The sequence below is a fragment of the Podarcis melisellensis genome (genome assembly GCF_964234715.1).
Source record: "Podarcis melisellensis genome assembly, chromosome: 14".
In the NCBI taxonomy this organism is placed as follows: Eukaryota; Metazoa; Chordata; class Lepidosauria; order Squamata; family Lacertidae; genus Podarcis; species Podarcis melisellensis.
The window spans coordinates 41,708,195-41,996,552 of NC_138546.1; the positions used below are offsets into that span (position 1 = coordinate 41,708,195).

General features: G+C 45.3%; 5 protein-coding genes and 2 long non-coding RNA genes across 10 annotated transcripts in view; 3 read left to right on the top strand and 4 right to left on the bottom strand.

Moving 5' to 3' along the window:
* Positions 1-47,387: 47,387 nt before the first annotated feature.
* Positions 47,388-102,839, top strand: TNFAIP8L3 (TNF alpha induced protein 8 like 3). 3 transcript variants are annotated; one of them, XM_081888797.1, is made up of 3 exons: positions 81,802-82,264; positions 83,794-83,900; positions 100,587-102,839. In XM_081888797.1, the coding sequence occupies exon 3, from the start codon at positions 100,649-100,651 to the stop codon at positions 101,147-101,149; it is 501 nt and encodes a 166-aa protein (XP_081744923.1). In that variant the 5' UTR covers positions 81,802-82,264; positions 83,794-83,900; positions 100,587-100,648; the 3' UTR covers positions 101,150-102,839. The 3 variants fall into 3 exon arrangements, with proteins under 3 accessions (XP_081744921.1, XP_081744923.1, XP_081744922.1); XM_081888796.1 differs by having other exon boundaries at positions 81,802-82,234; XM_081888795.1 differs by lacking the exons at positions 81,802-82,264; positions 83,794-83,900 and adding an exon at positions 47,388-47,880 and having other exon boundaries at positions 100,587-102,838.
* Positions 102,840-103,205: 366 nt separating this feature from the next.
* On the top strand, positions 103,206-106,697 carry LOC309356955. The gene is made up of 2 exons (XR_014162959.1): positions 103,206-105,814; positions 105,852-106,697. It is a non-coding gene; the product is annotated as an uncharacterized lncRNA (long non-coding RNA).
* Positions 106,698-112,661: 5,964 nt separating this feature from the next.
* On the bottom strand, positions 112,662-142,195 carry AP4E1 (adaptor related protein complex 4 subunit epsilon 1). 2 transcript variants are annotated; one of them, XM_081888426.1, is made up of 21 exons: positions 142,009-142,195; positions 140,132-140,203; positions 137,989-138,112; positions 136,353-136,426; positions 128,191-128,312; positions 127,892-128,051; positions 126,190-126,356; positions 125,820-125,893; positions 125,145-125,267; positions 124,944-125,053; positions 123,294-123,437; positions 123,044-123,152; positions 122,775-122,893; positions 120,443-120,746; positions 119,578-119,688; positions 117,956-118,091; positions 116,779-117,037; positions 114,531-115,106; positions 114,161-114,345; positions 113,385-113,542; positions 112,662-113,009 (listed from the first exon to the last, which is right to left on the bottom strand). In XM_081888426.1, the coding sequence occupies exons 1-21, from the start codon at positions 142,174-142,176 to the stop codon at positions 112,849-112,851; spliced, it is 3,456 nt and encodes a 1,151-aa protein (XP_081744552.1). In that variant the 5' UTR covers positions 142,177-142,195; the 3' UTR covers positions 112,662-112,848. The 2 variants fall into 2 exon arrangements, with proteins under 2 accessions (XP_081744552.1, XP_081744551.1); XM_081888425.1 differs by having other exon boundaries at positions 119,578-119,692; positions 120,447-120,746; positions 142,009-142,194.
* Positions 142,196-154,517: 12,322 nt separating this feature from the next.
* SCG3 (secretogranin III) lies at positions 154,518-203,717 on the top strand. Its single transcript, XM_081888653.1, has 12 exons — positions 154,518-155,140; positions 156,078-156,130; positions 160,509-160,554; positions 160,656-160,871; positions 163,716-163,858; positions 164,675-164,836; positions 165,789-165,942; positions 169,532-169,648; positions 185,235-185,312; positions 188,467-188,592; positions 198,428-198,508; positions 202,195-203,717. Exons 1-12 carry the CDS (start codon positions 155,050-155,052, stop codon positions 202,311-202,313), a joined length of 1,386 nt encoding a protein of 461 aa, XP_081744779.1. The 5' UTR covers positions 154,518-155,049; the 3' UTR covers positions 202,314-203,717.
* Positions 203,718-210,182: 6,465 nt separating this feature from the next.
* On the bottom strand, positions 210,183-220,791 carry LYSMD2 (LysM domain containing 2). Its single transcript, XM_081888799.1, has 3 exons — positions 220,319-220,791; positions 213,729-214,060; positions 210,183-211,070 (listed from the first exon to the last, which is right to left on the bottom strand). Exons 1-3 carry the CDS (start codon positions 220,544-220,546, stop codon positions 211,022-211,024), a joined length of 609 nt encoding a protein of 202 aa, XP_081744925.1. The 5' UTR covers positions 220,547-220,791; the 3' UTR covers positions 210,183-211,021.
* A 41,224-nt stretch (positions 220,792-262,015) lies between these two features.
* On the bottom strand, positions 262,016-262,776 carry LOC309356952. The gene is made up of 2 exons (XR_014162956.1): positions 262,272-262,776; positions 262,016-262,239 (listed from the first exon to the last, which is right to left on the bottom strand). It is a non-coding gene; the product is annotated as an uncharacterized lncRNA (long non-coding RNA).
* A 6,075-nt stretch (positions 262,777-268,851) lies between these two features.
* The window catches only part of TMOD2 (tropomodulin 2), a 47,277-nt gene continuing 27,770 nt past the window's right edge, over positions 268,852-288,358 (bottom strand). The window contains exons 4-10 of the mRNA XM_081888733.1: positions 288,187-288,309; positions 285,933-286,016; positions 277,902-278,032; positions 276,989-277,096; positions 274,149-274,292; positions 272,030-272,174; positions 268,852-269,066 (exon numbers count right to left, since the gene is read on the bottom strand). Of these exons, the coding sequence (XP_081744859.1) occupies positions 269,032-269,066; positions 272,030-272,174; positions 274,149-274,292; positions 276,989-277,096; positions 277,902-278,032; positions 285,933-286,016; positions 288,187-288,309 (770 nt within the window). The 3' untranslated portion in view covers positions 268,852-269,031. The remainder of the gene's footprint in view (positions 269,067-272,029; positions 272,175-274,148; positions 274,293-276,988; positions 277,097-277,901; positions 278,033-285,932; positions 286,017-288,186; positions 288,310-288,358) is intronic.

Here is a 288,358-nt window from a genome sequence, read left to right on the forward strand (position 1 = left end):
AACTTCCTGACAGTAAGAGCTGTTCGACAGTGGAATTTGCTGCCAAGGAGTGTGGTGGAGTCTCCTTCTTTGGAGGTCTTTAAGCAGAGGCTTGACAACCATATATCAGGAGTGCTCTGATGGTGTTTCCTGCTTGGCAGGGGGTTGGACTTGATGGCCCTTGTGGTCTCTTCCAACTCTATGATTCTATGAATCCACTGGAGGAATCCATTGCAACATTTGCACTAGCAGAAACTTCTTGTGCAACCGATTGTGCAATCTCTTTCACAACAAAGCTACCAGCAACCTGCTTATGCATTCTCTTGCGCAAGAACATCTCACTGGCACCAAGCATGTTGCCCAGTGAACAAATGTACTGCTAAGTTACTGTAACTTAGACCTACCTTGGCAACAACCCTATGAATTCTCAACCCTGACCCTACCCTTTTGCAACTCCCTCCCAAAGGAATGCTACCAAGAAGCTCAGTTCAGCCGGAACTCTGCACTTGATCTGAAGCCATATCCTTGTAGCTTAACTTCATTCTGACCCAAGACCATGGTGATAGTAAGGTAAAAGGTAAAAAGGGTAAAAAACCCCTGGGTGGTTAAGTCAAAGGTGACTATGGGGTAGCGGCACTCATCTCGCTTTCAGGCTAAGGGAGCCGGCGTTTGTCCACATACAGCTTTCCGGGTCATGTGGCCAACAGGACTGAACCGCTTCTGGCGCAACGGAACACCGTGACGGAAACCAGAGCACACAGAAACACTGTTTACCTTCCTGTCACAGCGGTACCTATTTATCTACTTGCACTGGTGTGCTTTCGAACTGCTAGGTTGGCAGGAGCTGGGACAGAGCAATGGGAGCTCACCCCACCACGGATATTCGAACCACCGATCTTCTGATCAGCAAGCCCAAGAGGCTCAGTGGTTTAGACCACAGCGTCACCCGTTCCCCTGATGGTGATAGTAGCAAACTATGGTGCATGGGATTGGCCAGTGGTGGCTGGTGTCTATTGGGACCAGGAGGATGAAAGGCAAGGAGGCAAACTTTAGGTGGAGCCAAAACCAGTGAGAAGAACTTTGGTTCCCATCCTCCTTCCTGATGAGTATTTATTTATTTATTTATTTATTTATTTATTTATTTATACCCCACCCATCTGGCTGGGTTTCCCCCAACACTCTGGGGGGCTTCCAACAAAATATCAAAATACAATCGTCTATTAAACATTAAAAGCTTCCCTAAACAGGGCTACCTTCAGATGTCTTCTAAAAGCCTGGTAGTTGTTTTTCTCTTTGGGAGGGCGTTCCACACAGCAGGTGCCACTACCGAGAAGGTCCTGTGCCTGGTTCCCTGTAACTTGGCTTCTCGCAGCAAGGGAACCGCCAGAAGGCCCTCGACACTGTACCTCAGTGTCTGGGCAGAACGATGGGGGTGAAGATGCTCCTTCAGATATACTGGACCGAGGCCGTTTAGGGCTTTAAAGGTCAGCACCAACACTTTGAATTGTGCTCAGAAATGTACTGGGAGTTCAGCAAGGCAACACTCAGACTAAGGAGAAAGCAGCTGACAGCTAGGGACTCACCCTGGACTGGCTGTAAGTAGGCAGGCAGGAGGAAGGGAAGGATAGCAGAGGGCAGAGCAAGATTGCTGGGGCAGTGCCCCATTTTTCCTCATGGACCAGCGTCCACTGGGATTGGCACACCAATTGCCAGGAAAGAAACAGGTACATGGTCTGGATCATGGTCCCCTGACCACCAGGTCAATTGTTGAACAGGCCCACCCATCATTTAATTCAGAACGCCAGAGACAGTCATTTCTCTAGACCAGTGGTTCCCATTTTGTGGTCTGTGGACCACGGAAGGCTGTGTCACCTACCCAGGGGGTCTGTGGCACCTTTCACACCACAAAAACTACCATAAAGGTAAAGTAAAGGGGCCCCTGACCATTAGGTCCAGTCGTGACCGACTCTGGGGTTGCAGCGCTCATCTCGCTTTATTGGCCGAGGGAGCTGACGTACAGCTTCTGGGTCATGTGGCCAGCATGACTAAGCTGCTTCTGGCGAACCAGAGCAGCGCACGGAAACACTGTTTACCTTCTCGCTGGAGTGGTACCTATTTATCTACTTGCACTTTCAAAAGCAGTGCTTTTGAACTGCTAGGTTGGCAGGAGCAGGGACCGAGCAACGGGAGCTCACCCCGTTGCAGGGATTCGAACCACCAACCTTCTGATCAGCAAGCCCTAGGCTCAGTGGTTTAACCCACAGCGCCACCCGCGTCCCTTAAAAACTACCATAGAGATATCCAAATTTTCAACAGTAGGGGGTCAGTGGCTTGGCTTTTGAAAAGCAGTGGGTCTGCTGTACTTACTTACCACTGCTGTTGATCAGGAGCTTTTGGGGGATCCTGAGGTTTGCAGAACTACAAAAAAATATTTGGGGCGGGTGGACCATTGGAGAGCTTCTCCCCCACATACACACACAATAAAGCACTGAGCATGCTCAGCAGCTGCAGAATGCACACTCTCTGGAGGAAAGAGGGAAACATAAAACTGTGGGGGAAGGGGAATAGAAGGACTTGAATTCCAAACTGGAGCTCTCCACACTGCAACTCTTTGTTGCTGGTCCTGCTTGCCACATTTTTATTCTTGAACATTCTGCCCCCTTCCCATTTTTTGCTATTAATGGTGCAGCTCCACGTTGGCACGGACACCACACTCGATAACAATTTTCCTGTTCTGATCTTTAATTGAAAACAGCTTTCCTAAACAGTCCGAAACAAAGGCAATCACATGCATGAGAGATGCTTAAATCTCAGACCCATTTAACAAAGACTTGCGTCTAAATTAGAAATAAAACAAAATGTCCTTCTTCGCTTCCTTAGGGTGATTTTATCCAGTAAAACTATTAAGAGGCCCCAAGAGTTGCTTCCCCCCCTTTTTTTCTCTTTTGGTTTGCGAAGCCTTCCAGAGTTTCCTAAGAACAAAACTGATTGATAATTTTGAGTGTGTATGCTTCATGTTTCTGATTTTTCTCATATAAGTAGCACCTGTGTCATTGGGCTGTGATGATCAAGGGGATATGTGATGATAATAAATAATAATAATAATAATAATAATAATAATAATAATAATAATAATAATAATAATTTATACCCCGCCCATCTGGCTGAGTTTCCCCAGCCACTCTGGGCGGCTCGCAATTGAGTGTTAAAAACAATATAGCATCAAATATTAAAAACTTCCCTAAACGGGGCAGCCTTCAGATTTCTTTTAAAGATAAGATAGCTGCTTATTTCCTTCACATCTGAAGGGAGGGCATTCCACAGGGTGGGCACCACTACTGAGAAGGCCCTCTGCCTGGTTCCCTGTAACCTCACTTCTCGCAATGAGGGAACCGCCAGAAGGCCCTCAGAACTGGACCTCAGTGTCCGGGCTGAACGGTGGGGGTGGAGACGCTCCTTCAGGTATACAGGACCGAGGCCATTTAGGGCTTTAAAGGTCAGCACCAACACTTTGAATTGTACTCGGAAACGTACTGGGAGCCAATGCAGATCTCTCAGGACCGGTGTTATGTGGTCCTGGCGGCCACTCCCAGGTTAGTTCCCCACCCAAACCTGCTATAAGACCCATGAAGGAAGCTTCCTTTGGGGCTAATCATTCACTCCCATAGGAGGCAATGATTAGGGTTCCCACTTTTGTTCTGGCAAAATACAGGGCAGGACGGGGTGGGGCATATTGTTGCTGAAGTGATTTCAATCCATTACAATCTATTGCAGCCTAACAGGACTCTGGAATTTGTCACACGTGCCCAAACATACACATGGATTTGTAAACCTGTCTGTGCTTGGCTACCCAGAACTTAAATACATGACCTTTCACACACGCTTTCAAACACATGCATCTGGAGAGAATCATCATCATAATTTTATTATTTATACCCCACCCACCTGGGTGCATTTCCCTAGCCACTCCAGCAAACTATAAAAACATAATAAAATGTCAAACATGAAAAACTTTCTGGTACTTCTGCCTTCAGATGTCTTCTAAAAGTTGTGGAGTTCTTTATCTCCTTGACATCCGAAGGAAGGGCATTCCACAGGGAGGGTGCCCCCACCGAGAAGGCCCTGTGCCTGGTTCACTTCTCTCAGTGAGGGAACTGCCAGATCCTTAACTTGGCAGAGATAGAGGGAGGGAGAGAGAGAGGGAAGACCTGAAATACGGGACAGAACTGTATCAATACAGGATGTAGTATTTTACACCGAAATATGGGACAATCCTGTATTATACAGGGCAGGTGGCAACTCAAGCAGTGATGGCCACCAACACAGATGGCTTTCAAAGAAGATTAGACAAATTCAAGGTGTACAAGACTATCAGTGGCTACCAGCCATGATATCTACGTTCTACCTTCTCTGTAGAAGGCAGCATGCCTCAGAATACCTACTTGATGGGAATCACAGGTGAGCAGAGTGCTGACACACTCATGTGCTGGACCAGATGAGTCACTGGCCTCCCCCTGTAGGGCATTTCTTAGGTTCTGAAGCAGGTCAGCTTGTCCTAGACTGCTATTAACTTTGGGTGGCCACTGATGTGGGCGGGATCCCCTTACATTCTGGCTGTTTTGGATATAAGCTTGTTTCCACTGAAAACACAGCCCTGGCACCGGGCGACGGGAGCCCCACATCACAGCTCCCTCAAGCTGAGTGCTTTGTTTTGCAGCCCACGCTGCCAAGCTTTCGCGGAGAACACATATCCCCTCAGAGGCCAGGTGCCGACCTTGGTTTCCAATGGCAACCCATATTTCATTTCAACACATGCACACAATGGTGCGGATTGCATCAAGCAACAGGTGGCTGGTGCTGGCGGCCAGGTGTTCAGATAATTCCAAACACCTGAACACCCAGTGGTACCGTGGAGGCATCCTGCACAGCAAGGCCTTTTTTTGACATGAGTTGCAGCGATTGTACACCTTCTTCTAGCCATAGAGAGAAGGTAGACAAGTATCTACTTGGTGATATTCATCGGATCTGGAAGGATCTCTGATTCCAGCCACACAGGTGGGATGGGGCCTCCACATCTTACTGGAGCAAGAGCAGGGGTGCCAAAATTTCAAATCAAAGGGTCAGCCCCCCAAAGTTCTGTGACAGCCATGCATGCATGCCATGGACATCTGCACATCACATCCAGACACATGTCAGGGGCTGGCCTGAGGAGGAACGGTGGGAGCCACTACCCCTTCTACTGAACCTTCCCAAGGGCAAGAAGACAGTATTGATTTAGAACAGTGGTTTGCAGAGGGGCATAGTCTAGAGGGGGAAAGCTGGGAAATACTGGGTGAGGAACAGCTAGAAGAGGGAACAGAGAGCTGTCCTTGGACAGGATTCCTGACCCCCTCTTCGCCTCAGACTAGACGGGCTCTGAGAGTGATAGAACAGAAAGCATAGAGGCAACAAACTCAGATTACCCGATGTGGGAGTGATGTAGATTAATGGGGACGGAGGGGTGAACCTTTACTGGGAGCAACGCCATTTCTACAAAGATATGCATTTCTTTGTCTCTCACTGTGATTATTAAAGAACTAACTGGTAAGAATGCTCCTTTCATTTGGTTCTGCTTATTTACTGCCAGCCACCAGGGGAGGGATCCGATTCCTTGAAGCCTGACAACACCCCACGGCGTGTGCACTGATGTTACGCATACACACCGTGGGGCATGCGTGCACAGCGCACTGACATCATACAGCGCTGATGTCAGCATCGCTCTTGAGCCAGTGCCACTAACTGGACTCATCCACTTCAACCCTGACTGGGCTAGGTGAGCTGGGTAGCACTTCCAGAGACCACCTTCTGCACAGGAACAGGTCAAAGTGCTGTGGACTCACAGCTTAGAGTTCTGAGCACCGGATTCACTCCCACAAGAAGACAGTCGTCGCACAGCAGAGTATAGCAGAGTATAGCAGAGCATAAACGACTCGGAGAGCAGCTCTGTAAAATATCTTCTTTATTCTATCTACAACTATAATATACAACTATATGCAGAGCTAAATGAGGTCTAAACGAAAAAACTGAACTGCACTGAGTGTCTGCAGCTGCTCTTAGCAGCAACCTTATCTATACACACGATCTCTCTCTAACACTCAGTCTCTCTCTCTCCCCGACACACTGACTGACTGACTGACTGACTGATGTTAGGCTGGAGTGGAATAAGTAGAGAGCAGAACACCGCCCCTCCTCTCTGGAAAATCACCAGACTCATCAGCAGATTCTTGGATATGGGAGGAGTGAAATCTCCTCAGCCAGGCCCCCTCAATTATGGGGGCAAGGCAGCATGCATGAGCAGGAGTGTTGGAAGGGAGTTAAGCTATGTGGAGATTCACCCTAAAAGCAGCAATGGCCGCCAACTTGGATGGCTTTAAAAGAGGATTAAGCAAATGCACAGGGGCTAAAAGGTCTCCATGGCTACTAGCTGCGATGGCCAGAGCTCGCCAACCCATGGGGCAAGGTGAGGTGACTGCCTCAGGCAGCAGGATCCACAGGGGCAGCAGATCTGGCCTCCAAGGGATGTATTGCCCACTGCGGCTGCCATGGTAGCAATGATGGCTGCGGTGCGCTCCTCGGCGACAGAATAAGTCCCCTCCTTGGCAACCCCCCGCCTCCCCGTGCCACTGCTACAGCAGCCTCTCTATGACTAGGAGGCACTGCTGGTCTCTTCCCCACTTGCCCCACTTTCCCCACCTGCCCCCAAACTAGATCTTTCCTCCTCCCCTTGTTCCTGGCATAGATATTCACTCACCCCTTGCATGGAATCATTGTACGTTTTGCCAACCACAAGCCTTTGGGATGTGGCAGGCCACGAATCCATGTAAATATATTCCCATAGAAACTTTAAGCCATCTGGAAATAGGCACTACTCAACCGCCCCATAAGTTCATTAAACCATTGTTTCACTCTCAACTCTTCTCTCCTTCCTCCCTCCCCGCTTTTTTTTCTTTTCAGAATAAAAAGAAGTGACAAGATTTTCAGCACCGACACTCAATTTTCTCCAGGCATATTAATGTAGTACTTGCCACGCAAGGCTTGTTTTGCTTTATTTGGCGAGACCTGCATTTCTGAAGAAATATATTGTCGTCGACGTAATGAATGCTGGTGTCACCTGCCCCGTGAAAATACAAAACTTTCTCTTTGTTTCCAAGTGAGGGTGACAAATGGAATCCAAGCACTTGTCTGCACTTTGCACAGAACGAGGTGGAAGAAATTCTGGACCATACCACTCAAGATTGCAGGGGAGGAGCCCTTTTCCATCTGCTTCCCCACATTTAAGACACACATAAATGCACCTATCATTACGCTCCGTGCCAAAATAGGACACTAAAGTTTACCAACCTATGGAAATGAGTTATTTAACATTAATTTGTCAAATGCACAACATTAAGCCTCCATGATTAAAATATGCAATATCACGAACCTATTAAACGTAAAAAAGAGGCATCCGTAATTAACATATGCAATAAAATGATCCCGTTGAAAGCAACCCAGCAATCAGAAGAGGAGGTGCAGGTTGAGAGATCAAGGAAATGTTTGTGCAAACAGGTGCATCTCTGAAAGCTGTTGGAATTTCAGTACAGATGCAAACTCTCATATTTCAGCAGAGAGAACATTCCATAATAGATCACAGGAGTGGGGAGAGCAAGAAGCAAGTGTGTTGACTCTCCCGTTCCCCCATGTTACATTACCCTCCATGAATTGGAGGACAACTGTCTGCAGCAGGCGGCCTCCTGCCACATGGGGGTTAGCAGATGGCGATGTGGTCTAAATCACAGAGCCTAGGGCTTGCTGATCAGAAGGTCAACAGTTCAAATCCCTGCAACGGTATGAGCTCATTGCTTGGTCCCAGCTCCTGCCCACCTAGCCGTTCAAAAGCATGTCAAGTGCAAGTAGATAAATAGGTACCACTCTGGCAGGAAGGTAAACGGCGTTTCCGTGCGCTGCTCTGGCCACATGACCCGGAAGCTGTCTGTGGGCAAACGCCAGCTCCTTCGACCTATAGAGCGAGATGAGCGTGCAACGCTGCCTCCAACAGTGAGGGTAAGGTAAAGGGTCCAGTCGTGACCAACTCTGGGGTTGTGGCGCTCGTCTCGCTTTATTGGCCGAGGGAGCCGGCGTACAGCTTGTGGGTCATGTGGCCAGCATGACTAAGCCACTTCTGGCGAACCAGAGCAGCGCACGGAAATGCCGTTTACCTTCCCGCCAGAGTGGTACCTATTTATCTACTTGCACTTTGATGTGTTTTTGAACTGCTAGGTTCGCAGGAGCTGGGACCAAGCAACAGGAGCTCACCCTGTCATGGGGATTCGAACTGCCGACCTTCTGACTGGCAAGTCCTAGGCTCTGTGGTTTATCCCACAGCACCACCCGTGAGGGTAGAACATAGCTATTGAGTGTCAGGGACTGGGCAGAGGAGCAATGGTGGAGACTGCCTCCCCAGCCTGACCCTTCCAGAAAAGAAGGCAGTTCCGAATTACAACAAGGGTTTGAGGGAGGCCACAGCTCAGAGGCAGATGAGGGGAAAAGTTGGGAAATAATGGGCAGCTGGCTGACACGTTGTCACTAGAAAGCATTCCAGACCCACCACAGCCCAAGAACCCAGTGATCCTTAAAAGTAGGAGAGCAAAGAGCTCAGAGGCAGAGGGACCTAAGCGGCAACCATAGAGGAGGTGATGCTGTTGACGAATGAGGAAGTGGGAGAGAAGGGGCGTGGAGATTTACTCGGGACAATGCCACTATTCCAAGGCCGCATTCTCAGGCCTCTCTCTGTAAATATTGAAGAAAAAGCAGATGGTAAGGACTTTTCCCTGTCTTATCCGTTCCTGGCAACCTGCCGTGGGGGTTGATTGCCAGTGTGGCGTAGTGGTTAAGAGCGGTAGTCACGTAATCTGGGGAACCGGGTTCGCTTCCCCGCTCCTCCACATGCAGCTGCTGGGTGACCTTGGGCCAGTCACACTTCTTTGAAGTCTCTCAGCCCCACTCACCTCGCAGAGTGTTTGTTGTGGGGGAGGAAGGGAAAGGAGATTGTAGCCGCTTTGAGACTCCTGAAGGGGAGTGATAAAGCGGGATATCAAATCCAAACTACTACTACTACTCTTCTTCTTCTTCTTCTTCTTCTTCTTCTTCTTCTTCTTCTTCTTCTTCTTCTTCTTCTTCTTCTTCTCCCACCTGACACTGAGGCTAGTAGGAAGGGCAAGAGAAAATGCCTCCATATAAGAAGACGAGGGTCTGTTGTTGGCGCAATGGGCCATCTGTAGCCCGGAGATGAAAGCAATATTGCTGCCCTCAAAATAGACTGTTCATTCTGCAGTTGTTTTTATAAGTCATCCAGAATCATAGAGGCTCTCTTATTACTCTTATACTGCACATCAATCCTCTCCCTTGTGGCCCAATGACATCTCTAAAGCCAAATCCCAGGCATGAGCCTTCAAATCAACTTGATACCCCATTTGAGTTTTCTGTTTGTTTTGGTTTATGATTCTTGTCAAAGATCTCTAATGCGTCCAGTTTAGACACACTTTGACTTTTGATTTATTAAAGGCTTCCAGCTACGCTGCGTCTCATTTATACTGAGTCACCGTTTTTTTCAAAGGATACGAAAGTTTCCCCCGTCCTTTTTAGGCTTCGGGTTAAGGACACAGACACACACGACGTCTTATTAAACAGGATGTTCTCCCAGATGTGTCGTTCAGAGACAGGCCTCTGGGCGACTCTTGCTTCCATTTTGGACAGGGAGCAATGATGAAATAAAAGACAGGAAACTGTTTTTGGTGATAATAATGATTGTGTTGAATATAAAATTGTAAAAAAATGTTTTTTAAAAAAAGACAGAAAACCGAAAAGGGGATGTGAGAAGTTACTTACGTGGACTTACAATGAGACAAGGAGACACCGAGATAAGGTCTATTACTTCCCTTTTATTATAACGCGTTTGCAAAGGCGGGCTCCCCGTCCCAGGGTGGTACGAAGAGCCCCGAACAATGGACGGGCAAGTGTATTTATCCCTATTGCTGCCGCCCTTCATTCGAAGCTTGGCTTACAATCTGTCTAATCATCAAAGACATGGTACTAATACATCATCCATTCTACACTCTCTAAACCTAACCTTATTTAGAGACTCTTTCTACTTCCTTATCTTGTTGACCTGGCTCCCCTGCAGCCGAACCCACGCTGGAATTTACAACAGCCCAACTCTGGAATTTACAACTGAGTTCGAGGCACACCTTTTTACTCCTTCTCACAATCCCCCCTCTTTTTGTATCTTGTCTCGAACTCACATAATAATTCTTGGGCTGTTATTTCTGCTTCCTCATCGGATGTGGGTACTGAGGCATATTGCATCTTCATGAAATAAGTGGATACCTTCCGTTCCGCTAGGAGGGACAAAGAATTATTGATGGTTCTAACAAAGATTGGCAGAACGCATGGAAGTAGTACGCATCCTGCCGCAATTAACCCAATTAGGGCCACTATGGCCTGCAGACCAGGTAATTTAGGGAACCATGAACCAAACATATCCTTAAGGTTGCCAATACACATGAGCCGACCCAATTTAAAGGTAACCTATTGTAAGCATAGCTCTCACAAGCCCAGTAAAACCCATCGGGGGTTGTCCATTCTAGCATTCTGTTCTCCGGGTCTAGGAGAAAGCTCATATTGGTAATATTTCCGAGGGGAGAGGGCCAAGTTTTATTATTATTCCCTTGACTCCACCACTGTTTGTCCTCCCATTGTCCTATACAAGGGAGTGTCCCCACATGCGTTCCATTTATTCGGCTGGTGTTCCTGGTGAAGCATTCTGTCCCAACTAGGTGATTAGAGATTTGCCATACCTCGTTACCCAAATGCTTATAAGTGTAATTGTTTTGTGTTTTATATACCTCCGTATAGTTTACTTCATGAGCCACCCATGGCCACTGATCCCCCATTTGTTCCTCCACATACAAAACAATTTTTCACCGTTAATTCCTTGGCTATAGTCTCAGCTAAACTCAGGAACATATTATGGGCTTTAGGGGGTAGGGGAAGGGTATTTAAATGCTGTACTTCTTCCTCAAAATCTTCGAATACTGATATGGGTTGTCTTGTTACCTTAGTTGTGTGTATTTGTATGATGAGATATCCATAAGGATCTTTTCCAGTCCCATCAATGCCTATACCTATGTGCACAAATTTAGGCGAAGTAGAAGGTCTCTCGCTCGCCCATAGACATACTGGGTTGCATTTTCCTGTGGAGCAGTCGGTGGAGGCAGCTCCCCTAGTGAGATTTATTCCCTCAGGGCCTCTATAGGTGGGCTGTTTATTAACTCCCTCTGAGTACCAATAATTATATACCCCGGCCCCAGCCCCCACGTTGCTTCCTTTTATTCTCTGGAAAAGGTACTTTCTTTCCTGTAAATATGATTGTTCCCATCCACGATTTCCACACCAGACCCCTGCCCCTCCATTTGGGCCCTGTCCTTTATCTATTGCGATACAAGCATCAAAACAGACCATAATCCTGCCCTCTCCCCTTGTTGTATTATGTGCTATATAACCCTGTCGGTTTTGGGCCAAGGAAAACATACTTCTCCCCTCACCAGCTTGATTAGCGGTTCCGCCCTTATATCCGTAAACATATATACTGGAAGTTATGGGTCCCACCGCCAGGGGTTCATAGCATTCCGTCTTGTTTCCTTTTACCCTACATCTATAATATTGAGTTTGGTTGTGAACACAAGGATCTAACTGTTGAACACATTCTGGCGCTATATTATAATACATTAGGGTCTGTGTGATTTTATTGCCTGTTCGGGTTGTCTGGATGCACTCGGTGCACTGGGGTTCCGATTGGGTTGCCCATGAAGTGGCCCATCCTATTAATACTATTCCTAATACTTGCCAGTTACCTTTCATGTGTGGGGTTCAAATAGATTAAAGCTTGCCTCACCGTTGGGGTTTCTGCTAATTGGCACGTTACCTCCCCTCCTAATTTCACTTCACAATATTGGAGTATAACGTCCTCTATAAAGATGATGCTGCACCTTTCAGTACAATGCACACACTGCACACACCCTTCGCAATGTTGACAGCAACAGCACTCGGAAAAAAAACACACACAGGTACAAAACAAACACATCACAGTCTAGGTGCGCCCTTCTGGATCCCGGTTCCTGATTTGGTAAGCGTAACTTTCAGCGGATTATTTGGACTAGTCACTGCTGTCCAATTTTCAGGTGGAGCTCTTTTCACCCGGTGGTAATGGGTCCATCCATGCTCTCTGGTCCGTACTGCTGATTCGGTTGTGAGCAGGACCTGGTATGGGCCTTCCCAACTCGGGCTGAGTTTCTCCGTCCGCCAAGCCTTTATCAGGACCAGGTCTCCGGGCTGAAAGGTGTGCTGTTGCTCCAGGAGCGGGGGCCGCTGTGCTAGTATGCCTTGTCTGTGGAAAGATAACAGAGACTGGGACAGTGACTGCAAATATTTCCTGATAAACTGATCCCTGAACTCGATTTGAGGGTTTCCTAATACTACCAAATATGGGTGACCCATCATCATCTCAAAAGGGGACAGACCAGTGTCTTTTCGGGGAGCTACCCTCATCCTTAATAGTGCCAAAGGGAGATTTTTCGTCCAAGGCAGCCCATTTTCAAGATATAACTTAGTCAAATGTTTTTTTATTTCCCCATTCGCCCGTTCCACCTTTCCGCTGCTCTCAGGGTGCCAGGACGTGTGGAAACTCCACATAATCCCCACAGTACCTCCTGCATTGCTTTTTTGGTGAAATGAGTTCCCCTATCAGAGTCTATGACTTCTATTATTCCATACCGAGGAAGAATGTGTTCCAGAATGGCTTTGCTAACCACCTGAGCTGTGGCCCTACGGCTAGGGAAGGCCTCAATCCAACCTGTCAAATGATCTTTAAATATCAACAAATACTTCTGCCCCCCCCCCTTTCTGGCAGTTCGGTAAAATCTACTTGTACTCTCTGGAAGGGCCATACCGCTAGAGGCCGCCCACCCCTTTCAGTTTTCCTTGCCCGGGCTTTGTTAACCTTTTGACATATCAGACACTTCCATGCGATGTCGTGCGCCATCGGCCACATGTCTCTACTCCAATACACTGACTTCACCAAATTCACCATTCCCTCCGTGCCTAAATGACTTCCTTCATGTATTTTCTCCAATATATTTAACATAGTTGATTTTGGAAGGACCATTTGCTTTTCCGGAGTCTCCCAACTTTCTCCTTTTCTTTCCCATCCCTCCTTTTCCATCTATTCTTTCTCCTTTTGAGTGAACACTAAATCTTTTACATCCTGCGGGTCAATCACAGGTACTTGCAGGACACATTGTTTAAATATTTCCTTCCTTGGTTCCCCCTCCGCCGCTTCTCGCGCTCGGAGATCAGCCCATGCATTTCCCTGTTCCTCCGAACTGTATCCTTTGGTGTGGGCAAGGATGTGCACAATGCCTATCTTCCGAGGTCCCATCAGGGATTCTAGTAGCCGCTCGAGTAAAGCAACGTGTTCAATTTGTTTCCCATCCGCCTTTATGAAGCCCCTTTCTCTCCAGGTCCGACCGAAAGTATGCACCACTCCCCATGCATATCTTGAGTCAGTCCAGATTGTCACATCTAACCCGGTTGCCAATTCCAGGGCTCGGGTTAGCGCCATTACTTCACATTTCTGGGCTGACCACGTGCTAGGGAGGGCCCCACTCTCTATCGTCTCCCCGTCTTCCTTGACCACTGCGTATCCCGACCTTCTTTTTCCTTCCCTCACATAACTAGATCCATCTACGAACCATCTTTCCCCTTCCGTTAGAGGTACCTCGCTTAGATCTTCCCTAACTTTGGCCATTAATTCTATATCTTTAAGGCAATCATGCTCCTCTAGTTCCCATTCTTGCCGCTCCCCTCTTAGGAATTCCGCTGGATTCAAATTTCTATCTGTCCCTATGGTTATATCATTTCCAGTTCTGAGTATCCCTTCATATTGCACTAGGCGCCTGTCCGTCATCCAGGTGGGTGCAGCACCTGTCAGTACTGCGCCTATCTGATGAGGGCTGTGCACTATCAGTGCTCCCCCAAAGGTCAATTTCCTGCTTTCCAATACTAATTCGGCCGCTGCAGCCACCGCTTGAATGCACGCCGGCCATCCTCTAACCACTGGTTCTAAGGTTGCGCTTAGATAAGCTACTGGCTGATATCGCCCCCCTCTTTTCTGAGCCAGGACTCCTACTGCCGTCTGAGCAGCCGCTGTCACATACAAGTGGAACGGCTGCTGTAGATTTGGCAGGGCCAGAGCCGGACTAGTTATTAAAGTTTTCTTAATTTCTTCCCACCTGGCCTTATCTTCCTCGTCCCATTGCACCTCCTCTTGTTTTCCTGTCAGTTTCCTATTCAAAAACTGAGTCAACTTTGAATACTGATCTATCCACAATCTGCAATATCCCAATAATCCTAACATTCTTCTTACATCAGTTTTATCTTTAGGTGGTCGTAGTTCCATGATCCCTTTTACTCTATCTGGGTCTAATTGCCTTATCATCCCAAGCCAACAAAACCTGTCCCAAAGGACTATTTGGATCTATGGGGTCTTTGGTCCCATTACTGGGGCCCCTTTTACATGTACTCTGACTCTTTCCCATACTCTATTATGTCTCTTTTTCGTTCACTCACACAATCACGCGGAATCGCCTGGCCGTTTCCCTCGCGGGAGAACGGAACCGCAAGCTAATCCTCCCGCCGGGGTCCCAGGCCCCCTGGTCCACACTCACGCGTCCGTTTGGAACCTCTCTTTCATACAGAGACCACACACCAACAACACCCAATATTCCCCTTCCCAGGGATATATTACCAAGATACTCACCCCCTTCAGTCTAGTGCCTCCTTCTCGGTGGCTGGTAAACTGGCAGGCGTCCCTGCAGGGCGAGGCAGTCCCCGACTGCGGCGGTCCCAGACCACCAGTCTTTCAGAATATCTTAAGTCGGTTCTCCGTCCTTCCAGCTCCCGGAACCTGTCACCGCGGGCCCTGAGCAACAGATCTCTCCGAAAATCGGAGTGCCGGCTGATCCGTTCCCCAGCCCCCGCCGAGCAGGTCGTCGAGAGCCCCACGTCGTTGGGCGCCAAAAATTGTGAGAAGTTACTTACGTGGACTTACAATGAGACAAGGAGACACCGAGATAAGGTCTATTACTTCCCTTTTATTATAACGCGTTTGCAAAGGCGGGCTCCCCGTCCCAGGGTGGTACGAAGAGCCCCGAACAATGGACGGGCAAGTGTATTTATCCCTATTGCTGCCGCCCTTCATTCGAAGCTTGGCTTACAATCTGTCTAATCATCAAAGACATGGTACTAATACATCATCCATTCTACACTCTCTAAACCTAACCTTATTTAGAGACTCTTTCTACTTCCTTATCTTGTTGACCTGGCTCCCCTGCAGCCGAACCCACGCTGGAATTTACAACAGCCCAACTCTGGAATTTACAACTGAGTTCGAGGCACACCTTTTTACTCCTTCTCACAGGGAGAAGATACATACGTGTGTGTGTGTGTTTGTGTGTGTCTGTGTGTAAAGTTGTTAGTTATAAAGAAATAAATTGATACAAAGAAAAATAAAATAAAAATGAAGGCACAAAAATGTGTAGAGGAAAAAAACAATCTATGACTATATACAAAAAATACCTTCACCCATACCTTCATTCATAAATTTGATATTATTATCCTAATACAGGTGTAAATATTAATAGCCTGCTACATTTTGTATAAACTCATTCCAAACATTGTCATATTTATCCAAGCAAAGTCTAAGCGTCTAAGCAGTCCATTCATCAGTTGCAAGTGTTATTATATTGTCCATCCATTTATTAAAGAGGACTGTATCTTTATTATTCCAGTTCCATCAAGAGGAAAGTAACGTAAAGGGAAGCATAGGCGCCGACTCCATGGGGCCTGAGGGGGCCCGAGCCCCCTCAAAAATTCGTTTGGGGGGGCTCTGCCCCCCCAATAATTTAAGAAAATTATTAGTTATATTATGCTTTGTAAAATCACAAAATTATGTTGGTATTTTTTATTTTCCTTGTTTGACGATAGTTACCTTTTAAAATACATTCAGTAATGAGTTAAAACAAAGCCACTCCCGATCTAGAGAGGGGGTGGGGTTGCGGGCTCTCGACCCATCAACAATCTCGCGGGGGGCTGGCGTCCCCCTAGGGGGGATTCCCCCTAGCTCATTAATATTCACCGCCCACGGCGGCAGCCAATCGGCTGCGGCAAAGGGCGGGCCCTCACAGGTTCACTTAAGGTCAGGGCAGCCCGGGGCTCGCCCCTTTCGTTCCCCCAGCAGCAGCGGTTTGGAGGTCTTGGGCCCCCCCAATATTTTTTATAAGTCGGCGCCCCTGAAGGGAAGCAATGCGCCAAGATCACATGCTGTGTTTCTAAGGGAGCAGATGTGGGACTCTCTGCATATTGTTGGACTTTCGTCGACTCCCATCAGTCCCAGCCAGTGATCAAGTATGTATTGTCTACACTGACTGGCAGAAGCTCTCCAGGGTTTCAGATAGGCTGCCCTGCTTGGAGATATCGGATTGAACCTGGGATCTTCAGCATGCAAAACAGACACTCTACCACTCAGCTACAATCCTTGTCTAAAAAAATTGGGGGGTGAGACATGCGCTGGGGAGAGGTGTGGCCTGCAGAGAGTCCCATGGGCCAGATAGAGAGGCTTGGAGGGCCGCATTCAGTCCCTGGCCCTGAGGTCCCCTTTCACATCTAGTTTCAGACTACAACTCCCTTCAGCGCTGGCTGGGCCTCATGGTGATTGTACTGTAATCCAAAATATCAGAAATATCAGAAAGGCAGCTGCTATAAAGCACCACAGCAGTGAGAGCCTCAATGTACATGAAATATACTCGGAGTCAAGAGTGGATTTCATGCTCTTTATTCAGCTCATAGTGGTGAGGAGGAATGGAAGTTTCCCCACAATATCTGCTTTATATACAGTGGTACATCAGGTTACATACGCTTCAGGTTACAGACTGCGCTAAGCCAGAAATAGTGCTTCAGGTTAAGAACTTTGCTTCAGGATGAGAACAGAAATCGATCAGCAGCGGCGTGGCAGCAGCGGGAGGCCCCATTAGCTAAAGTGGTGCTTCAGGTTAAGAACAGTTTCAGGTTACGAATGGACCTTTGGAACGAATTAAGTACTTAACCCGAGGTACCACTGTACATTATTTACACAATGGGCCACACGTGATTGGCTAATTCCAGGATTCTCCTGTAGGCCAATCAGGTTGTGGATTCACTTCCACCTGGAGCTGGATTCGGTGGCTCCTGCCGACCAATCATACTGCTGCATTGTTCTAGGACCAATCAGACTGCTGCATTGTGAATCTTATTGTTCTAGGACCAATCAGACTACTGCATTTTGGATCCTATTCAACTCAGTACATAACAGTACAGGTCTTTCTATGTCATTGTGAGAAGGCAATGGGTTTGTATGCATGAAATGCCTTCAACGTTACCCCAGCTCAGCCTTGTCTCACCACCCAGCAACCTTAAAGGCACCCAGCTGTATGGTCATAAACAACTGCCAAGGAGCAAGTCTGCAATTTGTCCGTCTCCACCACAATGGGTAAAAATAAAAAGATAATCGCATTACAAAGACTTGGCCAGCTGCGGATCTAAAATACGATGGCAAGTGATGCTGAATGATAAATATTCACAGAACTCAAGCTGAGCCAAAGAACTTAGCAAGACACTATGCAGACACTTCTAGAGGCCTTTTCTTCAAGGGGCCTCAAGTTTGAAGCGTTTGCTCTCAACCTGTCACAGCAGAGCAGTCTCTGTAACGTAAAACAGGCACGGAGAACCTGTGGCCCTCCTGATGTTGTTGGACTCCAACTCCCATCAGCCCCAGCCAGTGTCACCACAGCAAAGGATGATGGGAGCTGTAGTTCAGCAACATGGGTTCGGCCACAGGTTTCCCACCATTGTCATAACATAATAAGGCATTGCCATTCATGGCTCTATGGTTTCCAACAATGCCCACTCCAGTTTCAGAATGATAATATAATGGAGACATCTTTGAGCAACGTTTCTGTTAATACACTAGGGGTGAAACCAGAGGTGTCTGTCCCGGTTTCTTAGTTGGGGACCATCACCACCTCTTGTTAGAGATCAAGAGACATTCGATATCTACCACGAAAACTTCAGTATGTAGAAGTTGTTGTTGCTGTTGTTTAGTCATTTAGTCGTGTCTGACTCTTCATGACCCCATGGACCAGAGCACGCCAGGCACTCCTGCAGTTTGGTTAAACTCATGCTGGTAGCTTCGAGAACACTGTCCAACCATCTCGTCCTCTGTCATCCCCTTCTCCTTGTGCCCTCCATCTTTCCCAACATCAGCATCTTTTCCAGGGAGTCTTCTCATCTCATGAGGTGGCCAAAGTATTGGAGCCTCAGCTTCAGGATCTGTCCTTCCAGTGAGCACTCAGGGCTGGTTTACTTCAGAATGGAGAGGTTTGATCTTCTTGCAGTCCATGGGACTCTCAAGAGTCTCCTGCAGCACCATAATTCAAAAGCATCAATTATTTGGCGATCAGCCTTCTTTATGGTCCAGCTCTCACTTCCATACATCACTACTGGGAAAACCATAGCTTTAACTGTATGGATGCTGTCTAGGTTTGCCATTGCTTTTCTCCCAAGAACCAGGCGTCTTTTAATTTCATGACTGCTGTCACCATCTGCAGTGATCATGGAGTAAAATTTCTCACTTCCTCAATTTCTTCCCCTTCTATTTGCCAGGAGGTGATGGGACCAGTGGCCATGATCTATATATAAGTGTGTGTGTGTGTGTGTGTGTGTGTGTGTGTGTAGAATACACACCCTTAATGCAATGACATCCTCCCAAGTGTTATAAGAATTCTAGGGTCTCAAATATAAATTAAATGTTCGTAAATGTACATATGTATATAAACCACGTGTCTGAAATAGTACAGGAGAGCAATCCTGAAGCCATTTTTATTCTCCCAAATTGACCTCAAATATTTCCCTGCAATGAGGAAGGAAATGGGAAAGCCTCCCCATTGTCCTTTTGCTTATAAATCCTGTCTTAAGGGTGTATTTGTGTATGAATAGTGTGAGCCTGTGACCTGGATTCAGCAGCTATTAACTATTAACCATCGCAAAAGAATGGCAATACTGCCCAGGTAATGCAATCAGTGACCATCATCAGGTATCCTGGCAGACAGGATTTCTGCTGTAGACCGCCTCCTTCTGTGATGTATGTACGATGTTTCAGGGGGTTGGTCTTGGGCTATAGGGAGGCAATTTCAAAAGTCTATATAGGGGCTTGCACACCGTTGTTCTAGGTATCTCGGCTCCCTCCCTGCGTGGGGTGAGTGGGGGACCCCGCTGCAACAGTTTAATAAAGATCAGGCTTACTAGCTGCTTTGCTTCTCAATATTCTTGGATTGGCCTCTGTTATTTTCTCCTACAATAGGGAATCCACTTAAGTACTCTATACGGGCTCTTGGATACCCCATAAGGGAAAGGGAGCAGGTTTTTTTCTTACAACACAAGTGAGAAATGAATTTGCCCTTTTGGCCGCTTGGAAGATTTCCGTTTTCCAACAAATAGAGCACAGGGTGCAGATTATTGCACTGAAATCCTCATGAGTAACCAGTCTCCCTTTTGCAATGAATCACAGGGCCTCTCAGATGACGAAAAGCCATTGTATTAGATAGCTCTTCAGAATCCCATTAGATCTAATCCTACTGGGGAAATAAAAGTTAGGCAAGACCTTTTCTATAAATCTATCTCTTTTTTATTACTTCTGTTATTGTCCCAATAACAGAAGTTATTGGGGGGGTTATGGACACAAAAATGCCTCACCCATAAAAACGAGTTGCAGCTCCTAGAGTTACCTTGCATTTGAAGCCTGCTTAATATTAAGGAAGGAAGAGCAGAAATCAGAAATGATTCCATTCTGGATTTCTCTCTCTTTGGGGGACGGCGGGGGGGGGGGGAGAAACAGAAGGGTTGCTGGATTTAGACACCAGCTACATCTCTCAAATATGTAAACAGCCTGACCAGGAATAATTATACTGGGTGGCTGACCCATCTTTCTGTCAGATGAGTGAAGAAAAGTCACTTTGGGGGTTTATAAACAAAGGTCCGTATAGTTAAAGCCATGGTTTTCCCAGTAGTGATGTATGGAAGTGAGAGCTGGACCATAAAGAAGGCTGATCGCCGAAGAATTGATGCTTTAGAATTATGGTGCTGGAGGAGACTCTTGAGAGTCCCATGGACTGCAAGAAGATCAGACCTATCCATTCTGAAGGAAATCAGCCCTGAGTGCTCACTGGAAGGACAGATCCTGAAGCTGAGGCTCCAGTACTTTGGCCACCTCATGAGAAGAAAAGACTCCCTGGAAAAGACCCTGATGTTGGGAAAGATGGAGGGCACAAGGAGAAGGGGACGACAGAGGATGAGATGGTTGGACAGTGTTCTCGAAGATAACAGCATGTGTTTGACCAAACTGCGGGAGGCAGTGGAAGACAGGAGTGCCTGGCGTGCTCTGGTCCATGGGGTCACGAAGAGTCGGACATGACTAAACAACCAAACAAGAACAAAAATTGGTTTTGTTTAGGATGCAGTCCAAACCTCCTTTGATCTGAGCTGGGTTGGATTGGGTGCCCCAATCCTACCCACCTTCACCCAAGAAGTAATGCCTGCCTTCTTGGATGAGCAAAAGTCCCGCTACTGCCAGCTGACTGGGGAGGCAGGTGTGCCACTGGTGGGATTCCTGGTGATGGAAGCCCAACAAAAACCCCAAACCAGTGCCTTCTTGAGTTAAAACTGGCCCAGGATCTGCTGCGACCAGAGCCAGCCTCACTGCGGTAACATCATTGTGCCACCTCTACGAGGACTCAGCAATTTGCCAGCTGCTTGCCTTCTGCCCTGGTGGTCTTGAGTGGCAGGACTTCAGATGTCTCCAGGTGGGGTGGGGTTGACGGGCTAGTTGGGGTGTACCCTAAATTACGAGGCAAACTGGGATCTTTCAGGGAAGATTCTCACAGTTCTGAGATGGACTACACCATTAGCAAGGCATCTCAAGGCAGGTCAGGGTTGCCCCAAATTTCCAATTTTGGAAGTGAAAAAACCACATGGTCATCTCCAAGATTGGGGGGAAATTTGAATTCAGGACCTAATCCACACTTTCCAAAACAATATGCAACCCAGACCATAGTCATCCTTTCAAAGGTGCACTTCTCCAAATTTTGCAATGCTGTTTTCCAGCCATTATGTGTGTGTGTGTGTATATATATATGTGTGTGTGTATGTGTGTGTGTGTGTGTGTGTGTGTGCATGCACATGCAAGGGTGAAGTGTGCATAAAAAGGAATATACAGTGTGTGTGTGTGTGTGTGTGTGTGTGTGTGTGTGTGTGTGTGTAAAGGTGTAAAGGGACCCCTGACCATTAGGTCCAGTTGTGGCCGACTCTGGGGTTGCGGCACTCATCTCGCTTTATTGGCCGAGGGAGCCAGCGCACAGCTTCCAGATCATGTGGCCAGCATGACTAAGCCTCTTCTGGCGAACCAGAGCAGCGCACGGAAACGCTGTTTACCTTCCCACTGGAGTGGTACCTATTTATCTACTTGCACTTTGATGTGCTTTCGAACTGCTAGGTTGGCAGGAGCAGGGACCGAGCAGCGGGAGCTCACCCCGTCATGGGGATTCAAAACGCCAACCTTCTGATCGGCAAGTCCTAGGCTGTGTGGTTTAACCCACAGCGCCACCTGCGTCCCATATATATATATATATATATATATATATATATATATATATATGCTTTCGTAGATTTTCACGGGTACAGGAATGCAGGTTTTGGTGTCCTCGGGTGTCTTCCCGTGTAAAAGTTGGGGTGTCTAGGCGACGTTTCGACGAGTTGTTGTTGTTTAGTTGTTTAGTCGTGTCCGACTCTTCGTGACCCCATGGACCAGAGAACACCAGGCACCTCTGTCCTCCACGGCCTCCCGCAGTTTGGTCAAACTCATGCTGGTAACCTCGAAAACACTATCCAACCATCTCGTCCTCTGTCGCCCCCTTCTCCTTGAGCCTTCCATCTTTCCCAACATCAGGGTATATATATATATATATATATATATATATATATATATATATATATACATGCGAGGGTGAAGTGTGCATAAAAAGGAATATGTTAGTGGGAAATGACATATAGAAGGATTACATAAAGGACGATTGCTCTGCAATAATGTGTATATTAGGCAGAACTGCAAGCAAATAGGTGCAAACTGCACTAAGATGCTGATGGATTTTCATAAGGACTTGTTTTTTTCTTTTAAAAAATCACAAACTGCTGTGGAAATATAGAAAAGTGAACTTAAAGAGTGGGAAAATGAGAAAGCAAAGCTGATAGATTCATCCATACCTACTCAAAAGTGACTTTGCTCTGACTTGATCAATGTTCTTGTCAGATCCACTTGCTGAGTACCACCCCCGCAACAAACAAATCCAATCTGTGGGGGTTGCAGAGGTGAGGAGATATTTCATTTCGACAGACAGGTCTAGTTTTGAATCACAGTGCTTTATTTTCCCAGGGTCCTCCAATCACAGCAATTTAGGGGCGGAGTTAAAAACTGTGTTTGCTTTTCGGATTCATCTGTGGCTGGTGGTGGGAAGAAGTTCATTCTCCAATGACTCTTCCTTGCTGGAAGAGTAACATTTCCCCTGCCACAGTCATTCTTGGGAATCCATGGTCTCTTCTCCCCTCCACCTCTGCCAACCCCCTGTTCCTCTAGGAATCCTATTATACCCTATTAAAATAGTAACATCTACCTTTGCTACAGAAACAGCACAACTGTCATGCTGAGATTGGGCAGGTTTTATCCCCTCAGAAGGGGCTGATCCCACAGCTGCAAATGGCATTCAATTCTGTCAGAAAATGGGGGGGAAATTGTAAGCTTTTTCTTGGTTGAAAAAAATAGAAAATTCTGGGTGCATTGGCCTACGATTTGGCAGGCTGAATTCCCTCAGGTGGTGCTGCTTTGCCTGCAAACTTCATTCACTTTGTCCAAAAGGAGGGAAAGATATAGTCATTTTTTAGACTCCCCATTAGAGTAAACAGGGAAGTCACAGAGCTTGATTTTGTACAGAGTGGCTCAATCACCTAATTATAATTTGAGCAAAGGGACCATAGAGGAGCTCAGCAACAGATTGGCTTTTTTAAGAATTCATTGAGACAGGGTGATTCTAAGGGAGTCATGCTTACCCCTATTGTTTAATATATTTATATCCCAACTTTTGAATATGATAGATGAGAAAGAAGGAAAGAGAGAGAGAGAGAGAGAGAGAGAGAGAGAGAGAGAGAGAGAGAGAGAGGAAGGAAGGAAGGAAGGAAGGAAGGAAGGAAGGAAGGAAGGAAGGAAGGAAGGAAGGAAGGAAGGAAGGAAGGAAGGGAGATCGATTGATAGATATTTAACATCGAGGAGGAACCTATACTATACAGTGGTACCTCAGGTTAAGTACTTAATTTGTTCTGGAGGTCCGTTCTTAACCTGAAACTGTTCTTAACCTGAAGCACCACTTTAGCTAATGAGGCTTCCTGCTGCTGCCGCATCACCGGAGCACGATTTCTGTTCTCATCCTAAAGCAAAGTTCTTAACCCGAGGTGCTATTTCTGGGTAGTGGAGTCTGTAACTTGAAGCATATGTAACCTGAGGTACCACTGTAGTGTCTGTTACAGTTTTTCATAACTGGATGTAAACAGCATGTTTTGCCCAATTTCAATTCCCTGTTTAGAAATGGAAGTTTGAGGGACATTAGAAATGTACTTCACAAACACAAATTCTCTCCTAGCCCTTGTCCCCCGCTGAGCAACCCTTTCTCAGCTGGTTAAATCTCTCCTCCTCTGCAATTCCCATGATGACTGACCCCATTCTGCAACTTTTTCCTTTGCAGGATTGGTGGGGCGGGTGCAATTTCCATAAGATTCATGGGAGGAAAGGTTTAACATTCCTTTTCCTGCAAACCCTCCTCCTTGTGCTGCTCAGCTCATGCAGTGTGAGAAGAAGAAGAAGAAGAAGAAGAAGAAGAAGAAGAAGAAGAAGAAGAAGAAGAAGAAGAAGAAGAAGAAGAAGAAAAATGTTATGTACTGAGTTGACTAGGATCCAAAAGGCAGCAGTCTGATTGGTCCTAGAACAATAGGATTCAGAATGCAGCAGTCTGATTGGTCCTAGAACAATAGGACCCAGAATGCAGCAGTCTGATTGGTCCTAGAACAATAGGACCCAGAATGCAGCAGTCTGATTGGTCCACAGGAGCCACCCAATCCAGCTCCAGGTGGAAGTGAATCCGCAGCCTGATTGGCCTACAGGAGAATCCCGGAATTAGCCAATCACGTGGGGCCCATTGTGTAAATAATGTATATAAAGCAGACATTCTGGGGGAACTTCCACTCCTCCTCACCACTATGAGCTGAATAAAGAGCATGAAATCCCTCTCAACTCTAAGTATATTTCAAAGAAGAAGAAGGTATATTGACCCCTGGGCAATATGCACATTCTCTGGTCACTATGCATTTTGGTATCAGTCAGTCGTGAGAGACAATGGAGTGACCTTCTGGGGGTAAAGTCAAACTGTGGAGTTGCTCCAGTGCCAGTGAAGTTATTCATTGTTTCTGTTTCTGTTTTCATTATGTTTTATACATCACCTTGAGATCATCATCATCTTTTCTTTTTCCCCCCAGATGATCTTTATTAAATTTTTAGTTACATACTGTACAACACATACATTATATTTCACATTTGTTCTTCCTCTCCCGAGCTGACTTTCCTCCTTCCATCTTCTGGCTTTTTTATGTCCTCTTTGACTTTTCGCATCATCTTTGTCCATTTTCAATAAGATTGTTCTTCTTTATTTTTTCCATTAAATGTCCGTAAACAAATAAATCTTTCTATGTATACAAGTTCTTGTTGTCTGTCTACATTCATTTACAAATATTGTTCAATAATAGTCCTAATATACATTTTTAATTTGTTAAGATATTATTATCCAGTAAATTTCTTGTATTTTCCTGTTATATTATTTTAATTCTACTGGTTCCCTATTTCACATCATCTTCTCTATATATAACATAAATTTTCCCCATTCTTTTTGATATGTTTCATCCCCCTGATGTCAAATTTTTACTGTTAATTTGGCTATTTCTGCATATTCCATAACCTTGTACTGCTTTGTAGTTGATCTAGTTGTTCCTCATTCATGTTCTTTACCATCATTTTTGTTTTACTTTTATTAATTTTAAATCCTGCCATCGCTCCAAATTCTTCTATTACTTTTAATGCTTCTACTATCAAAGTTTGAGGTCATCATCATCAAAATACTTTAACTGTCAGAGGCCAGGGAGAAAAATGTGCATCTTCAGCATAGAGTGAAAGCTGTACAATGCTGTACAATGAAGCTACTAGACACCACCATTTAGCTACTGTTAACAGATTGATGATACTCATCAACAGTTCCATCCTTCCAAGTCCCTTAATCATACTCTAACTAGCTCATTTGGGATGCTATATCATGCAATCATGTGATTCTTGGCTCAGGAAGGTCCCTTCTGCCATCTTTGGTAAGTTGTGACCCACCACAATCTGTGCTGTTGGAACAGTTTCTAAGGCTCCGTGAGTCATCACCAAGACGCATGTCAAAGGCGTTGCGAGGCAAGTTCAACGTGCCACATGGAGAAGGAGGAGAGAGAAAAAGGGTTGCATATGCAGATCTCAGTCTTCTGTGTAACACCCTAACCCCTTCCTCCTTTTTGCTCCTAGAAGGGATCCAAGAATAGCTTCTTGCAAAGGCGTGTCAAAGAATGAAGCAATGGTCCTTGTGTGCGATGGTGATTCTCTGAGCACATCGCTGCCTGCTTCCTCGCAAGGGTGGCCAATGATGCATCGCAAGAAAAAGAGGACAAAAGGCGAAGGCAATCTGCATAAATGAGGGAGGAGGTTAAACAATTTGCATACGTTGCAAATTCATAAATAATATCTACAGAAAAACTATAGACGTGATTTTTCCTTAAACTGGACTCTAACTTTGAATGCAGTTTCCCTTTTAGAAGACATCTGAAGGCAGCCCTGTTTTGGGAAGCTTTTAATGTTTGACAGACTATTGTATTTTAATATTTTGTTGGAAGCCACAACAAAGTGGTTGGGTGAAACCCAGCCAAATGGGCGGGGTATAAATAATAAATTATTATTATTATATTATTACTATTTCCAGAGAAAGTCCAAGATTTACATAAGCCCTCCTGGTTTCTTTTTCTTTTTTTAAAAAAAGTATTTTTAATTAAAGATTTCTTGGTTTACAAAAGTATGTGCAATGTCTCTTTTATCAAATGACATTTTATACAGCTCAGTTTCATTTGTTGAGACATTAGTGTTACATTAGGAAGAAAAGGGGGGAAGAGGTTGAGGGGGCGACGGTGGGTAGGGATGGGGTCGGGTGGCAATGTTTCTATTTAACTTAATGTATGCACCTCCTGGTTTCTGATTTGATCCCAGAAGGTCCCGCTTTTCCTTTGCCTGTCCCTATTTTTATCAGAGAAATGTCAAAGGGTATGGTAGGCTGTCCCTATTTTCATTGGGGAAATGTTGAAGGATATGGAGTTATCCGACCCCCGAGCCATTTGAAGGCAACCTTTTATAGTGAAGCTTTTTAATGTTTAATTATGTTTTTATATGTGTTAGAAGCTGCCCAGAGTGGCTGGGGCAACCCAGTAAGATGGATGGGGTATAAAAATAAAATTATTCTTATTATGGAATAGGATGGCCCTATCCTCATCAAAGAAATGTTAGCAGGTATGGGAATGAAAGTATTTATTTATTTATTTATTTATTTATTTATTTATTTATTTATTCATTCATACATACATACATACATACATACATACATACATACCCCACCCATCTGGCTGGGTTTCCCCAGCCACTCTGGGCAGCTTCCAACAGAATAGTAAAATGCAATAACCTATTAAACATTAAAAGCTTCCCTAAACAAGACTGCCTTCAGATGTCTTCTAAAAGTCTGGTAGTTGTTTTTCTCTTTGACATCTGGTGAGAGGGCATTCCACAGGGCGGGTGCCACTACCGAGAAGGACCTCTGCCTGATTCCCTGTAACTTGGCATTCTCCTGAATATTTGGGATGGGAGGATGGTAATTCTGCTGTAATTTGGATGGTGACAAAAAAAAAAAGAAAACTCGGAAAAGTAATTGGAAAACTCCCTGGGAAAATTGCTGGCTCACGTAACACCCAGCATGATACTTGCAATGGTCAAATAACCAAGGTCCTTGGTCTGGTCTAAGGAGCATCTTTAAAAACTGGGAATGTGGTGGGGACACATATCTTCAGGATGTCTCCCTTCTTTCCCATGACTTTACCTTCTGCGCAACCAGCGGCACATTGTTCCATGGGGTTAGAAAACCGAAGATGTCGAGAAAGTCAGTCAATCCATCTGAACAGCTTTCAAGACAAGAACAGAAGAAGGGATCTGAATGGCTTCTAACTGCTCCAACTGACTGGGCTTTCAGCTTAGCCAGGGATCCTTTCAAGCAACTCACCTGGTTTCTAGGAAACAAAACATTCCCCAGGATTCCACAGCTGGTTGTGAGGTCAGAACCTGGCCAAGGACGGGAGCCAATGGGCTCTGGGCTCCAGGAACGCTCTCTCTGCCAGGCCCATTTCAGGCAGCTGCCAAGCGTCTGACCCTCCTTCTTTCCCTCAGAGAATCCCGGGCACTGAAGTTTACCTCACACAGAGTTACAATTCCCAGCAACTGAACAAGAATAAGAATAAGAATAAGAATAAGAATAAGAATAAGAATAAGAATAAGAATAAGAATAAGAATAAGAATAATTTATTTATACCCTGCCCATCTGGCTGGGTTTCCCCAGCCTCTCTGGGCAGCTCCCAACAGAATATTAAAGCAGAATAAAACATCAAACATTAAAAACGTCCCTCAACAGGGCTTCCTTCAGATGTCTTCTAAAAGTCAGATAGTTGTTTATTTCCTTGACATCTGATGGGAGGGCATTCCACAGGGTGGGTGCCACCACAGAGCAGGACCTCTGCCTGGTTTCCTGAAACCTCACTTCTCGCAGTCAGGGAACCATCAGAAGGCCCTCGGAGCTGGACCTCAGAGTCTGGGCTGAACGATGGAGGTGGAGATGCTCCTTCAGGTATACTGGGCTGAGGCTATTTAGGGCTTTCAAGGTCAGCACCAACACTTTAAATTGTGCTCAGAAACGTACTGGGAGCCAGTGTAGGCCTTTCAAGACCGGTGTTATATGGTCTCGGCGGCCGCTCCAAGTCACCAGTCTAGCTGTCACATTCTGGATTAGCTGTAGTTTCCGGGTCACCTTCAAAGGTAGCCCCACATAGAGCGCATTGCAGTAGTCCAAGCGAGAGATAACCAGAGCATGCACCACTCTGGTGAGAGAGTCTGCGGGCAGGTAGGGTCTCAGCTTGCATACCAGATGGAGCAGCTCACTCTTCATTTCAGGGTTGTGGGTTTGAGTCCCTCATTGGGCAAAAGATTCCTGGTTGGACTAGATGACCCTTCGAACTCTACAATTCTGTGATTCAATGATTTTATGAGCAGCCTTTCAAACAGAGGACCACCTTCAAACAGAGGACCATCCTTCGTCAAGGAGGGCCCAGGGTCGCCTGCTTTTCCCCCTCTGCAATCCTGGTCAAAATGACTGACCCCTACAAATCTCCTTCCATGCTAGCTCCCAAAGAATCTGGGTGAAAGCTGGATCTCCAGAAGAATTAAACTGAGCTTTCAAAGGGACATAGAGCTGAAAGAGGAAGTGGGAAAGAGTGCCTCTCTTCCCACTTCCTCTTTCAGCTCTATGTGTTTTTCAAGTGAGAAAACAATAACCACCCTCTGCACCTCATGACCAAGGAGACAGGTGCCATGTTGGAGATGTGTGTGCCTTTTGTGGGAATCTGTGTGGGAATCCCCCCTTGTCACCTGCAGGAATTTAAATGCTAATGGCAGCACATAGATGGCAACTGGCTGAAGGCTACTTTGGAACCCTGGCAGCAAACTGCAGGGTTCAAGGCACCACAGCAGTAAAATACAGAATCACATTGGGAAGAAATCAAGTATTTGCGCTGGTGAGCAAGATCTCTGCAGACCTCTTGGGTATTGTGGGATGCCGCCAGATTTATGCATTGCTCAAGGTTCTCTGACTCATTCTGGTGAGGGCAGCGTTAGGTCTCATCAGCATCACCATGGAAGTGAAATATTGAGAAAGTACAGGAAGTAAGAGGAACTTGACAGAGGGATGTTCCTTGTTCATATAGGGAACAAGCTAGCATTGCCTGAAGCTCTTGCCAGCAGCGATTTTTGTCAAAGAAGCAGAGAGGTTACTGTTCCAGTGGCTGTACCTGAACCATGATTAAAGAATTCCCTGCTGCACTCGTTCCTAGGCTGAATGGAAAATGCCTCTCAAAATTCTCCGCTTAATTGGTAGGTGCCATTTACAGGTAGAAGCAGAATTCTCTGACGGTCTGCTCTTTGTTAAACAGAGATTCTGAGAGAATACAAATAGAGCAAGCAATCTCTGAACAAAACATGAAATAAAATTACTTCATTTTTTTAGTATAGCAAATTCTGCTTCGATAACTGTAGGTTGCATCTCTGTCCATTTTTTTTATTGCCTCCAAAGAGAAAGTCTTTGTCCAGTTACCTGAAATTTTGCAAGGCTGAGCCATTGAAAGGGTAGCAGAATGCCTGAAAATGTTATATTACTGTATTTTTTTGCTCTATAAGACTCACTTTTTCCCTCCTAAAAAGTAAGGGGAAATGTGTGTGCGTCTTATGGAGCAAATGCAGGCTGCGCAGTTATCCCAGAAGCCAGAACAGCAAGAGGGATTGCTGCTTTCGCTGCGCAGCGATCCCTCTTGCTGTTCTGGCTTCTGAGATTCAGACTATTTTTTTTCTTGTTTTCCTCCTCCCAAAACTAGGTGTGTCTTGTGGTCTGGTGCGTCTTATAGAGCGAAAAATACAGTATAAACCCAGAAAGGGAGGGAGGGAAAAGTATCAACGACAGAGGAATGGCAGACGAAATTGATGGAATATGCAGAAATGGCAAGTTTAACCAGCAGAATAAGAGAAAGTTTAAAGAAGAGTGGAAAATATTTGCAGAGTATCTGAAGAATCATCGTGAGCAAATTAAAACGCTAGTAGGATTAAAGTAAATTAATTAAGTTGGGATAAAGTGAGAAAAAAACCTAATATGGAGTAATTAGAATATGTAGCAGCAGAGGATAATTAGAATGAACTGTGGAAGGTGGGGAGGGAAGTTGATGAATAAATTATTATTGTTTTCTTTTTGATGAATATAAATGTGAAATTTGTAAAAGTGAAAATTATAAATAATTTTTCTTTAAAAAGAGAAAAGTCCCCCACTGAAATAAATGGGGGGGGGTGAATGAACTAGTTACAATTTTAAGGGGGAGAATGAAAGAAACATGAAATAAAGTTTAAGAATGAAAAAGAATAGAGAAATGAAAGAAAGGTCCTTACACATCCTTAAAGCGTTAAATGAACCTTAAATGGACCTCAGTCCCGAAGGGCAAACTGTGCCCAAATTAGCCACATCAGGACAACCATTCCATTTGCTTAGTAATAGCGACCAGTGGCGTAGTGGGGAGGCAGGCTGGGGGAAGTTGCCCAGGGGTGCAAAAATTGTTGGGGTGCAAAATTTCAACTCCCAGTGCTGCCTCAGTACAGCTACCTGCTTCTGTCTCTGGGCTCCTTTGAAAACAGCTTCTCTGTGTGAACCAGAAAGTGCTCTCTCCAGACAATGGAGTGACTCTTCTTTTCTTATTTCTGCGGCTGCTATCTCCTGGGTGATGCGGACACCTTAGGCAGTTGAATGTGCATACTTACTGTCAGGGAACTGCCATCGGAGCCAGAGGCGGAGGGAAGGTTCCAGAGGGATGCCGGAGAGGGTCCCAGTAGGGAGAGAGGCAGCCCATCTGCTGGGGAAGGAAATCAGCGTAGCACCAGTGGAGAAGGGGGGCAGATGGGGGAATCGGTGAGGAGGCTTCAGGACTTCTTGCCAGAGAACAAGGGGAGAGCACGGGTCCTCCGCTGCCCACACCCTCCCTGCGCAGAAGATTTCCGCGCAGGGAGAGTAGGAGGAGACTTGGCGTCAAAGAACTTCTTTGCTGGAAGAAGTTCAAGAAACGCCCACTGACAGATTCTGCCAGCGATTGAGACAGCCACGGATGGGTGGCTGTCCGGACAGAAAGGGTTCACCCAGGTAACCCAGCCAGGTGTGGCAACAACTTACGCACGAGCAACCCCTAGAACCATTGCACTTACTCTGTCCATTTCCCTCCCACCCACCCACCTACTTCGCTCCGCGCCGCAGTGGGAGCTGGCAACCCACGCTATGCCACTGATAGCAACAGAGTTTTTGAAATCCATCTCTTCTTCTCATTACCTTTCGAGGGATTGGGGTGTGTGCCATAGGCATAATTCAGCTGGCAAGGACCCAGACAGCAAATTTCTGTGTAATTTTATTTTCTATACTCGGAAGGTAGTAGAGGTACACATAATTTGATTCCCTTACGTTGCATGTTCCCAAGACTGCACATCAAACAGCTTTATGTCTGGCATGGGGGCACATTATTTATGAGAGAAAGACTACTTGATTTCTGTCTAGAGTGTGCATCACAGTAAATCCATACCTTTCTAGCCAACGATATATTTAATTCAGTTCGCAGACATTTTTGATGAATTGTGAGGCTTTTATGTATTTACTTCTTGTCTTAACGCATCATGGCTATCAGGTTTTCATCATCAGTAAGTTTATTGTGCTAGCCAAAGGCCATGGCAAAAACATAAAAACACAATTTAAAATACAAAATATAGATACATTTTAAACTCACCCTTCCTCTAAAAAGTTCAGGATAGAGTACAGTGGTACCTTGGGTTACAGGCGCTTCAGGTTACAGACGCTTCAGGTTACAGTAAGCAGTGAAAGCAAATGCGTGTCTACACACAAGCAAGCCCTACTGAATTCAGTGGGGCTTACTCCCAGGAAAGTAGAAGTAAATTTAGTTGAACTCAGTGGGGCTTATGCATGCACAGATTCCACTTAGGCCTCTGAGTGGGGAAGCAGATACAACTTGACTAGTAAATCACTTAAACTACTTGTAAATTAGTTGAAAATATATTAAATCTAATATATGGAAGTTTATTTAATATTTTTATTAAATCTACTACTTCCTTACATTTTAAGGCTCTCCACCACCCCAGGTAGCCTCATCAAGGCCCTGAGCTGCTGTGGGGAAGTGCAGTACACCCTCCGCCACTCTGGGGAGGTACGGCGGGACCCTTTGCCACCACAGGGAGACGTGGTAAGGGAGGGTTACCATACGTCTCCAGTTCCCGGGGACAGTCCCCGGATTTGCAAATCTGTCCCCAGGAAATGTGGCAGCAGCAGCCTCAGCCGCCCAGAGCACAACAAATCATATGGGGCTTCTGGCGAGGAAAATTGGCAGGCACCATGGTAGCAAGCAGCTCCTGAAGCCAGCCAGAGCCAACTGCGCTGCCAGGCTGGCTCTGGGCTGCCGATTGCCGCTGCTACCGCCACTGCCAAAGGGGAACAGGAGACGTCCGGTGGTACAGATCTCCTACCCCCTTCCCCCTTTGTTTTGACTTGTGCTGGTCCAGGGGGGAGGTTACCGTGGGGCGAGGTCCAGGACCTGAGTTGAGGGTCGGCAGACAGTCCTCCTCGGGCGAAGCGGGGTCCACAGCAGGAAGCCAGGCAAGGACAGGAACTCTGGGGGAAACAGGACTGGATGCTGGCTGAAAAAGCTCTTCAACGACGTTGCTCCCACAACCTGGGACCGGGCTGACTGGCCTTCATCTTCTCTGAGGCCAGGGGCGGTCCCGGCCCCCAGGAGACCCGCCTCTCCTGGCCTTAAGGCGAGCACTCCGCCTCTCTGCCCTGAGCCTCTGCAGTTCAGGAGAGGCCGAAGGGTTACTGGGCCCAGGGGGAGACTCACCTGTAGGCACTGAGTCCTCAACCACCTCTGGAGCCAGAGTGGATTCACCTGGTTCCTGCTCCTGAGGATCCGGCACAGGTGCAGGCGCTTCAGAATCAAGGCCCTGCCCCAGCTCAGCTGGCCCTGGAGGCGGGGACTCCTGTGCCGGCTGGGATTCCTCCGGTTCAGCCTCTGAATCGGATTCCCAGGCATCACAGACTGATCAGGGGAGGCTCGGGAGTTGCAGGCAGCCATTGCCCAGTTTTTTAAAAAACTGAGCATTTATGTTTCACAGGGTGCGAAAGAAGGGCTTTGCACCTTTATACAACATACATGTGTGCTTGGGCCCAGGATCTTTTGCCTCACCATCCCCACTACTGATTCCCTGGTGCTACTCAGCTTCAACAACAAAAAAAAGTGACCCCGGATTCATTGAAAAAATCTGGTAACCATATGGCAAGGCCCTCTGCCACTGCATATATATATCGTGATATATCATGATATGTCTGTTGTCTTTGTCCATGGAGTTTTCTTGGCAGGGATACTGGAGTGGCTTGCCGGTTCCTGTTCCAGATGGATCACGGCGTGCTCTGGTCCATGGGGTCACGAAGAGTCGGGCACGACTAAACAACAACAAATATCATGATATATCATGATATTGTGATATTTAGCTGGTGATATATCATGATGTTGAGAATCAGATATCAGCCAGCCCTACATTGGAGCCCTGTCAGTTTCTCGAAGGTGCTGTGTGCTGGTGCTGAGATGAGTGAAAGAACGGAAACAGCCCTGACTCCACGAAGCAAAGCATGAAAGCCAAGAAACTGTTCTTAAGAGAAAGTGAGGAACAGTACCTCCCCCGTCTCCTAGCAACCAGCATTCCTCTGCCTTTTGGAAAGAAGCCTTCCATCCCTCCCATAGATATCCTGATCTGAAGGCTGACCACAAGGATGACCTGCATCAAGACTCCGCACGGAAATTGGTTTCAGAGCCCAGTAAAAAATTGCTAAGTGTCAGGCAGCATCTGCTGAGGGCTTAATGGGATTTTTATTTGTACTTAGCCACAGCTATTTGGTTAACTCTTTGCAGTTCTCTAGGGTTCCCTTTATTTCATTTTATTTTAATCAAACTTTAAGAGATGAAAAAAGAGAGTGAACGAGGGAAGTAATTCGCCCTCTCATTCTTTCTCTGGAAACGCAAAACGCATCTGCTGAAACAGGTAACAAGTCACATATAAGCAGTGCCATTTTTCTAGAAAAAGGAGGTGCTTGAACTCAACATGAATGCCTCCTATAATGGCAATGGCGCCCACCTGTAAGGTGTCGGAACTGAGTTCTGGAGAGTTCTGGCTGAAAAAAATGCTCTGCATATTATAGACCATGGATGAGGAAAGTTTTCCAGACTGAGGCCCACATTCCCTTCTCAGCAACCTTCCCAGGGCCACATGCCAGCGGCTGGCAGGGCCAGAAGCAAAGATGGGTGGAACAACCTGTCTACATTTGACCTTTGAAGAGGAGAACGGTTTCTGCACATTGTGGTCCAGCGGTTAGAGCAGGGGTCAGTGTTAAGTTGTGGGTGATCATATCAGACAACACAGCGATTCTTCAAATAGCTCTTGTTTATTCACAGGCCAGAACAGAACTGAACTGAAGGGTTCAGCCAGCCTGCTTATATAGAGCTCCACTACATCACAACTGTAACAACTTTCTGTAACTATCCAATCACTGAACGTCACTGTCAATCCCTTATTTGTATATGTGGACCTGAGTGGAAACGATCTACAGTATCCCCCTGCTGGCCCAGGGTGAGAACTTCAGTACATAACAGTCAGCAAACTTTTTCAGCCATGGCCCAGTCCACCATCCCTCAGACCATGTGGTGGGCCAGACTATATGTTGAAAAAATAATAATGAATGAATTCCTATGCCCCACAAATAACCCAGAGATGCATTTTAAATAAAAACACACATTCTACTTATGTGAAAACACCAAGCAGGCCCCACAAATAACCCAGAGATGCATTTGAAATAAAAGGACACGTTCTACTCATGTAAAAATATGCTGATTCCCAGACCATCCGTGGGTCGGATTCAGAAGGCAATTGGGCGGGATCTGGTCCCTGGGCCTTAGTTTGCCTACCCATGGGTTAGAATGTTGGACTCTGACCTGGGAGACCAGGGTTATAATCCACACTCGAGCAGGAAACTCATTGAGTGACCCTAGGCCAGTCACTGCCTCTCAGCCTAAGCTACCGTATTTTTCGCTCCTTAAGACGCACTTTTTCCCTCCTAAAAACTAAGAGGAAATGTGTGTGCTTCTCATGGAGCGAATACAGGCGGAAAGCTCTGCTCAGCACTCCCTTTAAAGAGCCGTGTGGAGTGTGTGTGCGGCTCTTGGGGGCTTTTCCCCGAGGAGGGAGAAGGGCAGCCCGTAAGTCCCTTCTCCCTCCTTGGGGAAAAGCCCCCAAGAGCTGCACACACGCTCCACACAGCTCTTTAAGGAGTGCGCGGCTCTTGCTGGCTTTTCTGGGAGGTGGGGGAAGGGACAGAGGGCAGTCCATCAGTCCCTTCTCCCTCCTCGGGGGAAAAGCCCCCAAGAGCCGCAAACACTCTCTTGTGGCTCTTTAAAGGGAGCGCTGAGCAGAGCCTGGGATGCATACAGGTTCTGCTCAGCGCTCCCTTTAAAGAATATTTTTTTCCTTGAATTCCCCTTCTAAAAACTAGGTGCGTCTTATGGTCGTGTGTCTTATGAGCCGAAAAATACGGTACCTCTGACTTTTACATCACTTACATGTAACTTACTGTACAGAGGTAAGAACTGCCCATATTTATATCTGGGCCTGCTTAGAGGTTGCTTAAAGTTTGGAGCATTCATGACTGTGAGGACTGGGAAGTATATTTGTCAGAATGTCAAATATAAGCACTAAAACACAATATATAAATATTAGGTAAAGTTTAAAGACCCCTGGATGGTTAAGTCCTGTCAAATTCAATTATAGGGTGTGGCGCTCATCCCGTTTTCAAGCTGATTCCCGCTTTTCAACCCTGCTTAACAAAAAATCAGACAACAGACTGAGAAGTAAGTTTAAAAATTGGTTTACTTATGCATAGTCTTGTGTTAGTTCTCAGCAACAGTAGCAGTAAAAGCTATGCAGGTAAAGTACTTATATTTACAATATAAAGTAAAGGTAAAAGATAAATAATCTCTGGACAGTTAAGTCTGGTCAAAGGCAATTATGGGGTGCAGCGTTCATCTTGCTTCAGATAGAGGGAGTCAGCATTTGTGCACAGAAAGCTTTCTGGGTCATGTGGCCAGCATGACTAAACAGCTTCTGGTGCAATAGGACACCATGAATGAAACCAGACTGCATGGGCTTCCGGGATAGCGCGATCCGGTAATGGCGGATTCCCTCCGAGCTCCGGAGGGAATCGGCTCCGCTGAGGACGGGTCTTGCCGTGCCGGCGACACGGGGACCCTTAAAAACCGCAGGCGCTGAAGCCTGCGGACTTGGTGACTCGGTGGGCACCTTAAACGCCCTCCCCGACCCGCGAAGAGCCTTTTTAAAGGCTGCGGAGTGGACTGGGGTGCGGCGCGGTGCTGAGAGTCCATCGCTACCTCGGCGGAGCGAAGCCGCGAGCCATGGCCGGAGAGCGCTGTCTTCCTTCCTGAAATTTGGACTGAAACAAAGAACCCATGAGTAAAATGAAAATTCGATATTAAAATTTTACCTTTGATTGGAGTACGACCGGGGGATGTGCTAAAAGGAAGTCCACACTCCCCCCCCCCCACAAAAAGATTCAAGCAAGGAGAGGAGCACTAAGGTGGAAAGACTTTTGTGCTTAGAAAGACAACTTGCACGAATTGAATTAAAAAGTTACTGTGCTGGAGAGGAGAGAGGAATTTTAGAAGCTTTTGTGTAATCCCCCCCCCCCATTCTGGACCCGGGAGGGTCCTGTGTGTGAGCCTGAGGAAAAAGAGAAAGAAAGTTTGACAGCTGTCAAAAGAGCTGTCAAACGGGCGACTAAAGGCTGGAACTGTGATATTTAGAAATTTCTTTTTGGATTAAAGGTGACATATTGTATCTGAACTGATTGGAAACAAAGTATTTGTGAACAACAAAGTAACGAATTGTTGGAAAAGAACTATTGGACTGGCAATCCCCCTGGAGGGAACAAAAGACACTGCAATGGCTGCAGAAGGAAAATTACTGGCAGAGATAGAAAGGATGTTCTTTCTCGTGGGAATTTTACAAGAGCAGACTGCAGATATGAACAAACAACTTGTGACCTTGAATTTGAAATTGAGCAACTCTGCTGACGACACAAAGTTGGAAAAAAACCCGGCAGCCGGAACAGAAGAGACAGTTTTGGAAATGGGGGGAAAAGAGGAAGAAGAAGGAGAGGATGTTCAGATGGAAAGCACCAACCAAAAGCCTGCAGCTTTAGAAAACAAAGGATTTGAAGAACAGGACCAGTGGACCGTAAATCTGCAAAAGGAGAGAAGGACAAAGGAAGAAGCCCCTGGAATATCTGAAATACCGGAATATAAAAGAACAAATAAACATGATTGGGACTTCTTCCTCAAGTTTGAGTATGGGAGACTGGCAGACCCTTGGCAGCAATTGCTATTGACTGATTCGGTGGAAGGAAAGAACAAGTATGACTGGGACCCTTTCTTTAAGTTTGAGCATGGGAGACTGGCAGATCCTTGGCAGCAACTGCTATTGACTTTGGTGGAAGGAAAGAAGAGGGAGCTTGGGACACAACTCCTTCGAGAACTGAAGGCCAATAAGCAACAAAACAGACGGAGAGAGACTAACTGGGGCTTGAGAGCCTCGGATGTGAGAAATCCGGGCTGAAACTGTTCTTTTAGAATAGTGATTTGGGAAGGGACAGAAACCGGGCCAGGGAGGGAGGGGGAGAGTAGAATAGTAAAAATTTATGATTTATGATTTTTTAATTTGGATATGTTTTGTTTAATATAAAAAGGGAGGATTTCGTGGGAGAGAAGGCAGGTCGACCTTAGAGAAAGGAGCTAATGTGTAAAAACTGGATAAGTAAATTTGAGTTTAATAAGAGATGTTAAATATTAAGAACAGAGGATAACAATATAATAGAGAGAAGAGGAAATAACTTGCTGAATTAACTATTGAAATTGGAATGTGGGAAGGAGAGATGTGGGGAAGTCAAGGAAAGAGGGTAATGAAAATTATATATGTTTTGCTTTGTGTTTTGTGTTTGTGTGTGTGTTTGTCTACAAAAAATGTGAAAACTCAATAAAAAATTTATAAAAAAAAAAGAAAAGAAACCAGACTGCATGGAAACGCCATTTACCTTCTCGCCGCAGCGGTACCTATTTATCTACTCATGCTGATATGCTTTTGAACTGCTACGTTGGCAGGAGCTGGGACTGAGCAATGGGAACTCACTCCGTCGCGGGGATTCGAACCGCCAACCTTCTGATCGGCAAGCCCATGAGGCTCAGTGGTTTAGACCACAGTGCCACCCGTGTCCCTATATAAATATTATAAACACTGAAACCAATTACAAGAAACACAACCAATAAAAACTTTGAAGTGCATCCATACAAATAGAAGACAGTCTTGCGGATCCTGCCCAACTAAAAGAGGCCACGAGCACTTAAAACCCCCTCAAATCAAGGGTCAAAAAGGGAAAGGTTTTGCCCAGTGCCAAATGTAGATAAAAATGGCACCCAATGAGCCTATGTTGGGAGAACATTCCCCAAGCAGCTGTGCAGAGCTCACCTGACTCTTTAAGGTTGTGCTTTAACACAAGGCCTGCCTACCTCATTTCTCTGGCTTCCTCTCAAGAGAGAAGAGGCTTCTTTTCCTTTCAGACAAAAATAAAATAAAATTGGGCTACTGACCCGGATGCTTTTTTACAAACAACAGTGAGAAAACTGCTAGGTTTGTATTTTCTGGTTGGTTGGTTGGTTGAAAACTCTACAGAGAGAGAGAGAGAGAGAAGCAGACAGATGATTGTGTGATATATATATCTGTCTGGGAAAAGATTAAAGCAATTCCACCAAATTTCATGGCTTTCCACTTCAACAAATCCATAATTATAGTAATTTCCCCCCTGAATGTGGGAACAGAAGGAAGGCAAGGAGATGGGAGACTGCGGATGAAACGAATCTGAGCTCCGCAAAATTCAGAGTAATATTGCTAGGTGTCCCTTGAGAGCAGAGCAGAGGTGATGGCGCTCATGGTCAAGCTCTGCAAAACCTCAATGGAGGCTCACCATCCATCTGCTTTCAGTTCGGGGAATTATTCCCATTTCTCCCAAGCACGCTGCTGTTCACTTAAGAGAAGATCAGAGCCCAGCTGAAACCCACCATGCCAACATGATAGCACAGAACTGAGGGGGGGTGTCAAATGGAACAGCTCAGTGTGGGTGCATTATCAGCCATTGGCATAACAGAATGTGACACATAGGCAAATTTGTCAATAGTGCTCCCAGGCAGAAACTACCCTTAAATTTGTGGAGAGATAACAGGAATTGCAGGCTTGGAGGTGTGCTTAAGAACCCGCCCTTAAAAATCAAACACAACTGCAAGTACCAGTATTTTAGCCCAACTCATGGCCGTCCAAATGTGAAGACAGTCCACACCATATAGAAATGTGAGCTATATTATCCCAAAAATGTTGAACTTCCTCCCTGTAGAAATGCATAGGGATCATGAATCAGTTCATTTCAGTTTATCTGTTTCTCGTTTTTCCAAGCTTAATTTCAGTTCTCTGCACTCCCATATTAGTTTGCATTTCACTAATATTTGCATTTTAATGTACCTCTTACCTTAATATAAGCATTTTTCTACACATTTCTTGACAGGAGAACCGCATTCCAAAATTTGCAGAAGAGCAGATTCTGAGGGTGGTTGAGTTTCGTTTTGTGTATTGTTTGGAAAAGTGCAAATTAGATAGCTTTGCCTTTACATGTGACCTGAATCAAATTTGTCCTGTATCTCTGGTGGCAGGGCCACTGGAAGGTGGATAAAGGGGTCACAAATGTACTGGACCCCATAACTAGCAGGAGCTCCAAACTGCCAGCTTTCATTAAAAAAACAAAGTTTATCTCAACTCTGCCTACGAAGAAATCTATGAAGCAAAGTATGAGCTCCACCCACCTACTGCTCTTCACCAGAACAAACGCTCAATACAGACTGGATGCAATCTAACCTCTGTGTAAGCAAATCAGGATATCCACTCATTAAATAGGTCATCTGGAGTCACCCCTAGTCACTCTGCAGTCCTGATCCTCGGTTTGTTCTTCAGTCCTACCTCTGGACTCCCAACTGGTCCTTCATCTCAATTCCTGGCTTGTTCGTCAGTCTTACTTTCTGGTTCATTTTGACTTCTTGTCCATTTGAGCCTTCAGGCTTCCAGCTCCAGGCTAACTCTAGTCTGCTTGCATGGTCTATCCTTAATACCCAGCTAGGGATCAGATTTTTGTCCTTTGCAGCCCCCTGCCATCACTATACCCTGACCCATGTTATTGTTGTAATATACCGTTACTGATTCACACTTGCGTGCATGAAAGGGTTAACCTGACCCCGGAGCTCAAGTATCCAGTGAGTGTGGCTTAGCAGGCTCCCATCAGCCTTTTCTTTCCCTCTTTCTCTCCCTGCCTCTCCTGCTTCCTGGAACGAGTAAGAAGCCATGTGGAATGGTTCCCGGGTCATGTAGAAAAACCAAGTGAAATACTTCTCTAAAAGAATATTTTTACTGCCCGCAGATGGCATGATTCTTCTTTAAGGAAACCAAGTTATTTTTTAAAAAGTTGCTTGGAACCTTTTCTTCTTTAATTTTTCTGCCAATGGATGGAGACATGTCTGCTGTAACTCCTGAGACTCTGTGTAGAATATTCCCTTATTTGCAAAAGTTACTGTCTGTGATTTATTCTAGCCTAGGTATTTTTGTGGGGAACATTTGTTTAAAGATGGGTGAGGACAGATGTAAATCTAACCAAGTTTTCATGTGTTGCAGCATTGGGAGAGTAAAGAAGCTCTCTAACAGAGATCACTACTTCCTATTTAGGCATTGGGATACTGGAGAGCTGGCAAACCTACCCAGAAGTCCCTCTGAACAACACCACACTGGCTTGATTATATTGCCAGACTCACTTTTGTAAGGATTAGGGTCCAGCTCTACAACATGCTGCATTCTTAGGGGCAGCAGAACCCTGAGGAGAAATTTTAGGGCTCTCTGTGATTTCCTGTATCATCCAAGATGTGCAGTGTATTTCTAGATCTGAGTCTTCAGACAGCTGATGTAGAACCCATCTCCAGCTAAAGCTGGCCAGTCTCAGATATTTGGAACAGGCAAGGAGGAAGTCTGTGTGGGCTGCCTCATTTGCATTTAGCAACAGCTCCATCTCTTGCAGCAAGCCAAACCTTTTAATGAATGATGGATCACAAACAAATCACACCACACGCACAGAAGGAATTTTAAGAACCGGAGGGAGGTGTTTAGTACAAAGAGACTGATTTATATGAATAAATAACAACACAACATGCCAGGCTGTGATTCCTAGTTTGGAAAGTTGGGGAGTTTAAAAATACAGGCACAATACTGTCACATCTAAATATATCTCCTTTTACATACTACAGTCTGGAACAAGAGAGCATTGTACAAAGGCAATAAATCTGTCAGTAAGGAGCATTCCACTAGAAATGTATTTTGTAAAGGTTTTTTAAAAGATGAGAGAAACAGTGAAAAATATCAGCAGGTGCTTGTTTTTGGTTGTAGTGAGAATGGGGGGGGTGGAACACTAAATATAACCCAATTAACTAATTTTTCTCATTTTGATTCCCCACCCCCAATTGTCATTATCATGGTCTGCTTCCCTTAAAATTATATACATTTTTATAATTGGGCTTTCTGTTGCTGAAATGGTAGCCTTTTCCTGATTGGCCTAAGACCCCGGTTGAAATCAAAATAGCTTTTTAAAATATAATTTCTTAATTGTAAATATTGATAAAACAAGAAACTGGCATCACCATCTTCTCTACTGTTTGGTCATGTAACTTAAATACGCCTTCAATCAAGCAAAATTCTTTAAACTTTATCACATCACTTTCTTATGAGCAGAAGTAGTTTGCCATGGCCCTCCCTTCTGTAAATACAAAACGATTAATTTCCTGAGCCAGCTGGGATACCCCTGGTGATTTCTCTACATATTTCCCAAACTTTGATAAAACACCACAGTCTTAAATGGGCTGGGACAACAAAGGAAGTTCAGACTGGCACTAAAACGGCAGCTATATGGATGCCAAGTGAGTCTGTTGGGAGATCATTGCGCATTCAATGTACATTAAATTGCATGGTTCTGCCCTCCATTGGCACTGTTTGTCATTGGTGCTTGCTCTGCCTGTCTCTGCCTCCACCTACTGGTGACCTCCCTGCCCCTACTAGTCCCAAAGGGCACTAGACCCCACTGCCCCCCTGTTAAGTAAAGGTAAAGGATCCCTGGGCGGTTAAGTGCAGTCAAAGGCGACTATGGGGTTATGGCGCTCATCTCGCTTTCAGGCCGAGGGAGCCGGCGTCTGTCCACAGACAGCTTTCCAGGTCATGTGGCCAGCAGGACTAAACCGCTTCTGGTGCAACGGAACACCGTGATGGAAACCAGAGTGCACAAAAATGCCGTTTACCTTCCTGCCACAGTGGTACCTATTTATCTATTTGCACTGGTGGGCTTTCGAACTGCTAGGTTGGCAGGAGCTGGGACAGAGCAACGGGAGCTCACTCCGTCGCAGGGATTTGAACCTCCAACCTTCTGATCGGCGGGCCCAAGAGGCTCAGTGGTTTAGAACACAGTGCCACCTGCGTCCCATGACGCATGACAAGTAGAGAACAAGGGTGACCCTGTGTCTTGCTTTAGAGCCCTTGATCTTCCATAGAATGCTAGAATTGTAGAGTCGGAAAGGATCACACGGATCCAACCCCCTGTAATTCAGGAATCTTTTTGCCCAGCATGGGGCTTAAACCCACAACCTGTGATTAAGAGCCTCATGCTGAAGGTGTCTTCTCTATTCATGGCTGTGTAGCCCCAGGTTTCGTTTAGAGACAACCATATGGGGAGAGAACAGGAGCTCTGAAGTTGCCCAGCAACCATTTGCAGCACCTAGGCAGCAGACTGAGGAGACAGACTGGTTACCTGGTCACATTCTTCCCCATGATGGGGAGATGGATTAGTGCAGGCTTCCTCAATCTCGGCCCTCCAGATGTTTTGAGACTCCAATTCCCATCATCCCTGACCACTGGTCCTGCTAGCTAGGGAGCATGGGAGTTGTAGGCCAAAAACATCTGGAAGGCCAAGGCTGAGGAAGCCTGGATTAGTGAGTGGATTGGTTAGAAAGATCCAAACACCAGAACAACTAACTCTTCAGATGTGTGCTGGCCCCGGGGGGAAGGTTACCGTTGGCGTAGTCAAAGTCCGGTCCTGGGTCACTAGCCTGGAAACAGTTCACAAGGAGCGGGGCGAGGTCGGAAGCCGGGCAGGGACAGGAACACTGGAGGGTCAGGTCTGGGTCTGGGCAGGAACAGGTACTCAACGATGACATTGCTCCCGCAACCTGGGACCGGGCTGACTGGCCTTTATCTTCTCTGAGGCCAGGGGCAGTCCCGGCCCCCAGGAGACCCGCCTCTCCTGGCCTTAAGGCGAGCACTCCTCCTGGGAGAAACCAGTTCCCTTCGCCTCCCTGCCCTCCGCCTCTGCAGTTCAGGAGAGGCTGAAGGGTTACTGGGCCCAGGGGGAGACTCACCTGTAGGCACTGAGTCCTCAACCACCTCTGGAGCCAGAGTGGATTCACCTGGTGCCTGCTCCTGAGGATCCGGCACAGGTGCAGGCGCTTCAGAATCAAGGCACTGCCCCAGTTCAGCCGGCCCTGGAGGCGGGGACTCCTGTGCAGGCTGGGATTCCTCCGGTTCAGCCTCTGAATCGGATTCCCAGGCCATCACAAGATGCTTGCTGTGATACATTGGATGAGCAACTTTATCTTCAAATAAAGATGAAAGCACTATACAATGAAAGCAATATCAGGGCACTTTAAACAGCCATGGCTTCCCCCAAAGAATCATGGGAACTGTAGTTTGTTAAGGCTGCTGAGAGTTGTTAGGAAATCTCCTCAAAGGTATACCATCCCCAGTGTTCCCTGTGAAGAGAGGTGGTTCATGAGACCACTCTGAGAATTGTAGTCTCGGAAGGGGAAGAGGGGTCTCCTAGCAACTCTTTGCACCCTTTACCCTCACCATTCACTGGATCCCCAGTTCACTTAGGATCAGATTTAGTTGTGGCAACCTGAGGATGTGGACAGGGCACCTACAAGCATGTAGCCAGTGGTTGCTCTATTGACCTTTGCCCGTCTTGACTTACAAGAGCAAGCCATCCCATGTCTGGGCAAAGTGATGGAGAAGCTGGTTGCCAGGCAACTTCAGGGATACCTGGATGAAGCTGATTATCTATCCAAACCCATTTCAGTCTGGCAAAAGGCCCCGTTTTGGCATTGAAATGGCCTGATTGCCCTGACTGATGTCCTTTAACACTGCGGTTCTCAACCTGTGGGTCCCCAGATGTTGTTGGACTACAACTCCCATCATCCCTAGCTAGCAAGGCCAGAGCTCAGGGATGATGGGAGTTGTAGTCCAACCACATCTGGTGACCAAGCTGAGAACCGCTGCTTTAACAGGACAGGAGTAGGAAGGAGCACACTCCTCTTGGTTCTCCTGGATCTTTGAGCAGCTTCTGAGGTCACCAACTGTGACATCCTTCTGGATCACAGTAGTGAGCAGGGCTGTGTAGGATGGTGGTTCTGCTCCTACCTTTCCCTGGACTATTTTGGGCCTTCCATAGTAACTCAGGTTGGTATAAATTAACAAGGGGAAGTTTTCCCAGCATGGCAGTTGTGTAGTGTGTGCACAGGGGCACAGGGGTGGTTACCCCAGGTGCAAAAATATTAGGGGTGCAAAATTTCAAAATAAAAAATAGCATGCCCTCCCCCTCAGTCTGTGCCTCTCTCAAGAGGCAGGGAATGCCTCAAATCCCACCCACCGTGGTCTCACAATTGCACTATCGTGCTTTACTTCCTTTGCTTCTTCCATCAGGTGAAAGGCACATATTTTGTTGGGCTGTTTATATGGGGGGGGTGCTGGGGGGGATAGTTGCTGTGATCTGCATTTAATGGAAGGTGAAAAGGAAGAAATGGGTGGGGAGGTGATCCAGGAGGTGGGTGGGCTGCAGTTGCCACGCCAGTGCTGTCATATGTTAGAGGGCACAATACTTGTCTTGCCCCGGGTGCTTGCAACCCATGTTACACCACAGCAGCATGGAAATAAGTATCTCTCATAATCACCAGCTAAGGTCTGCAAATTAAGCTCCAGTTAAAAGTCCCAACACAGGAGGTGGTTTTTAAAAACGTTGGCCACCTTTGTCATGAATCACCTTGAATTGTGAAGTCATTCTGCTTAAAAAGCAGAGAAAGAGAGAGAGAGAGAGAGAGAGAGAGAGAGAGAGAGAGAGAGAGAGAGAGAGAGAGAGAGAATAATTATTATCATCATGAAGTCAAATCAATGGTGTTAATTGTCATTAGCAGCTGTTAACACTTGCTATGGTTCATGTGGAGACCTTGGTCTGGACCAGAAATCTCCATGCACCAGCATCAGGACAGCAAATCAAAAGCACTTATGGAACCAGCAAGTCCTAATTATTAGCGTTTGGTTTACAGTATGTTTTCCCCTTTAGCCCCAGCGCAGTCATTAAAGTCTTAACAAATTGAGACCAGCACTTTGCTCCCTGCAAATCATTGAAATGCTATGGTGACTAATATCGTTGCTCTGCTCAGTTGCCTTTGGACGTACGGAGCTATGCTTTGAAAAGAAGGAAGAAGAACTATGGTGTCCCTGGCAGGTGACCATTGAGACTGGAAGGCTAAGATGCCAACAGCAGGTGGAGCCAAAGCCAACAACAGGCAGAACCAACTGATTCTAATTTGCACACACACCCCATTCTCCTCCCTACCAGGTTCTAGGCTGCTCCTCACTGTTGAGTGTGCGGGTGGTACCATTTTGGCTGCTTAAGCACCCGACACAAAGCCGAGCATCAGAAAGAGAGGGAAGGAAAAGCACTCCTACACACAGCACATAGCTGAACTCTGGAACCTGCTTAGCAGGGCCGGCTACCAACCTCGATAGCATTGAAAGAGGGTTAGAGAAATTCCTGGAGGAGAGGGCTATCTTTGCTATGCTCAATTTGGAATCAGCAGTGCTTTTGATGACCAGTTGCTGGAAACCACAGGAGAAAGTGCTCTTGTGCTCAGACCCCCAGGTGTCCCTATTTTCCAGGGACAGTCCCAGATTTACAGAAGCTGCCCCCGTTTCTGATTTGACCCCGGAATGCTCCGCTTTTCCTTAGGATGTCCCTGTTTTCATCAGAGAAATGTGGGAGGGTATGTATGGAGTTATGCAACCCCCAGGGCAAGGAGTTAAGTAACTACACAACCTTTCGAAGACATCTGAAGGCAGCCTTGTACAGTGGTACCTGGGGTTAAGTACTTAATTCATCCCGGAGGTCCATTCTTAACCTGAAACTGTTCTTAACCTGAAGCACCACTTTAGCTAATGGGGCCTGCCGCTGCTGCACAATTTCTGTTCTCATCCTGAAGCAAAGTTCTTAACCCGAGGTACTATTTCTGGGTTAGCGTAGTCTGTAACATGAAGCATATGTAACCCGAAGTGTATGTAACCCGAGGTACCACTGTATAGGGAAGGTTTAAAAAAAAGTTATATTATGTTTTTATATGTTGGAAGCTGCCCAGAGTGGCTGGGGCAACCTCCCTGTTTTCATTGGAGAAATGTTGGAGAGTGCTTGAATCCTGCTTGCAGGTTTCCCAGTGAAGCATCTGCTTGGCCACTGTGAGAAAAAGGATGCTGGACTAGATGGGCCTGATCCAGCAAGCTCTTTGACTCCTTACTTGCACCATTGACCCCAGACCACACACCCCACTGGCCTTTGCTCCTCGCTCTCAAGTCCCCTGCACGGCTGATTCTGCTTCTTACTCGCTGGCCTGCCTTTTAAGTTCTGCCCTCCCTTGCACACCTATGGCCCCCCCATCCCTCCACTGGCATCTCTCTTCTCCCCACCCCCCGCCGCCCCACGAAGGTTCCCCACGAGGGAGCGCGATCCTCGGGTCCTCCCAATCCTTTGAGTTACGCGCTCGGTATAAGGGAATGCACGGGGAAGTAATGTGGAGACGCCCAGAGAGAGGAAGAGGGAGTTGCTGGAAAGCGATCCAGCTGGATCTCACATCAAGGGGCAGCGAGGAGAACCAGGGAGAAAATTCTGTTCCTGCTTCTTCAGCTCTTCCCCCACCCCCACCCCCTCTTCCTTCTCCCCTCCCCAGGCTGCCCCTCAAAAAAGAAGACGAGCCAGCGCCGCCGGCCGGCCAGCCTCTTGGCTCCGCCTGTGCCAGCAGCCCGACGCGTTTCGCCGCTAGGAAAAGGAGGAGGAGGCGGCGGCGGCGGTTTGCTACTGCATGTGGCGGAGCTGACCCGGCACTGGGCTGGGAGGAGGAGGAGGAGGCGGACCGGACCGGACCGGACCGCCCTCCTTGTCCCTCCCTCCTTCTCCAAGTAATCTGGGCGCCCGACTTCTCGCAAGCGGCGGAGACGAGGCGTTTGCGCTCTTGGAGACGCGGAACCCGGGCAGCTGCTCTGCCGCGCCACCATGGATTCGGATTCCGGAGAGCTGAGCGAGGGGGAGCTGGTTTCTTCAGCAGGTAAAAAGAGAGAGAGAAAGAGGCCGACACTTTTTGGGGAAGAGAGGGAGGCTCTTGCCTAGCCCGGGCTGCTGCCACGAGGGAGGACCAGGGAGGAAAAGGGCAGGCAGTTGATTTGGCGCTGGGGCGCGCGCGTTTCCTTGCCCGCTTCCAAGCCACCGCAAACGAGGAAGATCTAGGAAGGGGAGTCGGGTTGTTGCTAGAAAGAAGATGGGCTTGGAAGCGGCACTCGTATCTTTACCCCCGGCTCTTTTGCACCCTGAATGAATCATATCCATCACCACCGCGTTCAGTTGGACGTGGGCGGGTCTTCTGTGGAAGGTTGCATCTCTTCAGAGTTCCTGCATGGTCTTTGGCGGCTGGGTTGGGAGGAGGAACGTACTCTGTGCATGCTCAGAGATGCACGGTGTTGCTATTAGTGGCGCGGTGACAGAGGGTTTTGAAAGGACGGGGTGGAGGCTGTTTTAACAGGAGGATATATTCTGATATGTGAGCAACCCGTTGCCTCCAGAATGAATTTCTGCCGGATATGCAATTAGTTGTCTCTGGTGGAACAGCAGCAATTTCAACATAACAACTTATCAAAACATATCATATTCATTATTTTCCCCCTTTTTCCATCCCCAAAACCTCCCCCCTCCCCCAGAGACTTCCCTCAGCTCCTCTCTCTGATTTCTCAACACATATTATTCTCTGCATGTTATAAAATTATGCAACTCCTACGTTATCTATCTGCCATGTTATCAATCAATAAATTTGTGTGTGTTTATTCAAAACCTGCCAAGGAGTCCAATTCATTTTGTTGTCTTTTTAAGTAATTTGTAAAAAGCTCCCGTTCTTGTTTAAAGTCACAGTTGTCCTTATCTCGTAGTTTGTATGTCAATTTAGCCAGTTCTGCATAATCCATCAATTTCTCTTGCCACTGTTTTTTTGTCGGGGTTTCCTCATTCTTCTTCCATCCTTGTGCTATCAAGACTCTTGCCGCTGTTGTTGCATACATAAATTAATTCTTTATTTTCCTTGGCAGGTCTTGTCCTACGGTCCCTAACAAAAATGCTTCTGGTTTTTTAACAGATGTCATTTTAAACACTTTCTTCAGTTCATTATATATCATTTCCCAATATTTTTTAACTTCTTTACCTTCCTACCACATGTGATAAAAAGTTCCTTCTACAGAGGCATAGAGCCAGTGTGGTGTAGTGGTTAAGAGCAGTAGACTTGTAATCTGGTGAACCGGGTTCGCGTCTCCGCTCCTCCACATGCAGCTGCTGGGTGACCTTGGGCTAGTCACACTTCTCTGAAGTATCTCAGCCTCACTCACCTCACAGAGTGTTTGTTGTGGGGGAGGAAGGGAAAGGAGAATGTTAGCCACTTTGAGACTCCTTCAGGTAGTGATAAAGCGGGTTATCAAATCCAAACTCTTCTTCTACTACTACTAACAATGGAGGGGGAACATAGCCTTCATGACCGTAGCAGCCATTGAAGCCTCCTCTGTTCCCCTCTTAAAGCCATTCAGGTCGGTGACCATCACTGCATGGCAATCTCATAGAATCGCACAATTGTAGAGTTGGAAGGGACCCAGAAGATCCTCTAGTCCAACCCCTCGCAAGGCAGGAATATATCCCACCCAGCTTGGCGTTATCAGCACCATGCTGTAACCAGCTGAGCTATGCAGGCTGAGCTGTCTACTTTGTACCTAATATGGAACCCTGGATTCAAATCCCGACTCAGTTATGAAGCTTAGTGGGTGAGCCTCGGCTTGTCACAATGTCTTGGCCTACTTTAAAGGGCTGTTGTGATGTGGAAATGTGTGCAGCCCTGGACTCTTTGGAAAGAAGATGGGTGGTAGTGGGGTTTTTTAAGAACAACAACAACAACAACACCACAAATATGTTCCCTGGCTGGAAGTTGCTGCTTCATGTTGTACCTCACAACTTAGGCACAAGCAACAAAGGGAGAAGAAACCTTAAACAGACTCAGACCATTGTTCCATCTAACTGAGTATTGTCTTGCGCTGACCGGCATCAGGCAAGGAGACATCCGAACCATATGCTCTATCCCTGAGCAGTGTCAGCATTTGTTTGAGATGTGCCTAGAAGCCCCACTTCCTGTGCCAATTTTTTTACCTGTGCTTCCTGCCCTGCAGAGGTTGGACTAGATGACTTGTGAGGTCTACAATTCTATGATTCCAGATGTGGGGGGATGTTGGCGGTTCCTTGGCAGTTTGAAAGAGACTCCCTGCAACCGCCTGCTTTCATGTAACCTGTTCTGAATCTGACTGCTTAGGCAGTTGGGGAACCTACAGTCCTTCAGATCTCACTGGACTGCAGCTTCCCTCATGCCTGAGCCTTGCTGGCTGTGGCTGATGACTTTTGGAGTCCTGCAACACCTGGAGAGCCGCAGATTAGCCATCCTTGCCCTCAAAACCTCTCCATGCTTACTCCATAATTTGGGTGCCTTGCAGCCTGACTGAGGTAGTCTTCCCCCACTCCCAGTTGGTCATGTCGACCATCCACGTGCCAGTGTGGTGTAGTGGTTAGAGGGCTGGACTAGAACCTGGCAGACTAGGGTTCGAATCCCCCCTCTGCCGCAAAGCTCAGTCAGTGACCTACCTCGCAGAGTTGTTGTGGGGATTAAATGAGGAGGCCGAGATAACTATGTACACCACCTCCAACTCCTTGGAGAAAAAAGGTGGGATAGAAATGTAATAATAAACATGTGGGATTTAGAAAGCTGCCTTTCTAGAGTCTCAGACCATTGGTCCATATAGCTCAGTGCTGCATGCACTGGCTGGCAGTGGCTCTTCAGGGTTTCAAATGGAGGTCTGTGCCAGGCCTACCTGGAGATGCCGGGAATGGAATCTGAGACCTTATGCATGCAAAGTTGATGTTGCCACTCAGCTATGGCCTTGTGGCAGTGCTAGAAATTCAGATATATATATAAGCTAGGTGAGAAATGGCTCCTTAAACCAGGGTTGCAGTCACCAACATGGAATGTCTAGTTGCCATTTGGGGGCCAGGCGGCCCAAAAGCCGTATTTTTCAATACAACTTTTTTTGTTTCTGAAATTCAGTCTGATTGGGCAGATAAAATATAATGGGCGGAATTCTACAGGATGTGTTGCCAGTGTGTGAAAACAGTCAGGGTCCCAAGGATCCCCAGGCATGGACCGCAAAATGGTGGAGACATCAGACACCGCTATCCCGGCACCCAGGCATCTTCACTTGGTTGCACGCAGGGGCAAAATGCGCCCGGCACCTGGTGAATTTTGAACACTGAGGACAATGCTGTAATAAAGGAATGAAGCAAGGTGTAAGTCAGCCAAGGTGGGGTCGCAGGCGGCGCTGTGGGTTAAACCACAGAGCCTAGGACTTGCCGATCAGAAGGTCAGCGGTTCGAATCCCCACGACGGGGTGAGCTCCCGTTGCTTGGTCCCTGCTCCTGCCAACCTAGCAGTTCGAAAACACGTCAAAGTGCAAGTAGATAAAGAGGTACCACTCCAGGGAGAAGGTAAATGGCGTTTCTGTGCGCTGCTCTGGTTTGCCAGAAGTGGCTTAGTCATGCTGGCCACATGACCCGGAAGCTGTACGCCGACTCCCTTGGCCAATAAAGCGAGATGAGCGCCACAACCCCAGAGTCAGCCACGACTGGACCTAATGGTCAGGGGTCCCTTTACCTTTAAGTCAGCCAAGAGTTTGAAATGAGCAATTCTAGTGCTGACTCTAAAGGAAGGTGGCCTATTACAAAGGCTGTTCATAGAATCATAGAATTGTAAAGTTGGAAGGGACCAGGACACTCGTCTACTCCAGCTCTCTGAAATTCGGGAAGCTTTTGCCCAAAGCTGGGCTTGAACCCGCAGCCCTGAGATCAAGATTCTCTTGCTGTACAAACTGAGCTATAATGTTGGGGATTCGTGGGGATTTGGCTCATTGGCACTGAAAGAGTCTCGCAGTTGGGTGTGATGTGCAAGTGCCCTCAGAGATGTTGTGAAGGTGGCTTAGTGAAGATTTGTGTTTAACAAGAGCATAGCTAACTTGGGGCAGTTTTGTCTTCTACAAGGCTTCAACCAGCCTAAGTGTCGGTCCATGTCACTACAGTGGTACCTTGGGTTACGAATGCTTCGGGTTACGAACGCTTTGGGTTACGAACTCCACAAACCTGGAAGTAGGTGTCCCGGGTTGTGAACTTTGCCTGGGATACAAACTCAATTCCTCTTCAGGGCCTTGGGAGGCCTATGTAGGGAATGCAGGTCTTGGGTTACAAACGCTTCGGGTTAAGAACGGACTTCCGGAATGAATTAAGTTCATAACCCGAGGTACCACTGTATAACAGACAGCCAATGCAGATCTTTCAATGCTGGTGTAGAACTGGGTGCCCCGCTAAGCACCCTAGCATCTTGCGCAAGCTGCAGCTCCCAAACCAGGGTGCAAGGATAGCCCCCACCATAGCACATTGCAGTAGTCTGGTTACCAATGCATTGACCACCATTGAAAGCGGGGTAGTCAACCTTTTTATACCTACCACCCACTAATGTATCTTTATTGATGGTAAAATTTCCTTACCGCCCACCAGTGCTCGATGGAAGGAGGATTCAGCTTGTCCTGTAGAACCCCCTACCGCCCACTTAGAATCCTGAAACTCCCGCTAGTGGGCGGTAGGGACCAGGTTGACAACCCCTGATTTAAAGGCTCTCCGTTTGCTTGCCATTTTGTTAGATGTTGACAGCCCAGAATAAAAGACAGGGTTATAGACTGCAGTGGAATCTGGTCCGGAATCTGCAACTAGTGTGGAAGCCAGCGGCCAGGATCCTCAAAGGATCAGGTCACCAGCAACATGTCACTCCTTTTGCTGGGAGAGCTTCACTGGTTGCCAACTGTAACACAAAGTTATTGTCTTAATTCACAAACCCCTAAACAATTTAGGCAAATTGGTTCTTCATGTTCCATCTTCACCACTGAGATCTTCTGGTGGAAGACTTTTGGTGCTCCCCAATGCCCCTGAGGCTCAGTCATCCTTTACCAGGGTCTGAGCCTTCAGCATGGCAAACCCTGCCCTGTGGAACTCCTTGCCAATAGATGTTCAGCAGGAATAATCCCTATTTACTTTTTTAAAATATATTGTTCAGACAGGTCTTTGGAATGTTTCTCTTTTTTTAAAACCAGTGGGTTTAATCCAGCGCAAGTCCTACTCAAAGTAGACCCATTGAAATTAATGGGCATGACTATCTCGGGTGTATTTATTTCAGTGGCTCTACTCCAAGTTTGGATACTTGTTTTTATTGTTATTAATGTTTTTACCAATGTTGTTATTGTTGTGTTATTGTTATGTTGCACACCACCTTGTTATAGTTTCTACTAGTGAGGGGTGTTTAACACTGCCCAGGAATTTGTTGAATATTGTGAGTTTTAAAAGGGTAGTACAATTTGTGAGTTTTGACCCATCACCTCAAAATTTGGGCAAAGTGCACCGAAACCATGTTTTGGTCCTCCATCTTGATTCAAAATGGAACTCAACACCCAGACAGCAACTAAAACACTCCCCCCACCCCACCTTGGAACCCTTGTACTGAGTTTGGCAAGAATATCTTAAGAGGCAGCCAGAACTTTGCGAAAAATGGATAAATTCACATTTGGGTCCACCAACTTGATTCAAAATGGCGCCCAGCACCCAAACATTGATAAAATCTGCGGCTCCACCTCAGGAACTCTCATGCTGAGTTTGGCAATGAGAGGCAGCTGAACCTAAGCCAAAAAATGGGCAAAATTGCACCAAAGTGGCATTTTGGCCCTCCATCTCGATTCAGTGTTGACACTTTTGGGTTATATGGGCCATTGATTTGAATCGGTGTGCAGTTTCTCATATTGCAGATATTGCAGTTTTTCTTTTATTTTCAGGGCCCAGAAAAGAAGTGTTGAAAGTTAACAACAAAACAAAAACCGACTTCCGGTACATTTAGACTCTTTTTCTTCACCTTCATAAAGTCTCAAAAGACGTAGGATAAAAAAGATGTCTTCACCTTCTTTGCCTCCTCCCTGAGAGTGATTCTTACTCACCATAGGTGACCAAAGAAGGGACTCTTTACACTTACAGATAAATGTTGAGAACTCCCTTGTAGGGCAAAAAAACATCTTGCATATGGCACCCTAAGACACCGTCAATTGCAAGCATTCAGATTTAGAAAGGCGCTTTGTTGTTAGCTAAATAAACATTTGCACCAATAAATGGACTCATCTAAACAACAAGAAAAAGAAACATGCCTTAAATAAGTAAGAAATGAAAGCCTGATTCTCTCTCTTAGGATTGTATCCTGCTCAGTCCTACTCAGAGTATCCCCATTGACATGAATGGGCCCTAGTTAGTTGTGTCCATGAATTTAAACATTGGTTAGGCTGCAATCCTAACCCTACTTGCCTGGGAGTAAACCCCATTGAATTCAATAGTGGAAATAGTTGAGATCTCACTAATTGTACTCTAGTGTTTCCCTAAAGGTCCCTTTGTTCAGTCTTGTGATAAACATCCCCAAGGAAGAACAAATTCCACTGGTGCTAAATCCTTTATCATGGGTGGTATTCTGACTCTTCCAGCTAATTTGGAACAGATGAAAAGTGGGCATGGGCATGGTGCGACGACGGAACTCTGTTTCACAGAGAGACTATAAACCAGCTGTTTTCCATGGATGGAAAACCAGATAATGTTGGGGGGAAAGCCAGCGCATGGAGAAATGTGTTTTTCCTCCCAGGTCAGTTCCCTGTGTAGTGAACAAATCAAATGAGTCACTGTTAACACATTGGCAGTGGGATAGAATTTCTCATAAAATCTCCCTGTTGGGTCTGTCATGGTACCTCGGCATGCGTAGCAGGCTTTCTGACATTTCAAAGATGAAAATAGGTACTCGTGACACTACAATTTCCATAGCAAGCATTCAAACACATAGACGTACACACACTGCTATTGTACTTTAGTGTTGGCTCTGTCCCACAATTGGGCCTTCACTCGGCCGTTACTAGCTGCCCACCGGCTGCATAACCGAAAGCGACTGTGTTCTTCCAGTTAAAGATATACTTTATGTGATCCGCCCTGAAACCTTTGGGTATAGGGCAGTATAGAAATAAAATTAATACTATTACTACTACAGTAGTACCTCAGGTTACATACGCTTCAGGTTACAGACTCCGCTAACCCAGAGATAGTGCTTCAGGTTAATAACTTTGCTTCAGGTTAAGAACTTTGCTTCAGGATAAGAACAGAAATCATGCTCCGGCGGTGCGGCAGCAGCGGGAGGCCCCATTAGCTAAAGTGGTGCTTCAGGTTAAGAACAGTTTCAGGTTAAGAACGGACCTCCAGAACGAATTAAGTACTTAACCTGAGGTACCACTGTACTACTACTACTACTACTACTACTAATAATAATAATAATAATAATAATAATACTAGAGGGGGAAATATATTCATCCTGTCACACAGTCTTATTGTTTGAACCACACAATGAAGATTCAGAAAGCTTTGGAACTGGAGCCTGTAGATGTAAAGCCCTGTCAACATTATAGATTTAATGCCGTAGCACCCCACTTTAAACAGTTGTGGCTTATTGCAAAGGATCCTGGGAACTGTGGTTGGATAAGGATGCTGAGGGTTGTTAGGAGACCACTTGTTCCCCTCAGAGAACTACAATTCCCGGGAAGGATGACTGAAGAAGGAAGGAAGAGGAAGCTCTTTCTGAAGGGCTGAACTCCTCACTTGCAGAGAGCTTTTCTCCCCTTCCTCCTCTTCAGATTTCGGTCCATGCCACACTCACGCCATTTTCCCCTCCCATTTTTGCCACCCACCAGCATGGTGCCAGGGATGCAGGTGGTGCTGTGGGTTAAACCACAGAGCCCAGGACTTGCCGATCAGAAGGTTGGCGGTTCGAATCCCCATGACGGGGTGAGCGCCCATTGCTCGGTCCCTGCTCCTGCCAACCAAGCAGTTCGAAAGCACGTCAAAGTGCAAGTAGATCAATAGGTACCACTCCGGCGGGAAGGTAAAGGGTGTTTCCGTGCATTGCTCTGGTTCGCCAGAAGTGGCTTAGTCATGCTGGCCACATGACCCGGAAGCTGTACGCCGGCTCCCTCGGCCAATAAAGCGAGATGAGCGCCGCCACCCCAGAGTCAGCAATGACTGGACCTAATGGTCAGGGTTTCCTTTATCTTTACCTAGCATGGTGCCAATGGGAGATTGCCTCCCAATACAGCCACCAGGCACACTTTTCCTTAGGACCTCCGCAGGACCTCTCTGCCTGCTACAACCCCATTTAATAATTGATCTTTGCATATCTTAAATCTTGCCTGTTAAATGCTCAAGGATGTGGACAAGGGGCTTGGATCAGTCAGGACAACTGCTTGCACCCTGGACCCTTACCCCTCTTGGCTGATAAAAACCAGCAGGGGGGAACAGCTGGCTGGGTCAGGGGGGTGTTCAATGCCTCTTTACAAGAGGGGGTGGTCCCTGCCTGTTTGACAGAGGCAGTGGTAAAACCACTCCTTAAGAAACCTTCCCTGGATTCGGAAAACCTAACTAACTACTGGCCAGTTGCTAATCTCCCTTTCCTGGGCATGGTTCTGGAGCAAATGGTCGCAGACCAGATCTAGGCGCCTTTGGGAGAAACTGAGTTTCTGGATCCATTTCATTCGGGGTTTAGGCCAAGTTTTGGCACAGAAACTGCTTTGCTCACCCTGTGTGATGACCTCTGTCAAGAGAGAGACAAGGGAAACATGTCCCTGTTAATTCTCCTCAACCTCTCAGAGGCTTTCAATGCAATTAACCATAGTGTCCTTCTGAAGTAGCTCTCTGAACTATGGGTGGGTGACACCGCTTTGCGGTGGTTCCAGTCCTACTTGGATGGTGGTTCCCAGAGGGTGTTGCTTGGGGAATGCTTTTCAGCCCTGTCAGACCTTCAATGTGGGGTTCCACAGGGCTCAATCCTGTTCCCCACGTTGCTTAACATCTACATGAAAGTGATGGATGGGGTTATCCGGAGGTTCAGAGTACGTTGTCAGCAGTATGCTGATGACACTCAGCTCTATTTCTTCTTTACGTATGCAGATGAGGCAGTGGAAGTGCTGGACCAGTGTCTTGCCTCGGTAATGGACTGGATGAGAGCCAACAGACTGAAACTCAATCCAGATAGAGGCAGTTAGTGGGTGGTTCCCTAGACCAGATGGGTGGGCGGTTGCCTCCATTTGATGGGGCTACAGTTCCTCTGAAGGAGCTGGTTCGTAGCTTGGGGGTCCTCTTGGATCCTTTGCTGTCACGCGAGGCTCAGGTGGCCTCAGTGCCCCGGAGTGCTTCCATAAGCTTCAGCTGGTGGCCCAGCTACACCCCTATCTGGACAGGAATAGCCTAAGTATTGTCTATGCTCTAGTAACCTCAAGGCTAGATTATTGCAATGCGTTATATGTGAGGCTGCCTCTGAAAATGGTTCGGAAACTTCAGTTAGTGCAGAATTCAGCGGCCAGGTTGCTCACCAAAGCAAGACGGTTTGAGTATATTACACCGATCCTGGTCCGACTGCACTGACTACCAATTAGTTTCCGGGCCCAATTCAAAGTGCTGGTTTAGACCTATAAAGCCTTAAATGGCTCTGAAGCCCTTCATGTGCCTCCTCCTCGAGATGTCGGGAGGGTGGCAACACGAGAACGGAGCCTTCTCTGCAGTGGCTCCCTATCTGTGGAATGCTCTCCCGTGGGGAAGTTCACCTGGTGCCTTCATTACACACCTTTAGGTGCCAGGCAAAATTCCTTTTTAACTAGGCCTTTGGTTGATTTGATTGATACCCTATGCCTTTTTAAAATAGGTTTTTTTTCAGAGAAGGGGGTTATTGGGTTGTCGTTTTCATTTTGATTATATATTTTGTAGTTTTATATTTTGCTTTTCCCCCCATGAACCGCCCTGAGACCTCCGGGGATAGGGCAGTATATAAATTAAATTAAAGATGATGATGATGATAATTATTATTATTTAACGTCATGTCCGGTTTGACCCTTAAGTGTTTATTTAGTCTGGAGCAGCAAATGTTGTTGAATCGTTTTACTCTTCCTTCATCAAAATAAAATAAAGTAATGGTTTTGCTAACGGTTTGTTATTCATTTGCCACCACACAGCAAGCTTCTCTGAGAGCAGGTTTTTTACTCTCCTCTCTGCTCGCCCACGTCTTTACTATACTCAGTACAATACACGGGTTTCTGGGAATGTTTGATTGTTATCCTGTCAGTCACTGCTTGAAGGCAAAAACAGAAAAAAGGGACAAAAAGATCCTTGGGAGCTGGTTTCTGGAGTAAGAGCCAGAAATACCGTGGCAGAGTCACTAGGAGGGAGGGAGGGGTTCAGGAACACAGGTTTGGAGAGGTAAAGTGGATTCAAGCGTTATGTCATCAAATCTGCACAATAAAACTTTTCGTGGTTTGGAAAGTGGCAAGGAAAACGCACCCAAAATTGTTGGGATGAATGAAACGTTAATGGGAAGTTCTGTAGGCACCCTTCAAACAAGTCGGGGTGAATGATACTTGTCCAGGGCCGGATTTAGGTTTGATGAGGCCCTCAGCTACTGAAGGTAATGGGGCCCTTTATATGTCCAGCTGTCCTTTGTCAACAGCAAATTGTCACTGTTTTTTGTGTTGAATATATGCTATAACTTTCCGCAGGGCCTGCAAGACACAGCTGTTCAGCCTGGCCTTTGGTTTGGACTCATTCTGACCCTTATGTTTCCCTCCCCTTATGGTCTTGATCAATGGGCTACTTTTAAAATGAGGATACATTTTAAATTGCATTTTAACCTGTATTTTAAATTGGTTATTATTGTTGTTATTGCTGTTGTTGTTGTTGTTGTTGTTATCGTTGTTGTTATGTTTTTACTGTAATTTTAATGGTGCTAGCTGCCCTGAGCCCAGCTCTGGCTAGCGAGGGCGGGGTATAAATAAAATTTATTATTATTATTATTATTATTATTATTATTATTATTATTATTATTCGGTAATTTATGGATCTAATAGGTATCTAAAGCCATTTGCACATAACAAATAGGAGCCTACACAACACAAAACACTGTTGCTGTATGTAGGTTTTATTTTATTTTTATTTTATTTGTTTTTCATCTTATATTTTGGAACTGTACATCCAGGTTTTTTTCCCTTTAATTTTTGGGGGCCCCCAAGAGAGTGGGGCCCTAAGTTATAATTTGTTTAGCTTATACGTAAACCCGGCACTGTGCTTGTCGTCCAACTGCCCTGTAAGCAGGTCAGAAATGAATGCTCAGGGAAGACCGGATATAATCTAACTTGCACAGAAACTTTGTGCAAGCAAATCCAGAGGAATGCTCAATATGTAGGAGCCCATAGGCTGAGAGACTGAGAGCAGCATTCCTCTGTCAGATGCTGGAGGCTTTTAGCCTGCGAGGTCAGAGGTGGATTAGCCTAAGAGCCTCCCAAGTGACTTGAGGATACAAGACCCGCACGTGCAGGCTTCTCAAGAGCATAGCTCCTTTTGTGCATCTTAAGTCTTCTTTGGTGTCAGGCTGAAGTACAGTGGTACCTCAGGTTACATACGCTTCAGGTTACAGACTCTGCTAACCCAGAAATAGTGCTTCAGGTTAAGAACTTTGCTTCAGGATGAGAACAGAAATCATGCTCCGGCGGCAGCAGGAGGCCCCAATTAGCTAAAGTGGTGCTTCAGGTTAAGTACCGTTTCAGGTTAAGAACGGACCTCCGGAACGAATTAAGTACCGTATTTTTTGCTCTATAAGACTCACTTTTTCCCTCCTAAAAAGTAAGGTGAAATGTGTGTGCGTCTTATGGAGCGAATGCAGGCTGCGCAGCTATCCCAGAAGCCAGAACAGCAAGAGGGATTGCTGCTTTCACTGCGCAGCGATCCCTCTTGCTGTTCTGGCTTCTGAGATTCAGAATATTTTTTTACTTGTTTTCCTCCTTCAAAAACTAGGTGCGTCTTGTGGTCTGGTGCGTCTTATAGAGTGAAAAATACGGTACTTAACCCGAGGTACCACTGTATTCAGCCGTGCCGGATTTCGTAAGGTTTTGGGTGTGGCAAAAATGCCCCCTCCCCTGGAAAATTGTCTGCACTGTGTGGAGAAAGGAGGTCCTTTTCTCCTACAGTCATGCCTTGGTTTTTGAAAAGCTCAGTTCTCAAACATTTTGGCTCCCGAACGCCTCAAACTCTGAAGTGACTGTTCCAGTTTGCGAACTATTTTTGGAAGCCGAACGTCCGACGCGGCTTCTGCGGCTTCCAATTGAGTGCAGGAAGCTCCTGCAGCCAATCAGAAGCCGCGCCTTGGTTTCCGAACATTTTCGGAATTCGGACGGACTTCTGGAACAGATTCAGTTTGAGAACCAAGGTATGACTGTACTCTCCTAATAGGAGAACTAGGGGTGTACTAACGAAGCTGGATATTGGAAGATTCGGGACAGGATCTCTTCACACATTGCATGGAATTCACTCCCTCAAGAACTAGTGATGGCTCCCAACTCGGATGGCTTTAAAAGAGTTTTAGGCAAATTCGTGGAGGCTAATGCTATCAACGGCTACTAGCTGGGGTGGCTATGTTGCACTGTCAGAACGCCTCTGAATACCAGTTGTTGAGAATTCCTGTTGCTTCACGTCATGTCTGTGAGCTTCCAGGAGTCATCAGGTTGGCTGCTGTGTGCTGGACTAGATGGGCTGGATCCAGTGGGGCTTTTCTGACCCATTAATGCCCAGAGTGGACAAATTTTAAGGACCTCTGTTTTTTGGATGGCCTCTAAAAGGACTTTTCTTCTTTCCCTTCAACGAAAAACCTTGCCACCGCTTCATGATGGCTAAGCCGCATTGCGTTCCTGGCACAGGATGCCCCTGGGAACAGGGCAGGATCATGACCCAACATTGTTTTCAAAGGCATCCTTGAGGAAAATGTGACTATCCATATTGTGGCTCTTTAGCAGCTTCTCAGGCACAAGCTAGTGCTCTCTCTCTCTCTCTCTCTCTCTCTCTCTCTCTCTCTCTCTCATATTTCTTTTCAACAACAACAAATCGTCCTTTCCCCAAAGCACTCCATGGCAACCAAAACTCCAAAACAAATGGCAGGACAAACCTGGTTGAGCCCACCTGCCATTTGACTCTTCCTGCCCTAGAATTGACTCCCAGCGCTGAATGTTACTCCTGACCATGACATGCCTTTGTTATGTAAGCGCATGAAAGATGTGGCACCCGCCTTTCGCTTAATTTCCTCTTCTCTTCCCGTTCCTTCCCAGCCACCCACACTTTTACATCGTGTCTCTCAGACTAGAAGCCATTATCTGAAATTGCACACGGCCTTGAGTGCTTTGGCAGAAAGGCAGCATGGATTGCAGTTTGTTCATTTACAGAGGAGCCCAAAGCAGGGAGATAGATCCCCCAGTGCAAAATCCACAGCATCCAAGGAGCTACAAGTGCCGCAGAACTTGCACCCAAGTCCAGCAATTCTGCCGCACCACACAATCCACACGCACGGCTCCCGGCAGGCCCACCGGCCCCGCCCACCTCAGGGCAGCCAATCAGGGACCCAAGCACACAGCACATGCTCCAGGACAACAGCTGGAACAAATAGGCGTTGTGCCAGCAACACCCAATCACACAGATATTGAAACCCCTCATCCCCATCATGCATCACTCTGTGGCCCAGAGCAAGGAGTGTGAGTTGGCCCACCCTCGGAAGCCGTGATGCCTCTGCAGGGTCATCTACCAAGGCAGTAGCGTGTGAAACACAAGTGGCGTAGCGTGGGTTGCTGGAGCCCGGGGCAGACAACCCGCCGATGCTACCTAAACACCCCTGCACCTGAGCCATGTGGGACCAAGCTGCACTGCCTGCCTGCCTGTGGGCAGGGGAGAGTCTGGCTGGCCGACGTGGTCCTTGGCAGGCAAATCTCCCTGACGCCCAGGGAGTGTTGGGATACTGCCAGGGAGATATGGCCCATCATGGCCCCCACGTCGCCTCCGGACGATCCATCAACCTCCCGTAGAAACGCAGTATCAGCAATTAGCGACACGAGCTCCAGAAAATAGCTTGTGACATTCCAGAGCTGATGCACGCTCTATCAGCAGAATTCGCACAGCGAAAGTTGCATGCAGTAGAGTATTATTTAGAAGTTTGTTCAGCGTTGGTCAGAACAAAGAAAAAACATGACTGCCTGCTTCGGTCTGCTCAGGCACAGAGAGAAACGAAAGCATAGACACAACAGAAGCATCCTGTGAACAGGAAATACGCAGACTCTGTGACTCACAAAGCCTGCTCCCTTTTAAGGTGGAATGGAAATATCCTAACAGGGAGAGGAGCATGGGCCAGGCCACACTGGGGTTGCCCCTCGCCTGTGTCCCTCTGTCTGCACCCTCTCACCGTTTGCCAGGGAAGGGTGAGGATACTCATGGAAGCCGGCACCTGCGTGGGTGCACCTGGTTGTGCCCCATCAGAAGTTTGTGCCCTGAGCCATGGCCCCCATGCTCCCCCCCCCACTATGCCACTACAAAACACCACTACCACAGCAGTGAATGCAGAGGCGGCAGCTAGACAGTCTCTCAGCTAGATGCCTTGGCAGGTAGTTCCACCAACTGGGGCCAGTGTGGTGTAGTGGTTAAGAGTGGTGGACTCGTAATCTGGTGAACTGGGTTCGCGTCTCCGCTCCTCCACATGCAGCTGCTGGGTGACCTTGGGCTAGTCACACTTCTCTGAAGTCTCTCTGCCTCACTCACCTCACAGAGTGTTTGTTGTGGGGGAGGAAGGGAAAGGAGAATGTTAGCCGCTTTGAGACTCCTGAAGGGGAGTGATAAAGCGGGATATCAAATCCAGACTCTTCTTCTGATGGAGTGGCCTAGAGACCTCGACCTCCAAAGGTCACCTTGGCTTGTGGAGTTTGCTTGCCTGAGCCTAAGAAAGCTGTTGCCCCATATCAAACCTCTGGAAAGGCACCCACCACATAAAACTGCATCATCACATCCCTGACACTTTCACGAGAGTGCCAGGTTCAAGGCGGCGTCTGTCTCCTGCCAGAAACACCTGGGCTCCTACTTCTCCTAGCTCACCTGCATCACCTGCAATATTCCTTGCCAGCAGCTATGGGGGGGGGGATGGATGACTTTGTACAGGGAGGCTGCATTCCAGCCATGCAAAATACAGCTTTTTACACACACACCTACTCATTCTTCTAGGCAACCAAGAGGCGTTATTTCTGTCCCAGAACAGAGCAGGATCAGTGAGGGGTTCTGACCTGGCAGGAATGGGCTGAGGAGAGTGGCAAGGAACAGACAGAGAATCCCAAACCCTCCAACATTTCTCCGATGAAAATAGAGACATACTTTTTAATAATAATAATTCTATTATTTATACCCCACCCGTCTGACTGGGTTGCCCCAGCCACTCTGGGCAGCTTCCAACATATATAAAAACATAATAAAACATTAAACATTTTTTTAAAAAACTTCCCTATACAAGGCTGCCTTCTGAAGTCTTCCAAAGGACGTATAATAATAATAATATAATAATTTATTATTTATACCCCGCCCATCTGGCTGGGCTTCCCCAGCCACTCTGGGCAGCTTCGAACAAAATATTAAAATACAGTAATGCATCAAACATTAAAAGCTTCCCTAAACAGGGCTGCCTTCAGATGTCTTCTAAAAGTCTGGTAGTTGTTGTTCTCTTTGACATCTGGTGGGAGGGCGTTCCACAGGGCGGGCGCCACCACCGAGAAGGCCCTCTGCCTGGTTCCCTGTAACTTGGCTTCTTGCAGCGAAGGAACCACCAGAAGGCCCTTGGAGCTGGACCTCAGTGTCCGGGTAGAACGATGGGGGATAGTTACTTATCACCTTGGCTTGGGGGGGTCACGTAACTCCATAACTTCCAACAGTTCTCCAATGAAGATAGAGACGTCCTAAGGAAAAGCAGGACATTCCGGGATCAAATCAGAAACCGGGACAGCTTCTGTAAATCTGGGACTGTTCCTGGAAGATAGGGACATTTGGAGAGTCTGCTATCCCATATAGCTACTTTTCCTAGGGCACTTTTCCTGTAAGCACTCTTTTAAAAGCAAGCACTTACTATGTAGCTTGGCTCTACCTAATGCAGATTTTGCACGTGGAGGTTCTTGATTCCACCCAGGAAAATGACAGCAAAGTGTTTCAAGGGTGGAGAGCCAGGCCTGACCCCATCCAGCTCCGCTTTCGATTGGCATGTGTCTCTTGTTTTAAAATTGTCTCTTGCCTCTGCTAAAGCGTGGCTAAGAGATGCTTAGGCAACCGTTGCATATATCATGATACGCTTTGCGTATTTGCTAACCCGGCGACACCCACGCTGTCCCGGCAAAGTGTGAAGCGTGGTATCTGAAAAGAGCTTACGGTTTTTGTGTGTGTGTGTGTGTGTATGTGTGTGTGTGTGTTTGTGTGTGCATGTGTGTGTGTGTGTTTGTGTGTGTGCGCGCGCAGGCACAAGAGAGGGAGGAGAAGCCTTATGTTACGGCGCTTCTCCTGCCCTTACGAAACCCGGTGCTCAAATTACAAAATTGCTGCGTAAGTCGGGGAGAGCTTGCATGTAATTAGCGTTTCAGCTGCATCGCATCTCGGAGCTGGAATGGCTTCATCCTGGCCCCGTGCCCTGCCACCCACCGCCGCCACCCCTTACCTACACACACAGGGGTTTGGGAGAACTTCAGCCAAAGTCCATGGGCATGAAGCCTGTGACAGCCTGACAGCTGGAAGCCTAGACAGAGTCTGCACACAGCAGCAGAGTTGTCTCAACCCATTATCTGCCTTGTCCCAGGATTCTGTCCATTGTCAGCCTCAGCCTTCCGAGCAATTTTTGTCTCTTTCCTTCTGGCACGGAAAACGGCGATGATGATGACGGTGATTAAATTACATGAGGGATCATCTCATCTTGATCAGAGGGCGAGGGGGAAGGGAAGAAAAACGTTGCCAGTAAACACAGTATCGGATTTATACGTTATTTATTATCATAACTAAGGCTCTAAAGCCACGGCATAATTTATTTGTTTTGTCCAGTGCTTTTTATTATCTAATTTGCAATGCCTAAGAAATCATTTTTCTTTAAACCGTTTAACATGCTTTATGACCAGCATTCTCATCGTCCCTTTTTTTTAATGGGGGGGTTGTAATTGAAACCAGTTTCGAATTATGTCTTTCTCTTACGCAGAACGGACACTTGCGGCTTTTCTTTACCGAATTTCCCTCCCCATGTGTAAGAATTTCCTTTCCTGGGATGGCGTGTCCCTCTAGAGCTATGTTTAAGTTATTGGGATAAATTTAAAAAGTGCTTAGTTAAATTCCACTCCATTTTGGCATCTTGTTTGCGAGCTGCAAAGGGTTTTTTTTTGGGGGGGTGACAATCCAGCTGGGGGTAGCTCAGTTGGTAGAGCATTCCACTCTTCAACACAGGGTTGTGGATTCGAGTCCCACGTTTTGGCCAAAGATTCCTTCATTGCAGGGGGTTGGACTAGATGGCCAGAATCACTCTACAATTCTGTGAGTCTGTGAATCCAGCAATTCTAGTAGAGGGGTGGCGAACCCCTGTCCTTCCAACACCCATCCTAGCTAAAAACTGGCCCTGCTGGCTGGGTCTTAATGGGAGCTGGTGTTCAGGAACATCGGCACAGACAGTGGTTTATCACCCTCTTCTGTATGAACTGTAGAATCATAGAATTATAGAGCTGGAAGGGTGATAAGCCTTGGTGGACTTGAACCACCAACCTTCTGGTTAGGAGCCAGACACATTGACCTGATACCTTCACTCGCCCTTTTACAGGTGCCACAGAATAGGTAAAGGTAAAGGGACCCCTGACCATTAGGTCCAGTCGTGGCTGATTCTGGGGTTGCGGCGCTCATCTCGCTTTATTGGCCGAGGTTGCCGGTGTACAGCTTCTGGGTCATGTGGCCAGCATGACTAAGCCGCTTCTGGCGAACCAGAGCAGCGCACGGAAACGCCGTTTACGTTCCTGCTGGCGCAGTACCTATTTATCTACTTGCACTTTGACATGCTTTCGAACTGCTAGGTTGGCAGGAGCAGGGACCGAGCAACGGGAGCTCACCCCGTCGCGGGGATTCGAACCGCCGACCTTCTGATTGGCAAGTCCTAGGCTCTGTGGTTTAACCCACAGTGCCACCCGCCCATCCTGTATTTTTGTATGTTTTTCTTCTCCCCAACTTATCTATTTTTTGATAAGCCTGGGTGGGCTTGAACCACCAACCTTCTGGTTAGCAGCCAGACGCACTGACCTGATCACTTCAGTCGCCCTTTTACAGGTGCCACAGAATACACATCCTGTATTTTTTGTATGTTTTTCTCCCCAACTTATCTATTTTTTCTACACCTTCCCCCTCCCAACACACATATATGCACATTACTTGGCTGGAGAACAGCCCTATGAAATTCAGAGAAGTGCAACTTGGAAAGTTGAGTTCAAGTTTGTGTGTTCTTCTAGGAAAGTGCAAATTAGGTTGGTTCGCCTTCAAAAATACAATCTTAATTTGAGCTCTGCCCCCCCCCCATCCTTGCACATCAGTGGTCCTAGCAATGTTTGCAATTGTTCTCCCAGACATTTCTGGAGAAATGTGTTGCTCAGTCCAGTTTTGAAGATCCTACCCTCCACAGAGTATTTTCCTCACCAGAGCTTCTTTTGTACAAATACCTTTCTCTTGTATGTGAGAAATATAGGGGGTGACGTGTGTATTTGTATGTTTGTATTTAATGTATAAGGGACGCGGGTGGCGCTGTGGGTTAAACCACAGAGCGTAGGAATTGCTGATCAGAAAGTCGGCGGTTCGAATCCCCACGACGGGGTGAGCTCCTGTTGCTCGTTCCCTGCTCATGCCAACCTAGCAGTTTGAAAACATGTCAAAGTGCAAGTAGATAAATAGGTACCCGCTCCGGCGGGAAGGTAAACGGTGTTTCCATGTGCTGCTCTGGTTCGCCAGTAGCGGCTTAGTCATGCTGGCCACATGACCCGGAAGCTGTCTGCAGACAAACACCGGCTCCCTCAGCCCATAGAGCGAGATGAGCGCCGCAACCCCAGAGTCAGACACGACTGGGCCTAATGGTCAGGGGTACCTTTACCTTTACCTATTTAATGTATCTGCCTCTGAAGATGGTTCGGAAACTTCAACTGGTGCAAAATTCAGCGGCCAGGTTGCTCACTGGAGCAAGACGGTTTGAGCATATTACACCAATCCTGGTCCGACTGCGCTGGCTACCAATTAGCTTCCGGGCCCAATTCAAAGCACTGGTTTTGACTTATAAAGCCTTAAAGGGCTCAGGACAGCAATACCTCAAGGACCGCCTCTTTCCATATGAACCTACCCAGACCCTGAGATCATCTTCTGAGTCCCTCCTTCGTGTGCCTCCTCCTTGAGAGGTCCAGAGGGTGGCAACATGAGAACGGGGCCTTCTCTGCAGTGGCTCCCCGTCTGTGGAATGCTCTCCCCAGGGAAGTTCACATGGTGCCTTCATTACACACCTTTAGGCGCCAGGCAAAAATGTTCCTTTTTAAGGAAGCCTTTCGTTGATCCGATTTACATCCTATGCCATTTTAAAATGTGTTTTTTTGTTTGTGAGGGAGGTGTGCTATTGGATTGTTGTTTTTATTTTTATTAGGTATTTTGTGGTTTTATATCTTGATTTTATTCTGTGAACCGCCCTGAGACCCCTGGGTATAGGGTGGTATATAAATAATAATAATAATAATAATAATAATAATAATAATAATAATAATAATAATAATAATAATAATAATTTTTGTTACTAGGGCATTTAATCAGGACTGCAGCCTACAGAGGAGTGGGTGTTAATGCTCTCCCTCTAAACCCCGTCACACAAACTGTGTTGCCGTTGGAAATCTCTCCGAAGTCAGTTGTTAGTCCTGGGAGGGAAGTGAAGAGTCTAGACCAGGGGTCAGCAATTTTTTTCAGCAGGGGGCCAGTCCACTGTCCCTCAGATCTTGTGGTGGGCCGGACTATATTTTGAAAGGGGGGGGAATGAACGAATTCCTATGCCCCACAAATAACCCAGAGATGCATTTTAAATAAAAGCACACATTCTACTCATGTGAAAATACCAGGAAGGCCCCACAAATAACCCAGAGGTGCATTTTAAATAAAAGGACACATTCTACTCATGTAAAAACACGCTGATTCCTGGACCATCCGCAGGCCAGATTTAGAAGGCGATTGGGCTGGATCCGGCCCCCAGGCCTTAGTTTGCCTACCCATGGTCTAGACTCTAGACCAAGTCGAAGGCTCATCAGCCAGGATCTATTCTCGCAGGATGCAACCCAGCCTATGGGAAGCCTGCAAGCTGGAACCCAGTTCAACAGTGTTCTCCCCACATGGGATACTTGCCCTTTCTCTCAACAAACAAAAAGCCTCAAATTTGTAACCTTTCTTCAAAAGGGAGCAGCTCCAAGCTTTATGGCAGGTTTATGGTTGTTTATTCATGTTTCATGGTGGCAATTTAAAAAAGGGGGGAGTGCCTCCGCATGTTTGCATTTTGATCACTCTCTTATTTATTTTTCTACACTTACTTTGTGCTAACATTCAGCCACATGAGTCAGCAAAGCAGTTAGGAGGGAGGGGAAGCCTGGCTGAAAGGAATTGACTTAGCGCCGCACAACAATTCAAAAGTGTTTTGTAAAATATGTGGGCAGCATATTGAGGGGAAAGTTTCATAAGCCACCGCAGGCTGTTCTCCAGCAAATAGATTCTGCCGAGCAGTTGAATAACCGCAGAAGACCCTTTTGCTCTCGGAGGTTCGTAATCCTCACAATCCATTTTAAAGAAACAAATGCATTCCTAGGGGTAACACAGCCTCTCTGTGCTGTGCTACCATTAAGGGCTCCTCCAGCTGACATGAGCATCCATCCAGATTTGCTTGTACAACGCTTGCAGGGCAATTGGACCACATCCGGTCTTTCCTGAACATTCATTCCGATCTGTTTAGAGGCAAATTATATGACAAGGCGCATCCATCCTGATTTGCCCTCAGGTCGTACCATCAATCATTCATTCAGCCCAATGCTTTTCAGTGGATTTCCCCATCACTTTCCTAACTGCAAACGTCCCATTTTGTTCTATAAAAGTGGATTTGTTGTACAGGGGTGACAGACTGCTTTCATCTGCTATTTTACATTTGTATTTTATTGTGGAAATTCTAGGTTCCTCCTCCTTCTAACTTTGATCTTTTCTCCTTTTTGCCTGTCCATTCATTGTCTTTTCTTCTACTGTGATCCTTGTTTAAGATTTCTTTCCCGCCTTGTCCCACATTTTCTCTATATGCCCACATATCTCTTAAAAGGTAAAGGGACCCCTGACCATTAGGTCCAGTCACGGACGACTCTGGGGTTGCGGCGCTCATCTCGCTTTGTTGGCCAAGGGAGCCGGCATACAGCTTCCGGGTCATGTGGCCAGCATGACTAAGCCGATTCTGGCGAACCAGAACGGCACACGGAAACGCTGTTTACCTTCCCGCCGGAGTGGTACCTATTGATCTACTTGTGCTTTGACGTGCTTTCGAACTGCTAGGTGGGCAGGAGCAGGGACCGAGCAACAGGAGCTCACCCCGTTGCGGGGATTCGAACCGCCGACCTTCTGATTGGCAAGTCCTAGGCTCTGTGGTTTAACCCACAGTGCCACCCGCGTCCCCCACATATCTCTTAAAGGTCTGCAATTCCTGAAGACTACAGGTGCAGGGAACCTCAGACCAAGGGCCCAAAGGTGGCCCCCAAGACACTGTCTGGCCCTGGAATTCTCCCCAGCCACTGCCTTCACTGACCCTTCATTGTCCCCCAAGTTCTTTCGCCTGGCTGAAATGTGTATTTGAACTCTGAGAATGCTTATTTCCTTGTGGCCCTCAGGCTGAAACATATTCCCTATCCCTGTATTACCATGTAAGATTCATATTCCTAGATTTCCCCATCTTTTTCCCTTCTAGTTAGGACTCAGCTTCCTTAATCTGTTTATGGGGGCCCAATATGTGTTGTTTTTTGGGAGCGTTTCCTTTCAGAGAACTAGTTCTGCTCACTCACTTAAAGGGGACTGAAACAAAACTGTAAATTAAATAGTTAAATAAGTACTTGGTACGTATAAGCTAATATACTGTAGGAGCATAAAATTAATCATCACACCACCATCTGCAAGTAAGGAAATTCATCAGCCATCTGACAGTGAAAATTCATTAGCACATTAGAGAATAAAGATTCATTAGCAAGAGCAGAGGAGAGAAGGGAAAGAAGGAGGAAAGGGGGGACGACAAAAAAAAATGTTTATTTTATTATTTACATGGTCCCCCCCCCCCCGCGGATGACGCGGGTGGTGCTGTGGAATCATTTTGATTCCCGCAACTAGCCCATGAGGTAGGCTGGGCTTAGAGGCAATGACTGGTGTGCTTTGTGGCTGAGTGGGGACTTGAACCCTGATCACAGTCCAAAACCCTCAACACTATACCACACCAGCAGTTATTGTTATATTAGTCCAAATAGTCGTATTGTTAGGAAATATCCAGTTAATTCTGTTACCACCTATAATACTGCAAATTTCAGGTCTCTCCTTTAACCAGTATGAACCCTTATAATCTTGTTCGTTTTGGTGGCGCCTGTAACAAAAAAAGAAAGAACAGAAGATTATCTTCTTGAAGAGAAAGTTATAAATAGATGTCAGCGACACAATTCTTCTATTTCTTCTCCCTGTTAGTACTCAGTAGGGCAAGAGGTGAACTTCCACAGACCAGATTTTGCCCAGTCACTGATCACAGGCGGTACCCAATTAAGTTGTACTCGAAGTAGACGCACTGAAGTTAATGGGGCTAAGTGAGTCATGCCCATGCATTTCATTGGGTTTACTCTGAGCAAAAGTTTGCTTACAGATGTGTAAGCTGCTGCACAGTTTGGGGCAACAGCGCTGTGGGTTAAACTACAGAGCCTAGGACTTGCCGATCAGAAGGTCGGCGGTTCGAATCCCCATGATGGTTTGAGCTCCCGTTGCTCTGTCCCTGCTCCTGCCAACCTAGCAGTTCAAAAGCACGAAGTGCAAGTAGATAAATAGGTACTGCTCCGGCAGGAAGGTAAATGGCATTTTCGCGTGCTGCTCTGGTTCGCCGGAAGTGGCTCAGTCATGCTGGCCACATGACCTGGAAGCTGTACGCCGGCTCCCTGGGCCAATAAAGTGAGATGAGCGCAGCAACCCCAGAGTCGGTCATGACTGGACTTAATGGACCTTTATGAGATAAAAAAAAAAGAAGGCAATCTCTTTAAAAAGAGCAGAACCATTTCTAAAGATGTACTGCTAATATCTCATAAATGGAGGGGTCACACTGCGGGGGGGGGGGGTATGTGCCAATGTGGTACCCCCCCAGGGGTGAGTGCACTAGCCATAACCCCCTGGCACTGTAAGCATTTGATACTAGAGAAACCCCTTTGAGAAGGACATTGCAGGATTAAAGGCTAGGTTACCTTAATCACTGTTGACATCCTGAAGACAATTTAGATGAGTTCTGACACCATGAATCGTGCCGCGTCAGACGGGGAGCAGCGAAAGGAACAAGAAGGAATTCCTGTTTCCCCTTTGAACAATGCAGCTAAAGAGGAATGAGTAATGTTTTTCCAGCCCTCTCATTTGCTTCTGATTCAGGCTGTTTAGCTCTTTGGCACTAACTGCAACTCTGGCATAAAAATAGAAGCCATAATTCAAAACTTCAACAATTCCCCCCTTTTTTTAAAAAAAAAAAAAGAAGTGCTCATTTGTCTATTGTAAAGAGATATATTTTTTCATTCCGCAGTAAGCGTCCCAGAAACAGATATTAAACAATTTGCTCATGGTTGTTTAATAACACGCAGCATTTATAGATCCTCTTTTCTTCTTTTACTCTTTGAAGCGCTTTATGTACATCGTTGCAATTGTCCTTTCCAATTCCCTGGGAATTGGTTCCCTGGGGATATGTACTGGGTGCTTAACAGCTCAGGGAATTGTAGCTCCAAGAGTGAAATAGGGGTCTCCTAACGACTCTCAGCTCCCTGAGCAAATTATAGCTCCCAGAATGCTTTGTGGGGAGCCATCATTGTTTAAATTGTTGTGTTAATGTTTTAGATATAGGTGCAGATGTGGCCTTGATAGCGCTTGGCACCTGCAGTTTTTATATGTGTTAGCAATGTGGGGGGCGGTTGCTGCCCTCTTCCTTGGCAGCCCCTCTTTATTCCAACACATACACGTGCAGAATTGAATCTGTGGTGGTACAGTTATTGCAGAAGCCATGGGGAATGTTCACTACCTTTTGAATAACTTATGCACTATTACCTTCTAAAGAAGGTAAAGGCGGTAAAACTGTTGAGCGCAAAGCCAAGAGTAGTGGTTCTCAGGGAGTGGCCTGCCCCACTGGTGTGGCAGGAGAGGATGGCAAGTGTGGCAGGAAGATTCAAGGACAATCAAAAAAACATTTAAACCAGGGGTAGGCAACCTAAGGCCCGGGGGCCGGATGCAGCCCAATCGCCTTCTCAATCCAGCCCGCGGATGGTCCAGGAATCAGCGTGTCTTTACCTGAGTAGATGTGTCCTTTTATCTCTGGGTTATTTGTGGGGCATATGTGTTAAGTTAAAAAAAAAAGTAGAGACATAGAATCATAGAATCATAGAGTTGGAAGAGACCACAAGGGCCATCGAGTCCAACCCCCTGCCAAGCAGGAAACACCATCAGAGCACTCCTGACATATGGTTGTCAAGCCTCTGCTTAAAGACCTCCAAAGAAGGAGACTCCACCACACTCCTTGGCAGCAAATTCCACTGTCAAACAGCTCTTACTGTCAGGAAGTTCTTCCTAATGTTTAGGTGGAATCTTCTTTCTTGTAGTTTGGATGCATTGCTCCGTGTCCGCTTCTCTGGAGCAGCAGAAAACAACCCTTCTCCCTCCTCTATGTGACATCCTTTTATATATTTGAACATGGCTATCATATCACCCCTTAACCTCCTCTTCTCCAGGCTAAACATGCCCAGCTCCCTTAGCCGTTCCTCATAAGGCATCGTTTCCAGACCTTTGACCATTTTGGTTGCCCTCCTCTGGACATGTTCCAGTTTGTCATTGTCCTTCTTGAACTGTGGTGCCCAGAACTGGACACAGTACTCCAGGTGAGGTCTGACCAGAGCAGAATACAGTGGCACTATTACTTCCCTTGATCTAGATGCTATACTCCTATTGATGCAGCCCAGAATTGCATTGGCTTTTTTAGCTGCCGCGTCACACTGTTGGTCATGTCAAGTTTGTGGTCAACCAAGACTCCTAGATCCTTTGCCAACAAAGGTCCGTCACCTTGCCAACAAAGGTCCGTATAGTTCAAGCTATGGTTTTCCCAGTAGTGATGTATGTAAGTGAGAGCTGGACCATAAAGAAGGCTGATCACCGAAGAATTTATGCTTTTGAATTATGGTGCTGGAGGAGACTTTTGAGAGTCCCATGGACTGCATCCATTCTGAAGGAAATCAGCCCTGAGTGCTCACTGGAAGGACAGATCCTGAAGCTGAGGCTCCAATACTTTGGCCACCTCATGAGAAGAGAAGACTCCCTGGGAAAGAACCTGATGGGAAAGATTGAGGGCACAAGGAGAAGGGGAAGACAGAGATGGCTGGATACTAGCTACTAGCATGAGATTGACCAAACTGCGGGAGGCAGTGGAAGACAGGAGTGCCTGGCGTGCACTGGTCCATGGGGTCATGAAGAGTCGGACACGACTAAACGACTAAACAACAACAACATGTGTTAAGTTGTGGGTGAACATGTCAGACGACACAGCGATTCTTCAAACAGCTCTTGTTTAATCACAGGCCCAGAACAGAACTGGGCTGAAGAGTTCAGCCAACCTGCTTATATAGAGCTCAACTACAAAGCAACAGTAACAACCTTCTGTAACTATCCAATCACTGAACGTCACTTTCAATTCCTTATTTGCATATGTGGACCTGAGTGAAAACTACCTACAGTATCCCCCTCCTGGCCCAGGGTGAGAACTTCAGTACATAACAATAGGAATTTGTTAATTATTATTTTTTCAAAATATAATCCGGCCCACCACATGGTCTGAGGGATGGTGGACTGGCCCACGGCTTGAAAAGGTTGCTGACCCCGGATTTAAACATTTCAGTATAATATAGTACGGTACAGTACAGTACAGTACAGTATAGTATAGTATAGTATAGTATAGTATAGTATAGTATAGAATAGTATAGGGCTGTGTGATATATCGATGAATCGTCCAAAATCGGTTTGAAGTCCGTATTGTGATATCAGTTTCATAATTTTTTGACCTGGCAATATATCGCCATTCATGATGTGTGTGTTTGTGTGCTATGCAAAAATCGCAATGTGAAGGGGAAACAGTGAAGCCAGCCCATTCCTCTACAGTACTCCATCCTTCTTTCAGACATCAGTTTGTCGTGATGTTTAGCTAGTGATATATCGTGATGCTGAAAACCAAATATTGCCCAGCCCTAGTATTGTATTGTATAATATGTGGCGCTGTGGTCTAAACCACTGAGCCTCTTGGGCTTGCCAATCAGAAGATTGGCAGTTCAAATCTGTGCTATGGGGTGAGCTCCTGTTGCTTTATCCCAGCTCCTGCCAACCTAGCAGTTTGAAAGCACACCAGTGCAAGTAGATAAATAGGTACCGCTGCGGCAGGAAGTTTCCGTGTGCTCTGGTTTCCGTCACAGTGTTCCGTTGCGCCAGAAGCGGTTCTGTCCTGTTGGCCACATGACCCGGAAAGCTGTTCGTGGACAAACACCGGCTCCCTCAGCCTGAAAGCGAGATGTGTGCCGCAACCCCATAGTTGAGGAGATGAGAGATGAGAGTTCATTTGTCTCAAATTAGACCGAATATAACTTTTCGTTGAGTTTGTACACATACTTAAGGTACATCTATAAGAGGCTCATTTATAATTATTATAAAGTTGGCAACCTCGGCCCTCCAGATGTTTTGGGACTACAATTCCCATCATCCCTGATCACTGGTCCTGTTAGCTAGGGATCATGGGAGTTGCAGTCCCAAAACATCTGGAGGGCTGAGGTTGCCTATGCCTGTCTTAGAGATTCCCTAACTGTACAACTGTTAACTTATTCATCTGACTTAATTAGTCAACTAAACCTTGCTAGTTTAATAATAACTATTTCACCCCAAAGTCAGCTTCAGCAGATGGATTCAGGACTTTTGCAAAGGAAGGGAGGTTTAAATCCCCCCTCAACCCCAACCCATGCCTGTTCTGATCCCATTAATTATCAGCCCCTTCCACCTTGGAGCTGATAGAATTTGCATTTTAAAAGTACAGCTCTCTGCGCATTTGATTCAGATACACATTCAAAGTCAGGTGCACTTTCATCCTGACGTCAGAGACGGTTGCGCGGGAAGAGCTTTTGATGGAGCGCACCCAGTCAACACATTTCTTCCCTGCGTAGGTGGACTGAAATAATTCAGATAGAAAGTGGGAAGGGGGAATGATGGCAGCAAAGAAAAAGGCCACAGATCGGGTGCGTGGTGCAGTGGGGAGAGGCGATGTATGAAAAAAGCATTTCATCTTCTTCCTTTATTCTGAGCTATTAAGCCTTAGACTGAGTCAGATCTCTGGTCCATCTTGTTTGGTGCTGTCTCCACCAACTTAGCAGATCAGCAAAGGTGACTGTGAACATTTCAGAAGACCAATTTGCAGTGCTATTCATTCCGCCAGGAGTCGATCCATTGACACCTTCCGAAGCAGATACCCATTTTTGCAAAGCAATTGCCTCTCATTTAATGTTTGTTTTTTGCTTGTTGTTGCATACATTGGTCTGCACACTTTACCCCACAATTTGCCTCTTTGTACACATTACTTGACTAGAGAACTGCATTGCTAAATTCGAGGAACCACAGATTTTGCAGGATGCCCATGTTTCCGTTATCACTCTGTTTCTGAAACGGTGGCTTTGGTAAGGTAAAGGTAAAGGAACCCCTGACCGTTAGGTCCAGTCGTGGACAACTCTGGGGTTGCAGTGCTCATCTCACTTTACTGGCCGAGGGAGCCGGCGTACAGCTTCCAGGTCATGTGGCCAGCATGACTAAGCTGCTTCTGGCAAACCAGAGCAGTGCACGGAAACGCCATTTACCTTCCCGCCGGAGTGGTACCTATTTATCTACTTGCACTTGACGTGCTTTTGCTAGGTGGCCAGGAGCAGGGACCAAGCAACGGGAGCTCACCCCGTCACGGGGATTCGAACCTCCGACCTTCTGATCTGCAAGCCCTAGGCTTTGGTAGGTCTGGCTTTAAATGCAGTGAATCTGCTTTCTCTCCTCCCCTGTGGTCAAAGTGTCCCTCCAGGATTTCTAACAGGGGACAGCAGGGGTTGAACCTGTGATGTTCTCCATGCCAAGCAGTTGCTCCGCCACTGAGCTGGGATCATTTCATGTGTTACTGTTCCCACAATGCATGTTTACCTGGGGAAAGTGAATTGGTGTATTTCTAGTCAGAGAATAAAATACAGCCAGATTGATTTGCCTGAGGGAATCTCTGTAGTTTGATTTGTGCGCATGAGAGTGTGGGCAGAGAAGCATCGAGAGCAAGAAGATGGGGTGTTTGGTTTGATTGCCAAATGTGTGGGGGCAGCCTGATACTCTGTTTGCCAGGGGGGGTGGAATTGAATCTACTTCAAATGCTTCTCATTTTATGACTGTCATTATTAGCGTTCGTCAATATCTTTCCAGAAGGTCATTTGAAAGAGCCATTAAGTAAGTTCGAGTGGGTCTGTTCATATTTTTCCTGCTTTCCTGCTTTTTTTTGTTTTTTAACGCAGCCTGTTCTGTAGGGAAAGGAACAATCGGCAATTGCACGGCCTTTTTGCAAACGTATCCTTTTGAAAAAGCTTCTTCTGCAAATGAGGTTGACTATTGTTATGATAATTATCTATTAAAGTTGTATATTGCTTTTCATCCAAAGCTCTCGGGGTGGCTCGCAGCATAAAATACAGAATAAAACCACAAAGTACATAATACAAACAAGAACCAACCAATAACCACCACCACCACCCACTCCCACAAACACATTTAAAAGGACTACTTTCTTTTCTTTCTTTTTCGGAAAAACGAAAAGAACGGAGCCAAAAGGCCAAACAGGTTCAGAGAGCAGCAGTCCCACTGTTCATTACATGAAACCAGAACTCATCATATCTGGTGACTTCTTCAGATGAGGCTATTGAATGCGCAGAACTGCACAAGGCAGGAAGGGAATCATGGATGGTAGCCAACTCACATGTCCCAACAGTCTAAGAATTTCCATGGAACGTCCCTCCCAGCTTTCCTGCCTGTATGTGCCTCTCCTTCTCACCAATTCTGCTCCAGGGGTTTTTTTCGGGGTCCCCTTAGAATATCTTGCAGGGGTTGGCTAGGAGAGAGGGAGAAGGCCCATTGCACAAGCTGGAAATGGGTTGTTACACTTGGGGCTACTTTGCACATAACCCTGTGCCTTTCTGCCTTGTCCATTGGCTGCAGTTGGCATGGTCAGAAGGTCTCAGGTTCAATCTTCACAATCTCCAAGTGTCAGTGGCTCCTGGCTGGTTGCCCAGGAAAGTATAAAGAAAAGGAAGAGTTTCCTACCATCCTTTTTCATTTTAATCTTTACAGAGAAAGGCTATAGAATGCAGCCTGTTGGATAATGGTGGTGTCCCGTGTGACTCTCCACACACACACCCATCTCTCCCACTTCCTCATTCATCATCATCATCTCCTCTTTGGGTGCTGCTATATGCCTTCTGTCTTTGAGCTCTTTGTTCTCCTACTTTTAAGGCTCGCCAGTTTCTGGGAGATGGAGGGTCTGGAATGCTTTCTAGTGACAACGTGTCAACCAGCTGCTGCTTTGGTTCTCCCATTATTTCCAAACTTTCCCCCTCATCTGCCTCTGAGCCGCAACCTCCCGCAAGCCCCTGTTGTAAATCTATGCTGCCTTCCTCTTCTTCCTCCCAATGCCCAGTCCCAAGTAGGCTTTGGGATATCACCTGTTCTCACAGACTGGTTGGACTCAGAGGAATTCTCAGCTAGAGAACCCCCTGGGAAGAAGGCTAAGAGCCCTGCGAGTGGTGGTTGGACAAAAGGTAAAAGGTAAAGGACCCCTGGATGGTTAAATCCAGTCAAAGGCGACTATGGGGTTGTGGCACTCATCTCGCTTTCAGGCCAAGGGAGCCGGCGTTTGTCCACAGACAGCTTTCCGGGTCATGTGGCCAGCAGGACTAAACCGCTTCTGGTGCAATGGGACACCGTGACAGAAACCAGAGCGCACAGAAATGCCGTTTACCTTCCCACCTCAGCAGTACCTATTTATCTACTTGCACTGGTGGGCTTTCGAACTGCTAGGTTGGCAGGAGCTGGGACAAAGCAACAGGAGTTCACCCCGTTGAAGGTTGGCAGGAGCTGGGACAAAGCAACAGGAGTTCACCCCGTTGCAGGGATTTGAACCTCCAACCTTCTGACCAGCAGGCCCAAGAGGCTCAGTGGTTTGGAAGATAGTGTCACCTGCGTCCCATGACGCATGACAAGTAGAGGAGGGCAACCAAAATGGTCGAAGGCCTGGAAACGATGCCTTATGAGGAATGGCTAACTTGCACTGGTGGGCTTTCGAACTGCTAGGTTGGCCGGAGCTGGGACAGAGCAACGGGAGCTCACCCCGTCGCAGGGATTCAAACCACTAACCTTCTGACCGGCAAGCCCAGGAGAATTGCACGGGGGAAGTCAAGCTACAGTTGTGCCTTCCCCCTGTGCTGCATTCTTCTCCAGAGCCTTAAGGACAACAACTTTCCACTTTTTCATGGCCTGTAGGAAGCTGTCCAGGTTGGCTCACTGGTCCATCTGGCTTAGTATCATCTATGCTGGTTGCAGGAAACCCTTGCGGCCGCCACCAAGCTAAACTACAACTCCCACCATCCCCGGGCATTGGCCATGCTGACTGGGGCTATTGGGAGTTGTAGTTCAGCCATATCAGAAGGGCCAAAGGTCCTCCGCCCCTGTTCTATGCTGATTGGTATTGACACTCTAGTGTTTCAGAAGTGAATCTTTCCCAATTCTACTAAAGGAGATCGAATTTGGGTGCTTCTGCATGTTCAACATGTGCTCTGATAGCTGTCCCAGGAGGTTACTTATCTGCTTCTAATATTTCTTGCGAACTCTTCCTTTTTGGGCCATAGCCAACGAAAACGACTTCGGGTGGCTTCGTTGCACAGCGCCTAAAAGCTATTTGACATTATAATCAGATGCAGAATGGAATAGTCATTGATTTTCTTTAAGATTCTCCTGCTTTTACATCGTTAAGCGGAGGAAGGAAAACAGACCTGACGGGGAATCAAAACCGTAACATGGAGATCTATTAATACCCTTTCAATAAAAGCCAAGTCCTGCTTCTTGCTCTCTTCAGTCTCTGACCTCAAACCCTCAGCACTTGTTAGCAAACTGGCTGCGAGTGAGAGAGACAGAATGATTTTGCTTGTCCAAGATGGCTTCCTCGTTGTGACACTAGACAGGAGTGGGCCTGTCTGGGCCTCTCTGTGTGGCCATGGAGACTCTACCTGGGCCACCCTGACCGACACGCTCCTAGAGTGTTCGGTCTGGGAGGAATGTATTCTTGGATCGGGACCATGCCTCTTCGTTGCCTAGATAGAAAAGGGTTTGTGTATGTGTGGAACCCTCTGAATTTTGGGTGGTTGAAATGTAATCTAGGATAAGAGAGAAATGCATTTATCCCCCTCACTTTAAGCCTCCTTAATCGTACATGCCTAAGTTTGTGGTATGTGCATCAATCATTCCAGCAAATGCTGGCCTTAAAGGTAACCCACCAACATTTCTTCGATGAAAATAGATACTAACAACAACAACAACAACAATAATAATAATATCCTGCCCACTCTGGGCGGCTTCCAACATATATAAAAACAAAATAAAACATTTTTAAAAATTTAAAAACACCCCTATACAAGGCTGCTTTCTGACATCTTCCAAAGAATGTACAGTGGTACATCGGGTTAAGAACTTAATTTGTTCTGGAGGTCCGTTCTTAACCTGAAACTGTTCTTAACCTGAAGACCACTTTAGCTAATGGGGCCTCCCGCTGCCGCCGCACCGCCACCGTGCGATTTCTGTTCTCATCCTGAAGCAAAGTTCTTAACCCGAGGTACTATTTCTGAGGTGGTGGAGTCTGTAACCTGAAGTGTCTGTAACCTGAAGCGTCTGTAACCCGAGGTACCACTGGACAGTCATACCTTGGTTTTCGAACAGCTTAGTTCTTGAATGTTTTGGCTCCCAAATGCTACAAACCCAGAAGTGACTGTTCTGATTTGTGAACTACTTTTGGAAGCCGAACATCTGATGGGGCTTCCACGGCTTCCGAGTGGCTGCAGGAGCTTTGGAGGTTGAACGAATTTCTGGAACAGATTCTGTTTGCCTTCCAAGGTCCAACTGTATAGCTACTTATCTCCTTGGCTTGGGGGTCACATAACTCCATACCCTCCAACATTTCCCCAATGAAAATAGGGACGTCCTAAGGAAAAGCAGGACCTTCTTTGATCAAATCAGAAACCGGAATGGCTTCTATAAATCCAGGACTGTCCCTGGAAAATAAGAACACTTGGAGGGCACTGTTATTTATTTATTTTTACTTTTATTTTGTCTACCTTGGCCATGAGTCCAAACCCCTGTCTTCAAATCTAGAGGGACCCAATGAAGAGATTATTGGATATTTCAATAGCCTTGCAGGAGATAGTATCTCAGCCTTCCCAGCTGCACCCATTAAAATTCTGTCTTCAGCATAAATACTTTAAAATGTCCAGGAGCTTTTGATTGCATCTGTTTACCCTCATTTTCTGCTTTGGCTTCTCTGCCTGGTCATCCTGTAGGGAAAGACCACCACTTCTCTGAAACAGATGCTGCTTCTTAAACACAAGCAAACAGCCCACCATGCAGGAAATCCAGATTTGCCCCATCGCTGGGTTGGGGAAGCTGGTCCTGTTGGATTTCTGCCTGGTAGGCAGCTGCTACAAGCAAAGAGCCTCTGTCGGCCAAAAAGGTGGCTATAGTGTAGGGAAATGGGCTGGCAGCTTGCCTTCAAGAACAATCCAAGTCTTATTCCAACACACATGCCCAGTCACTAAGAAAACCCGAAACTTGATCTATCTTGGGGGGTCTAGGGAGCAACCTAGCAACTGCCTGCTCCTTTGTAGGAAAGGCTGCTTCTCTCTTTAGAACCGCAGGTCAGGATTTTTTTGTTTTCTCTTGGCATTTGGGTAGTCTCGAAATACTGCAAGAGAGATGAAGGTGAAATAGACCCCCTGGCTTCGAGAAGATGGAAACAGATTTTTGGTCATCGTTATGCAGCGCCCGAGCCGAGGCCCTATTCTGCCCTCCGCTTCCCCTGCCAAATCTTCTGAATGGCGGGGCAAGTTCATGAATGAACCAATGAATAACCGTTTCTTTTTTTTTTCAAAGCCAGTTCCCCATACAACGTTTTCAAAGCACCCACCCCATTTCGCTCCCCCTCCCCACAGCTTTCTCTGCTTTGGCTAGCTGGCAGGCCGGAGCGCTCACAGTTCTGGGCGTCTCTCGCCGAGTAAGATTGTCTTCCATAAACACGGTTTTAAACGTGAATCCGTAAGTGACTGTGGAGGCCAATTCTGGATCCACACATCCTTCCACAGTGAGGACATAGGTTTCCGGGCGGGAGTTGATCAAGGTGAGGGTTTGCCAAATGTGCCTTTGTCTTAGCACATTTCTCCCTTTCGTCCTGAGTTCGAGTGTCTTCAAAGCCCACGACACCTTTGGTAAAGGCTGTTCTCCAATTGGAGCACTCGCAGGCCAGTGTTTCCCAGTTGATATTTGCCTTGAGAGAATATTTAAACCTCTTTTGTTGACCACCAGCATTACGCTTTCCATTTTAAAGTTTGGAATAGAGTAGTTGCTTTGGAAGACGATAATCAGGCATCTGAACAACAAGACCAGTCCAACAAATTTGATGTTGAAGAATCATCACTTCAACACTGGGGATCTTTGCTTCTTCCAGTACACTGGCATTAGTTTGCCTGTCTTCCCAGGTATCATCCTAATACACAAGTTTGGCAAGTGGATAGGGTCACCCACCTGTCAATCACCTGACATCACAATGGCGTCAGGTGACACATTTAAGTAGGGAACTCCCTCCCATTTTGTTCTCACAATCGCCAGCCAGATGCCTTTGAGAAACCTGCAAACAGGACCCGACGCAAGAGCACTTTCTCCCCTCCTCTGGTTTCCAGCATTGAGAAGCCTTGCTGCCTCTGAATGTGGAGGTAAAGCATAGCCATTCTGATAAAGTAAAGGTAAAGGGACCCCTGACCATTAGGTCCAGTCGTGGCCGACTCTCATCTCGCTTTACTGGCCGAGGGAGCCAGTGTACAGCTTCCGGGTCATGTGGCCAGCATGACTAAGCCGCTTCTGGCGAACCAGAGCAGCGCACAGAAATGCCGTTTACCTTCCTGCCAGAGTGGTACCTATTTATCTACTTGCACTTTGACGTACTTTCGAACTGGTAGGTGGGCAGGAGCAGGGACGGAACAATGGGAGCTGACCCTGTCACGGGGATTCGAACCGCCAACTTTCTGATCAGCAAGTCCTAGGCTCTGTGGTTTAACCCACAGCGCCACCCGCGTCCCTTGCCATTCTGATAGCCTTGTCCTAAATGATTCTGTCTAAACACCTTTCAAATCCATCCGAGTTGGTGGCCATCACTACAGTTTCTGGAGGGAATCCCAGAGTTCCACCATGAACCGTGTCAAGAAAAGCTTACTGTTGTCTGTACTGTATTACTAGCTTGGCCTGGCTGAGGGCAGGAAGGGGCGCACAGGGCGGGGGGTGGAGGGGGAGGCGGGGGAGAGAGCAGCACAACCCTCCCCCACACCCACTAAACACACACACACAGTGGCAGCGGCGCTTGTCAATCACAACGGCACTGGGGAGGGGCTAAACTAAATTTGGGGGCACTGGGCGGATCTTAGCATCCTAACACCGCATATGCTAGAGATGGACCTGTGAGTGGGTGGAAGCAGGGGGGGGGGCAGACACATAATAAAATTTACTGGGGCAGGATCTCCTGCTGCCCCTCCCCACCCTGTAAGTGAGGATCTGCAGAGACTTCAGTCCCTTTTCCATCTCGCCTCCTTTTGAGAAGGCCTTCCTGATTCTGTTCACGATGCTTGAATTGTCCTTGTGTTTCTCAACTTCCAGTGTTCCTTGATATCTTTTATGGTGCTATAATTTCTGCCCCCATCGCTTGGGGCTTTCCCTCTTCCTCCTCCTCCTCCTGCTCTCTCATCTTGCAATCTTTAACGTTGAATAGAATTTGTTTTTTCCCCGTCCTGTTTTGCAAATTGGCTTTACACCATATCTCGCCTTGTCGCAGGCGCATCCTGCACGGAAACAAAAAGGGAAAGGAAAGCCAATAAAACTTTCAATTAGATCGTAAAGATGTAATGGTCGAAAATCTGAGCGCACCTCACGAGCCCAAAGCCTGCCTGTTTCTTGCACAAGGGCCAATCTGCAGGTGTGTTAAGGTGGAAATCATTCCCACAAGGTGGACAATCACCAAAATATTATGATTATTAATGCCTTCCACAGACCTGCCTCAATCAACTAAAACAGCATTTAAAAGAACATGAGATACATTAAAAAACAATACAGGGAATGGCAGAGACCCATTCATTCATTCATCTGGAAAAGCTTGTTGTCTTCAGTAATGTCTTCAGTTGTTCCCAGAAAATGCAAATAGAGGATATGTTAGTATGAAAACTTTGAACTTGGCCGTAGTTCTTTTAAATGGGATGGGGTTTTTCCCCCCTCTTCTCCCTTTCAGATGTCTCTGTTTAGCTTCTTGATCACGGAAACAAGACATAGATTGAGGCGAATGAAAACGGCATAGCGTCTTCTAGAGGGTGTTTGGTATAAACATGGCCTAATAAGGTTTGGTTTAGGAAAAAACCAAGCATAGCTGTTTAGTCAAATATGTACAATTATCATTGAGGCTTAACGAAAGGGGGGGGGGGAGCAGATGTCAGGGGACCAGGTGAATAATGTCATAAGACATGGAGACTGTTCTGAGGGAAAACTTTCTGGGTAGGAATTGGGAGATTCCCTGAAAGTTGCATTCTGGATTTTAGCTTTCCTGTGCTCTTTTTTAAAAAAACTTTTTTTAGCGTTTGCCGTATTCTGCATATATTATCCCTACAATCTGGGGATTTATTGGAAAGGGATGAAAAATAAAACCTGAATGAGTTTGGGTTTTAGAATTTCTGCTACTGGTGTGGGGTTCCTCCAAAACCGGTGTTCTGGGTTGTTTTGCAGATGTACATTCTGGAACATATCATTGATGTAATAATGGTGCTTTAGGGACAGATTTATACTGGACACACACACACCCTGCCGTTCTGCTTTATTTCCCCCCAAAGTTACCACATGATTGCCATCTGGAGGGGCACTCTGGTGCTGCAGCACAGTGAAAGTGGGACAGGAAAATAAATAAATCAGAACATTTGCAGAACATTGTGGCACTGTGGGTTAAACCACAGAGCCTAGGGCTTGAATCGATGGTTCGAATCCCCATGACAGGATGAACTCCCGTTGCTCGGTCCCTGCTCCTGCCAACCTAGCAGTTTGAAAGCACATCAAAGTGCAAGTAGATAAATAGTTACCACTCTGGCGGGAAGGCAAACGGCGTTTCCGTGCACTGCTCTGGTTTGCCAGAAGAGGCTTAGTCATGCTGGCCACATGACCTGGAAGCTGTACGCCGGCTCCCTCGGCTAATAAAGCAAGATGAGCGCCACAACCCCAGAGTCGGTCACAACTGGACCTAATGGTCAGGGGTCCCTTTACCTTTACCTTCACATTAAAAGCAATCCGTTTCCCAAAGCCTGATGGAACAGGCAGATTCAGTGGGAAAGGACAGGGCATGTACTGATAGAATCAGAGCAGTACAACTGCCTGCAAACCTTTGCAGGCTAGCAAAGAAAGTGGGATTTTGTCTAACCCAAGACTAGAGGAGAGGAGGAGGAGTTCAGATTTGATATCCCACTTTATCACTACCCAAAGGAGTCTCAAAGCAGCTAACATTCTCCTTTCCCTTCCTCCCCCACAACAAACTGTGAGGTGAGTGGGGCTGAGAGATTTGTTACCAAGTGCTCTGGTCGTCCCTTCCTCCTCTCCTTGCCAAACTCTGGGAGCTGTTTGCTCCTTGGTTTTTGCTGCCGTATTCAGCGAGTTCCCTTTGAAGCTGATCCTGTAAAGAACCTGGTGACTTTTATTTGGGGGGAGAGAAGAGGCTGAGCCTCTCTCTGGCTTGCAGGGTGGAAAACTGAAGCTCAGCGTCGCTGCCCAGGCTGCTGACAGCATCAGAACCGCCCTTTTTTCAATGCCTGCTCCTTTCAAAGTTTGTTTTGGAAGCGATGGGCTGCCACCTCCTTTCTGTCAGCTTGCCTGTCGCTGCTTTGTTCAAGCTCCAGGCCTCAGGAAAATTCGCTATTTTTGCTACTTTTCAAAGTTTCCTTCCAGACTCCAAATAGGACTCCTAAAAGAGGGGAGAAAAGCCCAAGAGCATCGCAGTCTGCCCGAATTGCCTCATGTACTTTGCACTTCCACTTGTCCTCACTGCTAAACACTTGTAAAACATCTCTGAGCACTGTTTGTATATTAAAAGATAAGCAGTTCTCGGCTGCCTACAGGCAAGCAGTCTAATAGACATGATGCAATGGATGGCGTCGTGCAGTGATAAAAAAATAAATAAAAGCATCTTAGGGCAACCTGACCCAGTGCGTGCTCTTCTGTTCTTTGTTATTTGTGTATTTATTTAAGGCATTTTGCAAAAGGTCCCACAGCCCCTGGATAATCCAGTTAAAACAAGGAAGAGGGGCTGGTGACAAGGGTGGAGATGTTCTTTTAGGTATACAGGGCCAAGGGCCAGTGGCGTAGCGTGGGTTGTCAGCACCCGGGGCAAGGCAAGTAATTTGCGCCCCCTAACCCATGGATTTGCGCCCCTAACCCTAACCCCCAGATGTTGCGCCCGGTGCGGCCGGGGCCCCCTGCACCCCCCACGCTATGCCACTGCCAAGGGCTTTACAGGTCAGCACCATCACTTTGAATTGTGCTTAGAAACGTACTGGAAGCCAATGAAGGTCTTTCAGGACTGGTGTTATGTGGTCCTGGCGGCCGCTCCCAATCGCCAATCCAGCAGCCGCATTCTGGATTAGTTGTAGTTGTAGCTGTATGAACTTCTGCCCATTAAGCCTTGTTAAAAACTAAGGTTCTTTGCCCACAGAATGTGGCAGTTTTACTGCTTGCAAAGCCTTAGAAAACCCGCCGCCTGCTGACTTATTACTTGGCTGAAATGTATTTAAATTAGATTTGTAAAAGGTTTATTGCTTATATTAGGAGTGGTGGGGATGTTGTAATACTTTTGCAGATCCGGGTTTATTTTCTGAGCCTTGAAGAAATATTCCACTTTCCAACATTAGTAAGATTGTCTCAAGATTCTTTCCGGGGTTGGATTGCAACTGATAAATGATACCCTTGCTGGTGCCATTGCAAGACCAATTTTTTTCTTTTAAAAAAAGGTTCGTTTCCATTCCTTAAAAGGCAACGGAACTTTTAAGAGCACTTACAGTATGTGTGAGCAGAAAGCAGCGTCCGTTCTTGCCCATTCTACAGGAGAGGGTTGAGATCTGATTCCTAGCCGCACATTTGGGCGACATCTTCACAGAGCTGTCCAAGGTCTTGTTCCTGCCCAGGCACTACCAGTTTAGACCCTTATAAGCGTATACAGTGGTACCTCAGGTTACATACGCTTCAGGTTACAGACTCCGCCAACCCAGAAATAGTGCTTCAGGTTAAGAACTTTGCTTCAGGATGAGAACAGAAATCGCGCGGTAGCGGCGTGGCGGCAGTGGTAGGCCCCATTAGCTAAAGTGGTGCTTCAGGTTAAGAACAGTTTCAGGTTAAGAACAGACCTCTGGAACGAATTAAGTACTTAACCTGAGGTACCACTGTGAAATTAAGTTGTTTTGTCACTTTTCACCTGTTTGCATTGAATTTGATACTTTATCTCCCATTCTCACCATTTGGAGACATCCTTTCAGAGATCTTCACAATCGCTAAAAGATATGTTTTTCTCTGTGGTTTTGACTAGGGCGTGCATTTTTGCAAGCGGCTTCTAATGTAATGCATTTCTTGTACATTATTTTCACAAATGCATTCATTTTCATACACATTTCCCACTAATATGTGCAGTTCTGTAAGCCTTGGTTGGAGAACTGCACATAAAAAATCAGATAGGTGTGAGTTTTGAAGTATCTTGGGTGTCATATTGTTCATATTGGGGTTTTTAAAAAATAAATTTATTTGGTTTTTCAGATTAAAATCTTACAGCCACATATACAACATACAACATAGAAACAAGATTCCAAAGAATCTCTTAGACTTCCCTTCTCCCCTTTGTGGGTCCTATTGTTAATTATTTCCTCCTGCATCTTTTATAATAATCCAAATCTTTTACCTCTCCATTGTGTCCAAAATTCACCATTAAACTACAAGTGCTATTACAATCCTGGTAACAATTTCAACTTAAAAACAATGATTTTTAAGATGAATTATAAATTTTCCCCATTCCTTATTGAAAATTTGGTCTTCCTGATTTCTGATTCTTCTGGTCATTTTAGCCCAGGAATAGGTAAAGTTGGCCCTCCAGATGTTTTGAGACTACAATTCCCATCATCCCCGACCGCTGGTCCTGCTAGCTAGGGATGATGGGAGTTGTAGTCCCAAAACATCTGGAGGGCCAAGTTTGCCTATGCCTGTTTTAGCCATTTCAGCATAATCCATCAACTTGATTTGCCGTTCTTCTCTGGCAAGGACTTTTATCTTCTTTCCATCTTCATATTGTGTTTCAGTGCTTATGTTGATTTGGAAATTGCTAATCTTAGAAATTAGTTTGCCAAGGTAGCCCTCTACAGAGATGATGGCGTGCATCTTTCGGATGCTGGAAATGATATTTGGCTGAACGATATTATATCAAGGATTAGGAATTGGTTACAGGCTTGAGGGTATTGGCGGCGAGCTTGGGCTCGATTGGCGGTTAGGCATTGGTAGGGGTACTATTGCGTTGTTATGCAGATGAAGGGGGGGAAGAAACCTTCCCCCAAATCAAAGGGTAGTCCAGTAAAGGATTCCGGGGGGCGTGGCCTTGTCCTAAGCCTATGGAGGTGTGGGCCCACGGCACACCCCCGTGCGGTGACCCCGGGGGAGATCCCAGTTGACGAGCATCAGCAGGACTCCTCCCACTGCTGGTTAACCCTTACCGGTCTTCAAGCAAGCAGGCTGAAGCCGGTTAGTTGTTAGGACCAATGCCTAAGCCAATAAGCTTAGTTGTTGGGACCAATGCCTAAGCTCAGTTCCTGTAATCAATAAGGTTGTGGCCTAATTTGACCCATTAACTCAAATTCTTGTGCCTCGTGTCTTTATTTCTGAGGCGGGAGTCGGGAACTCACCACGCAATTGCAAATCTTAGAAATTGCCCTGCTTTAAATGTGAACTGAACTGAATGTCTCCCCCTCCCTAGGTATAAGTCGGGCGGTGAGGGAAGGACCATAATGCATTGGTACTGCATTGCATGAGAAAGGTTCCAAGCCCAGTCTGTAGCATCTCCAGCTAGGGGCAGGAAACAGCCCTGTCTGAAAACCAGGCATTGTAGGCAACACTGAGCAATGGCCTGACTCACTATAAGGCAGCTTTTTATAGCCTACGAAAAATACACCACCAGCCTAGCAACATAATGTTGGCAGGTGCTGCTGCTCCATCTTTGATATCCTGCCAGTACGTATCACCCTAGACACTGACGTCAAACACATCTTTTAATCCCATGTTTGGGAATCGGGGGGGGGGGCGGAGAAGGGTTAATGCTTTCCTCCTGCACCATTACCCCCTAAGAATCATCCTTCTGAAGGGACAGTAAAAAGCAACTTCAGAGGTACCGTTTTCAGCCAGAAAAAAAGGCAGGGGGCATTTAACTCCTCTGCAGACCCACCCCCTGAATGGGATGGGTTGAAGTCGGTGGATAATAATAATAATAATAATAATAATAATAATAATAATAATAATAATTTATTTACACCCCACCCATCTGGCTGGGTTTCCCCAGCCACTCTGGGCAGCTCCCAACAGAATATTAAAACAAGGTAAAACATTAAAAACTTCCCTAAACAGGGCTGCCATCTAAAATGTCTTCTAAAAGTCAGATAACTGTTTATTTCCTTGACATCTGATGAGAGGGCGTTCCACAGGGCGGGCGCCACTACCGAGAAGGCCCTCTGCCTGGTTCCCTGCAACCTCACTTCTTGCAGTGAGGGAACCGCCAGAAGGCCCTCGGAGCTGGACATCAGTGTCCAGGCTGGACGGTGGGGGTAGAGACATTCCTTCAGTTATACTGGGCCGAGGCCATTTAGTTCTTTCAGGACCGGTCTTATATGGTCTCGGCAGCCACTCCCAGTCACCAGTCTAACTGCCGCATTCTGAATTAGTTGTCGTTTCCAGATCACCTTCAAAGGTAGCCCCACGTAGAGCACATTGCAGTAGTTTAAGCGGGAGATAACCAGAGCATGCACCACTCTGGCGAGACAGTCTGCGGGCAGGTAGGGTCTCAGCCTGCGTACCAGTTGGAGCTGGTAGACAGCTACCCTGTCACAGAATTGACCTGTGCCTCCATGGACAGCTGTGAGTCCAAAATGACTCCCAGGCTGCGCACCTGGTCCTTCAGGGGCACAGTTACTCCATTCAGGACTAGGGAGTCCTCCACACCTGCCCGCTCCGTCCCCCCAAAAACAGTACTTCTGTCTTGTTCTATCTTTATTTCTATAACCCAGTTGAAGATTTTAGTTGTGAGATTTGCAGAACAGAAGGCATAGGCCCTGATGATATGGGATAGTTGAAGGTTATTGAATGAGGGGCCCTTGGTCTTGGAGTTCCTTCATTGGCCCTGACAGAGAACTGGGGTGGGGGAGAGAGAGAGAGATACACAGGTGGGGAGGTTGAGCAAGGCAACAGGAGTGGGGGAATAAAGAATAACCCCAGCAGGGACAGGAGAGGGGCAGAAACAGCCTGCTCTTTTTTGAATACCACTTTCAAAGGGTGTCCATGGATTCCCTCCTCATTTAACCCTCACAACAGCCCTGTGAGGTAAGTTAGGCTGAGAGGCAGCAACTGGCCGCCACCTCAGTCGTCCAATGCTCAAGGCTGTGGATGCCTCTGAACAATCCCTGTTCCTGGGGGGCGTTTCTCTTGCGCTCCTGCCCTGCTGCTTGTGGGCTCCCCTGAAAACAGGCTGCATGTCTGATTGGGCCTCTTGGACCTGATCCTGCTGCAGAGCTCTTGGGAGGCTGTGCTTCGACTGTCGACCCTTCCCTGAGTGGGGGCACCAGGGGCGAGGCAAGGGATATCTCCCTCTGCTCCTGACCCACCCAGGAAGAAGCGGAGGCCAGTGCCAGCCGCAGAATGGGGGCTAGTCTGCAGGGGAAGCAGCCTTTCTGTGGATCTTAAGATGTTCTCTTTAATATAATAATAATTTATTATTTATATCCCGCCCATCTGGCGGGTTTCCCCAGCCATTCTGGGTGGCTTCCAACAAAACACTAAAATACAGTAACCTATTAAACATTAAAAGCTTCCCTAAACAGGGCTGCCTTCAGATGTCTTCTAAAAGTTTGGTAGTTATTTTTCTCTTTGACATCTGATGGGAGGGTGTTCCACAGGGCGGGTGCCACTACCGAGAAGGCCCTCTGCCTGGTTCCCTGTAACTTGGCTTCTTGTAGTGAGGGAGCCACCAGAAGGCCCTCAGCGCTGGACCTCTTTGGTTGGGGGAGGTGAGGGCCAGCTCCTCCTGCGAAAGGAGTTTCTCTTTATACATTCGCTGGTAAAAGAATACAGTAAGAACGTGCAGCGATCTCAGGTGGGAGGCCTCCGTCATAAGTAGCTCTGTGCAAAGAGGGCAGAAGGGGAGGAACGTCAGGTAGCAGCCGAATCCCAGCAGGGTCTGGAAAATACACAGCTAAAGCAGGTTGTTCTTTCTTGGGCTCTGTAGATTAGAGCGTGAGAGACAGTGGCGGGGGTGCCTTTGTTGCACAGGGCCACTGAAATTGAAGAGCCCAAAGTCCATCACTGCTATTCTGGGTCTTGTTTGGAGAGAAATTCTCCCCTGGCCATTTTCGAGGACTCAAAAGTTCCAGGCTACCCTTGGGAGGGAGAGGGACCCAATGAAGAGAGCACCCAAGGGTGCAGGTAGGATCCCTACAGAGGTGGGGTGTGTATTTTAGGGTTGAGTGAAAAATGATCTCCCAGAATTTCCCATCCTATTTGTGGGCGGTGAAATTGGGGGTGGGGAAATATTCTCCTGAATATTTGGGATGGGGGTGGTAATTCTGCTGCAGTTTGGATGATGACAAAAAAGGAAACTCAGAAAAATCATCAGAAAACTACCTGGGAAAATTACTGGCTCATGTAACACCCAGCATGGGATTTAGAAAGGTCAAATAACCAAGGAGCATCTTTAAAAACTGGGCATGTGGTGGGGGCACGAATCTTCAGGATGTCTCCCCTCTTTCCCATGACTTTACTTTCTGCGCATCCAGCGGCACATTGTTCCATGGGGGTAGAAAACTGAAGATGTCCAGAAAGTCAGTCAATCCATCCGAACAGCTTTCAAAACAGGAACAGAAGAAGTGATCTGAATGGCTGCTAACTGCTCCAATTGACTGGGCTTTCAGCTTAGCCAGGGATCCTTTCAAGCAACTCACCTGGTCTCCTAGGAAACCAAACATTCCCCAGGATTCCACAGCTGGTTGTGAGGTTAGAGCCTGGCCAAGGATGGGAGCCAATGGGCTCTGGGCTCCAGGAACGCTCTCTCTGCCAGGCCCAGGGCATCACTGGGCAACCTCATGTAGCTGCCAAGCATCTGACCCTCCTTTTTCCCCTCAGAGAATCCCAGGCACTGAAGTTTACCTCTCACAGAGTTACAATTCCCAGCAACTAAACAAGAATAAGAATAGTTTATGCCCCGCCCTAGACTGCTCTGCTTCCTTTATTTTAGCAAATGTTTTGTGCCACTGGGGAAGTGGTAATTCTGTATTGATTTGTTTTGGATGTTTGGATGTGATGCCAATAAAAGGTTTGATGATGATGATGATACCCCGCCCATCTGGCTGGGTTTCCCCAGCCACTCTGGGCAGCTCCCAACAGAATATTAAAAGCAGAATAAAACATCAAACATTAAAAACTTCCCTAAACAAGGCTGCTTTCAGATGTCTTCTAAAAGTCAGATAGTTGTTTGTTTCCTCTGGTCATAAGTTCCATTTCCTCATTAATCTATATTGAGAGGAAAATCTGCATGAGAAATTGTATTTAAATAGATATATAAATGCCAGGTTTTTTCCATGTATGTATTTCACCTTTAATGCATCTTGGTATGTTCCTTGAGCCAAGAACTGCATCAGAAAATCTGGGGATGTATGAATCTGAAGGATAATTAATTAGCCGGGAAAGTGCAGATCAAGTCAGTTCACACCAGGAATTGCAGGAATTACGGTACATTTCTAACTCCACACCAAGGTCCCGATCTGGATCAGAGCCCTCCTTTGCATCTGAAATATACTTTGTGAAAGCCAACTGTGCAGTTGGTCACAGGCATCTCATGCAGTTTGGCCCTGAGATGATATAACAGATGGAGGGATGGAGGAGAATTCGGCTCAGCACTTTCCAAAACAATGCGCAAATCAAACCGCAGCCATCCTTTGAAATTGGCCCTTCTTTGAATTTTGTGATGCGGTTCCAAATAGACGTCTACAAAAATCCACACAGCAGAGAAAAGTGTGCAGGGAAAAGCATTTATCAGTGAAATTAACATGCAAATAATGCATTTCATTAAGGAAATCTGCTTGCCAAAATGCATTAGAGAGAATTGCATTCAAAATGTGCATATAGGGGAAAGATTATGCTAAAATGCTGACCAATTTTCATGAGGTATTTTTGTTTTTTTGCAAACTGATGCAGAAATGTGGAGAACTGGACATAAGACTGGAAAAATCAGAAACTGAGAGAAACCAAAATGGGCAAATCTGTGTATCTCTAGACAAGCCCAAGAGCACCAATTAAGCTACATGACAGTCATTTGAACCCTGTTTTTTCCCCATAGGTCACTGCCCAACCTTCTAACGACAACACCCTGCTCCCAGTTTGCACAAAGGCTTGTGGGTGGTGTGTTTAGTCTACTGCAAGCCATTGCCCGGGCCTTTCCTCCCAGTGCACCGAGAAAGGTTTCATCAACATTATTTACTCTAGTTAAAATTATTGCACTCTGTTCTTTTGAGGGACATATTTCTTCCGGACGTTTGTTTACTCTCCAAATCAACATCGAGCTACAGCAATGTTAAAAGCATTTAAATATTTTTACAAAGAGCAGGATTCAGCTATTAAAACAGGTTATTTTCAGCCAAGGGTGGGTTGTTTTAGTCAACTAACAGACTAGGCGGCGATCGCCAATTGTCGCCATGACAATAATTGTATAATTCCAGGCAAAGAGGAGAGCATAAAACATCTCTGTTTATCTTATGTGTTCTCTGTAAATACCCAATGATGGGTAAAGGCCAAGAATGAGCTGCATGTACCCTTTGTTGCCTCAACATTTGGGCAGTTCCAGGCTGTTGCAATTTTCAGGTGGGATTCAACCACATAACAGCAAAATCAGGTTGGACAGTTAGGGTTGATTTAGCAGTCTTGTGCAACGAAACCATTTCCCTCCAAGATCAGACTTTCTGCAACAAGGAATGTGATGGGGAAACGCTCTGGAAGTTGTGAGATAATATTTTCTCGGCTCAGTGTTGTCTAACCCCCCTGCAACCAAATCAGGATGAATATCCAATAAACAGATCAGGCAGAAGTGGTCGGAATCCGCCACACGTACACCTTTTGCATTTTTCCATTTAATGCAAAGGAAAGTATGGTCAAAACGGCAAGTACCTGGAATGCAGAGAAATGATCCCTTATAAATAAAAAACAGCCATGTTCACGTCTCATAAACTCATCCAGCAGCCGAGACACTGAGGTCCAGCTCCAAGGATGAGAAATAAGGATACAGGGAACCAGGCAGGGGGCCTTCTCAGTAGTGGCACCCACCTTGTGGAAAGCCCTCCCATCAGTTGTCAGATAATAATAATAATAATAATAATAATAATAATAATAATAATAATAATAATAATTTTATTATTTATACCCCACCCATCTGTCTAGGTTTCCCCAGCCACTCTGGGCGGCTCCCAACAGAAAATTAAAAACATGGTAAAACATCAAACTTTAAAAACTTCCCTAAACAGGTCTGCCAGAATGGAGGTGAAGAGACAGAACCACTCATATAAGCCTGTTGACTATTAGACATGTACCAACTTGCTTGTCTTTTCAGCCTCTGCTGAAGACTTTCCTCTTTCAGCAAGCCTTCTGAGATCTTTCTCAGTTGGCATCACTATTGTTGTCACTAGAATTGTTTTTAAGATGGTTTAATTTTTTTATCACTCCAGTGAGAGGATGAGCAGGATATACATAAATAAGCACATGCAGGAAGTTTAGCACAATCAGTAATATCCAAAGCAACACGATGACCAAGTACAACAATACGATGTCAGTGTAAACTCTTTATATAATCTATACAGAACACTGAACAGTATGAAATGTACTCTCTGCAAAACCAAATAAACAAAAATCTATAGATCTCTGAAAGTCACAAAATATGCACTCTTGATGGATTCTCTTGAAAACATAGAACCAAATGAAAGTCTTATAAGTCTCTGAAAGTCTTTGTAGGCTATGGAAGTCTCTGAAAGAAGCAATGGGTCAGATTCTTTTCTGGTGAAAACAAGCCTTTAAGTTTTTAATGTCTGATATTTCATTATGTTTCTGTATATTATGTTGGAAGCCACCCAGAGTGGCCTGGGCAACCCATTCAGATGGGTGAGGTATAAGTAGTAACATATTATTATTATTATTATTATTATTATTATTATTATTATTATTATTATTATTATTATTCCCATTTATAATTTAACCTCTCTGCAAAACCCCAAGTGTTGGACGTTTTGTGGTTATTGAATGAGTGGACAAGGAGGTGACCCAGGGCTTATCTCACATTCTCCTCTCTGCTATAAGCAATTTACATCTGCCAATAGCTTATGCCTAGCATCCAAAAATAATTCTAGAAACCATCTAGCCTAACAGATGTTCCAAATGCACATAGCTCACAGTACAAGGGTTCAATTCTTATTTTCCTATCTAGGAATAGAAACCCAGGACTTTCTTTGTGCATCGCATTCTTCTGCATGCGTGCAGGACCTGCATTTATTAAAAGCATATTTGCATGCAGATAATATAGTCGAGCCCCAATTGCCCCTCCCCAGATCGGCAACAATTTGGTACGTTCCCTTCTCGCCATCTGGAAGCAAAATATTTTGAGAATCTTGCAGATGCTCACAGAGTTTGCATTTACAATCCGAGGTGGGGGAGAGGAGGAAGACATTTTAAGAAGATTCCATTTCAAGATGAGAATTTTAAGAAGACTGCATATTATTTCTGGCCTTTCTATAATTATACAGGGACGGTAGCTCCTGTGTCCATGATAACTCTGAGCGTATCTGGCATGCATTTTCTGAGCTTTTGGGCTTCATCGCGGCTGGTGGAAGTCCAGGCCAAAATGTACACAGATGGGAAGGACGGGAGTATAGAAAAATATGCCTGTAGCTTTAGGATGAGTAAGCTGTGGTCCTCCAAGTGGTGTTAGACTTCAGATTCTATTACCGTTGGCCTTGTCAATTTGGGCTGATGAGAGTCCAACAACATTGGCCATCTTCAAATATCTGAAGGGCCATCACATGGAAGCGGAGACAAGCTTGTTTTCTGCTGTTCCAGAGGGTACAACCCAAAACAATGGATTCAAATGACAGTATAAGAAAGGGGATTTCAACTAAACATTAGGAAGAACTTTCTGATGGCAAGAGCTTTTCAACAGTAGAATGGACTGCTTCAGAATGTGGTGGAGAAAAGGACAAATGACTGTTCTCCAGTCAGGAGAACAGGACAAGTGACAACACAAATTCAATAAAGCAATCGCACAATAATAAAAGTATCATCAGGACCCTAAAAATCAGACCACAACACAGGAAATGACATGTGGAACTGTACCCAAAGCAATTTCCCTTTATGATCCAAATGCCTGGAGAAATAAAAAAAATCGACTTTTGTTTAAAATGTCTGCTGTTGAGAACAGATCAAATACTCCCCAGCAGGGAGTTACGTCAAGGAGGTATCCTTACCAAGAATGCCCTGTCTTATGGACTACCACGACCTTATGGACTGGACTCTCCTAGAAATAACTCTCCTGCTGACCATAATGAAAGTTGAACAGAATGGAAACTTGTAGCTATTGGGTTGTAGCCAATGCTAGTCCTACTCGGAGTAGACCCATTGGAATTAATGGGCATTATTGTTTGTTTGTTTGTTTGTTTATGCCTCACCCATCTGGCTGGGGTTTCCAGCCACTTTGGGCAGCTCCCAACAGAATATTAAAAACACAATAAAACATCAAACATTTTTTTAAAAAAAAATCCCCAAACAAGGCTCCCTTCAGATGTCTTCTAAAAGTCATATAGTTGTTTATTTCCGTGACATCTGATGGCGTTCCACAGGGTGGACACCACTACTGTGAAGGCCCTCCACCTGGTTCCCTGTAACCTCACTTCTCACAGTGAGAGAACCACCAGAAGGCCCTTGGAGCTGGATCTCAGTGTCTGGGCTGAACGATGGGGGTGGAGACGCTCCTTCAGGTATACTTGGCCGAGGCCTTTGAGGGCTTTAAAGGTCAGCACCAACACTTTGAATTGTGCTCGGAACCATACTGGGAGCTAACGTGGGTCTTTCAGGACCGGTCTTATATGGTCTCGGTGGCCACTCCCAGCCACCAGTTTAGCTGCCACATTCTGGATTAATTGTAGTTTCCAGGTCACCTTCAAAGGTAGCTCCACAAAGAGCACATTGCATGACTAACTTAGGCCCATTAATTTCAGTTATGTTTACTCTGAGTGCGATTTTTTGTTGTTTAGTCATCTTAGTTGTGTTCGGCTCTCCATGATCCCATGAACCAGAACATGCCTTGGAGACTCTCACTTTCTTCTCAAAGCTTCTCCTTTTTTATGTCCATGGAGTTTTCTTGGCAAAATACTGGAGTGGTTTGCCAGTTCCTTCTCCAGGTGGATCACATTTAATCTAAACTCTCGGCTGTGACCTGTTCCGTCTTGGGTGGTCCTGCACGGCATAGCTCATTGCTTCTTGGAGTTATTCAGGCCCTTTCGCCACGACAAGGCAGTGATCTATGAAGGAGCTGAGTGCGATTAGCATTGGATACAAACCATTAGCCATAGGCCAACCTTGACCCAACTACCCACGGAGTAGTTTAGTACATACATTGCTGCTCTCTTAAGACATTTTTAGCAGACCTGCCCCTTCTCCCAAACAAAACCGAATTGCCATTGCTACTGCAGTGCCGAGAACGTAACAAAAAGTTGTAAGGTTAGGATTTTCTGATTGGAACTAATTTGCATTCATGGTTGGAGCACACCATTTATTAATGACAGCAGTTGTTTCTTAAAAAAAGAAAAGAATTCCCCTCATTGTTTTAAGATTGTCAAAGATGTGCTGAAGATGAATCATTTCAACCATAGCTGTGTCTACATCCCACTCCACCCCCAACCCCCCAGTCAAAAAAAAGATACTGGGCTATTTTAGAATTAACAGGCAGTAAAGGCAAAATTGGCCTCTCCATTTTGAATTCTCCAGGCAGAACTTTGCAGCTGTGTTGGAGAAGCAAAGCACAGCCGGTGTCTGAAGCTTCTCAGCTTTCTTAAAGAAGTTGCAAGGGCACTTCCATGCATACTACAGTGGTACCTCGGGTTACAGACACTTCAGTTTACAGACGCTTCAGGTTACAGACTCCGCTAACCCAGAAATAGCACCTCGGGTTAAGAACTTTGCTTCAGGATGAGAAAAGAAATCGTGCAGCAGCGGCGCAGCAGCAGCAGCAGGAGGCCCCATTAGCTAAAGTGGTGCTTCAGGTTAAGAACAGTTTCAAGTTAAGAACAGACCTCCAGAACGAATTAAGTTCTTAACCCAAGGTACCACTGTATTCTCAAGAGGGATTTGCAAGGCAAGGGGGTGAGCTCTCTATCCCTGAGGGCAGGGGTCAGCAAACTTTTTCAGCAGGGGGCTGGTCCACTGTCCCTCAGACCTTGTGGGGGGCCGGACTATATTTTAGGGGGCGAATGATTCAAGAGCACCACAAACCCCAGAGGCTGCTTACCTGTGTCTTGCGAGTGAAAGGGGCTGGCGGTGGCAGCGGATGGACGATGAGCAGCACACGAAAGGGCTCCGGAGAGGGGCTGCTTAAAATGGCGGCTGCTCAAGCGCTGCTGGCACCAACAAAGCCCAGCCCCTTTCCTCCTCTAGGCAGGGCAGGGAGAAGCCAGGAGGAGGGAGGGAGGAGGAGGAGGCACTGCCGTGGAAGGGAGACAGAGGGAGAGGGAAGGAATGCATGCAAACTGTTGATCCATGCAGCGATTCCCGGACCGTCCGCAGGCCGGATCCAAAAGGCAATTGGGCCTGATCTGGCCCAGGGGCCTTAGTTTGCCTTCCCATGCCTAAGGGGCATTGAAGCAGGGACTGCACAGCCATCGGACTGGGAGGCTCAAACTGCATCCTGAATTGCAGGTCCCACATTCCCAGCTGTTTTTAACATCTGATTTGATCAGCGCTCTATTAATAATTGTTTTGCGGGAATTCAGGAACTCGCTCCTGACTTCGAAACATTTTAGGTGCTTCTGACAGAAGCAGTGCCGTACTGTGCCTTCTTGGAGAGCCTCACAAACACACACCACCATGCTGCTCCCCAGACCCAACTCCTCCTAACAGACCCAACGCAGCTACCTGCCACTCAACAGTGACTCCCTGTGACCAAAACAGACTTCTCCTCTCAGCAAGCGGGGTCAGCATGCTGTCTGTGACAAGCTTTTGGCTCGTTCCGCTGCTTCTGAGCCAATTCTCACCGCCTACTGCAGCTTTTTTTATTTTTACTTCTCCAGAAGCTTTTGCTGCTCTTTGAAGAGGAGGGAGAGCATATGGCTTGAAGAGCCAATGTATTTCCTCCCCCCTTTATCCTTCTGCAACGCTAGCATAGTACAAACTAGGGGTAGATGGATGGATCTGTGAATTTCAGTTATCTCTCAATTTCTCACTTTTCCAGTCTTTTAAGTTCAGTTTTGCACATTTCCAGATCAGTTTTTTTTAGTTCATGAAAACGTTAATGTGAATTTCTCATAGAATTGTAGAGTTGGAAGGGACCCCACAGCTCATCGAATCAAACCCTCCACATTGAGGGTATATTTCCCCAAAGGCGCATTTTCCCCTTTTGCACACATTTTTGCAAGCAGTTCCCCCTAATAAGAGTTACAGTTTTGTACGTTAGATTCACTTGTCTTATCTGTTCCTGGCAACCTGCCATGGGGCTTGGATCTTGTGCCACCTGACAAAATCTGTTCTAATAATAATTATAAATTACAAAACAAGGTGGATATAAATATAGATATAGATATAGATATAGATACAGATTAGATAGATAGATAGCTATAGATAGATGATAGATAGATAGATGATGATAGATAGATGATAGATAGATAGATAGATAGATAGATAGATAGATAGATAGATAGATAGATGATAGATAGATAGATGATAGATAGATAGATAGATAGATAGATAGATAGATAGATAGATGATAGATAGATTAGATAGATAGATAGATAGATAGATAGATGATAGATAGATAGATAGATAGATGATAGATTATATAGAGATAGATGATAGATAGATAGATAGATAGATAGATAGATAGATAGATAGATGATAGATAGATAGATAGATAGATAGATAGATAGATAGATAGATAGATAGATAGATATAGATAGATAGATAGATAGATAGATAGATAGATAGATAGATAGATAGATAGATAGATATAGATAGATGATAGATGATAGATAGATAGATAGATAGATAGATAGATAGATAGATAGATGATAGATAGATGATAGATAGATATAGATAGATAGATAGATGATAGATGATTGATAGATAGATAGATAGATAGATAGATAGATAGATATAGATAGATGATAGATAGATAGATAGATGATAGATAGATGATAGATAGATAGATAGATAGATAGATAGATAGATAGATAGATAGATAGATGATAGATAGATAGATATAGATAGATAGATAGATGATAGATGATAGATAGATAGATAGATAGATAGATAGATAGAGATAGATAGAGATAGATAGATATAGATAGATATAGATATAGATAGATGATTTAGTAAATGGCACTTTGAACTGTGAAATGTTCATTGCAAATTATTCAAAGATACCTTCCCCCCTTTCTTTCTCTCCTTTCTTCTCTCCCCCTTTTCCATCTCTCCCCATCCCTCCCTCCCCCACTCACCCACCCTGCCCACTACCCTTAGGTCCCGAAAACTTCAGTTCAAAGAGCCTTGCGCTGCAAGCCCAGAAAAAGATCTTGAGTAAGATGGCCACCAAGACCATGGCTAACATGCTGATTGATGACACCAGCAGCGAAATCTTCGACGAGTTATACAAAGTGACCACGGAGCACATGAAGAACAAGAAGGAAGCCCACAAAATCATGAGGGACCTGATCAAAGTGGCCATCAAAATCGGGATCCTCTACCGAAACAATCAGTTCAATTCCGAAGAGCTGGAGATTGTCGAGAAGTTCCGCAAAAAGCTGAACCAAGCGGCCATGACGATTGTTAGCTTTTACGAGGTGGAGTACACTTTCGATAAAAATGTCCTCTCAGAACTCCTGAACGAGTGCAAAGACCTTGTTCACGAACTCGTGGAACGGCACCTGACAGCCAGGTCTCATGCGCGAATCAATCACGTCTTTGACCATTTCGCAAATATGGAGTTCCTCACTGCCCTCTATAGCCTTGATGGGGAATGCCGACCACACCTCAAAAAGATCTGTGATGGAATCAACAAACTGCTAGATGAGAAAATCCTTTGAAACTTTGCCCTTTTTAAAAAAACAAAACAAAACAGCAACTATACAAGTTTCACTTAAGAAATGTAACCAGAGAATTGGGACCAACTGTTAGCTTCCTGTGCATAATCCCAAAAGAGAATGGCCTGGTTTGCACACTAAACCATGGTTTGTTAAACTACAGTTTCTTTAACCATGGCTTAGTGTTATGCATGACCCCAGCAGCTTAACTATGGTTTATTAACTATGGTTAAAAGTTGCTTGTTAAGCAAGGTTTGCAGTTGGTTTATAAACCATGGTTACTGTAAACCATAGCTTAGTGTTACATGTGGACGCAGCCCAACACCTCCTCCTTAATGCTGCTTATGGAGTCATCACCGCTCAAAAGGTACACAGCTGTAACTAAATAGCAGCTCTTCTGGGCTTGTGTCTCTTTGATAGAGAGATGTAATAAGCTAAGGCTTAAGTGACCATCTGCCAGATGTTTCCACTTTAATGGTGGTTTTATTAATGACGGTTAGTGTTAACCATGGTTTAACATTTAACATTAACCATGGTTTAGTGTTGTGTGTGAACCAGGCCATTCCAGAGCATCTGTAATGGAAAGCAAAGCAAGCCACACTTCAGACCACAAATAAACTGAGCATTTTATGATGCAAGGCCATTTGTGATGGGGAGGGAAATGATGACATACCATGATCTCATTATTGCTGTGTTGTGGTTACAGTTTGATGTGCCAAAAATGAAACCTGAAGTTCCATGACATCGAGCAAACATGCCAATGTTTGTATTGTAGAAGAATGAAACCCATAAGGTGAAATGGAAAGAATGGGCTCTGAATATCATTATTTTTAAAACTGAAAATCTCTTTTTAGCACATGATCCAAACAGAGAATAATTCCTTATGCCAGGAATGAGCACAACAAAAGCAGGAATATTGCTTCTCTTAAGGTGTCAGCATTTTATACCAAGAAAGGAATGAAAAAGTTGTGCCAATCTCTTAAAGACTCTTAAATGGGGTGCCGCAGAAAGATTGTGCAAATTCTGCATTGTCGAAGCTATTATTCATAAGGGTGTGCATTGGCGGGGGATGAAGAACATAGTGAATTGGGGTGATTTGGGGGCTCATCCCTTCACTCCTGAATTTAAGTGTGATGTCAGTAACCTCCCCACAGTTGAATCAGAGTCCCCACAAAGCCTGGTGTCTCTCTGTTGTTTCTGTACCATAGACAGCTCTGTGTTTTCCTATATATCTATGTTTCTCTAGGTCCTTGGGCTTTGCGAGGAATGAGGCTGTCCAAAATGTTGCCCGAAGAGCTCGTGATTGTTGCTTGTCAAAGCATAGAAATGGACACTCAGTTTCAAAAGCTTCATTTGAAAAAAACAAAACCCCCAAACCCCTACAATCCTCTGCCTTAAACTGGCAACCGATATCGTTGAAGGCCTGCACCCACTAGGAACGGACGGATCCGTCTATTTCTGATCATAGCTGTCAAGCGTCCCTTATTTGGCGGGACAGTCCCTTATCCCAGCGCTGTGTCCCGCTGCTGTCCAGGATTGATGATGTCCCTTACATTTCCTGGGTTTCAAAGGAAGCAGCTCCTCTCCCTCCCTCCCTGCCGGCCAGGAAGGAGGGAGGCTCCAACTGTGTTGCTTGGCTGCGTTGCTCACCCAATAAGGAGTCTAAGAATGACTGGGGGGTGAAGCTTGCATGCCTGGGGCCTTGCCTTTTCTCAGCACTTCCCAGCGGAGAGGTGACGGTGGTTTCCCTTGCTGCATCCCCTTTGCCGGGTTGCTGCGCTGTGGGAACCACCACTTGAGGCTTCGTTTGGCTGCTGGCTGAGCTTTCGGCCTTTGGCTCGGAGGGGCTCAGAAGTTGAACATACCCGTGCCCGGAAAATCCCTTATTTTGGCTGCTGATCCCTTATTTTTGAGGCTGCTGGTCCCTTATTTTCAAATCTGTAAGTTGACAGCTATGTTTCTGATCCTTAGTCGGTTTGCACGGTTTGGCTTATCTGTTCCATCCCACTTCCATATTAATCTGCAAAAAGTATAAGCGCCCTGGTGGATCAGGCCCAACGCTTACAGGAAGAAAGCCCACTAGCAACAGCACCCCTCCCCACTGCCCTCCCCCGAAACTGCCATTCAGAGCCATGCTGCCTCTCACCGTGGTGAGTGAACATAGCAGTTGTGGCCAGTAGCTAAATTCCTCCAAGAATTTGTCCAATCCTCTCTGCAAGTGGTCTGAGCTGGTGACCTTCGCTACATCTTGTGGAAACAAATTTCGTAATTTTAACTATGCAGTCTCTTTCGTCAGTCCCAAATCTTCCAAAAATTGTTGGGCGGCCCCAAGTTCTGTTATCCACTTTCTATATGCATAATCTTCTATACTACTATCTTGCCTTCCCTTTTACTCATCATTTTTTCTAAGCTAGAGAGTTCCTAACATTACACTCTGTCCTCATAGTGGAGCTGCTTCAACCCATTTTGGGTTGCTCCTTTCTAGCTCTCTAATATCCTTTTTGAGGCGTAGACAGCAGCCAGAGCTGTATACATCAGGCCATATATTTGACAATGTGTATTTTGATATTGACCATTTGATTTCCAACCCTAATGATTCCCCAACACGAAATTCACCTTTGTCATAGCAGCTGCACACTGGGCCGACATCTTTGTCGAGCAATCCACTGCTGTCTTGTTCCTGGTCACTGGGAAATCTGCCTGAAAACGAGAGGAAACTCCAGGGGTGGCTTATTCCATTTCCACCTTCTTACAGCCATCTCCTTGCTTGCTTGGAGGGCTGGCAGGTGAACAAGAGGAGGCTACACCAGTGAGAGGAGCAACAGCGTATGCCTGGTGTTGTTACAGAGGACCTTCTAAGGGGATGGGATCTCGATAGCTTTCCACCCTTGACATAATCCACCCTTGACATAATCATAGCCAGCTACTTGTCATTCATTTGTGGCCCTAGTTCAGGAGTGAGGAATCGTGGGACTCTCCCCAAGCCACACCCCCATGTCAGCCACACACCCATTTCCACAGGCCACACCCCTTGCCATCCTTCTTCGTATCACCGGCGAGTGGTTTTTGCCTGTGCCCTTGAGCTCTGATGATGCTTGTCTGGCTGGATGATAGAAAGTGGTGTGTAGACGTGGGTGGCGCTGTGGTCTAAACCACTGAGCCTCTTGGGCTTGCCGATCAGAAGGTTGGCAGTTTGAACCCCCATGATGGAGTAAGCTCCCACTGCTCTGTCCCAGCTCCTGCCAACCTAGCAGCTCGAAAGCACGCCAGTGCAAGTAGATAAATAGGTACCACTGCGGTGGGAAGGTAAACGCTGTTTCCATGCGCTCTGGTTTCTGTCACAGTGTTCTGTTGAGCCAGAAGTGGTTTAGAAAGAAAGAAAAGAGGAGGGGGAAATGAAAGGAAGCAACACCACCAGGAGCTAGCTTTCCTCGCCCAAGCCCTGCTAATCTGTTAGACCCTTCATGCCTGTGTACTGCTTAAATCTTTAGTCTGACAAGAGATGTCCTCACAGTGCTCCTTTCCTTTCAGGAAATCACTGTAGGGTCACAATGAACACTCTGGTCCAAGTGTTGATCATGTATTACTGAAAAGATATTTAAAAATTGTGTTCCCTCCTAGAAATTCCAGTACAGGAGAGTTTATAGGAGAAATGAAAAACACCTTACTGTACAGAACCTATAAATGGCTACTCAGAAGTAGGGGCAATTCTGATTTCTTCTGCCCTGTGTTTCTTGCATGCAGCAGTGTTTCTGCTCTGCTGCAATTTGTCATCCACCAAAACCGACATCATCCACCTTACACGCTGCTTTGGCAAAATTGCATAAATTACATAATTACGTAAGTTACATTGTCCTTACATTATTCCAGCCCATTCCTTGCAGAGTAAAGCAGGGAAGGGCACAATCAGTTATGCACGGTTCACAAACTGAAAGCGAAATCAGCAGCAAAGGTCGATGGCATTCGCTAGATTGTTTCCAATTTTGGATAGGGAGCAAAAAGTGAGATTTTGCAATTTCTGTTCCCATTTTTGTTTTCGTCGGAATTCTCTGACATCCCTACACAGATATGTTTCACTGGGTTCAGCTGGGCTTACTCCCAGGTAAGCGGGTGTACAATGGCTGCTTAAGAAACTACAAAGGCGTATTGCGGCATAATACATAACAATTGTTTTCTAAGATTAACACAGGATCTGTTCTGGCAACCAGAAGAGTAAAATCCACAATGACGTACTCTCCTGCTGGCTTTGATGAGATTGTCCACGAGGCACTTGTCTCTGGTAGCTTCATTGGGCAGTTTCCAGTTTGCATCCGTGTCCATTGACTGGATAATGTAATATGGGGAAGAAGATCAGCTCTTGGTCAAATCAGAGAAATACAAAGAGGAATTGGCTTGTTTTGCACGTAACACTAAACCATGGTTTAACAGTAGGGGAATGAGCAGGTGTGAGCCTCAGGCTCCCACTTCTGTACACCTGCAAAGAGATATAAAACCTGTGGTTTCTGCTATTCACTTATCATAGTTAACATTACATCTAAACAGGACAAATTCTGGTTAGTTAAGAGTATGGTTTATTTTTATTTTATTAATTTACAATAGATTTTTATTAAACCAGGACAGAAATCCAAGGTAATCACACATCAAACAAATTTTTAAAAGGAAAGACAGGTTAAAATATCAAACAAATTTTTAAAAGGAAAGACAGGTTAAAATATCACATTGAAAACTGTTGTTTCACAGGTGTGTCGAAATAAATTTGGCTCAGTGACCCACCTCAAAACTGTCCTAAAAACTAGAGTGTACCAGTTGGCCTGTTGTCTACATACCAAAGCATAATATGCAGGACCATAATTCATTTTAAGAAACCATAGCTTAAACTAAGCAGAGTTCTCCCTTTTTGAAGGCAACAGGAAACTGCGCTTAGCGAAAAATAGAAGTGGATGCTGCTTCAGGTGGCTACGCTGGTGGAGGAGGAGGGGTGTGCAAGACTTAGGCATGTTCGTGTTAACACAACTATGGTTTGGTATTGGGTCATTAACCGTTACTCAATCTCAATCTGGCCAATTCTATACACTGTGATCAGCAATCTCTGGCCCTCCAAATGGTGATGGACTCCCGTTATCCCTGACCATTGGTCAGGATGGCTGGGGCTGATGGAAATGGGCTCCACCAATAGCTAGAGAGCTATAGACACCATTGCTTCCAATAAGCTGATTTCCCCAGCAGTGATGCAGGGAGGCTGCTCCAGGGAGGAAGCACAAAAAGGAGAGATGTTTATATTTTGCACACATTTGAGCTTCAAATCTGGTTATTTTTTTAAGGAAACAGCCAAATGTCTTGTTATTTATATGTATAAAAGACTTGAGTAGCCTTTGAAAGGGAGGCAAAAATATTACGCGTGTCTCATGCTGGCATATGCTATATATTCATCGTTTACTTTTATATTGGTGGGTTAACATGCAAAACAATCATTTCAGTAGTGTTTGAGTCAGACTCAAAAAGTGTGCCATGTGTTTATCAGAAATTATGCATTAAATGATTTGTGATTAAACTATATGTCCTTTGGATTTTTTTTCAATCTGCTGCAGTTATTTCCTCTAACCTTCTTTGAAGAGATTCTTATTTTTTAAGTACAGTGGTACCTTGGTTCTTGAACTTAAATCTGTTCTGGGAGCCCATTCGACTCCCAGAACTGTTTGAAAACCAAGGAGCAGCTTCCGATTGGCTGTAGGAGCTTTCTGCACTCAAGTAGAAGCCACATCAGATGTTCAGCTTCCAAAATACGTTCGCAAACCGCAACACTTACTTCCGGGTTTGCGGCGTTCGGGAGCCAATTTGTCTGACAACTAAGCTGTTTGAGAACCAAGGTATAGTTAAAATCAAAACTGTAGGCAAATCCATTTCTCTGAAAGCTCGTTTCTATCCAAAGAACCATCTTCTCCAACATGAGCTGCCAAAAACTTAACCACTGCACACATAGACCCTGCTGTAAATCCTTCTACCGGCTCAAGTGGCCATGACTACAAACAGGGCCTTTTCAACTGTGACTCCCCATCTGTGCAATATCTCTTCCAGGGAGAGTCAGCTGGTGCCAACCATGATGTTGTCTTATGACCTGGTGAATTCCTTTTTCTTTTTTGCCTGACCTTCCAGCATGGTTTTATTATTTTACCCATTCCTATGGGATGTGGGTGGCACTGTGGGTTAAACCACAGAGCCTAGGACTTGCCGATCAGAAGGTCGGCGGTTTGAATCCCCGCAACCGGGTGAGCTCCCGTTGCTCGGTCCCTGCTCCTGCCCACCTAGCAGTTTGAAAGCACGTCAAAGTGCAAGTAGATAAATAGGTACCGCTCCGGTGGGAAGGTAAACGGCGTTTCCGTGTTCTGCTCTGGTTTGCCAGAAGTGGCTTAGTCATGCTGGCCACATGACCCGGAAGCTGTACGCCAGCTCCCTCGGCCAGTAAAGCGAGATGAGCGCCGCAACCCCAGTCGGCCACGACTGGACCTAATGGTCAGGGGTCCCTTTACCTTACGGGGCTTATCGCTATGCTATGCTATGCTATGCTACACTGCACTGCCTTAAGGCAGCTGCCTTCTAATGAGTCAGACCACTGATCTATATTGTCTACACCAGTGTTTTTCAACCTTTTTTGGGCAAAGGCACACTTGTTTCATGAAAAAAATCACGAGGCACACCACCATTAGAAAATGTTAAAAAAATTAACTCTGTGCCTATATTGACTATATATAAAGTAATTCTCTTGAATAGGAATCAAATAAACACAAAGAAAGTATTTTATAATTACTTTATTATGAAATAGTAAGTAAACAGAAATATGAAAAATTATAAAATATTTTATTTTTCTATTTTTCCCACGGCACACCAGGCAACATCTCGCGGCACACTAATGTGCCGCGGAACAGTGGTTGAAAAACACTGGTCAACACCAACCAGCAGTGGATTTCCAAGGTTTTAGACTGAAGCCTTTTCACGTTTTGATCCCTACCTGGAAATACCACGGAGTGAGCCTGGGGCTACCTGTATGCAACTGTGCATTGGCTCAAAGCCTGAGACACCCCTGATTCTTAAGTAAGAGGTAGTGCAAGTATTAAAGGAGCCCTCCCTTGGCACATTGCTTATGGCAATTTTCACCTGGTCTCAATCACCCTCTTTTGGGGAAGGTATTTAAGAGGGTCATGGCCACCCAACTGCTGCTTTCTACTATGAATATTGGTTAACCAGAACAAAAATAAACCACTTTTGGAGGGAACCTAAAAATAAAGGGATCACACCACAGGTAAAAGTAAGCAAATCCATTTATTTTCAACCAAGTTTGATTGTTCTCTTAAATTCTGCATACTGACAGATAAATAGTAAAAGAGTTTAAGATTGCAAACAAAACATTTAAAAAAATGAACTCGGCACATGTACATGTGTGAAAGCCATAGCTATTATTTAACATCATGCCAACACCACCTGATAGAAAACTGCATAGGAGAGAAATGGCAGCTTTGCTAGCTGCTGTAGCATCCTTGGTTTTGCTCAGTTCTAGCCTTTAAATCTGATGCACGCTGTTAACAGTCACATGGCAGGAAAGTTCCCAGAGTTATTTATTCATTTCTCCAAAATATAGGCTTCCATTTACATCCATGAGGCATAAAGTAAACATGAGTATACATTAATATCTGGATATTGTTTTTAAGAGTTATATTTTAGTGCACTTTAGTGAATCCCTCCGTTTAGACATCATTGGAAGAAAGGAGAGAAATACCTGTCTCTCAGCTTTTGCTAACTGGTCACTCTGTGCTTCTGCATCCTGTATCCTCATGTCCTCCAGAAAGTACATATTGCAGCTTTGCTTCATGCAAGGGATAGGCAACCTGTGGACATCCAGATGTTGCTGGACTAACTCACATCATCCCTGACCGTTGGGCCCTGTTGGGTGGGGTTGATGGGAGTTGGAGTCCAATAAAATCTGAAGGTGTTGAGGCTGGTGACCATCTGGATTGGGTGGAGCTAGAACCAATGACAGGCAAAGCCACCCTAGATATAAGAAGGTGGACCGGTGGGCTGGAGGGGAAGGCTGAGGTTGGTGGGGCAGTGCCCCACTCACCCTAGTGGACCAGCCATCAATGTGAAGAGGGCCTCAAAGTGCCCACCCCTGCTGTACACCATAGAAGGGAATGGAGAGGGGCTGTAGTTGGACACTGCTGAGACAGCTGACGAAATCGGCCCTTCCCTTCTCTGCTTTCCCCAGTCACTGGATGGGATCTCATGGGCTGTGTGATGCTGTACTTACTTAACAATACTCACGGGCCACCTTTCAACGGAAAACTCACAAGGCACATTACAAGTGAAAAGAATCCATACAAAATAGAAAAACAGCGCAACAGAACTTACGTCAAAGAACGTTTAAGACAACCTAAGGACAGCGAGAGTCTCTAATAATTCTCAAATGACAGATGTGGGGAGGGTGTTTCCAAGTTCATGTGTCTACAAAAGGGGGCCACGTAAGAACACTGCAGGAGAGCATTCCACAATCTGGAGGAGGTTGCAGAAAACCTCTCCTCTCCTCTCTCCCCAGCTGTCTCCTGCCACCCACAGAGCAACAGTCTTCTCCTACTGTTTTACATTTCATACAATACAGAGCTCATTTACAAAGTCTCCAAAACACAGTGCAACTGACTCTCCCCTTTGCATTTCCTCTGATGTGACAAAAGTTACACTATTCACGCGCATTCAGCATTTTCCCCAAACATGTCCCTCGCATGGTACACTTTCCTGCATTACGCAGAACGTCAATTCTCTTGAGGTTCTGGAAGGAAGGAGTCTAATCATTCCAAAAGGGAGCTTTTAACTAGTCAAAGGTGACTTTTATCACAGATGTTTGGGGGTTATTTGTTGACTTGTCCTATCGTATTTTTAATCAAACCTTAACTTTTGTAAATCACACATTTTAAAAGCATACATTGAAGGGCAGTATAAAAATTGAATTATTTAACTAAAGCTGTTGTGCGCCAAGGCTTGTGGCAGCCAACTGCTCACCACTGTTATATTGATGACAGCAGCACAGCACATAGAATCTACCTTTCTCCAGATGTAGGGAAGTACAATGTTTGGTAGGCCAGTGAAGTGTCAACCCTTGTTCTCATTGTCATGTTCACAGTGATGGGTACCATTTTGCGAGTTTCTTACTCGTTATACCAGCCAAACAAGAACTGTGACCTTAGCTTAGCGCTAGTAGATACAAGCCATTATCTATTAATTATTGACTGATTTTTAAACAAGCTGAGAGCAACTCTGAGCAGCATTTTAAGATGGGAGATAGAATATTTAAATGCATATAAAAACAGCACTCTTTGGAAAATCAAAAATTCTAAATTTACAACTCAGAAAGTCCAAATCATGCCTGCTTGTCACCAATTATAAAAATAGTTGTGATCTAAATCAGGCAAGCTTTGTTTTGAAGAGAAAAATCACTTTTTCACTTTAAAGATTACTGTAAGGGGAATATCACTGATTATTTAAAACTGACCGATTTAAAATGAAGAGCAACATTTTGACACTACCAGGACTGTGGTCAATCTTTTCTTAATAAGTATATCAAAATTTTGGTTTCCTGGTTGAATTTTCTGATGAAAATTACTCTCCTTCAAAAATGTTATAAAACCACCCAGGATCAAACACACTGAAATGCTGGTTCAACTGTGTCAATTCTCACACACAGCTATAAGAGCTAGAAACCTGGGCTACAAATCAAAAAAGCTTCATAACTAATATCACTTTTTTTTCTAAAAGGAGGTGCCCTGTGCTGCACCTTCGAAAGGTCCTATTTCTCTCATTCACTGAACAGCAAAAAGTATCACAACAAATGAATGGGAAAATGTCAGTCACTTGCAATGTTTCTGTTCTGCTGCAACAGCAACTAGTATTTAAAATACAGCAGAGATAAGTAGTCGGGAGATGCTACATAGGTCTAAACTTTCCTGCAAACAAAGCCATTTTATTGCTGTATACATGTGCCAGATTCACTCTGGTTACCCAGGGGAAAAATGGGTCCAATGCTAGTCCTACTCTAGACTTTGGAGCCACCAGAAACAGCAAGCCGATATCCATCTCTACTCTAGTGGTATCTTTGAATTCAACAGACAACGGCTGCCATTCATGCCTATGGATAAAAACGAAGAGCTATTCAAACACAATCCTTCAGTGGTGCAAAACCTCCGTAACAAATCTGCCCCTGACCATTTTTCCTGTTCTGGTTTCAATTTTGTCTTTTTGCTGCTGTTCTAATCTAGCTTTAATAATTGGATCTGATGGCACGGCATTATGTTTTATATGTCACAGAATTGAAAAGCAGGATATCGATTTCAAAGAATAAATAAATACATAAAGTGTGCCCACTAAAATCAAGGAACTTAATTCCCATTAATTTCAATCAGCTAAGTAGGACTATCAAAGGATACAATCCACCATCTTTTTCAAAAGAAGCTGCAAATATACAAAAGATGGCTATGGGTGGTTTTGTACTTTCGTCTGCCCATTAAGGGCAACCTCTGTGGGAACTATGACACACACACACCTGGTTTAAATAGCAGAACAACCATGATATGCCACAAAATGAATCTGGGAGGATATTCAAAAGCAGAATTAGCTTGTTACATAGTACAAAGAGCTGCTCTTTAAGGAACACAAGCTCAGAGTCTTTGGCCATGTGGAATATGTTGTGTAGCTCTTTTGATTCCAGCTTGTATTATAATGCAAAAGTGCAAGCGTCAGATCTATGTGCCATGTGATCACCGTGGGCAATAGTCAGTACAATTAAGGGATGCTACTGATGCAGTATGAGGAAGGACAGGTCAAAACTTCTGATGGATTCATGCATGAGCCTCTCGAGGTGGTCTCTGGAGCCTAGTGTTTTTAAACACTGAAAACTGAGATTCTTGGTACACAGATGGCGCTAATTGCAGTCCTGTGCTAAACTACAGAGTCCTGCTCACAGCCTGAAGCTGCATTCTTCAGAAACCAGTATCCTATCCTCAGGATAAGACCCAGTCCTCCTATTAAAGGGAGGTATCAAACATGGCATCACATAAAACAGCAGTCCCAGTGCTGTTGCGAGGTGCAATTATATGACTTGTGCTTCGAAAGCTTGACATTTATGCGCTGGTTATTGCTGAGTCATAGATGATTCAGCCTACAACCATAGGACAATCGTGGAGATTTATCTTATAGCAGAGTGCCTGCTTTTGCAACACTGGTGTGAAACTGGTATAAAAAATGACAAAAAAACCATCGTGAACCACAGGAACAGTAGGCAAGGCTTAAGAAGTTCCTTTACACCATAAGCCACGTTAATGAAAGAATTCAAGTAGTAGCTGATCTTATGAATAAGCTGCTGTGAGCTGTACAAGTACATAACAGAAAATAAATACCTTGCATAACACCTTGCATAAAAGTACCTATACTTTTACTTAGTCCCTTAGTCAGAGACTGACTGACCCTGAGAATTGGGGGGGGGGGGGAGGCAGGCACCTAGCAGAATTGCCTGTCATCCCTCCAGGGTGCATGCTTATGCAACTTCACTCCTGACAAGGAGGGTGAGAATTGCCTTTCTTTTGGTAACCCCCTGGCACAATCACACACGTCCTTCTTTCCATTAGGTTAGAAGAGGAGGGTTTTGCTCCTTTTCTCCACGACGCTCAGGATTCTTCCATCACCTTTTGACACTGATAAAGTAAACAGTCTGGAAGAGCCGGACAATGGGATCTGAACCACAGCGACAACATCCCAGCATGGACACGGCAATGTAGTAAACAGGGGACGGATGGAAGCAGGCGGCATGATGCTATTCCCTCACTACCTAAAGGGAGGGAAAAAATGGGTTTTTTCCCCTATTAATGTCATCGTAATTTCATTCACAATACATTCCTACAGTTCTGTACAAAGCAGGTTATCAATTTAAAAAACATCAGTCTGGGTTTGGCACAAGACAATGTGATCAATTAAGAACCCCATTTTTGGGGGCACGCAATTGGTGTGATCAAGTCCACTTTCCAAGAACGAAGTATCCTGCAGATCATCAAAATACATTGTGAAAAAGATAATAGGGTCATCATCTTGCAAATGTGAACTGGCTTCTGATGAACAAGGGTTGACCCTGGTTATAATTGGTCTGTTTCATTGCCTGCCTAGGATCATCATTGCTACAAATCTAAAGAAATCCCAAGCTACTTACCTATGATATCAACTATATGTAGGTTGAGCTTTTGCTGCAAAATGCTTAGGACGGCTGACAAAGATCCCTGAGATGATGTCATCTTTAGGTTTTGTTTGACATCATTCGAAATGGAGAGCCACAGTTTTCCAAATTCATCAGTGCTCATTTTCATTGGCCTGAAAATGCAGTATGAAATAGAAGCAGATTTTGCAACATGTACTTATAAGAGAAAGCTGCTCCCAAGAAGACAATGAAAACAAAACTTTCTGCCCCACCGTGAAGTACTTTCACACTATCCTGCAGCCTGAAATTGTCAACCTAAACAAGATTCCGTTAAAATTGTCAGCTGGGCTGTTCCTTAAATGTACTGGTCTGGCATCCACTAGCACAGGTATGGGATCTAGCTGAGACAGCAAAAATGCAGAAAGGCAGTCTACAAGTTGTCTTTTTACATACCAAGGACACGCATATGGAGATCAGAAGGACCAGAGAAAAAGACATGGTTTCTTTTCCACTTTTAGAGTGGGGAAGACCCTTAAATAATTTTTCCCCATGCCCTCTCCTCTCTACACTCATTTGTTTCAAATTACCTAGGAAGCACCACAACGTTTCAATAATGAAGAGTCTGAGAAACAAAAGAGCCTCTCTGTGTGTGTGTGTTTGTGTGTGTGTGTGTGCATAAGCATGAGATATGACAAAATGTGATTACAAACAAAATAAAGCATATCAAGCGAATTAAAATCAATATTTGCTTTAAAGCACTTCATTTGTTCCCAGCTCTTTTGCGTAGGTACCTGATAAAATCCAACAGTTCTAAAGTTACAGAAAATCTGAGGAGCGCATCAGATTCTAGAAAGTAACTGATCGACCCAGAGAGCATCTCCGAAGAGCACAGCCCCTCCATCTCGACACATGTCTGGAAGCTTTCTATGCTCTGAGCTTCTACTGCAGCGAAGTGGCAACCAAGGTTTTCTGAAATCTACAATAAAACCGGGGAGGGGGGGAGAGAGAGCCAAGAGGTTTACAAGCATTTTAATATCACCACAGCCAAGATTTCTTTTAAAGGAAAAGCAGTGGTAAACTTAATAGAATTACAGAACTGTAGGCTCAGAAGGGACCCAAATAGAGTCATGTGGTCCAACTTGTAGCTACTGCTCATGTTACCTTAAAATGTTCTGCGTGCTCAAATTCCAGATTCACAGCTTTAAGTAGGCAAGTGCTTTTGTTGGCAAGAAATAAGAAGAGTAGGACAGAGTCATCTTTCCAAATTTTACAAGAGGACAAAACCAGTGTTTCGTTGCTGCAAAGCTCTAAGATTTCCGAATGAGGGTGTTTGGCTGCTTCTTCTGGTAAGTAAGGCATCAAAGAGAGTTGCTGGGGGGCCGTAGCCTGAGCACTTGGAGAAGGCTGGAAAACTTCCATATTGCCATCCGCAAACAGAGAGGACAACGAAAGTCTGTGACCCAAAAGCTTCTCATTCAGTTCAGCTTCCGGCAGAGAATGAGACCTATCAAGTACCACCTTTGATTCAGAAGTTCCAGCGGAACTCAGTGAAGATTTCCTTAATCTTAGGTGTCCGTTGTTTTGGAAGAGGTTCTTGTTCCTAGATATCCCATCAGGAAAAGGGCAGAGGGAAGGGCCAGCAGCACTTTCGATACTGGATGATTCCTCACTATTTTTGGTTTTGCTTGTTTTTGATTTCCTTCGGAGCTTCTGAGCGGTGGAGTCTCGCTTGCCCATCTTAGTTTTAAAAGGACACAGAAAATATATATTAATTCAGGGAAGGGAGAGGAGCACACAAATGTGGGTACAGCCTACAGTTTGCAACTTTTTCAGATTCCAGAGCCACCTTGGTATCTTAGGGCTTCAGATTATGAGGGGCTTCTAAATACACGCACTCCCCCCCAAAAAAAATTTTTTTTAAATTTTACATAATTGGTTTAAAAAAATAAGTGGGACAGGCTAAAACAGACTGAATTAAACATTTTCACATATGCTAAGTAGGAAATCATAAAGTATTGGCATGTGAAGGTATTTCATATGCAAACTGTCTTTTTGCAAAATATGTTTTAGACAGACTGTTAGTTGCTGCCTCGCCTATAGACCTGTATGAATGGAAATATAAAACTTTACTATTTCTACTGTCATTGTCCTTTCTGTTAGAATACACACCAGAGGTGCTGAAGAGGTACTGCTACAGGGCCTCTTAAACCTAGCATAGCTCAGGGTCTCAGCATGTCTTAATTTGACCATGCGTGGTTTCTTTCCTTCACCTTCTTCTATGTGCTCTTCTCCTTCCACTCTGTTATTCTCCTCTCACTCCCCTTCTCTTTGGAACATTTTTTTTTAAAAAATGGTAGTGGTATCACCACTCACATTTTGATAGGGGCACAAGCCAGTTATGGGATCCCAGCCTATTAACTGAAAGACCAGTGTCTTACAAAAATAAGAAAATACAGTCATACCTTTGTATCCTTTCAACTTCCAAAACGTTTGGGAACTGAAGCGCGGCTTCTGATTGGCTGCAGGAAGCTCCTGCAGCCAATCGGAAGCTCCGTTGGATGTTCGGTTTCCAAAACGAGTTCACAAACCGGAACACTCACTTCCGGGTTTGCAGTGTTCGGGAAACAGAACGTTTGAGAACTAAGCTGTTCAAAAATCAAGGTACGACTCTACAGTGTTGCTTTCATAGTTTTGGAAGGATTTTCTGAGGACTCATGTCAGGGGAGGTCAAGCCAACTTACTCAGCAAAGGGGATGTTAACTCACATGCCATTTAGGGTCACTGGTTGTGCTGAAGGCAACATGGCAACAAGGAAATGCAATCTTACCCCTTTGGGATGCTAATCCTGCCTGTTAATATCCATGCTGTGGCTGTTAAACCGGTGGAGGATACAAAAGGCCACAGGGAAAAGGGAAACAGTAAGGCATGTACTTGGCTAATGTTTCCCTTCCGTGGAAAAAAGGGGGTTTCCAAACTGTAGAAGGCCAAGAGATGCAAATCATGGGACTTGCATGAACACCCTTAGTAGGAGGGACTTTCAGGCATTCAGCCAGAATCCAAGCAGAATCTTTGAGGTACGCCCAGGGGGTTGCACAAAACCCAACAGACTGCCTGGCCTTTTTCCTATTGAACAGCTGGCTCCTGCAGCGGATTGCTACTTTCGCAACTCCCCTCAACTTCAAAATACTTTTGCAATGCAGGTCAGGGGACAGATTTCAAAAAGGTGGAGAATGCAATATTGAACACACCAAAGAAAAATAATGGATCTTCCAAACTTGGACCCTGTTCACATGTCACAAACTGTGTAGTAAGCAGGGTGAGAGCTCAGAACACATGCTTGGAAGTTGGGGGAGATATCCTTTAAAGGGTGGCCCAGCCCCTCCTATGAAACTGCAATTAGCTGCCATACCAGACTGATGCTGCTTTGAGACCCTAAGCCAACAAAGAGTGTTGACGCCAGTTGACGCTTCTCTTCCTCTCCCTCCAAGGGACCAGTCATTTCTTGCTCAGGCTGGAATGGAAAGTTGCCAACAATATGCTCTGCAAACGCACTGCCTTCCAGAACAGACTTGGCGTTGTCTTCTTTTTCTGCTTGGCTTTCCTTCTTGGGGAGGTAGCCTTCTTTCCCCCATAGTTTCTTCACTCCATCTAGCTTCAGACTGTTGGCCCTAAAGAATTTGCAATCAGGAAAAGTCAACACAGTGATCAGGAGGAGTCTCTCAAAGCGCTTCCGAAGAGTCAGTCTATTCTTGTAAAGTCTTTCAGAAACCCCATTTCCCTATGTTGAACAAGCTGAAGATGTAACCTAATCCAGGCTTTGCAAACCTGGTGCCCTCCAGGGGTTTGTTTTTTTTTTTGGACTACAACTCCCATCATCCAGTGCTGGTTGGGGATGATGGGAGTTGTAGTCCAAAACATTTGGTAGGTGCCACGTTGGCAAAGCCTGACCTAATCGTTTGCCCCTTGTGATATCTGTGGGTTGCAGCCAAAGTTAATCCTGCTCAGAGTAGAGCCATCAAAATTAATAGGCACAACTAACTTAGGTATATTAATTTCAGTGGTCCTACTCTGAGTAGAACTCAGCTGGGTACAACCCTGTATTTTTTTCCATTGGGGTGAACAAGAATAATGGCATGAGGAGAAGAGTCAGCTCCCAGCTCTATTAGCATGGCAGGTGCAAAATGACTGAGAGCCCAACACAGCTACTTTTAAATAAAAAGTGTTGGGGGACCAAATCATAGACTTCCCGTGAAGTTTGGATCTTAGAGAACTAAAATTCTAAATGCAGTTTATAGTTCAGGTGTTAAACCCTGGGACTTTATGCATTTCATTTCAATATTAAATAAAATGCAGATGCGATGTGAATTAATACAATCCAGCTAATGCAGTATTGGGGGGGGGGGAGAGATGGAAGCCAACCTAGTAATGAATTATTGTTGGTGAAATGGCATTTTTGCTTACTAGGCCAGAAAGGCAATTGCTTTTTTCCGCAGAGCCAGCATTTCCCTATACAAATAGCAAGATAAGAACAGACAGGGAACTCAACTACATATTAAGTCGTTGCTGAAGCGATAAGAGATACTCACTCCTTCTGTCCAGTCTCAGCACTATTAACAGAGATGTCAGACCCCAGAGAAAGCCCAGTTGGAGATTGTCTGCCAGTAAAACCAGACGCCGAAAAGCTCTGGGAAAGTGATAGCCCATAAGGTTCAAAATTCAGAGCTGAAAAATGGAAAATTACTCATCAAAACAGAAGACCAGATTTAAAAATATTAGAGAACAGCCTGCCTCTCCTGTAATCTGCGTCACTGATGATGATGTTCTGACAAGAATATTCCACATTCAGCATCTTACCAATATTAAATACCAGTAATTATTGAAACCCTTGAGCTTTTCAGAAATACAGCACATTTTGAATTCAAGACAGAATCTATTCTGAAAAGAGGCCTACAAAAGCGACAGTTCTAAAATACCAGTTTTAACAAAAAGCATCTTTATTAAATAGATGTGCATATCAAATATTGCAATAGGCTATACAATATAATCAAGCTATTCTTCACATTTAAAACCACTTGCCTAAACATTAAAGAGCAACAAGCATTTAATGGGGAAGGCAAACTCCAATAGCTGCTTGTCATGGAGCAATTCATATAGCAATCCATGAAGTGGAGAGTGGCTTGGCCACTGTGAGAACAGGACTAGATAGACCACTGGCATGAGCCAGAAGGCTGTTCTTATGAGTGTCTGCATTTTGCAATATTTGAGGTCTGGTAAAAGCATGTTTCATTGCAGGATCATAGGTTGGCTACTATGGAAATCTCACTGCCCTGAAAAGCTTGAGACCAGCTTACTTGAAAGACCACCTATCCCTGGCTAGATCTGTAACTTAACATATTTGACAGAATCTCATCCCAATCCTAAAATGTTGGCCATGCAAGCTGATAACTGCGGGGGGGGGGGGAGGTGCGTATTTTTTGCTCCATAAGACACACCCGACCATAAGACACACCTAGTTTTTAGAGGAGGAAAACAAGAAAGAAAAAAATTCTGAACGAAACAGTAGAAGTATGATTTTTGTGGTTCATTCTGTGGCCACAGACATGTGATTTGACGGTGAGTTTGGGGTAGCCCAATGCAAAAATCCTGAGGATCCATGTGGATCCGTGCTTTGTAACCAGGTTTTTGCGCCATTGTGGCCCCATGAAACAGTGGATGTGTGATGAGTTTGATCTGATGGTGAATTTGGGGTGACCCAACGCTAAAATCCTGAGGATCCATGGGCTTTTACCTCCCCCCTCCCCTGGCAGCCTCCTTTACCAGCAACCTTATCTCCCTCCCGATCGCTTGCCAATCAGCTGCTTCCTTTCAACACCCCCTTCCCTCTTTCAAAAAAAAAACAAACCGCATGATCTGCTTTTTCTCCCCTGGGCAATTTGGCTCCAGGGACCATGCATTCGCTCCATAAGACTCACAGACATTTCCCCTTACTTTTTAGGAAGAAAAAAGTGCATCTTATGGAGCAAAAAATACGGTACCTTCCCCCCCTCCCAAAAAGCGCTGTCTCTCTGATGCATACTCATCATAGAACAAGGGGCAAAACCACTGGGGGAGTTTCCCCCCCTAAACTTTCCATGCAGTCACATTAAACATATGCTTGTCCTAGGACTATACTGGCTAGCATTTGCAGGAAAATAAAACATGCAGTGACCTTTTTCCTGAGACAGCTTCTCCTCTTGTCGTTGGTGATGAGGTTTATACGGCGCTGCACCACGATCCAGTCCTTCTGCTACAAATCCATCTAAGAAAGATAAGGAAGCATCTACCTGCAATGAATTAGGGAGCGAGGTCAAAAGGTGATGATTATTCAGTTATCAGCCTCTTAAGAAAATACCACCCCACCATCTAAATTTGCTCTTAACTACTATAACAATTAAATACTCCAAGTGAGTGGTTTTTTCACCCCAGCCTCACTGGTTCAGTTAAGAAATCAGAGGAGAGAAATCCTAGCATGTTGCCTGACATAAAAGCCAAACATTATCTATTAGCTTCTACTCAAAAAGGCTATGAGATCTTGCTACTCGCGGTGGAAGTGAGATGCCTCTATATAGGTTCAAACTGTATCTTTTGCACAAGATTTAGAAACATGCGCTGTGGGTTAAACCACAGAGCCTAGGGCTTGCCGATCAGAAGGTCAGCGGTTCAAATCCCCATGACGGGGTGAGCTCCCATTGCTCGGTCCCTGCTCCTGCCAACCTAGCAGTTCGAAAGCACGTCAAAGTGCAAGTAGATAAATAGGTACCACTCTGGCAGGAAGGTAAACTGTGTTTCTGTGTGCTGCTCTGCTTTGCCAGAAGCAGCTTAGTCATGTTGGCCACATGACCCGGAAGCTGTACGCCGGCTCCCTCAGCCCAAAAAGCGAGATGAGCGCTGCAACCCCAGAGTCGGCCACGACTGGACCTAATGGTCAGGGGTCCCTTTACCTTTACCTTTTACTCTCCTCTCCACTGTTCTGAAGAAACATTCAGCTTCCAAGGACGAAGCAACAACACACACAGAGATGAGATGTCATTAACTCACCACTACGTCCTTGCAACTAGCATCAACAGGGAACAGTTGCTTCATCAATTCTTTGTTTTCATATAGATGCTTTAATTCAAAGGCATACTGCCTCATGCAGGTATCCAAGGAGGTACTGAATTCCATGATAAGTTTTTCAACAGTTTTTGAACAGGTGGTATGAGAAGCTATTTTAGTGGCTGCAGCCACGATCCAGGCTTTGGTTTCAGGAGTGGCATTGTTCCTAAGTATCCTATGCAAACTCGCCAAGACAACTTCTGGATCCACGTTCTTCATAAGGTACGCATATTCCCCCAACACCTGTCGGAGGACAGTTATAAACACCATGATCAGCATATGAAGGCTATGAGCAATGAGGAAATGAAAATTTGTCTCCGTGTCTTGCTTTTGTGCAAGAGCACAGAAACAGTCAAGGGGCGTAGAAAAGGCCACTGAGGTGTGCAGAGGGAAATCTGAATTTCAGAACAAAACAAAAAACAAAAAAAACAAAAAAACCAGAGTTTGCAGATAAATTAATAAGATGTGCAATAAGCCGACACCTGAGCTGAAACACAAACTTTTATCCTCAAAACTTTCTTAAGCAACCCGGGATGGCAGAAGGAAATTTTACTGGACCCAGAGGAGGAAATGAGCAGGTTTCAGTGTCAAAGTCCTAGGTCTGCAGAATTTAACACAGCTCAAAGTACATGACTGCAGTCCCACTGAGAACTTTCAGCAGCAAATGTTTTCAAAACAAAGTTAAAAACAAGTCACAGTGTAGTTACAAAAGGCATAATGATTTCACACAATCCCCCTCTGAAGCCCTGCAGGGATGCTGCTAGTCAGTCTTGACAATTCTGAGCTAGATGGATCAATGATCTGATTTGGTATAAGGCTGTTAGTGCTTTCAGAACTCACAGGGTTAAAGAGTTCTGTGTGACGTCCCTCAATTCCTGTCGCGTGACTCAGAAAGAGGGAGGAGTTGTTTCTCACCGTTCCGTCTCTGTTCTCGAGGGAGACGGTGGCCATAGCTGCTAGCAGCCCAGGAGAATCTGAGAAATGCTGAGCTGTAAATATTCTGCTGCAATAAAGGACTGATAAATAAATAAGCACACTAACGCTTCGTGTGTTTGGATGGTTTTGAAGCAACAGTTGTTCCGCTGTGTTTTACTCTGCAAACTTGCGGCTGCCGGAGGAGGACCTGAGCAGAGGTCGCGACGGAAGAGTGCCGGACAGCCATAGAAGGAGTTGCGCTTAATTGGGGCCGTAAATCAATTAAGCCTAATTATTCTCAGAAAGGCAACTTCTTGTTTCTTATTGGTCATACAAGCTGACCTCAGAAATGTGGTTGTCTAGGAAAAACAAGGCAATCTACTGAAAAACCACAGGTTGCCAACCATTCTGAAAACTGATCGTGGAACAGGTTACTAAAAATGGCGCATTTTATTGGGTGGCATATAATTATTATAATTGGTTTAAATAAGAATAATTAAGCATGCAGATGCCAGACACAGAAACACTTGTCCCTAGGTGTGAAAGAACCGTCTCAGCCCTTGAAAAATCATGATCTATGAAACAAAGGATATTTTAAAAAATAGATTTTGGGGTTTTCCTCACAAACCTTCTTGTTCCTGGTCCTTAAAAAAATAAAAACCACACAAATTTTAATCTTATCGGTGCAAAACAGAAGGACTTCCTTTTTTGGGGAACTTAAGATTCTTAGAAAAGCATGATGACCGCTTCTCTAGAAAGGCAGCTGCCCTCTCAGTTTCAGTTTATCACTTTTCAGCCACTGGAAATTGGGCAATTTAATGCTGGAGGTGTGAGAAGCGGAAACACATGCTTAAGTCTCACAGTGAAATCAGTGGAATTGTGAAGCGCTTAACCTCAGCCCAATGATGCCGCCTGCCAACAGCTAACTAGAAGAACAGCATCCTATCACTTCTCCTGCCCACCTAGCAGTTCGAAAGCACGTCGAAGTGCAAGTAGATGATTAGGTACCACTCTGTCGGGAAGGTAAACGGCGTTTCCGTGCGCTGCTCTGGTTCGCCAGAAGCGGCTTAGTCATGCTGGCCACATGACCCAGAAACTGTACGCTGGCTCCCTCGGCCAGTAAAGCGAGATGAGCGCCGCAACCCCAGAGTCGTCCACGACTGGACCTAATGGTCAGGGGTCACCTTTACCTTTTATCCTATCACTTAAGAAAAACTCTGTGTGAAACAAATGACCATTTACGCATAGACAACCATGTCTCAACTTCCCTTAAAATATTATCACAACTCAAATTTCAGTTGCCTATGCTGTACCTAGAATTCCCATATTTCCTTTCTAATCTGTGTCGTTTCTTACCCAACTCATTACTTGAAGGAATTTCTGTGGATAAACTGCATTCTCATCCTCTAGCAGCACAAGATAGGACTGGACAGCATGAAGTCGCAGTTGGCTGTCTTCCTTTGCATCTTCAAAACCTAGAAAGGACATCACAATATATTTATCTTTCCCGATATATGTATATGTGTGTGTGTGTGTGTGTGTGTGTGTGTGTGTGTGTTTTCTCCATTAAAGACAAATGACACTGCTCCCTACTTCTGCTACTGAATTTTTTATATTATGCTCACCTTCAGCAAGGAGCTGCAAGAAGCTGTTTGGGATGTCAGGGTGCATTTTATCTCCTCCTACAGAAAATACTGCATTCATAGTCTGGATGAACCATTCATTGTCAGGAGCATATGTGTCAGGAAACATTAAGGAAAACTGAACTTCCACAACCACACAGCAATTCTCTGCAGTGTTTTCTTAAAGCTTACTAATGCACATTTAGGAGAAGCAATACACTCATGACGTAACCATTCCAGATGCATCCAAAGGATATTTTTCAGCTAATTCTGCTATTTTGCCAACTATGTTGATGATGGTATACTCCTCCTTACTTTGAGTAAGGTAGTCAAGCATCTTCTGTACTATGACAGTGACATTCTGACCGTTGGTGATTCTATACAGTAGTTCCAATGTCTGAAGAAAGAAAAACGTTAACCATGCCAATGTTTAGCTGTCCCCAAACAGAACAGCAGCATAATAAGCAACATTCTTCAGGGTTGTTGCTCTAAATAATCAAGTACCATGCATCTTAACAGTTACAGAGCTTTAAGAATGGGTTAACATGAACCATAAAGGAAATGCATGAGAACGAACGTTTCCTGCATGAACTGCCTCATAGAAACAACAGAAATGGTTCCCATTAGAGCTGTGGTTGAGGAAGCACAGGGAAGTAAGTATACTGAAAAATGCATACGCATCAGCAAGGGAACTTGCTGAGCTGTTTGCGCACTCCTACACAAGCTTGCAACTGCATGTGCTTGTGTCCACACAACACATGTGGAAGACAGTGGTACCTTGGTTTACAACCATAATCCGTTCTGGAGGTGTCAGGGAACTGCCATCGGAGCCAGAGGCGGAGGGAAGGCTCCAGAGGGATGCCGGAGAGGGTCCCAGCAGGGAGAGAGGCAGCCCATCTGCTGGGGAAGGAAATCAGCGTAACACCAGGGGTGAAGGGGGGCAGATGAGGGAATCGGAGAGAAGGCTCCAGGACTCTTCACCGGAGACCAGTGGGGAGAGCACAGGTACTCCGCTACCCACACCTTCCCTGCGCAGAAGACTTCCGCGCAGGGAGAGTAGGAGGAGACTCAGCGTCAAAGAACTTCTTTGCTGGAAGAAGTTCAAGAAACACCCACTGACGGATTCTGCCAGCGACTGAGACAGCCACGAAGGGAAAGGCTGTCCAGACAGAAAGGGTTCAACCAGGCAACCTAGCCGGGAGTGGCGGCAACTTACGCACGAGCAACCCCTAGAACCATTACAGGAGGTCCGTTTGTAAACCAAAACAGGCTGTAACCCAAGGTGCACTTTTGCCAATGGTGTCTCCAAAAAAATTTTGGTTCGTAATCCAAAAAAAAAAAAGGGTTGTAATCCAAAAAAAAAAAAGGTTGCAAACCGGGACACACACTTCCAGGTTTGACGTGTTTGTAATCCAAAACATATGCAAACCAAGACATATGCAAACCAAGGTACCACTGGACTGGACTGCAGGCGACAACCTCACCTAGAAATCTGCACGCACTCTGGTTCACAAGGGTTTTTTTCTTTTCAGCTAGAAACCCAATCTATACTAACAATTTTATTTCATTTTTATTTTGCATTCATGGATTGGTTACTCCTAATGGAAAGAACAGACCAGTACACTCCCAGTCATTAGTTCCAGATGGGTATCTTGCTATGCCGCCACTAGATCAGTCTAAAGGTAACATTTTTCATTTTGCTCAATATCTTTATATCAGAGGTTAAAGAGGAATGATAACTTCTTTCAAAACCATCTAATATGCACATTATATCCCGCACAAACATGGGAAGCTGTCATTCTTACAGTAAATATCACAAATCCCCACAATGGGGGAGCAATATTAAGAGAATACCAATTTGAAATTTATTACTAAAGATTGTGCTTGTTAAAATTCCACTTACCTCTCTTTTAATAATGGGATCAGGATGATCCAAGCACTCAATTATTGTCATTTGGTGCTGCAGTGCTAGGGCAGGATCCTGCTGGACAACATATGTTAGGGCCTTTAATCCTAGAAAGAAAAGTTACTGCAAAGAATGCAAGCTGAAAACACGGGCATTTGGCATCAAACGCACAGGGTTGTGACAATCGGGAGAACTTACCCAAATATTTCAAATTAATTTTAGGCGACAGGACAAATTTTCCAATGCATTTGGCGGCCTTCTCAAGTAGATCAGATTTAGGGTAAATTGTGTAAATTGTCTGGACACATTCAAACAAGATTGCTGCAGGAAGATCAATGAAAAAGAAAAAGGAAATGATAGTTTCTGTAAAAACAAATAGGCACATGAATATTAAACAAGTCCCATTAGTTTATAGAGACATCAGAACTTTGGTGTTGTGGCCTTTGTTGAAAACACTCCTGAGCATGTGGATTTTTATATTTCTAGCACTCCGTGTTCCATCTCTACTGGATGCATTTGAAAGATAGGCTAGCTGCACCAGGAATGCATTTCTTACATTCTGAAACACCCTTAGTTACCTTCCGATCTATGTATGGCTACCTTTAAAGGACCACATTAATCCATGTGTTAAGACCTTCTGAGGTTCTTCTCTGAGTTCCCCTGCTTGCTAATGCTCAACAGTGATAATCACCCAGAAAGTCTGCTTATGGAATGATCTCTCAGGTATTCTCATGTCTTTTGATGGCAAGCCTAGAATTTCATCTCTTGTCACCACTATCCGCCTTAGTTCCCCAAACTCGCTTCCTGCAAAGGTTAGTTCAGGCACTGAAATCTGCCCGATATCCTTTGTTTAGAAAATGTGCTGTAACCTACCATACGTAATGTTATGGTTTATCTCCGCTCTCCTTAAAGATTCATCCAGAACATCATACATTAATTCACTGGTCCTGTTACAAAGAGAGAAGGAACAATGTTTTATAACACAAAATTAGTCTCACGATCTCAGTCCTAAGTAACTTTTCATGTAGTCCAACAACCCCTTATGATCGTTTTAAGGGGACACCTTCATATCATTACTGGAGCAGTGCAAAGAATGAGCCGCGTCAATGGTTGAGGAACAGATGGCAAACCTGCCCCTTGCAAAACTTATTGCTTTATTTTTTGTTTCATGGGAGTACGGAAACAAAGTGAGAGGGACCAGCGTGAACTGTTGAAAAGTTCAAGCCAAGAAGAGAAAGTCTACCTTGGATCATCTTTTCCAAGCAGCCCCAATATTCTTAGAAGCTGGATTTGCAACCAAGGTGCTGGCACACTGTGATAATTGAAGTCTACAGGGAGTTTTCCTCCCACTACCTGCTTTAGAATAGCGACAAAGCTGCCAGTCAAGTCTTTGTATCCAGAGGAGTTTTCCTAGACAAAGAGACAAAACACACAGAGACCTTATAGAAACAGAAACAAAAGCTATTAATGTTTCACTTACTCATTTGTCTCTCCTTACCTTTTCATGCAAATGTTTTCTCCCCCGATTTTAAAAATCAAAATAAAATGCATAAAAATGTGCAAAAGAAACTCATTACGCCCATCAAAAGGTCCCGGGTTCAATCTCAAGCATCTCCTGCTAGGGTTGGGAGAGACCCTAGCTAAAATGCTGGACAGCTGCTGCAAGCCAGTGCAACCGATACTGAATGAGATGGGCCAATGGTCTGACTCAGTAGAAGGCAGCTTTTTGTATAATAATATGTCAGAAGTGCACAAACACTGGCCTGAGCGGACAGAAATGTTGCAATGCTGATGCACAATTAAGATTTCTCTTGGTCACTTAACTGAAGGCATAAGCCCAAGTCATATTGTGCAGTGTCCAGCATTCTATGACTGCTAGCAAAATATCTTGCACATTGATGAGTTGTAATGATGTCCACAAGTGGAATCCAAGTCAACATTTGCACTAGTGCAGGGATGGTAAACCTCTGGCCAGGAGATCAGTCTTGGCCCATCAAGATGCCCTATTTGGCCAGTAATGCCATTTCCCCCAAACCACATCCACCCGCCCATCAGGCTGGTGGGAGGACAGAGTTTAATACTACATTGGCTCCACACCGTCCCCAACAAGGACTAGGATTTAATCCCCATTCATGAGCTGAACGGTGAAAGCCCTTTGCAGAAGCACTCTGAAACAGCTCAAAGCTTCTCCTTTAAGCAGGCAGGTGGGCAAGAGGACCAAGGATCCTCGCCCCCCCCACCCGACTTGAATAAATGCAGAGCGACTTCAAATAATTACTTAGTACTTTTTGCAGAGTTCTTTAAACAGCTCCAATGCTGCTGTTCCAGCCGCCAGGGGCTCAAACAGGAGCGGTAGGGGAGCTGCCTGAAAACCCTTTGCAAAAAGCACTTTTGAAGCTGCTACACCTCTTTTCCTTTAAATATCAATGTTCAGAGAAGGGGGACAGGTGTTTCAAAGAGCAATTTTGCAAAGGGCTTAAGGCCACTGACCCTGTAGAGGCTGAAACATGAGCAAAGGAGACTGTCAGAAAGCGCTTTGCAAAAAGGATTTGAAGCCGCTGCATGTTCCCAGCTGGCTGCCAGGCACCTGGGAATCCTGTGCAAGGGATTTTAAGAGGCAGGCAGGGGTCATCCATATGTCAATCATGTGACATCATGTAACTGGCAGGTAGGCTGTCCCGTCCATCTGTAAAATTTGGCCCACAAGGCTGATCCTGAGCCAAATGGAGCTCAAAAGCTTTCCCGCCCCTGTGCTAGCGGAAACTTGTCGCACGGCACATTGTGTGGTGTCTTGCACAATAAAATTAGCAGCAGCTGTGTGTGCACTCTCTTGTGCAAAGAAATTCCACTGGTGCAAAACAATTTCCCAGTGGAACAGTGTGCTGTTAGGTGTTTTTGGATGCAGCACATGGTTATCTAGTGCTGTTGCTGTTTAAGATCCCCACCTTCACCATTTGGAGATAGATGTGCAACGAAGCAGCCATAACTCCCACGTCCCTGTCGCAAAGTGCCTTCCGGAACTTGTCGTGGATGTGCTGGACTTGGTTGGGAGCAATCAGGTAGAACTTGTACAAAGCTTGGACTGCTTTTCTTCTGATAATTTCCCTAGAAGAGACAAATCCGTGCACCTTATTGGCAGCCAACTATACCGTTGTTTCATCCAGATATATCTTAAGATCCATGCTTATATCACAGTTCTGGAACTGAACTCAGGTTCCCTAGAATTTTGTAAGCAAAGACATACTTTGAATGCTGAAGCTTATCTTCGATTAGCGGAAGGACAGCTGGAATCATTTCCCGCGGAAAGATTTGGCTTGCCACGGTCAGAGCCATACACACTTCCAGGAGATTAGTACTCTGCAAATCCTGGCAAGAGACATGAAAATAAAGCCATTAATTTCCCCATCAAGTTAAGATCTCTCATAATGCACAGTGGTACCTCTAGTTATGAACTTAATTCATTCCGGAGGTCTGTTCTTAACCTGAACCTGTTCTTAACTAGAGGCCTGCTTTCGCTAATGGGGCCTCTTGCTGCCGCTGTGTCACCAGCACACGATTTCTGTTCTCATCCAGGGGCAAAGTTCTCAACTCGAGGTAACTCTTCCAGGTTAGCGGAGTTTGTACCCTGAAGCGTTTGTAACCCTGAGGCATTTGTCACTCGAGGTACCACTGTACTTTCAAAACAAATGAACACAAACAAACTAACAGAACCTGTTTACAATTTTTACTTCCATAAGCAACACTCTGTTAGGCCTCAAATTTGCCAGGTTTGAATCCAAGCTACAGCTTCACACTACAAAAGGTGAGGAGAGGCTCTTCTGCTTTGGGTATAGGATGGTGAACCATGAGCCAATATTATGGCTCCTGCGCGGGGCGATTAGCCTTTTTAAACTCACACTTCCTCTTTAGCAACCCGTGTGACCACCTCCTTTTGTGGCTATTTGGAGGGCATGTCCAGGACCTGAGTAAGGGATGCGGGTGGCGCTGTGGGTTAAACCACAGAGGCTAGGACTTGCCGATCACAAGGTCGGCAGTTCGAATCCCCGCGACAGGGTGAGCTCCCGTTGCTCGGTCCTGGCTCCTGCCAACCTAGAAGTTCGAAAGCATGTCAAAGTGCAAGTAGATAAATAGGTACCACTCCGGCGGGAAGGTAAACGGCGTTTCCGTGCACTGCTCTGGTTCGCCAGAAGCGGCTTAGTCATGCTGGCCACATGACCCGGAAGCTGTATGCCAATAAAGCGAGATGAGCGCCGCAACCCCAGAGTCGGCCACAACTGGATCTAATGGTCAGGGATCCCTTTACCTTTACCAGGACCTGAAGGGGTACAGGATTTGGAAAGTCTGCTCTTCCTCCAACCAACTCACATCCCTGGTCCAGGCCTCTGTCCCATCTTGGCTGTTGTGCCATTACACCTGCACATCCCATAGGCCACAGTGAGAACAGGATGCTGCACTACACTGGCCTGATTCAGCAGACCTGTCTGACGTTGTGTCGGTATTATCTCATGTGGCAATGGCATTGGGGCAGGGGGCATTGCTATATATCCCATAGCCTCTCAGCAAGCGGATCAAAAATAGGATTGTTCCCTGGAACTGGAATTTCAAGTGGAAGAGCAGTGTGGCTAGAAAGGGAAACCACCACTGACCACAGAGGACAACACCGTCACGTCTCCTCCTGAGAGGACTCAACTATCAAGTCTGCTGCCTGGGGAAAGAACTGTGTGGCAAGAGCTGCCCTGTCCTCTTGGCCTGGACACTGTCACCTGCCCTCCTCTTGAACTTGGGGGACGGCGGAGAAGAGTGCTTCCAACAAGAGACCACTCTTTATCACGACAAAACCACCACTAACGTCAGCGAAAAGTTTAAACATTGGATTTATGTGCTAGCATGGATTTTGAAACTTTCTTCTGCTGAAGTTACAATTTTAAGAAAGGAAACCAGGGCTGGAACTGCCTGGCAACAGTAGCAATCAGCTTGCAGACCCAAGTATTTTGATACATAAATTGGGAAAATTTGAGAGGTTTGGACTTGGTTACTTTATAACATCAACTGAAGTACCAGTAAGCACTGTTCTGAGACATTGTGTTTTTATAACACCAACTCTGCTAAAGATTTAACATTTGAAGGTTTTTGGGACTTTAACTTTTATTTTGTGGTAACTCTTCCTGAAAGACATTTCAGGTTCCCCCTAGAGGTTTTTGGACTTAACAACAGGGATACTGTTTTACTTTCTATTTCTCGGCCTGCTGGCGAAGTGCTGCACCTGGGCTGTCTTTTTCTCATGGGAACAACTCAGCCTGACCTTGACTATTAGATAAGTTTGGAATGAGTGGCGCAAAGAAAAAAGAGACTAAGGAAAAAGAGCAAAAAGAACAAAGACCAAGAACGAGACAAACAACTCTGGCCTCAACTTTACAGCAACGTAGATCGTCTGTGCCTCTTTCGCACTCTGAGGAAGAAGCTGCCTCCTTGCCACAGGCAGGGGGTGGAGAGACAGAGGATCTACAATTGGAGGATATGGCCTCAGGATCAGCTTCTTCTATTTTAGAAAAAATCTATGAAAAGTTGGAATCTCTGGACAAGAGAGTGGAATCTTTGGACAAAAAGGCTGATGAGCAAACTGCGAAAATAGATCAGAACACAGAATGTCTAAATAGAATAACTGGACAAGTGGCACAGAACACTCAATCGATCGCAAAATTGGAGGAGGCTTCAGGGGAAAACAGGAAATTGGCTGAAGATACTAACCAAAGACTAGGACAGTTGGAAAAAGAGGTAAGACCACTCAACAAACAAGTAGGTGAACACCAGACCTACCTTTCGATGATTGAACTGAAAAATAGGGAGACCAATTTAAGGATAAGATCTGTACCCGAGGTGGAAGAAGATAAACTGGCTGAGTTCCTGACTAAAATATTTTTCGTGCAGTGGAAACTTGAAGAAAAAGACTTCAAGATCACATCAGCCTTCAGGCTGGGAAGATTGACAAGAAAAGACAAGCCCAGAGACTGTTTGATTACAGTGAGATCAAAGGAGGAAAGGGACAGAATCTTGGGCCTACACTACAAAACTCCATTGGACATTTTGGACAAAAGAATTGAATTTTATAAGGATATCCCTAGACAGCTGTTGGATCTGAGATCAGAATATTCGGAACTAGCACAATTACTGAGGAGCAACTCAATTATCTTTAGGTGGGAATTTCCCCAAGGATTATCGTTTACTTTTAGAGGGAGGAAGATCAAAATTAGAACATTGGAAGATAGAGACAAATTCTTGAACCAGTACGGAGAAGACCTTCATAAAGGACTTGGATTATTGCCGGAGCCTGGAGCACCAAGGGAACCGGCACCCCCGGAGGACAAAGTACCACCCCCTGAAAAATAACCAGATACCTACAGAATGTCTCTTCAACTTCTGAGCTGGAACATAAATGGCTGCAACATTCCCGAGAAAAGGAAGAGAATCTTTCATATATTAAAAAAGGAACAATTGGACATTATTTGCTTGCAAGAAACACATGTGACTAGGCTCCATAGAAAAGTTTTGGTAAATAAAAGACTTGGCCAGGAATTTATATCCTCAGACAAAGTAAAGAAGAGAGGGGTGGTGATATATGCAAAGGAGAGCCTTTCACCTAAATTATTATTCAAAGATGAACATGGCAGAATTTTGGCAGCTGAAATACAATATCAAGGAGAAAAAATTATGTTATTAGGAATTTATGCACCAAATGAAGGGAAATCGGAATTCTACAAGAAGTTGCATGAGAGCATCCTGGAGTATCTGGACTTTGATAACATCATTATGATGGGAGATATGAACGGGATTGTATCAACTAACATGGATAAGTCGCAAGGTCAAAAGGTTACTAAAGATGGCAGACTACCAAAGACCTTTTTTGAAATGACAGACAATATGGACTGGATTGACATTTGGAGAGTGAGAAACCCCTTGGGAAAGGAAGGAACATTCTTCTCTGAAGCCCACCTGACTTGGACAAGAATCGACCAAATATGGATTACTAGAGGTCTGGCACCTAAGGTCAGAAAAGTGGAAATCTGCCCAAAGACCTGCTCCGACCATAACGCTTTGAAAATGGATTTGACACTGCTCCCAACCGGTTCCTTTCGATGGAAGATGAATGACAACTTATTTAGAGATCAGGAGATTATCAAAAAGGCCCAAAAAGCTTTGAAGGACTATTTCGAAATAAATTTGAACACAACGGTGGGACGCAAGTAAAGCTGTGATGAGAGGGTTCTTAATACAACAGAATGCCATTAAGAAAAGGAAACAAAATGAAAAGAAAGACAAGATTTTGGAGAAAATAAGAGAATTAGAGAAGAAGTTAAGAGCAAATCCGAAGTCACAGCCGATTCTGAGAGAAATTAAACTTCATCAGGCACAATATTCTAAATTGATAAACCAGGAAATAGAATGGAAGATTAAGCTAATGAAACAAAAAACATTTGAATCGGCAAATAAATGTGGGAAACTGCTGGCTTGGCAGTTGAAGAAGAGACAAAAGTTGAATATAGTAACAAATTTGGAAATTGAAGGAAGAAATATCCAGAACCCTGTGGAAATTAGAAAATCCTTCCAGAAATATTTTAAGAAACTATATACCCAAGGGCCGCAAAATGAAGTTGAGATTGAACAATTTTTGAAAAAACATAGTCTTAAAAAATTTACACAAGAAAATAGACTACTCCTGGATAGTCAAATAACACGACAAGAAATTGAGCATGCCATTCAGAACATGAAGCTGGGCAAATCTCCAGGACCAGATGGTCTGACCTCCAAGTATTATAAGACAATGAGTGACTATTTGATTCAACCTTTGATGGAGGTCAGCAATGAAATTTTGGAGGGAAAGAAGGCGCCGGAATCGTGGAAGGAAGCTTTTATCACGTTGATACCAAAATCAGAAACTGAAAAGAAACAATTGAAGAACTACCGCCCCATCTCTCTTTTAAATGTGGATTACAAAATATTTGCTGATGTTTTAGCAAACAGACTTAAAAGAGCTTTGAACGAGGTAATTCATAAGGACCAAGCAGGCTTTCTCCCAGGAAGACATATGTTTGCAAATACAAGGAACATTATAGACATTTTGGAACTTTTGCAAACAAATATAAACACTAAAGCAGTTTTGATTTTCATAGACGCGGAGAAGGCCTTTGACAACATTTCTTGGAAATTCATGAAGGGAAATTTAAAAGAAATGGGAGCGGGGCGGGGTTTTCAAAATGGGATTGATGCAATATATTCAGAGCAAAAAGCCAAATTGATAGTCAACAATGTGGTAACGGAAGAATTTAAAATTGAAAAAGGAACACGACAAGGCTGCCCGATTTCCCCTTTGTTATTTATTTCAGTCCTGGAGGTGCTCCTGAACTTGATTAGAGGTGACCGGCTGGTGCAGGGGATTGAGGTCGGAGTGAAACAATATAAACTAAAAGCTTTTGCAGATGACCTAGTTTTGACATTGCAGGAGCCAGAATCTAGTACAAAAAGAGTTTTACAATTGATACATGATTTTGGACAGGTCGCAGGATTTAAGCTAAATAAACAAAAAACGAAGGTGTTAGGGAAAAATATGACAGATGCAGAGTCAGAACGGTTTCAGAGAGAAACAGAATTATCATTGGTGAAAAAGGTAAAGTACCTAGGGGTTAATATAACAGCTAAGAATCTGAGTCTATTTAAGGATAATTATGAAAAATGTTGGTCTGAAATTAAGAGAGACTTGGAAAGTTGGGCAAAATTGAAACTTTCTTTGTTAGGCCGAATCGCTGCCATTAAGATGAATGTGTTGCCAAAGATGTTGTTCTTGTTTCAAACATTGCAAATTGTGGATAAAACGGAGTGTTTTCGGAGGTGGCAGAGAGATATTTCTAAATTTGTCTGGCAGGGCAAAAAGCCCCGAATCAAGTTCAAGATACTAACAGATGCAAAGGAAAGAGGGGGCTTTGCCCTGCCAGACTTAAGGCTGTACTATGAAGCCGCAGCTTTCTGTTGGCTGAAAGATTGGCTACTTCTTGAAGACACTGACGTGTTAGATTTGGAAGGTTTTAACAATGCTTTTGGGTGGCACGCATACTTGTGGTATGACAAAGTTAAGATAAACAATGCCTTTAAGAACCATATTGTCAGAAAAGCAGTGTTTAATGTCTGGACAAAATACAAAGACTTATTAGAAAATAAAACTCCGAGGTGGCTTTCACCCTTGGAAGCTAAGGCTTGGAAAAGACCCAATATGGAAGCCTACTGGCCGAAATATTGGGAACTGTTAGAAAAAGATGGGGACAACTGGAAACTGCAGAGTATGGAGAAAATGAAGGATAAAGTGCGAGACTGGTTACATTACGCTCAGATTAAGGAAATTTTTAAAAGTGATAAAAAGCTAGGATTCCAGGTGGAGAAATCGAAGTTGGAGACAGAGCTGTTAGAACCTAAGACTAAGGTACTTTCAAGAATGTATAATTTGCTGCTGAAATGGAATACGCAAGACGAAATGGTTAAGTCGGCTATGATAAAATGGGCACAGGACATTGGGCATAACATCATGTTTGAGGATTGGGAAAGGTTGTGGACCACTGGGTTGAATTTCACTGCATGTAATGCTTTGAAAGAAAATGTAATGAAAATGATATACAGATGGTACATGACCCCAGTTAAACTTGCCAAAATATACCATTCGTCTGATAACAAATGTTGGAAATGTAAAGAAAATGAAGGAACATTCTTTCACCTCTGGTGGACTTGCCCTAAAGTGAAGGCCTTCTGGGAAATGATATATAACGAGTTGAAAAAGGTGTTTAAGTATACCTTTACCAAGAAACCAGAGGCCTTCCTTCTGGGCATTGTCGACCAGAAGGTGTTAAAGAAAGATAGAACATTTTTCATGTATGCAACAACAGCAGCAAGGATACTACTCGCTAAGAACTGGAAAACTCAAGATCTACCCACACTGGAAGAATGGCAGATGCAACTGATGGACTATATGCAACTGGCGGAGATGACTGGCAGAATCCGAGACCTGGGAGAAGAAAGGATTGAAGAAGATTGGAAGAAATTCAAGATCTACCTGCAGAAATATTGTGATTTAGTGGAATGTTAAGAAGGATGCTTGGTTATAAATAATTGGCCATCATTAAAATAGATTAAGAATTGATATTTAAGCATGTGGTTTTAGATTTGGAAATAAGATGATAATTTGCTTGACAAAAATTATTAAAGATGTAAATGGGAGCGGGAGACGTGAGGAAGCTCAAGAATATTACGAAACTTTGTTAAAACAAAGCAATAATGTTTATTATTATTGTATTTTCTTTTTAAAAAAAACCTTAATAAATATTTATAAAAAAAAAAAGAAAAGCTGCTGCTCTTCCAGCCAGCCAGAATCCCCATTGACAAAACTATGTAACTGCTTTGTGAAAACTGTTCCTTGATGAGCTTGCTTTTCCCTCCTCCTGCCCAATTCCTTTTTCCTTGCATGCCGTGTCTTTTTAGATTACAAGCTAGAGCAAGGACTGTCTCAGTACTGGTTTTTGTAAGCCACTCCCAGAGTCATTTTGGCTGAAGAGTGGGGCATTAATAAACGTCTTAAATGAATAATTACTAAATCTTTCTCCTTTTGGATTTTATTTTTTTGCAATAAAAAAGTCCCACAGCACTGGTTTGATTGTCACTGGGCTTAGAACCAAAACAAAGATTCTGTGTCTCAATAGCTGCATTGTACTCAAAAGAAAAGTCCCACAGACCCAAAAGATCTACCTGAAGATGATGAGGAAAGGAGCCAGAAACCATTTTGGTTTTTGTTTAACAATCACAAAAGAGCAATTAGAAGACACACAGACACAGACAGACAGACAGACACACACACACACACACACACACACACACACACACATGTTCATACAGAGAAGAATGAAGAATGGGGTGGGGGTAACCTATTTTATTCTCCAATGTCAGCCCCTCATACTATGCAGAATGCCACTATGGAGAGCCATTGGGATTCTCAGAGAGGAATTTCACCAAGGATCTTCAGGCCTTCCAGAAGGGGGGAACTGAAAAGGCCTAAGAACAAACAGAAACAACTTTGCACATTGCCCTTGTGTTCTTGTTAAGGTCCTAGCTGGCAAATGAGGGTTTTTTTGCCACATTATATTGATTTTCAGATGTAACAGATTGAAGAAAGGAGTTTATTAATAAATTAATAATATTTATTAATAATAATAAATATTAATAATTAATATAACAGATTGAAGAAAAGAGTTTATTAATAAATACATCATATGAGGGCTTTGAATTAAAGTTTTTCTTTTTTTAAAGGAGAATAACTCAGGCCTGAGGTCAGTGTGATGTTTACCTCCAAACCTGTTACCACAAAATTGTTACCTTCACAACTGTATTCACAAGCAGAAGCAGCAGTTCGTGGTTTTCATGAAGAAATAGAGAAACTGCCAGATAACCTAAAAGAAAAGAAAGATTAACCTATATCAGGTGTTCCAACTTATTTGTATTCCATTTCTGTCATGCTCTGACTTGCAAGCTCAAAGCAGCTTATGATTTTCCCAAAGCACAAAACGCTTGTGTTTTGGAAAATCTAAATAACAAACTGTCTGAGAAACAAAAAGACAAAAATTATATTTAAAAAAAAATTATTATTATTAATGACAACAACTACTATTAATATGATTATTATGATTATTATTATTTATGCCTCAGCTACACTGGGCGGCTTCCAACACATATAAAAATATAATAAAACATCAAACATTTTAAAATTCCTGATACAAGGCTGTCTTGAGACGTCTTCTAAAAGTTGCATAGTTATTTATCGGCTTGACATCTGAAGGGAGGGTGTTCCACAGGGCGGGCGCCACTGCTAAGAAGGCCCTCTGCCTGGTTCCCTGTAACTTCACTTCTCGCAGCGAGGGAACTGCCAGGTGGCCCTCAGAGCTAGACCTCAGTGTCTGGGCTGAACGATGGGGGTGGAGACGGTCCTTTAGGTATACAGGGCCGAGGCCAAGATAAATATTAGTTATTAGTCACTTGCCTATCTGGAATCTCCCAACAGTATGCCACAAAGGTAGCTATTGGAGAGTAACAGTGAAAAGCAAAACCTATTCCATTAGAGCAGTGTTTCCCAAACTTGGGTCTCCAGTTGTTGTTGGACTACAACTCCCATCATCCTAGCTAACAAGACCAGTGGTCAGGAATGATGGGAATTGTAGTCCAAAAATAGCTGGAGACTCAAGTTTGGAAAACACTGCATTGGAGCAAAGGACGTTTGCGGATTTGCAAGCTTTATTTCAGCATTTTATACTATCATAAAACTGACTACTTAAATTTTGGCCCATGGGGATGTGGGGGGAGGTGCCTGCATCTCCAGCTAGCAGGAAGAAACTACCCATAAATAGGTGGTGGTGCTCCACCCTCTGCTTAAGAATCCCTCACTGAATCTGGAGGTACCGCCTAGTCCTTAAGATCTACCAAGTTGGGCTCCATCATCCATAATTAAATCATGGATAGTAAATGTAAAGGGACCCCTGACCATTAGGTCCAGTCGTGACCGACTCTGGGGTTGCAGCGCTCATTTCGCTTTATTGGCCGAGGAAGCCAGCGTACAGCTTCAAGGCCATGTGGCCAACATGACCAAGCCACTTCTGGCAAACCAGAGCAGCGCACGGAAACGCCATTTACCTTCCCGCCAGAGCGGTACCTATTTATCTACTTGCACTTTGACGTGCTTTCGAACTGCTAGGTTGGCAGGAGCAGGGACCGAGCAATGGGAGCTCATCCCGTCGTGGGGATTCGAACCGCCAACCTTCTGATCGGCAAGTCCTAGGCTCTGTGGTTTAACCCACAGCGCCACCCGCGTCCCGCAAATCATGGGTAGTAAAGGACTTATTATGGACCAACCTGCTCAGTTCTTGCTTTCCAGTGAAACTGCCACAGTCCTAAAACAACCAGAGCTATATGTGAGTTTTGTTGAGCAGCATACTGCCACGTGATGCTTTGGAATACTTACCGACCCTTTTCTCAAAAAGGTTTCCTTGCTGTGCCAACTTGATGGCATGGATGTATCCGAAAGAGGCCTCATAGCCCAGCATCTCACAATAGATCAGCCTCACCATGCATTCCTTCATCAATCTCTGAAATGCAAGAAGCAAATCACAAACTGAAATAAGTGGGCTTCTCAAGAGCTAGTTCTACAAAGAGATACACAGCACCAACATTAACAATGCTAATGAATTCCAGCAAACAATTAGCAAGCTGTATGCAACACCAAAAAAAGAAGCAGCAATTATTAGCTACTATCTGAATGTGGCATGGGAGCTATTACCCACAGATGGCAAAAACTAAGGACCACTTCTGGTATCGTGTTTTTAAAATCATGGGAACACATAGGAATGTTAGAGGGATGCTGGAATGAAGCTATGTGGTTTTAGCAATAATGTTATTAAGGGGTATGTAAAGGTGGGTTGTTAACAGGTGAAAATGTAAAGTTACAATATATTAAGATAAAATATTAAGATAAAGGTAAAAAGGGTAAGGGCTTGCTGAAACAACTATTCAACTAGAATACAAAAACGGGAGGTGTGAGGAAGTCAGGGAAATAAGCAAATGAAAGACAAGACATGGAAAGACTGATTTATTTTTAATTGTTTTTTTCTTTATTTTTCTGTATTTTGTATCTTTTGTTTTTTTCTTTTTCTCCTCTTCATTTTATTTTTGTATTTTCATTGAAACTTTAATAAATATTATTCAAAAAAATAATAATAAAATCATGGGAACACTTTCACTATTCAATCCTGTTCTGGTTAAGGCTGTAATTCCGTTAAGCTTCCCTCCTCCCTCATTTTCAAGCTTTTCTTTAACATTACAGTAAGTACAATACTATTCTGAAGATTCATTAATTGGAGAGCTATAGGATTCAAGGGAGGCCCCACTACACCACTGTGATAAATAGTTTAGGTACGTCTAACTACAGTCATACATCGGATTACAGACACTTCAGGTTGTGTTTTTTCGGGTTACGGACACGTCAAAACCCAAAAAGTACCGGAATGGGTTACAGTGGTACCTCGGGTTACATACGCTTCAGGTTACAGACTCCGCTAACCTCGGGTTAAGAACTTTGCTTCAGGATGAGAACAGAAATTGTGCTCCGGCGGCGCAGCGGCAGCAGGAGGCCCGATTTGCTATAGTGGTGCTTCAGGTTAAGAACAGTTTCAGGTTAAGAACGGACCTCCGGAACGAATTATGTACTTAACCCGAGGTACCACTGCACTTCCAGGTTTCGGCGGTCGTGCATGCGCAGAAGCGCCGAATCACAACCCGTGCATGCACACACATGGCGCTGCGGGTTGCAAACATGCTTCCCGCATGGATCACGTTCGCAACCCGAACGTCTACCGTAGATCTCATCCTAAACCTCTGGTCCTAAACTCTGATCCTAAACCTCTGGTGCCTTGCAGGAGAAGTAAGGTCTAAGGAGTTTAGATTTGATATCCCGCTTTAAACACTCTGTGAGGTGAGTGGGGCTGAGAGACTTCAAAGAAGTGTGACTGGCCCAAGGTCACCCAGCAGCTGCATGTGGAGGAGCGGAGACGCGAACCCGGTTCCCCAGATTACGAGTCTACCGCTCTTAACCACTACACCACACTGGCTCTCTAAGGAGTAAGTCCTACACAAATTTGGAGTGTAGTCTCTAAGATGGGTGGACGGAGCCTTTCGGCAACTCCTGCAGCCAAGCTGGAGCCAAACATACAGTATTGCTCTGCTTTCCATGAGCAAAGCCGAGAAGAGGGCCCAGGACCTTCATGCACACTGCCCAGGCTTACACCCCGTGGAAGTCACTTCGGTGCAGCAGTTTGACTTCACCTCCAGAAGCGCACTCCATTGTCTCTCAAGAAAGACAGGTGGCAGCAACAACAGGCATGGGGAACCATTGGTCCTCCAGACATTGCTGGATTTTCAACTCCTTGCCAGGCGCAAACCACCAGAGTCTATTGTCGTAGATTATGGCAGCTGCAATCCAGCAACATCAAGAGGGCCAAAGGTTCCCCATCCCTGCTCTAGTGGAATATCTCATGGAACATATCCGCCAGTAGCAAAAATCGTTCAAACACTAGGACAGGCAGAATTGGCATTTCTCTTTCACAACTTACCAGTGTTGTAGTGGGTGCAGAAACTGTTGCTTTTAAATTATTTAATTCCTGTTGGATTAGTTTTTCTTCCTCCTAGTAAAGGAAAAATGTAAAGCATTTTGTAAATACTTATTACTTTACTAGACATAAAACTATAATACAAAAGGCACTTTGTCACATATGTCAGCCAAAAAATATTCCTATTTTCTTGACATCTAAACATCAATAGTCTATACAATTACATTAGACTTCCGCATTCAGTTAGGTCTGTTTTTTCAAGCACACCATCTAGATGTCAAAAGGTTGTTCACAATGCAACACAATATTTCATTTTTAAAAAATCATAATACTCTTATTGCATAACTGTTGATGCATCCTACCATAATGTCCTTAACAAATTTCTGCTGTCAATGGAAAGTTAAACACATGCCTAGATCCAGTGCTTTTTTCCTTAAAAAAATGTTTAGGGGTACTCTCATTTTCCTACTCATATTGAAATACTGCTCTCAATGAGGCCAAACTTAGATTCACCAAATGTTTTGGGGTATGTGTACCCCTGCATCCCCTCCGAAAAAAGCACTGCTTAAATCTCCTGCTGAAATCAAAGCTCATGAAATAATGCCTACGGTAACTTTGCCTGAATCACGGCTAAACTTCGAAGAACCAAACTTTTAAAATAACCAGTTTTGACAGTATGAAATGCTGAAACAGAGCATCCTGGTCACGTTTGCAAATTTGTAATGTTCATTCCAACCTTGTTAGGCTTTTTAAGAAACTTGCTTTTCTGGGAGCTATCTAACAGGTCATATTCTTCCTTCTTAGGCCCCAAACCTGCAGCCCTTCCAATAACTTAAGTGCCCCACATCTGATTCTCAGAACGACTTGCCCTTGCACAGTGGCGTAGTGTGGGTTGTCAGCACCCGGGGCAAGGCAAGTAATTTGTGCCCCCTAACCCGTGGATTTGCACCCCCTAACCCTAACCCCCAGATGTTGCGCCCGGTGCGGCCGGCCCCTCCTGCACCCCCACGTTACGCCACTGCCCTTGCTGCCCTGATAAACTAAGATTCCCTTTTCAGATTCCTCCTAACCTAGAATCATATTCTCCATCTGCGCACACCCTGGGTACCTCCTCCCCTTCATTTTTGTTTTTGTTGGGGTTTTTTTGGTCTCAAATTCTTTATTTTGCACCAGTTAGGGGCAGAAAGAAGGACTCCCTAAAATCAGAAAAAATTCCACCCCACTACTGATAACAGTGGATGAGATGTGCTTGTTTTACTGCACTAAGCTCTCTTTCTAATCCACAAAACCTAATTCAACCTTTCCCCACCTCAAAAGTTGCCAGCATCTTATTTTTTTAAAAAAATCCCCAAGATTGGCAAATTACTCCATAAACTTCCACAATATGATATGTAAACGATAATAAAATAATCTGTTTGACATCCTATACACCCTTTTAAAATGTGGACCTTTTCTGGGTGGGGGTGTTACTGGGTTGTTGTTTTTTTATTCTGATTATATACGCTGCGATTTTTTCTGTGAACCGCCCTGAGACCTACAGAGCGATATATAAACTCAATAAATAATAATAAATGAATGAATAAGAATTAAAAAGCCACGTAAAACACCACGATATTGCCAAAACAAAGCTGTTTCATATATGCAAACTTCCGAGGACGCTGCTGAAAGAGGCTCGCCCTCGGCCGCGTCCTGAGGCGAGGAGCACCGCGGGGCACTCTGTGCATGCCCAGAGGCACTCTCGCCGCACCCTACCCATTCCCCAGATTTCCTCCGCGCCGCCAAGGAACCCGAGCCCGGCTGCGGGTGGAAGCCGAGCAAAGGCCTCGGAAGCAAAGCCCCAAGGAGGCAAGCCAGGCCCCGGAGCCCCAACCCCCGCGTACATGCTTGGAGGCGAGCGCGGTGATGCTCCGGATGAGGCCGCCGAGGCGAGAAGCGGCCGAGCTCCGGCCGGGTCCCCCGCCGCCGCCGCCGCCCAGCCCAGCCCCGGGCTCGTGCTGCCCCAGCAAGCCGGGCAAGGCGCTCAGCGTCCGCTCCACCACGTCGCTCATGCCCGGGCCGGCGCCACGGCTGCCCGGAAGAGGAGGCCCCGAGCCCGACGCCCCGGCCCAGGGAGAAGAGACGCCGGCCTGCCAGCCGCCGCTGCCGCCTCAGCGCGCACTTCCGGGCCGCCTCGGTCGGCGGAGAAGGCCGCTCGCCGCCCCCGGGAGGGATTCCTCTCGAGGAAGGCGCCGGGCAGGGAGGAGGAGGCCGGGCTGGGATCTGGAGGGAGGGCCAGGCGCTGCCAGGAGAAGTTATTTTTATTATTTTTATTCTTACATTTTTATTATTTATTAGGTTTTTTCCCCCCATCCAAAAGCGAAACTCAGAGCGGCTTACAAAAACCAGGCATTATAGAGGAGGATAGAACTGCCTAAAACACACGTGCTATTTTTATTTTTATCTATTATTATTATTATTAGGTTTTTCCCCATCCCAAAAATGAAACTCAGAGCGGCTTACAAAAACCGGGCATTAAAGAGGAGGATAAAACAGCCTAAAACACATAAGTGCTATTTTTATTTTTATCAATTATTATTACAGTATTATTATTATTACTATTATTATTATTATTTAGGTTTTTCCGCATCCCAAAAATGAAACTCAGAGCGGCTTACAAAAACCGGGCATTAAAGAGGAGGATAGAACAGCCTAAAACACATAAGTGCTATTTTTATTTTTATCTATTATTATTATTACAGTATTATTATTATTACTACTATTATTATTATTTAGGTTTTTCCCCATCCCAAAAATGAAACTCAGATCAGCTTACAAAAACTGGGCATTAAAGAGGAGGATAGAACAGCCTAAAACACATAAGTGCTATTTTTATTTTTATCTATTATTATTATTACAGTATTATTATTATTACTACTACAGTGGTGCCTCGCAAGACGAAATTAATTCGTTCCGCAAGTCTCTTCGTCTTGCGAGTTTTTCGTCTTGCGATGCACGGTTTTCCATAGGAATGCATTGAAAATCAATTAATGCGTTCCTATGGAAACCGCCTTCCCCCGACCTCTTCTGGCGGGCGGCATTTTAAAATCGCCCGGGACAGCGGAGGACTTCTCCGCTGTCCGGGGCGATTTAAAAGCCCCTGGGAAGGCAGGCAGGGGGGACAAAGACTTTTGCCCCCCCCCTGCCTTCAGAAAAGGTCCAGGACAGGCGCGGACCTCTCCGCAAGCAGCGGGAGCGCTCCTTGCGGAGAGTTGCAAGCGCGCCCAGGCTTTCCCGCCCCGCCGCCCGGCTTCGGGACATGGTTCCGATGCCGGGCGGCGGGGGGAGGCTTTCTCGCCCCGTCGCCCGGCATCGGGACGATGCCCCGAAGCCGGGCGGCGGCGTTCCTGCCCGGCCGCCCGGCATCGGGACGATGCCCCGAAGCCGGGCGGCGGGGGGAGGCGTTCCTGCCCAGCCGCCCGGCATCGGGACGATGCCCCGATGCCGGGCGGCGGGGGGAGGCTTCAAAAGCCGTCCGGGGGCTTTTAAATCGCCCCGGACAGTCCCGGGGCGATTTAAAAGCCCCCGGTTAGGCAGGCAGGGGGGGCAAAGACTTTTGCCCCCCGCCCGCCTTGGGAAGAGGTCCAGGACCTCTTCCCAAGGCGGGCGGGGGGGGGCAAAAGTCTTTGCCCCCCCTGCCTGCCTTCAAAAGCCGTCCGGGATAGCGGGAAGCGCTTCCCTGCTATCCCGGACCGCTTTTAAAATGCTGGCGGTGGGGAGCAAAGCCTTTCGCCCCCGCCGGCCTTCCTGGACCTCTTCTGAAGTCCGGAGGGGGGGAAAAGGCTTTGCTCCCCACCGCCAGCATTTAAAAAAAGGTCCCCGAGATTTCCCTATGGGCTTTCGTCTTGCGATGCAAGCCCATAGGGAAAATCGTCTAGCGAAGCGTCGCAAAACCCGAAAAACCCTTTCGTCTTGCGGGTTTTTCGTCTTGCGAGGCATTCGTCTTGCGGGGCACCACTGTATTATTATTATTTAGGTTTTTCCCCATCCCAAAAATGAAACTCAGATCAGCTTACAAAAACTGGGCATTAAGGAGAAGGATAGAACAGCCAAAAATACATGTGCTGCTATTATTATTATTAATATTATTATTTATTAGGTTTTTTTCCCCATCCCCAAAACAGCACTCAGAGCGGCTTACAAAAACCAGGCATTAAGGAGGAGGATAGAATGGCCAAAAACACATGTGCTATTGCTATTGCTATTGTTATTATTTATTAGGCCTTTTTGTTAGGTATTCTAGGACAATAAATGCCAAAGGAAAATCGGACATTATTCATGTACATTATTTGTGTACTATGGCAGCAAGAATCTTAATAGCACAAAACTGGAAGACTGGAGAAATAGCATCTAAAGAACAATGGCAAGAAAAACTGATGAACTATGCAGAACTGGCCAAATTGACGGACAAATTGCGTGAAATGGATAATAGCGACTTTGGAAAAGAATGGGAACCCTTTAAAACATACTTGCAGAATCAGCAAAAAAACATAGACTCATTGGCAGGATTTAAATAAAGCTTTACAACCTTATTTTGTGGGACGCGGGTGGCGCTGTGGGTTAAACCACAGAGCCTAGGACTTGCCAATCAGAAGGTCGGCAGTTTGAATCCCCGCGACGGGGTGAGCTCCCGTTGCTCGGTCCCGGCTCCTGCCAACCTAGCAGTTCAAAAGCACGTCAAAGTGCAAGTAGATAAACAGGTACTGCTCCGGCGGGAAGGTAAACAGCGTTTCCGTTCACTGCTCTGGTTCGCCATAAGTGGCTTAGTCATGCTGGCCACATGACCTGGAAGCTGTACGCCAGCTCCCTCAGCCAATAAAGCGAGATGAGCGCCACAACCCCAGTCAGTCACTACTGGACCTAATGGGGGTCCCTTTACCTTTACCTTTTACAACCTTATTTACAGAGAACAAGAAATATAATTAGTGATAATAGAACATTATGTATGAAATACACTCAGAGTCGAGTGTGGATTTCATGTTCTTTATTCAGCTCATAGTGGTGAGGAGGAATGGAAGTCCCCCCGAAATGTCTGCTTTATATACATTATTTACACAATGGGCCCCACATGATTGGCTAATTCAGGGATTCTCCTGTAGGCCAATCAGGTTGTGGTTTCACTTCCACCTGGAGTTGGATTGGGTGGCTCCTGTGGACCAATCAGACTTCTGCATTCTGGACCCTATTGTTCTAGGACCAATCAGACTGCTGCATTCTGAATCCTATTCAACTCAGTACATAACAATGTATAAACAGCAGGATGTAACATTTGATGTAACAAACCAGAAATGGAAGTTGGGGGAAGTCTAGAGGGAGGGGGGAAAGTAGAAAATGGATGTTAAATGATGATAATTGAATAATTGTTATGAGAAAAGAAAATCAATAAGAAAATATTTTTTAAAAAAAATCCCATCTGAAAACAGCAACAGTCTGGAAGTACCTCATATCACCCATGTACTTGCTCAGTGTACGGTCCAGATGCTAATTGAAGATAACCTACTTATAGGTTCTGTCACGGTCATTCTCCAACCAAAGGAATGCACACAGCAGATAGTTAACTTTATTGTCGAATATCCACGCACACTAGTCTAACGTCCAGGCAGCTATTCCCCAATTTGTGCTCTATAGAGCAGTTGCAGTTTATTTTCCCTCTTCAATCCCCTCATAGTTCTGGGAGACAGTGATGAAGGAGAGGATGGGAAAGCACCCAGCCCTTCACTTGCCTGACTCTTCCTCCTCTTCTTCCAACCCATCCTGTGCTCCAGAGCTGGAGAGTCCTCTCCTGGTCTCCTGGCTGGTACAGTTCCCCACAAATCACTGCCCCCCAAGTCAGACTCCAGCCACCCTCCCCCCAGTGCATACTCAACTGCCAGTCCCCAGCAAGTGCCTGCTCTCTCTTATGGATCTTTAAACCAGACTTGGACCAAAATATCAGAAGATCAAGCAATAAAGTATGTAAATGTGCACAAGTACATTTGGATGGCATGGAATCATTGCCTAAAGGTAAAGGGACCCCTGACCATTAGGTCCAGTCGTGAACCGACTATGGGGTTGCGGCACTCATCTCACTTTATTGGCCGAGGGAGCCAGCATACAGCTTCCGGGTCATGTGGCCAGCATGACTAAGCTGCTTCTGGCGAACCAGAGCAGCGCAAAGAAAATCCGTTTACCTTCCCGCTGGAGCGGTACCTGCTTATCTACTTGCACTTTGACATGCTTTTGAACTGCTAGGTTGGCAGGAGCAGGGGCCGAGCAACGGGAGCTCACCCCGTCACGGGGATTCAAACCGCCGACCTTCTGATCAGCAAATCCTAGGCTCTGTGGTTTAACCCACAGCGCCACCCGCGTCCCTAATCATTGCCTGGGGGAGCCTTTATATGAAGCATGACGAATCCATGTCTCCAGATGTTAACTCAAACTCCCATCAGCCCCAGACAGCATAGCCAGTGATCAGAGATTATGGGAGCTGGAGTCCGAAAACATTTGGAGGACCACAGTTTTCCTGTCCCCACTTCATGTTTCCCAGTCTGTTAAAAGGCTAGGAGAACATTTAAATCACCCAACCACAGGAAGAGGTCTCCTAGAATTTGCACTGTGACTGAAAACAGCCCTTTGCCTCAGAGATACATGAATTGTTGTGATTTTGGAAGCATTTGGAACTTGAGAATACAGTAGCGCATCATGTTAATATTGCTGGCGCTCCTCATGAATAGATCCCGAGGAGCCAGAAGGTGGCACCACGACACAACTTTTAAAATAAGAATTTAAGAGTACACAGTAGCCAACCAAATGCCTGTGAGAAAACAGCAAGCAAGATTCGAGCACAAGAATACTCTCCCCTCCTGTGGCTTCCAGCAACTTGTATTCAGAAATGACGAGGCAGAACACAGCTGTCATCTCTGTTCCATGAATTGGTCTAATACTTTTTAAAAGCCACCCAAATTTGCGGCCATCACTGACTCCTGTAGGAATGAGACCCATAGTATAAAGGTAAAGGTAAAGGTACCCCTGCCCGTACGGGCCAGTCTTGCCAGACTCTGGGGTTGTGCGCCCATCTCACTTAAGAGGCCAGGGGCCAGCGCTGTCCGGAGACTCTTCCGGGTCACGTGGCCAGCGTGACATCGCTGCTCTGGCGAGCCAGAGCTGCACACGGAAACGCCGTTTACCTTCCCGCTGGTAAGCGGTCCCTATTTATCTACTTGCACCCGGAGGTGCTTTCGAACTGCTAGGTTGGCAGGCGCTGGGACCGAGCAGCGGGAGCGCACCCCGCCGCAGGGATTCGAACCGCGACCTTTCGATCGGCAAGTCCTAGGCGCTGAGGCTTTAACCCACAGCGCCACCTGCGTCCCTGACCCATAGTATAACTATGCAGTAAATGAAGAAGTAGGAACTTTCTTCCATGATCAGTGATTTCACTCAGTATAAGCCAGGATCCTGGATACAGTGAGCGAGGTTGTTCCTCAAGCAGAATCTAACAAAAGATTGGTCAGCAACTTACTACTCCTGGACTAAAATCAGCCCACGTGATCAACGAGCAACTGGCCCACAATTTCCTGCTAGAAAGTGTCCAAGGGGGGCTGGCACCCATGGAGACTGGTAGGGTAGAAAGTGGGGAGGGGGCACAGCCAATGATAGTCAGAGCCAACTAATTCTGATTTTGTCCCCATCCTACCTCCCTGCTGCATTCTTGAAGGGGAATAATAATTATTATTTATTATTTATACCCCGCCCATCTGGCTGGGTTTCCCCAGCCACTCTGGCCGGTTTCCAGCAAAACACTAAAATACAATAACCTATTAAACATTAAAAGTTTCCCTAAACAGGGCTGCCTTCAGATGTCTTCTAAAAGTTTGGTAGTTATTTTTCTCTTTGACATCTGGTGGGAGGGCGTTCCACAGGGTGGGTGCCACTACTGAGAAGGCCCTCTGCCTGGTTCCCTGTAACTTGGCTTCTCGCAGTGAAGGAACCGCCAGAAGGCCCTCGGCACTGGACCTCAGTGTCCGGGCAGAACGATGGAGGTGGAGACGCTCCTTCGGGTATCCTGGGCAGAGGCCATTTAGGGCCTTAAAGGTCAGAACCAACACTTTGAATTGTGCTCGGAAACGTACTGGGAGCCAATGTAGGTCTTTCAAGACCGGTGTTATGTGGTCTTGGCGGCCGCTCCCAGTCACCAGTCTAGCTGCCGCATTCTGGATTAGTTGTAGTTTCCGGGTCACCTTCAAAGATAGCCCCGCATAGAGCGCATTGCAGTAGTCCAAGCGAGAGATAACTAGAGCATGCACCACTCCGCGAGACAGACTGCGGACAGGTAGGGTCTCAGCCTGCGTACCAGATAGAGCTGATAAACAGCTGCCCTGGACACAGAATTGACCTGTGCCTCCATGGACAGCTATGAGTCCAGAATGACTCCCAGGCTGTGCATCTGATCCTTCCAGGGCACAGTTACCCCATTCAGGACCAGGGAGTCCTCCACACCTGGCTGCCTCCTGTCCCCCCAAAACAGTACTTTTGTCTTGTCATGGAAGACTTAAACTGACATGAAGTCCTATCCCCTGGTATAGGTTTAACAAAGAAGACAGGCAAGCCATCTTCCATGGATACCTCAGAAGCTTTTCCTGCATTGCAGGGGTCTGGACTTCCATTGGAAGGCAGTCTTCTCACCGCTGAATGAATCAATTTATTACGCTCACAGACCAGAAATACGGACATATACAGTGATAGAGAACACGTAAATATACATAGGTAAAGGTAAAGGGACCCCTGACCATTAGGTCCAGTCGTGGCCGACTCTGGGGTTGCGGCGCTCATCTCACTCTATAGGCCGAAGGAGCAGGCGTTTGTCCACAGACAGCTTCTGGGTCATGTGGCCAGCATGACTAAGCTGCTTCTGGCAAACCGGAGCAGCACACAGAAATGCCGCTAACCTTCCCGCTGGAGTGGTACCTATTTATCTACTTGTACTTTGACGTGCTTTCGAACTGCTAGGTTGGCAGGAGCAGGGACCGAGCAACAGGAGCTCACCCCACTGCGGGGATTCGAACAGCCGACCTTCTGATCGGCAAGTACTAGGCTCTGTGGTTTAACCCACAGCGCCCCCTGCATTAAAATTAAACTCTATGAACTAGAGCATGGTAAATAATACAGATTTAAAACAATTAAAATACGTAGGTTAAGACCTTAAGCGCTGATGTAAAATATGCATGTTAAGACATCCGCTTGTTTTGGGACAGGAGAGGAGCTCATGGAGAATCTCATTCTGTTCCAAGACAGAATGGTGCGTGTGCGATGCTTTCAGCTATGAGTACACCTCAAGCGGCAAGTGCGTGTGGTGTGGCAGAAAACTGGCTTGGCCTTCTGCACTGAGCTTTGCTTTAAATTGGCCCCTCTGGGAAATCTGGTTGTCAGAGGCTGCCGCAAAAACTTGAAACTCTGCTACAATTTCCCATTATTGTGATTCAGCTGCTCTGCTTGGCTTCTGTTTCAGCTGCATCTGGCTGTCTCCTCCTTCCAGCACTCAAAAACTGGCTGCGAGGGCAGTGTGTTATTCCTTTCCCGGTCATCCTTGCAGGTCCTCTGCTTGCTCTTTGCTTTTAAGCAATTCTTGGGTAAGAGAGAATGATGTGAAAGGTGATATTTTGCATTTCCCACCATGCTTCCCAGCACAGTGACTACTGAGAGCTACAGTATCTAGCAAATACGCAAGGTGTCAGAACCACAAAAAGTACCATAAATGAAAACAACCTCATCCATGAAGGGGCAAAATAGTGAAATGGATTCTATCTATAAGGAACAGGTATGCTAACTGTTTTGTGGAATTTAAGTATACATAAATTGTTCGATGTCCCCTTTTTCATTTTTTTTAAAAATATTTTTTATTGAGTTTTCCATATTTAATTATGTCTCATGACACAAATCTATAACATAAAGCATTGCTCAGGCAGAGCATCAGCTTCCTTCCCTCCCTCTTTCTGACTTCCAAACATCTTTTACTAAATTCTCGCATTTCTATAATCACTTTTTTACCTTAAATCTTCTTCTTTTTTATGAAAATTACCTCCTTATATGTAAATCAGTTCCTTATTTTCACATTACAAAGCATTTCAATTCAAACCTACAAACGTTTTCAAATGTTTACAATTTTCTTTTTCTTTGACATCTGGTGGGAGGGCGTTCCACAGGGCGGGTGCCACTACCAAGAAGGCCCTTTGCCTGGTTCCCTATAACTTGGCTTCTCACGGTGAGGGAACCGCCAGAAAGCCCTCAGGGCTGGACCAAAGTGTCCAGGCAGAACGATGGGGGTGGAGACGCTCCTTCAGGTATACTGGACCTTTAAAGGTCAGCACCAACACTTTTAATTGTGCTTGGAAACGTACAACCACAGCTTTCCTCTTGAGTCAAAGAGCTGTGTCTGCAGGTACTGCAGGTCTTGGAAAAGACGACAGAACCATGCAGCCCCTGTTTATTAGAGGGAAACATAGGATGAGTGTAGACTTCCTCATTAACAACCATCTCCCTTTCAAACCACCTTCAACTCTGTGTGACAACTATCCATTCTCAGCCTGTCATTCATAGGATTCCTAAGAGTTCCTTTCCTATGAGCTCCATGAATTAATTTGAATGGCAGGAGTCTCTTGGTGTGCACAGCCCTTTGGATGGATGTCACTGTTTACTCCATTGAGATGAATACAGAAGCCTTTGCAAACAGAGGAGCTCAGTGTATGTAAACAAATCTGCACCCATCACAAGCAGAAAATGGATTGCAAGCATCTTAAAAAGTAGAGACATCACCTTGCCAACAAAGGTCCGTATAGTAAAAGCTATGGTTTTCCCAGTAGTGATGTATGGAAGTGAGAGCTGGACCATAAAGAAGGCTGATCGCCGAAGAATTGATGCTTTTTGAAACTTACGGTCTTCAAATAAAAACATCTTGAAGGTCCCAGGTCACAGAGAAGTTAGGGTGGCCTCAACTAGAGCCAGGGCTTTTTCGGCTGTGGCTCCGACCTGGTGGAACACTCTGTCACAAGAGACTAGGGCCCTGCGGGACTTGACATCTTTCTGCAGGGCCTGCAAGATAGAGCTGTTCCGCCAGGCCTTTGGCCAGGGTGCAGCCTGACTCCCTCCCTTGGCAACCTTCGCGGAGCTCTGGCCCAATGGTGGCCAGTGGCTTGAATTTAATTAATTTTATAATGAATGATTTTAGAGTGTTGTTTGTGTTGTACTTTTGTACTGTTTTATTGTTGTTAGCCGCCCTGAGCCCGGCTTCGGCTGGGGAGGGCGGGATATAAATAAAATTTATTATTATTATTATTATTATTATTATTATTATTATTATTATTATGGTGCTGGAGGAGACTCTTGAGAGTCCCATGGACTGCAAGAAGAACAAACCTATCCATTCTGAAGGAAATCAGCCCTGAGTGCTCAATGGAAGGACAGATCCTGAAGCTGAGGCTCCAATACTTTGGCCACCTCATGAGAAGAGAAGACTCCCTGGAAAAGACCCTGATGTTGGGTAAGATGGAGGGCACAAGGAGAAGGGGATGACAGAGGACGAGATGGTTGGACAATGTTCTCGAAGCTACCAACATGAGTTTGACCAAACTGCGGGAGGCAGTGGATGACAGGAGTGCCTGGCGTGCTCTGGTCCATGGGGTCATGAAGAGTCGGACACGACTAAACGACTAAACAACAACAACCTCCCCCAAATGCATCTCCACAGCCACTAGTGCTAGAAACTTGTTTTGTGTGTGTGTCCGCTTTCTTAAATGAGAGATGTAATTCTGAGGAACCTAAATTCCACTGCCCAGTTCAGTGCTATCCCAAAATGCTCTATATAGCACTTTTAAAATGTCTTTTTGGTCAAAAGGCAGCATTCAATGCAGTGCACCACACTGACCCTCGGGCTTATTACATCCCCCCTATTTCAATGTTACTCATCTCATTTTCCTGATTTTGTTATTTTTAATGTCCAAGAATCATGGCAGCAGCACAAGCAGATCCTTGGCAATTCATTAATTTGCCTTTGGCCGCTCATAATTGACTGAATTTGGAAGGTTTATTGCTCAGCGTTGGGCTAGGAATAAAGAGTTGTCAAAAGAGCATAGAGTAATTACAGCGGAAGAAGGAAAGGCAGCTGTGGGAGACAAATTTCTTTTTGATTGTGTTAGCAAATTTGGGAACCTAATTTAAAGCTACATGATCATTAGCCTAGAAGCACAATGACGGGAAGGAAAACCACGCCACATGGGGCCTGGAAATTGATCTGCCTGGTTTTCTGTCTCAGTATTATACAGTATCTTTGGTTTAGACCAATTTCTAGTGATACCTTACTAAAGGTGGCCACGCCAAGGAAGCTTTGGGATCTTTCAGTTATCAGTAAAATTGTGAGGATTTTCTAGGGCTTAAAACGGAACCCAGATTCCACAATGTACTATTCTCGTTTTGTAATCTGCATGATAGTAAGAAGGCCAGAATACACCGTCACTACCTTCAGCAATAAATATGAAGCTGTGACAAGTTCACTATTGAGCATGTACGAAGTATCCTTCTGAGCAAACCCAGGCATATGTTCAAAGACAGCTTCTATGTGCAAAGGGCCTTAACTTTTTCTTCATAACTAAGTAAGAGTGAAAGCATTCGTGCGCGCACATGTGAACACACACACACACACAAATATGTTTGTAGATAGCTAAGGTTTCAGGCTGATTAATAAGAGTTTGGACTCTGAGCTCCTGGAACTACCAAGATGGCCCCATGATTTATGTTACAATATTCAACACGTAAAATTTATTATTATTATTATTATTATTATTATTATTATTAATAATAATTAATTAATTAATTACCCACCCTTCAACCTAAAGTCTCAGGACAGGTTACAACAATTAAAACACAATGTTAAAAGCAGTTTAAAACAACTTACAAGCACAGAATATGTTGGTTCTTTAAAAGAGGTGTGTTTCGTATTTACTGAAAGCTGTACAGTGGTACCTCGGGTTAAGAACTTAATTCGTTCTGGAGATCTGTTCTTAACCTGAAACTGATCTTAACCTGAAGCACCACTTTAGCTCATGGGGCCTCATGCTGCCGCTGCGCCACTGCTACACGATTTCTGTTCTCATCCTGAAGCAAAGTTCTTAACCCGAGGTACTATTTCTGGGTTAGCGGAGTCTGTAACCTGAAGCATCTATAACCTGAAGCGTCTGTCACCCGAGGTACCACTGTATAATGAAGATGCCAGATGCAGCTCTGTGGGGAGAGAGTTTCACAGCTTGGAGCTGCCTCAGAGAAGGTCCTCGTCTGGGCCGCCTTCACCCCAAGCTTCTGAGGGCAGGGGAACAGCCAATAAGAACCCCTCTGCCACTATTAACACCTAAGAAGGTCTGTAGGAAGGGAGGCCGCCTTTCAGGTATTTGGGACCTGGGTAGATTAGGGCATTAAGCACTAATGTCAGCACCTTGAATTGGGCCCAGAAGCAAAGCAGCAACCAATTATTACTGTGTTTCTTTTCCCTGTATCCCCACTGTTTGTCATTCCACACACAAACCCCCCCAAAAAATGTGCGTGTCTACCTGTAACACTTCATGGATCCAATGAAGTGAACTGCAGTCTACAAATGCTTGTGCCACAATAAATTTGTTGGCCTTGAAGGTGCCACAAGGCTCTCTGGATACTGTTTAATGTGCACCTCTGATCCTGATCTTTGAAAACTCACAAAGAAGCCTAAAAAGATCTATTTTCACCTCTCAAATGTGTGTGTATGTCTGTGTATTCACACACATTTCTGCTCTTCACAAGATAGACGATAAAAGGTGAACTGTGGCTAAACTGATATTTCATGCCCTGCAGCTCAGGAAAGATGAAACTGCTCTGTGCAGAAGGGTGTGAGTGGAATGTGGGGGTGGTGATTTAGCTATTATGCTCGCTTGCTGCTGCTGCAACGGGTCTGAATTTTGCCAAGGGAAAACCCATTCTTTGCAACAACTTGCTTTTCTATACTGTCTGCAGATGGAGTCTTTCTCCAGAAAGCTCACCAGATTGGCTGAGGTTCCCAGATTCTGCCTTAACAGCCTTCCCCCTTAAAAAATAAATAAATCGCCTAACAGATGAAACAATGCTGTTCTCACTCTCCAGATTCGTGATTGAGAAGCCAAGCTGCTGCACGTCATAAATGTGAATCATACGCCTTGCACATCACTTAAACAGATGCCGCTTGCAGAATAGAGATATAAATCACCGTCAACGCTGTTGACCTTTTCCTCTGCTTAGAATGGGCACAGGGGCGTTCTGTGGGTGGAGATTTTGTATGCATGCAATTCCGGAGGCAGGAATCCCCTGCCTGTAGATTTCAAGGTTTGCTGCTGGCTCGGCTAGAGCAGCTTTATCCAACAGGCTGGGCTGGGCTAGAGAGCTGTGTGTAGGTCCAGGTGGTGCACGCATGCTCCCACATCCGCAGCCCCCCTCCCTCCCATTCTCCTCCCTGATCTCCTCCCCTTCTTTCTCCTCCCACCCCTGTCCGGAGCTTTCAGCGGGGAAAGGACCTCGCTCGCCTATCCATCAGGGCAAGGGAAGAAGAAGAGGAGGTCGCTGAGCAATAAGGGCTCGAGCCATATCCCGGAGCAGTGAGCTGCAGCTGCGGCTCCTGTGATTTCAGCACCAAGAGTGCTGGACAGCTCCCATTGCGGCGGGCGAGGCACCGCTGCCAGTTGGGTTCAGTCTAGGTCCGCCAAGGGAGGCATTGACACACAAAGCCTGCTGGAAAGAAGGGAGGGAAGCATTTTTGATCTTGCTGAAGCAGCCAGGGGATCCTCTCCTCTCTGGTTTTGCCGCAAACCTTTTTCCAAAGCCACGGTCAAAGCAGCAAAGAAGACCTAACACACGGGAGGATGCTTCTCAAGCTGTCTTTATTGATACCGGTGCTGGCACTGATTTTAGGCCAGGTACATGGATTCCCCAAGCCCGAGGGCACTAGAGGAGGTAGGTACTTTAAAAGGTATAGCACCTATTTTGAAAGGCATAGCCCCTATTTTGAAACTTCCCAGTGTTGGGTAGGTGGGTCATCTCTTCTGATCATTCATTCCCGCATAGCTGTGAGAACTGGGACACTTTATTTTATTTTATTTAGCCAAGTTGATCCAGTTTCCTCTAGTGACTATTGACATATTACATGCCATTCTGTTTTGAAATCACTGCCAAGGGTCATAGCTGAACAAGGTGGATAAGTGTGCCAAGGCAAAAAGCAAAATGGCATATTTCTCTTCCACCCACCCACCCACACCCACCCCAGATAATTGGAAGGAAATGAATGTGTATTCTCTTTTTTATGCTAGATTTTCTTCATTCTGGAGTGTGTTCTGAGACAGCCTGATCTGTAGTGCAGCAGTTTTCCACGTCTCTCTTTGTGGGGATTGCTCTGAATGTCATAAAATCTTTTAAGCTCTTGATTATTCCAATCCGATTAGATTACTGCTATTTTAGTCCAGCGCTTATGAGAGGTTTTTCTTTTTTATGCGTGTGTGTGTTGGTTTTCTGCTTGAGAAAACGTAGGAACAGTCCAGCGTGAAGGAGATATTCAAGGCTAATTTCCTAAACAAAGGCAGGAACCAGGCAAACTGTACCCTCCTTCCTTTCTGTGACGTACAATGTAATCCGATGCATATTTCCTCAGAAGTTCAGTGGGGCTTACCTCCTGAAAAGTATGCATAGGATTACAGATTTAGCTTCAGCATCTTCAATATTTACATTCCAGGAACTGATGATTAAATACAGGCAGGGTATTAAGGGTAAATTGTTTAATACTATAACTTGTTTTTTGTTAGTGTGTGTGTGTGTGTGTGTGAGAGAGAGAGAGAGAGAGAGAGAGAGAGAGAGACTGCATTCCACAATTATATGTATATGTGTGTCTCTTTTCTAGATAAAGCTTTACACAACAGAGAATTAAGTGTAGAGAGACCACTAGAAGAACAGGTAGGTAAAACCAGTGTCTATTTATTTATTTATTAAATGTCTATCCTGCCCTTCCACCCAAAGGAGCCCAGGGTGGTGAACACCCAAATGAGAAAACAAGAGAATGAAAATTTAAATAAAATAATAACAATAAAAACTAATCTAAAGACATGTAAAATACAAACTCTCTTTGAAGTTGTTGCAGATAGCCCTGCTTTTAATTGACAGGAGAATCCCAACAGTTTGATGAGATGAATGGAAGAATGGTAGGCTATGTGAGCTGTTGTAAGACTAGTGGGGGGGGGGGGAGTGAAGTCTCATGTTGCCATAAAGATTCATAATTATCCCAACTACAGTAACTTGTACAAATATAATTGGTTGTAAGCCCACAGAGTTCAATGGCTCTTACACCCAAGCAAGTCATTGCAGCCTTATTTGTGGTGGGAGCTTTCAGCAGGTAAGAAATGTAACAGTGCGATCCTAACCACGTCTACTCAGAAGTAAGTTTCACTGAATCAAATGGGGCTTACTCCCAGCTAAGTGGGGTGAGGATGGCAGGCTAATTAATTGGAGGAATGAATCTGATAAAGTAGACTCTTGGTGTGCTAAAAGTTCATGACATAATAACTGTGCTAGCCTTCTGAAGGTGTCCTAGGATTCTTGAATGTTTTGCAGGCTAGCTAGAGTTCAAGAAGAAAATTATTTAACTAGTCCAACAAGCACATGTTTCCAGAGCTCACTTCTAGCCCAGCCAGTGTCTTCTGTCATGACAACTTACAAATTATTCAGTAGACACATATAGCAGGGAAATCCAATAGTGCGCCATTCTTTTTCACTTACCCTGAGAATTTGTCTCGTATAGGCCATATTTACTCAGAGGTAAGTCCCACTGTGATCAACATGGCTTACTTAGATTCATAGATTCATAGAATTGCAAAGTTGGAAAGCACTCCTACCGTCATCTAGTCCTAAGCAACATGAAAAGCTCCAGAGCATCCTGAATGCAATAATTGATATCTTGGCTTCACTCTGTATTGATTTCAGATGCTTGTAACCTCTGGATATGCAATGTCTTAACAGTATATAAGGGAGGTGGGGGGATTCTTGCAAGAACTGTTACCTTCTAGCCTTCATAGCCTCTTTCAGCCATGTGAATTTAGTGTCATGTTCCTTCTTTGAAGAGACATAAACGAGGTTATAGATAAAAGTATTTCTGAGCATGAAGTGCCTAATCTCCCACCAGGGTGATCAAGTGTAGCCCGTCTCCAAGGACTAGAGTTTCCTACCCAGATGGAATCAATAGATCTTAAAGCCTGATGGCTTTCTTTTATTTATTACACACACAATTTATTTCATTTCTCTCCCACCTTCCTTCCAAGGAGCTCAGGGTGGTGTAAATGGTTCCCCCCTCCCCATTTTATTCTCACAACAATCCTGCTGTTAGACTAAGAGACAGCGATTGACCAACCCAAGGTCACCCAGTGAGCTTCATAGGTGTGAGGGGTCTAGATCCCCAGTCACACAGGCCTCAGTCCAACCACTCTGGCCACTACCCCACAATGGCTCCCTGTCTCTCACTCACTCTGTTCCAGCTTGCATTCGAAGCACAGTCATACCTTGGTTTTCTTTTCTTTTTTTAAAATAATATTTATTAACTGTTTAAAAACTATAAAAGAAAAAAAGAATTCAACAAAACAATACAAAACAATGCAAAAACAAAAACACTACATTACAATAACCCTAAAACATTAAATTAACAACACAAAACAAACACAGTTTAAAACACATCCATTAATTTCAGTGTCTTATCTTTCATTCACTTGTTTCCACGACCTCCTCACACCTCCCTTTCTGTATTCCACTTCAATTAACTGTTTCAGCAATTCCTTTCCATCTTCCTCTGTTTTCTGTCCTGTAATTTGTCTTAACTTATTCTAACCTTATTTTTTCCCTTTAATACCTTAAAAGTCTATTTGTACTTAATTCCTTATAACATTTCTGCTAAAGCCATATAACTTCATTCCAACATTTTTCTAACATTCATTAATTTTACAGTATTTCTGTAAATAATCTTTAAATTTTTTCCAGTCTTCTTCCACCAACTCTTCTCCCTGGTCTCGGATTCTGCCAGTCATTTCCGCCAGTTCCATATAGTCCATGGTTTTCAAACAGCTTAGTTCTCGAATGTTTTGACTCTCAAATGCCGCAAACCCAGAAGTGAGTGTTCCGGTTTTGGAAGCTGAATGTCTGATGGGGCTCCTGCGGCTTCCGATTGGCTGCAGGAGCTTCCTGAAGCCAATCAGAAGCCGCACTTTGGTTTCTGAACATTTTGGAGGTCGAACGGACTTCTGGAACAGATTCCATTCAATTTCTGAGGTACGGCTGCATCTTATAAAAGTCATAGTTCATTTTCAACCATATTGGTATATTGCACCCAGAGGCTTTACAAACAGACAGGCTGTGTTCCTGACTAGCCCTACAAACCCCTCCCACAGGGCAAAACCTGGTCCGTGGTATACTAACCACCCTTTGAACCAAACAGCAAGGTCATTTTAAGAGTGAAAGTATACAGGATTTATGGAAGAGATTAAAGAGCCACATTTGGGGGCAGAGGAGTGGAACAGAAGAACAGATATATATTCTTGCAAGAGATCCTTGAACTTTCAGAAGTGACCCCCTTTCTCTCCTTCTCATTCCCAGATATGTTTTACCCAAATGTCAAACTTGGTCATGATGCCTTCTCTTATCATTATCAAGGATATTCCCACCTGTTCCCATCTAAACATACCCACTTTCCAGATTGCAGAATCCCCTCAAATTACCACACATCTAGTAATAGTTTTATACTTATATCCCAGCCTCAAATGTGACCTATCTCTAGTTCCTGTACCCTCCTAAGTTCTGGTTTTTGTGTTTCCTCCTAAGTTCTTTGTGCCTTCTTATACCTTTCCACTGTACTTTTGTACTTAAACATTATGCAGTAATAACCCTGGTGACCTTTGATGTATGCCAGTGGCGGCTAGCCCTTTGGTGGGGCAGATTGAGGGCCACAGTGACCCACAGCCAAGCCTCCAAGGGCTGCATATCATGGTAGGCATATAGAGCGAAAGTGGGTGTGGCAAAAGCTGCAGTTCTCAAGGCTGCCTTCCAAAAGGCTTTCCCATCAGCTGTTGCATACTGTTTTCATTCATTTTTATCACTCGATCTTCATCATTAAAATTAGCAACAAACAAACAAATCCCCAAACATGTTTTTTAAATAAAAATTTAAAATGGACAAATTTGAGAGGTGCCAAACACACAAAAAAACCTTTGGTATCAAAACATCACCGGGGTGGGTGGTTTGGACTATTGTTGTTTAGTTGTTTAGTCATGTCCGACTCTTCGTGACCCCATGAACCAGAGCACGCCAGACACACCTGTCTTCCACTGCCTCCCGCAGTTTGGTCAAACTCATGCTGGTAGCTTTGAGAACACTGTCCAACCATCTCGTCGTCTTCATCTCCTTGTGCCCTCCAGCTCTCCCAACATCAGGGTCTTTTCCAGGGAGTCTTCTCTTCTCATGAGGTGGCCAAAGTACTGGAGCCTCAGCTTCAGAATCTGTCCTTCCAGTGAGCACTCAGGGCTGATTTCCTTCAGAATGGAGAGGTTTGATCTTCTTGCAGTCCATGGGACTCTCAAGACTCTCCTCCAACAACATAATTCAAAAGCATCAATTCTTCGGTGATCAGCCTTCTTTATGGTCCAGCTCTCACTTCCATACATCACTACTGGGAAAACCATAGCTTTAACTATACGGACCTTTGTTGGCAAGGTGATGTCTCGCAGCAGTCAATAAAAATATGCCATTTGACATGTTTACTCAGAAGGGCGTCCTACTGTATTCCATGAGATTTACTCCTAGGAAAGTGTGCAGAGGTTTGCAACTTTGAATGCCCCCAAACCAAGTCATTTTTTTAAAAAGAGCAGCTTCCCACAAAAGAAAGGCAGAAAGGAAATTCTCTATGAAAAGAGCACAAATTGGTATTAAAGGGTCTAGTCCAGAATCTTTCATTTAGGGAAATGCTTCCATCACCTCCTGGGAAAAGGACAAAAGAAGCTGTGGTGGGAAGTGGAAGGGCTGTGGCTCAATGGGAGAGCATCTGCTTTGCATGCAGAAGGTCTCAGGTTCGATTCCTGGCCTCTCCAGGTAAGGCTGGGAATGTCCCCAGCCTGAGACCTTGTAGAGCCACTGCCAGGCAGTGCTACTGTAAGCTAGATGGAGTCAGCATCAGGCAGCTTTGCACGTTCCAATAGATTAAAAGCAATATATTGGAGGAAGAGAGCTACACACAATTCATTCCAGTGCAACAGAGACGGTGTGCTCATATACCCATAAACTATCTTTCTCCCCAAAACAGATTGCTGAGGCAGAGACGGATAAAATGAAAAAGCCAGCCTTTACAGGTAAATTTCTTGCTCCTACCCTTATTCATTGCACACTCATACTGCTGATTGTTCAGAGATATGAGATGGTTTATTGGGCCCCTGTGCTGTACGTCTTCCAGACAACAAGCCGGAATTCAGAAATTACTCCTTTGCTGATGACCTGAACCTGCTCAAATTGGCAGCAGAAAAAGAGAGGAAGGAGAAGGAAAGGGAATCAATCCGAAGCTCCCTGTATGACCAACAGCTTGCCCTCGAGGATACAGATTCCACCAAGAGCCGGAGGCTGGTGGATGATTATGACTCCACTAAAAGCAGCCCGGACTATAAATATCAAGGTAATTCATTAGTCTTCATACACCAAGCTTGTGTTTTGAGTGTATATTGCATATAGGGCCTCTCTGGACATCCATTTCATTCATGCTTCTTTGTGCTCGTGATGCTGTTGGGGCATATCATTTTCAATACTATTTGCACACAGCCCTCTGACTGGAAGTTGAGCATTTAGGGAGCAATCCAACACTCAAGAAGGTGATGCAAAGCAAACCAGTGTAAATGACGCCTGTGTGAAGTTATGCCAGATCCAAGCCCAGCTCAGCAGCAGGGCTTCTGCTCTGCCTAACCTGGCAGAAAGGAAACAAGCCTTTAAAAGAGTGTCTCACAATAGGTTGGGTTGCTGGATCACATGACCAAGCTGAAAAGGCTTAGGATCCAGCCTAGGTCTCCCCTCTCTGGACCTGCTTCCTTTGGGGGACTTAAACAGGCCTTGGCCAACTTTGCCTGTGTATCTTTCGCTAAACTGGAGTTGAGGACTTAATGCTGGCAGAGCCTGGCAGAGCTAGAGATTCCCTGCATCCTAAGCCAGCAAATCTTGACATATTATGTATTGACCCCTTAGTGTTACCACTCTGCAATGGAACACTGTTCACTGCAGAGATGCAGCAGGCATCTTCACTTTCAAATCTCAGGTGCCGCTTGAAGACTTTTTTATGCCGACAGGACTTTGCAGCTGATTAATTTTTATTTTTGATTAGCCAGTCATCTGAATGATTGTGTGTGTGTGTGTGTGTGTGTAAAGAAAGAAAGAAAGAAAGAAAGAAAGAAAGAAAGAAAGAAAGAAAGAAAGAAAGAAAGAAAGAAAGAAAGAAAGAAAGTTTTATGTTTTAACATTGTGACCACCCTGATATTTTATGATATGGCAGGAAAAACATATTTTCATAAAGTAAATAAATAAATTGGGGTACTCAGCCCATGAAAATGCCCAGGGACACCTGACCTTATGACTGCGTAGACAGAGAGTCATTTGCAGGATGCCACGTATAATATGGTTTCATGTGGGAGAGAACACAAAAGACATAAACAATGCAAAGCACAGCAAAGTATATCACACAGAAACAGCCTATGAGGAAAACCCTAGAATCATATTGATGTGACCAAAGCGGTTCATCCATTTATGGTTTAGCCTTCTATCCTTTGGGACTGGTGTCATGGGGGGGGGGGTGTCAGATCATCATTTGAAGTAAAATTAGGGGGGGGGGTCAGTCCAATCAAACTTTAAAAAGCCTTGGTCTTGGCTGTTGCAAATTCATACGCCAGAAGCCAGGCAAGTCTGCAAGCACAGTTTGATGCAGGAATAACATCCCAGTCATTGCCAGATCCCAGCCTGTCTTCATGGATGGCTTCCAAATGCAAAGTAATCTTCATATGCTAGCGGAACTATAGATGGCACAAAACGGACCTCTTCCAGCGCATCATTATTCCATAAACACTCTCCTTGTCTTATTCCATACTGTGAATTTGCCATGATGTTTTGCCAATATATTAATACAATGTTGACAACACAAAATATCATATATGATAAAAGCAATCTCAGTTCTCTGGATGCTTGTGTAGCTGTTCAAATAACACCCATGCATAAGAGTAGAAAGTACCAGCAGGTTCGGGAGAACTCTAAACTTTGTAAAGGTAAAGGGACCCCTGACCATTAGGTCCAGTCGTGGCCGACTCTGGGGTTGCAGCGCTCATCTCGCTTTATTGGCCAAAGGAGCCGGCGTACAGCTTCCGGGTCATGTAGCCAGCATGGCTATGCCACTTCTGGCGAACCAGAGTAGCGCACGGAAACGCCGTTTACCTTCCCACTGGTACCTATTTATTTACTTGTACTTGACGTTCTTTCAAACTGCTAGGTAGGCAGGAGAAGGGACCGAGCAACAGGAGCTCACCCCATCACGGGGATTCGAACCGCCGACCTTCTGATCAGCAAGCCCTGGCTCTGTGGTTTAACCCACAGCGCCGCCCGCGTCCCACTAAGCTTTGTAGATGCACCCAAAAAACCCCGTAGAAAAAACACCCAAGAGGAAGGATGCTAAAAACAGCTCAATGGAGCATACTCAATAGCCTTAGAATGCTGGCTTGCTGTTGAAACAGAGAGGAACGTAAGACAGGGAGGAAGGAGTGGAACATCCTGAAGAGAAGTGCTCTTCATGGCAACATTTTATCACAGGCTCCTCTTGGGCACAGTTACCTCATTTATCTATGACGGTTGTCTATGGAGTTCCAGTTTATGTACACTGCTCCCTTCACATCCATAGAGCGGGCAACTGCTCAGTTTGCATAGTTTTGGAAAGCACAAATTGGGTAAATGTGAATTTAAATGTGAACTGAATCCAATTTCTTCCCCTTCCCAGCTGACTGCAAATAGAATTAATTGAGTAACCCTACAGTTCTAATTATTTGAGAGACAATGAATCTCTTGATATCATTCATGCTTATATATTTTTCTGCCATGTCCCCTTAGACTTGTGTGGGTGTTTGTTTTGACAGCTAAAAAGCCCTTATTTCTTGAGACTTTTTTCAGTTGATGGATGGACTTCATCAAGCAGAAAGCACAAAGCCATGTTGATAGATGGTGGCATGAGATTTTCTGCACCCGCACGATTAATTTGACTGTGCCAGACCTGAGCATCTAGCAGTCCCCTGTATTTGCAAAGTTGACAAATGGTGGGGGTCAGAACAGGCCATCAACACTGCGGTGTTTCTCTCACCATCAGTCATTTTCTCATACCGGAAAGTATCTAGAATAACATAGTCCAGTTTCACCTAATGTTTTTACCCATGCAAAAGATAAACTCATCAAACGTAGTAGAGTAGAGCATCACTTGGTCAACCTGTGATACTTTCAGATGATCCAGATGGGCTCCACCAACTTGATGGTACACCATTAACAGCTGAAGACATCGTTCAGAAGATTGCCATGAGGATATATGAGGAAAATGACAGGGGAGTCTTTGACAAGATCGTTTCCAAGCTTCTAAATCTGGGACTCGTAAGTTTCTGGGCACCACTTCATTTATGCTATTATGCCTGGTTTTTCCCCCTTTCTTATTTTAGTCTTAGCTGCTATTTTTAAAAAAGCACTGAATGAATAGTTTGATCCTGAAACAAATGGATGTTCTTTTGAAGCAGAGCTTGGGCTTTGAGCACTGGTTTCAATTTGCATCAATCTCACCCTGCAGTTAAACCGGCTATTTGAAGCTTAGCCATGCACTGCAAGATGCCAAGTTCTTGAAAGGTTTTATAATGGGCAAATAAGCCCAGAAGGAGAGGGGCCGGGAACACAGGAATGTGAGAAACAGTCCCTGTAAAGGTCCAACCCCCAGCCAAGACTGCAGATTACAGAGTGACTTGCAATATGTATATAAAAGAATAATCTGCAGGGCAAATATTACTGGATATAAGGCAAAGCACTATTGACTTCAATAAAACCAGGCTATTTAAACCAGCTGAGTTGAAGTCTAAATTGATTTGCTTTGCTTATCATTGCTGAAAGATGATGCCAAAGGACTTCATTCAGAGAGGTGGCAGGCTGGTTTTTTCACCTCCTGAAGCTCTGGCTGTCCTTACGGATTCTTGTGGCAGATGTTCGCCTTGTCTTGAGCCAACGGTAGTGCTTCAAACTGCACAATTAAACCATCAGCTGCATCAAACTAGACACTATTGATTTCCAAGGGAAACCTGCAAATTCAATTTGAAATGGATGTTCCAGTCTCCCTAATTCATTCTTCAGATGTCCCTGCGTGAAACAACTTGCAGACCTGAAGGGAGATGGATAATTCGGCTCTACTCTCCTTGTCTTTCCCAGATCACAGAAAGCCAGGCCTACACACTGGAGGACGAGGTGGCTGAAGTCTTGCAGCAGCTCATTGCTAATGAAGCAAACGATCGCGAAAAGGCACCTGAAGATCTCGGTGACATTCCAGCCAGATCAGAGAGTAATCCCAATGAAAAACAGGAGGAAAACATGGTAATTCCTATCAGCTTCATCCCACTTCCTGGAAAGCACAAATAGCCCCCCCCCCCGATCTTTGCTTGACTTCTAGACTGAGCAAATTAAAGAGGTGTTATTATCATTGTCAATATATCAAGTATTTGTAGGAATCTAAAAACCTGCCAGTTTGTCCCTCTAATTCAGCCTTCTGCTTAATACAGTGGCCAGTCAATTGCATCTGAGCACCCACAAGCTGTGCATGAAAGTGAGGGTGGGTCCCTGGAGTTTGTCCCCAGCTTTTGGAATTAAGAGGAATATTAGGAACCTGCTAAGAAGAAGGAGGGATGCACGTGGTGCTGTGGGTTAAACCACAGAGCCTAGGGCTTGCCGATCAGAAGGTCGGCAGTTCGAATCCCCACAACAGGGTTAGCTCCCGTTGCTCGGTCCCTGCTCCTGCCCACCTAGCAGTTCGAAAGCACGTCAAAGTGCAAGTAGATAAATAGGTACCGCTCCGGTGGGAAGGTAAACGGCGTTTCTGTGTGCTGCTCTGGTTCGCCAGAAGCAGCTTAGTCATGCTGGCCACATGACCCGGAAGCTGTACGCTGGCTCCCTTGGACAATAAAGCGAGATGAGTGCCGTAACCCCAGGGTCGTCTGCGACTGGACCTAATGGTCAGGGGTCCCTTTACCTTTACCTTTAAGGAGAAAGAAGCTGACAGCCAGATGGGCTTTCCTTCTTACTTGCAACCAGTCGAGAGGGTGGTCCTGACTGTCAGCTTCCTGCTCCTTAGCAGTGCCTTTGTAAAACTCAGCAGGAAGGAGGAAGGAAGGATGGGGACAAAATTAGAATGAGTTGGCTTTGCCTCTTCTTTGCTCTGGCTCCCCCTACTGTTGGCCTCCCTGCCTTCCACCCTATCAGTCCCAATGGGCATCAGCCACCACTTGGCGTCCATATTTACACACTTCTGTTGTTAATGTCTTACATGGAGGCTACGAAAAATACTGATCAAGATGACACATTGGATAACACCTGGACTTCCTCCAACATGTTGGAAAGAAGAAACGAACTGCCTCCCGAGGATAATTTTGAAGATCTCCAGTATTTCCCTAACTTTTATGAACTACTGAAGAGTCTCAACACAGGTGAGTCTCATACAGGTTGAAATATTTTCTGATGTTTGGTTTTCTGGAACACCGACTGCCTATACACTGATGTGAATGTGTGTGGTTTTTTAATAAAAAAAGGATGGTAGAGACCCATCAAGGCCATAGCATTTCCAAGGCTTGCAAAACCGTGTAATGGGGTGAAGCAAGTCCCCTGATTCAGGCAGTACATGGGGCAGAGGGGAAGTGATGAAGGTAGGAACTGATGTCTGAATGGTGTGGCAAGACCTTTTAAGTGATGGCACCCTTACCCTTCATTAGGGCTTTCCGGCAGCAAAATGCCTTGCTCTGGCTAGAGATGGGGGAGAATTTCAATTCCATTGCATTCAAAGCTGAACCTACCCAAAAGAATACATGGATAAAAGCACATCCACCCTTTGAAATTTACTCTTCTCTGAATTTTGCAATGCAGTTCTCCAGCCAACTAAGATTTTACCAAATTGCATATGCCAGGATAAAATCTGCATTGAAATGCATGTATTCATGAAGATAACACCCCCAAATGCTTTTTTATTAGGGGAAATAGGTGTACAAATTTTTGAATATTCGTGTTCTAGCACCATTGAATATCACTTCTAGGCTACCCCAGATGTTCCAAACCTGGCAAAGAGTCCATATGAGCCCATTGAGGGGACATTCATGTTTGCCCTCCCGCACTCGCAGCCTTGCCCTCACAATCTCCGCAGCCGTTGATGTTCCAGCATATCATCGTTAAGATTATGCAACAGAATCAGCCACCTCTTCCTTATCCCTGGGCCAATGTGCCTCCAGTGGCCAACCTAGGAGAGCAACACTTTCCCTGGCCTTGATGAACCTCTGCATAATTCAGCAGGGAGGTCATTGTCACTCGTACGTCACTGCTCCTCCATCCCATCCGCACAGCTCTCTTGCTTTGGTCCCGTCAGCCCGCATCAAGCCAGGATGCCTAAGAGGCTCCTAGAATTGCAGCCGTGTGCAGAAATGGGAAGCTGTGCCTTTTCTCTCTCTCTTAAAAACAAGTGGCTGTGGCAGCTCTGAAGCTCTTCTAGTGAGGTCCCCTGCCAAGGCTGAGTGGTTTTCCCCACCTCTCACCACTTGATGACAGGCTACTCAGCTCTGTATTAATATGCCCTTCAGTCATCTTGCACACAGGTGGCTTCCTGCATAGATGTCCCTGCCAGGCTAGGCAAATTCCATGCTGCTAATGCAAATGTATATGTCATAGGACTTTGTTCAGTCTGCATTTTTAATCAAGCCGGCCTGATTTGCACTTCCTGGAATAATCACTGGGCCGGAAAGCAGCTACCCTTCAGTTTTTGCACTTCTCTAAATTTTGCAAAACAGTTATTGGCTAAAACATACACACAGAGAGAGAAACAGTGCAAAAATATGTATTAAAAGTCATAATTTTAAATGCTGAAATGCACATGACATGTTATTTTATGGGAAAACATGTACAAAAAAATGCACTTTTAAAAAATAAATTAAAAGGATTACAGTAAGGTACAGAAATGATTGGAACAGACTTATGAACTATGTGAAAAACCGACATGGACCAACAAAAGATTCATCCATCCCTTTTGTGTGTGTATAGTTGGGATGGATGATCAGTCTGTTGCACAGAGAGCAGCAGAGATATGGAAAGCCAGAGACAGGCTGTGTGGTATAGTGCTTAGAGGGCTGGAATAGGACCTGGGAGAGGAGGGTTCAAATCCCACTCGTTCACAAGGGTCTCCTTGGGCCTGTCACTGTCTCTCAGCTTTAACTGACCTGGCAGAGTTTTTATGGGGGTTAAAGAAGGAGGGGAAGAATGATGTACACCGCCTTGAGCTCCTCAGAGAAACTGGTGGGAGTTAGATGCAATGAATGAATGAATGATAGTGGGAAGGAAAGAAGAAAGGTAAAAAAGGAAAATGTGCATGCTATGTTACAGGTTTTATGACAAGCTACTGTTTGGCTCCCAGACCTCCTTTGTGATTTTAGTCCTTCTGATCTATAAAGTGCAACCCTATGACTTATGTAAAGGTAAAGGGACCCCGACCATTAGGTCTAGTTGTGGCCAACTCTGGGGTTGCGGCACTCATCTCGCTTTATTGGCCAAGGGAGCCAGTGGTCATGTGGCCACCGTGACTAAGCCGCTCCTGGCGAACCAGAGCAGCGCACAGAAATGCCATTTACCTTCCCGCCGGAGTGGTGCCTATTTATCTACTTGCACTTTGATGTGCTTTCAAACTGCTAGGTTGGCAGGAGCAGGGACCGAGCAACAGGAGCTCACCCCGTCGCAGGGATTCGAACCGCTGACCTTCTGATCAGCAAGTCCTAGACTCTGTGGTTTAACCCACAGCGCCATTGCTTAGTCCCTTGCAAACGTATGGCTTACTCCATTGTAAATGGGTGGGAGGTTGCAGTCTTACGGTGCTGCAGATTGCACCTTAGAGATTGCTGGAAGAGAAAGAAAAATAGGCATAAAAAGACAATTCCCTGGATGCCAATATCCACGTTTGAGGCAAGTACTCTTTGGTGAGAGAACCCCAGCAGAGATTTGAAATCGCAAAATAAGCAGCAGAGTTAAGCATGGAAATACAGGTTGTTAGACCTTTAAAATATGGCCTTCCAAGTTCCTTCCAAAGTTTCCCACTTCCCCTAGCATAGAAAAAGAGTTTGGTAAGTTGAAAATTTACTTACAAACCCTTCAAAGGTCAGATTCCGGTGCTTTTGTATACAACAATCATGAAACACGGGTTAGTTCCAAAGTGGTGAAAATTCCTAAATTATTTGTATCAGAACACAAGGCTGGATAGTAGAAAGAAGCCATGTGGAGCAGCAGCAGAGTTCACAAACACAATTATTATTTTTTGTTTTTATCTTGTATTTTTATGCTGTGAACTGCCCTGAGATCTATGGATAAAGGATGGCATAGAAATTTAGTAAATAATAAAACAGTACTAATATGGCATTAACCCCCTCATGCATTCATTAGACTTGAGTATCTTGGTTATATATGAGGCTGGTTAGCTTACAGAGATTACATTTACCTGAGAGCAAGTTCCATTGAACTGATTGGGACTTGGTGTACACTCAGGTGTAAGCCCCATTCTTTTGAATTGAACATACTCACAAGAGAGCATGTATTCGACCACAGCCTTAAAGCCCTTCTGAGCTGGGACCTAGATATCTTGGAATACTAGTCTTCTACTGGTGGGTTGGGGTCCGAAGTGGGTTGCATCCTGATCTGAAGTGGGCTGCAGCAACAGATTGAATACTGTTGTCTTTTGGAGAGGAAGATAGAGCAAAGGGAGGCCAGCGGTAAAGGGAGACAGACCTCCTTTGTAGAAGAAGGTATTCCTGTTTCAGAAGGTGCATTTATTAAAGTGCCATCTGCAAAGGGAACCAACAGGCTAAAGGCAGAGGTAGATCTCCTCCCTTAAACCAGATTGACTCCAAGAGAAAAGTGGGGAGGTGGGCATGCATGACGAAAAAATTAAGAGGATCCCATGTTGAAAGTTGAAGTTAAAGGGGGGGGCATCATGTCCCTAACTTTCCACAACCTGTGCACATGTTTACACCTGTGCTTTGCTCATCAACACAGAGAAAGAAGCCAAAGAAAAAGAAACGCTCATAACGATCATGAAGACTTTGATAGACTTTGTGAAGATGATGGTGAAATATGGAACAATCACACCAGAAGAAGGTGTTTCGTACCTAGGTAAGAACACATTCCTAACTCCTTGTCACAACGTTGCTCCCAGTGCCAGATTTGGCGGTTCCCCCTATTGCGAGAAGTGAGGTTACAGGGAACCAGGCAGAGGGCCTTCTCGGTAGTGGCACCTGCCCTGTGGAACGCCCTCCCATCAGATGTCAAGGAAATAAGCAACTATCCTATTTTTAAAAGACATCTGAAGGCAGCCCTGTTTAGGGAAGTTCTTAATATTTAATGCTTAATGTTTAATGTTATTGTTTTTAACACTTGATTTGGAACCGCCCAGAGTGGCTGGGGAAACACAGCCAGATGGGTGGGGTATAAATAATAAATTGTTATTATTATTATTTACGTATAAGTTAAACAAGCTATAGCTTAGGACCCCAATCTCTTGGGGCCCCCCAAAAAATTTAAAGGAAAAAAACCTGGATGTACATTTCCAAAATATAAGATAAAAAATAACAGTGTTTTGTGTTGCATAGGCTTCTATGATGTAAGTAATGGGCCCTGACTGCTAGCCTGCTCCCTAAAATATCACTGGTTTGCTCATTTCTATATATAGGGTACCTACAATCTGCATGTGCAAATGGCTTTAGATACCTATTAGGTCCATAAATTGCCATGTAGCATCTATTCAACACAAAAAACAGCGACAATTTGTTGTTGACAAAGGACAGCTGGACATATAAAGGGCCCCATTAACCTTCAGTAGCTTAGGGCCTCATCAAACCTAAATCTGGCCCTGGTTGCTCCCTTTGTGCCATGAATACTGCTGATTATACTATCATTTGCTCGTCATCAGGGCTGGTTCCTGTAAAATCAGCGACCTTTTCATGGCAATTTATTGTAAGTAGTGTTGAGGTGCCGGGTTTCTCTGTTCTTGGTCATAGTGTGAAACGATTTCAACCAGAATGAGACTAAACCTGAACAGATGTTCGCCGTAAGCTGCTGTTCATTTCAGTGGCCTTTTCCTAAGGGATGGGAGGTATTTCATTTTGTTTGCATTTCAATGAGAAACTACCTAATTTGCACTGTTCGAACCTGTATATGAACAAAAACACATCAATCCTTCAGCATCTGTACTACTTCATATTTTGTGATGCAGTTCTTCATCCAGAAAATGTGTACCAAAAATGCAGCCTATTGTATGCAAAATTGTGTGTTTGAGTCAAAACTGTATACTAAAATGTGTATGTGAGGAGAAGCTGATACCAAAATACTGACAAGTTTTCATGAGGATTTAAAAAAACTGAATTTATGACCAGAAAAAATGAGAAACGGAAAGAAACTGGAACGGACATTCATTTTTCTGATACTCAGTAACAACAGAGCATTTCTTGACTGCAAGGTTTCCAATAGGAAACCTATATTTCAGATCTTCTTTTCCTGCTATTACTCGCTACATGTACAGTGGTACCTCAGGTTACAGACGCTTCAGGTTACAGAAGCTTCAGGTTGCAGACTCCGCTAACCCAGAAATAGTACCTCGGGTTAAGAACTTTGCTTCAGGATGAGAACAGAAATTGCATGGCAGCGGCGCAGTGGCAGCAGGAGGCCCCATTAGCTAAAGTGGTGCTTCAGGTTGAGAACAATTTCAGGTTAAGAACGGACCTCCAGAATGAATTAAGTTCTTAACCTGAGGTACCACTGTATAAAGTGAGCTACTATCTCCAGTTCTTGGTGAATAGGACCTTGAAGTATTCTGACATTTCCCTGTGATCAGTTTTAGTCCCCATTCAGTAGTAGCCCTTGAAGCCAGTGGTCATCAGAACTGCTTCTGATCACTTGTGTTTTACAAGCCCAGCAGTTTACCCTTAATGGGATCTAGATGGATTTGGAAACAAAGTGTTGGCCAGGGCTGGAAGTACACACTAAAAGGCAATCTGTGAGGCAGCTTGGTGGAGAGGCAGTGCTGCACGGTGGGGAGGGGGTGGAATGAAATTCCTGCTGTTGCTGAATATATGGCAACGTTTCCACACACTTCAGTGGGTTTATTGGATTGCAACCCTTTTGGCAACTCAGAATGTTTGGGTGGGTAGCAACAGTGGCGAAGCTGCATGCTCCAGAACAGGGGGCGGAAAGCAGGCAGGGCTTGACTGGTGCACGTCCCAGGTGTGTGGCATGCTCCTGGGGGCATGGCACATCTCCTGCGGGGGTGTGGCGTGAGTCCCGGGGGCGTGGCATGCGTCCCAGGGGCGTGACATGCATCCTGGAGGCGTGGTGCGCTGGCCACGGAGGCGTTGCGCCTGGTATGGTGGGGGGCGCATGGCATGTGTCCAGGGGGTGGCCGCAATGGTACCCCCCTCCCTGATGGTGCTGGGGGCAGTGTGTTCCCCCCCCCAACCAACCCCCATTCCTCCGCCAGTGGGTGGAAAGCCACTTTGCAAGTACCCAGCAGATTCCAAACATCTGAACAGATACCCTGACGCATGATCCATCAGGGAGAAACAGTAGCATGACGTGATGTTAGATGGCTTCCTCAAAATGGTAAAAAAAATTGCAAGGGTTTAGACTGCAGTCTCGTGGGAGTAAGTTTCCTTGAAATCAGCAAGAGTTGATTCTGAGCAGACATGGATGAGATTCAGACTAAACCTCATCTTTTTGTACCATTCTGGTTCCCTGCCTTTCGTAGCCGTTCAGCTGCTATGACAGTGTATGTCACCTCTTTGGCTACAGTAAGATCCAACCAATCAGGGATCACACAGCCAGCAGCATGCGGCCAATCAATTTGGCCATCATGAGGCCAAATCAAAGTGATGGCCATGTTTTGTGCTCTCGCTTGAAGTACACAAACATCTCCCCCAGTCTTTCGCAGGCCTCCTAAACTATTGATGAAAGGGGAAGGTGTGCGTTTTGCAGGAGCAAAGTTTTCAGAATGCGCATGCGCCATTTTGGCTCAGCCCAAGTTACTGTGAACTAGATGACTGGTGGTGGAATTGTGAGAGTTCAGAACTTAACTGGTTAAGTTGTTCTGAGTGTGCGTCACATTCCGACGTCAGCTTTTAGAAGCTGGGAGGAGCTTGTTCCTGTACTTTCAGTTCTCTCTGTGTCTCTGAGAGAGAAAGAAGTGCTTTGCTATGGCAGCAAGCAGTGATGGAGTCTGTTGATGAAATGCTCTAATAAACAACTGTAAATGGACTTAAGTGCTCTCTGAGTTTGTCTGACGCTAGGCGACAGTTTTTACCACTGTGTTTACTCTGCTGAGCGTGACCTGAAGGGAGCAACAGTGGCGCAGCTTGTGAAGAAGTGTGCCAGACCCGGTGATAAAAGGCTAATTGGCGATCGTAAAGCAATTAGAAGGTCACGCATCAATCAATCAACATTCCACAGGAATGTGTGAACCAAGTCCATTGAGAAGTATTATGTTGAAGGCTGTGTGAGAGTTCTATCTGTAGCTTGACCTGCAGTATTCCGTTCACATATACAACTCATTCCTAACTGTTAGAGTACAGTGGTACCTCAGGTTACATACGCTTCAGGTTACATACGCTTCAGGTTACAGACTCTGCTAACCCAGAAATAGTGCTTCAGGTTAAGAACTTTGCTTGAGGATAAGAACAGAAATCGTGCTTCGGCGGTGCGGCGGCAGCGGGAGGCCCCATTAGCTAAAGTGGTGCTTCAGGTTAAGAACAGTTTCAGGTTAAGAACGGACCTCCGGAACAAATTAAGTACTTAAAACGAGGTACCACTGTAGTCTGGTGATTATCATGATTCCTTTTATAAATTGCATTCCACACAAGTTTCCCAAGGCAATGCACAAGAGAAAGGTTAAAAATAACACAAATGTTGGGCACAAATAACAGCAAAGTAAACAGAACAACAGCAGAAAATACAATATAATATAGACACACATGGCAGAGAACACGTCACCCAGCTGGGAAAGCTTGCTGGAATTTAAATGTCTCGACAAGAATGCTATTCCACAGGACAGGTGTATCTATGTCGAAAGTCCTGCACCGAGTGTGGAGTGGACTTCTGATATCTTGCAAAAGAAGCTCTCTCTCCCAGTAACAAATTGGGAGCCAGTGAAAATCCCACAAGCGATGCTGGTGGTAGTTTGTCCCAACATGCAACCAGCTACAAGCCTCCAGACCAGGGGTCAGCAACCTTTTTCAGCCGTGGGCCAGTCCACCATCCCTCAGACCATGTGGTGGGCCGGACTATATTTTTTGGGGGGGGAAATGAATGAATTCCTATGCCCCACGAATAACCCAGAAATGCATTTTAAATAAAAGGACACATTCTACGCGTGTAAAAACACCAGGCAGGCCCCACAAATAACCCAGAGATGCATTTTAAATACAGTGGTACCTCAGGTTAAGTACCGTACTTAATTCGTTCCGGAGGTCCGTTCTTAACCTGAAACTGTTCTTAACCTGAAGCACCACTTTAGCTAATGGGGCCTCCTGCTGCCACACTGCCAGAGCCCGATTTCTGTTCTTATCCTGAAGCAAAGTTCTTAACCTGAAGCACTATTTCTAGGTTAGTGGAGTGTGTAACCTGAAGCGTATGTAACCTGAAGAGTATGTAACCCGAGGTACCACTGTAAAAGGACACATTCTACTCATGTAAAAACATGCTGATTCCCGGACTGTCCGCGGGCTGGATTTAGAAGGCAATTGGGCTGGATCCGGCCCCCAGGCCTTAGGTTGCCTACCTCTGCTCCAGACCAACCTCAAGGGTAGCCGCACAAAGAGCACATTGCAGTAATCAAACCCATGAGGCTACCAGCACATGGAGAAGTGTGGTCACCTATCTCCATTCAGGAATGGACATAGCTGCCTTAGTAACTGGAACTGGTAAAAGGCTCTCTTAGCACCAAGGACACCTGTGCCTCCAGGAGCATCCCCAAACCGCACATGATGAACATGCATGTGTGAGCCAGCCCCAAGAAAAACCTAGCCACAGCTGTGGCTCCGCTCTGCTCTGCTAGTTTGTGGTGCTCAGGGCACTGTTGTTTGCTATCGAAGCAGTCAACTGTGGTGGAAGGAAAACACTCTCTCAAACGCTTCAGGTTGTTTCACCGCTGGGCTATTTTTAGCAGCGCAGTTGAAAAGTGACTCTATTTTTTACCTTCAAAACGCTGATCTGATATTCTTCTCAAGAGGCTTAAGAAACCATGAGAATATGAGCTTGGCATAGCGGGGGAGCAAAGTGCTTTGTTGCCAGAGCTGCTGTGATTTGTGAAAAGGTCTGATGTGTGCGTTTCCTTGGGAGCATGGACTGCAGGGCACAGAACTGTTGCTGTGGGGGTAAAGGGAAGCCCCACACAATACCTAGAGAATAATGTTGAAGAAGCACTGGCTTGAAAAGTAAACCACAAAAAGTGGATTAGTTGCCAAAATCCATATTGGAGCAGGATTAACAGGCAGGGGAATCACTCGTATCTGCATTTTTTGATACTGGAAAATACCATAGAGGGCGATGCAACTCTGAGATCACGTCCCTTTTCTGCTGTACTAAGGTGGCTGTAGGGATATGGGTGGCGCTCTGGGTTAAACCACAGAGCCTAGGACTTGTTTATCAGAAGATAGGTGGTTCGAATCCACACGACGGGGTGAGCTCCTGTTGCTCGGTCCCTGCCAACCTAGCCATTCGAAAGCACATCAAAGTGCAAGTAGGTAAATAGGTACTGCTCCGGTGGGAAGGTAAACGGCGTTCCATGTGCTGCTCTGGTTCGCCAGAAGCGGCTTAGTCATGCTGGCCACATGACCCAGAAGCTGTACGCCAGCTCCCTCGGCCAATAAAGCGAGATGAGCGCCGCAAACCCAGACTCGGCCACGACTGGACCTAGCGGTCAGGGGTCCCTTTACCTTTAAGGTGGCTGTAGTGGGCCATTTTCCCCAGTTGGAGGTTGAGAGAACTAGGCCAGGAGTCCTGAAAAGTGAGAAATCTGTCAGGAAAGGCAATGACCTCAGTGCTGGGAATCACTTGGGATAAGCAGTGATGGAGGTCACTAGAGGTGGCAGCTACTTATGGCTCCACCAAAGATCAGGATTAGCAAACAATGACTGAGAGCAGCTTTCCAGGGCTTCAGGAAGACGTCTCTCCTAGTCCTAACTGAAGATGCCAGGAATCAAACTTAGGACCTTCTTCATGCAAAGCAGATGCTCTACCACTAAGCTACAGTCCTTTCCTTATTTCTATTATTATTATTATTATTAAAATTTGTACACCGCCTTCTTCCATAAATCCCAGGGCAGTTCACAACACAAAATACATAATAAAAATAGGAACAATTTCAAACCAATAATCCCCCCTCCCACAACACATTTAAAAGGGCATCAGATGTCAATAAGCCAAGGATCTGCTGGAAGAATGTTTTGCATGCATAATGAAGATCATTCATGATACATTCCAGCTATTCACATGAGGCCAATAAACAGTAGGCAAGGCTGTCGACATCAAGTCACGTTCCAATCATGGGCAATGACCCAGTACGTCTGTAGGTTTGATCTGGGTATTTCCAAAGCAAATTAGATTCTCGGGGCATAGAATTATTGGGGGCACTAGAAGTTGACAAGATGCCCCATTCGGTTAAGGGTCAGCCTGCTGAGAATCATCTTGGTTCTCTGTTGACAGACAGACAGACATGTCAGAGACAATGCAATCCATTTCTGACTTTGTCAAGCTCTTCTCTTTCAGGGGCAACTTTGTAATCAGCATGGATCTTTGCTGCTGCCTCCTGCAAGGGGTTCAGAGTATCACCCTTCACTTTTTATTGACTAGGGACAAGGGCAAATCAAGATAGGTACCACCCCTTTTACCTCTTATGAGATTATATGTAAGGAATCTGCTGTAAACAACAACCATAGCTCAGCAGCAACCAGCAATATCTATGAAGTTAAACAAGACTATCTGGTTTTAGAACAGGTGCATTAAAACAACCCCTCTCCACTTTTAGGCTGAAGCTACGAAGCTGAATTATGCATTAAAGGCAATAAATCATTTAGTAGAGCATATCACATGCTTCTCGAGCTCCTTGCTTGACAATCTGCAGAGACAGTTGCGTTGAAAAGCACATCTCGGTAGCAGCTGGTCTGGGATTTGAAGGCCCAGCATTATGTCATCCTTGCAAGATCTCTCTCCAGGGAGAACAGTCTTGAAGCATCATTCAGGGGATGAATTAGGTCTCACTGGGAGCCGTGCAGGATTTAGCCTCCAAATCCAAGGCTCACTGAAAGGGTATTGAGGCTATAAATGCGGTTGTATTCTTCTGCATCTGAAACCTATGCTGACCTTTTAGTTCCAGAATCACATTCTGTCCCCCTGAGCCATGTTCTCTTAAGCACTAGCATCCATGTGCAAAAACAGACACATCAATATCAAATAGGCCTAGGATTAGAATAAGGATGTTGTATAGTAATATGGATTTAAGCCAATAAGAAAAGAGATGAAGATAATTAATTGAAGGAGTTAATTGTATTAGAAGGAGGATCTTGGAGAACTGTTACAAAGGTGTCACAATGAAATTCAGTTAGGGGAAGATTTGAGGAAGTCAGATAACAATGAAAGTTAATTTGGGTTTTAGAAGTAATAAGTGTTTTTATTTTGATTTGATTTTTCTTTTAGTATTGCAATGTGTGTCGTTTTGTGTCTTTTATAGGTTATATTTGTTATAAATGTGGAAAATCAATAAAAAAAATAATGGGGGGAAACAAAAGCAGGCACATCAGCCTTGTGTGTGCACAAATTTATAAGGTGTCATGGCTGCCCATCACAGTCTGTGCTTTTTGTAAGGTTCTGTTTCTCTGTTGCCCAATCGGTCAGTAGCCTTCCAAGTGAGAATCCAGTTTCATTCAACGGGTGTCTACTAACTTATTTAGCAACAAGGAGAAAGTCAAGCCAACCATGTTTCTGGGGTTGCTGGTATTTTTAAGAATACCAGTGCAGGCAGCAAACTAGGTGTGGATAAAAACAGAGGCGTGGGTTAAGGCCACGTGCTATGTATTGGGAAGTCTCCACAATCCAGATCAGAACCTGTGTTATGAGTATGTTGTGCGCTTTGGGCCACGGTCTCTCAGTTTCAGCCCCCCCAACTGACCCCCCTCACACAGCAGTTGTAGGGATGTTGCATCCGTGAAATGCTTTGAGCGTGTGTAGGGAAGGGTTGTTTATTAAGGGTAAATTTTACTATGATGTTTACTATTAAGCTTCCTCACAGCAATGACTGGCGATGGCACTGCATGCTGCACACCCTCTTTGCTTCTGTAGCAGATGATGATTCTGAGGATAGAGCATTCACTATCCATGGTAGATCACTCCCAGGCCCTATACCCAATGGCTCCCGTTTTGAGCCTTAGAGACGCTTCATTGTTGAAGCCACATTCCCTTATAGGAGGTATGATAGCCATCTTCAAGAATCTAAAGGGCTGTCACTTGGAGGATGAAGGATGAAGTGTCAGGAGCTCAAGTAGGACCCTGGTAGAGACACATGCCCGACTGGCATGTTCCCTCCCACCTGGTCAATTGTTCGGGAGCTTCAAAAGCTTTCTTCAGCCCAAACATCACAGCAACCGATGCCAACAGACATCGGCACACTTTGGGATCCGCAGAGTCTTTGCAGCTTGCGTGACAGACCTCAGCAACTCAGCATTTTGGCTAATCTACTTTATTTACATCTAAACACACATGGAGTACTGCAGCATGGCTCCCTCTCTCTCACGCATCAAACAGCAAAGAACAAAGGACAATAGTCACACTTCACGGAACACAGTAAAACAAACATCCTGTTTCCATCACTTCCCACTCTGTGGAGTCAAAACATACACCGTCATGTGATAGACAAAAAACCCATGACTGCAATCATGGAGCAGGAATTCTAACAGGAAGTACCATTAAAGATAAAATAACCAAGCATGTAGAAGAACAAGCCTTGCTGAAGCAGAGCCAGCATGGCTTCTGCAAGGACAAGTCTCGTCTCATGAAGCTTTCAGAGTCTGTTGAGAGTGTCAACAGCATAAAGAGCGAGGTGATCTGGTTGACATAATGTAGTGTTTTCTACGAGGAAAGAGTGCGGCATTTGAGACTTCTTAGTGTAGAGAAAAAGCAAGTAATAAGTGGAACGGTCTCCCTCTAGAGGTGGTAACCCTCTAGGAGTTTTTAAAGCAGAAGTTGGGTGGCCATCTGTCACGGATGCTTTAGCTGAGTTGGACTAGAGGACCCCTAGAGTCCCTTCCAACTCAACAATTCTATGACTCTACCATGTCTCTATCTGCATCCCAACTCCCCCCACTTCTCTGAGCCACTGGCTGTCGCACTGCCTTCCTTAGTCACCAGAATCACACCTTCCTCCTTCTCCCATGATTCAGCAATCCCATTCCCTGGCCAACTTGCAACTGAGAAGAGAATTGTTTTGAGTAGTTGTGGACATGTCCAGATGTCACCATATGCTTCGCCTCCCCCCATGTTTTCCTCTACTTTGCCAAGATGGGTAAGCCCCATCTTCTGCAGAGGAGTCAAGGATGTATAGCATATGGCGAGGCATTGAGCTGTTCTCTCCAAACAGCTAAATCGTGAATTCATGTGAGCAAGAATTTCTGTATTTGTTGACTTTGTCACTGAGAAGATCAGTGGTCCTAAGTGATTACCGGCTGTCACATGTGCTTCCAGCTAAGGATGTGAGGGATTCTCTTCTTTTTGCATTGGAAGGCAAACGTAGCAAATTTTATGAAACAAGACATAAACCGAAATATAGCCATAATTTGAAATTCTCAGAGTTCTCTGAATTTTGTAATGCATTGTCAAAAAAATGTGTTTACTGGGGTAAAGTGTGCATATAAATACATATACAGTTATACCTCAGCTCCTGAATGCCTTGGGAGTCAAACATTTCAGCTCCTAAATGATCGAAAACCGGAAGCGAGTGTTCTGGTTTTTTAACGTTCTTTTGGAAGCCAAACGTCTGACAGGACTTCTGCGGCTTCTGATTGGCTTCAGGAGCCAATCAGAAGCCGCTTTTTGGAAGTCAAACGGACATCGGGAACAGATTCTGTTCGACTTACAAGGTATTACCGAAATGGGGAAATTGCTTTGCAAAAAGAGTGTAGCTTAAGGGAAATTGCATTTAAATAGGTTATTATTTATTTCTGTAGGTGAAGCCATTACAAAGCAACGTACATAAAAACATTATACTGTTAGGGGGGAAATGGTAAAAAAAAAATAACATTCTTTAACATTTTTTAACAATTTATTTTTAACATCCTGCCCCCCCAAAAATACTTGCTCCACTGAAGAATATAACTTAGCATTCCCACAGACATTTCTCCTTAAAATTGCTGCTCTAAACACAATATATAAGCCAATCCCATACAGACTGTGCTATGATGATGGTGACGAAGATCTTTGTCACAAATATTTAAATATTTGTGTTCTAGTGCAAAAACATTTCCATAGGGGGAGTGGGTGGGAAATGTCAGGTCTTTTCTCCAAAGAATGACTGAATGCCACAGACGCTTTGATGCGTATTGCTTCCAAGATATACTGACAAGTGAACAAGTGTGCGGTGACAAAGTGCCTCTCAGGCATATGTTGATTTTGCAAAGAATATCTGCCTTTTCGGGAAATGGAAGAAGAGCTCTGGAAATGTATGGAGAGGAGCAATGGCAGTGTAAAGCAAAAGATCTGCTTTGCAAATGACTTAATGACAAATGACAAACCTGAAAGTTTTCCCCTTCCCCTGTCAGATGTTAAGATCAGCAAGAAGGCCCTCTTGGTCAGGGGTCAGCAACTTTTTCCAGCTGTGGGATGGTCCACTGTCCCTCGGACCTCGGGGGGGGGGGAGGACTATATTTTGAAGGGAAAAATTAACAATTTCCTATGCCCCACAAACAACCCAGAGGTGCGTTTTAAATAAAAGCACACATTCTACTCATGTAAAAACACACTCATTCCTGGACCATCTGCCGGCAAGATTGAGAAGGCGATTAGGCTACATCCAGCCCCTGGGCCTTAGTTTGCCCACGTCTGCTCTTGGCAGTTCCACCACCCTTTGGGGTGTGTGACCCAGAAGAAGGAATTCTCTGGCAACCCCTAAGTTGTGGACTTCCCTTCCCACAGAAGTGTGTTTGGCACCTTCATTGTCATTCTTTGGTGATCCTTCATAGCCAAGTAAGATTGTCTTCCATGAACACGGTTTTAAAAGTGAGTCCGTAAGTGACTGTGGAGGCCAATTCTGGATCCACACGTCCTTCCACAGTGGGGACATTGGTTTCTGGGCAGGAGTTGATCACGGTGTGGATTTGCCAAGCGTGCCTTCCTCTTAGCACGTTTATCCCTTTCGTCCTGAGTTCGAGCGTCTTCAAAGCCCATGACACCTTTGGTAAAGGCTGTTCTCCAATTGGAGCACTCGCAGGCCAGTGTTTCCCAGTTGTCGGTGTTTACACTACATTTTTTTAGATTTGCCTTGAGAGAGTCTTTGAACCTCTTTTGTTGACCATCAGCATTATGCTTTCCATTTTTAAGTTCGGAATAGAGTAGTTGCTTTGGGAGACAATAATCAGGCATCTGCACAACATGACCAGTCCAACGAAGTTGATGTTGAAGAATCATTGCTTCAACACTGATGACCTTTGTTTCTTCCAGTTCACTGGCATTAGTTCACCTGTCTTCCCAAGTGATGTGTAAAAATTTTCAGACTTCCCTTCCCACAGTGGTGTGTTTGGCACCTTCATTGTACAGCTTTCCCTTTATACCAAGGATAAACCTCTTCACCCTGGTCTTTGACACTTGAGATACATATATTTTAGGACCTACTGTAGTGGTGATTGTAAACTATTTTCAGTGCTGTATTTTGTATTGCTGTACCTTGTCCTCAGATCGTCTGGGGAAAGGCAGGTAATTAAACAACTTAATTAACAACTCATCATTATGTCAGATGATGGCAGGTGGGTGCACCTCAACCCTTGTCAAAGTTGGCCCATGGGGTGCAGGATAGATAAAGATCTGACCCACAGGGTCAAAAATGTTCCTTACCCTGATTAATTTTCTCATATCAATGACTTCCATTCTTCTCTTTCCATGGTTCATTTTGCATATCATAAATCCCTTCATATTTTACAAAAACTAAACCATTCAGTATTCCATTACTGCATCCATCAAAACTTATTTACACTGTTGAATTTATCTTAAGGCTGCCAATGTTTTCAGGTGTACATAATTTCCCCCCATACATTCAATAAACATTTCCCAATCTTCTCTAAACGTATGTTCCTCTTTGTTCTCTTATTCTGTATGTTAAGTCTGCAAGCTGCACATATTCTGTCAGTTCAAGTTGCCATTCTTCTTTAGTTGGGAGTTTTCCATTTTTGGGCTAACAAAACACTGGATTCACCGGAGATCACTGGGAATCTGCAGAGCTGTCTCCAAGACCAACCAGGCTGTTTTATTTAAGTTGGAAGCTTTTTAAAAAGCAGCTCAGCTGCGGCAACATTTCCCTTTCATTAACCCTATTAGAAATAGGTGTCCAGATGGGTTAAAGGTTGTCGCCTTGATGAGCTCAACTCCTTCCTCTGGTTTTTTTAAGGGTTGCCAAGGCAACCGGCCTAGCAATGACATCAGATCTCATTAGAGGCCCAAGTAGGACACCGAGTTGCTAAGCTACTGGCCTTGCTTATGACATTTCTCCGAATGACTCACCCCATTAGGATAACTCAAAGCAAATATTGTGCACACATATTCAGACCACAGCTGGTGGGCACTTAGAGTCTCGGCTGGAAACAGGGCCGGCTGGCGTTGCTTCCCTTTCCATTCTCATTTGTTTGAGGTAGCAAGTCTTGCTTGACATCATTTAGCGCTTGAAAATCTTGTTCTGTATTTTGTTTGTGGGGAAACAGTTTTAGGGAAGTGACGCTGTGATCCTGCCAGGGACAAAACCTAAATGGCCTCAACAGAAATTGCTTCTCAGCAGATAAAGTTGGGGTTGCACTATAGTGAGAGAGAATGTGGCAACACCTTGCAAAAACTATTATTTTATGGCCTTGTAAGGGACATGGGTGGCGCTGTGGGTTAAACCACAGAGCCTAGGACTTGCCGATCAGAAGGTTGGCAGTTCGAATCCCCGTGATGGGTTGAGCTCCCATTGCTCGGTCCCTGCTCCTGCCAACCTAGCAGTTCGAAAGCACACCAGTGCAAGTAGATAAATAGGTACCGTTCCGGCGGGAAGGTAAACGGCGTTTCCGTGTGCTGCTCTGGTTCGCCAGAAGCGGCTTAGTCATGCTGGCCACATGACCCGGAAGCTGTACGCCAGCTCTCTTGGCCAATAAAGCGAGATGAGTGCCACAACCCCAAAGTCGGTCACGACTGGACCTAATGGTCAGGGGTCCCTTTACCTTTTTAGAAGCTTCTTTGGTTTCTAATCCTTGTGGATACAGAATTTGAAAATGTGACAATAAGGGGTCGTGTAATTCGACCTTCTCTCAGTTTCTTGGTTTTACAATCTTCAGATCAGTTTCCACCTTTCCACATCTGTTTGCAATTAAAAATAACAACTCATCATGAAAATCAATCAGTGTAAATGTCGCCTGGTATCTATACATTTTTATATGCAATTCTGCCTAATATCCACAGCTTTGCAAATCAACTTTCCCAAATATAATACATATTCTGTTTTGTTTTCAGTAACACATACATTTTCCCTTTGTATATGCATTCTATTGTATATGCATTCCCTTTGTATATGCATTCTATTGTATATGCATTCTATTACACATAAAGTGCCTGGAGAAATGATTGCAAAATTTGCAGAATTGCAGATTTCAAAGGCTGGCTGTATTTCCTTTCATGTATTGTTTTGTATTGTTTCAGAAAGTGCGGAGTATGTAGGTTTCTAACCTGCTATATAATTTCCTGACTCTTTTTTTCACAATTGAAGGCAACATTTTTAGAATAAGAATATTGTTAGCATGTCTGAAGGCCATGGTTTGCTGTCCCCCATATCATGTTGTGCTCATTGTGCAGAGGTAAAAGATCTCTCTTGTTCTCATTGGCAGGGTGGCGTACAAAGGGAGCACAATAGTTAGTGAGTGCAGAGGGTGCTGTAATAGAACAAGGCTGAGGAATTTTTTGCCTCAGTGGGCCAAATCCTTATCGGGATTGACCTTGCAGGGCAAATTTGACAGGTGAGCGGGGTCACGCACCTGTCAATTACTTGGCATCACAATGACAGCAGGTGATTTGATGCTTTGAAGCCCTAAGCTGGGACTTCAAAGCACCTCCAGGCAGCAAGGGACTGCTAAAATGGTAGGGGGGACCTTTGTTTTAGCAGGGGTTTTGATGCAAATCTGTTTGTGATCAGGAAAGGGGTTGTGTTGAATCCTGTTTTAACCCCTCTCTCATCAACTGATTAAAAGATAAAGGGACCCCTGACCATTAGGTCCAGTCGTGGACGACTCTGGGGTTGCGGCGCTCATCTCGCTTTATTGGCCGAGGGAGCCGGTGTTCTTCTGCAGACAGCTTCCGGGTCATGTGGCCAGCATGACTAAGCCGCTTCTGGCAAATGAGAGCAGTGTGCGGAAACGCCGTTTACCTTCCTGCCAGAGCAGTACCTATTTATGCTTTCGAACCGCTAGGTTGGCAGGAGCAGGGACTGAGCAACGGGAGCTCACCCCATCGCGGGGATTCAAACCGCCGACCTTCTGATCGGCAAGTCCTAGGCTCTGTGGTTTAACCCACAGCACCACCTGCGTCCATGGCAGGGGGTTAAATCCTGGGGAGCTGGCTGCACATGTCAGCTCTTCGCAGGAAACGGGGGTGTGCAGTCAGCACAGAATTGAACACAAACTCGTCCATCAGCTGACATCACCCACTCTTTGAAATGATGTCACTTGATTGACAGGTGGGTGTGGTTTTGGAAAAATTGCCTCATAGGCCTCTGACAGGTCCAGAGTCTGAAGGTTCTCCACAGTCATAGAAGTCCCCATTTCCCCTTCTGAAATCGGTTTCATTTCTCCTCTGGCTGTGGGCATAAGTGCAGGCCATTGCTGCTGCTACATTTTCCTGCTTCCTCAGTTAAAATGGAAGAATATTAAACTGGCCTTTTGTTGAATGCAGCAGGCATGTCTATGAATAGATTTCATTTTTGGTTCTTGGTATTTTATAAGCAGCATTATTATTATTATTTATTTTCAAACATGCAATAAATATAGTTAACAAATACATACATTGATAACTTCTCTAAAAGTCAAATAATATAAAAGTTAGAAACCATACATCTCAACGTCTTTAAATAGAAAGATAAAGGGGGGGAGCAAATAAAAAATAAAGACAAGACAAAACAATAACAAAAACAAAATAATTCAATATGTGTCTTCTGTTAGATACTATTCAATGCGATTCAGTCCTAGAGTAGCATTTTTTGAATGTAATACCTTTCCATATGGATTGAATCTCCTTGTGTATTTTAATTGTTGTGGACTTCCATCTACCTATTTTCATCCTCTGTTCTCAATAGCTTTTTAAACATCTGAAAACCTGTATTTTCCTCAATGCAAGGGAATAATTCATTACTTTGCAAACCCATCAAATCAAGCCTCATATAAGCCCGTTCTAATGTGCAAGGATAAATCTGCTTCTACTTTCTGCTTCTACTTTCTAGAAAACCTGGACGCAATGATAGCTCTACAGACAAGAAAGAAACTCGAAAAGCCCAACACCAAAAACAAGCTGCCATCAGGTATTCATTTATTCTGATATTGCATCGCTTTTATAGCTTTGTTCCCAGTAGATATAATCAACTGCTTATTGCACAGCTGTCCAATCGATTTAAATAGTAAAAGCCTTCTGTCGTGAAAATCCTCTATTCCCTGGTGTAATTTGATTCCCATAATTTTCCAATTGCCTTAGTCTGGCTTCTTTGGGTTGGTTTTCTACCTGAGAGCTATCACTCCCCAAAGCGTTTAAAAGGTAAAGGTAAAGGTACCCCTGCCCGTACGGGCCAGTCTTGCCAGACTCTGGGGTTGTGCGCCCATCTCACTCAAGAGGCCAGGGGCCAGCGCTGTCCGAAGACACTTCCGGGTCACGTGGCCAGCGTGACATTGCTGCTCTGGCGAGCCAGAGCTGCACACGGAAACGCCGTTTACCTTCCCGCTAGAAAGCGGTCCCTATTTATCTACTTGCACCCAGAGGTGCTTTCGAACTGCTAGGTTGGCAGGCGCTGGGACCGAGCAGCGGGAGCGCACCCCGCCGCGGGGATTCGAACCGCCGACCTTTCGATCGGCAAGCCCTAGGCGCTGAGGCTTTAACCCACAGCGCCACCCGCGTCCCCCCAAAGCGCTTAACTGAGTAACAAAACACATGATCTGCTTGCAGAAGGTTCAGTGGCAGATCCTCGGGCAAGATGCTCCCAGTGGATCTTGGACACATCCACACCATAAATTTAAAGCAGTTTTTTGTCACTTTTAACAGCCATGTCTCCCCACCAAGAATCCTAGGAACTGTAGTTTGATCAGGGTGCTGAGAATTGTTAGGAAACCCCACTCGCAGTTGTATGATTCCCAGCACCATTGACAACTTATTTATGGGGGGAGTAATGCCTATTTAGGGATGCGGGTGGTGCTGTGGGTTAAACCATAGAGCTTAGGACTTGCCGATCAGAAGGTCGGAGGTTCTAATCCCCGCGACGGGGTGAGCTCCCGTTGCTCGGTCCCTGCTCCTGCCAACCTAGCAGTTTGAAAGCACGTCAAAGTGCAAGTAGATAAATAGGTACCACTCCGGTGGGAAGATAAACGGCATTTCCGTGCACTGCTCTGGTTCGCCAGAAGCGGCTTAGTCATGCTGGCCACATGACCCGGAAGCTGTATGCCGGCTCCCTAGGCCAATAAAGCGAGATGAGCGCCCCAACCCCAGAGTTGGCCATGACTGGACCTAATGGTCAGGGATCCCTTTACCTTTACCTTTTTAATGCCTATTTAAGAGGTACAAGAGCTTATTTCTGTGAATGGCCCCACCTTCTCATAGCTCACAATCCACAGAGTTGGCCTAACAGAGCAGGCAAGATGAGATGGGGCTGTTGATCATCCTCTTTGTTCCTGCCAGTACCCACTTGCTTAGCTGAAGATCCAGCCATAATCAGCAAGACAGGAGCAGCAGGGCCAGGATACTCCAGGAGTTGGGAGAGGGTCTTCTGCTGGGGGCATGGCCTTGGCAGGTGTCCATAGGTGCCAGCCCGTTACTCCTGCCCCAAAGAGGTCCCAGGTTCAGTCTTCAGTGAGCAGGATCTTAGGTGGAATTGCTGGCTAAGCATCAGTCTGAGATGGTGGAGAGCTACTGCTTCTCTCTCTTTTTAAAAAATATTTTTTATTAAATTTTCCATTTTAACAATCCAATCAAATCACATTAAGTATTCCAAATTATACAAATACATATCATATAGTCCAAATATTCTGCCAATTTATAAATTTTTGTTGGGGCTTCCCATGCTTCAAGTTCAGTGGGGTCCAATCATCTTATGTTTCTACTGCCTTGAGTTTCCAATAGTTCCTTCTTTAAATCTTACTGTTGTTATCCTTTTCTTTCATGGCCTCTGAGTTGTTTCCACAGGCGAGTTGAAATAAACAATAATGTGCTTCTGTGTGAAATTTGTATGACACTCCTTTTTTTTTTTTTTTGCAGCTGGTAAGTCTGTTGTTTGCAGAATGTCCTCACACGCTGGTGTTTATGCCAAATCAATCCAAAAGTCCTTCTCTGGTGGCAGACGCCATCTTCACTCAGTTCCGATGAAATAAAATCTGGGCATTTGCTCATTAATTTTCTCAGACAGGTTGCATCAAACATTAGTCTTTCTAGGGGAGATTTGCCAAATCGGACTTGAAGTACAGATATAATAACAAATTAAGAGCTCACCTGGTGGAGAGCTACTGTCTCTCAAGAGTGTGGCCAGTGTTATTCTACCTGCCTTATGGTGGCTATAAACATTTTACTAGGGTAGAGCCTTCAGTGCCATCGGAGGACACAGGTATGCATCAAATTTGCACCTGCAAATCTATAGGTAGAGGTGCCCATTTAGACATAATTCCTGCAAATTTATAGGTAAAGACGCACATTTAGACATAATTTACGTAGTTTCTATAGAAACACAATCTGCCTCGCCAAAGTGAGGGAGGCCAACCAAGTGACTGCCATGCCTACTAAGAATGAGAGCTACTCAGTGTGGATGGGCAATTTCAACCCTCACTCTCCATTCTGTAGTTTCTTTATCTTTAAACAAGACTTGGATGAAAAAGCCCTTTAAAAGGAGGAGTGTCCTCTGTAAAGTAGGGCTGTGCACACAAGATAAAGTTAAAGCACCTTTAAAATGCATGGCTTCCCCCAAAGAACCTGGGAACTCTAGCCATGTGCTTTGACTACAGTGGTGCCTCGCAAGACGAAAATAATCCGTTCCATGAGGCTCTTCGTCTAGCGTTTTTTTTGTCTTGCGAAGCAACCCTATTAGCGGCTTAGCGGTTTAGCGCTATTAGCGGTTTAGCGGCTTAGCGGCTATTAAAGGCTTAGCGGCTTAGAAAAGGGGGGGGCGAAAAAAAATGCAAGACGTTTTCGTCTTGCGAAGCAAGCCCATAGGGAAATTCGTCTTGCGAAGCGCATCGAAAAACGGAAAACCCTTTCGTCTAGCGGGTTTTTGGTCTTGCAAGGCATTCGTCTTGGGGGGCACCACTGTACGTTCTAAATGCACGGTGTGTACACAGCCCTAATGTACTCCTGGCAGAAAGTCAGCCAAACGGCGCTTCCAATTCCACTTGGTGCGTAAGGGTGAGCTGGTGCGCTTTCAGGAAATGATGCGGTTGAGATGATACAGGGAAACCTTCTGCTTTCACCCCCCCCCCCCCCCGCAGACAAGAGCACTGAAGAGGCCGACAGCACAAAAGCTGCAGCAGCGAAGATGGAAAAAGAATACGAAACACTGAAGGATTCGACAAAAGCTGAAGAACAAAACACAGGAAACGACGAGGAGCCCAAAGGTAAGGAGAAGTTCCTGTCCTTGTTGCTGCCATTGTCAGATCCAGCCCCTGGGGTTTTTTCCAGCATGTGTCTTCAAAACCTTATGTAATGAAATTATTGTTGTGGCTGGTTGCCAAAGACCGTACATTAAAAAAGCCCCGAATCCTCGTCTCTTAACAGTGGCCAAAGAGATGCCTCTGGGAAGTCTAGAAGCAGAGCCCCAAGGCACACCCCTACCAGAATAGAATCATAAAAGAATATAATTGTAGAATTGGAAGGGATCCCCCAGAGCCCATCTAGTGTAACCCCCTGCAATGCAGGAGTCACAGCTAAAGAATCCCTGACAGATGGCCATCCAAACTCTGTTTAAGAACCTCCAGTGAAGAAGAGTTCACCAGCTTCCGAGGGAGTCCGTTCTACTGTCGAACAACTCTTGCCATCAGGGAAAGTTCTTGCTAATGTTTAGTCAGAATCTCCATCAGTTTGGGCCCTACCTTCTGGACCAGCAGAAAACAAGCTGGCTCCATCATCCGTGTCACAGCCCTTCAGATATTTGAAGATGTCTATCATATCACCTCTCAATCATCTCTTCTCCAGGCTTAGACATCCTTAACACCCTCAAGTCTTCCTCATAAGGCTTGCTTTCCAGACCATTTATCAGCTTGGTCCCCCTTCTCTGCTTGTCAATATCCTTCTTAAATTGTGGCACCCAGAACTGGACATGGTACTTGAGGGTGGGGTCTGACCAAAGAAGAATAGAGTGGATGCGGGTGGTGCTGTGGATTAAACCACAGAGCCTAGGATTTGCTGATCTGAAGGTCGGCGGTTCGAATCCCCGCGACGGGGTGAGCTCCCGTTGCTCGGTCCCAGCTCCTGCCAACCTAGCAGTTCGAAGGCACGACAAAGTGCAAGTAGATAAATAGGTACCGCTCCAGCGGGAATGTAAACGGTGTTTCCGTGCGTTGCTCTGGTTCGCCAGAAGTGGCTTAGTCATGCTGGCCACATGACCCAGAAGCTGTACGCCGGCTCCCTTGGCCAATAAAGCAAGATGAGCACCGCAACCCCAGAGTCGGTCACGACTGGACCTAATGGTCAAGGGTCCCTTTACCTTTTTTATTACTTCCCTTGATCTGTACAAGATATGTAATGGTTCTAGGGGTTGCTCGTGCGTAAGTTGTCGCCACTCCTGGCTAGGTTACCTGGGTGAACCCTTTCTGTCTGGACAGCCACTCACCCGTGGCTGTCTCAGTCGCTGGCAAAATCCGTCAGTGGGCGTTTCTTGAACTTCTTCCAGCAAAGAAGTTCTTTGACGCCTAGTCTCCTCCTACTCTCCCTGCGCAGAAGTCTTCTGCGCAAGGAGGGTGTGGGCAGTGGAGGACCCATGCTCTCCCCGCTGGTCTCCGGCGAGGAGTCCTGGAGCCCCCTCGCCGATTCTCCCTACTGGGACCCTCTCCGGCATCCCTCTGGAGCCTTTCCTCCGCCTCTGGCTCCGATGGCAGTTCCCTGACAAGATACTTCTGTTGATGCATCCTATAATTGCATGAGCTTTTTTTGGCTGCTGCATCACAGCTTTGACTCATGTTAAGCTTGTGGTCCAGTTGTGCACTTTGATCCTCCTCTGAATCTGAGCTCAAAGTCTTCCATGTCAGGGTGGGACTTTTCCTGGAGAACAGCATTATAGACTGGTTCCGACCCCTTGCCTATGGTTTCCATTTCTCAGGTCTGACTGGACAGCTGTCAGTGCCCAAGCAATGATATGAGGCTGTTGCAATGAGTAAATGGCCTCACATATAGTACTGTGCTGAGTCCCACAAATGTAAACAATAAATCAGCTGTAAAATTATCACATCAAATGATTGATTAATGCTTTTGGCCCTAAAAAGAAGGAAACAGGAAAGCAATGCTGAGCCTCTGGTCTAAGCAACACAGTATAACTGGGGTTGATATACTGAATTCGGAGCAATTAGCGTCCTTTATTTTTTCTTTCAGGCTCTGAATGCTACTTTTGCGACCTAAATTCAATACATTCAGTGCACCACTATAGCTAAAGTTTTCCACCTAATTGCCTCTATCCCTTTTTAAGAACGTAAAATCATTAGTGAGCTCAATAGTCTGGGCCGGGCATATTGATTGGTCTGTAACATGAGAGATGCTGTAAAAAACCAACGTCTGCAAGTCGATTTCCGGTGCATAATGCTGCCCGCTGAATGGCTCAGAACAAAGTGCCCATATGATGGATGAGGTGGAGGCTTTCAACATCCCTTCTCCACATCACCAGTTGTGCAAAGTTGTATGTAGTGAATGGCTAAACACAAACTTGGCAGTGATGTTTGATCTGCAGTTTTGACGATGATACAATTTATTCTCTGCCCTCATACAAAAATAATGCTCCTTCATTTGCAGGTGTCAGGAGGGGGGCGCACTTTGACCAGTCTTTTGGGAGGGGTGTGTGCAAAAAATAATAATCAGCTTATAATTGCAACAGACCAGGGGGTAGGCAACCTAAGGCCCAGGGGCCGGATCTGGCCCAATCGCCGCCTAAATCCGGCTCATGGACGGTCCGTGACTCAGCATGTTTTTACATGAGTAGAATGTGTCCTTTTATTTAAAATGCCTCTCTGGGTTATTTGTGAGGCATAGCAATTCATTCATTTTTTAAAAAAAATATGGTCTGGCGCCCGACAAGGTCAGAGGGACGGTGGACTGGCCCACGGCTGACAAAGGTTGCTGACCCCTGCAACAGACCTCTGTTGTTGTGTTTCCCTTTCTCCTCAGTTTTATAACCCTTGCCACAAAAAAGTAGCTGCATCCCTCTTGGTGGTTGGTGGCTGGCGGCTGGTGGCCAAAATTTCTCTCCCTCACTTTATCCAGGAGACATTCTAGGACATTCTAGGTTCCCAACCTGGTGCCCTCCGAATGTTGTCGGACTCCAACTCCCATCAGACCCAGCTAGCAGAGCCAATCGTCATAGATCGTAGAGTTGGAAGGGACCAGGAGGGTCATCTGGTTCAACCCCCTGCAATGCAGGAATCTTTGGCCCAACTTAGGGCTCAAACCCACGACCCTGCGGTTAAGAGTCTGGTGCTCGATGGGAGGTGCCGTCAACCAGTTAGAAGCAGTTTCCCTTTTGGTGCAGAACTGCTATGCAAATTTTGCAGCGAGTGACTCACTGTTGCTTGCAGAGAGTTAGAGGTGGCAGGGAGGACATGGTGAAGAAGAGTTTGGAAGAGTTTGGATTTGATATCCCGCTTTATCACTACCTGAAGGAGTCTCAAAGTGGCTAACAATCTCCTTTCCCTTCCTCCCCCACAACAAACACTCTGTGAGGTGAGTGGGGCTGAGAGACTTCAGAGAAGTGTCTCTAGCCCAAGGTCACCCAGCAGCTGCATGTGGAGGAGCAGGGAATCGAACCCGGTTCACCAGATTACGAGTCCACTGCTCTTAACCACTACACCACGCTGGCTCTCCCATAAGAGCAAAGTGGCATGCCTGCTGGCGAGTTTGCCATGTGCTGACCTGCCCACCAGCTTGCACCTTCCCTTTCCGCTCCCAGTAAACAACAACGACTCATCTGCCACAAAGTTTACATAACCTCTCCACCCCACCCAGCAAGTAGCTTCTGGCAACAATATCTGGAGGGTCTCGTGCTGAAGAAGTGTACTCTGGGATATTTGAGTGGGGGGATAACAGCTGCCATTCCCCCCCCCCAGAATACCCCAGAACCACACTCCACCCAGGGCATTCTGGGGAAAGCATAGCGACCATTGAGAAGACCTGTGCAACTCTCTGCCCTCAAAGCTTCAGTCACCAAATAACAGGCATTTGCGTTTTCAGACCCAGAACCCCCCCCCAAATAAATTCACACAAGACTCAAATTTTGGTTTGGTTTTTGGCAGAATTTAGGCCACAACTTTATTGATTACAGAAAGTGATTGGTTGCATAGGCTCTGGTTCAACTAGCTCCCTGCCATGCAGGTAGCACTGACCCAGGGTTCCAGCATAGGTCAGCCAAGGGTGAACACCTGGATAAGCGGAAAGCCGGGAACGGGCTAACTCTGCCCCCCGAATGTCCCCCTGGACTCAGGCACGGACACAACCCCCAAACCATCGAGTCCCTGGATTCCGTTAACGGAATACCCTTCACATAAGGATGGCGAGAACGTTCTCCCATCCCTATCACCTGAACTAGAGCCTATCCACAACCTTGCAGGGGAAACCCAAATGGCAACAGCCAATCAGCCAAGTGGGGGAAATTCCTGCCATGCCCCTTTCTCAATGACAGATGACACACGGCGGCATAGCAAGGTCAAGCGCACAGCCCTAAATATAGGGAGAGGTGGGCGGGTGTTCCGAATGCCTGCGCCGAAAGAGGAAGCTCTGGGTCACGTGCATGGGCATAAATAGGTCCCTCGAACCATTTGGACTGCGTCCCATTGGCCAGATTGCACCTAGCTTCGAGGGACCTACCAATCGGGTGTTGTGGCTGACCGATCGTACCCACCCACAACACAGGGTGTCGGTTGTCCAGGTCTCACCGCAATACATGCCCTCTTTAAGGGAGGACCCGATTTGTGAATAACTGCTTTTCTTTCTTCCTTTTGAGTGACTGTCTTGTACTCCAGGATCAGAATATTGTTAATTTGTTGAAACCATAGATTTATTTATTTATTTTTAAAAAAATGCAAATTTCATGCATGTAGTCTACATCCTAATTAAGCAAAGTTGACAGAGTTAACCAGAATACCATACATATTTCAAATGATTTGCTACAGGTTGAGACTAATTATATATATTCTGCTGCCAATTGGCTATGCATTTTAATAGCAGCAACCCAGGAATTAGCCTTTATTTCTGGAATAGCAGGTTTGACATCTGCTGGCGGAAAATTGACATAAAAACCAAAGGATCCTCCTGGGTGAGATTGAAGCGGTAAATACATACTTTATTTAAAGCTAATTCACCACATATGTTCAACTCTACTCCCATTTAATTCACAACCCCTATTGAATTCACTGCCCTTGCATGATAATAAATCAGAGGGAGTTGGGCTGTTGCATTCTTCACCATAGCCTGATTTTCTATGCTCTTCAAAACAAAAAAATATTATCCCACTGCTAGCGCTTAATTCACCTGTTCTTCAAATTACCAGCTCTTGAGGGAATGAGCCACACAGACCAAATGGGACCTGATTTCATCTGTGAAGCTCCAGCAAAGTTAAGCGATCAGAATCCATTAAACTATTATATTCCACTGGAGACCACATTAGGTTATCTTTTGTCCTGGTTGCCCTGTAGACACAATGACTCACGGCGGTATAGAATTTTAAGCACTAATTTAAGTCACGGCTCCCACTATTCTTTCTCCCCTTTTTCTAATGCCCTGTTTGTTGTCTGCTTCCTGACTCTCTTTCCTTCTCTCCTCTTCAACTTTGCATGCTATGGCTTCACTTTCTAAGCAGCTCCTGCTCCCATGCACATCTGTGGACTGCACTTGTGGAGAGCTGATAGAGGGGAGCAGATAGGGCTGTTATGCTCAGTGGGAAGAGCACTGTTGCACTGAGGTCCCACCTGCAGACTTCCCAGAGGCATCTGGTTGGAAAGATGGGCTCCTGGCCAGATCTTGCAAGGCTCTTCTTATGTTTAAGGCTCTCCATTGTTGTTGTTGCTGCTGCTGTTGCTACTAATCATAATTATTTTATTGTTTATATGCTGCCCATCTGACTGGTCTGCCCCAACCACTCTGGGCAGCTTCCAACAAAATATTAAACATACAATAAAACATCAAACATTAAAAACTTCCCTAAACAGGGCTGCCTTCAGATGTCTTCTAAAAGTCAGATAGTTGTTCATTTCCTTGACATCTGATGGGAAGGCCCTCTACCTGGTTCCCTGTAACCTCACTTCTCACAATGAGGGGAATGCCAGAAGGCCATCGGTGCTGGACCTCAGTGTCTGGGCTGACCAATGGGGGTGGAGACATTCCTTCAGGTATACTGGACCGAGGCCGTTTAGGGCTTTTAAGGTCAGCATCAACACTTTGAATTGTGCTCAGAAACATACTAGGAGCCATGCTATTTGTGGGCGGTGAAATTGGTGGTGGGAGAGCATTCCCTTGAATATTTGGGATGGGAGAATGGTAATTCTGCTGCAATTTGAATGGTGGCAAAAAAGGAAACTCAGAAAACTCAGCAGAAAATTCCCTGGGAAAATTGCTGGCTCATGTAACACCCAGCATGATACTTGCAATGGTCAAATAATCAAGGTTCTTGGTCCAAGGAGCATCTTTAAAAACTGGGCATATGGTGGGGACACGAATCTTCAGGATGTCTCCCCTCTTTACCATGACTTTACCTTCTGCGCAACCAGCGGGACATTGTTCCATGGGGGTTTTGTTGTTTTGTTGTTTAGTCGTTTAGTCGTGTCCGACTCTTCGTGACCCCATGGACCAGAGAACGCCATGGGGGGTGCCATGGAGAAGGTCCATGGGGGTAGAAAACCGAAAATGTCCAGAAAGTCGGTCAATTCATTTGAACAGCTTTTAAAACAAGAACAGAAGAAGGGATCTGAATGGCTGCTAACTGCTCCAACTGTCTGGGCTTTCAGCTTAGCCAGGGATCCTTTCAAGCAACTCACCTGGTCTCCAAGAAGAAGAGGAAGAAGAAGAAGAGGAAGAGGAAGAAGAAGAGGAAGAAGAAGAAGAAGAAGAAGAAGAAGAAGAAGAAGAAGAATAGTAGTTTGGATTTGATATCCCGCCTTTCACTCCCTTTAAGGAGTCTCAAAGCAGCTAACATTCTCCTTTCCCTTCCTCCCCCACACCAAACACTCTGTGAGGTGAGTGGGGCTGAGAGACTTCAGAGAAGTGTGACTGGCCCAAGGTCACCCAGCAGCTGCATTTGGAGGAGCGGAGACGCGAACCCGGTTCCCCAGATTACGAGTCTACCGCTCTTAACCACTACACCACACTAGCTCCTAGGAAACAAAACATTCCCCAGGATTCCACAGCTGGTTGTGAGGTCAGAGCCTGGCCAAGGATGGGAGCCAATGGGCTCTGGGCTCCAGGAACACTCTCTCTGCCAGGCCCAGGGCATCACTGGGCAACTTCAGGTAGCCACCAAGCATCTGGCCCACCTTTTTTCCCTCAGAGAATTCTGGGCACTGAAGTTTACCTCTCACAGAGTTACAATTCCCAGCAACTGAATAAGAATAAGAATAGTTTATTTATACCCTGCCTGTCTGGCTGGGTTTCCTCAGCCACTCTGGGCAGCTCCCAACAGAATATTAAAACAGAATAAAACATCAAACATCAGAGTCCGAGCTGAATGATGGGGGTGGAGATGCTCCTTCAGATATACTGGACCGAGGCTGTTTAGGGCTTTAAAGGTCAGCATCAGCACTTTGAATTGTGCTCAGAAATGTACCGGGAGCCAGTGTAGATCCTTCAAGACCAATTTTATATGGTCCCTGCAGCTGCTCCCAGTCACCAGTCTGGCAGCCACGTTCTGGATTAGATGTCAAAGGAATAAACAACTACCTGACATTCAGAAGACATCTGAAGGCAGCCATGTTTAGGGAAGTTTTTAATGTGTGACATTTTAGTGTATTTTTGGTCTTTGTTGGAAGCCGCCCAGAGTGGCTGGGGAAACCCAGCCAGATGGGCAGGGTACAAATAATAAATTATTATTATTATTATTATTATTATTATTATTATTATTATTAAGCTTAAAATCATAATTTGGGGGAGGATAAATTAAATTATATAATTTACATTCCGCTTTGTGTGTGTTTTGACGTTTTCTTAGTCTCTATTGTGCAGCAGCTTGTAACATTCTGAATGCTGAAATTTGGGGAGGGGTGCTTGCCAAGGATTATGTGGGTAAACTTGAACTGACTGTGAACCAAACTAGTTCTTTTTGTAAAGTAGCAAATATGAACTGGGATGTTTCCTTTTGGAGATGTTGAACTTGAACAAGAGTTAGTTCCTTTTAAAATGTACCTTCCCGAATTCTAATAATAGATTGTGTTTAAGACATGCTGTAATGAATCATTGCCTATAAGAATGGGAAGATTTGCCAATCACAGTTTTCTCAGTTCTGTTTGTTTTTCCAATTGTAAACTCAGTACTCCAAATTTCTACAGCAATTTGCTTCTTTTAAAATCCTTGTGAAAATTCTTCAGCATTTTCGTAATGAAACATGTTTTAGTATGCAGTTCTGATTCACGTACAAATTTTGGAAGCAATTTCTCCTAATCTGATGCATTTTTGTATGTTATTTTTCAGGACCCGCCCTTTTTATGTCATTTTATTGTAATAAGTTTTTTTAAGTTATAGTCCTTAAAAGTTATTTTTAACATTGTGTTTTGGATTGTAATAACCTTATGGTGAAGGGTGGGTAATAAATGTGTTGTTATTAATATTAGTTCATTTTTATGCATAACTTCCCCCTAAAATAGGCCTTTTTTGTGAACATTTCATTTGGTTGGAGAACTGCATCCTAAAATTCATATAAGTGTGAATTTCAAAGGATAGTTGTGTTTTGGATCTCAGATTGCTTTGGAAAGTGAATTTGGTAGGATGAAGTTAATGGACTATGCAGTTGTGTGGCGATTCCCGCCCCCTCCCACAGATGGAGTGAATAAAGACACCGGACACCAGAATTTAGGTTAATGGGCGAAAATGGCCACAACTTTATTGATTACAGGTAAGAGCAGTATTGGCCTTAGGCATTGGCCCTAACAGACTATCCGGTCTAACCGGGAAGGGTTAAGCACCAACAGGGGGAGCCTCCGAGATGCACATCCCTAGGCGCTCCCCAAGGGGTTACTGCTCGGGGGCGCGCTTTAGGCCCTAGCCTCCATAGGTTTCGGATGAGGCGACGCCCCCCGGAGTCCTTTAACGAACTACCCTTCAAGATTTAGGGGAGGGGATGGCGTTCCTCCCCCCCCCCCGATTTCATTTGCATAACAATACCCTTGCCAATGCCTAACCGCCAAAACCAGGAGTTGTGACGTTTTGCTACGAGGTAGGCGAAAAAACCAAGTGGCTTCAAAATCACAGCCAATTAGCCAAATGGAAAAACTCCTACCAGGCCCCTTGCGGCGACCAGCCGAAGCCCATAGCAAAATCCGAATGCAAACCTAGGGGGCGGGTGGTGGGAAACTGCAGCTGCTGTAGGAAAGAAAAGGGGCGAGCCAGGGCTGCCCCGACCTTAAGAGCACCTGGTAAGCCCGCCCCTAGCTGTGGGTGATGAATATTAATGAGATAGGGGAATCCCTGAGTCCCGTGGGGCTGGCGTCAGCCCCGCGAGATTGTAGATGGGGGCGTGAGCCCGCAAACCCCCCCCCCTTTAGGTCGGGAGTGGCTAATTAGATAAACTAACAGGAAGGATTCGAAATCGGCAAGACCAGAAATTCATGGAAGACTGGAGTAAATTTACAGACTATTTGAAAAGTAGTTGTGGAAAAACAGACGACGTTTGTAGGGTTGCAAGAAGTTTTGTGAGGAGTATTATTAGAAGTATTGTAAAAATGGACAAGGGGGAGGATGATTTGTTAAGAGATGTAAAGGCAATATAAAGTTAAGAAATGCATAAGAAGTGATTAAAACGGTGGATAATCAGAGGCGCTGACGGAAATCTAAAGAGATTGTATAAGTGATAAGTTTTGTGGTACATTTTATAATTTATATGTTAAAATTAATAAAAAATATTATTAAAAAAATGGAAAGTGGATTTGGTAGATTCCGCTTTAAACGAGAACCAAAATGATTCCCACCCCCATCTCTAATTGCCTATAGCTACCCTGAATATTTGGGCTTGGTCCTAAATAGTTCGATTTCCCTTTTCTCTTGCTCTTGAAGGGAAAGCAGAGGCATATTTGGAAGCCATCAGAAAGAACATAGAATGGCTAAAGAAGCACAACAAGGAAGGAAAGAAAGAAGGTAGGGTGGGACAAACGCTTTTGTGATGGGGAGGAGCTCCTCCCTGAATGATGTTTGTTTGTTTGTTTGTTTGTTTGTTTGTTTGTTTGTTTGTTGAGCCCTGGGATAATGGACTTTACAGCTCAGCAGTGTGCTTTCATTCACTTATAATTTATTTACTTGCTTTATTATGGCTAAATAGACAAAGTCGATCATAGGATTTCATCACACCATAGGACTTGCATAGCGTGGGTTGACAGTGCCCAGGGCAACGCAGAGGGGGAGAGGGTGTTAGGGAGGGAAAAATGGGCAGAGGACGCATGCACATTCAGCTGCCTAATGGCATCCATGTCACCCAGGAGATTGCAGCTGCAGAAATAAGAAAAGGAGGCGTTCCATTGTCTGGAGAGGTCACTTCCTGGTTCACATGGAGAAGTCGTTTTCACCAGAGCCCAGTGACGGAAGCGTGCAGCTGTACTGAGGCAGCACTGGGTGCCGAAATTTGTGCCCCTAGCAATTTTGCACCCGGGGCAACTGCCCTGTGCACACCTCACACTACACCACTGACTCTATGGGCTGATTTGCTGGCATAAATAAGAAACATTCATTTCAAGAAATAAAATTAAGGTTGTTCTCTACCTACATTTGTACAACGGAAATTATGTACCATGTTATGTACCATATATATGTATGTGTGTGTGTGTGTTTTATGCACACATACACACATTGATTTTCAGTTTTATACATTTCAATAATTTTACAATCATTTTAACATTTCAAAACTTGAGTTTCTTCTCCCTCTTTCTCTGGTTCCATAAATTTATTTTTTAATATTTTCTGCATATCCAAATTAACATAATTTGCTCATTTATTCATCTACTTTAAATATATATTCTTATAAAACTGCAGGTTATTACAATAATCCTGCCAATGTTCTTATCTGTTTAAAGTTTGTTTGGAAATATTCCATAAACCATTTCCATGCTTTTATAAAAAAGTTTATCTTGATTTCATTTTTTTTTTAATTATATGTAAGTAGATGGTTTAATTTAAAATATATATATATATATCATTACGTAGATAGTGCAATCCTAGACATGCCTGCTCTGAGCTAGGCTCCCTTGAGTTCAATAAGGCTTACTCCAGGTGAATATGTATATAAGATTGGACTGGAGGCTGGTTTATCAGGGCAATTGGGGTGTTTTCCCACCAAGCTCAGCAGGTCCCACCTGCCTGAGTTCTGGCTTACAACCAATCAGTGGAGAGGCTCTGCCTGTCATTGACTCCAGCTCCACCTACCGTTTGGTCTCCCTCCCTTCTGCCCTACCAGACCCAATAGGAACCAGCTGCTGCTGTTAACATTGCACCCTAAATAACTAAATAATTTCAAGGTACTGGACTGCCAGCATTTAGATTTGTGTTGTTTTTGCTGTTTTGCATCTGCCTGCAGCCTTATGCCTCCATGCCCCACAAACAGTTGACCACAGATCGTTAATCGTTCCATTAAACGAAACCGGAATAAAATGAAATTAAAGACGTGAGCACACAATTCTGAGAGTGAACTAGTATGGGATACTAGTGTAGATTCATTTAAGAAGAAGAGTTTGGATTTGATATCCCGCCTTTCACTCCCTTTAAGGAGTCTCAAAGCGGCTAACATTCTCCTTTCCCTTCCTCCCCCACAACAAACACTCTGTGAGGTGAGTGGGGCTGAGAGACTTCAGAGAAGTGTGACTGGCCCAAGGTCACCCAGCAGCTGCATGTGGAGGAGCAGGGAAGCGAACCCGGTTCCCCAGATTACGAGTCCACCACTCTTAACCACTACACCGCACTGGCCAATATAACCAATATAGAGTTAACAAAAGAAAATTTGAAAGAAGACACAATGAAGGGGGAATGGGGAGAGCGATATGAGATGGCACAGCAAGTACAAACTTGGCAATGGTATTTGAATTATTAATCTGAAAAGCTCTGCAATCACGCCTGGGGAAATGGTACAACAGTGTTCCTTAGGCATCAGTGTTAATTGAGACAGCAGATGGGAAGATATTGCTGATTTTTTGTTAATGTGCCCATTACAATACTTTTCCACCGAACTTAACAGAGATAAGCGACATGCTTTGTCTGTTAATTATCAGAGTGCCGTGAAACATATTTACCAAATTAGCCGTAATCTGCAAATTTGCAACGACCTTATCCCCTATATATTTGCCCCGTCATCTGGAATGTTGGGCCGAATGCTGCAATGAATATGAACTAAGTGACAGGGAGGCCTCTTTGCGCATTCAATTCAGATAAATGAACTGAGCGATTATCCATTTTCTCTAAACAGCCCTGGAAAGCGAGTGCTGTGAAATGTGATGGCTTGGTCATTATCTTTTGTGTTTGCAGATATTTTCACAGTAGGCTGATCTGAATATACAAATTAAAGGGGAGTCCTGCCAATTTCTAGGCTGGAAATTAATGTAGGGTTCCATGCTGCATTCACCTGTCATGGTAAGCCAGACTGTGGCTTACAGAAACTGTGCAGGTGTGCTCTGGAGAGGTGTTTGCAGGGCCAGATTTAGGTTTGATGAGGCCCTCAGCTACTGAAGGTAATGGGGCCTTTATATGTCCAGCTGTCCTTTGTCAACAACAAATTGTCATTGTTTTTTGTGTTGAATATATGCTACAGTATATATAAACCACATATATCTAAACCACAGAGCCTAGGGCTTGCTGATCAGAAGGTCGGCGGTTCGAATCCCCACAACAGGGTGAGCTCCCGTTGTTCAGTCCCACTTCCTGCCCACCTAAGCAGTTCGAAAGCACATCAAAGTGCAAGCAGATCAATAGGTACCACTCTGGCGGGAAGGTAAACATCATTTCCGTGCACTGTTGTGGCTCACCAGAAGCGGCTTAGTCATGCTGGCTACATGACCCGGAAAAACTGTCTGCGGACAAACGCCAGCTCTCTTGGCCTTTGGAGTCAGATGAGCGCCGCAACCCCAGAGTCGTCCGCGACTGGACCTAATGGTCAGGGGTACCTTTACCTATATGCTATATGGTAATTTATGGACCCAATAGGTATCTAAAGCCATTTGCACATGCAGAATGTAGGCACCCTATATATAGAAATCAGCAAACCAGTGATATTTTAGGGAGCAGGCTAGCAGGCGGGGACCATTACTTACATCATAGGAGCCTACACAACACAGAACACTGTTGCTGTATGTAGGTTTATTTTGTTTTTTATCATATATTTTGGAAATGTACATCCAGCTTTTTCCCTTTAATTTTTTGGGGGGACCCCCAAGAGAGTGGGGCCCTAAACTATAGCTTGTTTAGCTTATACATAAATCCGGCACTGCCTCTTCTGCTCCCCAGCCCTTTCAGCACAATACATCACAAGTCCAGGCTTGACTTAGTGTGTCATCTGAACCTGGGAACCTGAATAAAGTCTCTATCCCTTGACCATCAGGTAAAATTAGGCTACAGGGTGTAGTTAAGGAGGAGAGGCATAACCACCATCTCAGGTTTGGACAACGGTTGAAGTTTGGCTTCGCTGCCACACTGTCCTGTGCTAAAAGAACTGTGGACTTCTAGAGGCGCTAGGAAACCTTCGCAAAAACTTTTTAAAACCCTCCTTTGGCAATGAAAACGTTAAGTTTACTGGGAGAACTTGACACCGAGGAGGCTTGCTGCATGAATCCTTTCTTGTGTTCCAGATTACGATCTTTCTAAGTTGCGGGACTTCATCGACCAGCAAGCCGACGCTTACGTAGACAAGGGCATCCTGGATAAAGAAGAGGCAGACGTGATCAAACGTATCTATGGCAGCCTGTAAAGAGCAGCAAGGGGGACGTCTCTTGAAGCTGTAGGGAATTCTAGTCGAGCTTCACCCACACCTAGTTGAACCTCCTTTCTCCCTGCCCTCTCCTCTCACCCCAAGATTATTAGAAAGTATTCTCTCTGCGTTGTACTGAATTTCTTCCAGGTGAAAAGCCTTGGTTCACAACCCACTATGACTGCATCTTCATGTTCCCCTGTGCATCAACCATTCCACTTGAGGCAGGGGTTTTTTGCTGCCCACTTTCTAGTCAACAGGGTAAAATGCTGGCATCATGTTGCCGTTAGCCTAATTTTTGACATCCTCTAGAGAAGGTGGGTGCTTTGGTGAATATCTCTTCCTCCTCACGCCAAGCATCCGCCAACTTGTTCCACCATTCAGTGGCTTTGTAGAGATGCCACTCTGTGCATTTGCAAAGGGCATTATTAGGATGAGAACGATGCAACTAAATATTAAGAAATCTCACATTCGGGTTCCCATTTGTCGTTCCTATTATTTGGTGTCAAAGATGGTCCCGTTTGAATTCGTATGTCGCCATTTCCTCGCTGTTTGGTGCATTCTGTATTGTGTCCCTGTCTGTGTGCCACTGAATAGCTGCTACATGTTCGACACACTGCATCAAGCCTTTAAAGTAGATCTTACAGGGAGAAGGAACTGTTTTGTCACGGCATTGCTATGGTCAGGTACACCAGCAATGTTGTCATTAACACACCTTCATAGTTCTTTAATAAGTGTTATTTCTCTGCATGTCTAAAGAATGGAATTCTTGATGTGAGTAGCCTAATGGCACATGTAAATAGCTGTTAATTTATGAGGAGGAGGAGAAATTTAAAGACAAAGCATTTGAGGAGCCTAGAATTAGAAGTGTGCTTAGGATGAGAGGTTTCAATATCAATATAGGTTGCTCATCACTTCTGCCAGTCAGACCATGCAAAGTTTTGAACTTTTGGCCTGCATCGAAGGAAATTGCTATTATAGCCTCAAGCTTGTTGGAGATTGAATGGCCATTTAGCACAATGGAGTGTATCCAGTGTTAGTCCTACTCAGAGGAGACCCACTGAAGTTAATAGGCATGGCTAACTTTTATTTGTTAAGTTCTGTGGGTCTACTTCCGGGTTTCCCAAACTTGGGTCTCCAGCTGTTTTTGGACTACAATTCCCATCATCCCTGACCACTGGTCCTGCTAGCTTAGAATGCTGGGAGTTGTAGTCCAAAAACAGCTGGAGACCCATGTTTGGGAAACCCTGGTCAAGTTGAACGCAACCCAGTGTTTTCCAAATGTCTAAGAGATGAAACATACTTTTATCAGCTCTATATCCCTCTTACACCTAAGCAGATACAGCTATGCAGTGTGTGGGAAGCATGTCTTTTTTAAAAAATAAAGCTTAAATGAATTTTGAACATGCCTCCAAATTGCCCTAGGCACATGCAAAGAGACAATGATCAGCTTCATCAGAGGACAGGCTATTCTGCTGCTGCTGCCTCAGGAATCAGCAACATCAAAAGCAACACAATGGCCAGAAACAATTACAATGTGGAAAACCTTATGGAACTATTCAAAACCGGAATAGTGCTCATGTGATTATGTAGTCACTGATCACATGAGCACTGTTCCAGAGTATTTTTCATTCTCATGTTTATTATATCTATTTGAAAAAAGATTGGTTAATGAAGAAATTACAAATCTTTCTACTTATGAGTGTTGAACTAATTGGCTGATGAAGAATTCAACAAAACAGTAGTTGTTATCCGGAAACACTCTTCAGCAGAGTTCAGAGCCGGACATCAGAATTGGACATTTGCTGATTATACAAAGCTTCACAGCTTGCTCTCCACTGGGTAAAGTCTGGCACCATGATTCATTTAAGGACTTTCAGAGACTTCAGTTTGTTAGTTTTGATGTTTTGAATTATTCCATAAAGTTTTTCAAATTGTAATTGTTTCTGGCCATTGTGTTGCTTTTGATATTGCTGACTCATATTTTGCAACACAGGGGTTTGTTTGTTTACTCATTGCTGCCTCAGGAATAGCTGAATGATCCAATCACATATCCTGAATTGTTGTGACAGAATAATCTGCCCTTTCAGAAGCAGAGATTGGCTGGGGGGGAAAGCTAAGACTAGAGTTGGATATCATGCAGAGTTGCAGCAGGCAGCCTCTTTTGCAGATGGGAATTTGTAGTCCAGGAGGGACTTTTATGATTTCACTGCTTACCAGTAACTTCTTGTCTTGGTTCTACTGTGGCAGTGGCGTAGCGTGGGGGGTGCAGGGGGGGCCGGCCGCACCGGGCGCAACATCTGGGGGTTAGGGAAATCCATGGGTTAGGGGGCGCAAATTACTTGCCTTGCCCCGGGTGCTGATAATCCACGCTACGCCACTGTACTGTGGTATGTTGTGGCACACAGCTTTGGGGAACAACTGATTTACCAAAATCATGACTGTAAAAAGTTGGAAGGAGAAGCAACAATGCAATAATAAAACAACAACAACACATGGGCTTTCCAGTTGCGCAAGGGAAATGGTTTGATGAGTATTAAAAGAGAGAAGAAATAAGTGAGAAAAGAAATAAACATCCACCCATGAGGAAAGGTTACAATATCTGGGGCTTTGGAGTTCAGAAAAAATGTGAATAAGGTAGGACGTGATAGAAGTAAATAAGATTCAGGTAGGTAGCTGTGTTGGTCTGACACAGTTGAAATAAATTTAAAAAATTTAAAAAATTGTCCAGTAGCACCTTGGAGACCAACTAAGTTTGTTCTGGGTATAAGCTTTTGTGTGCATGCACACAAAAGCTTATACCCAGAACAAACTTAGAAGTAAATAAGATTAGACATTGTGTGTAGAAAGCAAAATAGAGACATTTTCCCTCTCTCCTTTTATAATAATAGAACCTATGGGGCATTGAGTGAAGCTGAATGTTTGAAGAATCAGGGCAGACAAAAGAAAATACTTCTGCACCCAGTCCAGGGTTAGGGTTACCATTCACTTATCTAGGAGTGTCTGAATATTCCTCTGTAGGAAAAATACAGCTTCCATTTCCCCCACCTCTGCCTCCCTAAATCATACGCAGAACTAGGACCTGCGGAGATTCCCCCATTTTAGAAGAGAAAGTTGCCACACATTTTAAAGCCTTCCTGGGATTGTTGCAGCTAGGAATAGAATTCTGGCAACTACTTTAGTTGTGTAGTGGTTTGCATGTGCTAGACACTGTGCACATCACACATGTGGAGCTCCAAAGAGGACTTACTGTATCTGGAAAGAAAAAAGGAATGGGGGAAAGTGTGGGGGTGATTAGATCTGTGTGACCCACGTGTGGGTTATTAACAAAAGAAGTGGCTGGATGCCTGGCTTCAAAACATGGGGCTTAACACACTCCCCAAGCGGAGTTTAAAACAGTCACAGAGTCAAGCAGCAGTATAGCATGGGAATATAGGTTGTTTTCATATCCCATTTCGTCTGCTTACTGTGCTTGCCCCTTTATCCCTCTGACAATGAACACACACTTAAGTAAGGTTAAAATACTTTACTTACAAAATCGAAAGTTCTGATTCATGTGTTGTTCCATGCAACCGCAAAGAGAACACAAGTGGAATACTCCTGGGTACAAAATACAGAAAGGTGGTTTCAAGCAAGCAGTCTGAGGTTGGATTACATGGTGCAAAGAGAGTGAGAGAAGAGAAGGAGGAGGTGAGATGGTGTGGTCTGAGTCTAGGAATAGATCTCTCTGATCTTAACCCCTTCGTGCATTAACTAGCACTCATTCATAGTTACGGCTGACTGCAATTTCCCACTAAAAGAACAGCTAGCTGGCAATGGTCAGATGAAAGTGTGGCTGGGGTTGCTGAAAAAGTTAATTTTGAGAAGATACATAAAGGGAGTAGGGAGTAGCATGCCAAAGAGGGAGAGGAATGTGGCTCAGATACAGGAGGTGTAAGAGGCTCCCCATTTTAACCAAAGATAGATGTGCGTAGGAGCCGGAGTGGTGACAAACAAGCTTTTGCATAATGGGCAGAAAAGAAAGGAGCCTAATTTTGAGTTTAGCGGAGGGAGGCGATAGGGAAGAAATAAGAGTGGGTTTTAAAGAGAAGGATGTGGGATGATGTGCTCGATTGCAAATAGCTATAGGGCATCACTTGAAAGATTTAAGGAAGTGATAGGCAGAGGTGCTATTAACCACAGGATACTAGGTGCAGATAATAGTTTCACTAGTCGTATAGAAAGAAACCGATCTAGCCTGGAGGTGCTGGAAGCAAGAAGCAGAATTTGCTTGCATTTTAGGTGATGAAGGAAGGAGGTAAAGATGACCCCAGGCTTTTTTTCCAACAAGAGAATTAGAGCTGTGTTGGACATTTAGCAAGACTTGTGCTAGAGAAGCAGATTTGCAAGTCCTTAGCATGAAGGTTGTAGCAGAAGCTGTCAAGATGCAGAGAAGTTGTGTGCAGAGGAGGGGGAACAGAGGGATAAAAAGGCAAAGTTCTTTGTGGTTCCTATTAAGGAATAGAGAAAGAGGAGAAAGTAGAATAAAGACTGGTGGAAAACACAAAATGGGTCTCCATGTGTGGCATTTCCTAGATTTGTCAGCCCAGTTGTGTGGAATGGATCCATCCCTGACCTAGCAACGTGCAAGAGCTGGCAGGAAATGGTACATGCCATTGTTCTGACACACACTGGAACACAGGATGCTGCCTTGTACTGAGTCAGACCATCCAGTTCAGTGTTGTCTACTCTGACTGGCAGCACCCCCCCCCCCCCCGGAGATACCTGAGGATGAACCTGGGACCTTCTCCATGCAAGGCAAATACTCTACCACTGAGCATAGTTAACAAGGAGACCACTAAGTGACTTAGCACTGCATTGGATACAACCCAGTGTCTTTTTAATGGCGAGGGAACCTTGCACCAACAACGGCAGGTTCATTTCCCTCTGCTTTTGTTCGGTGCACGGGCTCAGTTAGGCTGCATCAAACGCAACGGCTTTTCATGGCATGAGATGACAATGCAAAGAGGAGGCAGCCTCATTCATCACCCTGCACTGCAGAAGGGCTGTGGCTTGTGTTAAAAGGCCAAAGTGAGCAATTTCGGTCATCACGATTACCACTGCAGATGCCCAATATGGTACCCTGACAATTGAAGGCTTTTGCTATCACAGCATTTTAGTAGCAATTTTCAGACCACAGCTTGCAAGCATTTTCTCTTATCACCTCCATGGAATGAAGTAGGTATCCTGTACATCTCCAGTTGTAATTCCATGCAGCACCATTAATATTTTTTTTTTAACATTCAAAGTATCTTTTAGAATTTAGGTATTTTGAGGTGTCTTCACTATTTAAGACTATGGCTGACGGGCAAATGTAACAGAAGTATACCACATTCACAATACACTTTTCTAATACAATCCTGTTTCTGATACTGTACTTTATTAAATGCTTTACTACAAGATACATTGGCGCAGGTTTTCTTTTTTTTCGTGCATTGCCTCTCTGAAGGCTATGATCCTGTACTGTGGAAATTATTATAGAAGTCTCTGAACATGCATTGGGGGTGGAGAGAAATCTGCCATTTGAGACACATTTTTTGTGAGACACATGTTTTGTGATGCAAAACCTATTTGAAACCTATTCCAACTGATTTCAGAAAGGTGCCAGTAAGAACAGAAATGCTATATCCAAGGATCTGTACAAAATGTGGAAACTGTGACGTGTATCCAATGCTACTCCTGCTTAGAATAGATCCATTTAAAGTGATGGACATAACTAACTTGGGTCCCTTAATTTAAATGGGCCTGCTATGAGCTGAATGCAATTGTCTACAATAGTATGTCTGTCTCCCAGAAATCATTCTGACAAGGAAGAGTTCAGAATCTTTTATTTCAGAAGTCTGCCCAAACCCACACCTGCCACTTAAAAAACGTGGGTGGCGCTGTGGTCTAAACCACTGAGCCTCTTAAGCTTGCCAATCAGAAGATTGGTGGTTCGAATCCCTGCAACCGGGTGAGCTCCCATTGCTTTGTCCCAGCTCCTGCCAACCTAGCAATTCAAAAGCATGCCAGTGCAAGTAGATAAATAGGAAACACTATGGTGGGAAGGTAAATGGCATTTCCGTGTGGTCTGGTTTCCATCACGGTGTCCCCTTGTGCCAGAAGCAGTTTAGTCCTGCTGGCCACATGACGTGGAAAGCTGTCTGTGGACAAATGCCGGCTCCCTCGGCCTATAGAGCGAGATGAGTGCTGCAACCCCATAGTTGTCTTTGACTGGACTTACCCATCCAGGGGTCCTTTACCTTTTTTTTTTTACTTACAAAACCTGCAGAATAGACATACTATTTAAGAACAAAGGGAGACTGCTGGATGAGGCCAGTGGCTAATCTAGTCTAGCATCCTGTTCTCAGTGGCCAACCAGATACCTCTGGAAAACCTGGAAACTCCCCTCCTGTGATTTCCAACAACTGGTGTTCAGATACATTACTGTCTCCGTCCACAAGTGCCATCGATGGCACTCTCCTTCATGAATTTCTCTAGATATGCATGTGAAAGTATTTAAAACACATTTCCAGAGGTTAAAACAAATACGAAAGATGTCGTTCACCCACTGATTTGGGCACTAGGATAATTGTTCTCTTCAAGCTGCATGGAGTTATGAGATGCAAGTAAGTGCATCTCATAACACCCCTGGTAAGTGCAAAACAATTCCACTGGAGGTTTCTCTTTCAAAGAAAGTGAAGAAGCGTTGACAGGAAATCTATAGGGAGAACTTAAAGCGGATTCATTTCACTCCAACGTCAATCCTTATGGCAACAGCTTTCACTGGGCTTGAATAAAAAGGAGCGGGGGGGGGGCAGGGATAGTTGAAATGAAAACCTTAGAACTTTGCAGTTGCTTTTCAAAACAGAACTCAGGGCTGCTGTGAGACACTGAATGGCTGTGTTCCTTCGAAGTATAGAAGTACTGCACTTGATTTTAAATAGGGACATATATTAAACAATTAATTGCATTTATATCCCACTCTTCTTCCCAGGGCAGCAAACACTAACTGGTAAAACAATTAAAATACCGAAAAACAATTCCAATACAGATGCAGACCGGGAAAGCTCTCTGCTTAAAAGGCGTGTTGAAAGAGGGTATGTTTGCTGACATCAATCTGTCTCAGGAGACAATGGAGGATTGCGCCTTTGAGGGTGAAGTCAAGGTTGTAGCAAGCACCTGCTGTGGCTGTAGACACCGATACAGGAGAGACATGCTTTGTTGCAGCTGGGGTAAATGAAGGCATCTGGTTGGGCTGCTGCAGATGCACCATGGTGTTTATTCTCTCTGTGACTGTCTGATATTTGACCGGAGGCAATTCCAAAGGGTAGGTGCCACGACACTGAAGGCCAGATTCCTATATTGTGCAGACCAGACCAGATAAGACAGTGTCTGTAGGAGGCCCTTGCCTGCAGAGCACAATGATCAAATTTATATATAAGGGGTGAGATGATCTTTCAGAATCCTGATCACAAGTCACATGGATGTATTGTAAAGGGATGAGACAAACCTTAAATTATGTGCCCACCAAGGTCCTTATAATTTGTATGCATAGTAGTTCCAGACACAAGCAAATGGTGAGACTTCTATCCATCTTTGCAGTGCCGGTGCAATGAACCGCTGGCAATAGATGGGGCAGAATATTGTAACCTGAAGTTCCCCAACCCTGACATATACAATAGCATCCTCATTCATTTTCCACAACCAAGATATTACATTTCTGATTTCAGTTTTTCAGAAAGCATAAAGAATAAAAAAGCATAATCAATAGATACATTTTTCTTTATGGTCATAAAATTAATGTATTTAAAATAAAGCTGCAGTAGTTAGAAAAAAAGTCAGACACTATGACAGCTTTGGAAATTTTAATACACTCAAATGAAACAGAAAAGCATATTTTTGAAATGTATTTGCAAAGCACCAGACATTCTGTATTTTCTATACAGATAGGCTGAAAAACAAAGACAGTTCACTTTCTTAAAGTGCATTTTGCATTTATTACATGAAAACTACATATATCTGCACACAAGTATCTATGTTTTGAACATTACCCTGACACAAAGAACAATACATTTTTACCAAGGTTCTTCCCTTTGTTTAAAAAAGTCTCCGAGCAAGGTATTGTGCCATACATACTTTAAAATCTCAACTGATTTCCAAAACAGTTAAAACTGGCTCATTTTAAGAACAAATATCTTTCTATACATATTTTTATATCTATATAAAGACACATGTACACACACATGGAGAAAAAAATATTCAGAGCTGTATCCGTCAGCTCCGATATGCACAAAATCTGCATGACAGGCTTATCTATCTCAAGGCTCCATAATAATGACTTTCATCATAAATACTTAATCTTCCTTACACTTTATCTTATAAGTATATACAGCTCTTTCCTAACGATCCTGATTCAGAGTTGTCTCAGGGATATATTTTCATAGCAGAAATACGAAGGCAATTACTAGTTTTGGAAGGATCACTTCCTTTATTAATGTATAGTAAAAGGACATTGGCCTGCAGAAGGCGAAGGTCAAATAATTTTAGTGCAAGTATAGTTAGTGGAGTTACCTATATACGACTTGTAACAAGTACACGATAATAAATCAATCCAAAAGATTTGCTTTTGAATCCTCAGATATTTAGTTCTTTAAGAACAGTTTTGATTCCAGCTCTTCAGTCATCTTCTACTGCTGCTGATAAGAAGTTGCATAGGAGTTTTCCTCATCGTCCTCCCTGCTGAGAAAAAAGGAAGCTTGTGAAAATGTTTCCAGGTGCTTATAAAATTTACTCCACAAAGTAAAGCATTTAAAGAATGTAGCAGAATGGTCATTCCTTGTAGGAAATCTTCACAATTTTCGAGCAGCAATGTATCAAGCGAGCCCACAAGCATTTTGTATACAGTGAGAAGTCTACAGTTGTACCTTAGTTCTCAAACGCTATCCATTCTGGAAGTCCGTTTGACTTCCGAAAACCAAGGTGCGGCTTCCGATTGGCTGCAGGAGCTTTCTGAACTCAATCGGACGTCGCATCAGACGTTCAGCTTCCAAAAAAAGTTCACAAACCGCAACACTTACTTCCGGGTTTGCGGTGTTCAGGAGCCAAAACGTTCGAGTCACAAGGCGTTCGAGAACCAAGGTACGACTTTATATGTTGACTACGTAAAATGAAATAAAATATAATCCCTGCCCTCAGGCTTACAATCTACAAAAACATACCACAAAAGGGAAAAAATAGATCAGTAGCAAATAAGAAATATGCAGATGCAAGTACAACTTCTTAGTTACAAGTTTTTCTAATGACAAGCTGGGGTGAAAAAGTTCCAGGACAGATGGCAAAAGTTGCTAGTCTCTCAGCTGCACTTATGGCATGGGCTTGCAACCTTTCTATTTGTTGCAGCCTTAAGTAGTGACTGCTTCTGGGCAGCAGTTCTTGATACTTTGCACAATTTATTATGGCTTTGCTAATCATGGCAAGGGCAAGGGCAATTAAGTCCTTCCAACAATATTTGAAATCATATTCAGCTACATTAGGAAACTGAATTCTGCTCCCACCTCTACATTCTGGGCTATTTCTATGCTCCCAATGGTCCCATGGAATTATGGCATACATACACCCTGCGTGTATTAAGAAAACATCAAAACATTTAACAAAAGGAAGATGGTTTTGGCCAACAAATAAAATTAAATGAAATTAAAAGAATAAAATTAAATATCTTTCAGCGTCCCTATCGAGCAGAACAAATGTCATTTTTAGAACTATAATTCAAACTTAGCCACCTGCCAAATGGACTGTATCATAGAAAGATGGGGGGGGGGACTGCATTTATCAAAGGAATTGAACTAAATTATTGCAACCTTTCCGCAAAGAGCGTTTTGTTTTACTAAAAGAATTTCTAAAAATAAGCTAAATGCACACCTTTAATTTTTATCAAAATAAAAAAGGCAAAAGTAAAATACAAAGGCACAGAAGAAATAGAACTGTTGCCCTGAGCAAGGAAATAATTACTGTGCATTAACAAAAGGTCAAGAATGAATGAGGCCATAGAGATGCTTGCAAAAATCTGCACTGCTACAGTCTGGAGTGGGAGGGAAAGGAAGAGGGAGGGAGAGCCCTGTCATCTCCCTGAGAAGGGAAGAAAAGGGTGGAAAAGTTTGCTCCTGGCCTTGTTGGTGTGCAAGTTGTATTGGTGCAACTGGCAGCTTCTCAGTAGTGGCACCCACCCTGTGGAATGTTCTCCAATCAGACATCAAACAGATAGTTAGTGTTTTTATTATGTTGGAAGCCACCCAGAGTGGCTGGGGCAACCCAGTCAAGTGGGAAGGGTATAAATAAATACCCTTTATTCTGCTGATTGCCAAAGAATTAATGCTTTTGAATTAAGGTGCTGGAAGAGACTCTTGAGACTGCAAGATCAAACCTATCCATTCTTAAGGAAATCAGCCCTGAGTGCTCACTGGAAGGACAGATCCTAAAGCTGAGACTCCAATACTTTGGCCACCTCATGAGGAGACTCCCTGGAAAAGACCCTGATGCTGGGAAAGATGGAGGGCACAAGGAGAAGGGGACGACAGAGGACGAGATGGCTGGACAGTGTTCTCGAAGCTACCAGCATGAGTTTGACCAAACTGCAGGAGGCAGTGGAAGACAGGAGTGCCTGGCTGCTCTGGTCCATGGGGTCATGAAGAGTTGGACACAACTAAACGGCTAAACAACAACATAAATAAATAAATGATGATGATGATGATGGCTGCTACAATTATCTTAACTGTTGTCTTTTTTATTGAAGGAGGTGAAATGTGCCTGGGAGGAGCTGGGAGAGTGGAGAGGCAATCACAGTAGTTCAGGGTAGGGGGAGGTTTGGTGCGGGAAGGGACACATAGCACAGGCAATTAGTGACTGTGCTGTGTGCCAGCCCTCAGGTCTGCTGTGGCTGCTGCTGTTGAATGGTGGGTTGATTCTGAACAAGTTCTCCCTCATCCATGATCTGATTGTCGATGAGGAGGCCAATCTTATTAGTATTGCTGAGACCAGGGCAGGGCAGGAAGATTAAACTCTGGAAAGGTCTTTGGTCTTTTGTATTTTTGCTTTTCTCAAAGTTTTTAAAAACGGAATTACTTCAGTTCTCTAGGGGTGTGGGTGGGTGTGTAAAATTTTAGCCACTGAGCTGATCAAAGTATCTGGAATTTGCCTAACCAAATCTGTAAAATGGAAGCTCAAATACTAGAATTTAAAGAAAATTCTCAAAATTTTCAGGAAAAATTGTAAACCCTTTCCAACGGTACTGTGCTTTAGTGGGTAACTCTCTGTTTTGTATGCTACTGTTCTAAGTATTATCCACATCAAGCCCTCAAATTGTGTTTAAATAAGCAGACAGTTTTCTTTTTTCTTTACCTGTTATCTTCAGGTTTTAGTTTCCGAGCTGCCTGCTTGGACATCTTGATCTGCAAGTCCAGTCTATGTAGAAAATCTTTGGCAGATAATTCTTCAGGTGGAGGGAGCTGATTGTCAGGCTCTTGAGGACTGGGTGAAGAGTTGTCTTCCTGAACTGTCATTGGTCCATCTTCACAAGAAGAGGGGGTGTCAGCTTCATTCTCTGGAGACTCCAATGAGTTAAGTCCATTAAACAGCAAAGGCTTCTCAGATATAACAGGGATATTCAATGTTTTTCTCAGAAATATACAGTCATTGGTGAACAGTTTATTTGCCCTTTTTATTTGCTCCATCTGAAACAGACATAAAACTATGTTTACTGATTCAAGTAAAGATTGTTTATCAGTTTTCTACAAACAGCTTCATGACACACATTTCCTTCTTAAATGTAATGTCTCGGCAACTTTACCATCTCTTCTTTCAAATATACGCTATAAAATGTATCTTTCAATAATGAAATTAAACAATAAAATATGATCCCTTTGGGCATATTCTCTTATTGGTGCCCCATAATAATGTTTCTTGCAAAAAATAGAAAATAATGCTGCAAAACACAAATTGAATTTAAATGCCAGGCAACCAGGCAAGTTATCTCTCACTCATTCAGCAGATTAATGGAACTGGAAGTCATGAACCAGGGCACCTAATGCAAAATATTCCATGGAACTTGAAAATTAGGGGTCCCAAGAGCTTATCTGACTTTCTAGTTGCCAGCCTTGGTGCCCCTTCCAGCACTTGCTAGAAACAAGTGTGAAAGAGGGCCTTGTCATCTTATTTACATCCCTTCCACTCTCCTTCATTTGCCAGTTAACTCGTCAAGTAATAAACATAAAATATCACGTAACTACAGTGACATTAAAGATGGCATAACTGAAGAGCTGTGGCTCTAACTGCACCACACCATCAGCCATCCAAAAATCCCACGATGGTGTTAGGAAAAGCTTGTAATTAACAGTCATGGAACTAGACTAACCATCAACATGAAGCCCTATGTCCTATTACAGCTGAAATAACAGGTGCCTACCATAGACATGTGAATATTTAAGTTACAGTAAAGGTTTTGGAGACAAACTGTATTTCCAGCTCTAACTAGACAAATAAAAAACCCTGAAATTAAATTGCATTTTCTTTTTTATTTCCATAACTTTATGAAACAGTTTTGTGTTTTTGTTTATTGAAACTGGTTTTTATATATTTTTCACTAACAGGCAACAGTTTCTCCATATATGTGAATCATCTCAAGTAGAGTAGTATCAACCAAGAAACACAATATTTTCTCTGAGGCGTTGTTTTCACTATGGGCTAGCAAGAAAATGTAGCAGCCACAGCGCAGCTTAATAAATAATGCACATAAAGCTATTACGTAACTCAAGATTTTGTTTCCCTTCTGCTTCTCTAGCACATGGCTCAAGAAATATAAAACTTCAAAGGAATTTTTAACATCCTGGTTAAAATGATATCTAAATACAAACATGTTAATTTACACCTATCCCTTAAATCTAAATCAGTAGCTTTCTATTAATCATGCTTGTTAATTTCTGCTTTTCTATATAAATATTGAACCATAGGAATGAGATGAAGCACTACAAATACAGCACTTTAGGTCATATTGTTATTATGAGTCAATAATGGGGACCAGGGACTGAGAAATCATTATAGGTACTAGAATCCAGCACCTGGCTGCATGAGATGCTATCCTGTCATGAGAAAGTTCATCCCACTGTACCAACATGAGCTATCCTCCTGTTTTTATAATCTTCCAATACCTGAACTCTGCAATCTTCTATATAATTGCTACATAAATCTGTTATAAAATTGCAAACTGTTATTAACTATAAACAAAGCACACCTTCTTCTTATCTTATTAAGACAGAAGATCCAAAACTAGAAGCCTTTGCTTTCGAAAAGTTCTAGACCCATAGTTATCTCTAAACAAAGTCCCTTGCGCAATGAGTTTTAATGAAACAACATTTTACATCAGAGATGGGAACTTTTCTTTCTTCAAGGGTCACATTGCCTCATACCAAATGTTTAGAAGCTGCATGCCGAAAGTGGGTGGGATCTGAGGCAGAAGTGGACAGGGTTATTGCTGTAACATCCATCTCCCACTATGTAAAAAACACGGTTTGCTTCCCAGGATAGCATTTTTGGCAGCAGGCTGGTGAGCTAGTTCCTAGCTCTTTCATTAGATGGTTCATTGTCTTGCTGTATGCCATGTAACAGGTAAATTAGTGCACTTATGTGTGTAACTTGACTTTATAATTATATATAAAAACCCCTTACTAGCACGAATGCTTATTTCATAAATATGCTTTAGTAATTAGCTTAGCATATGCAATACTATTAGTAACCCATTCCATTACATCAGTAATTGTCTTATGTCTGATGTACGTTTCCAAGTTTTTCTACCTTCTTCAAGGACAAGCCCAGTGTGAATGTTAGTCCAAGAGTTTGCTGTCTCTAGCAACCCATGAGACTAGCTCAGGATCTCCTTAGAAAGGTTGAAACAACTCCTGGACTCCTGGTAGCAGCACATATTCCAGGAGTTGCACCTAAATCTCCCCAACCACTCTGCAAGGGATTGTTGGGATGCACCTTAAACCACTGTTTCCCAACTGGGGGCCATATGGCCCCTTGGGGGGGCCAGGATATTCCAAGGGGGACACAGGTGAAAATCGCATAAATGGGGGGGGGGGCCTTGGCACGAGGCTAGGGGGCCACAGAGGGAAGTGAGAAGGGAAATATTTTTTTAAAAAAATCCTGATTGGCTGGCTATCCGCAAAAAGTAGCGCTATGTTTTGCCGTGTACTTTTTCTTGGAGCAATCCTGGTTTGTTTCCTCTCAGAACCCCCAGGTCAGGTAAGTGCAGGGGTGGAGTGGCAATGGGTAGGGCTGGGAGAGCAGGAGCTGCTTGTTGCTGCCACCAGTGCTGGGCCAGGTGGTAGCCTGGGCCTGACTCAGCAAGGCGCAGGGTGCAATCCACCCCAGCGCCAAAAGGATCAGGGCCTTTGGATGTTGCCAAGGGGCACAGGGCCTGTTGACAGCGTTGGCCTGGCTCTGCAAGGCACAGAGTGAAATCCACCCCAGCGCCCAGCCAAGCGGAGTCGTCTGGTGCTGCTGACTTGCCTCTAGTAAATAACTGTCTACTCAGAAGAAAGCCACACTGAGTTCAGTGGGCCTTACTACCAGGTAATGCTTTGTGGGGCTATAGTGTTTTGTGTAGGTAGCCAGGGCTCCTCTGGATGACAAAATCTTTCTGCACCAGGTCAGTGAGGACCACTTGCTTTTTAAAATTATCCCTTATATACAGAACTCCCTGTGCACCTTTTGGACTGTATCTGTAGGTTTCCCTCTCTATGTTAAATAACTGGGGTGAAATAAGTGTTGCTTATTTTTTATAATACATGGAAGATGGATCTCCCTCAGGAGGTTCTGGACTCTCCTTCCTTGGAGGTTTCTAAGCAGATGATGGATGGCCACCTGTCATGGATGCTTTAGCCGAGTTTCCTACATTGCAGGGAGTTAGAGTAGATGACCACTGGGGTCCCTTCCAGCTCCATGATTCTATGTTTTTCTGCTTCAACAATATTTCATTATGTTCCTATCATTTAATGTAATTGTATTTTGTATAAATTATAAAAATTATAAATAAAACATGTTCTATTTACAAACAAAACATTTAAATAACTACCTTTCTTCCAGTTGGTTGGGGGGGCATGAGCGTAGCCAGGATTTTTGTTAGGGGAGCAGGCTTTTGTTAGGGGGAACAGAACCTCAGATTTGTACTGATTTGTACTGATTTTTACTTTTGGGGGAAGCTGCCCCCCTGCCCATGGGGGGCCACAGGAAGGAAACAAGATCGGAAAGGAGCCACTGTCAGGAAAAGGTTGGGAAACACTTGTTTGTTTCTTCTCTGAGATATTTCTGCTAAAATGTATTGTCACCCAAAACAACCACTTCACCTTCTTTTGTATCTGGGTGAATCTTTAAATAACTCATACTAAAGAGAAGACATTCGGCCAAGGCAACAAACTGAATCACAGTTCAGTAAGGTTGGGGAAGTGCAACAGTTGTGTAACAAACATCACCTCTCCTGCTACGCAGAGAATCTTCCAATAAAACTTTCTTTACACAGAGCAACATACCTGACCATGTCTTTGTTCTTAAAGCTAGAGGTGCTGGAGCTCAGGTATCTCTGAAAGTCCCTAACCAGTTCCTAAGCTGCTGGCTTTAGTACCTCTTATGATGGTGAAGATACTCTCTTCATGCTGAAAGGTGACCACAGCAGGGCAGCTACACATGAAACATTGACATTTTGTCTGCTGCCCAATTATGTCTTTGGGGGAGGACAGTAGACCAATGTAGAGAATCTGCATTGCGTTCAGAAGGTCCCAGGTTCAATCCCAGGCATCTTTAGGTAGAGCTGGTAAAAGCTCCTACCTGAAATCCTGGAGAACAGCTGCCTCTCACAGTAGAGATTACTGAGCCTAGATGGACCAATGCAGTGAATCAGCATAAGGCACTTCCCTGTGTTCTTACAACTTTAGTGCTAAAGACAGATGTGCTAGAGTTCCAAGCACATCTGTCTAGATTCTAGCAGCTCTTCCAGCTCAACATCTGAGGTGCCATCTACAGATATCCATGTTGGGGGGGACGGGACATGAGGACACTGCACAGATTCAAAGGAAAGCATTTTTCTCACATCAATCACAGATGCCTGAGGGGCAATTTGTAGTGGGAGCCCCTCTACACATATTCAGAGTGAATTGTTCTCCTTTTATCTGTCACAGGTGCCTCAGGAGCTATCTGTAATTATTGCAGGGGAAGAAGAGAAGGCAGGCCCTCTGTACATACTTCTTATCACTCACAGATGCCCCAAAAGCTGACTTGGGTTACTGGGCTGCATACCTATTGCACAAGTATTGTCCACATATCAATCTCAAATGCCTAAGGGGCTTCGAGTTATTGGGAGGAGAGACGAAAGGCCCTCTGTACATGCTCAGACAAACATTCTTCTGTCAGTCACAGATGCTTGGGGCTCAGCACACCCGCAAAGAGAAGCACTCTCTTCATATCAAGCACAGATGCCTGAGGGACTAGCAGAGCCAAAGGGCAGGGGGAGGGGGAGAAAAGCCTTCTGTACATGTTTATAGACTACATCAGTCACAGATGTCTGGGGATCTATCTATAATTAGTTTGAGGAGGAGGAGGAAGGCCCTCTCTGCACAAATATAAAATTGGGGGGGGGGGAATCTGGCTTACTAGCAATACAATGGTACCTTGGGTTACATACGCTTCAGGTTACATACACTTCGGGTTAAAGAACCCAGAAATAGTGCTTCAGGTTAAGAACTTTGCTTCAGGATGAGAACAGAAATTGTGCTCCGGCGGCGTGGCAGCAGCAGGAGGCCCCATTAGCTAAAGTGGTGCTTCAGGTTAAGAACAGTTTCAGATTAAGAACGGACCTCCGGAACGAATTACGTACTTAACCTGAGGTACCACTGTACATGTGAAAAGAGTCTAGGGACCAAGACTTGAACCAATGGCTTCAAGTTACAAGAAACACTAAACACCAGGAAGAACTTTCTGACAATAAGAGTGGTTCGACCGTGGAATGGTCTCCCTCAGGAGGTTGTGAACTCTGCCTCATTGAGAGCCAGTGTGGTGCAGTGGTTAAGAGCGGTGGACTCATAATCTGGGGAACCGGGTTCTAGTCTCCGCTCCTCCACATGCAGCTGCTGGGTGACCTTGGGCCAGTCACACTTCTCTGAAGTCTCTCAGCCCCACTCACCTCACAGAGTGTTTCTTGTGGGGGAGGAAGGGAAAGGAGAATGTTAGCCGCTTTGAGACTCCTTAGGGTAGTAATAAAGCGGGATACAGTGGTACCTCGCAAGACGAATGCCTCGTAAGACGAAAAACTCGCAAGACGAAAGAGTTTTTCGTTGTTTGAGTTGCTTCGCAAGACGAATTTCCCTATGGGCTTGCTTCGCAAGACGAAAACGTCTTGCGAGTTTGTTTCCTTTTTCTTCAAACCGTTAATACCCAGGGAATCCGTGCTTCGCAAGACGGAAAAACTCGCAGAATGAAAAAACTCGCAGAACGAATTAATTGCGAGGTACCACTGTATCAAGTCCAAACTGCTCCTCCTCTTCTTCTTCTTCATTGGAGATTTTTAAGCAGAGGTTGGATGGCCATCCGTCATATAGGCTTTGGTTTAGATTCCTGCATTGCAGGGGGTTGGACTAGATGACCCTGGGGGTTCCTTCCGACTCTACAATTCTACGCTTCTAAGTGTACTCTTCCTAACACTCACATATGTCTGAGAATCCAGCAGATCACTGAGAACGTGGGGGGCACTCTGCACATGCTTCAGATAAAGGGGGGCCGCTCGTTTTCGCTTATCCATCCCGCAATTACTTCTTCTTCTGGGAACCCCCAGAAGAAGACGGCACTCTGCACATGTTCAGGCGCTTCCCCCCCCCAACCCGCGTCCTCTTACCCATGCCTATAGCAAGGACGCCAGCGACCCTGCCGGCCCAGCCATCACCTACCGTCACGCCGTACTTGAGCGCGATGCCTTGCAGGGTGTCGCAGGCGCTGATGCGGTGCTCGACGTAGCGCTCGGCCAGCGGCGCCGCCACGGTGGCCGTGCTCCCGTACGAGCGGGTCTTGGTGCGCGCCAGGCTGAGGGACAGCTCGGCCTCCGTCTCGGACGCATCCGGCCCGGGAAGCGGCTCCTCCCGCAGGAACAGCCCGGGCACCGGCAGGAACTCCGCCATGGGCCTTTTTTCTCGCGCGCTCTCTCCCTCTCAGCGCCTGGCGGGCGACGCCGGGATTCGCCGCCGCCGCCGCCACATCCTCCCTCCCCTCAGCTTTTCCTGAGGAGAAGGCCGGCTGCCAGGTCGCCCGGAGCAACGGCCTCCTCCTACGCGCCTGCGCACCAGGAAAACTGAAGTGTGTGTGCGCGCGCGCGCGTGTGGAGAAAGTTCCCTCTCAGCGAAGGTCTCCGCTCCGCAACCGACCCCGCCGTCTGCGCGTGCGGGCAACCGCCGGCGCATGCGCCGATCCCGCTAGCGCGCCAAGTCGAGGCGAAGACGGTTTGTCCCTCAGGCCAACCGCCGCCACTGGCGCGTGCCAAGTTATGGTCGTTGCTCTAACCGCCTCCCTCTTATTCAGTGGGGGCCATGAACTCGATTAAAATACACGGGAGTAAGGGGAAGGGGCGTTTTTCTTATCAATTCCTCCAATTATCAATTCCTCCAAACATTATTATGAATGCTATTAATAATTATTAACATTAAACATCATTATTAATTCCTCCAAAGCATCCATATTGCTTTTTTTGACAGCTCTTCTGACTCTGTCCTTTGCTTTAGGGAAGCTTTTAATGTTTAATAGGTTATTGTATTTTAGTGTTTTGTTGAAAGCCGCCCAGAGTGGCTGGGGAAACCCAGCCAGATGGGCGGGGTATAAATAAATTATTATTATTATTATTATTATTATTATTATTATTATTATTATTATTATTCTACATCCATAGTTTCTCCCTTGTCATCTAAAATTATTGTTGCTGCCAGGATGCCAAAATGCAGCCGTTAAGAGGCCGCGGCAATACTACTCTCAGAAGCAAGTGTACAAAACTATATTTTTAAAAATGCACAACTTGCAGACTTGATATTTAGAATAAGAGAACAAGGAGAACATACGTTTAAAGAAGACTGGCAAACGTTTGTTGGCCATATGGGGAATAATTGTGTACTGTACAGCTGAAAACGCTGGCAGCATTAAGATAAATTCAACTGTAAATAATTTTTGATGGATGTAATAATGGAAAACCAATTGGTGTAGTTTTTATAAAATACACAGGGATTTGTGATATGTAAAATGAACCATGGAAAGAGAAGAAGGGAAGAGATTGATATCTTAAGGATGCAAAATGAGTATTTTAAATTGCAAAACAGAAAATTTAAATAAAAATTATGTACAAAAGAACAAAACTATAAAAAGAATATTGTGTTGTATTCAGTGCTTGTCCTACTCGGACTAGACTCATTGAAGTTACTGGGTGTGATTAACTTAAATTCATTAATTTCAATGAGCATACTCTTGAGGATGTCCGTAGCTGGACATACCTCCTATGAGAACGGGGTGGGGAATAAGAACCCTAATTTCAGCATCAATCACATTTTTACAGTAATTCTATTTAATAACGAAACCAGCTTTTTAAACACAGTATTGAATAGTTTGATATTAACCACTTCTACACTTTTAAAACAATTATTTTGACTGCTGCTGTTAGTGGGTGGTGTGTCCAGGAGCAAAAGTAGGCTTTCTGTCACCTGGGTCAGAGACCCAGTTTGGCAAACACACCACGTGTTTGTGTAGACACACACACAGTCCCCTCAACAATTTGTTTGTAGAAGGCATAAAAAAATAGGCAATATATAATTTGAATACAAAGATTTATTTTTAAACATTATTTGTATTGATTTCCAGCATCATTTAAACAACAAGATATCCAATGTAACATAACTAGTAAATAATAAATAAAATATTATAAAAGTATGCATTTTTACAGTATTAGGATATATAATTTATAGCAATTGATAGCACTATTATTATTTTTTATGTCTGAGATAAATAATTTTTTGTTATTTAGTCATTTAGTTGTGTCCAACTCTTCGTGACCCCATGGACCATGCCAGGCACTCCTGTCTTCCACTGCCTCCCACAGTTTGGTCAAACTCATGCTGGTAGCTTTGAGAACACTGTCCAACCATCTCGTCTTCTGTCGTCCCCTTCTCCTTGTGCCCTCCATCTTTCCCAACATCAGGGTCATTTCCAGGGAGTCTTCTCTTCTCATGAGGTGGCCAAAACTGTCCAAAATTCATTTCTCTCTTCCAAAAATCCACAGCTAAAGTTTTCCTCTGTTTTCTCACAAGATGCTGTTGAAAGGCAAAATGTTATTCTTTTATCAGTATGAGAAGGCTTCAGAAAGCTAATGAATAGACTCTGTCAGAGCAAGCCTGAGAACTGACTCTTATCTCATTTGGTTGTAACACATCTTGAACACTCTGAAACCCCTTGGCTTCTCACCCCCTTTTCTGGGAAGGGCGCCAAGAGTCCAAGAGAGTCCCAAGACAGGAGCTTTCTGTTCATGCTCAGGAACTCAACATGGGGCAGGACTCTTGAGGAGGAGGAGGAGAAAGGGGAGGGAACTGGAAGGGGAATATATGCTCTGTGCAAATGGCTGTGAACTCGTGCTTGTTTTGTGACTCTATCACACTTGCTCCTTCTACCAGCCGGATGGTAGAATAAAGCTTTTTCTATGAAACTATTCCTTGAGTGTCTGTTGACTCCCATGTCCCTCTCCCGGGCACAAAGCTTTCCTCACCCAAGGCTAAAAAGGCTACATTTCTGGAGATGACATCATATAGCTTAGAAAGTGCAGCACTGACATTAGCATCAGGTGGAATATAAACAGCTATAATAATTATGGCAGTTACTTCTCTAGGCAGATAAAATGGCCGACATGTAACTGCCATCAATTCTACATCTGGGGAGCAATACGTGTAAGCTAGTTTGCTGTTAACGCACCAACCATTGTGTATGTAAATACAGACTCCTCTGCCCCAAGCTTTACCAGAATCACTGTTTCTATCAGAGCGATAAATTATTCAATTTATCAGCTCAACTGCCACATCCGGTACTTCTGAATGTAGCCAGGTTTCTGTAATAATTACCACACAGCTTTCACGAAGAAGCTTGTTTGCTGCCATCAGCAACTGTAATTCGTCAATTTTATGGACGAAAGATCTGGTGTTGGTCAGGAAGACGCTTGGCAGTGCTGGTCTGATGGGTCCTTTTCGAAGCTGGGTTAACAGACCAGCTCTGCAGCCACGTTTTTGCTTTCGCTCTTTTCTCTTTCGCTTCTTTTGGCACTTCCCCTCCCGACGACAATCCATAGAGATCCTGGAGGTCTTACTGTGCAGTTTGGTATACAGTGGGACCTTTGAAACTCTCTAGTTATCTCTATTTTTCTTGCGATGTTTACCAGTTTTGTGCGTGAGTAGGTGAGGCATGGGAGCTCAGAGCCGCAGCGTATGAACGCGTCGCCATCTTGGAACCAAAATGAAAACCAAAGAATATTTCTTTACCCAACAACAGCGGCCAGAATCTTAATAGCAAAACACTGGAAATGTCAGAATTCCTGCTCCATGATTGCAGTCATGGGATTGTTGTCTATCACATGACGGTGTGTGTTTTGACTCCACAGAGTGGGAAGTGATGGAGACAGGATTTTTGTGTTACTGTGTTCCGTGAAGTGGGACTATTGTCCTTTGTTCTCTTTGCTGTCTGATGCTAGAGGGAGAGGGAGCGTACAATTTTAATTGGCTCTGGGAATAATCCTAGGCCTGAGGACCCAGTTTCCAAGTAAGAGAGCCTGCTCCAACAATTAAAACCCCCTATTTTTAATACCACAGAGAAAAGGCCAGCTAAACCAATTACATAAAATAAACCCTGGTTTGACTACACCTGCTTTGAGGCCAAGAAAGCCTTGCAAAATGCTTACAAAGCTGCCCTGACAGCCGAAAATTCTGTCAGACAGCAAGCCTATCTTGCCGTCCGTGCCCTAAAAAAAAAGAGTATAAAGACCTAATAACCCACCAAAAGAACGCCTATACCAGAAAATGTTGGCTAGAATTAATTAGCAAAAGATCAGACACTATTCTGGAAACCGGTAGCTTCTGGCACCCATAAGGCTATTTCCCCCTTAACCTCACAAATTCCCCCTAACCTTTGGGTCTCATTCCTGCAATCTTTGTACGAGGACGCTGAACCTCCATTACGAAATTATAATATAGAACAACTGGCAAAATGGCCGCCAGTTTCAGTAACTGAGTGAAATCATATATAAACCAACTGAAAACGGCCAAAGCCCCAGGCTCAGACGGCATTACGCCAGAAATGACAAAAGCACAGGCGGATTGGTGGGCACCTTTCTTAGCCACCCTCTTCACCTACATAGATGACACTGGCCGCAACCCAAGGGAATGGGGAGCAGCCATAATAGTCCCAATCTATAAAAAGGGCAACAGAGGGGACCCAGCGAATTATAGGCCGATTAGCCTATTAAGTGTGATTAGTAAACTCTACTCAAAGCACCTCCTTAATAAGTTTACAGAATGGCTAGAGAATGAAGATATCCTGGCAATAGAACAAGCAGGCTTCAGACCCGGAAGGTCCACGACAGATCACTGTCTAACGTTACAACATCTCATCGACAAATACAAATCAGGAGGGCAGGCCTCACTATACGCTGCCTTCGTTGATCTAAAAGCAACCTTTGATACAGTCTCCAGAACCAGCCTCTGGGACAGACTACAGGGTACCAATATAGATAGAAGGCTTCTGCTCTTAATTCAGGCACTGCACGCAAACACGGCTCTTAGAGTCAGGTGTAGTCGCCTAGGACGCATAACGGACCCTATTAAAACCTTCAAAGGCGTCAGGCAAGGGTGCCTATTGGCCCCCCTACTATTCAATTTCTATTTAAATAGTTTATTATCTGCACTCAATGACTCAGAACTTCACCCTCCGAAGCTCGCAAATCGACATATTTTGGTCCTGCTATATGCCGATGATGTGGTAATTCTATCTAGAACCCCCACTGGACTCAAAAGAGCACTAAGAAAGCTTGTAGCATACTGTGAATCTGAATGTCTCAAAATCAACTATCAAAAGATACTCGCTTTTGGGGGAAAACCAAAACTTAGAAGCTGGGAACTCCAAGGCCACAAATTAGAACAAGTCACAAACTATAAGTATCTAGGAATGGTGGTACAGGCCTCAGGAACCAACAAACTACACACAAACTCCATCGGGAGCTCAGCGGAAAAGAACGCAAACTGTATTCTTAAATATTTCAGAGCACAAGGGGGCTTCTTCATACCTGTGGCTCTAAAATTATACAAGGCCAAAACTTTGGCACAGCTCCTTCATGGATCCTTTCTGGGCCCACCTTCCTCTGCTTTCTCCCCCCTTGAGAGAGTTCAATCCAGACTTCTTAGAGCTCTCCTACAAGTCCCCAGATGTGTCTCAAACACATGGGTTAGATTAGAAACGGGGATGATGAGAGTGGAGGCTAACATCAATCTACAAATGGCTGACATTGAATCTGCTCCCCCAAGGGATAGCCCCATTGATCCTCTGCGATCAATTCCAGTCAGGCTGGCAGTTCTGAACACTCTTCAGAAACTGGGTTTTGCCCCTCAAGCTCTTCTAAGTCTGGGGTTGGGCCAGGCAAAAGCTAAAGTCAGGCAAAGAATATTAGACACTGAGAGACAACACGACTGCTCAAGGTGCCCCGACTATAAAATTGGAGAAATCGAGAGAGATATAGCCACACCGGCAGCATATCTCTTCTTTCTCGTATCTAGAAATGCAAGAAGGGCCTTTACACTCGCCAGAAGCTCAGCTCTGCCCTCGCCGGTCCTGGAAGGTGCCTTTAGAAAAGTCCTGTATGCTCAGAGACTTTGCACCTGTCCATTGGGTCCCAGGTACCCTCAACAATTTTGTTAGGGGTGCCTGGCCTCTTTGGTGACTGAGCCTAGGCCTGGTTCTCTGCCACAGGACTTCTACAGTCATTTGAGGTCACAGTGTGGTCTAATAGTGGGGTGGAAAGGCTGAAGATAGTGCCAATATATTTCACATCTTTGTGAAATAGCAGTCAGAATTGATCCAGCCTATCTGAGATAGTGGCACAGGCTAAATGCTTTCAAGGATCATGCCCTTATTAAGCTCCGGCTGATGAGAGCAACTAAGGGCAGGGGGCTGGGCACAAAAGTGCCAAGATAAGATATGGACTTATAATCTTCAAATGGAGAACTACTGAGCCCCTAGCCCACGTGACCTTAGAAATTGCAATTTTTATTTATTGCATTTTTAAAAGCTACAGGAAAAAAGAAAATAGATTAGATTTTACACACATGTATTTCAAAAGAAAACCAAAGAAAAGTACGTTAATGAAATTTTATAACTATAAAAAATAGACTCTGCCGTCTAGCGCTCCCATTGCTCCTTGTCTATCTCCTGCAAAAAGGCGAGCCCAGAGGAGAGGGGTTAGGGACACCGGAGAAGGAAGGCAGCCATCGCAAAGGGGGGTGTCCGTCCCCTTCACCCGGCTGAGGAGCCTCCCAGGAGCAGCTCTCTTTCAAACCGAGGGCCATCTGCCCCCATGGGAAACCTCCTGGGGACCATATGCTGACAGTGAGAGAGGGCCCAGGGCCCAAAGATGAGGCAGTCATGGATGAGGTTACCACTTTTGCCCTGTCGGCTACAATCCAGCCAGGTCCCTTGCCTGGAGGTGTCCTAACCTGGCAATGGGAAACATGCAGAGTGGGGGGGGGGGCGGTCTCTCACACCTGAAAGGCACAGGTGGGTGCACGGGGGTGGGGGTATCTGATGGGGCTGCCTGCTGGGCAGAATGACAATTTTCCTGGTGGCCATTGTCACCCTCTTCTGATGCTGCAGCCACCTGCCAGGAAAAGAGGGGAGACAGAGAGAGACGCTCTTAAAGAGAGCAGAAGAGAGGCTTCGATTTGCCAGTTTGCAAGGCAGGCGACCAAAGCACAACCCCACATTTATTTCAGCAGTGTCTTTCTCCAGGGGGTTCCAACACTATTCAAAGCTAATATATATGCATACGAAACATACACATATATAAATACACACCTTTACCCTGCCTTTTGACGCTTAATGTATGTCTCCCCCGCAAATACATCTCGTTTCTGTGCTTGTAGCTTCATTTAAATTGCTTGGCTTGTTGTCATTTGCCAGGGGAGAATAAGAGGCAAACATCTTACATGATCCTCTCAGAAGGGCTGGACGCCATCAGCTCACAGATGTCTGGTGTCTCCTCCAAAACACAGATCAGGAAGAATGATCTTGGATCTGAACAGAGAAAAGAGACAAGATGGAAGAAGAGTCCTTACAGTGTCATCATGTGTAGTGGTGTTATGGCACCCCTCTGGCTGAGGGACAGACGAGCGCTTAATGAGGAGCCCTGCTCTCTTTTCTTCCTCAGGCATTTCATCTGCACCCACTTCTCCTTTGGCTTCAGGAAAACAACCAGGTCTTTAAGAAGCCGGGCGTGCAAGCCTAAGAGACACACACACACAGAGTGAGGGGTTGTTGCTCATGGTGTCATGAAGAGTGGTGGTGCTATGGCCCCCCTTCTTACCTGTGGCTGCAGGGCGGACGAGGGTGGTCTCCAGAGGAACCACGGGGCTTAAAACAGAGCCCCCTGCCTTCCTCTTGAAGCATTTTAACTGCATCCGCCACCCCTTCGGCTTCAGAAATATTGCAAGATGTTCCAGAAGCAGGGCGTGCAGGCCTAAGAGACACAAGCACACACAGAGAGAGGGGTTGTTGCTCACCTGCTCCATTGATCCTGAAGAGACCATCTAGGTGCCAGGCGGCAGAATCAGGCCAAAGGCCCATCCAGGCCAGAGGGACAAAGGAGGCTGGACCAAATCAGGCCCTTGGGCCCATCTAGCCCTGTCTTGTCTACTCTGACTGGCAGAAATGGCTCTGCAGGGTCCCAGGCAGGGAGTCTTCCCCTGAGCTCAACCCGGAAATGTCGTTGGGGATTGAAGCTGGACCTTCTGCATGCCAAGCAGGTGTTCTGCCATCGAGCTACCAGAGCCCTTCTGCCACCCAAACACTATTTCCGAGACAGTCTTGGGATCTGTGGCTTGTTGTATGACAGCTCTAAACACTCATGAAAATTGGATGTTTCAACAGCTAAGGCTCCACTTTGCAGCAGCGACTCTCCGGGGCTTTTAGACTCCAGAGTCTTTCTGCCACAAAGCCACAATCCCCTCCCTTCATTGATTCCTGTCTTAATAGAAAAGGGGGGTTTACATGGCAAAGCCAACTGCAGAGGGAGAGCACATGCCCCTCCACTCTGAGTGGCCTGTGCCATGTGTGTGTGTTTTGGCGGGAGAGGTTGTTTCTTCCATGTACCCGAAGTCGTAGTCTTGTTGATTGCGCAGCTGCAGAGGCCCCTCCTGAATTATGTGGTGTTCTGTGAGGTTAAGGTTCTGCACAGCAGAGGTAGAAAAAGGCAGCATTTCACAGAGGGGAAGAGCAGGACAAGGCCAGGGATTGGAGGGAGGGCAAAGGGGAGTCCCTACCTGGAATTGCCTGGCCAGTGGGTGACTGCTCTTCTGCAGAGATCTGGCATCTGCATGCTTTTTCTCTGCCTGCCTCAACTCCTCCTGGATGCCCTCAAGGATCTCCTTGCACTCATCGCGCACCAGGCAGAGATACTGGTGCTCCCAAGTTGAATCTGAGTGAGGAAGGTGCAGAGAGAGGGGGTGACGAGGGAGTGCTTCTGATAGGCTGCCTGCAAAGTTGGTTTCATTTTATTACTTTGAAACCCAAAGCAGCTCCCAGCACAAACTAGGAACAAGGCTGCATTTAAAAGCAAACAGGTCTGAAAGACAGATGAGCAGAAGCCCAGAGGCAGAAGGCAAAGGGATCCTTGTTTACTGATCAGAAAGTGGGCTGCTGAACAACACTGATGCCCATGGGGCACTAATGAAGGCAGATGGGGGCTGTATAAACACACACCATCGTCTCCCCCCCGCCATCACCCTCTTGTGTGCTGTCTTTCCCTAGTAAGGCAGGCTCAATGCAGCTCACAACCTCCCAAAGTTAGGAAGCACATCAACATGGGATCATGGAGAGAAGCAGCTTGTGGCGATCACACACAGAGGCCCCGGACGTTTGACGGTCTATTGACCCTGTGCCACCACTGCAATTGCTTTTTTCTGCTGCCACCACCCCGTATCTCACAGGGACAACACGGAGTCCAGTCAGTTGTTAACATTAACAAATAATCAAGTTTATTTTCAAATGCAGGAACAAGCTTATGGTTACAGTTAATTTTTCTTGGCAGCTTCTTAATCTTTGTTCCTAACAACTTCAAACGGATTATTCCCCACTATTTATCTGACTCCACCTAACAATTCCTCTCACTCTCTCACAATACAACTCGGCCAACCCACTGCCTATTCCTCCTTCTTTCTTCTCCAACTCCCAAACCTCAACTCCCAACTCCCAAACCTCAACTGACCTTCAAAACCTCCCACACTAACTTTTATTCCCCACTTGCATTCTCACTGGCCAATCACATGACACCCATTTTAACCCTTTCCTTATGACCCATCCTGGGAGGCAAACACCACGCAGTAGAGGGTAGCTAGTATGGGCAGCTCTCGATTTCCTGGGAGAGGCAGAGAAGGAAGCAGACAGACAACATAATTATCATTATTATGACATGTTTCTGGACACCAGAGAGAGTCAGCGGCAAAACAAGTGGGGGAGCCTTGCTGCTCAGCTCCTGCTTGCTTAGGGGCTTCTCCTTTGGGGCAGCTTTGCAGCTGCTGTGAGAACAGGAGGCTGCCCCTCATTCTGAAGAAACCAAACCTAGGGAAAGCCCCCAGAATCCCTGGAATCTTGAACCACCTAGAGAGGAGATTGGGACAGCATGCAACTAGAGGTTACCACCTAACCTACACCATCTGGCTTCTTCTCCTGCACTCTTGCATTCGCCTAGGGAGTGAGCCTTCAGCTGAGAAGGCCCGTTCCCTGAGCTCAGCCTCCTCTTCTCATGGAGCATATCTGGATGACACGCCTGAACCGAGCATCCCTCTGCTGCTTCGCTTGAAGGAACTCCAGCGCCCTGGCCTGCTGCAAGCCATATTTGGTAATGGCCTGCTGGAGCTCCTCACTTGCAGCCACACCAAACTGGGGGGAAGGAAGGAAGGCAGGGCGCAGGGGAGAGGAAATACGTCCAGTGAGCATCAGGAAATCAAGGGCCACTGGAGACCCACAGGCAGAAACCTCCCAGTTGCCGCCTGCCTCTCTGCCCTGCTCTGCAATGCTTACCTGGGAAAGCAGGTGGTCCCCATCTCCTCAACGAGGGGCCCTTTCTCCTGCAGATCCTTCATTTCCCCCCGACAGAGAACCTAGGGGAGGTGAGAGGCGGGGGGGGGGGGAGGTTGAGCAAGGCACAGGAGAAGGGGAATAAAGAATAACCCCAGCAGGGACAGAGATGGCCTGCTCTTTTTTGAATCCCACATTCTCAGTGGTGGAGAGACCAGGTGTCTCATTTATTCATGTCATTTACACCCCACCTTTTCCTCCAAGGAGCTTAGGAGGGTGTCCATGGAGTCCCCCCTCATTTAATCCTCACAACAAGCCTGTGAGGTAGGTTAGGTTGAGAGGCAGCAACTGGCTGCACGAGGCAGTGGACGCCATCCCTGCTCCTGGGGGGGGGGTGGCATTGTTCTCATCCGAACTTGTTGCATTGCATCGGTGGCCAGTGTGGGTTGGAGAGTGTGACGTGTGCAGGGCATCGGGGGAGTTTGGGGGGGGCATTGAGCTTTTGCCCTGCAGCTTGTGGGGGCCCCTGAAAACAGGCTGCAGGTCTGGCTGGGCCCCTCGGGCCTGATCCTGCTGCAGAGCTCTTTGGATGCTGTGCCTTTCTTTTTGTCCCTTTTCCCTCTGCCTGTGACCCACCCAGTAAGAAGCGGAGGCCTGGGCCAGCCACAGAATGGGGACCGGTCTGGAGGGGAAACAGACTTACCATGGACCTTAAGCAGTTCTCTTCGGTCGGGGAAGACAAGGGGCAGCTCCTCCTGAGAAAGGAGTTTTTCTTTATATAGCCACTGGTAGAACAGCACAGTAAGAATGTGCAGGGAGCTCAGATGGGAGGCGTCCGTTGTAAACAGCTCTGTGCAAAGAGGGCAGAAGGGGAAGGACGTTAGGTTGAGGCTGAATCCCAGCAGGGTCCGGAAAAGAGGCAGCTAAAGCAGGTTGTTCTTCAAAAAAGACTTGGGCTCTGCGTTACAAGGAGAGATGGATCCTGCCAGAGGCGTAGTAAGGTCAGGTGGTGCTCGGTGGGGAATTGTAGAACACTTGATTGTGTACATTTTTGAATGGTGTTTTTGCCTAGATTGTGTGCATTGCATTGGCCGCCGGTGTGGGCTGGAGAGTGTGGCATGTGGAGGGCGTTGGAGCGAATCAGCTCTGGAGACGTCTTGATTGGAGTCTGGACTGTCTGTTTTTGGAGGGACCCTGATGATGACTCTTTTTGGCATTTTGAAGAGTTCAGTGGGTGGTATCCAGCCCTCCCAAGGGAGATTTTTGTTGCTCAGGACTTGATGGCATTGGCTTCCATTGTGAGTTCAGCCACTGTGGCATTTGTGTTGTTTGCCTTGTGCAGTGTCTTTGGGCCCGTGGAATGTGGGGATTTTATCGTGATCTTTTTTTGGTCTTGGAGCTTCCCTGAGCTTGCCTGCAGTGATACTTGTCCTGTTTTCTGTTGTATGGAACATGTGTGCTGTCTTGCAGGGGGGGGGGAGGTCCACTTCCCAGTGGCTTTTGAGTTGCCTGGCAGCCTATTGGACCTTCTATTTGTATCGGGCGTATCACTGCGGGTTTCCAGCTGCTGTGTGCATTCTTCGTGGGTATGGAGAGATTTTGCTTCAAGACCACCAACTGCTGCTGTGGCCAGCTGCTGAGATGAACTTTAGCAATAACTACTTTAACTCTTAGTTAGATCTCTATATTATTAAGGCATGTTTCTGTTTCTGTGTTCTTGAAGTAAAATATCTTGATGGCAGCAGATGATGCATTCGGCAGTTGGAGGCCCACAGTGATGTGTCCTGTGTCGATGGAGGGTCCGGTGTGCTACTCGCTGGGAATTTTAGGCAGTTGAGAGGTTGCTGGGAGATGGATTTCCCCATTTTTGAGGACAGCACACATGTTCAATGTGGCAGAGGGTGGGACGGGTGTCCCTGCGGGTGGGTTCAGGGAGGCTCTGGGACTGGAAGGGATTTGGACAGTATCCGTGAATACTGCAGCCGCTGAGCTCGTGGTGGAGGGTGGTGCCATTGGGTCCTGAGCAGTGAAGGTTTCCCTTGGGAGTGTTGAATTTTCCTTTTTGAGCTTTTCACAATGCCGGGGGGAGTCGCCGTTGCCACTGGTGTCTCTCCGGGAACAGTCCAAATTCCACCTGGGGCCGTTCCGGGGCCGATTCCCTTGGTGTTTTCCACGTGCCACACTCTCCAGTTCACACTGAGTGTGGATGCAGTGCACATGGTCAATGTAGGGATGCCCATTGGAAATGCACATGGCTGGGGGCGGCCATCTCGCACCAGAGATCCTTCTCTAGCCCGCAGGAGGGGATTGGGTGGGATTCAGCAATAGTTGGAAGGCCAACAGTCCTCAACATCTCCCCTGTTTCTGTTTCGGTGGGGTGGGGTTTCTGCTTCAGTGGTCTCAAACATTCTTGAAGCAAAATCTCCCTGGGAAAGTTGCTGGCTCATGTAACATCCAGCATGAGATTTAAGAAAGGTCTAATAACCAAGGAGCATCTTTAAAAACTGGGCATGTGGTGGAGGTATGAATCTTCAGGATGTCTCGCCTCTTTCCCTTGACTTAACCTTCTACGCCACCAGCAGCGCATTATGCAAAAGATCTCCAAACCCAGAAAAGCCCACAAAGTCAGTTGAACAGCTTTCAAATTCAAAAAAGAAAACGGCTCCTAACTGAACCAACGGGCTTTCAACTGACCCAGGGATCCTTTCAAAGAACTCACCTGGCCTCCTAGGAAACAAAACATTCCCCAGGATTCCACAGCTGGTTGTGAGATCAGAGCCTGGCGAAGGACTGGAGCCAATGGGCTCTGGGCTCCAGGAACGCTCTCTCTGCCAGGCCCATGGCACCTGGGCAACCTTAGGCAGCTGCCAAGTACCTGCCCACCCCTCACCCACCCCCCGCTTTTACCCCCAAGCAGAAGGCTCAGGCAGCTGGATCTAGGCTCCCTTTAAGAGTTTCCCCAAATCCTCCCAACTTTGCACCCCTCTGGAGTATCAAAGGAAATAAGGCAGGCCATGACTGTGGTCCAGTTTCTGGCATCTCCTTTAAACCCACCAAACAGGAGTTGGCTGGCTAGTGGTCCATCATTTGGTCATATGTTCCAGTGGGTTGGATGTTCTTTTAAAGTTTTTTTGCCCTCCCTTTCGTTGTATTATGGAACCACCTTCTCTCTCTGCCTGGGTGCTCACCCACATTTGCTGCCTCTAGGCGTCTTTTTAAAAACCTTTTTGTGCACCTAGAAACCTTTCTTTGTGTTTTATTGTGGCGTTTGCCCTCCTAGGTGACATCATGCCGGGTCATAAGGAAAGGGTTAAATGAGTCTGAAGTGATTGGCAAGTGGGAACCCAAGGGGAGGAGTTAGAGTTAGTGTTGTTAAGGAGTCAGTCGGGTGTTAGAGAAGGGAGAGGGAGGGAAAGTCTGTGGGTTGGGATAGTTTGATGTGAGAGAGTGAGAGAATCTGTTAAGAGGAGTCAGCTAGACAGTTGGGATAATCAGTTAGAAGTTATTAGGAAGGTATAGGCTGGTAAAGAAACTAAGAAGAGAAGTGAAGTGATTACCTAGCCTCAGGTAGGTAACACAGGGTCCCTGGACGTTTGACGGTCTATTGATCCCTGTGCCACCACTGTGATTGCTTCCCCGCTGCCACCAACCCGTTTCTCTCGGGTACACATGGAGTCCAGACAGTTGTTAACATTAAACCAAATAAACAAGTTTATTTTATAAGCATTAACAAGTTTATGGTTTCAGATAATTTTTCTTGTCAGTTTCTTAATCTTAGTTTCTTTGACAACTGTGTGATGAAATGTTTTGTGGGGACATTTGCAGGAGTGATTGTGTTGATTTTGGTAGTTGGGGCGGGGGTAGGGTGTCTGCTGGAGGGGCAACCCCACCACACCACCTTTACATAAATTTCAGTAAGACTGTGCATTTATGAATATTTATTCTATATTTGAGACCTTAAAATTCTTATAACATGCTGCATCTTTAAAGCACATCTGAGTCCTGTCTAGTCAAGTTGTGTGGGGTCAATTCCAATCTGTTACCTCTGAGGATGTGGACAGGCTACTTGGACAAGTGAAACTGACCACCTGTCTCCTTGATCCTTGCCCATCTTGGCTCTTAAAAGCAAGCCAGGAAGGGCTGGGCAATGGGCTCTGCAGGGCCCACTGAAAGAGGCCAGCTATCGCCCAGTCTCAAATCTTCCGTTTTGGGGCAAGGTGATTGAGCGGGTGGTTGCTGAACCACTCCAGGCATGCCTGGAGGATGCGGACCATTTGCATCCCTTCCAATCGGGATTCAGGTCTCATCATGGGACTGAAACTGCCTTGCTCGCGCTGGTCGATGATCTCCGGCGGGTGAAAGCTGTTTCCTAGTTCTGCAGGATCTCTCAGCGGCCTTTGATACCATCAACCATGACATCCATCTGGACAATCTAGAAGAGCTGGGAGCTGGAGGAACTGTTATACAGTGGTTCCGCTCCTTCCTCCTGGGCCATGTCCAGAAAGTGGTGTGTTCAGGCCCCAGGCTCTCACTTGTGGGGTGCCTCAGGGTTCTGTCCTCTCCCCCATGTTTTTTAACATCTATATGAAGCCGCTGGGAGAGATTATCAGGGGTTTGGGGCTGGGTGTTCATCAGTATGCGGATGATACCCAGCTCTACCTTTCTTTTAAATCAGAACCTGTGAAGGCGAAGGTCCTGTGTGAGTGTCTGAAGACAACTGGAGGATGGATGTCAGCTAACAGATTGAGGTTGAATCCTGACAAGACAGAAGTACTGTTTTGGGGGGACAGGGTGTGGGTGGGTGTGGAAGACTCCCTGGTCCTGAATGGGGTAACTGTGTCCCTGAAGGACCAGGTGTGCAACCGACTCACAACTGTCCATGGAGGCGCAGGTCAATTCTGTGTCCAGGGCAGCTGTCTACCAGCTCCATCTGGTATGCAGGCTGAGACCTTACCTGCCCAAAGACTGTCTCACCAGAGTGGTGCATGCTCTAGTTATCTCCTGCATGGACTACTGCAATGAGCTTTACATGGGGCTACCTATGACGGTGACCCGGAAACTACAATTAATGCAGAATGCAGCAGCCAGACTGATGACTGGGAGTGGCTGACGAGACCCAACACCAGTCCTGAAAGACCTACATTGCCTCCCATTATGTTTCCTATCACGAGCATAATTCAAAGTGTTGGTGCTGACCTTTAGAGCCCCAAACAGCCTCGGCCCAGTATACCTGAAGGAGCGTCTCCACCCCCATCGTCCAGCCCGGACACTGCAAGAAGTGAGGTTACAGGAAACCAGGCAGAGGGCCTTCTCTTTCTTTTCAAATTTCCAATAACCATTCCATTTATAATTTAACATCCAATTTAACTTATACATCTTTTAGACTTCCATCAGCCTTCCTGACAATTTTCATATTTATCACAACTTCTCACATTTCCTAAATTTCAGTGGTGGTGCCTGCCTTGTGGAATGCCCTCCCTTCAGATATCAAGAAAATAAACAAGTATCTGACTTTTAGAAGACATCTGAAGGCAGCCCTGTTTAGGGAGGTTTTTAATGTTTGATGTTTTATTGCACTTTTAATTCTGTTGGGAGGCAGATGGGTGGGGTAAAAATAATACATTACTGTATTATTATTATTAAAAACACAGAAATTGCAGCATGATTCAAGAGAGGTATCTCTATTTTTAGCAACAATAACAAAAAAGAGGGGGAGATGTATTTATTCACATACCGCTTTATATTTTTAATAAAAATCTCAAAGCGGTTTACAGCATATTAAATCAATAAAACAATAGCCGGGCGATGTTCCTCCAGCCTCATGAGGAGCCTCTTCAGTGGGGCCAGTGAGTGTGGGCCTAGCCCCCTAGGCCAGGTGGAAAGGGCCTTGCGGGGAGCGGCCTTCACACTCACAGCCGGCCGATGTTCCTCCAGGATCATGTCTAGATTAGTTTAGCAAGAGGCAGTAAAAAAGTAATTCTGTGCTTGAGGTGTAGCAGGAACCTCCCCCCAATCATTCTGTTTGTATAAACTTCACACACACACGCCACATTTCTGTTATAAATTCATAGAAAATCAACCATACATCGGATTTGCACTGTTCCATTTTTATTTTACTCCATATGACAAGAACTAACAAAGGGGGGTGACTTAGTCCTGGTCAGCCATAATCCCTTCACCTCTCAGCACATACACAGAAGCCCTGCCCATGCCAACCCTGATGATCCCAGACAGAAGAAAATCGATCACAAAGAACTTGCATATGGGAGTGGATTCAGCATGGACTGAAACAAAGGACAATGATCAGATCTTCCCTCTGGGGGCAGGAAACTGCAAACTCCCCTTTGTCTCCATGGGGAAGGGGGAAGGGAGGAACCAGCCAGGTGACAAGACACTCAGGTTACCACCACGACTCCTCCCTCAACCCCTCCTTTCTGTAATGTATGCATGATGTTTCTGGGGGTGGGCTTGATCTAGAGGAGGGGAATTTCAAAAGTTTTTAGAAGACCTTGCACACTATTCTTCTGGGTCTTTCCTCTCTCCTGCAAGTGAGGGGAATACCCTGTTGCAACAGTTCAATAAAGGCCAAGCCTACAGGCTGCTGTTTTGCTCCAAGTTATCCTGGTTGGTGTCTTTGTTTTGTCCAAGGGAGCCCTCGGATTTTTCCTGCAACAGTTGCCTGAGAGCTCTTTTGTTTCTTAAAAGCGCATTTAAGAGGTGCACAGCAGCCTTTTTGGGTCTGGAGAGGCCCAATATTCTAGCCCTCCTCACCTGCTGGCAAGGAGCTCACCTGAGGCCAGCACCTTCAAGGGCTTCACGCAAAGGCGTAGCTTGGGGGCTGGGTGGGGGGCTAGCCAGGGTTATTGCCCTGGGTGAAACTTCCAGAGGGTGCCATTGAGGCTCCTAGCCTGTCCACCATTTGCTCTTCAGGCTTCAGCCAAAGAGAGAAAAGTGAGCAGTGTTTGCTAACACAGCCTTGCCTTATTGGTTCTTCCTCTCAGCTCCCACATTCCTCAGAGAAAAGGTGTTTTCATATACAATAATACAATAAAGCACCAAACATGTTTTTAAAAAGATGTCTAGTGGCGAATGTGAGTGAGCAACCAGGTGGAGAAAGAAGGTTCCATAATACAACAAAGGACCCCCCAAAAATTTTTTTAAAAGAACATTCAGCCCACTGGAACGTATGATACACCATGACCAAATGATGGACCACTAGACAACCAACTCCTGGACAAACTGGTGAATTTAAAGGAGGTGCCAGAAACTGGACCACAGTCAAGGCCTGCCTTATTTCCTTTGATACTCCAGAGGGGTACAAAGTTGGGAGTATTTGGGGGAGCTCTAAGGAGAGCCTAGATCCAGCTGCCTGAGCCTTCTGCTTGGGGGTAAATGCAGGGGGTGGGCTAGATGCTTGGCAGCTACCTGAGGTTGCCCAGTGGTGCCATGGGCCTGGCAGAGAGAGCGTTCCTGGAGCCCAGAGCCCATTGGCTCCAGTCCTTGGCCAGGCTCTGATCTCACAACCAGCTGTGGAATCCTGGGGAATGTTTTGTTTCCTAGGAGACCAGGTGAGTTGCTTGAAAGGATCCCTGGCTAAGCTGAAAGCCCAGTCAGTTGGAGCAGTTAGAAGACAGAAAGCAGCCATTCTTCTGTTCTTGTCTTGAAAGCTGTGCAGATGGATTGACTGACTTTCTCGACATCTTTGGTTTTCTACTCCCATAGCACAATGTGCCGCTGGTTGCGCAGAAGGTAAAGTCATGGGAAAGAGGTGTTGATCCAGAAGTGGCCTCCACAGTCACTTACGGACTCACTGTTAAAACCGTGTTCATGGAAGATAATCATACTTGGCTATAAGTGATCGCCAAAGAAGAAGGCTGATCGCCAAAGAATTGATGCTTTTGAATTATGGTGCTGGAGGAGACTCTTGAGAGTCCCATGGATTGCAAGAAGATCAAACCTATCCATTCTGAAGGAAATCAGCCCTGAGTGGTCACTGGAAGGACAGATCCTGAAGCTGAGACTCCAAGACTTTGGCCACCTCATGAGAAGAGGAGACTCCCTGGAAAAGACCCTGATGTTGGGAAAGATGGAGGGCACAAGGAGAAGGGGATGGCAGAGGACCAGATGGTTGGACAGTGTTCTCGAAGCTACCAGTATGTGTTTGACCAAACTGAGGGAGGCAGTGGAAGACAGGAGTGCCTGGCGTGCTCTGGTCCATGGAGTCACGAAGAGTCGGACACGACTAAACAACTAAACAACAACAAAGAAGAAGGAGGTCAGAAACATTGTTTTCATGGCTCCTATGGAAGAAGTTTCCATTGTTATATCAAAGACTGTTTTGTGCCGACAGGCCTATTCAGTTGTTTAATTCTCCCCTTTTTGATGAGCTAGTCATTCTTGTGATTATTTTGTATTTCTTAACAATATTTTTGTATTTTATTGTGTTTGCATATTTTGCTGTGTATCACCTTGATATTTTATGTGAGTATATAGACTTTTATAAATGAATGAATAAATATTAGCTGACTTTTCCGATCCTAGAAGTGTGCTTTTTACTTTGCTTTTGGGAAACAAAGACCCTCCCTATTTTCCTGGGACATCCCTGATTTAGAGAAGCCGTCCCAATTTCTGATTTGATCCTGGAATGACCCATTTTTCTTTAGGATGTCCCTTATTTTCATTGGAGAAATGTTGGAGGATATGGAGTTATCTGACCCCTGAGCCGTCTGAAAGCAATCCTGTATAGGGAAGGGTTTTTTTAACGTTTAATGTTTTATTATGTTTTTATATATGTTGGAAGCTGCCCAGAGTGGATGGGGCAACCCAGTAAGATGTGTGGGATATAAATAGTAAAATAATCATTATGGAATGGAACGTCCCTATTTTCATCGGAGAAATGTTGGAGGGTATGGGAACATAGGAATCTGACTACATTATTTGCTGGTATAAGCTGCAGCCATTATAGCTGGAACATATGATTGCAACCTCTCTGTTCACTTTAAAATAGCTAATCTACCATAAAAACAGTTGCTCGATTTGCTTTTTTATATAATGGAAGCAGAGCACTGGTATTTTGTTTAGTAACATTTTCCTCTGCCTAGAGCTAATTGCTTTAATTTTAGCCACAATACAGTCTGGTGGATTATTATATAATTGTGAGTAGGAGTTGTTGCTCATTAACTAGGGCAAATGAGTGAAGACTGGGCTGAGGCTGACCCGTGGGAATTAGTGATCCACTCAGTTGAGCCCGATGTGAATTCCAGCCATCCAGCTAATTGACAGAACTAGGAAGTTGCAGGTTGGAAAGTGTTTCAGAGGAGCCGCTCTTACCAAAATACATGTCTGCCAAAGCAAAACTTTCATTGGGAATGCATGAAGAAATACGGAACAAAGTAACAGAAATTTTGCTCCCTGAGTAAGACAAATTCTGCAGCCTGAATAAATTGTGCATATATGTGTGTGAGCTTGTTCTGCATTAATAATAATAATAATAATAATAATAATAATAATAATAATAATAATTCGATTTATTCCTTGGCTCAGGGCGGCTAACACCAGTAAAATTACAGTAAAATCATAATAGGGGGGAAAAACAATTTGAAATACAGGTTATAATTCAATTTAAAATGCAGCCTCATTTTAAAATTAGCCCATAGATCAAACCATAAGGCGAGGGAAACATAAGGGCCAGACTGAGTCCAAAGCAAAGGCCAGGCAGAACAACTCTGTCTTGCAGGCCCTGCGGAAAGATGTCAAGTCCCGCAAGGCCCTCGTCTATTGTGACAGAGCGTTCCACCAAGTCGGGGCCAGTACTGAAAAGGCCCTGGCCCTAGTTGCGACCAATCTGATTTTGCTGCTGCTAGCCACTGAGGGAGGGATGAAGCTATGCAGACTACAAGTCACATTCTCCTTCCCAGCTGCCACTACTTGTTGTGCAGCGGTAAATTGATCAAAGCAGAGTCTTCTTCGTAAACAGAATAAAAACTTTTACTTGAGAAAATAAAGTTGTTCGTAAACACCATAGTTAAAGAGCATACACAGAGTGCTCATGGCAGATATCTGACTCTTCACAGTGGCACAGTCTTAGTTACTGATTTACTAGAGTCCCGGAGCCACTCTGTCTGCAACAACACAACGCACACACTGGCTGAGACACAAACACACTGAGGCCCACAGAGAGGCTGGCTACTTTTATAGGAAGAATGAGGATGAGTCACGAGTCACAGTGACTTAGCAGTTTGCTGTTCACAGTTAGCAGGTTTGAATGATTTTGTAGGCCTTGTGGGTCTTACTGCTTCTGCTCTCAAGAGCCTTTGTCTCATGACACTATTCACATCACTGCTTCGGTTTGAAGTTCCTAAGTGTCCTTTGTCAAGTCACCAGTTCTCAGTCTCTCTTGCGGGTCCAGGCATTGTGCTCTCCAGTCCCCAACCTGCAGACAAAAATAGGACTGATTTGGAGCAAGACAAACTTTACTGAATACAGATGAAAGAGGTTTGGCTTGGGCATGGGGCAATCAAAATACTTCCGGCCCGCCCACCAGAAGTGACACTTAGGCCAGTCCAGGCAGGGGGTACCTAATACTTAGGGACACAGGTGGCGCTGTGGTCTAAACCACCGAGCCTCTTGGGCTTGCCGATCCGAAAGTCAGCGATTTGAATGCCCATGACGGGGTGAGCTCCTGTTGCTCTGTCCCAGCTCCTGCCAACCTAGCAGTATGAAAGCACACCAGTGCAAGTATATAAATAGGTACCACGGTGGCTGGAAAGTAAACAGTGTTTCCATGTGCTCTGGTTTTCGTTATGGTGTTCCGTTGTGCCAGAAGTGGTTTAGTCCTGCTGGCCACATGACCTGGAAAGCTGCCTGTAGACAAACACCGGCTCCCTCGGCCTGAAAGTGAGATGAGCGCCGCACCCCATAGTCGCCTTTGACTGGACTTAATGGTCCAGGGTCTTTACCTTTCCCTTTTCCCTTTTCTTAAGACTTACATCAAATAGGGTGACTACCGTAGGGACCGCTGTCTGGGGGAGTGCCTTCAGCCCTGGCCCCGCCTGGGCGTGCAGACATGACCATTCCCCCCCCCCCCCAGGTCTCTTTAACGGGATACCCCAGCATTTGGAAGGGCAGCCAGAGACTACAACCTCCACTCCATCCAAAACAAAGGATTGCCCCGATGCCCAACCCAGTTGTGACAATTGCTAGGAGGTAGGCAAAACACGGGTGGCGCTGTGGGTTAAACCACAGAGCCTAGGACTTGCCGATCAGAAGGTCGGCAGTTCGAATCCCCGCAACAGGGTGAGCTCCCGTTGCTCAGTCCCAGCTCCTGCCAACCTAGTAGTTCGAAAGCACGTCAAAGTGCAAGTAGATAAATAGGTACTGCTCCGGCGGGAAGGTAAACAGCGTTTCTGTGCGCTGCTCTGGTTCACCACAAGCGGCTTAGTCATGCTGGCCACATGACCCGGAAGCTGTACGCGGCTCCCTCGGCCAATAAAGCGAGATGAGCCCCACAACCCCAGAGTCGGCCACGACTGGACCTAATGGTCAGGGGTCCCTTCACCTTTACTTAGGCAAAACCACCAGGTTGGAGCATAGCTGTCAACTTACAGATTTGAAAATAAGGGACCGGCAGCCTTGAAAATAAGGGGCCGGCAACCAAAATAAGGGACCTGCAGCCTCACCTGTTCGAGGCACTCCAGTCTTCCTGTCCTCCTGCAGTCTGGTCAAACTCATGCTGGTAGCTTCGAGAACACTGTCCAACCAACTTTGTAACCAGAGGTTCAACTGAACAGAATCTGAATCACATGCACCACAAGGCCTATGCAGCCTCAACTTAAGATGGCTCCCCGGCCTGGCTTTGCACCGCAAAGTTTGCAGCAGCACGTGCAACAAAATGGCGTCCAGCATTCAAAAACCCCCTCAGCTTGCATTAACTAGCCACACACAAGGCATGCAAGCTCCACCCCCCCAGTCGTTCTTAGACTTCCTATTAGGTGAGCAACACAGCCAAGTAACACAGTTGGAGCCTCCCTCCGCCCTGGCGGGCAGGGAGGGAGGGAGAGGAGCTGCTTCCTTTGAAATTTAAGTGACATCATTTAAGGGACATCCATCAATAAGGGACAGCAGCGGGACATGGCGCTGGAATAAGGGACTGTCCCTTTAAATAAGGGACACTTGACAGCTATGGGTTGCAGCCAATTGGCCCGGTGGACAAATTCCCACCCAGCCCCATAAAACGACAACTACTGTAGACTCAGCATAGTCCTTAACCATCAGTTTGAACCGGGGCGGGGGGGACCCGACGAGGGAAAAGCAGGTCAGGCCCCAGGTGAGGGCTGCATAAATGGCCGGGGAGTGGACCCAAGGGAAGCCTTTCTTCTCCATCTGCTCTGTCCTCCAGCCCAGCCCTTATCCTAGCCTGCATCCCCATTTGCCAATCCAGGATACAGGCTAGGATCCGGCTTCTGATAGGTGATGTGGACTTACGTCCATGCCCCTTATCTGGATGGGGCTCCGATACCACAATTCCCTCACTGGGGCCTTGGAGGAGCCTCTGCCGTTCCGCAACACTGCTGTATCTTAAAGGCTTAGCGGACTTCTCTGATCTACAAAATGGGAACAATGGTAAAGGTCAAGGGTCCCCTGACCATTAGGTCCAGTCGTGACCGACTCTGGGGTTGCGGTGCTCATCTCGCTTTATTGGCCGAGGGAGCCAGCATACAGCTTCCAGGTCATGTGGCCAGCATGACTAAGCCGCTTCTGGCGAACCAGAGCAGCACACTGAAACGTCGTTTACCTTCCTGCGGGAGCAGTACCTATTTATCTACTTGCACTTTGACGTGCTTTCGAACTGCTAGGTTGGCAGGAGCAGGGACTGAGCAACGGGAGCTGACCCTGTCGCAGGGATTCGAACCGCTGACCTTCTTATTGGCAATAAAAGCACATAATGGATAATGAGATTGATACTAACCTGAAGCAAATAAGAAAGAGTCAGGACACCAGAGAAGAACCTGAAAAATCCCTGGATTTTCATATTGTTTTCCTACTTTTGATAGTGTGAAAGGCACCCAAGAAAAATTTACTCAGTTCGGATATCCTTCTTGGAGTTATCTGGTGAATAAAGCCACAGCTATGGAAGGTTCCCATCAATTCATATGATGATATTGTGGGTTTTATATGCTTTTTTTAAAAAGACATAATTTCAGAAAGAGAATAGTGGGGGGTATTTGGGTAGTGGTAATGTATGAATTCTGTATAACATTGTATGCTTTGCATTCATTATATATTCTAACTATGTATGGTGTTAACTACTTCAAAGGCCTAATAATAATAATAATAATTTATTATTTATACCCCGCCCATCTGGCTGGGCTTCCCCAGCCACTCTGGGCGGCTTCCAAAAAAATATTAAAATACTGTAATACATACTAAGACTGCAATCTAGGCAAAGTTTTCTGTAGGGTTGCCATATTTCAAAAAGTAAAAACCAGGGCACCCCAAAAGTGTCCTTTTTTAAAGAAGACCCCAAAATTGTTTAGCTTTTTTTTAATGAAAGTGTTTTTTCGGTTACTTGCCAAAGATCCAGGCCTTCCATAAATTTCCCCGGATGTCACTTGCACATTTGAAATCCCAGTAGTGTCCAGGAAATCCGGGACATATGGGAGCCCTCTTTTCAAGAAATCAGGGTTGGACTAGATGACCCTCAGGAACCCTTCCAGCTCTATATTGCTATGATTCTAACACTTCTTTATTCTCCCAGGGCTAAAATACATGATTTTAATGTTGAACCACTGTTAAGAGTCTATGTAGTTTTTAGTTATTCTAGTAATTTTTATGCTGCAATATGTTGTTTTGTGATAATAAGAAGTACAATAGCCAATACCACTCATATTCGCTCGTGTAATTTCCATTTCTTTTCCTCAGAGGAACACGTGTCTTGCAGCAATTTCCACGGCACTCCAAAGACTGGAATTTGCATTTCCTTCTCCAAACAGAATCTTGGAACTGCAGTTCAAGGTTTTTGTAGTCCTTGAGGAGGAAAGAGAAGCTAGTTATACCACATTGATTATGATGTTTTATTTATGATCTGTACTTTGTGTTTTTTTATAGATTCTTATATGTTGCTCTGGACTTCCTTGGGAGAAAGTGATCTAGAAATGTAACCAATAAATAATAAGGGTTGTATCCCTTGTCAGGCATACTTGAAAGTAGACCCATTGGAATTAATTGGCGAGAAAAAGTGGGGTCTCTTAGTTTCCGTGGTTCTACTCTTAGTAGAACTTAGCTGGCTACAACCCTAAAGCATTTAAACCACATCCAAACCACTTTAACAGGCATGACTTCTCTCAAAGAATCATGGGAGTTGCAGTTGACCCCTCACAGAACTACAATTCCCTTGATTCTTTTGGGGAAAGAAGTGTGTGCCTTAAATGTATGGTGGGTGTGACTGTAGTTAATAGTTATCTACTCTAAGGCAGGTTTTAATTCCAGCTTCAGGTCCCCATTTATGTTCTGGGACAGGGCCAAGCCCTCGCAAAATTCCTCACACCCTTTCTCCCATGCAGAACACTTCCTTAGAGTTACTTGCACAACTGGAACATTCGCTGACATCATTTCAATAGTCCGGAAGCTTTGGGATGTAAGCACAGTAAGAAGCATCCCAGAGCATCCAGGGATGGTGTTGTCATGACAACCAGGCATTTTACTCTTCCCCCTTTGCATTATTCAGGCACCAGAGCACTTAAAATGTTGATTTTTTCCCCTCCATTTCCTCCGTCTTAATATTGACTGACTCTTAACTCTTTGAAAAAGGTAGGTAAACTAGGGACGGCTACCACAGATTACTCTGCTTCATATTTACTGCACTGGCAAAATACAGCAGGGAGAATGGATCTGAGACCACAGTGGTGATGTGAGCTGTGCTGTCTTAAAGGTAAAGGTAAAGGGACCCCTGACCATTAGGTCCAGTCGTGACCGACTCTGGGGTTGCGGCGCTCATCTTGCTTTACTGGCCGAAGGAGCCGGCGTACAGCTTCCGGGTCATGTGGCCAGCATGACTAAGCCTCTTCTGGCGAACCAGAGCAGCACACGGAAACGCCATTTACCTTCCCGCTGAAGCAGTACCTATTGATCTACTTACACTTTGACATGCTTTTGAACTGCCAGATTGGCAGGAGCAGGGACCGAGCAACGGGAGCTCACCCCGTCGCGGGGATTCGAACCACCGACCTTCTGATTGGCAAGTCCTAGGCTCTGTGGTTTAACCCACCCGTGTCCCTGTGCTGTCTTACTGGATATAAATATGAATCTGGATTTATACTTTTCTGCCATATACCTCTACATGCTGTTATAACTTAAAGGCCTGTGATCTTCTGATCTGGCTGTCCTGACTCCAACCACAAAACAGATGTCTCTCGGGTTTTTTCTGTCAGGATGCAAAACTTGGGAGTGTATGTTCAGCACACAAAATCTCTCGCCTGGGTGATCCATGTTTACTCTAGCTGTTTGCTAAGGACAGGTTGTTCTAGCTAACATGCTGTTGTTAAGAAACCGAAAAGCTCTCCTCGGGTCTTATACTGCTCAAAGGTCTGTTTGAGGAGAGGCAACGTAAATCTGGACTAAGTAGTCTCTTAAATAAAGCTACCACATATGCTAGCTAATAAAAGGAGGCTGGTCAGCAGAAAGCATCGTTCAAGCTTCTTGCAGAAAAATATGCTTATTGTTATTTCAGTGGCAAAGGCAGGTTCTCCTCTCTTTGCTGCCACCTTTTGTTTGAAGAAGAGTAATAACAATAATAATAATAAATTTTATTTATACCCTGCCCTCCCCGGCCAATGCTGGGCTCAGGGCAGCTAACACCAGTAAAATTACAATGGAACCATAAGGGGGGGGGGCAAATTAAAAGACAGGTTAAAATGCAATTTAAAAAGCAGCCTCATTTTAAAAGTAGCCCATAAATCAAAACTGTAAAGGAAAGGAAGACCTAAGGGTCAGACTGAGTCCAAACCAAAGGCCACATGTCAAGTCCCGCAGGGCCCTAGTCTCTTGTGACAGAGTGTTCAACCAAGTCGGGGCCAGTACTGAAAAGGCCCTGGCCCTAGTTGAGACCAATCTAACCACCTTGTGGCTCAGGACCTCCAAAGTGTTGTTATTTGTGAACCTTAAGGTCCTCCATGGGGCATATCAGGAGAGGCGGTCCCATAGGTACGAGGGTCCTAGGCCGCATAGGGCTTTAAAGATCAAAACCAGCACCTTAAACGTGACCCTGTACTGCACCGGGAGCCAGTGTAGCTGGTAAAGTACTGGATGAATGTGATCCAAAAGAGCAATCCAAAAGCCATCTTGGCTTTCTTAAAGACTCTCAGTATTTCCTCTGTCTCCTTAATCCCCCTTGCCTGAGAACAGGCAGAGAGCAATCAGGGGACATTCCTGAAGGGATTCCTCTCCTATACCTATGAACCTCCTTTGTATTACCGTAATTGTCATTTTTGCCCAGATGCCCTGCATTGAGGGATGTCTGACTGAGGAGATTTCACCCCTCCCATATCCAAGAATCTCCTGAGATCTCTGCTGATTCTCCAGAGAGGAGGAGCAGTGTTCTGCTCTCTACTTATTCTACTCCAGCACCATGTCAGTCAGTCAGTGTGTCGGAGAGAGAGAGACTGAGTGTTAGAGATTGTGTGTAGAGATAAGGTTGCTGCTAAGAGCAGCTGCAGACACTCAGTGCAGTTTAGCATTCATTTATGCTTAGACCTCATTAAGCTCTCTGTATATAGTTGTATAGTAGTTGTAGATAGAATAAAGAAGTTATTCTACAGAGCTGCTCTCCGTGTCGTTTATGCTCTGCTAGACTCTGCTGTGCGATGACTGTCTTCTTGTGGAAGTGAATCCGGTGCTCACAACTCTAAGCTGTGAGTCCACAGCACTTTGACCTGTTCCTGTGCAGAAGGTGGTCTCTGGAAGTGCTACCCAGCTCGCCTAGCCCAGTCGGGGCTGAAGTGGATGAGTCCAGTTGGTGGCACTGGCTCAAGGGCGATGCTGACAATGACAGCATCCTGATTGACTTATCAAATGATAATGTTTTGTGTAAACTGTGTCTGGAACTATGCTAAATCCTGCTAAATCCTCAGGAATATCACCCCTTGGCCTGCCTGAGCCACAGTAACCCCACCTTAGGTGTGATGAATTTCTGACTGTTTGTGGAGGGGGTGTGCTTCTTCTCCACACCAAAATGCAAGCTCTTAAAAGAGATGTTTCTTCCTGGTTCGTGGTCTCTCTTGCCTCCTCACAAGGAGGGGAGGGAACTCTGTTGCAACAGAAAAATAAAGATCTGCCTTGTTTTCACTGCATCCTGCCTTCATCCATTCATCTCTGACCAATCATGGACTTAGGGCAGGGGTCAGCAAACTTTTTCAGCGGCCGGTCCACTGTCCCTCAGACCTTGTGGGGGGCCAGACTATATTTTTTGGGGGGAAGATGAACCCTATGCCCCACAAACAACCCAGAGATGCATTTTAAATAAAAGGACACATTCTACTCATGTAAAAACACGCTGATTCCTGGGCTGTCCACGGGCCAGATTTAGAAGCTGATTGGGCCAAATCTGGCCCTCGGGCCTTAGTTTGCCTACCCATGACTTAGGGGATTCAGTCCCTTGGGGAGTTGGGCAGCAAAAGCCAACCACCCCTGTTTTTCTATATCAAGCTCAACTCCCCATCAAGGGACTTGGGATCCCTTGAGGTCCACTACTGGGCTGTGAAAAAAAGCCGGCCTCAATTTTCTTACAACACCTCTTACCAAAACAGTCAACGAAGGCAGAATTATCGGTGCAGCACAGTCCAAACACACCAGGGTCAAGCACAGAGAATTAGTTCTGGTCCAAAACATGATCCAGAAGCAGGGTCAAGCATCCAAGGTTAATATCACAGAAAGGCAGGCAGCTCCACAAGGTGACAAAACCCAGAGAGAGGCATTTGCTATTTCTAGCAATTGCAAGGCACAAGAGGGAGACCCTATGTATTCTGGCCTCCTCAACAATGCCCTACAGCCAGAATGTATCTACTATATTTTATTTTTTACCTTTGTGTCCCACCTTTTTCTCCAAGAAGCTCCAGATGGGATACATGGTCGTCCCCCCCATGAATCCCCCCAACGAGGAACAAGTGCTTGACTCTCGTTTTATTGAGCTGCATTAAAATAACCCAGCATGTCTGATAGATGTATAAAATGATGCATGGAAAGAGAGCGTTGTCTTCTGCTCCTTCCTCTCTTCTTAGACTCCAGGGTCATCCAGATAAACTGAGAAGCAGGAGATTTAAAGCAGGCAAAATTGGAAAAGTGGTATTATACCGACAAAAACAGAGTGGCTTGCCAAATTATTGGAGTATTACAATATTTCCAAAACAATGGGAGAAATTGGAAGGATCTCAAAAGAGAATTTAGACAGGGACTGGAAGATGTTTAAAGGATAATTGCATAACCATATTGAAAAATCAGAACTCCTATTAGAACAAAGTTCCGTTTTAAATACTGAAATACTAAATAAGATGGATAACAATGTGTAATAGAAAAAGAAGCAGAAACCTGGGTTAAAGGTGTGTGAAAGAAAGTAATAGAAGTGGAAAGAAATTGCAATTGAGTAGATTGGAAGTCTAACACAAAGTTGGGGTGAGGGGTGAGGGATGATGATGGGAAAAGGAAATATCTGTGGGATTGAGTGTAGGTATGTTTGAACATTTTTAAGGATTGTATGAAATTTATGTTTGTATGCTTGTATATTCGTAATATGTGTGTATTAATGCTGAATTATTTTAATAATAAAAACTTTTCAAAATATAAAAAAACCTTTTTTAAAAAAGAGAGAGAGAAAGAGAGAATTCACAGCTTTAAGATGTAGTGATGACGGACAACAACTTGGATAGCTTTAAAAGGGAATTGGTTTTATGCATGGAGGATAAAGCTCTCAATGGCTTCTGGTTTTGATGACTCAATTCTACTACGCCCAGGTTCAGAGACAGTATACTGGGGAAGAACAACGAGAGAGTGCTGTTGCACCCATATCTTGCATATAGACTTTCCATGGACATTTGGTTGGGAAACAGGGTGCTGAATTAGATAGGGCTTTTATTCTGATCCATGAGGTCTCTTTATATTCTTATGAATGTTACTGTTTTGATTTAGCTTATTTACATACCCTTTCCACAGTGAGCTGTGCCCAAACAAGCTAAGAACAGCCACCTGCTTATTATCCAATACAAAACACTGAGGGAATAGAACGTGGAGAAGAAAGCAATCAACGGAGTGTATCAATACATTCAAAGACAACAAAATCAAAAATTTTGCAAACAGAGGAGAGTAAATTCAGTATTACAAAAGGAAACAATCTAGACTTGATTACGAAAGTATGAAGCAATAAAGAAGCTAACAGCCAATAAGGTTCCAGCTGCTACAGCAGGAGACTCAGCAGCCTGGCTTGAATATAGTTCAAAGGAAGCAGGTTGCCAATTATATTGTTGCAAATATAGCAAACTTTGTAAATGCCTGAAAACTCCAAAGATATACCAGTGAAAGCCAATAGTTGCCTAAAATGCCATTGTCAGCATGCACTAGCAGGCTTTTGTTGGTACGTGCCAAAAGCAGGGAAATAGATATCTATTTTTGGACACGCATAAAATTCATCTGGGATTGTCAGCATTTACATATGAAGGTCAGTTTTCTTCAAATTTTGGACATTTGTTGTAATATAAAATGCACTGGCTGGTAAAGTGCTGTTGCTCCCCCTAGTGGGACAAAGATTACACAATGTGCACAAAATTAACTATTGCAGATTTTATTTTTTGCTAAACTGGAACATTTTTAAAAAATCCTGTTTTTGTGCCCAATTTGGTGATGCGAAATGGAAGCTCAATGGACAAGGAGTTAAATAGAATGACTTCTGTAAACCTAAATGTACATCTGGGCTGCTGGAACATGCCTGCAAAGATAGGCTGGGAATTCTCAAGGCAACATTTCCTTGAGAAACGGCTAGAAAGTAAATTTAGATGTCATCTATGCTGCGTATCATATTACAGACAAAGTACTAACCAAGTGTTGTTATAAAAAAAAATTTTGACGTGGCTTATTGGTTCATGTATACAGTCTCCACTGACCTAAATTGATTGAGCCTTTCCAAATGATTCATTAAGGAGTGAATGAAGCGTGAAATGACAACCATCAAACAATCTCTAATTTGTTTTCATTGATAATTTAGTTTTACATTCTACTGTGTCCGACATAGTGAACATCTTTCTATGTAGGTCACAGATCCCATCCACTCTTTCCCTTCCTCTCCGACCCCCTCCTCACACAACAATGTGTGAGGGTTAAGCAAAAATTCAAGATAATTATGGTTAATTTCATGTGCCCAAGAAAGTTGAAAGCGAAGAGGGGAACATATTTTCTCTGCTGCTGCTGTTAGTTCCTGGCGTTCGATGCCCAGTTGGTTGCACTGAACCCCATATGGTTCTCTGTTCATTGTCATGCCTTGTAGGAGCATCCCCTTCATTGCCTTGGTGGCTGTTGCTGGGCGAGTCATCTTAGAAGAGTGCAATAGGGATGTCTGCCCGGGTATAGCCCACTGGCCCAGTCATGCGACTGATGATGATAGACCAGCCAAGCAAGGCTCATCCTTTCACAGGTGGTCCAATGCAGCCCACCCCGCATTCCCCTTTCATTCTGTTCAAATTTAGCATCCTTGCACTGCTTATTTAAGTCTCCAGAAGATCTTCAACCACCCGTCCCTCGGGCAGCAGAGCTTAGGGCCTGATGTGATCCCTGCATGCTCTGGGCGTGCATCCCAAAGAGGGTTGTTTTTGAACTTTTCCAAGAGAATATCCCACAAAGAGGGGAAGCATGTTGGAATGAAGGAGCAATTCATCCTCCTTGCTTAGTTTGTTTAAGGAAACGGGAGTGTGTTGCTTTGACCTGAAATTCACTTGCAGCCTCATTAGTTGGAAGCTAGCTATTCCACGGGCGGGACACGGGTGGCACTGTGGGTTAAACCACAGAGCCTAGGACTTGCAAATCAGAAGGTTGGTGGTTCGAATCCCCGCGGCGGGGTGAGCTCCCACTGCTCGGTCCCAGCTCCTGCCAACCTAGCAGTTCGAAAGCACCTCAAAGTGCAAGTAGATACTGTAAATAGGTACCACTCCGTCGGGAAGGTAAACAGCATTTCCATGCGCTGCTCTGGTTTGCCAGAAGCGGCTTAGTCATGCTGGCCACATGACCAGGAAGCTGTACACCGGCTCCCTTGGCCAATAAAGCGAGATGAGCGCCGCAACCCCAGAGTCGGGCACGACTGGACCTAATGGTCAGGGGTCCCCTTTACCTTTAGCTATTCCACGGTGCCAGCTTGTTCTGAGCATCCAAACACTCGCTGCTCCTTGTTAGTCTTGCCTTAGGGAGTGTCTGCATGCTGAGGCCCTTTGCAATAGTGCCTCTCCCTTTATCTGTAAGATGGTCTCTCCCATAGAACTCCCACTGGATCATCCAGCCTGTCCTTCTGGTATACCTGTAGCATCCTCTGTAGATTGGGGTGGGAGAATCTGGCCTCTGTATTCAGGAGGTGCTAAAAGCTGAATTAATGTGGCTCTTTTGGTTTTGTGGGTTTGCTAGAGGAGGTGGCATTTGGGAGTCAGGAAACAGGCAGGGATCACGCCCAGGAAGCAGCAGCGATCACTGTCCAGGGAGGCCCCTCTCATCTTCACTCATTTCACTCTCCCAAGTCGTTAATAGCAACACTTTGGAGGTCCCGAGCCTCAAGGAGTTTAGATTGGTTTCAACTAGGGCCAGGGCCTTTTCAGCACTGGCCCCGACATGGTGGAATGCTCTGTCACAAGAGACTAGGGCCCTGCGTGACTTGACATCTTTCCACAGGGCCTGTGAGACAGAGCTGTTCCGCCTGGCCTTTGGTTTGGACTCAGTCTGACCCTTGTTTCCCTCCCCTTATGGTCTTGATTTATCAGCTACTTTAAAATGAGGCTGCATTTTAAATTGCATTTTAACCTGTATTTTAAATCCCCCCTCCTTTTCCCCTATTATGTTTTTACTGTGATTTTATTGGTGTTAGCCGCCCTGAGCCCAGCTCTGGCCGGGGAGGGCAGGGTATAAATAAAATTTGTGATTATTGTATTGTTAATGATGATGAATCTGTCCTAAGGATTTTGGCTCCTAGAGTGAAAATCTGGCTTTGTGGCTGCCTGCTATTTGCAGGCAGTTACAAATAGCAATATGTATTGCAGTGTTGCATAATAACAAGAAAAACTGCCCTATACAATTAGAGTCTGTTACGAAATTCCCATCTCCTTTGCTTTCCTGTTATTACTACTTCACAAGCTGCACTACGAAAATAAAACAGCAGAGTAGGTTCGGCCTCCCGACCTACAATCTAAAAATTGTAAGATTTACATTCAAGCTATTCTCCCCCTCACGTCACACTCAATAACTCCAACAGTCACTATAAGGGACAGACAGACAGACCCTCATTAAGACCAACTGTTGTTCTTTTGTTTGTGTTCAGTTATATTTCTGAAATGGACAAGAACAACAGGAACATTGAGGTCATTCTCTTAGGGCTTCCACAAGTAGCCCAAGCAGTACTGTACTTAGGGCAGCAATAGGCATAGCATATCAGGCAATTTGTGCAGAGACACCACTTAAAGTAAGACATGTGTGCCTATCTTTTCCACCATCCTTCACCTTTCCGCAGTTATTCATCTTCACTTTTTTCCAGTCTCATCACACACTTTTCAGTGCATTTATCCATCGCTTTCCTAATCGCAAGAAGTCCATTTTTTAAATAATAATAAAATAAAAAATAGACCCGTTATGTCAACAGTGCTTTAATCAATTAAGCAATCTTACATTTCCAGTATGCACTTGAATCCCTCCTGCAAAATTCTGACAGCCTAGAGATGAGTTAGTCTAGCCCAGCCTGCTTCCTACAAAAGAGGAAGCCGTCTTGGGAGTGGAGGAGAATTGCAGTCTTGGCAGAGTTAAACGAAGCCTCCAGAACTGTTGTTTGGTCGTGTCCGACTCTTCGTGACCTCATGGACCAGAGCACGCCAGGCACTCCTGTCTTCCACTGCCTCCTGCAGTTTGGTCAAACTCATGCTGGTAGCTTTGAGAACACTGTCCAACCATCTTGTCCTCTGTCGTCCCCTTCTCCTTGTGCCCTCCATCTTTCCCAACATCAGGGTCTTTTCCAGGGAGTCTTCTCTTCTCATGAGGTGGCCAAAGTATTGGAGCCTCAGCTTCACGATTTGTCCTTCCAGTGAGCACTCAGGGCTGATTTCCTTAGGAATGGATAGGTTTGATCTTTTTGCAGTCCATGGGAATCTCAAGAGTCTCCTCCAGCACCATAATTCAAAAAGCCTCCAGAATACTTAGCCACAACAACATGAAGAGTTCCTCTGACCAATCAGAATGGCTTTTTAACAAATGGTAAGGCTGATGGTTAAAGAAGGCAGGCGAGAGGAATTAAGCAGCCCTGGGTACGCATGCCAGGGTTTTTCAAGGGGAACCCATTAGAGCAGTGGAATGTAGCTGTCAAAGAGAAAAATTAAGTTGGCTGCATTCATTCTGTCATTTTGATTCTCGGCATAAGTCAAGAAAAGTTATGTATTCTTTCCTAGAAGCAATTTCACAGCGAAAATAAATCACAGAGCACATCTGTTTTCTTTAAGGTAAGGCGAAACAGAACATATTTTGTTTTCGGAATGTAAAAGGAGGCATATCTCTTTGGTCATATAATGCCTTGGGCTGCCTACAGGAATGGCAGCTGGGATCACAGAATCAAACCTGCTTTTGAGTAGACATGTACAGGATTGTGCTATTGATCGGTTAGTTGGCTATACAGTATCTGCACAGGGTCGCATATAGACAAAGCAACACTTTTGAAGCAAAGTCATTCTTGGTTTTTAGGCAATCTATGAACGTGTCCTTGCATAACCATCTTAGAAAAGACATTCCCTCTTATGCGAGACAGAAACAGAACTTCTTGCCACGTGGAGTTTTTGTAAGTGCTTGAATTAAACATTAATCAAGTCGTGTTGTTTAGATTTTTAAAAAAATATATATTCATTTTTCATTTTTGTTCATTACATACATCTCAAATTCTTAACGTTTACTATATATTCCTCCCTCCCCTCCAAGACTTCCCCCAACTTGCGTTTCTGGTTTGTTTCTATTTTCACCCACTTTGCTATCTCTCAACAGAAAAAGTTACTAATAACGTAACATCAAACCTTACAAAACATAAAAAAAATAAAATTAAATACATCATCTTATTTCACTATCTTCCAAACATTTTCTGATACTAATAATGTGGATGTTTATTTAAATAGTTAAATAGTTAAATAATAATAATAATAAATATTTATTTAAATATTTAGATTTCTTACCTGCTTTTCATCATGAGGTCCCAGACTGGGACACCACTATTTTTTAAAATACAATATTAAAACAGCTGAAATGGATTCTGTCGAATGCCAGAGGAAAGAAGTGTATCTGCAGCATACAACGAAAGGTACATAATGAAGGTGCCAGAAACACCTCTGTGGAGAGGGAATGGCACAACTGGGGGGCTGCCACAGAGAAAACCGTCTCCGAGGTTGCTGTTAAGTTGTGGGTGAACATATCAGACGACACAGCGATTCTTCAAACAGCTCTTGTTTATTCACAGGCCAGAACAGAACTGAACTGAAGGGTTCAGTCAGCCTGCTTATATAGCGCTCCAGTACAACGTAACTGTAACAATTTTCTAAAACTATCCAATCACTGAACGTCACTTTCGATCCCTTATTTGCATAACTATCTACAGTATCCCCCTGCTGGCTCAGGGTGAGAACTTCAGTACATAACAGTTGCCACCCTTCAAAGTTCTAGGGGGGTGGAACTACCGAAAGGCACCGGTGGAGGAAGAGGAGTGCGGGGGGAGCGCACCGCCCCTGGCAGTGTGATCCCAGTGGGGTGCCTTCATGGCTGTAACCCGCCCACGCTGGGCGCCACACCCCTGTGGGTGGCACATCATGCCCCTGGGACGCACGCCAGCCCCAGCCCCGCCTGCTCTCCGCCCCCCGGCACCGGAGCATGAAGCTCCGCCCCTGCCAATACACCCCCCTCTGCCAGTCTTAATCCCCAGGAGGGTCTGTAGGGAAGGAGACAGCCTTTCAGATACATTTTAGTCAACTAAAAGTTTTAGACAATCAACTAAGCCAGAGATGGGGAACTGAAGGCTCTCCAGATGTTGGATTCTATCCCACCAGGATGGCCAATGGTCTGGAGCGATGGCAGTTGGGAGTCCAGTGACCACAGGTGAACAGTCCCAGGATTCCTTGTTGAATCTCTAATCATAAACATTAGAGATTGCACAGGATGATAGTCCTTCAGAGCAATGCAAGATTTGGAAAAGACTGCATACAGAAAAATATGCTTTGAAAAAATATGCAACCTTGCAACCCAGAGATTTTGCAAATTTGTCTTGGCTAGAAATTTGATCCCAAACAGTTGGAGACCGTTTCTCCCAGCTTACTTTTTCTAGTGAAAACATATTTTCAATACAGAACATTCTTGGGACATCAACTGCGGCAGGCTATTATTTGGAGAAATGGGCCTTCTCTCTCAATGGCCTGCCAGAGATTTGACCTGTCACCTTTTCAGATGTGTTTTGCAAATCCCCTCTAAGAATTTGGCTGGAATGGAAGCATAAACTGGACAGTGGTAGGACTGAATAAATATTGAGTTTTCACTGGCTTAAGATGAGCCACTAGCTCTCAGAACAGAGACGATTCTTGTTTTAAGCACCTTGGGAGCAATGATCCCAGTCTCTGGAGATATAAGGCTCTCACCAAAGTAGACACCAACACAAGTAGTGTTACAGTGTAGCACAGGCCAAACAACCCATGGTCTGAAAATAATATCACAGGTTTAGCAAACCAGGGGATTCCAGAATCAAGAACAAGGGGGTGACCTGTGCCATTTCTAGCAATTGCACGGCTCTAGAAATCGTATATATTCTGGTCTCCCAGACCACACCGTAACCACAGCTGCTGGCGGTAATGGAGTCTCAGGGATTGCTTACTCATAAATCACATGTCAATTCTGGGTCCATAGGTACATGCTGTGTCATTGTTCTTCAGACTGGGCCTGGACCTTTTGCTGTCAGTGTTCATGAGGCCTGAGGGGTGGTTCCAACTCCTCCAACACCTCTGCAGGTTCTTCAGTAGGTCTTGCCCCACAGCGCCCCTCAAAGAGGTCCTCAGCACTGATTCCAGGACACCTTGCCTGCTCCTCAGGGTCCTTGACTTGTGGAGTGATGTTCTTTGAGGATTTTGTGTCTGCCACCAGGCCATGGCTAGGCACGATACCCTGTACCCATTAAAGGTAAAAGGACCCCCTGACCATTAGGTCCATTAGGACCATTAGAACCAGAGCAGCGCACGGAAACATTGTTTACCTTCCCGCTGGAGTGGTACCTATTTATCTACTTGGACTTTGACGTGCTTTCAAACTGCTAGGTTGGCAGGAGCAGGGACCGAGCAACGGGAGCTCACCCCATCGCGGGGATTCAAACCGCCGACCTTCTGATCGGCAAGTCCTAGGCTCTGTGATTTAACCCACAGCGCCACCCGCGTCCCTACCCTGTACCCATTACTGCTAGTCTAATTTGCTATTTCTCTCCTTGGGGCCAGGATCAAGAGCCTGTGTTTTTCCGGTTGGTGACAGACTACAATTTCCATCATCCTTTAACTTTGATGATGCTGGCTGATGCTGATGGGATTTGGAGTCTAGTGACATGTGGAGGGCCACAGGTTCCCCATCCCTGCATTAGGGAAAACTAAAGGGTAACTTATCACAGATCACGAGGGTTTAATCTACGTTAGTCCTAAGTGTGCATGGAATTAGAGCCTAAGAATTGCCTTGCCAGATCAGGCCAAAGTCTTATCTAGCTTAGTATTAGTCTTACCTAGCTTACATCTTTATGCGCCCCCTCACCCAGCTTTTCCGGAGTTTTAGGTTGGGCTGTCATCAGTATGCTGATGACACCCAACTCTATCTGTTGATGGATGGCCATCCTGACTCGGCCCCAGACACACTGACCAGATGTTTGGAAGCTGTGGCTGGATGGTTACGTGGGAGCCGATTGAAGTTAAATCCTTTGAAGACAGAGGTCCTGTGGCTGGGAAGGGACGATATGGGATTGAGGGGGCAACTCCCATCTCTTGCGGGGGCGCAATTAGTGCCAGCACCGTCCGTTAAGAGCTTGGGTGTAATCTTCGACACCTCCCTTTCCATGGAGGCGCAGATTGCAGCTACAACAAAGGCGGCATTTTTTCATCTCCGCCAAGCTAAGCAGTTGGCTCCTTACCTCTCTCGCCCTGACCTAGCCACTGTGATCCATGGACGGTCACCTCCAGACTGGATTATTGTAACTCGCTCTATGTGGGGCTGCCCTTGAGACTGACCCAGAAACTCCAGCGGGTGCAGAATGCCACGGCGAGACTCCTTACAGGGTCCTCACTGCGAGATCACATTCACCCGGTGCTATACCAGCTGCACTGGCTCCCGGTGGGGTACAGGATCAGGTTTAAGGTGCTGGTTTTAACCTTTAAAGCCCTATACGGCTTAGGACCCTCGTACCTACGGAACTGCCTCTCCTGGTATGTCCCAGAGGGGAACTTACGGTCTTCAAACAAAAACACTCTGATGGTCCCAGGCCACAGAGAGGTTAGGCTGGCCTCAGCTAGAGCCAGGGCTTTTTTGGCTGTGGCTCCAACCTGGTGGAACGCTCTGTCACAAGAGACTAGGGCCCTGCAGGACTTGACATCTTTCCGCAGGGCCTGCAAGACAGAGCTGTTCCACCAGGCCTTTGGTCAGGGCGCAGCCTGACTCCCTCCTTTGGCAAGCTTCACAGAACTTTAGCCTAATGGTTGCCAACAATTTGAGTTGAATTAATTTTAATGAAATGATTTTAGAATGTTGTATTATTTTATTGTTGTTAGCCGCCCTGAGCCTGGCTTTGGCTGGGGAGGGCATGATATAAATTATTATTATTATTATTATTACTCAGATATACTGCTTCTGTTTATAGAAGATTCAGTTTAGAGCCGTGGATGGACCTTCCACGTACCCTTCCTGAATTTTGTCTTATCCTTTTTTAAAGAGCCATCTGAGTTTTCAGCCATCAGCATCTCTTGTGGTCATAAATTCCTTAGGAATCTGCCTGCAGCAAGTCTTAGTTCCATAGCACCAAGTAGCCACAGGAAACCAAATCATTATGAAAGTTTATTTTACAAAAGCAACAACACGATCAGAAGCCAATGTCGCATCTTCCAGTGATTCCCTTTGCTCTAGAGCTATGAAGCTGCAGCGTTGTTCGTCCCCCCCCCCGCCCCCCGCAAACCAAACAGCACTTAACCGGTAGCATTTAACGTGTATATAGATTTTGCACACTATAAAAATACACAAACTTTGCACGTAATGGCCAACAACGCACATGGAAAACTTTATTTAAAAAACACACACCAAATAACAGCAAAGTGCAAAAAAAAGAGAGAGAAAAACGAAAACACCTGGCTAGCTAATCCCCAACCTTTGCAATGTTCTTTATTTTAGAAGTGGAAATTCTAATTCATGCCTTAGTGTCCCATTATTCTTGTATATGTGAGATTCATCTGCTTGGAAGCTGACCTTAGAACAAAGCTAGATCAAATACTAATGCTAGAAAAAGGGCCGGTGAGTCTGCATTCAGCTTGACAGTGGAGGCTGGTGCCCATTGGCCAGAGCCAATGATAGGCAAAGCCAACAGATTCCAAATATGTCCCCATCCTTCTCCCTTCTGAGTTCTACAAAGGGAACTAAATGGGAAGAAGCTGATAGCCAGTGGTACCTTCTGGACTGGATATAAGAAGGCAGGCAGGTAGGGGCTGGCTGAGGGCAGTGCCTCATTTTCCCTAATGGACCAGTATTTGAATGTGTTCCTGCTGGATCTCGCAAGAGGAGGTTAGGAGTGTCCCATCCTGTGTAATATGTAGCATACCTCCCTTTGTTGGTTATCAACACAGCATGTGCTTCTGGAAAGTGTTACGGCCAGGGGGCAGAGGGTTTAAAGAGCCTTCTCCATATCTTGGGTGCAGCTGTGGCCCTTGGTGGGAAATAAATTTCGCCGAGTCCCTATAGTGTTAAGAATATTAAGCTGAAGGTCAGTTGGGTGGCCTGACCTGACCTGAAATGTTTGTGTGGGCAAGCGTATGTCAAGAACAAGACACCTAAGGAAAGCTGCCTTTGGCAAAGGAATCGCTGTAGAAAACCCTAAAATCTTAGAGCAGTGTTACACAATCAACAGTATGGTGCAATATTAGGGGAAAACCTTATCAGTTTTGGTTTTTCTCCCTTTCTTCCCCTGCCCCCGCCTCACCTTAAGTTAAATTCTCCACATTTCTCTATCAGTTTGCCATTTATTTATTTTTAAAATTCTTATGAAAATTCATGAGCGTTTCATTGAGAATTCTTCCTGACATGGATTACATTTGTACAACACATCCCCCCCCCAACACAATGCATTTTTGTCATGTTATTTTCACTAATACGGTATATGTATTGCAATGCACGTTTTACTGTAGGGTACACAGTTTTGTACACATCACCAGGCTTTGAAGATGTATTGCAAAATTCAGAGACTTGTGGCTTTCAAAGGATGGCCGTTTCTCTGTTCTCTCGTTTTTTGGGGAAGTGTGCATTAGGGTTAAGTTTGCCTTTAAATGAGAACTCAGGGAAATTTCTCACTCATTTACTGGTTGCTGGATTGCTCCGCTTCAGACTTCAGGTGAGAGGAGGCAGGTTTGAAACTGCTTGTACTTAACAAAACCAGCATGTCAGGCAGAAGGCTTCCTCTTCAGCCCCAACCTTAACTCTGTACATTGCGGCAATTTGCTCATTGTCTAACAGTGGTTGGTAAACTCCTGAGAAACAGTGAGGGTGGGTGGGTGGGTGTCCCTCTTCCTTGAGTGTCTGGGTAAGGTTGGATGTGTGGTAAAATGCCTAACATTTGGTCAGATGTTACTTGGAGCCTATAAGGTAGAAAGGGTAAAGGACCCCTGGACGGTTAAGTCCAGTCAAAGGTGACTATGGGGTTGCGGCGCTCATCTCACTTTCAGGCCAAGGGAGCCGGCATTTGTCCACAGACAGCTTTCCGGCTCATGTGGCCAGCAGGACTAAACCACTTCTGGAGCAACGGACACTGTGACGGAAACAAGAGCGCATGGAAACGCTGTTTACCTTCCCGCCACAGTGGTACCTATTTATCTACTTGCACTGGCATGCTTTCAAATGCTAGGTTGGCAGGAGCTGGGACAAAGCAATGGGAGCTCACCCTGTTGCAGGGATTCGAACCGCCAACCCAAGGGATCAACAAACCCAAGAGGCTCAGTGTTTAGACCACAGTGCCACCTGCGTCCCCATCACTTGGAGCCTAATAGAGACAACCAAACAATGCCAGGCTGAGCCCTCTCTCTTCAGAGGAGCTTGTCATCATTGACATCAAGCCAAAGTAATGATAAGAACCATGCATTCAGATATGTGGAGACAGCAGGCTTCCAATTAGCCTCATGTACACTCACCTACCAACTAGTTGCAATATTTACTAGGGCTGATATTTGTGTGTTTGGTTGTGCAACCCTCTAACAGCTCAGCAGAGAGCAAGTCCCATTGTCGCCAGTAGAAATTACATCAGGGTAGACATGCATAGCATAGCACTCTTGGGTGATCGTTTATTTTATTTATGTCATGAAATTTATACCCCGCTCAATTGTTTTAAAACCTCAAAGCAGTTTACAAAGCGAATAAATAATAAAAATATGGAGAAAACAATAATTCTAAAGGGAAGAAAGCACATTTCCTTTGTGCATGGGTTGTGGCATATTTAAAGAGAATTCCCCATTTAGTCATCATCTAAATTTGTTGATACATATTCAAAATTATTTTTAAATGCTGACTAAATGGAGGCACCTCCTAGTTGATCAAAAGATTTCCACTCAAATAATCTAATGATGAATCACTTAAATGCTATGACTCTTGTATTTCTTTCCCCGTGAGTGCAAGAAGTCCGCCAAGGAGAAATGAGAAGGAAGATGAACTGGGCTACAAGGCTGAGTTAAGCAACAAAGCATAATCTTACGAAATGTTGCTCACATAATGATATACCCATTTTATGGCTTGGATCAAAGGACATGTGCAACAGTGACATTTGACACGGAGTTAAAAAAAAAGCAAGCAGACAGGATGTCCAACAGAATGACCATATGCAAACACAGCATCATATATACAGAGGTTACAATTATAATTACACTCTTGGCATTCAGGGCACCCTTATCAAAGAAGAATCAATTAACACAGCACTCTGCTTCATACATTTAAGAATGTCCCTCTCAGGGTGACCATAAGGAGAAAGCAATATATGAGCCAGGGCATCCTTGCTAAGGCCAGATCCCTATTCATGGAACATATTAAGCTGCCTAAAACCAAGTCAAGGTCTTGATCCTTTTGTCTAATCAATGGAGAGGAGAGGAAGCTTTTCAGCCTGGTGGGCTGGATCCTTGCCTCTCCCACTTGTAACTGTGGGCCACTTTGACAGGTGGGCGGGGCTGTCTCCAAAGAGAAGGACTATCACTTTGCAGCCACGGTATGCATCCGTACCACACCTGCAAATGGACAACTTCAAAGCGACTTGCTGTCGGGGCTGATCAACTGATTGTTAGTGAGCCCTGTTTGCCAAGGAGCAACTGTGAGTGAACCTGAAGCTCCCAAATGTGGCTCCTTTAAGGCTACATGTTTACCTGTCCTTTACCTGACTTCACACATGACATCAGGCGTGGATGGTTTGGGGGAAACAACCCATTGAATTGCATCTTCCAAAATGATTTTCCAGTTCTAAATATATTCTGCCCTGCCTTGCTTGGCCCAGACCTTGAACTTGAGGTCTCCTCTGAGGAGCAGCAAGACCCTCCAGCAGATCTTCACACTGCCAATGGATGCAGATACCTCTACCCAAGGACTGGAGATCTTCACAGCATCTGCTTGGGTTCCTGGCCAGCCCTGATCTCTGCCAGGGCCACAGGACAAAAGCAGAAGAGGAAGTGAGCCAGGCACAAACTCCCAATTGCTGTGTCTGGCTAGCTGCAAAGGAGCTACTCAGGAGGAAGAAACACAAGGAAGCTGTTGTCAGATCAGGGTGGAGCCTCGTCTGAGCTCTCTCCCAAGCACTGACCTGGGGGAATGGACAGCATATTGCAGCTGATTTGTTTCATGCATTTTACTGTCTTGAGCTTTCTTGGCTTGGGGTCAAGAAAAGTTACAGCGGTACCTAATTATCCACTTGCACTGGCATGCTTTCAAACTGCTAGGTTGGCAGAAGCTGGGACAAAGCAATTAGAGCTCACTCTGTTGCAGGGATTCGAACTGCCGACCTTCCGATCGGCAAGCCCAAGAGGCCTAGTGGTTTAGACTACAGCGCCACATGCGTCCCCCTGTGTGTATTAGAAAGCAACTCGACTACAGTGGTACCTTGAGTTACATACGCTTCAGGTTACATACGCTTCAGGTTACAGACTCCGCTAACCCAGAAATAGTACCTTGGGTTAAGAAGAAGAAGAAGAGTTTGGATTTGATATCCCGCTTTATCACTACCCTAAGGAGTCTCAAAGCGGCTAACAATCTCCTTTCCCTTCCTCCCCCACAACAAACACTCTGTGAGGTGAGTGGGGCTGAGAGACTTCAGAGAGAAGTATGACTAGCCCAAGGTCACTCTGCAGCTGCATGTGGAGGAGCGGGGACACAAACCCGGTTCACCAGATTGCAAGACTACCACTCTTAACCACTACACCACACTGGCTCTCTTAAGAACTTTGCTTCAGGATGAGAACAGAAATCGTGCAGCGGCAGCAGGAGGCCCCATTAGCTAAAGTGGTTCTTCAGGTTAAGAACAGTTTCAGGTTAAGAACAGACCTCCAGAATGAATTAAGTTCTTAACCTGAGGTACTACTGTAGATGTGGCTACTGCACTTTGAGAAACAGAAACAGAAGCTGCATCCATGGGCACGCTCAACAGAAGGCTGATGTGCCACAGACACACAAATATTACTTTGCCAAGTTGCCACAGGCCAGGCGAATGTTATGAATGCACAGTGCTCATGTACTTTGCATAGCATGAATTCAGAGATACATGTTTGGAAATCAGTTGGCCCCAGAAGGAACGTGGTAGATTAAGTGACCCCATACCCACTGCTCCCTCCTTTCCCATTTCCACTATCCTGACCATCTTCCACCAGGCTTTCCCCACAAGGGCCTTGCAGGAGATATACTACATTGTCATCCTGTTTCTGCATGATTTCTGCTCATTGCCCTTCCATGAGTGCAATTGGGCCCTGCAGCTCTTGCCCGGCTATAAGGCAGCTTGCGTTTTAACAGCATTGTAGGTTAATGGAGAGAAAAGGCATTGACCCCAGTTAAACCTGCTGAGTTCCATAAGAGCCTAAGGAGAGCCCTGGTGGAACAAGGGCTTTTCTGGGCATCATCCTGTTCTCACACTAGCCAAGCAGATATTTATGGGAAGCCCACAGGCAGAACCTCAGCGCAACACCACTTTCCACCGCTTATGACTCCCAGACTGCCTCTGACAGTGCATTCCAGAGATTACAAACACAGCCATGAGTCAGTCATAAGTTACTACCCTGAGGCTGAGATCACAGATGCATATTCATTACTGGAGGACTGCAATATCAAGCGATCATTTGTATGCAAGCGAAGATCTCAGCTAAAGCAAATGGGAGCTGCTTCACAGTGCCTGGACCACAGGCGTGCGCAGTTCCTATTCCTTCTCAGAGACTGCCTGGGAGCAGAAGGGAGCCTGGATTTCAGGACAGACCACACCTGGAATACTGTGTACAGAGTTCTGGTGGTCTCAGTCCCTCCAAAAAGAGTATTGTAGAGCTAGAAAACCTGAAAACTCAGGGAAAAGGTGAGAAAGGGGGTTGGGGGACACAGCACAGGTACATAATAATATCCATTGTGAAAACAGACGGGGAGAAAAACTTCTCCCTCATAATACTAGAATTTGGGGCCATTTGATAAAGCTGCTTGGTGTAGTGGTTAAGAGCGGTGGACTCGTAATCTGGTGAACCAGGTTCGCGTCCCTGCTCCTCCACATGCAGCTGCTGGGTGACCTTGGGCTAGTCACACTTCTCTGAAGTCTCTCAGCCCCACTCACCTCACAGAGTGTTTGTTGTGGGGGAGGAAGGGAAAGGAGATTGTGAGCCACTTTGAGACTCCTTCGAGTAGTGATAAAGCGGGGTATCAAATCCAAACTCCTCTTCCTCCTCTTTAAGTGGTAAACAAGTTTTGTTAAATAAAATAAATGTCAGAAGATTCAGGAGGGACAAAATAAAGTGCTTCTTCACCTAACACTTAATCCCTACATAGAAGAGGTAGTGACGGTTATCAGTTTGGGTGGCGGCAAAATAGGATTGGACCAATTGATGAAGAACGAGATTATCAAATGCTATTTATTAGCCACGGCATCTGTGGTCTACCTGTTGGAGTCAGTATGCTCCTGAAGACCCAAGAGGTGAGAGAACTGTTCTTTCAGGTCCTGCTTGCAGGTTTTCAAGAGGCATTTAGTTGGTCACTGTAAGAACAGGATGCTAGACCAGAGGGAAAGGTTGCTGGGGGTGGATTCAGACCCGCAGTAATTTAAAAAATGCCAGGCTGTTTGCTAGCTTCGATTTTCTATTCCCATTTATTAAACTGAGTTTATAGCAGCAAATGGGTGATTACATTTCCTCTCCTTGTTTCCTTGCAGGGATCAAGAATAAGCTGCCATTCTTTCAAATAAAAGATGGAGTAATCTGGTGCTTCTGATTACACAAGGTTATTTTGCAGACTACAAGTTAGTGTCTGCACACACAGAGAGACAAACATATCTAAATTGCATTTTGAATTTAGAAAGCCTTATTTCACAATCTCCCCACAGCCAAGGCAAGAGTCATGCTACTTTCACTGCTGTGGCTCTGCCAGCTTTTTGCTGAACCATGGAAAATGTGCTGATTTCAGAGATTAAAAGTGTAAATTGGGCAAATGCCATTTCTCTAGGCTTCTTCGCACATTACGTTTGATGCATCTTACCTATGTGTCTAAGATGTTTGTAAGTGTGCACCAATAGATGTGAAAAGCGAAAATGTATTCTTGCAAACAGGTGCATCATATAAGAAAGAAGTGTGGAAGCCTCTCATTTTTCCAATCTTAAATTTAGTTCGCAATTTGAGACTAAACAAAATCCTCATGTAAATTCCTCAACATTTTAGTGCGGATTTCTCCTAATGAACACGTTCTTGTATGTACCGTAGTTTTCACTAAGGAACACACTTTTTGCAAGCAATTACTCTTAATCCCACACATTTCTGTATGTCATTTTCATTAACACATTCATTTTTAGGTAAACTTTAACCTAGTTGATGCATTTTTGAAAGCATTAGTTTGAGAATTACGCTACAGAATTCGGGTAAGTGCAAATTTGAAAGCATGCCTGTGTTTTGGTTCTCACTATTTTGGAAACTGCCGAGGCAATAGATTGGCTTTGAAATGTGAACCAAACCAAATTTCTTCCCCTATAGCCCAGGAGTCACCCAGTGCCAAACAGAAGTGCGCCCTTGTGTAATTTGTGAAACAGCCCTTAGTCGTCTTCTAACCTTCTCCTTTTCCCATTCACTGGCAAGAACTGGCTTTTGCCGTATCAGCTATTTCACAGGACAATCCTCTCTACCTGTCTCCTTAGCAGATGGCAGACTCTCTCCCATCCTAGGTAAAGAAATGTATGATTGCAGCCCTAAGAACATTTATGTAAAGCTTCTTAGAAGGGGGACTCATTGATAGAACTGGATCCTGAATCAGGATTGCCTTTGGAGTGAGTGTACATTAACAAAAAAGCTAAAAAGTTAAAGGACCTCTGGACGATTAACTCTAGTCAAAGGCTGGGGTTGCAGTGCTCATCTCACTTTCAGGCCAAGGAAGCTGGCGTTTGTCCACAGACAGCTTTCTGGATCATGTGGCCAGCAGGACTAAACTGCTTCTGGTGCAATGGAACACGGTGATGGAAGCCGGAGTGCACGGAAACGCCATTTACCTTCCCACCGCAGTGGTACCTATTTATCTACTTGCACTGGCGTACTTTCGAACTGCTAGGTTGGCAGGAGCTGGGACAGAGCAACGGGAGCTCACTCCTTCGCGGGGATTTGAACCGCTGACCTTCCAATTGGCAGGCCCAAATGGCTCAGTGGTTTAGATCATAGCCCCACCCGTGTCCCTACATTAACAATAAACCCACCCCTTGCAATCTGGTATCTCACTCACTGCTCTTCTGCTACTCACAGATCACTCTATAGCCACTATTTGGGAATCTCTGAGTCTCAGCAGCCAGCAATAGCAATAAATGCAAATGTCAGTAATTAAAAACACACACACATAAACATACATGAAATGGTTTGAAAAACACAGCACCTTTGCTTATTAGAACACTGCTCTAAGTTAAGGAGACTGTTAGAGGCAACCCTGGCTTCCTGAAATTACAGCAATAATAATTTGTAAAGGTATTAAAGGTTTGGCAAAGCTAGTGTTTGTTACATGACATCACCCACCAGGACAAAACAGATCGGAAACCTGGCTAGCCTAACTTCCAACCTTTGTAAACAAAGTAGGCTTTGACAAGACAGATTGCACAGATGGGTTCACGCAACATAACGGTTATAGGGAACAGGATGTTTTGGTAGTATGAAGATGTGCCCAATTCAATTTCTCTTCGGATTGCCCGGGTGGAGGGATTTTTCCTTGTGCTCAGGGTTTGAATGACCACTGTTTGGATTCAGGAAGGAATTGCCTCTAGATAATGCCCAGGCTGGGCAGGTGATCCCAGCCTTACAGCATGACTTACGTTCAGAAAACACCAAACCATGGTTAGCGGTGATGTCTGAATTAATAAACAATGGTTTGCAATCTGTCAGCAAACCAGGATCAGAAGCCAAGATTTGACAGATCTGCAAACCATAGTTTGAGCTAAATATGTTTGTGTGATGCCTGAATACTTAGTTGTGACACTCCACTCCCAGAGGAAACCACACCATAAGAACTACGAGTGTTGAGCGGATGGAATGTGGTTTGCTGACAGATGGAAAATGAAAGCGGACTAGCTCCTCTGAACCGTGGTTTGTCTGTATGTTTGGAAACTCATACCATACTTTGGCCTCTAAACTATGATTAGTGCAAACCACGTTGTGCTGTCCGCAATGAGCCTTTGTGTGACTTAGCACAAATTCCTTTGTTCAGTAACCTCTTCTCTACTCACTGTTTTTTGGCACATTGTAGTCTGGATTTCAAAGGCTGATCCGTTTGGTGAGTGGGGGTTGCTGGTGGAGAGATGGTCCCATCTGGATGCGAGAGTTGCTTTAAAAACGACCTCTTGGTCCCTTTTATGATCCACACAGAGCTCCGCTCAGAAAGGTAGCTAAGTGGTTGGTATGGGAACAGACCAGATCCTGCTCTCTTACGAGGCAAGATGAGCTGGTAGGTTCCAGGAGCGAGAAATGGACAGTTCTGATCCACGAGGAACAATTCACCAGGCATCTCCCATTCATTTCAGTGGGGAGACCTTCCTAGTGGACTGTACCCTTGTGAATTTAATGGGGACAGGAGGTTGCCATTGGCCTTTCCCGTCCTAGGCCCTCCCATTCCCGTCTTGGGCAGGGCCTAGGACCAGAGGCTCAGAACCACCTTAATTCAAGATTGCTAGGGTGGAAGGAAAGAGTGTGAGTGGCATTGCAGAGACCGGTCCTTACTTATGCCGAAAGAATTCAGCAGGACTGAGAAAACACCACACTCATTTGTGAGCCCTGGCCTTGTATCCAGCATCTTGTAACTGATTTATTTTTTTTAAGTCAACGGAAGACTTCTAGTGGTTTCAGAAGATCCACATGAATGCCTATTTGGCCTGCATGGTGTGCATTTTGGCTTTACATAATTGATTAAAAAGAAGAAGAAGTATGTTTTTATGAAAAAATCAGGCTGAATCACTTTTTTTTTAAAAAAAAAAGGTTTGTGGGGAGGGGGTGGGATAATGGAACACGAGCAGCTTCGTTCTAAAGACTTTCCAGTGTCTTCCCTTAGGACCAGTGAATTCTCTGAGATGGGTGATAGAACAGCTCTTTTTGACGTCTAGCTTGTTCACCTCCTGGCAAGACTAGTGACGTTCTCCTTCCACACGCTTCTTGCGAACTAGATAGAAAAGGGGTAGGGGGAGAGAAAACACAGCTTGCTAAGTGTCATGGGGCACTTTACTAATTTTGCAACTGGGGGTGGAGTTAATTAACTGTGTTGTGTTATGTTTAAAATGACATTTGTAAAAAAACCAGAAGAATTTTTGTTAGGGATTGTAGGGCAAGACCTGCCAAGGAAAATAAAGAATTTATTTATGTATGCAACAACAGCGGCACGAGTCTTGATAGCACAAGGATGGAAGAATGAAGAAACCCCAGCAAAAGAAGAGTGGCAAGAGAAATTGATGAACTATGCACAACTGGCGAAACTGACATGCAAACTGTGAGATAAGGACAACTGTGACTTTAAAGAAGAATGGGAACTTTTTGCAAATTATTTTAAAAGACAACAAAATGAACTGGACTCCTTGGCAGGTTTTGAATAAACATACCAAAATTTATTGAGGGTTAATATAGTAGACAGATAATATAAGGATGTATACAATTTTATAATATGCAGAGAATAATATGAGTTGAGAAATCAGAGAGAGGAGCTGAGGAAGTCTTGGGGGGGGAGGGTTTGTTGGGGAGGAGGGGGAAATAACGAAGATTATTTGTTTTGATGATTTGTTATGTTGAGATTGTTAATTTAAAAAATTTAAAAAAATTAACTGTGTTTGTTTATGTGTTAGAGGTGTGTCTTGCCCTTCTTCCAAGGAGCTCAATGCAAGTTATGTGACATTTGCGTGAAGCTTATTGGAGAGAAGGTTTGAAGCTCAGTGGCAGAGCAACTGCTTTGCATGCAAAAGTTCAAAGATTCCAGATTCAATGCCTGGCATCTCCAGCACTTCTCCAAGGTCTCAGAGAGGAGTATTTGAAAGCCCTACTTATAGATCCCTGGAATTGCACCTGGGACCTTAGAATCAAAGTATTGTGGAGTTGAAAAGGGACCACAAGGGTCATCTAGTCCAACCCCCTGCAATGCAGGAATCTTTCACCCAATATGGGTCTCGAACCCACAACCCTAGGATTAAGAGTCCCATGCTCTACGTACTGAGCTATCCCAACCCTTCTATATACAGTAATACCTCCGTGAATGTCCGCCTTGTCTAGTGTCCATTCCGGCGAACGTCCGCAGCAAACCCGCAAGTACCGGAATGGGTTACTTCCGGGTTTGCCGCTCGCGCATGTGCAGAAGCACTAAATTGTGCTTCACACATGCACAGAAGCGCAAAATGCTCCACGTGTGTGTGTGCAGACTTGGCGCTTTGCCCTGTGTCCTTTTTGGCTAGCAGCCGGGGCTCCGGAACGGATCCCGTCCGCAAAACGAGGTACGACTGTACACAGCTTGTGCTCTGCCAATGCATAAAGTCTCTAGTCAATGAAGTCAGGAGTTAAAACTAAGTTACCAGCAAACCATCAGAGTTGCACCCAGACTATTTATTGAGCATTCATCCTGATTTGTTTGCAGACAGATCAGACAACATTGGCTGCTGATTGAGCATTTGTTCTTGTTTGTTTGTGGGGAAGCTTTAAATGTAAAGGTAAAAAGAACCCCATGGCGATTAAGTCCAGTCAAAGGTAACTATGGGGTGCAGCGCTCATCTTGCTTTCAGGCCAAGGGAGCCGGAGTTTGTCCACAGACAGCTTTCCAGGTCATGTGGCCAGCAGGACTAAACCACTTCTGGCACAACAGGACACCGTGATGGAAACCAGAGCGCACAGAAACACCATTTACCTTCCTGCCGCAGCAGTACCTATTTATCTCTTTGTACTGGTGTGCTTTCAAACTGCTAGGTCAGCAGAAGCTGGAACAGAGCAATGGGAGCTCACCCCGTCGTGGGGATTCGAACCGGCGACCTTCTGATTGGCAAACCCAAGAGGCTCAGTGGTTTAGACCACAGCGCCACCCGCTGTAAATGTATGGTGTGTACACAGCCTTAATGTAAGGCTGAAAAGTGAAAAGCACTCCTCCGAGCTCATGGCTGAGCTTTGAAGAGAGGCTTCTGATTCTCAGCTCATTTTTTTAAATCGCTGTGTCACACCATCAAAAAGCCAAGGCGATCATCCTGTCTCTAACATTAGAAGGAGCCCTGCCTGGCTTTACTTCTGGTGAGCAAATGCCCTCTGAATGTTGGAGAGAGAAGCTTCCAATAGCTACAGTCACCCACATCCAGGCTATGAACATAGGCATTAGAACTCATTTCCATTGCTATTGACTATACAGCTGGGATGGAGAACCTGTGGCTCTTCGGCTGCTGCTCGACTCCAATTCCAATCAGTCCCAGCCAATGTGGCCAGCAGGCATGGATGATGGGATTTGTAGTCCAACAATATCTGGAAATGCCACATTTTCCCCATCTGGCGCTGTGGGTTAAACCACAGAGCCTAGGGCTTGCTGATCAGAAGGTTGGCAGTTCAAATCCCCGCAACAGGGTGAGCTCCCGTTGCTTGGTCCCTGTTCCTGCCAACCTAGCAGTTCTAAAGCATGCAATGCGAGTAAATAAATAGGTACCGCTCCGGTGGGAAGGTAAACGGTGTTTCCGTGCACTGCTCTGGTTCGCCAGAAGTGGCTTAGTCATGCTGGCCACATGACCCGGAAGCTGTACGCCAGCTCCCTCGGCCAATAAAGCGAGATGAGCGCTGCAATCCCAGAGTCAGTCACGACTGGTCCTAATGGTCAGGGGTCCCTTTACCTTTACTGTACAGGTATACAAGCATCATTCTGCTTCAGCCCAAAGGAGGCAGGAAAGTGCCTTTATCTAATGGCATTTCTCTGGTCTGACATTCGGATACAGGATAAGAGGTTCCCCAGCACGACTGCCCAATATCCTAACTCTGAAAAGTGCTACTGTAAAAAAAATGTTTGGTACCGTTTTCAGACTATTAAGGAAATGTTACCAGGGAATCTTAAGGCTGGGAGATGTTACCTTGGCAACTGAAGAAGGTCCCAGAGGTCTTGCTAGGACCAGCAGGTCTTACCTAGGTCGTTATTTTTAGTGATGGCTGCTGCGACCCTGGTTCTTGGGCCTTGCTTTGTAAACTGGTACCCAAATTTGAGGATCTGTGAATTCTCCTCCAACATCTGAGCAATCTCCATCTCTACCGCTGTGCCGAGCTGTTGTCTCTGGGAAAGGAGGGGCAAATGTTTACTTCCTTAGCACAAAGAAGCAGACACACATATTTCCTCCAATGCTTTATACAGTGGACGCTCGGGTTGCGAACGTGATCCGTGCGGGGTGCACGTTCGCAACCCGCAGCATTCGCAACCCGCAGCTGTGCGCCTGTGCATGCATGTGCTGCGATTCGGTGCTTCTGCGCATGTGTAAAGCGCCACTTAGCGCTTCTGACCATGCGCAGCTGCCGAAACCTGGAAGTAACCCGTTCCAGTACTTCTGGGTTTTGGTGGTCCGTAACCCCCAAAAAACGCAACCTGAAGCATCTGTAACTCGAGGTATGGCTGTATAGCACATCAACATACATGGTACTTTACAGGAAAAAGCAAGCCCTGGCTTCAAAGGGCTTCCAGTCAAGGGTTAGACACATGGGGTAGGCAGGGAGACCAAACAGAGAGAGGAGGGAGGAACAAGGATAATCAGGGACAGATCTGTGCAAATCATAAGTGTGTGCATATGTGTGTTGGGTGGGGGAGTTTAGATGACCACCTTATAGAACATCTGAAGGCGGATACAGAGCCATGTCGGCAAGCCATGCCCCCAACATACACAGTGACCATTCCTTCCCACAGTCCACAAGTATGGCCAGGGCAGAAGGGAATGCTCTGTCTGCATATGGGTTGTGTGCCCATTGATCCCCTTTACACACCAACTGAACAGATGGGTGGGGGCATGGTCACTGTGCCCAGGGGCAAAGCTGGTGAGGAACATCCGGCTTCCAAGGTGGTCAGTATCCCCAAGGCCTCCCCATTTGGGTTCACAAGGCTGCTTCCCCATATGTCAGGGACTGTGCTGAGGAGGGCTGCACTGAGGAGGAATGGTGGGAGTCACCCTCTTCCCCTGATCCTGAATCTTCCCACAGCATAGATTTGGAATAGTGGCTTGCAGAGGGGCATAGTTCAGAAGGCAGAAGCTGGGAAATACTGGATGGGGAACAGCTAGGAGAAGAAACACTGGGAGAGAGAAGGTTAACAGATTCACAGTCGTTGGACAGCATTTCTCCGCTCGTCCCAAGGTCGAGAAGAGCTCAGAAAGTCTCAGAACAGAAAGTGCAGACGGTACAAACTCAGATTACAAGACGTAGGAGTGGCACAGATTTAATAGAGGGGGAGTGGGGAGTAAGCCTTAATTGGGAGCACCACCATTCTAGGGAGACGTGTTCTTTTCTCTCTCACTGTGATTATTAAAGAATCTAACAGGTAAGACATTCCTTTTGTTTGATCTTCTACCGCCACAGAGGAGGGAGCTGATTCCCTGAAGTCTGACACCATATGACATCAGCTGTGGGGCAAGTGAAGACACAGCTTGCAAAAACCCTGCGCCGATCACAGCAGTGCTTCCAAAGGCACATGGCTTTGCCCGTGCCATCAGGTGCGGACAAGCACACCAGCTTGCCCCAGCAATTGAGGGGGGCTGGGCAACACACACACATGTGCTGGCATCATGCACGCATGCCACAGAGCGTGCTGATGTCACTCACGATTGCCACGAGGCATGCTGATGTGTTGTGTGCACACTGCAGGGCTTGTGCGCATGACGCAAGTATGCCCCGTGTCATGTGTGCACGGCCACCATGGAATTTTGAGGGGGCCCAGACCCCTCCTTAGAAATTTTGGGGGATGCCCTCAGCCCCCTCTAGTTGGTGCCCCTGGGTGTGTGGCAGGTGACAACTCTGCAGATCGCCTTTGATTTTCCAGATGGTGTCAATCATCCCTGACCATCAGTCATTCTGCTGATGGGCACTGGGAGTCCAAAAACACCTGGAGGGCCACAGATTCCCCATCCTTGTACTAAGGAAAATCAAAAGCCTTCCTACTGCTGAACACAAGACCTTGGACACTGCTTCCCAGCTAATTTTCATGGTCAAGCTGCAACTTTCAGATTCCAGCTAACCCTTAAGTTCCAGTCTGCTGCCTTTTCCTTACCTGATTATCAATTTTTATCTCCGTCAATGTTTCATTCCCTTTCAGGGCCTCAACCAAGGCCAGGATGCCTGTCCCCGTGATAAAATTGGATTCTAAATTTAGACTTTTCAGCGTCTTGTTCACTTTTAATGTATCTGCAAAAGCCTGAAGGGAGGAAAAGAGTGATGTGAGTTCAGATCTCTGGATACTCCACAAAGTGCTGTAACCTGCCCCAGAACCAGCTGGTATGGGGTGGGTAGTAATAGGAACTGTGGGAATATTCAGGGTGGCAGGAGAGAATATATTGTTCATTAATATCCTTCCTAACTTGTGCTAGCAAGTTTCTTTACTTAGCAGAGTTTACATTCCCCCTTTTACATGCACAGCAGACAATCTTATTCAAAGTCAATCAAAGAAGTTTACTTACATCAGTTCACAGTTGGATCCCTGAAGGCAGACTTAGTTACAAATATGTAGATGTGGATCTACCCCATATGGGGGAATAATTCCACTGCCTGGAATGCCTAGAGCTAGCAGAGCAGTCCTAGCTAAAAGCTGGTCAAATGAAGGAGTCCAAAAAGAGGGAGGTGTGAAGCGTGACTCGTTCTTTTATTAACTGGACAGGTTAGGTCACGCCCACCTTCTATCACATGCAAAAGGAAGGATGCTCCAGCCAGGAGGAACAGGAAGTTTCGACTGGCTGGACCAAACATTCCCTCACATGTCTTCTCTAGCATTTTAAGGAATGTTGTACTTGACTGCCTCTTATGGATTACATCCCACAGGAACAACAACAATACCTACATGTAATGGCCCCAGGAGAATATAGGCTCCTATCATTGGATATGTTATGTAAGAATTTCCCAAGACTAACAATGTTTTCCAGTTCCCGATTGTGGAAGTTTTGATACTGATGTTAATGACGTGAAGTTGCAACACCTGACATCCATTTGGCACAAGCTGCATTGCCTACAGAGGTATTTCTACACCCAATTCAAACTGCTGGTGTTAAACTTTAAAGGCCTAAATGGCTCAGAATCCATTGGCTAAAGGACCACCATCACCCATGTGATTCTGCCTGGGTGTTAAGATCAGGCCCAACGTGTATGCTTTCACCCAGTAAGTTCAATTAGGTTAGTGGGCACAAGACACAGGAACTCCCTCCCATCAGATGCCAAGGAGATGAGGAACTACAAAACCTTTAGAAGACATCTGAAGGCAGTCCTGTTCGGGGAATTTTTTAATGTTTAATGTCATATTGTGTTTTGATTTGTTGGAAACCGCCTACAGTGGCTCAGGTAACCCAGTCAAAAGGGTAGCTTCTCCCTCCTCCTCCTCCTCCTCCTTCCTCTTCCTCTTCCTCTTCTTCGCCTCCACAGTTCTGGAACTCTCTTTCCATTGAACTATGCATGGTCCAAACCAGGCATAGGCAAACTTGGCCCTCCTGATGTTTTGGGACCACAACTCCCGTCATCCCTAGCTAACAGGACCAGTGGTCAGGGATGATGGGAACTGTAATCTCAAAACATCTGGAGGGCCGAGTTTGCCTATGCCTGGTCCAAACATATTGCCAAACCACGGTCTGTTAAATGCAAAGGCCTGTTCAATGCCATGACTTGTTTGGCCCTCAGTAAAAAAAATTGTGGGATGAGGTTTTGTCCAGTCGACACCCACAGGTTATGTGAAACATCCCTCAAAGAATGGCCATGCAGGAAAGCGTTCTTGCAACACTTAGTTCCAGTAAGTCTCTTCAGCTCTACAATCCCAACGATGAAGCCTACACCCATCCCCTCATATAACGTGGGGACTCCTCTGCCGATTCAAAGAAGAAGAACTCAGGAGGCATGAAGCAGTGGCCACAGACTCAGCGGAAGGAGGATTTAGCGTGCTGGAGCCTGGCCAGTATAAACAGCAGTTTATTCTCATTTCTGCAATTGGTTCTGAGAAGCAAGGCATGCTGGGATGAAGAGGAAGGAAGGATGCTGTGTGTGTTTGGTGTGGGCACGTACAGTGGTACCTCGGGTTAAGAACTTAATTCGTTCTGGAGGTCCGTTCTTAACCTGAAACTGTTCTTAACCTAGATACCACTTTAGCTAATGGGGTCTCCCGCCGCCGCCGCATGATTTCTGTTCTCATCTTGAAGCAAAGTTCTTAACCTGAGGTACTATTTCTGGGTTAGCGGAGTCTGTAACCTGAAGCGTCTGTAACCCGAGGTACCACTGTACTTGCTCGCTTCCTCCATCTATGGACGCTGGTGAGACAGCAATGCAGCTTACAAATCAGAGATGTTAGAGCTCTAAAATGGGACCTAATTTAATTTCTGGATAAAATGTGCTTGGATGGTTGTAACTCAGGAGTCACCAACAGGATGCCCTTGAAGTTCTTCCCAGGTGCCCATGGAGCCACTTGGCCATTAAGCAGTGAGGGAGGTTACTTTTTTCCTAAAACAGTTCACAACCCCCAGTATGCCTGTATGCTGAATTGCCATTTTATTTCCTCTTCTGGGACCCTGGTGCATTTTAACAGCAGCACAGATGTGAGGTCTTTTCTATCATGGGCAGAGGTGAGGAGAGATATGCCTGATTAGTTTCTGCTTGCTCAGCAGCTAGACACAAAATCTAGTTATCCTGTGTTCCCAAATCCAGCAATGAAGGAGAGAGAGTGAACTCTCAAACAGGGCAGAGGAAAGCCGTGGAGAGAACTTTTGCTGACAAAATCTCAAAAGCACCGCAACCCCGGAGCTGGTTTTGAGTTGCTTTTCCACAGACAAAGCTTCTCGGCATTTGGAACACTGCACTTTGATTCAGCCAAAAGTGAAGAGCTTTTTCTTTCTCTCCCAAGAATAGTCTTCTCAGACTTACAATTGCAACAGGGTCGTTGCTCCGAGTAGCAGCCAGGCTGAATTTCGTCACGTGGGTGTTGGTTTCCAAAGCTTTTGCAAAGTCTTTCAAAGTTGGAATGGGGATATTCTGTATTAATCGAGAAAATACAATATTTAAAAATGAATAGCTATTGAATTCAAATCCAAATCATAGTCCCAATTGTTATTTATAACCCCCAGTTAAAGCAGGGGGAAGCTTTTCCATAACCTCCAACATTTCTCTGACGCCCGATTCAATAATAAAGACTCTCCTCCCTGAAAGAGAGGGGAGTGGTTGTGGACGGGAGCCTGAACACCGCTCCTAGCAGGGGGTGTTGCCCCCTGCCTCCAGCTCACCTGGCTGGCGCTCACGCCCCCCCCCCCGGTGGCCATCCAACCAGGTGCCATGGGGGGGGCGTGTCCAGCAGCCTTTTGCTGCGGCGCCAGCTCCTCCTCGGCCTCATTCTTCTCTCCGTCGTCTCATCGCAAGTCACCCACCCTCCACTCCCTTTTAGTTAGGGCTTAGGTCATTGGCCTTGCTATGGACCTTAGGTTGGTCGCCCCGGTTGCCCGGGGGGCCTGGTAGGACGGGACAACAAGGGTCATTCCCTGGAATTCTAATGGAGAAGCAATATCTGTTGGGATGGTAATGTTGTGAGCATCTCCATCCTATACTCAATTGTGTATGTGTGTAAATAAAACCATATATCCTAAAGACGCCACAGTCTCTGCTTATTCCAAGGTAACCAAACCCTGGGTGAAGCAGAGGCACCCGTGAAGTCTCTCACCACTCAGAGATTGGGGTAGTGTCGTAACAATACCTTATAAAACAAATTTAAGACCATTTAGGAATACTTTGCAAATAAAAAAATGGCACAATGGGACAATCAGATGAGCAGCAATGCTATCCCTACCTTTATGTTGTTCAGATTGACTTCCAGGAGCGTGGGGTCATTTGCCTTTATCCTTTGCAAAGAGGATTCAACATTCGTTGGGTTAGGTGGTTCCTCGAAAACTGGCTTGACCTTCTCACCTTTGACTACATCTAAAAAGAACATAAACAAGTTACGCATTGGGATGGCATCTCCACCCCCATCGTCCAGCCTGGACACTGAGGTCCAGCGCCGAGGGCCTTCTGTCGGTTCCCTCCCTGCGAGAAGTGAAGCTACAGGGAACCAGGCAGAGGGCCTTCTTGGTGGTGGCGCCCACCTTGTGGAACGCCCTCCCATCAGATGTCAAGGAAATGAACAACTATCTGACTTTTAGAAGACATCTGAAGGCAGCCCTGTTCAGGGAGGTTTTTAATGTTTGATGTTTTATTGTGCTTTTAATTCTGTTGGGAGCCAGATTTTTTTAAAAATTATTATTATTATTATTATTATTATTATTATTATTATTATTATTATTAAAAACACAGATAAATTTAGGGAAGTTTGTAATGTTTGATAATTTGTCGTGTTTTTAATATTCTGTTGGGAGCTGCTCAGAGTGGCTGGGAAACCCAGCCAAATGGGCTGGGCATAAATAAACTATTCTTATTCTTATTCTTGTTCAGTTGCTGGGAATTGTAACTCTGTGAGAGGTAAATTTCAGTGCCTGGGATTCTCTGAGGGAAAGAAGGTGGGCTAGACACTTGGCAGCTGCCTGAGGGTGCCCAGTGGTGCCCTGGGCCTGGCAGAGAGAGCGTTCCTGGAGCCCAGAGCCCATTGGCTCCTGTCGTTGGCCTGGCTCTGACCTCACAACCAGCTGTGGAATCCTGGGGAATGTTTTGTTTCCTAGGAGACCAGGTGAGTTGCTTGAAAGGATCCCTGGCTAAGCTGAAAGCCCAGTCAGTTGGATCAGTTAGAAGCCATTTAGTTCCCTTCATCTGTTCCTGTCTTGAAAGCTGTTCAGATGGACTGACTGACCTTCTGGACATCTTCGGTTTTCTACCCCCATGGAACAATGTGCCGCTGGATGCGCAGAAGGTAAAGTCATGGGAAAGAGGGGAGACATCCTGAAGATTCATGCCCCCACCACATGCCCAGTTTTTAAAGATTCTCCTTGGACCAAGAACCTTGGTTATTTTACCATTGCAAGTATCATATTGGGTGTTACGTGAGCCAGCAATTTTCCCAGGGAGTTTTCTGATGAGTTTTCTGAGTTTCCTTTTTTTGTGACCATCCAAATTGCAGCAGAATTACCATCCTCCCACCCCAAATATTCAGGAGAATGCTCCCCCACCCCCAATTTCACCACCCACAAATAGGATGGGGAATTCTGGGAGATCATTTTTCACACAAGTTCCAGACTTGTTGCTGTTTTCGGGTGGGATTCTGTCAAGGGCCGAGGGCCTCCTGGCGGTTCCTTCACTGTGAGAAGCAAAGTTACAGGGAACCAGGCAGAGGGCCTTCTCGGTAGTGGCGCCCACCCTGTGGAATGCCCTCCCATCAGATGTCAAGGAAATAAACAATGATCTGACTTTTAGAAGACATCTAAGGCAACCCTGTTTAGGGAAGTTTTAATGTTTGATGTTTTATCGTGTTTTTATTATTATGTTGGGAGCTGTCCAGAGTGGCTGGGGAAACCCAGCCAGATGGGTGGGGTATAAATAATAAGAAGTTGTTGTTGATGATGGGTGGGGTATAAATAATTTGCTGTTGTTGTGACAGTCATTATTCAGATAGTCATTCTGACAGTTTCATCACAATAACAACCACCCTGAGACCTGCAGGTATAGGGCAGAATATAAATTTAATAAATAACAACTACAACAACTACCGTATTTTTCGCCTCATAGGACGCACCGGCTGTCCCCCGAGCTTGCGGGCCTGGTGGCAGGGAGAAGCACGCGTCTCCCCGTCGTCAGCCTCCAAACCACATCGGGAGACAGCGGGATGGCGCCGTTCCGCCTCCCTGCTGTCCCCCAAGCTTGTGGGGCTGGCGATGGGGCTCTCCTGAAGCCTGGAGAGCGAGAGGGGTCGGTGCGCACCAACCCCTCTCGCTCTCCAGGCTTCAGCAAAAGCCTGCATTCACCCCATAGGACGCACACACATTTCCCCTTCATTTTTGGAGGGGAAAACATGTGTCCTATAGGGCGAAAAATACGGTATATTCTGTCGGTTAAGATGACTCAACACTAGCTAATCTCATTAGGAAAGATATCATCCTAGAAAGAGAGAACTGAGGGGTGTCCCTATTGTTCTACAGAATTATGCTGGTCTGAACTAACTTATGGACATTCTCTGCATGCTCCACCTGTGAATTCAATTGGTGCTCGTGAAATTGCCACATCTGCATATCCTACAAGATAAGAGCTGCTCACCTTGCCAACCCATTATTTGTCAAGTCTTGAGGAGCCTTGCTGGCACAACCATTCTCAATGCTGGCAGCCCTGAGCTATATAAAGCAGGACTGATTATTCCTGCAAGTGCTTTTTAAAAAAGAAAAGAAAACAAAACCCCCACAGCTTTTAATGCTAATCTGCAATTGTAATTCTTAAATATCAGACTGAGATAAATAGCAGGCTTAGACCACCCAAGCAGCTACCGTATGGAAAGCTATACTTCTAGCAACCAGCGATCTCCAAGCCAAATACAAATTAAAGAGAAATTTGAGACGGGGAGCTGCCTTAGACTGTTCCAGCAACCACACAAGTTTAAAGAGTTGGGATGGGTGAATTTGTCAGCTTCAGCTCCTCATGAAAACCCATCGGCAATTCAAAATTTCTCCTATTATATGCACATTTTATGCAATTTTTCCCTACAATTTCCCCCAATATAAGACAGTTCTGCATGTTATTTTCCACAAACCTATGCAATTTTATGCACTCTTGACCCTTTGAAAATGCATCTTTGTATACATTTCTCAGCTGGAGGACTGCATTGCAAAATTAAGAGAAGTGTGTATTGTCTTGGAAGCTGCAACTTAGGTTAGCTTTGCCTTAAATGTGAACTATATTGAATTTCTGTCCCATCCCTACTGAAGGAGCAACATGTGTATTGTGCGATAAGCTTTTGTGGAACAGATCCTGTTTCTGCAGTTGTATGAAATGCTACCCTGCCTGAGAACTTTTATTGACTGGTTTGTTTTATTTCTTTTCTTTTAATCCTGCCCTTCCAGGATCTCAGTGGGGTGTACAAGGCTCCATCTAATCCTTGCTAGGGCTGGGCGATATCAGCTTATCAACAAACATCGCGGTCTGGCGATATACAGTGGATGCTCAGGTTGCAAACGTGATCCGTGCGGGAGGCACGTCCGCAACCCGCAGCGTTCGCAACCCACAGCGCCACAGCTGTGCACGCGCAGGTTGTGATTCAGGGTTTCTGCACATGTGCAAAGCGCAATTTGGCGCTTCTGCGCATGCACGTCCGCCGAAACCTGGAAGTAACCCGTTCCAGTACTTCCAGGTTTCGGTGGGTTCGAAACCCAAAAAAACACAACCTAAAGCGTCTGTAACCTGAGGTATGACTGTACCACGGTGTTGAAAAAACAAGCTGCGTTGGCCTCAGCCTGCGAGGCGCCGGGTGAAATTGCTGCAGCTCTCACTGTGGGGGCAGAGGCAGTTTCACCCCAGCGCCTGGCGGGCTGGGAAAAGGCAGCTTTTTGTAAGTCTGGTGTCAGGGACTGGACACCAGATGGAAAGGTGGGACTGCCCCCCTCCTCCTAATCCTTCCTGAGAAGAGGAGGACAGTATAGATTTAGAACGGTGGTTTGCTGAAGGTCATAGTTCAGAGGCTGCAGAAGCTGGGAAATATTTGGAGAGGAGTAGCAGGAAGAAGAAGCACTGGGGCAGTGCCGGATTTACATATAAGCTAAACAAACTATAGCTTAGGGCTCCACTCTCTTGGCCCCCCCCCAAAAAAAAAATTAAAGCGAAAAAAACCTGGATGTACATTTCCAAAATATAAGATAAAAAAACAAATAAAATAAAACCTACATGAAGCAACAGTGTTTTGTGTTGTGTAGGCTCCGATGATGTAAGTAATGGCCCCCGCTTGCTAGCCTGCTTCCCCAAAATATCACTGGTTTGCTCATTTCTATATACAGTGGTATATTGGCTCTTAAACTTAATCCGTTCTGGAAGTCTAAAACAGCGACAATTTGTTCTTGAGAAAGGACAGCTGGACATATAAAGGGCCCCATTACCTTCAGTAGCTTAGGGCTTCATCAAACCTAAATCCAGTCCTGACCAGGGGAGAGACAGCCGACAGACTCAGTGTCTTTAGAAAGCGTTCCTGATCCCCTCTTCCAGGAGAGTAGGAGAGTGCATTGAGAGTAGGAGAACAGAAAGCTCAGAGGCAGGAAGTACAGATCAGCCGACGCAGGGATGGCGTAGAATAGAAAGACGGAGGGGGTGAGATAACACCATTATCTAAGAGAGACGGCATTTCTACATCTATCTCTCTGTGAATATTGAATAACAGACTTGGTAAGAATGCTTCTCGTTTATCAACTTCTTGGCTGCCAGCAATGGGAGGGGTTGGGTTATCTGAAGCCTGACAGCTCAGCTGGGGAGCGGGAAGGCTCCTCATTCCTGGCAGAGCCAACCCTAGTGCTCCCCCTGCTTGTGTGGGAGCCAGAGCCAGGCTGGGGGATACTTTAACTGCTCAGCTGAGGGGAGCAGACACCCCCCAGTCCTCAGCCAAGCAGTTTAAAGATGCAGAGGGAGGAACAAGCTGTATCGGCGCCTCGCCAATGCAGCTATTTTCTCCCTCTGTGCAGTGTGAGGGCAGAGGGGGATGGCGGTTTCACTCAGCGATATAGCGCCGGTGAAACTGCCACCGCTCCTGAGTCCCTCTGCTAACAACGCTCTCTGGAGGAAGTCGCTAGCAGAGGGACCCAGGAGTGGTGGCGGTTTCACCAGCGATATACTGCTGAGTGAAACCGCCATGGCAGTCTGCTCCTCATACCAGTCCTGGGCAATATATTTGTGGGATGTAAAAATCAGGTGCAGTCAAACACAACATTGCTAGTGTTATGTACTGAAGCTCACACCCTGGGCCAGCAGGGGGATACTGTAGATAGTTTTCACTCAGGTCCCCATATGCAAATAAGGGATTGAAAGTGACGTTCAGTGATTGGATAGTTACAGAAAGTGGTTACTGTTGCGTTCTAGTGGAGCTCTATATAAGCAGGCTGGCTGAACCTTTCAGTTCAGTTCTGTTCTGGCCTGTGAATAAACAAGAGCTGTTTGAAGAATGTTCACCCACAACTTAACAGCTAGAGTAGACATGAAGGTTGTCTCAGTCCTCCAGCCGGAACTTCCTGCTTTCCGGGACTGAGACAAAACTTCCTACGTGTAACTTGAGATGGGCGTGGCCTCTCCTGAAGTAAGAAAGAACCAGAAACACAGGCTGGCGATCATCTTGTCTCTCTTGTCTCTATCGACGCCATCTTAACAACAGCACTACTAAAATGCACCCTTGGCTTCAGGCCAAGAGAATAAAAGGGGGGCTTTTTATTTTTTAATGTAGAGATACTCACCACATTTAAACTATGTTCTAACCTTTTAAGTCTGCCTTCTAGGATCCTTTGTGTGAACAGATGGTTACTTTTGAGTAAACGTTTTATACTTTACAGAAAACTGTGTAGCATCTTATTTTAGGAGGGATTAAATGGGGGAAATACCAGGAAATATTTACAGAGACTCTTACGAGTCTGAGCAAGCTATCTGCTGTGCATGTGTTTAAAAAAAGGGAATGTTAACTCTGCTGATTTTGTTGAACTTGTAAAGAGAAGTTGGGATAGGAGATCTTAGACAACATATCCTCCCCCACATCCCTAAACATTCCCACAATATTGATATATCACCCAGGCCTCAGCCTTGCTACAGTCCCATGAGCTAGACTGGACTAAGAGAGAGAAAGAGGCAGTGCTTGCCCAGCCAGCTTTTGAGAAGGCTGTGGCAGGATTTGAATCCAGGTCTCTTTGACCCTAGTCTAACCAGTGCAACACAACAGCTCCTCTTCTTCCCTCCTGTGCAGCCTCTCCTCGTTCAGTCTGCTTATAATCTTATTTCTTCAGGGGCTCCTGAAATGCATCCCTCACCTTCCCCCCCCCCCCAATTGAAAACAAAGCAACAACTATCTGCTGGAGGGAAGGGAGTATTGTTTTTGGAATGAAGATGTCTGACAAAGCAAATTCCTAGCTGCTAAATATATGACAGGAGTGCAGCTTAGCAGACCCACCAAGCTGGAATGGTGGACCTTTGCAGAAAAAAAAAGAGAGAGAAAATAATCACAGAGAGGGACACAAATTAGCAACATAAGCCCTTGCAGCACACGAGCCTCTAGCTGGGAGGGCTATAACATCAGCCTCATTTTGGGTGGAATAAAAACTGCCCCGTTTCTTCCACATTTCCCAGGGGCTTTAGGAACGTGGGAAGACAACTGGAATCGCAGTTAATCTTAAACAGCCCCCACACAAAGGCCCGGATCCCAAAGGTAGTTGGTTTAAATTCGGCCAAAAGTACAATGTATACAAGTGAAAAACCATTAAAGGGCTTTAAATGAGCCTCAAGAAGGGAGTTCTAGAGCCTGGGTGCAGGCAGGGAGACAACCCTTTTGCCCATTTCCTGATAAATGTACCTGATATGTTGGTGGGATGCAGAGACGATGCTCTCCAGAATAACTTAATATATGGGCAGGTTTATATGGGAGAAGAAAGCCATGGTCCTAAGCCATTTAGGCCTTTAAATTGCTTTTAAATGCTTGAAAAACAAATGATTTTATCTTTTTATGTTGTGACCTTTGGATGAAAGGCTGTATACAAATTTAATAAATACAGTGGTACCTCAGGTTACAGATGCTTCAGGTTACAGACTCCGCTAACCCAGAAATAGTGCCTCAGGTTAAGAACTTTGCTTCAGGATGAGAACAGAAATCGCGCGGCGGCCGTGGGAGACCCCATTAGCTAAAGTGGTGTCTCAGGTTAAGGACAGTTTCAGGTTAAGAACGGACCTCCAGAACGAATTAAGTTCTTAACCCAAGGTACCACTGTAATAAGTTTGTTGGTTAACTTTTCTACTAGGGCAGTTTCCCATACATTTGGGTACCAGCCGTCAATGTTCATTCCTGAGAGGTCCTTCCAGTGTCTAGTTATGATGGTTCATGTCATGTGTGCATGCATTGTTATCTTAGAAGATATTTAATGTATAAACCAGGTGCAACTTAATGTGCTTCCATACAGCCCATTTATGTTGAGCATTCATCCTGATTTGACTGCACAGTGATTAGATGACCCTGGAAACTCAATGAGCATTCATTCCGATTCTGCAACCTGGAATTGCCTGTATGCAATTGAATAATAATTATTTTATTTTATGTTTGTTTTTATTTATTTATTTTTTACATACCTCACCCATCTGGCTTGGTTTCCCCAGCCACTCTGGGCTGCTCCCAACAGAATATTAAAAATACAATCAAACATTTAAAACTTCTCCTGCTCCTGCCAACCTAGCAGTTTGAAAGCACATCAAAGTGCAAGTAGATAAATAGGTACCACTCCGGCGGGAAGGTAAACGGCGTTTCTGTGTGCTGCTCTGGTTCGCCAGAAGCGGGTTAGTCATGCTGGCCACATGACCTGGAAGCTGTACACCGGCTCCCTTGGCCAATAAAGCGAGATGAGCACCGCAACCCTAGAGTCGGTCCCGACTGGACCTAATGGTCAAGGGTCCCTTTACCTTTAAACAGAGTTGCCTTCCAATGTCTTCTAAAAGTCAGGTACTTGTTTATTTCCTTGACATCTGCTGGGAGGGCATTCCACAGGGTGGGCACCACCACCGAGAAGGCCCTGTGCCTGGTTCCCTGTAACCTCATTTCTCGCAGCGAGGAACCACCAGAAGGCCCTCAGCCCTTGCCAGAATCCCACCCAAAAACAGCAACAGTCTGGAACTTCCCCTTTGGCTTCCATTGCCTGCCTGGATGCTTGCAAACCATCTGGGAGAAAGAAAAGTGCCTGCTTACTTTTCACGGTTTCTTTGCCATCTTTAGTGGTGGTTCCTTCATCAAACTTCGGGTTGTTGACCAGGTTGTGCACTCCTAGGACAGCTGTAAAAACCACCAACAAGAGTACAGCTGTTAGCTTCAGCTATCATCATCATCATTTATTCCCCGCCCATCTGGCTGGGTTTCCGCGGCCACTCTGGGCAGCTCCCAACAGAATATTAAAAACACAATAAAACATCAAACATTAAAAACTTCCCTAAACAGGGCTGCCTTCAGATGTCTTCTAAAAGTCAGATAGTTGTTTATTTCCTTGACATCTGATGGGAGAGTGTTCCACAGTGTGGGTGCCACCACTGAGAAGGCCCAGCAATATAGGATTTCAATAGCCCAGCAATGGAAAAACTTTGGGGGGGGGGAAATCTACATTTGCTTTTGTGGTATAAGAACTTATGGACTTGGCCTACTGAGTCATAGCCATGCCTTTAAAGTACAGGGGTCCTAGCATCCAGGGGACATTAACCCTTGATTGTGGTCCCAGTCCAGATTGGGAATCCCAAACCTGTAATCAGGGGGAGTCTCTTTTGTTTCTTTTCTTTTCTTTTAAGGATAGTGAGGGCACAAAGGGTTAAAGCCCTCCTGTTCCCCATGCTAAGGACCCAATCCAGATCAGGAACCCCACACTAGCCTTTTGTGTGCAGGGGGGAAAGGCACAGCTATGTAGCTAACAGAATGTGTGATTTGGATGGATGTAATAATGGAATAGGGACGCGGGTGGCGCTGTGGGTTAAACCACAGAGCCTAGGACTTGCCGATCAGAAGGTCAGCGATTCAAATCCCCACGACGGAGTGAGCTCCTGTTTCTCTGTCCCAGCTCCTGCCAACCTAGCAGTTCGAAAGCACATCAAAAGTGCAAGTAGATAAATAGGTACCACTCCAGTGGGAAGGTAAACGGCGTTTTCATGCACTGCTCTGGTTTGGGAACCTTCAGACTCCGGGCCTGTCAGAGGCCTATGAGGCAATTTTTCCAAAACCACACCCACCTGTCAATCAAGTGGCATCATTTCAAAGAGTGGGTGATGTCAGCTGATGGACGAGTTTGTGTTCAATTCTGTGCTGACTGCACCCCACCCCCCGTTTCCTGCGAAGAGCTGACATGTGCAGCCAGCTCCCCAGGATTTAACCCCCTGCTACTCAGTTGATGGGGAAGCAGGTGGTACTGTGGGTTAAACCGCAGAGCCTAGGACTTGCCGATCAGAAGGTCGGCAGTTCAAATCCCTGCGATGGGGTGAGCTCCCGTTGCTCGGTCCCTGCTCCTGCCAACCTAGCAGTTCGAAAGCACATCAAAGTGCAAGTAGATAAATAGGTAAACGCCATTTCCGTACACTACTCTGGTTCGCCAGAAGCAGCTTAGTCATACTGGCCACATGACCCGGAAGCTGTACGCTGGCTCCCTTGGCCAATAAAGCGAGATGAGCGCCGCAACCCCAGAGTCGGCCACGACTGGACCTAATGGTCAGGGGTCCCTTTACCTTTATGTTATGCAAAATGAACCATGGAAAGAGAAGAAGGGAAGTCTTTGATATTTTAAGGTTGCTTAAATGAATATTCTAAATTGTGAAACAGAAAATTTAATAAATATAAATATATTATAATATATTTAATATTGTAATTTAATAAATATAAATATATTATATAAATAATATATATATATATATACCGGTATATATATAAAAAAACAGAATGTGTAGTTTGGTCCTGTCAGCTTATATTGCAGCATCATGGATGGCCCCCTTTAGAACCATGGTAATGGAAAAGTAAAGGGACCCCTGACCATGAGGTCCAGTCGTGACCAACTTTGGGGTTGTGGCCCTCATCTTGCTTTATTGGCCAAGGGAGCCGGCGTGCAGCTTCCAGGTCATGTGGCCAGCATGACTAAACCGCTTCTGGCGAACCAGAGCAGCGCACAGAAACACCGTTTACCTTCCCGCCGGAGCGGTACCTACGGTATTTATCTACTTGCAGTTTGACGTGCTTTCGAACTGCTAAGTGGACAGGAGCTGGGACCGAGCAACGGGCGCTCACCCCGTTGTGGGGATTCGAACCACCGACCTTCTGATCAGCAAGTCCTAGACTCTGTGGTTTAACCCACAGCGCCACCCGCATCCCTCAAAAGCAGGGTAGGAGTTGCAAAAAAAGTGCTGTTGCTGCCAGCTGTGTTAAGATACCCAGGCCCAGTTTGAGATAACCCAACTGTTCAAAGATGGCAACAAACCTGCTAGATCGTACAGCTCAGTGTCAGAGGCACTGGCCAGGGCTTCTTCTAATTCTGGATCCAGAGTTACTTTCTCCTCTGTGCGGGTTTCTATTGGTCTTTCTTTAGGGATAAATGCTTTTCCTTTAAAAAGAAAAAGGGGAAAGGAAGAGAAAGCAAATTAAACTGGATG

Excerpts from the sequence above, each read along its gene's own strand:
- LYSMD2 (XM_081888799.1), bottom strand. The coding sequence starts at position 220,546 with ATGGCGGAGTTCCTGCCGGTGCCCGGGCTGTTCCTGCGGGAGGAGCCG. Across the intron at positions 214,061-220,318 it reads CGCTCAAGTACGGCGTGACG|ATGGAGCAAATAAAAAGGGC; the intron begins GTAGGTGATGGC and ends TGTCTGTTTCAG. Across the intron at positions 211,071-213,728 it reads CTAAAACCTGAAGATAACAG|GGAGGACGATGAGGAAAACT; the intron begins GTAAAGAAAAAA and ends TTTTCTCAGCAG.
- AP4E1 (XM_081888426.1), bottom strand. The coding sequence starts at position 142,176 with ATGAGCGACGTGGTGGAGCGGACGCTGAGCGCCTTGCCCGGCTTGCTG. Across the intron at positions 136,427-137,988 it reads CCTTTTTGAGAAAAGGGTCG|GTTATCTGGCAGTTTCTCTA; the intron begins GTAAGTATTCCA and ends CTTTTCTTTTAG. Across the intron at positions 125,894-126,189 it reads CTTGGAAAAGATGATCCAAG|GACCAGTGAATTAATGTATG; the intron begins GTAGACTTTCTC and ends TCTTTGTAACAG.
- TNFAIP8L3 (XM_081888795.1), top strand. The coding sequence starts at position 47,829 with ATGGATTCGGATTCCGGAGAGCTGAGCGAGGGGGAGCTGGTTTCTTCA. Across the intron at positions 47,881-100,586 it reads GGAGCTGGTTTCTTCAGCAG|GTCCCGAAAACTTCAGTTCA; the intron begins GTAAAAAGAGAG and ends CACTACCCTTAG.
- SCG3 (XM_081888653.1), top strand. The coding sequence starts at position 155,050 with ATGCTTCTCAAGCTGTCTTTATTGATACCGGTGCTGGCACTGATTTTA. Across the intron at positions 163,859-164,674 it reads AGCTTCTAAATCTGGGACTC|ATCACAGAAAGCCAGGCCTA; the intron begins GTAAGTTTCTGG and ends TGTCTTTCCCAG. Across the intron at positions 169,649-185,234 it reads AGAAGGTGTTTCGTACCTAG|AAAACCTGGACGCAATGATA; the intron begins GTAAGAACACAT and ends TCTACTTTCTAG.